The following is a 209270-nucleotide window of genomic DNA, read 5'->3' on the forward strand; positions in this document are numbered from 1 at the left end:
ACCTAGCAAAACGTTATATTTAGTTGGAAATAAGCATATTTTAATAGTTGCTAGCAAGTGACCTAGGGAAAAAAAAATAAAACCCAAACCTCAAAGCAAAAAATATTTTAAAAAAGGTTTTAAAACGTAACCACATTTGAAAACTTAGGTAATTTCATTGAAATTGTACCCTGCCCCAAAATCCCTCTTTCTTTTCAACTCAGGTGAGTTTGCTGCTCTGCTTTAGTGCCGGGGTGACTGAAGTGATGTAGTGAGCCATCAGGATGGGGAGAGCAGAGCTATTTTCTTCAGGCTGGCATTTGCCTTGGCAAATCATCCTGCCGCTGGTTCGGGGCGGCTGCTGTGCTCCTCTGTCCCTGCACCCAGCGGGTTACCTGGCTCCACCACCAAGTGAAAGTTGGAGGTGGTCTGCCCAGGGAGGAGCTCGGGGTCTCCTGTTGCTGTGAAATCAAAACAAGAGGGTTTTGCTTTCCAAGCACTTGCCTAACCCAGCAGGAATAATTTGGGAAGGAATCCTGACTATACTTGTCATTCCCTTCATTATCTTTACGATCCCGTCCCTAAAAAACACTTAATGGTTAATAAACCTTAAGGAAATACAATCTTACAGGCAAATGTTTTGGCTGAGCATCTGCTCCAGGACTGGAAAGGGCTTGTCTGTTGTCTCTTTAATTGCCTTTTTGACCTTTTCAGAATACAGACTTTTACCTTAGCCATAGGACAGCTGCACGGATTCGGTGACACTGAACCCCTGGCTACGTGTCCCCTACAGATGCTCTTGCTCCACAGCTATTTTGATGCTAACCTTTCTGCAGGTTCTGTTGCTCATCCCAGAAAGGCTCTTTAAAAACCCCAAGGAAGAGTCCTGGCATTTCCAGAATGTCCATAGGGAGGCCCAGTGGCAGTTTGGAAGAAAACCTTGTTTTGTGATGCCAGCTCTTCATCCTGTGTCAAGATGTGACTGCAGAGCCTCATTTGCATACATGTAAATGCTTTAGAAGAGAGCTCAGCATCGCTGTACCACGTTTGCAGGAGGCCCTGCATCCCAAGTGAGGTGGTCCATGAGCTGGGCTACATCAGCACTACAAGGGCAAGAGCTCCAGAGGTCAGCCCAACACCATCTTAGGCTGGTCTTGAGCATTTCCAGCAAAGACAATGCCAAACCTAATCCTGAGACCAGGTCTGGATGTGTGCTTGGCTGATCACATAGTCGTGGCCAGAGTGGCTGCTCATGTGAGTAGTCGTAGCTGGCTGGGAGGAGATGAGGCCGTGGGGATGATGAGCCCATTGGAAGCAGGTGACTAACAGTCAGCAAGGAGGTGAAGTCTTCCTCTGAGGGGTCTGGTTAATGTACAAGCTCATCCTTTTCTGCAAAACAGTGCCATGGGAAAGCTGTGCCTCTTCACCCATGGGGTAGCACATCCCCCTGGAAAGTGCTTGAGGAGACCTTGGAGACCCCTTCCCAGCTTGGAGGAGATGAGCCACCTGGCAAGTTATTCTGGAGTGGGGCTTGTTCAGCTTCTTTCTCTGTTTTGTATAAAATAATTAACTGGCAGAGAGCGAGACAGAGAGAACATGTGAGTTTACAGCTCATTGCCTAGGCATTTATCTAGGAGGGGAAGACCCAGTCCCAGCTCTTGAGACTCTTTAAGTTAATCAGAAAACTGCACATAACTCTGTGGACTGTCCAAGGGCATTCTTTGTACCCAAGGGAAACCAGAAAGTTGAACCCAGACCAACAAGGAGAGGTGAGCACAGAGTTTCCAGTGGCCTGGGTAGTGTCACCACCCAGGGATCAGCAAAGCCAGGCTCTTTGTCAGGGACCTCGGGGCCCCAAATCTTTTCATGGGTTGAACATCATCAGTGTTAGAAAAGTACCTGGTCTGGATGTGTGCTTGGCTGACACCTAAACAGAAATGGTAAAACAAACGCCTGTGGACGGCAGATCCCTTCCTTAGGAATGGAGAAATGCCCTCATTTTTGCCTGATCCTTGCATTTTTTTAGTGTGAAAGGCCCTGGAGGAAAGGTTTGCCCTTATTATAGACGTGATTTAGCCGGAGCTGCCTCCTGGCCTTCCACCAATGATATGTCATTGCAATGCTCTTAGATAGTGTGTGTTTAGAGACCCTTTGTTCTTGTGTTCAGTGAATTGATCTCCATCTGAGGAAGTATCACTCACTGTCAGAATTAAAACGCAGCCCGTGAAAAAGAAAAGGAGCAGCCTGACTTCAAAGGGCTGTGGTTCTTTTCTTGTGGCCTCTCCTAACCTGCACTGGCAGCTGAAAAACTTGTTTGACCCAATTCATGCAAGGCCTCCTTCTTCCTCTCCAACAGACAAAGACACACAAACAATGAGCGCATTCAGGTGCAGAAGAGGGAGGGAAACCCAGAGACTCAGGCGAGGCTCCCGCTGCACACACCCTGTTCCCACAGATAAGCACAAAGGCGGAGGAGTGACAGGTTATCTTGGGCAGAACCAGCTACATGCGAGGCCTCCTTGAAGTCAGCGGTGTGTGTGTGGGGAGATGCTATCTTTTATGAGGCCAACTGGTAGAGTCAGAAAAACTAGAAGAGCTCCCAGGCTCATCAAGCCCTTCTTCAGGCCAGGGAAATATCTGGGCCACCTGAAGCTAGGAGGTGCACGAGATGTGTAGGGTAGAAGGTGGCCAGAGATGTTGTGAAGTCTCCTTCTCTGGAGATACTCAAAACCAGCCTGGACACAGTCCTGTGCAACATGCTTGAGGTGATGGTGCTTTAAAGGTGGGGGTTGGGCTAGATGATCTCCAGGAGTCCCTTCCGATTCCAACTGCTCTGTGATCCTGAAATTATGTGGGCAGAGGAAAGTAATTGGCTAAGACAGCCCCGAGCTGGTGGTCTGGCTTGGCATAAAGACTCTCAGGGACACCTTATGGTGGCCTTCCAGTACCTCAGGGGGCCTACAGGAAGGAAGGGGAGAGACTCTTTATCAGGGCATGTAGTGACAGGGTGAGGGTTAACGTTTTAAAACTGAAGTAGGGTAGATTTAGATTAGACATTAGGCAGCAATTCTTCCCTGTGAGGGTGGTGAGGCCCTGGCACAGGGTGCCCAGAGAGGCTGGGGCTGCCCCTGGTTCCCTGTCAGGGCTCAAGGCCGGGTCTGATGGGGCTTTGGGTGCCCTGAGCTGATGAGGGGTGTCTCTGCCCATGGCAGAGGGTGGGACTGGCGAGGCTTTGGGGCCCCTTCCCAGCCAAACCGTTCTGTGATCTATGTGATCATAGAATCATTTAGGTTGGAAAAGACTCTTAGGATCATTCAAGTCCAGCCATCAACCCAGCATGGCCAAGCCCACCACTAAACCATGTCCCTCAGCACCACATCTAGACATCCTTTGAATCCCCCCAGGGATGGTGACCCCACCACTGCCCTGGGCAGCCTGTTCCAGCACCCGACAGCCCTTTGGCTGAAGACATTTTTCCTCATCTCCAACCTCAACCTCCCCTGGCACAACTTGAGGCCGTTTCCTCTTGTCCTGTTGCTTGGTACCTCAGAAAAGGGATGTTTAAGTGATTTTCCTTTTTTTGGACTGATTTAGTTTCTGACTTGCTACATGACATCTCAGAACCACAGCAGCACCCCCTTCCATCAGCTTAAGCGACCATGAAAAGACACTTCAAGGTCATCACTGAGCATTACCAGGGTTCCTGGGCTGGCAGCTGTCACCTGGAGGTTCCCAACACCTGATAGCCTGCTCAGGAGAGTTCTCTCTGCAGCAGAGGCACCAAACCACTCCCAAGCAGTTTCCTCAAGCAGGAGCACAACCTCATACAGAGATCTCTGGATTCATTTTTCCTATTTTTAAATATGCTCCAAGCTAAAAGCCCCACTTTGCTTCAGCACGCCTGGAGCTGATACTCATCCATTCGTTTCTCCTTTCCCTTCTCCAGGAGAAATGTCTTAACATTTGCAGAGTGGAGCTGTTGTGTTTTTTATGCACTTCAGAACTGTGAGCGTGTCACTATAGCAATTATCTCCTCAACTTAACCAAACAGGCCCTAATGCTGTTAAGCTTAATAGGAACTTTGTCACCTTCGAGCACTTTTCTCTTTATTAATGGCTCACTGTGAAGCACGTTAACACTGGTGCCACTTTCTTGGTCCTGCTTCACTGCAGGCAGGAGTTGCACTAGCTCAGTGTAAGATCCCAGCCAAGGGTCTGCACGGTGCAGGGCGAACAGCTCTGAGAGTTCTCTGTTGGATATCAGTGAGAAGGGGCAAGTAGGAGACCTGATCAACCCAACCAGAGGACAGCAGCACCCAGGTGAGCACTGGTGAGTTAATGAATGGTTGGACCCAGTGCCAGGTCCTTGAGATGGCTTGTTGGCTGGTTCAACACAGCCAGGAAAAAGAGTCAGGCTAAGTAGTTTGGTTTGGAGGTAATGCTGCTGGGAAAAAGGCCAAGGGAGAAAGCCAGTGTGGAAACTGAACACTGTGAGCCTTGAGGTGGTTCTCCAAAGGTGACTAGAAGTGTGTAGAGGTCTGCACTGCCTCTGAATGCCATCGCTTTGTGACCCGCACTGACAAGGTGCTCTGTGCTGTTACACACAGTGTGTATGGGATACAAAGGTGATTAAGGGTCTGGAGCATCTCCCCTGTGAGGAAAGGCTGAGTGAGCTGGGACTCTTCAGCCTGGAGAGAAGAAGCCTGAGAGGGGATCTGATCAATGGTGATCAATATCTGAAGGGTGGATCACAGGGGGACATGGGCAGCCTCTTCTCAGTGTCTGTGGGGACAGGACAAGGGGCAATGGCTGCAAGTTGGAGCACAGGGAGTTCCCCACCAATCTGAGGAAGAACTTCTTCCCAGTGAGGGTGAGGGAGCCCTGGGACAGGCTGCCCAGGGGGTGTGGAGTCTTCTTCTCTGGAGAGATTCCAGCCCCATCTGGACACCAACCTGTGTGACCTGTCCTAGAGACCCTGCTTTGGCAGGGGGTTGGACCTGATGATCTCTGGAGGTCCCTTCCAACCCCTATGATCTGTGATTCTGTATGGACAGAGCCAATACAAGTCCATATAGCCTGGGCCAGGCTGCCACCATGTACAAAAAGCCCTCTGCAAACCTGCTTCCTGCGGGCTCCAAATTAACCTGGGTTGGTTATCCCAGATCACCCAGCTAGACTCTATCCATGGAGGAGTCCTCCGAGCTGATCCATGAGTAATCACACCACCGTTGCCTGCAGGTAGAAGTCTCCTTGGGCATCAGAGAGGCTCTGCCAGGAGACAGCACCAGTTTAAGCTTTTATATCTTTGATAGTCAAAAGGATTAAGAAACACAAGTTACCGATGGCCAGCGGGGCTGTGGTTTCTGTGTACATGCTCTACAGCTGTTCCCCTCCAGTTAGTGACCACTAGTAAGTAGGCTGCAATACCTGGCACTTGTTTATGGGCTGAGATCATGCATGAGGGCAGCTACAGCTACTCAGCTGTAGTAGGATAACACCAAGCTTCTCTGTTTAGCTGTGCCTGAGCTCTCAGCTTCCTTATTTTTCAAGGATGGCTCCCCTGCGTGTCTCAGTGTGAATGCTGGTTGCACCAGGAAGAGCTGGAGAATTAGGTGAGACAAAACACCCTCTTTTCAAATGGTCTCTACCCTGAGCCAGGTCTAGGAAGGTGAAGCATGGATTTATCTGTCTTGGGAAGGAGGTGGTGACAGTCCTTGTGTCCGTCACCTGAAGGTTCCCCTGAGTCCTGATAATCTGAAGTGTCGTAACTCAGCTGTTATCAGACCCTTCCAGAATATCCAGGGGTAGGAGGACCTCCCCCCAGCATGCTCCTTGCTGGCTGCTCCCAGCTCTCACGCTCCTGAAGGAGGAATAACCTCCTGCCAAGATACTCCACTGTGGTGGCAGGGAGATTTGGGAAGTGCTTATGAGAGGCTAATCCTGGCAGTCACCTCAGCAAGCCTTCCAAAACCTCAGCATCAGCATGTACAGCCCAGAAAGGTGTCTGTGAGCGGTTCCCAGCTGCAGAGTGCATCAGGCTCCCCCCAAAAGCCAGCATGCACATCCCAGGCCAGCCCCTTTGTTTCTCAGTGAGCCTTTTCCCAAGGTGCAGGTGACGACTCTTCAGCTCCTCAGCCCAATTCCACGCCTGCTGCTCCACCATAGCCTCCTGATTCTCCAGCTATATATCACAGCACATTTACTCTGACACCCCGTGAGCGTGCAGGCTGGTGCTGCTCTGCCAGGCTCAGCGAAGGCTTCTAAATATATTAGTGGAGGAGAAAGAGCTGGGATGGCTTCCAATTCCAACCAAGGTCACATTGGTGAGTGTGCAGCACGGAGATCCTGCACGCAGCATCTTGCTTGAGAGCTGCACTCCAGCTGCCTACAGCAGCTTTTTCTGTAGTGAGACAGAAAGAAATGGGAAAGGATGACAGAAACGAGAGGACTGGGAGATCATCTAAAACCTTGCAATGGGTATGTTGTGTAGCTCAGGATCTTTGTAGCTCTGCTTATTTATCTACACACACACACACACACACACCAAAAATACCCACCCTAACCCAAGCCATGTTACTTACTTGCCTCAAATGATAGACTGAGGCATAATGTTTTTCAAAGAGCTCAGAGCTTTGGGCCCTTGGATTCATCCTGGCTGACAATTTTCCTCTTAGGAAGCAGCCAAATGCTCCAGGGAAATAATACACTGCTGGAAACGGCACCTGCATTCCAGATTTATCCAAGTCTCTTGATGATGCATCCTGAGAGGAGCTCTCCTCCTAGCCACAAGAAAGAGCTGGGAAAGTTTAGGCAAGGCAAAGGACTGGAGGTGAGACACATCACAGATGAGGGTTTGAAATCCCCCCTCTGGCAGGGGTGACTCTCTGCAACTCTCTCCATGGGAAAGGGAAGAGACCTGGACTTTTAATTGCAGCCCTGGACTGGAGGAGGAGACCCAGGAGGAGAAAAAAGAGAGAGCAATAAAGAAGAGATGCATAATTTGAGGCAGCAAGGAAAGTAGGAGGCTGTTGTGGCTGAGGAGAAGGCTCGGCAGAGGCCAATTTATGAGCCTGGCATGAAAGCAGAAGGAGGTTTTACTCTTCTTGGCCTTCAGAAGTGTTCAGGAGCCCCTTAAGGCTACAGCAGCTTCCCCATCTCAGCAGCCAGGCAGCAGAGAGCCCTGTTCTCCCCTGAGAGCAGGTGAAGGGCAAAGTCTGGGGAGGGAGTGGGGGGTAGAAGGAGCCAGTTGCAATAAATTACCTCTGTCTTCCCAGGCTCAGTGACCGAGAGCTGTGCTGGGGTCTGAGTTAACCCTGACAAGCGTGGTGTGGGAAAGGATGCTGGGAGTATCCTGGTGCTCTGTAGTGATGTGACTGTTCGTTTGTGGTGAGGCAGAAGGTAGTGAAGGAGTTAAACTGGCCTTCTTAAAGAAACTCCCATCTTCAACCTGTCTCCCCCTCTAAAGCTATTGGATATATTTCGGGTTAGGAGTCCCAAGGATACACTTATGTCTTAGGTGGAAGTAAGGCACTCGGTAGAAGGGAAGGACCTTTCCAGTGCCCCAGTGCCTGGAAAGCTGTCAGGGGAGGTCCCTGACACATCAGTAAGGCAGAACAGCGTCGTGGAAGCTGCTGGCCACAGGACCAGCATCGACAGGCTGCAGAGAATCCAGCTGTGCCACAGTAACCTGGCTGTCCAAGGCCACCCTTAGCTACTCATGTGCTCTGTCAGTAGAGCAGGTGATGTTTTGTCTATTTGCCATTATTTTTAGCTTCTTCTGGTCAGCAAAACAACTCAGACAGTAGCATTACAAGACCTGCATCGCCAGACTTATTTGGCTGTCTTTGAGCCACCCCCTACACAGACAGCTAACTGTTTGCTCTGTAGTTCATCCACTCTCTCCAGCTCAGCCTACTCATGTGTCCAGCTCCTCCCGATGGTCCCAGCTGGTGGGTCTGGTTGGGGCAGGAGTCTGGGGAAAAGGAGGCTGAGGGGAGAGTTCATCACTCTCTGCAGCTCCCTCAAAGGTGGCTGCAGTGAGGTGGGGTGAGTCTCTTCTCCCTGGTAGCCAGTGACAGCACAAGGGGAAATGGTCTGGAGTTGTGTCAGGGGAAGTTTAGGTTGGACATCAGGAAAAATGTCTGTACTGAAAGGGCTGTCAGGTCCTGGCACAGGCTGCCCAGGGAGGGGGTTGAGTCACCATCCCTGGAGGGGTTTAAAAGAAGAGCAGATGTTGTGCTTGGTGACATGGTCTAGTGTTGGACATAGCAGGGCTGGACAGATGGTTGGATTTGATGATCTTGAAGGTCTTTTCCAAGCAAAACCATTCTATGGTTCTGTGATTTTAACTTCACAGTGTGGAGATGTACAAGGACAGGCTGAGTGAGCTGGGGCTGTTCAGCCTGGAGAGAAGAAGCCTGAGAGGGGATCTGATCAATGGTTCTCAATAGCTGAAGGGTGGGACACAGGGGGCCATGGGCAGCCTCTTCTTAGTGTCTGTGGGGACAGGACAAGGGGCGATGGGCTCAAGTTGGAGCACAGGGAGTTCCACACCAATCTGAGGAAGAACTTCTTCCCAGTGAGGGTGAGGGAGCCCTGGGACAGGCTGCCCAGGGGGTGTGGAGTCTCCTTCTCTGGAGAGATTCCAGCCCCGTCTGGACACTGACCTGTGTGACCTGTCCTAGGGACCCTGCTTTGGCAGGGGGTTGGACCTGATGATCTCTGGAGGTCCCTTCCAACCCCTGTGATTCTGTGAGATCTCCAAACGGTGCTCAGGGTCCACTCTTGGCTTAATCTAAGTCTTGGTCCAAGGCTTTGCAAGTGAGCCTGGTGCTTGAGCATTGAGATGAAGGTGTTCATCCCACTGAGGTGTCTGCACCACCCTCCTGCCCTCCCGCATTGCCACATCTGGGCATCTCCTCTTCCTGCCCTTGTGAAACCCACAGGCTTCCCTCCATCAGGGGAAGAAGTCACTTGTTACCAATGTGGCACGAGTGCTGGGGAAGCTCAGAAACTTCCTGTGGATTTGTCCCCAAGTCAGGCTGTGCCTGAAACGACTCCATGGCATTTGGAGCAAAATTTGTGTGCTGCAAAATTGTCTGTTGGTGTTCAGTTGCCAAAGCCAAGCTCCAGCACACTGCACTGGGTCTCCAACAGAATCACAGAATCACAGGGTTGGAAAAGACCTTTAAGATCATCAAGTCCAACCGTTCCTGTCCTGTGCTGAACCAGATCCCTGAGCACCTCATCTCCCCTCTGTTAAACACACCCAGGGCTGGGGACTCAGACCCCTCCCTGGGCAGCCTGTGCCAGGCCCTGACAACTCTGCCAGGGAAGAATTTTGCCCTCCCAGCTGAGCTGACCCTGCCCTGGGGCAGCTTGAGCCCATTGCCCCTTGTCCCATCTCCTGTCCCCTGGCTGCAGAGACCATTGCCCACCTCTCTGCAACCTCCTGGCAGGGCAGTGGGGGTGGGGAGAAGGTCTCCCCTCAGCCTCCTCTTCTCCAGGCTCAACACCCCCAGCTCCCTCAGCTGCTCCTCAGAGGATTTGCCCTCCAGCCCCTTCCCCAGCCTGGTTGCCCTTCTCTGGACTCACTCCAGGACCTCAATGTCCTTCTGATGGTGAGGAGCCCAGGACTGGACCCAGCACTCGAGGTGCAGCCTCACCAGTGCCCAGTCCAGGGGCACAATCCCCTCCCCAGACCTACTGGCCACACTGTGTCTGACACAAGCCAGGATGCCATTGGCCTTCCTGGCCACCTGGGCACACTGCTGGCTCATGGTCAGCCTGCAGTCACCCAACATCCCCAGGTCCCTCTCTGCCTGACATCTCTCCAGCCAAACGCTTGCTGGAGGACACAGGTAATGTCAGGGGTGTCAGTGACCAGTTATCCTTCCACTCAGTCCCTGAACAGAGGTTGAAATACCAGTGTCACAAGCTGCAGTGGGAGCAGGGCTGGGCAGGCTCTCCGAACTGAAGCATAGTTTTGGTCTAGAAATCATTTTAACAGTGTCTTGCAAAACTTCCAGGATTTCACGGGCTGGGCTCGAGCAGAAGTGCCACAGGCAGCGCTGCCAGCCCCGAGCATTCAAATACCATGAGTCAGCCCCTTTCTGTTTGTTTTGTCTCTTTCAGCTGTGAGGTTTAACTGGGTTCCTCCACTCCCCTGCTTCCCCACCTTCCAGGGGGGCTAGAAACACAACTGGTTTTTGGGTGAGGGGGTGCTCCTAGGAGGAAGAGGCGATGCCATGCTGTAAATCCCTGCAGCAGGGCCCTGAGCAGCATCGTTGTGTGACTTGGGATGGATTTAAGGGCCGTTTGGCAGCGCTTCATGCTGGCTCCTGGCTTTAATTGCCTGCAGATCCTGCCTTGTCATCAACACAGGAGGTCAGGGCACTGGCAGGAGTCCTGTGATTTGTGGGTGTGTACCAAGCTTATCAAAACACACCCCCCTCCCCACCTCCCAGCCAGCCCTCCTTGTCCATGCAGCTGTTACAGCTGTTCTCCCCTACCCAGAGCTCCCCTGGCTGGCTCTGCTCTCCCTTGCCTGATGCAATGCCTCTGCTCAAGCAAGAGTTTGGATGGCTACAGGTCCTGTGCAGCCTCAGGTGAGCATCCTGGGATGCTCGTGAAAATTGCTGCATTTTAGGAAATGTGCCCCAGAAAACGTTTTTCTTCCTCTGGGGATTTCAGGGGGGGTGGAAGCAGAGAGGAAGACAAGAGAGAGGAGCCCAAGGAGCATCCAGTGAGTTCTTTGGGCAAAGAAAGGGGGGCTTGCTTCTGCCAGGATGCATCCAATGGCAGGTGGGAATCTGCTGAATCCAGTGGCATCTCTCAGCTGCATGGCACACACGTCACTTTTGTACTACAGGCCTTAGAAACAGTGACATCCCAGGGACAGTCAGCTCTTCTTTTAGGGAACTGGATGAGAGAGAGGTTTCTAACTCCCCAGGGAACGCTAAAAGGCATGTCCTGGTCATCCCCAGGCTCTCCTGAAGATCAGGGATTGGGGCTGAGGGTTTCTTCAAAATCACAGGTCCCTTCCTATGACTTGCTCTAAGCCTTATGTGAGTCTTTGTACCTGCACATACTACCTGCTGGCAACACAGCAGGAAATTGTTACCCCAAAGAGACCTGCAGGTTTGGCTGACGCAGCTCGCAGGATCCAGAGGGTCTGCAGAGTCCAGGATGCTGGATCCTGTTCCTGAAAGTGCAGTTTTTTGGCCTGCAGCAGTAGAAAAGTGCTGTCTGTGATGGGTTTGGTGCCTGGCAGAGGGAGGAATGGCTGCAGACAGGCAGTCTCTGGCACCCCTGTGTGGCCACTGGCACAAAATCCTTCCCGGTGAGGGTGGGGAGGTCACAGGGTGCCCAGAGAAGCTGGGGCTGCCCCTGGATCCCTGGCAGGGCTCAAGGCCAGGTTAGATAGGGCTTTGGGAACCCTGGGCTGGTGGGGGGTGTCCCTGCCCATGGCAGAGGGTAGGACAGGGTGGGATTTGAGGTCCCTTCCAACCCAAACCATTTTGTGATTCTATCATCACAGACTGGGGAAGCCAAAGTCTTCCCTGGGAAGCAGCTCCCTGGAAAGCAGGGAAGACAGGGAAGAATTTCAGAAGGGGCTAGGAGGGAGATTAAATCCTGCCTGTCAGGCCAGCAAGTCCCTGAGAAAGATGGGAAGGAACCCTCCATGCAGGACCAGGAGGAAGGATGCCCTTACAGACATGGGCAAGGCCTTTGGGTTTCAGTGCCTGGGTGCAGCCAGGGGTGGGCCCTGGGCTGCTGTGTTCTTACAGCAAGAAAATGAGCCTTTTTTTCATGCTGGTTGGCTGCCATCAGTGGGGACACAAGCTGTGTCTGCATGGGGAGCTCGTGGCAATTGCTGCAATCAGGGTTTAAGAGCAGAAAGCTGGTGGTGTGAGGCTATGGATGCTGCAGAGGCAGCAGTGCTGTTAGCTGGGCTTAACCCTCTTGTCCCATGTCCGTGTCCCCCCCCAAACTACTGACGTGGTAAGACAGCTGAGAAACCAAAAATAACCCAAAATACATCTCCAGTTGTGTGAGCTGGCTGCCCACACCCCATCCCCCACTCCACTCCAAGGTCAGGAGTCCCTGAGGCCTTCCAGTCCCTTTCCAGTTCCCCATCACTGGATCCCAGTGGGTAGTTCCCAGCACATCCCTGGTTCATCTGGTCTCCAGATCATTCTGCTGTTTGGCTCCTCTCTCCCACTGAACCCAGGGGTGGCCAAGCCCCTCCTCACCTTTGCTGCCAAAGCTACTCCTCTAGTCTGGTTTCCATTCCTAGGGATTTCAGAGTGGGTGGATTTTCCCCACCCTTGTTCCCTACCTGGTTTTGTGAGCACTCTGAGGAGTCAGACCCCCCCCGCCTTGAGAAGCTGTCTGGTTGGAAGCAGGACATGGATTTCTTGCCCCTGGATAAGTGCTGACCATGGCTGGGAGCAGGACTGGCCCTGGCCAATATCGGTGCTTCCTGGGCCACGTGCAGGGACAGGATGGGCACGTGGCACATCCGGCTGTGCTGTGTGTGGGCAGCAGGTTTCTACATGTGTGTGGGGAGACCCTGCAGCTGCTGTCCTCAGGCAGGTGGTGGGCAAGAGCAGGAAAGAAGGGCTCTTCTCTTTCTTCGTGGCCAGTAGGTCTGGGGAGGGGATTGTGCCCCTGGACTGGGCACTGGGGAGGCTGCACCTCGAGTGCAGAGAGGTGGGCAATGGTCTCTTCAGCCAGGGGACAGGAGATGGGACAAGGGGCAATGGGCTCAAGCTGCCCCAGGGCAGGGTCAGCTCAGCTGGGAGGGCAAAGTTCTTCCCTGGCAGAGTTGTGGGGCTGTGGCACAGGCTGCCCAGGGAGGGGGCTGAGTCCCCAGCCCTGGGTGTGTTTAACAGAGGGGAGATGAGGTGCTCAGGGATCTGGTTTAGCACAGGACAGGAATGGTTGGACTCAATGATCTTAAAGGTCTTTTCCAACCCTGTGATTCCGTGGTTCTTCAAATGCTGGAGAGTGTGGAAAAGAGCCCCTGGAGCCCCTGAGCTTAGAGCAGGATACAGAGAAATGGGCAATGGGCTCTTCAGTGTTACTTCACTGTCACCAAACACTACCCTCCATGGGACACCGTGGCCATTGAGAGGGCATCCTGGCCAAGAAGAGCATCCTGTGCACCACCCACACTGTCAGCACCCAGCAGACCACCAGCTGGTGCTGAGCAACCTTCACCAGAGACAGGCACAGTCCTGGTTCTAAAATCCAAGCTCCTCATGCTTTGGGGTTGCTGGTTGGATGTGGAAATCCAGGAGGGATCTCCTGGACCAGATTCTCCCCAGTGCAGAGCTGCATCACGGGGGCACAGTCAGCTGTTCAGGTGGGCAGTGTAGACACAGCCCTGGACTTTCCCCCGCGCATGGAAGAGCTTCCCAGTGGCCCACCAGACCTTCATGCCTAATTCCAGTTCTCAGCTGGCTTAGAGAGTCCTGTACATTAAACCTGTCATCCTTTCAATTAAGCTGCAGCCCAAATTGCCTTTAGTAGCACCTTCCCCAGTGCAGATGGTGTGTGGGGAAATGCAACGGGTCACAAGCTGTGCAGGTTGTAAGACCAAGAGCAGAGAAGATCCAGTCACACGTGGATGTGTTCCAGAGAACAAAACACTCATTATCCACAGGAGAACAACAAGGCACCATCCAAAGGCCAAGGAGCATGCTAAAACAAACCTTGAAGTGTCTTCTTACAGAGATGCAGCCTTGGGACTCGCTGCTGTAGGTTGTCTCTGCGTTTTCTTCTCCAGCCCTGGCTTCAGGAAGGCCCCGAGCTGTGTTCCTGCAGGAACAAGGCCAGGTTGGATGGGGCCCTGGGCAACCTTGTGTAGCTCCAGGCCTGGAGGTTGGTGGCCCTGCCTGTGGCAGGGGGGTTGGAGCTCTGTGATTCTTGGGGTCCCTTCCAACCCAAACCAGTCTGTGATTCTGTGATTCTATGATCCCTGCAGAGATGTTCACCACTGAGTTTTCAGCACCCAGGCAAGCTCCAGAGCTGATCACTCCCACCTAGGTCTTGTTTCCCCTGTCCAAAGGCATCCTGAGCTTGAAGACATCCTTATGAGATCCCTCCAAGTGTAGCTGTGGTCAGATCCACTCCTGGCATCATCCTGGTGGTGCAGAAAGCTCTGCCCCAGCCCTGGGGACATGGTCACACCATTATAGCCCATCTTTGGGGAAGGAGACTGCTTGGGGAAACACTGTCAGGAACAGCAGGGTAAGAACTGACCCAGCTTCCAGCAGACAGGAATGAAAAGTCTTAATTAGAAGTGGTGCCCAACTCAACTTCTTCTAGCCACCCCTTCATAGAATCACAGAATCCCAGACTGGGCTGGGTTGGGAGGGACCCCAAGGATCACAGAGCTCCAACCCCCTGCCACAGGCAGGGCCACCAACCTCCAGGCCTGGAGCTACACAAGGTTGCCCAGGGCCCCATCCAACCTGGCCCTGAACACCCCCAGGGATGGGGCACCCACCCCCTCTCTGGGCAGCCCCTTCCAGCCCCTCACCATTCTCTCTGCAAAGAACTTCCCCTTAAGATCTCATTTCAGTGGGAACACCATGGCCATCTTCCTCTGTGGATCCTTTCCTTCCCCAAACCTTTCCCCAAGGGAGAGCTACCTGATGAAGTTCCAAGCAAGAAAACCTTAAACCCTGGTTGTACATGAACCCTGCCAGGATGGCAAAGGGACCTGCTGGCTTGTCACAGCCACGGGTCCCTGCGCTGGGTCACTGGGGGAAGGGAACACACTGTCCCTCCTCTTTGGCCTCAAGGTGCAAGGGAATAACTTCTCCTCGTGCCAGACCATGGGCAGGGAGGGATGGGCGAGCTGAAGGAAGGGCTGCAGGAGCAGAGGGGTCTGTGCATCTGGTTTGGGAGCAGCAGAGGGGCAGAACCCAAGGGGCTGCAGGCAAGATGGTGGAGAATGAAGCACAATGGGACAGCCTGTTTGGGATGGTTCCCCCATGGCAGCTGGTGGGGCGGTCACTGGCCTTCCTGTGGGCAAGGTGGGTGGGTTTGAGTGTGCATCCCTATGTACCTCCTCCTGGCATGTGCCCCCCCCCCCCCCTCCACTTTGGCTTCCTCCATGCTCCAGGGAGGAGGAGATGTGGTGGGTGGGACCTGTGAGGTCCTTAGAACCTCGTGGAGGTGGCCCTTCCCCACAGACCCACCAGCTGACCATCCATCCCCACCACACTCAGCATCCCTTCTGCACTCACCCCTTCCCATGGGGATGCTCCCTGAGGCAGGGAGGCCCCCCGCCCCATCCCCCATTGCTCTGGAGGAGACAGTTTGGGAGATGCCTTGCGTGGGACGAGATGGGAAGGGCTTGAGCTCTGGCTGCAAGTGGGAGCCATGTGTGTGCAGGGGTGCAGGCAGGGACAGGGGGGTGCAGGCAGGGACAGGGGTGCAGGCAAGGGAAAGGAGGTGCAGGCAGGGACAGGGGTGCAGGCAGGGATGGGGGGTGCAGGCAGGGACAGGGGTGCAGGCAAGGGAAAGGAGGTGCAGGCTGGGACAGCGTGCAGGCAGGGATAGGGGGTGCAGGTAGGGACAGGGGTGGAGGCAGGGATGGGGGAGTCCAGGCAGGGCTCAGGGGGTGCAGGCAGGGACAGAGGTGCAAGCAGGGATGGGGTGCAGACAGGGACAAAGGGCTAAGACAAGGATGGGGAGTACAGGCAGGGATGGGATGCAGGCAGGGACAGGGGTGCAGGCAGGGGAAGGAAGGTACAGGGGGTGCAGGCAGGGATGGGGTGCAGGCAGGGGCAGGGGCGCAGGCAGGGACAGGGGATGCAGGCAGGGACAGGGGGTGCAGGCAGGGGGAAGCAGGCAGGGCTCGGAGGGTGCAGGCAGCTGGGGTGCAGGCAGGGGCAAGGGGTGCAGGCAGGGACAGGGAGGGGCAGGCAGGGGGAAGCAGGCGACACTCAGGGGGTGCAGGCAGGGACAGGGAGTGCAGGCAGGGACAGGGGGTGCAGACAGGGACAGGGGTGCAGGCAGGGACGGGGTGCAGGCAGCAGCAGGAGTGCAGGCAGGGGCAGGGGGTGCAGGCAGGGGCAGGGAGGTGCAAGCAGGGGCAGGGGTGCAGGCAGGGGCAGGGGGTGCAGGCAGGGGTAGCAGGGGGCTCGGAGGGTGCAGGCAGCTGGGGTGCAGGCAGGGGCAGGGAGGTGCAGGCAGGGGTAGCAGGGGGGCTCAGGGGTGCAGGCAGGGGCAGGGAGGTGCAGGCAGGGGCAGGGAGGTGCAAGCAGGGGCAGGGGTGCAGGCAGGGGCAGGGGTGCAGGCAGGGGCAGGGGGTGCAGGCAGGGGTAGCGGGGGGGCTCAGGGGTGCAGGCAGGGACAGGGAGGTGCAGGTAGGGGCAGGGAGGTGCAGGCAGGGGCAGGGGTGCAGGCAGGGGTAGCGGGGGGGCTCAGGGGTTGCAGGCAGGGGTAAGGGGTGCAGGCAGGGGCAGGGGGTGCAGACAGGGGTAGCAGGGGGCTCAGGGGGTGCAGGCAGGGGCTCAGGGGTGCAGGCAGGGGCAGGAAGGTGCAGGCAGGGGTAGCAGGGGGCTCAGGGGGTAGTGGTGGGGCTCAGGGGGTGCAGGCAGGTGGAAGCAGGGGGCTAAGGGGGTAGCAGGGGGCTCAGGGGGTAGCTGGGGGGCTCAGGCGGTGCAGGCAGGGGTAGCTGGGGACTCAGGGGGTAGCAGGGGGCTCAGGGGGTAGCTGGGGGCTCAGGGGGTAGCAGGGGGCTCAGGGGGTATCAGGGGGCTCAGGGGGTAGCAGGGGGGCTCAGGGGGTAGCAGGGGGCTCAGGGGGTAGCTGGGGGGCTCAGGGGGTAGCAGGGGGCTCAGGGGGTAGCAGAGGGCTCAGGGGGTAGCAGGGGGCTCAGGGGTATCAGGGGGCTCAGGGGGTAGCTGGGGGCTCAGGGGGTGCAGGCAGGGGTAGCAGGGGGCTCAGGGGGTATCAGGGGGCTCAGGGGTAGCAGGGGGCTCAGGGGGTAACAGGGGGCTCAGGGGTAGCAGGGGGGCTCAGGGGGTAGCAGGGGGCTCAGGGGGTAACAGGGGGCTCAGGGGTAGCAGGGGGCTCAGGGGGTAGCTGGGGGCTCAGGGGGTAGCTGGGGGCTCAGGGGTAGCAGGGGGCTCAGGGGGTAGCTGGGGGCTCAGCGGTAGCAGGGGGCTCAGGGGGTAGCTGGGGGCTCAGGGGGTAGCGGGGGGCTCAGGGGTAGCTGGGGGCTCAGGGGGTAGCTGGGGGCTCAGGGGTATCAGGGGGCTCAGGGGGTAGCTGGGGGCTCAGGGGGTAGCGGGGGGCTCAGGCGGTGCAGGCCGCGGCCTCGCCCGCAATGCGCTCTCGCCGCCGCCAGGTGGCGCCGCAGCGTCACCGCCCGCAGCTCCGCCGGGGCCGGGCCGGGCCGGGGGCGGCAGCGCCGGGACGGGACAGGACGGGGGGTGGTACCGGGTGGGCTCCGGGATGCGGCACCGCGGCGGGGACCCGGAACCGGGTACTGGGCGGGGGGGCGGGGGAGGGTGGAGGGAGGGGTGGTGGTGGTACCGAGACGGGCAGCGGAATGGGCTACAGGATATTGGGATGGGGGGTGGGGGGGTGCCCTCTCCACAGGGCAGGAGAAGGGATGGGTGAGACGCCCTGAGAGTTCTGTGCTGCAAATGAGGGGCAGATGGGTTGGAAACACTGAGCATCCCAAACTGGGATGGGATCGGGAAGGTGACTGCAGTGGGCAGTGATCCTGCTGCAACTGAGTCTCCTGAGCCCCCAGGGGCACTGGCTGCTGCAGCAGGGAGGGGGGCACTGGCCCTGGACATGGCAGAGTGGTCTGAGCTTCTCCTGTGCAGCCTGTCCTGCCAGGAGCCGTCCTGTGCGGTCATCAGCACTTGGGAAAGATGCTCTGGGAGGTTCCTGCAGCTTCACACCAAAGAAAACCCAGCAATAAGCCATGGGAGATGATGGCTCTTCCCCCCCACCAGGAACTGAAAATGTGGTGCCTCATAACAGTCTCAGCAGGTCTGCCAGGCACAGCCGCTTGCAAATCCATGGATTTAACCCTTGCATGGAGGGGAAGCAAGCAGGAGCAGCCTGCGTTTGGGATAACGTTCTAGACTGAGGTTGAAACACATCAGTTCCTAAATACAACACACAGTTTGGCTTCAGTGGGGTGCTTGGGTCGCTCCTTAACTAAGGCTGTTCCAGGTGGGAGTTAAACATTTCCCTTAGTGTCCATTTGCCCGGTTTAAATTGTAACTGTTGTGGCAGTGGAGGGTGTTTGCTGCTGGAATTGCTGCAGACCAGAGCTGGCTCAGCCCTGGGGCAGGGTCTGCCTGCAGGACCCAGGTCTGAGAGTGGTGTCTCCTTTAGCAGGCAGAGAGATCATCTTCCTGCTTCTTCAGTAACGAAGCAGTTTGGAGGCTGAAGAAGCAGGAAAGCTTGACATCGTTTCTCAATCCGAGACCTAGAGGCTTGAGCACGGGATCTGCTTGTTCTCCAGTCCTGAAGGATGTGATAATTAAGGAAGAGACCGTTCTGTTCAGGAGTAGTAGTTAATGGCAACGTCTCCTGAAGGCACTGGTTTGCTTGGCAGTCTTTTTCTCTCATATCCAGCATATGCATCAAATATATCTCACAGATACATTAATTCTACATTTAATGGCATTTTAAATCCCATCTTCTGTTCCAGGCCAGACTCATGGAGAATCCTGGACTTTTTGCTTAAAACAAACACTCTTCTAACTACTCTGCATTAGAAGCCTGAATACTGAATACTTGTTTCCTCTATTTTTCCCTTTCCTGGCTTTCTCCCCCCTAACTTGTAGGTAGGGTAAACAACAAACTTTGGGCTTGCCCTGGCTGTAAAGCATTTGGAAATGACTGGGCAACAGTGTTGTTGTTGTTAACATAGGTGGGGGGGTAGGTAGGGGGATCTGGGCATTTGGAATGTGAAAAGATTCAGCTGACCTAGTGTGTCTCAAATCCTAAAGCCTGATGGGGTCAAAGGGGCAGGGAGCTTCCCAGCAGGAAAACAACAGACCAGGTTCATAGGTGGCTCTAATCGTCTCCCCGGGTCTCACTGGGAGAGGCTGATTCCTGCTGCAGGAGGAACCTGCTTCTCTCCACCGAACCCACACGGACCCAGGATGCCTTCATGGACATCTCCTAAGGAGCATTTCTTGCCCTGCTTTCCTGAGGGTGGGATGGGGTTGGGATCTATGGCATCGAGCCCTCTTCCCTCCCTTCCTGGCTGCCTGCAGGAAGGACGAGCAGTGAAGGTGGGAGGAAACCCAGAGAGCTGCCGTGCACGAGGGTGGAGAGGGGAAGCACACCCTCAGTGTAGGCTGAGGCTAATTCTGCAATCCATCCTCCCTTCATGCTGTGCCCAGACACCAGTTTTGGGCCTGTAGTTCCATGGATCCAAGGTATTTTTAGAGCAGGCTTAGATGCAGGAACGCAGGTCTCCAGTTGGGATGCTCCAAGGTCTTCCAGCTCCCCTGCCAATGGCCTAGGAGGGTGTTGGAGGTCCTGTGTCACCCATGAGCCCATGCAGATATCTTAGGGTGTCTCAGCTGGCATAAGACACCAGTGTTGGGGTAGAGCCCTTTCTATTTGTTAAGCTGATTTGCTGGTGAAATAATACAAAACAAACCCTTTATTTTTTTTTTTTAACCCAAAATGAGATTTATCTCCCAAATCTGAAAGAAAAAAAATGTCTTGATGTCCACTTCACTGCTGCTGGTGACTTGAGCCAGACAGGGGATGGGTGTGGGAGAGATGGGAACGACATCAGTGTGAGGAAAGGGAACCAGGCAGGAGTGTGGTACTGTGCACAGCTGCACAGCTGGGGATGCTGAGACTGAGGGTCTCTGAGACCTATGGTCCGAGGGCCTAAGAGAAAAGCTCTACTGGTCTCACAGAAATGGTCTGATAAATCCTGTGCATCGATGGAGAAATGCAACTGCCAGTTACTCCTTTGCACGCTCGAGTGAATCCACCAGGAATTTCACTCCTGCTTGGGTGTCCTCAGGCCAGACAGTGAGCAGGAGTCACCCACACCAGCAAACGCCTCCATCCCATCAGCAGTTAAGTGTCCAAGGCTGGAACAAGCTGTGCACGACAGCCGCAGGGAAACAAGACCAACTCCTCCTGGTGCTTGTTCAGCGTCTGACTCAAGTCACGCTGGGGCTTGGCTGCTGCCAGCAAAGGTGTGGGAAAGGGACTGGGAAGAGGAGGCTACTGGTATTTCAGGGTCGTGGCAGCGAGAACCGGTTCCCCACCAGGGTCACGAGCGTGCCTGTGATTTGTCACCAGCGATTTGCATGACAACCTATAGAAGGCCAACAAAACATCAGCTGCTGCGGCCCACGGCTGGGAGGCAGAAACTGTTGACTCTGCTTTCTGTAAACTCCCCTGCACCTCTCACCTCCCGTGAACTGCCAGGGGAGCCCAGGGCAGCGGCTTCAATGGCTGACGCCGGCTTTTTGTCTGCGCCGGCGGCGCTGGAAGCTGGAGCTGCCGTGGGATGAGGTGCAGGAGAGGCGGGTGGTTGCCTGCTCTCCTCTCAGGTGCAGTTTGGTGCTGAGGGGGGGAGAAAGGTGGGGCTCGGCGCTGAGGGTCTGGAGGACGCACGCCTGGTGTGGGCCTAGCTGAGGAGCGCAGTGGGACTGAGGGGATGATACTGAGTCTGGCCCTTGGTGGCCTCAGAAAAGACCTTTCCTGGTTTGAGATGTCCTCCTGAAATTCTTATGTGTTACAGACAATTAGATATTCTCAATATTCTAGGGAACTATTCCCATTATTATGAGAAATAATATATTCCCTGATGTGCCCCTGGACTGGGCACTGGTGAGGCTGCACCTCGAGTGCTGGGTCCAGTTCAGGGCTCCTCACCATCAGAAGGACATTGAGGTCCTGGAGCAAGTCCAGAGAAGGGCAACCAGGCTGGGGAAGGGGCTGGAGGGCAAATCCTCTGAGGAGCAGCTGAGGGAGCTGGGGGTGTTGAGCCTGGAGAAGAGGAGGCTGAGGGGAGACCTTCTCCCCACCTCCCCTGCCCTGCCAGGAGGGTGCAGAGAGGTGGGCGATGGTCTCTTCAGCCAGGGGACAGGAGATGGGACAAGGGGCAATGGGCTCAAGCTGCCCCAGGGCAGGGTCAGCTCAGCTGGGAGGGCAAAGTTCTTCCCTGGCAGAGTTGTCAGGGCCTGGCACAGGCTGCCCAGGGAGGGGGCTGAGTCCTCACCCCTGGGTGTGTTTAACAGAGGGGAGATGAGGTGCTCAGGGATCTGGTTTAGCACAGGACAGGAACGGTTGGACTCGAAGATCTTAAAGGTCTTTTCCAACCTTGTGATCCCGTGATTCTGTGATATTATATGATTTATCAAGACCTCTGCCAAACCCTCTCATCCCACAAGAGTCAGCCAGTGGATGCCAAAGACATGCACAGACAACAATTTAATGCTGAAGGTGGAAGGTAGAAATGTCTTTATATATGTTGGATGTATTTTAGCTACTCAGGGCTGTCAGATACATTTTCTTTGAGCATTATGAGTGATTCTGGTTCTCCCAGTGCCTGAGGTCTGATTGATGGATAAATCCTTTGTGAGGGGGCTTGTGGGGAGGGAAACTTTACCCGACTGCTTTTTTGACTGATTATATGCTTCAGTGAGCTCATTTAATTAATAGAAGCCCAAATACCTTAAAAACTAAAGCACTGGTCTCCTCAGGTAGGGATATCTTCAGATTCACAGAATGAATCACAGAATAATATAGGTTGGCAGGAACCTCTGGAGATCATCTAGTTCAACCCCTGCCAGAGCAGAGTCACCTTGAGCAGGCTGCACAAGACAGCACCCAGGATCAGGGGGTTTGAATGTCTCCAGAGATGGAGACTCCACATCCTCTCTGGGCAGCCTGGCCCAGGGCTCTGGCACCCTCCCAGCAAGGAAGTTCCTCCTCAGGTTTATGTGGGACTTCCTCTGGTCCAGTTTGTGCTCATCACTCTTTGTCCTGTCCCTGGACGCCACTGAACGAAGACTGACCCATCCTCCTGACCCCACCCCTCAAGGATTTCTCAGCATTGATAAGATCCCCCCTCAGCCTTCTCTTCTCCAGGCTAAAAAGTCCCAAGCCCCTCAGCCTCTCTTCATGAGAGAGATGCTCCAGTCCCCTCAGCATCTCTGTAGCCCTTTGTTGTCCCCTCTCCAGTAGCTCCCTGCCCTTCCTGATCCTGGGAGCCCAGCACCACACACGCTATTCCAGAGGAGGCCCTCCCAGGGCAGAGCAGAGGGGCAGGGGAACCTGTTTCCCTTCCCACGTTTTCTCCCCAGTGCCTTTGGCTGACCAGTGTCCTCCCAGGGCGGCCGCAGCCGGAGATGCCACAAGGTTTCACGCTTCCCTTTTCATCCGAGCACCCACAGGTAATTTACCTGGGGTTTCTGAGGCCAGGCCTGCATGTGGATAATTCCCAAGGCAAGCAGGCACAGACTCGCTGAGCTCAGGGCCAGGAGGGACAGTCTCCTCTGATGCCCTCTCCTACCCAACCCAAGGGACCGCGCCCAGTAATCCCCGTACAATGTCCACCGCTCCCACTACAGAAGCCTCCAGAACACACACACACACACACACAAAGGCACAGCTTTGATTAAAGGCTGCAGCTGACGAGGAATCCACCGCAGCCCCAGGTCCCACACCTTTAATCACCTCCACTGGTAAACACTCGCAACCGAATTTGTCCGCCTTTGATGTCCTGCCACTCATCCCTCTGTTCCTTGATAACTCCTCATCAAATCCCTGTGCCCCCCAGACAGTGAATAGAAGGAGATTCATTCGGGGCTGGTCGTGTAGGAAAGTCCAGCCCTTCCTGAAGTCCGATCGCTCCTGGGAGGATGAGTCGCTTGGGAGAGGTAACCACACTTGTTCTTTATTTAGAGGTGGAGGAATCGATTCCCCATCGCCTCGCTCTCCTGTGACTCATCGTCTGACCCTGGCAGCTCCCAATGCCTTTTCCAACAGCTTGTGAGGATCCAGAAATGGATGGAATACACCATTAAGGAAGGATTTCAGCTGGTGGGATTGCAAAGTGCCCCCCCCCCCCCCCCCCCAATACGGGCTCAGAACTTGGGTGGGAGCAGAGCTGGACTAGGTGATGCTTGTAGGTCCCTTCCAGCTGAACTGTTCTCAGCAAGTGCCGATGATACAAAGCTGGGAGGAGTGGCTGACAGGCAGGACACTGAGCTGCCATCCAGAGAGACCTGGACAGGCTGGAGAGCTGGGCAGGGAGAAACCAGGTGAGGTTCAACAAAAGCAAGTGGAGAGTCTGGCCCCTGGGAAGGGATAACTGCTGGGATCAGGACAGGCTGGGGGTGACCTGCTGGAGAAGAGCTCTGAAGAGAAGGACCTGGGGGTGCTGGTGGGTGACAGGGTGGCCATGAGCCAGCAGTGTGCCCTGGGGGCTGAGAGAGACAATGGGATCCTGGGGGCATCCGGAGGAGTGTGGGCAGCAGGTGACAGGAGGGGATCCTCCCCCTCTGCTCTGCCCTGCTCAGGCCCCACCTGGAGTGTTGTGGCCAGTTCTGGGCTCCCTGGGATCAAACAGACAGGGATCTCCTGGAGAGAGTCCAGAGGAGGCTACAGAGATGCTGAAGGGCCTGGAGCATCTCCCCTGTGAGGAAAGGCTGAGAGACCTGGGGCTGCTCAGCCTCGAGAGAAGAAGACTAAGGGGGCACCTTATTAATGTTTATAAATATCTTAAGTATGGGATGCAGGGGGACAGGGGCAGCCCCTTGTCAGTGTCTGTGGGGACAGGACAAGGGGCGATGGCCTTAAGTTGGAGCACAGGAAGTTCCACACCAATCTGGGGAAGAACTTTTCCCCAGTGAGGGTGTGGGAGCCCTGGGACAGGCTGCCCAGGGGGTCTGGAGTCTCCTTCTCTGGAGAGATTCAAGACTCGTTTGGACGCCTCCCTGTGCAATATGAGCTGGGGAGCTGCTTTGGCAGGGGGGTTGGACCTGACGATCTCTTGAGGTCCCCTCCAGCCCCTACAATTCTGTGATTCTGTTCTAATCCAGAACCCCAAATTTCATTGTTTCTCAGGAGATGCTGAGGATTTTGAGGTGCTTCCTCAAACAGTTAGGAGTGCCTTGCAAACATCACGGGCTTCTGGTCAATAGGTGTTTTTTATTCACCTCCAGGACCTGGAAGATGCTGACCAAGGTTTGAGTCGGCTGTTGTTCTGACTGTATGCACCTCAGCCCATGTGAACGATGCCCAGCTGAGGAACATGGGTTTATTATGCAGAAATTAAACATCATCTGCTGGAAATTATATTATCTGGAGCCTAAAAGCAAGGCTTTCCTTTCGAGAAAGTAGTTTCCCCTCTGTGGAGTGCACTTAATTGTGCTGCTGTCCCTCTTTAATTAGGATAACTTAGAAATTATGTTAAATTAAGCATATTCTTCCAGCAGCAGGAGAAGAGGGGACACTGGTGTAACTGCAGAGTGAAGGCCTCTGCCTGTTCATTCCCACTCCCACTCCATAGACCTGCAAACTTTTATTCATAGGAGCAAAGCTAAAGGGAGACGAGCTCAGTGTCTTCCCAGATTTTACTGTTGCTTCCGAAGCAAAGGGAATGTCCTCACTCAGTGTAGGGAGGAACCATGGGAAAACATCTCCTTGTGTCCCATCCCTGGGGGAGAACAGTAGAGTCCTGGCACACAGGAAAGTCAGGATGCTGTTGGAGCATCCTTGCCCTCGGCTCTCCAGCTGGGTTGGAGAACCACTGTGCTATAGTGACATATTAGAAAAGCGAGTTTATTTTACAGCCAGAGCTCTAAAAACGGCTTTTTTTATTATTCCTTATAGCATTTGGGTGAGTTTTTAGGAAAAAGCATGGGCAGGTAGAGCTTGTAGCAAAATGGGGTGTGGTCTTCAGTGCTCCCACCCATGTATGCATGCCTCCCCCATCACCATGAGGGATGTACCAGAGAAACACATCCCTTCCCAGCAACCAGGAGCTGGCTTCTTGTCTAAGCTGGGAAACCAAATAGCAGCTGTGTGAGTCCAAATATTTATGGGACAGCTGTGGACATGGTTTGATTTGCAGCTCTATCACGGCAGTTCTCCTTCAGCTGCCTTTTTCTTACCAAAAACCTGGGAAATGGGTAACCCAGAGGTGCTGGTGATGAAGGGAGAGGCAGGAGAGGGGAGAAGGGATGTGAACTTCAAGTTGAGAAACCCATGGCCGTTGGTGGGTTTGCCATCAGGATTCTGGAGCTCACTCTTGCCCTTGGCTGATGAGGGTATGGAGGCTCCTGGTGATCCTCATGTTCTTGGGAAAGCCCAGCCCAGCCTCCCGAAAGCCATCCTCCAGACACAGAGCTCCTCCTGTCTCCCCCAGTCAGCACACTGGGATGGTTCAAGAGGGTTTTGGGTAAGACAACCTGATTTAGCTAAAGCCCATACTCCGTGTGCAGCACAATGAAAAGCTGCTCACCACCCTGGAGATGCAGGGAGCCCTGGATACTGCTTGTTAATGGATGTTGTAAATGCCTCAGTTTCCCTTCTAGGTGTTAGCCATGGTGTAGGGTGTCCAGTGAGACTTTTGGGGGAAGATCTAGGAAGAAAAGAGAGGTGAGAGGTGAGATACGTCTGGTGAGAGCAGCGAAGGACACTAAAGGGTGGGGGGAGGAGGCTGTTTTCTGGGCAGCAGCCTTGGGAAACCAACCAGACGGTCCTATGGCAGGGTGATGCCAAGACACCGGCTGAAGGGGTGGTGGCCAGCAGCACCTGGGGGGGATGGGGAGGCAGGAGGCTCCCCCAGACCTTCTGGTCCTTCAGGACCCAGAGCTGCAGGGACATGCCCCAGCTCACAGGGAGGGAAAACGTCAGTGAAAAGATCCCTCACCACCTCTGTTATCTCAGACTTGATGTATTTTGGGGGGCAAATTAACAGAATTCTTGCTCCTAGCCACCCAAATTTTTAAGCTGTGCCTATCCTGGAGGGGTAGAGGGCCAGTCAATACATACATGTTTCTGTCCTGGCACGGTTCATGTCACCCTGCCCTGCTCTGCTCCCCAGAGGCCACCGCGTGACGCAGTATCTGCCGTACTCCCGGCGCGCTTGTGGCTCGACACTGTTATCTCTCTCATTTTCCCCCACCAAAACCAGGAGCGTGCCAAACACATTCTCCCCAAAACCCTTCTGCACTGGGCAGGGGATGAAAATGTTCCCCTACTCCTCCCCAGTCACTTTACCAGGGAAGCAAAGGGGTCTAGGCCGGGTTGCCAGCTGGGGAAGGGAGGGGAGGACTTCAGCCAGGTTTATTTTCCACTGGAGCGATGTGATAAGGAGCAAAGCCGGCCTGAAGATAAGCTTGTTTGTTTTATTAGCGGACCAAGGCTGAATCCTGGGCTCCTGCCGTTGCTCTGCCTGACCTGACCTGCTGCAGTGTGGGAGCCACAAGCTGCCTTGCCCAGAGTAGGGTTTTATGATGTGGCCGAGGTCTGTCATTCCATCGCCTGGAGATGCCTGGTGGGGAGAAGGATGAAAGGCTCAGGTGCTCTGAAACGTCACGTCTCCTGGGTGGAGGCAGGCGAGTCCTTCCCCACAAGAGAACAGAGCCTGAGCAACCCTGATGGTTTCTCTGTTGCATGTAATACACACTCTACTTATCAGACAAAATTACCTGATTTCATCCATGCTTCATGGGTGCTGGAGTGATGTTTGCTGCCAAGCCTCCTTCCTGTTTGTGGTGGCTCCGCTGGTAGGCAGAGAGGAGGGAGGATTTGGGCGTGGGGGGTAAAGGGAGGATCTCCATACCAGCAGGTGAGTCAGGGCCAGGAAAGGCACCATTAGAAGATGCATGGGAGATAACAGAGGGTGCAGAAAGGTGACTGCAGGGGATGTGGGCTCCCAGGAGCAAGAGAAGCAAGAAGCTGGGTTGCTGGTATGTGATGAAAGGTGTGTGATGAAAGGTGTGTGATGAAAGCCTCCTTGGTGGGCTCTGTGCTCTTCTTCCCCACCAGTTATTCCTGGAGTAACACAGGATCAGGCAAGGAAGCTACCACCACTCCGAAGGAGACGAGGCACAAGACAGTAACACCCTGAGGCACTTCTCATTTTCCCAAAGAGGAAGATTTTCTCCTAAGACTTTGTCCCGAGCACCAGAGAAAGATGTTTCATGAGTCCTTGGATGTTCTGTCAGGCCTTGCTAACCCGGGGCTGTTGGCAGCTCTACAAACACGGGTGGTGGTTTACGCTTGGTGAAAGCTGCTGCACAAAGTACTCCACCCATTAGCTGTACCCATTTCAGGGGAGAAAAACTGAAGCTGGTAACTGAAGGCTTTCATTTGTTATCACCAGTGACAGAGCCAAGGTCATCCAGCCCCACTGAGACATGCTGCCTTCCACCCTTCTCCAAGGGCTGGGCTACCAATCCCACAGTGACACCTGCCCTGGCTGCAGTAGAGTCAGCTCATGTAGTGCCGCCATCACAGCTCAGAGTGGTGGCCAGACATGTCCCTTCAGCCTTTTTTCTAATTAAAAGTAATCAGAGTGCTAGATCAGCCCTGAGAAAAGAAGACTGAGAGGGGATGTTTATCAATGGTTATCAATATCTGAAGGGTGGGACACAGGGGGACATGGGCAGCCTCTTCTCAGTGTCTGTGGGGACAGGACAAGGGGCGATGGCCTCAAGTTGGAGCACAGGGAGTTCTGCAACAACATGCAGAAGAACTTCTTCCCAGTGAGGGTGAGGGAGCCCTGGGACAGGCTGCCCAGGGGGTGTGGAGTCTCCTTCTCTGGAGAAATTCCAGCCCTGTCTGGACACCGACCTGTGTGACCTGTCCTAGGGACCCTGCTTTGGCAGGGCGGTTGGACCTGATGGGCTCTGGAGGTCCCTTCCAACCCCTACGATTCTGTGATTCTGTGATTATGTGATGTCCATGTTTCCTCCAGAACCATCTCATAGTCTTCCTCTTGATACTGATTCATTCCAGGTAGCCTTTTGAGGATACAGTTTGCTTAAAAGGCAACAGTGTCAATTAAAGTGCCTGCCCAGAAAATAATGCTGAGCCAACTATGAGCCAACTCATAGAATCATAGAGTCACAGAAAGGTTTGTGCTGGACTAGAGGTCCCACCCACCCCCCACTCCCCTTCCATGGGACATCTGTAAGGAGATCAGATTTCTCAGCAGCCTGTCCAACCTGACGTTAAAAGTTTCCAGGTGTGGGGCATCTACCACCTCTCAAGGTACCCTGTGCTAGGGTTTCAGGATTCTCAGCACAAAACCCTGAATCCACCCTCTCTCAGTGTAAACCCCTCGCCCCTTGTCCCACTGCCACAGACCCTACTAAAGAGTCTGTCCCCACCTTTCTTATCAGCTCCTTTTAAATACTGAACGGCAGCTACAAGGTATCCCTGGGGAGTCAAACTGGAAGAGCACCTTGTTGCTGTCCTCCCTCCAGCACCCTGGGTTTTCCGCAGCCTTGGCCAAAGCCAATGAAATCCTCCTGCTTCCTTCTCCCACCCCACTGAGAAGTGATTCCCTTTCAGTGCACCCCTCCAAACAGCATCTAATGCTATTAATATCCACAATAAGGGATTATGAGGAAAAAAAATCCCATTTGAAGGCAGAGAAAGAGAGAGATACCTCCGGGTTGCTGGAGTATCTCCTGGCCAGCCCTGCCCCTGCAAAACACACTTGCTGACAGCTAATTTGACTCCATTTTCCAGAAAACCCTGAGTTATTGATGTCCCTCATCAATAGGGATAGAGATGCTTTCTGTCACCCAAGGAGGCATCTGACAAGGTCTGCCTTGCCTGGTGTGGAAGGACATCCTCCATCACCCACACCAAGTCCTTGCGATGGCTCTGCCAGCCCTTGGCTCGGCCTCCTCAGCAGCTGGGCCTTTGCAAAGGCCCATGGCGTTTCCTCAGGGCTAGACCAGTGTCAATCCTTTAAATCAGTGATTTGTTCTCACCCAGGTTATCGTATTTGTTTGCTTAAAGGCCTCTTTAATCCAAAGACACAGTTGTGAATTAAGTCAGGGGAGGAAAGGAGTGAATTACGTCCTGGTATCCCATTATCCAGCTGATTTCTGCGAGACGCAGGAAATCAGGGATATTATTTTATCAGAGGAGGCCAAGGAGAAAACCTGAACGTTCTGCCTTAGCTCTCCTCACCTGCCCTATGGAAAGCCACATCGGAGCTGTATTTCAAGCTGCCTGCAGCGCAGCGGCCTTCGCAAGCCCAGCTCTCCAGGACCCCAGGCCCATCCTGCTCCAGACTCGAATACCAGTGAGTTTGGCCTTGACTTGAAAACAGCCCTGGCACCGATGGATACAAATGCCCTTCTAAAAATAACCGGGAAGTGTGGGAAGGAGCCTTGTCCCCACACTCAGCATTCCAAAAACAGCTTCTCCTCTTTGCCATAGCCAAGCATTGCTGCACCTGTCAGCACCCTGCTCTCAAATCTTTATTTATTATCTATCTATCTATCTATCTATCTATCTATCTATCTATCTATCTATCTACCCATTTTATATAGATATTTCTGTATTTTTATATATACACTTTATATAGATAATTTTATATATAGATATTTTTATATATTTGTCTACATTTTTTAATATATTTTATATTGCAGCCTGGCTGCAAAGCTGGAGGGCAGCTGCAGTGATGGGGCATGAATGTGGCAAAAGAAATGGTACAAAGCTGTCAAGGCTCTCTCACATATTTTAATCTATTTTCTATATATTATATATAGAAAAAATATTTTATGTATTTTATATGTATTATACAGTATATATAGAAAATATATTTTATCTATCTTATATATTGTTATATATATTGAAAAATATATTTATCTATTTTGTATATTATATATTTTATATATTGCAAAATGTTTTTATCTGTTTTGTATATTATATATTACAAATATATTTTATCTATTTTATATTTATTGTATATTATATATATTTCAAAAAGTATATCTATATAAAATAGATAAAAATACATGAGAGAGCCTTGACAGCTTTGTACCATTTCTTTTGCCATGCTCATGCCTACCACTGCAGCTGCCCTCCAGCTTTGCAGCCAGGCTGCCTCACCCCACAAGTTTTGGGTGGAGGAAGCCCCACATCCAATGCCACTGGCTCCCCAGGCACGGACAGACGTCTCTGCGCTCAGGAAGGAGGGCAGAGCCGACGCTCACGCTCTGTGAGGAGGGGAATAAAGACCTTGCCTGTCTCCGGTCTTCTACAGTAGGTCTATTATTTGGGTTTTTAAAGGAGATCTATTTGCTTTCAGCTCAACCGCAGCCCGGTCGGAATAATGATCTCACTGACTCCGGCAGGAAGATCCTGGAGCCAACTGTTTCAAGGGTTTCTTTTCCTGCAGGAGCCTCGGACGGAGAATCATAGAATCACAGAATCACAGGCTGGTCTGGGTTGGAAGGGACCCCAAGGAGCACAGAGCTCCAACCCCCTGCCACAGGCAGGGACACCAACCTCCAGGCCTGGAGCTACACAAGGATGCCCAGGGCCCCAGCCAACCTGGCCTTGAACACCCCCAGGGATGGGGCACCCACCCCCTCTCTGGGCAGCCTGTCCCAGCCCCTCACCACTCTCTCTGGAAATAACTTCCCCCTAATATCTAATCTAAACCTTCCCTCCTTAATCCATTCCCCATTGTCCTTCTATTGTCTAAGCACTTGGTGGCCATGGAGGTGTTTTGCAGGTCGCTTCTTAGAAACCCACAGAGCTGTGCCTCTATGCTGGGAGCTATCCCCATTGTCCCACCCATTCCAGAAGAACTTGCTGAAGAAGAAAGGAATTCCCGTTTTGAGCACCTATTCCTATGTACAGCTGAGCATTCCACACAGGGGATGTGTAATTTGAGCAGAACACAGCAGGTTGAATTTTGCCTTCAGCTACACTCTGTGAAGCCCAGGTTTGCTCCAAGCTAGAGAGGGAACGCCAAGCTATCATCACACCCCAGCTACCAGCAAGGCACTTTGTAAACACTCTGTATTTCCCCTTCAAAGCTGCAGGTTCCCATCATCACTAAGCCATGTTAAAGGGTGAGGGCAGAGTTTGGCTCAGCAGCTTTTTCTTCACAGTCTGCACTCTGAAATACTCATCCCCAGATGCTCTTTCCATCTCTTACTGTTCTCTTGGGACAAAAATCACCTAATTACAGAATCGTAGGGGTTGGAAGGGAGCTCCAGAGCTCATCAGGTCCAACCCCCCTGCCAAAGCAGGGTCCCTAGGACAGGTCACACAGGGAGACATCCAGATGGGGGTGGAATCTCTCCAGAGAAGGAGACTCCACACCCCCTGGGCAGCCTGTCCCAGGGCTCCCTCACCCTCACTGGGAAGAAGTTCTTCCCCAGATTGGTGTGGAACTCCCTGTGCTCCAACTTGAGTCCATCGCCCCTTGTCCTGTCCCCACAGACACTGAGAAGAGGCTGCCCATGTCCCCCTGTGTCCCACACTTAAATCTTGAGGCTGAAGCATTTCTCACTGGTGGTGGAGACCCACCAGTTCCCGCTGAACTGGGAGAAGGCTTGGGGAAGCTCTTAGCATCTTCTTAGAGATGCCCAGCACTCTCCCAGGAGCAGCCCTGAGACCGTGACGAGGGGGCTGCTTGCCTGGTTCCCAGCATCTTGCAGACTCCATGATTGGCAGCAGCGGGAGCCAGGCAGCCTGCCTCAGTTCCCTCTGCTGAGGTGATGGGGGAATTGCCTGACACTGACTCCCTAAATACTGGCTTTTAAGAAAGAGCCCATTTAATTTCCCAAGCACCGAGTCATCTTGCCTCATTTTCTGTGGCATATGGGCACCCAGAACCACAGCCACGGCGCCTTCTCCTCGAAAGGAGGAAATTTCCATCCCCTCCTCCATCCCAGGCTTTTCACAACTCCTCTCTTTTTTTTTCTTTTTTTTTTTTCTTTTTCCCCTTTAAGCAGAAACTCTCTCCTTTCCCAATTTCCCTCATTTCTAAGCTATGATGGGGTTAGAGCCAAGAGCAAGGAGGAGAGAAGGAGACCTGAGCCGTTGAGCACACACATCGGAAGCTCTGAGGCTGGAGCGGAGTTGCACCCGGATGGGGACAGGACCGGTAATTCTGCTTTGCTCTTTGGACCTGGAGCTGTGCCAGGGCCCTGATGAAATTCCCTATCTACTGTAAAGCTTTGCTTTCTTCCTGCTGGGACAGGTTAATTATGAATGCCAGGACCCGCGTGGCTGTGGAGCTTCAAACCCACGTGAGGGTGGCAGTGCTGGGGTGAGATGGAGAGGCAGAACCTTTCCCCTGCGATGCTTCCCAGCGCCCGCCCCACGTTTCCCTTTGGTCACCCTACTGTCCAAATTCCCCTCCACTCGCTGGGGGAATGGATTGAGCTCCCTCCCAGGCTCCTCGCAAACACCACGCTCTGTGGGGTGGGTCATTTTGTCCCCCAAAAACCTTGGAGTGGGGGTTGTGTGTCCTGATCCAGCACCTACCCCAGGCACCTGAGTCCCCCCAGCTGCCCTCCTGCATCCAGCCAGGCTATGGGCGAGCACCCAGGGTGCCTTGGTGGCATTTTGCATTGTCACCAGCTCAGGGGTGCCTTGAGCAGGCTGGGGCAGGAGCGGGATGCTCGGAAAGGTCCCACCACGTGGGGCCAGGACCTGGCGTGCCCACCCAGGAGCAGAACCTCATTCATGCCAGTGTGTTCACACCATGAATACCACTCCGGAAAGGGTGATTAGCTATTAATAAGTAGCTGAGGTGAATGGTTAATCAGGTTGAGGTTGACAATCCTGATCGTACCAGCATTCCAAAAAAAAAAAGCAGCTCATTAACACAAGAGTGGATCCCACCTTTTATTTCACACACACCCCCTTCAACCTTTCTGTCCCACACCAGGAGCATCCCTGGGAAATCCTTGTCCTGGGGTCTCAGCTTAGGGCCCCAAAGGGCTGGAGGGGATGCAGGGCAGCAACAAGGCGGAGGGCTGGAGGAGGAGATGAGCTGGAGGAATGGGATGCAGGCAGAGCCATTGTCTGCCCCGGCGAGCTCTGCGCGGCGGCTCAGCCTTCGCTGGGGTGATGTGATTGGCACCCAGATTAATAATTAAACCGCGGTGCGGCCGCAGATGCAAATGAGGAAACCCGGGGCAGCTCCCCTTGCTTAAAACACGGGGGAAACAACGGCGGAGTATAACAATAATAATCCGGAGCTAAATTAACAATGCGCTCTCCCAATTACAGCCGCCCGCCGGTGAATATGCGGTTGTCATGGCAACCTGCCCAGCAAAGGATACGGCCGGCCCAAAAATAAAGCACAGCAGGGAGGGAAATCTTTTGAATCCCGCTTTGCCTGTGGAAGTAGAATTAAGGTTCCCTCGGCGGCCAGACCCTTCTGGTTAATCGGTGGCTGTGGTTCTCCCGCCGATGTTCAATTAACACCATGATCCGTTTACCCCGGGGGGGAGGGGGGGGAAATGTCACCCCGCAGAAGGAGACGGGGAGTGACAAAGAACCTGTGGCAGGGATGCGGGTGATGCTCCAAATGGAGCCCAAGGAACGAGAGGAGAGGGATGGTTAGGGGGGCTTGGTGTGTCTGAGAGACCAGCGGGGTAAGGTTAGGGGGTGGTGGTGGGGGGTCTTTTGAGGGGCTTTGGAGGGATAGCAACAAAGAATGCGTGGTGGGGAAGCGGGTGATGCCCCAAGTGCAGCCCAAGGAGCAAGAGGAGAGGGGTGGTTGGGTGGGTTGGTGTGTCTGAGGGCCTGGTGGGGTAAGGATAGGGGGTGAGGGGGGTCATTAGAGGGGCTTTGGAGGGATGTTGGCGCTACTTTGGACAGGTCTGAGGGAGCCTGCTGGACGTGGCTGGCTAGGAGGGGGTAGAAAAGGAGCGTGAATTCTGGCCTTTGACATTTTGGGGGGGCAGAGTTGGGGGACGTTTGTATGGAAAATGCTCCCCGCATCTGCCTCCCGAACACAGCCCGAGCTCCCTGCCGGCTCCGGGGTAAGGGGGGGGTCTGTGGGCTGCATCCCTGAGGGGTCCGGCCCGGTGGTGGTAAAAGGAGACCCTGAAAAGCAGCGCTCAGCCGGGGGCGGGGGGGTCGGGGATGAGGTGGGGGGCCCTCACCGGCAATAAACACCTCTGGAAACCGAGTGGGGCGCGGCAGAGCCCCTCGGGCTGCTGGCGGGGAACGGGATGCGGCCCCGGCGGGGCTGACAGGCCAGGCTGCGGGGCGCCGGACTACATCTCCCGGCAGGGCCGGCGGCGGGGGCCGGGCCGGGCCGGGCGGGGCGGGCGCGTCACTCTCCGGCCGCCCCGGCCCGTCCCTCCGCCGGAGCCGGAGCCGGAGCCGGGTTTCTCCTCCCGGGCGGGCGGCGCCCCTTGTCTGTGTGTCTCTGTGTGTCTGCGTGTCCTACCCCGGCCCCCTCACCTCGCCGCGGCGCCCATGAGCCTCCCGGCGGGGGTCTGACACCGCCCGGCACCGCAGCACGGTAAGGCCGGAGAGGGGGGGGCGATGACACAGCAGCCGGTGCGGCGGGAAGGGGGGGGGGGGAAGAGGGGGAAGGGAGGGGAGGGGGGGAGCGGGGAGGGGGGAGGGGGGGGGCGCGTCCGCCTTTTGTCTCCCTCGGAAATAATAAGAACCCCACGCGTGGGTGCGCATGGGCTGCGGGGAGCGGAGCGGGGCCGGCCGGGCCGCCCGGCGCTCAGCCCCGCACATGGAGCCGGGACGGGGATTTGGCTTGGGTGAGAGCGGGACGTGAGCGGCCTCGGCCCGTGGGGTGCCCATCCCTCGTCCTGCGTGGATTTTGAGGTGGGGGGAGGTGATTTTTCCCGCTCTGCTGCCCGCGGGAAGGGCGGTAACAGGGGGCGGCGAGGGGCCGGGGATGGGGTCGGGTGCAGGGCTCGGGGGTGGGTATGGTGTTTGGGTTTGGGTACCCGACTGGGGTTTGGGTATGGTGTTTGGGTTTGGGTACCCGACTCGGGTTTGGGTATGGTGTTTGGGTTTTAGTACCCGACTCAGATTTGGGTACAGTGCTCTGGTTTGGGTGCAGCACTTGGGTTTGGATACGGCACTCGGGTTTGCTTACGGTGCTCAGGTTCAGGGATGGCTTTTGGGTTTGGGTACCCGACTGGGGTTTGGGTATGGTGTTTGGTTTTTGGTACCCGACTCAGGTTTGGGTACAGTGCTCTGGTTTGGGTGCAGCACTCGGGTTTGGATACGGTGCTCAGGTTCAGGGATGGCTTTTGGGTTTGGGTACCCGACTCGGGTTCAGGTACAGCACTCAGGTTCGGATGCGGCACTGGGGTTTGGCTGTGGCACTTGGGTTTGGGTACAGTGCTCAGGTTCAGGGACAGCACTTGGGTTTGGGTACCCGACTGGGGTTCAGGTACAGCACTCAGGTTTGGATGCAGCACTTGGCTTTGGTTATGGCACTTAGATTTGGGTATGGTGCTCAGGTTCGGGTGCAGGGCTCGGGTTTAGGTGTGGGACTTGGATTGGGGTGTGAGACTCGAGCTCAAGTTTGGGTACAGGTCTTGGGTTCAGGTACGGCACTCAGCTTGGGGTACGGCACTCGTGTTGGGGTATGGGGCTTGGGTTTGGGTACAGCACTCAGGTTCGGGTATGGAATTCAAGTTTGGTTATGGCACTCGGGTTCGGACACGGCACTTGGTTTGGGTACAGCGCTCAGTTTGGGTCTGACTCTCGGCCTTCCCGGACCCCTTCATTAGCCAGAGCCTGATAAAGAGCAGGGCTGGGGCCCCTCTGTCTCCTCCAGCAAGCTTCCCCACAGACAAAAAGGAGAGGGAAACCTATCAGATGCAAGCACACAGACCACCCCGGTCCCAATTTGCACCGTTCATCGTTATCCCCTTTGCAGCAAAGCTGGCTGTGGGTTGTGTGCGGGGGGGGATGATGAGAGCAGTGGCAGCACCCTGTGCGGGCACAAAGGTACCACCCTGAGCATCTCTCCGGGGGGGGGGGCGGGACATGCCCAGGTGGGATGTCTGCTGCTGTGTGGTCCAGAGGTGTGCGCATCCCCTGCCTCCTGAGAGCTGCTTTCCCCATCCTTGACGCTGGGTTTGGGTGTAGCAAAGCGAAGGCTCCACGGGGACCGAATTTTGTTGTTGTTTTATGGTTACTGCTTTCCTGCAGAGTCACTCTGCCTGCACGTGGTCTCAGGGACCGCGGGTGACAGTCGGGGACAGCAGATGTTAGTGGCAGCGGAGCAGCCGGCAAACGTCGTGGGACGTTTCCTCTCCGCAGCTGTCCCCAGCAATGCCACCCGTCTGGAAGCACAGTTGCTGGATGTCCCTGGCATCCTGGTGCCTCAGAACTCCATCCTTGGAGTTGTTTTTCCATAAGAATGAGACAAAGAGTCATCTCCTGGGGCTGTTGCCTGTGTCAGGCTCCCCTGGAAGGGGGGAGACTCCTGCCAGGAAGACCCCACATCTCATCGAATTGGAAAGGGGCAGGGCTGGCGTGTCCCAGGCCTCTCTGCAGTCACCATAGCTCCTCTGAAACGTGCCACTTCCACGTGTCCATCTGTGCCACCTTCACTCTCTCTCTGGTAATCCGGGATACTCTTCCACCACCGCTCAGGGTGAAGCTTGATGTCACGTTAACAGAAACGGAAGATATGGCAGGAAGGAGAAGACACACTAAGCTTCCAGGTTGTTTCTCTCAACTAAAAGACACCAAAATAAGTCCAGGTGACTTAGTAGTCCCTCCCTCTCAAAATTTAGGGGATCAGTTTTGATGGTGGATCATCTCCTGAGCATCCCGATGCTGGCAGGAGGGTGCCGTGTGGGATGAGAAGGGAGACATCCCACCCTGCGCAGGGCTTCTGTGACCCTGACAAGCAAATACCCACACTGTGTCTCCAGAGAGTGGTAAAAAAACCCCAAACAACCCCAAAACCATCCTATTTTGTCAATCCACATTATTTTTCCCTGTAAGGACCGAAAAGGCTTTGCTGTGCCCTTGCTGATCCTGAGGTCCAGGAGCAAAACCTTGCACTGGATTTTATTCCCTCGAGCCCTGAGTAAAGTATGCAGGCTGTGGTTTCCCTGCGTTGAGTGTGTTATCTTTGGCAGGGAGGTGTGCTGTGTCTGTTCTGGGATGCTCAGGCTGTGGTTGCATTTAAAACTCTTCCCCTCTGAGCTCTGTCTGAGCCCTCCTTGCGACGTGGTCACTGCACCGGGGGCACACTCTGCAAACGTAAGGCCTGGTGGCCAGGGCTTTGTGGGACCTTCTCCAGCTTTTTGGAAGCTTTTTTTTTTTTTTTTTTTAAATCATTTGCAAGTTCTCAGGTTGCTTTGGAAGGAGCTGTGGTTGGATGGTGAGGGTTGTGTGGGGAGGTGGCTTGTCCCAGGTGAGCTGGAGGGTGGAGCGCAGCACCCGGGAACTTGCCGGTCAATGGGAGGCCAGAGAAACCATGTTTTGGAGGTGAATTGAAGGTGAGCTCTGCCTTTGCAGGGGGATTCAGGAGAGCAGTGAGGGGTCTGGCTGACTTTGGCACCTCTGTTCCCATAGCTGATGGTCAGCCTCGTGTGCAGGTGGGATGGGAATGGTCTACGGAGGGTTCCTGAGCACCCTGAAAAACAATGCACGAAGCAGGGAAACATCCTTCCTGGCTGTTAGCCCTGGATCCAGACTGTGGAAGGGAAGACGATGGGATGCCAGGCATCATCTCCAGATGTCCTTCCTTCAGCACTCGGGCTCGGGAGGGAAAAATGTCTGTGTTTTCTTCCTCCCTCTGAGCATCCTCACGTCATCATGAAGTGCTCTGTTGAGTTCACGCTGCTGTGGTCTCGTGGTGAGGGCAAATTCTGTTATGCTGACTCTCCCCTTGCTTCTCACTGTGTGTGCTTTTCTCCTCTTTCTCCTCACAACCATCCTTGCTGCTGCTTGGTCTCTTCCCAGTGTTGAACACCCTTTTTCTTTTCCCACAGGTTTCTGTGGGGTGGGGAGAAAACCCTCCAGAACCTCATTTAATTTCATGTTCTTGCTGTCCAGGGGAGTCTTTGGGGTCCTGTATATTTGGGAGGAGCTATATCTAAAAGTACAGCAAGCCTGTGTGGTTTCTATAGAAGCTGAGTGCAGCAGATGAGTGATTTTGGGAGATATTTTGGGGCCCGTTTAGCATATCACTTGACTGTTTCTGCTAAAATGTGGAGCAATTAAATATTGCTAGTGTTTGGCAATTAAATATTGCTAGTGATTGGCAATTAAATATTGCTGGTGGCTTCATTGTTCTTCAGTTTGGCAGGAATGGTAAAACATCCACATTACACATGCCATCGTTAAGTTTCAGAGTTAACAGCCTTCTGCTCTGTTTGGGGGAGCTCATGGTCTTCATCAGGCTGGGAAGAAGACAACTGTTCCAGCCTTCAAAACCTAAAGCATCAAGGCTTCTGGACAGGTAGTCTCCATAAATAAATGCTTTGTGATGCTCTTGTGAAACTCCTTGGAGAAGGTGCAGCTCTGCTACCTGAGTGTAATTAGCACATTACTGAGTCACCCGAAATAAAGGGCTTAGTGTCACTAACCAATCATTTTCTGTTTGTTTGAGAGACTGGCTGTTTTATTTTTTTGTTTCTTTATATGTAGCCATTCACCACAATGATGCCTTGCCAGTGATCCTAAGAGAAACATGTTCCCTGCTCAGGTCAGATTGAGATGGGGCTGGCACAGGGTGTTCTGAAACATTCTGCGTGTTCAACCATGAACTTTCCTGCTGGAAAAGGGAGGTTTTGGTTCTTCCACGGGCTCTGCCATGGTGGTCTTGCCTTGCTAGACTCTGCACTGTCATGGTCAGTACCCCGACAGTGGCCAGGGATGGGGTTGATGTCTCTGCAATGGCCTTGAGACCTGTTTCAGGTTAGCTTTTGGAGACTCCTTTGAGGCAGCCCATGGACCATTAGAGACCACAGGTTGACTAGGAGTAGTCTCACACTTCAGAAAAGCCTTTGCTCCTGTCTCCTCTGTTACTGAGACAACCCTTCTCAGAATCACAGCATCACCAGATTGGAAAAGACCTTTAAGCTCATCGAGTCCAAACGTTCCTGTCCTGTGCTAAACCAGATCCCTGAGCACCTCATCTACCCCTCTGTTAAACACACCCAGGGATGGAAAACCCTTGGCTCTTCCTGTCCCACAGGCACGTGGCAGTTGTGGTACAGGAGAAGGAAAACCTGGTTTCTTGGGTGGCTGGAGAAGCTGTGGTGACACAACTGAACCTCTGCCATCTCTGCAGGACCAAATCCTGCTGTGCCTGTCAGCCAGGAGTGTTTCGTAACGTGCAGCCATTTAGGCGTCTCCTTTGTGGCCACCCCTGCTAGCTCAGCTTCTCCCTTCTTCCCCAGCGTGGATGGTGCTGGAAGTCATCTGCATCCTTCAGGTGGCAGGGTGGAAGGGGTGATGGGTTGTGATGATGGGGATGCCTCTGGGATGGGGAGCGGAGGTGGGTAGCTGTGTGGTGGGCCCCATCCCTTGTTGTCATGCCATGCCTGGGTCACCTGAGGATGCACGTGGCTGCCCACAAGCTTCTCACCAGTGATTTTGATTGGCCTTCATGCCAAAAAAAAAAACCCTGACCAACCTTCCCACTCCCTCTGGAGCTGGCCTGGCTTGCTGGGACTGGTTTGTACAGCCTGCACCAGCCCAGGAAGGCTCCACTGTTGCTGGAGACTGCCCTGTGCCAGAGCAGAAGCTACAGGGAGACACACAGCTGCCACCAGCTTTCCCAGCCACCTGCGACAGGGAACCATGAACAGGGTTTGTAATTAAATCTGAAGGTTGGGTTTGAGCTCCTGAAGTGCTGGAGGAGTTGTGTGGCTGGCCTGGCTTTCGCTGGGGCCTTGGGAGAAGCCTGGGAGAAGCTGGTATTGACAGCCACGCTGTCGCTGCCCATCCATGGCTGGTTGTACTGGGTGGTACTGGCACAGGAGGCGAGTGGCTGGGTTGGCATGGGGAGGGTGGGATGGGATCTGCCACACGCTGTGGTGGTCCAGGTCGTGCTGTGCCCCGTGTCAGGAACGGCTGCCAGTCCATCCTCAATCTAGCACTGAGAAGGTCTTCTCGGTGCATGGAGGTGCCATCCTGAGGGCTTTGTGTTGCCTGGTTGGATCTCACAAGTCTGTCCAAGCTGGCATGGTGCTTCTGAGCTGGGTGAGAAGCTCATCATGGATGCTGCAGGGCTCAGACACCCCAAGCATCTCATCTGTGAAGCCTGAGCTTTGCCTTGCCCGGCGCAGGGCTGGGGCAGCTGCTCTTGCAGAGCTGGGCTGGACCGTGATCTGTGGGGACATCCTTTGATTGCCACCAGTTTCTGCGAGGGGCTTTGAAGTTTGCTAATGGGGGAGGACCTCACAGGGGGAATCGTGGGGTGAGGTTTAAAGGGTTGTTTTGTTTTTCGTGCTCCGGTCACCAGCATGGCCGTGGTGTAGCCTAGGTCCAACCAAGCCAGCCTGGAGCAGTTGTCTGCAGCTGCTGGTTTGCTTTTGGGTGCTGGCACCTCCCTGCATTGCCCAGCCAGAAGCAAATCCCCTGGGATGGAGGGTTTCTGGGTACAGTGAAGCAAGAGGGGAATTTTCCTAACGTGCCCTCAAAAATACCGTCTTGGGCAGGAGAGGAGGAGAAGGCAGGGAGAGTTGTGCTTGTGCTGTGGCCGTCAGCTGGAGTTAGGATAACAGAGAAAGGTTTTATGTTTAAGATGGTGCTTGCCTTGCATGGTGAGAAGATATAAAGGTGGATTACCTGCACCCATGGGAGCTGTATTCCCTTAAATCAGGGTGTATTGATGACCCAAGAAGTTCTTCTTCCCTCATCGGCCCTTTGACTACATTTTTATTCCAGACTGGGAAGCTGGCAACCCTAAAACTGGCAGCAGTAAACTTTGCAGCTGGAGGCTTTACAGCAGGACAGTGAGGAGGCTCGGGGTGCTTTTGGGAATTATTTCTTTGCTTTTATTGCCTTGTGCATATTTCATCATTGCGAGCTGGTAGGTGAGCAGGTGGGGCTTTCAGGGTCCACTACAGGTGCCTCTAAAAGAAGAGGAGGTCATGGATCACAGAATCCCAGCATCACCAGGTTGGAAAAGACCTTTAAGCTCATCGAGTCCCAACTGTTCCTGTCCTGTGCTGAACCAGATCCCTGAGCACCTCATCTCCCCATCTGTTAAACACACCCAGGGGTAGGGACTCAACCATTCTCCCTGGATGTGGATGTAGAGGCTGGAGTGCTGCAAGGACCACCTATGATGAGATGATGGATAGCTTTCTCCATGAGCTTCTTCCACTTTTGAGACCAGTGGTTCCTCACATCTTGGCAGCAGGTCTGCAATGAATTTCACGCTTCTGGAAAGCTCTTCTGGTGAGCAGCGAGTTTTCCATCATTCCCTGCATCCCTGCTGTGTCCCTCCCTCACACCTTTTCAGGCAAAGAAGGACCTCAGGGTTTTGGGTGGCTGCAGGCTGAACATGAGCCAGCAGTGTGCCCAGCCGGCCAGGAAGGCCAATGGCATCCTGGCTTGTGTCAGACACAGTGTGGCCAGTAGGTCTGGGGAGGGGATTGTGCCCCTGGACTGGGCATTGGTGGGGCTGCACCTCGAGTGCTGGGTCCAGTTCTGGGCTCCTCACCATCAGAAGGTCATTGAGGTCCTGGAGCGAGTGCAGAGAAGGGCAACCAGGCTGGGGAAGGGGCTGGAGGGCAAATCCTCTGAGGAGCAGCTGAGGGAGCTGGGGGTGTTGAGCCTGGAGAAGAGGAGGCTGAGGGGAGCCCTTCTCCCCACCTCCCCTGCCCTGCCAGGAGGGTGCAGAGAGGTGGGCGATGGTCTCTTCAGCCAGGGGACAGGAGATAGGACAAGGGGCAATGGGCTCAAGCTGCCCCAGGGCAGGGTCAGCTCAGCTGGGAGAGCAAAGTTCTTCCCTGGCAGAGCTGTCAGGGCCTGGCACAGGCTGCCCAGGGAGGGGGCTGAGTCCCCAGCCCTGGGTGTGTTTAACAGAGGGGAGATGAGGTGCTCAGGGATCTGGTTTAGCACAGGACAGGAACAGTTGGACTCAATGAGCTTAAAGGTCTTTTCCAACCCTGTGGTTCTGTGATTCCCTGTGCAGGCCCAGCACAGCCAGAGGAGCACGATTTCCTGCCTTTGTGGGTGCTCAGAGCCGCATCAGCGCTGGGCAGGACATTAGAGCCCTATGGAACCTTGGTTACAGCAGAGCTGCAGCATCCTGCCGTGCTTGGATGCTTTTATGTGGAGATTCACCCCAGGGTTCTGGTTCCTCTCCCTCCTTCCCAGGTTTTGGAGCGGCTGCAGAGCACACACCGTCTTGCTTGGAACTGGCTCTGAGAAAGGATCTTTGCATGTTTGTTGTGTTTTGTTTTGGTTTTTTCAACAAATTTGCATTACATGGGGTGAAAGATTTTATTTATTGGCTGCAAATCATCACTTTGAAGCATGTTCTCTATATTTCTGTGATCTTTTTTTAAAAAAAATTAACAGAAAATTAGGCTTATGTACTCACACTGGCTGTCACTCGCTGCTTCTCCAGAAGCTTTTTTAACCCAAGGGCTTATTTCAGCCAAATTTGTCAGAGGAGTGCAGCTGTCAAAAGATGAGAACTTAACAGGCTGGAAGGAGGGCGGTGGAAAAGGGGCATCCAAATTTCTTCTTGCCTACAAGGAGAGGCTGCAGTCATCATGTTACCTGGGTGCGAGCAGGCTGGTTAACTCAGAGGTGACTGTAGCAATTCCCTGGGTTTTCATTAAGGAAATAACCCAAATCACCTTGAATGTGGGGAAGGAGGAGCTGGCTGTAGGGATACTGCCTGGGGTGATGCTGGATGACCTCTAAAGCTCCCTTTCACCCCAGACTGTCCTGTTCAGTGATCATAGAATCATAGAATCATAGAATGGCATGGGTTGGAAGGAACCCCAAGGATCACAGAACCCCAACCCCCTTGCCACAGGATGCCCTGCTTTGTGCCTGTGCTTGTGCATGGCCACTGAGCTCACAGTGACTGATCCCTCTCCAGAGGCTCCTGCCTGTACCAGTATCCCATAGTAGGAAAGGGTTTTCCAGCCCTGTGCTTAGCCTTGCTGCATGCCTGCTGGGATGGGTAATCAGCTGTTACATTTTGACTGCTCCTAACAGCAGCATTTCACCCAGCAGCTCACGTAGAGCGTTGGCGCGCAGAGGAGTGGGTAAAGTCTATCCCCAAAAAGCTTGCCCAGGCTCTGCCCAGGCTCTTTGTGGTGCCCTATCCAGACTGATGTCACAGCCAGCAGGGGAGATAAAGGCAGCAGCGTTGTGGCTTTTCTCCATCATCAGTGGTTCATGAACTCGCCTCAGAGCCAGGGAGGCCATTAAAAGTGATCGGTGAACCCCCAGCTCCTGAAGGAGTGGAGATGATGCTCTGCCCCTCCTCATCTCATCACAGCCTTTCCCGTTGCAGTGGCAGCACGAGGCTGCTTTGTCTGTCCCTTCCCCTTCTGCAGTCACTCTATGCACTTTATTTATTTAATTAAAGAAAGAAAAAAAAAAAAAAACCAAACCCAACCAAAACCACGGGGGATTCTCTTCCTTTTTTGTCAGCTTGGAGAATGGTTTTCCTTACGCTCCTCTCTATTTAGGGCTCTGGGGGAGGAAGTGACTCAGCCTTTCCCCTGCTCTTGGTTTGCACAGTCATCCCTTGCAGGCTTCGCTGAGGTTTTTCCTTCAGCACCCCTGGCTACGCTCGCTTCATTCAGCGGGAGCCTGTCTGCCTCCTCACCCCGTGTTTCGGTGGGGAAGGGACAGGGTGGGGGAGGATGAGCTGTGGGCAGGAGCTTTCCCTGTGCTGGGAGGAGGGTAGGAATGCAGCGAGGAGGATGCGCTGTCAGACCTGCAGCAGCTACAGGTCTCCCCATCCGTGGCAGGGATGCACGTGAGTCCAGCCCAATGAAATTTTGGGGGATAGCCTGGTCATCCTACTAAACAAAACAAACAAACAAACAAACAAACCCCCTAATTTTGGTGGTTTGGACTCACCAGGGAAAGGAGAGCAAAAATGGCTCCGGCCATGCTACTGGCACGTCTGAAGGATGCCACGCTTGCCTGGGCACTGATGGGAGAGGTCTGCCTGGGTGATGGATGGGTGATGATGCTTGCTCTGTGCAGGACTGCTGCCAGCTTGCCTTTCTCAGCAGAGCTGAGCCGTTTGCTAAATGCCAGGGAGGGAAGTGTCACCTGCTCTCTGCAGGGCTGTCAGGCGCTGCTGCTCGCTAGGGAGTCACTCAATCGTCTGCCACTCCAATACCAGGCATTTGGCATACTATGTGCTATATTAAAAATAAGTGCATTACTCTCAGGTTAATTGTTCTCTCCTGGAAGCCAGCAGACTGCAAGCTCTGCTTCTTTCTAAAGGGAAGAGGGATAGTAAAAAGAAGAAGGAACTCTCGAGCTCCCCAGAAATGTTCCTCTCTCCCTCCAAAACCCCAGAGGCTCAAACCCTGAAAGAAATTTCAATCTGCTTGGGAAATACCAGTATGTTTCACTTATTCCTTGTTTTATGCAGGTGGGCTCCCTGGTATAAAAAAGACAGGGATCTCTTAGAGAGAGCCCAACAGAAGGACACGAAGGTGCTTAAAGGCCTGGAGCATCTCCCCTGTGAGGAAAGGCTGAGGAACCTGGGGCTGTTCAACCTGAAGGAAAGAAGCCTGAGAGGGGATCTGATCAATAGTGATCAATAGCTGAAGGGTGGGACACAGGGGGACATGGGCAGCCTCTTCTCAGTGTCTGTGGGGACAGGACAAGGGGCTGTGGGCTGAAGTTGCACCATAGGAAGTTCCCCACCAATGTGGGGAAGAACTTCTTCCCAGTGAGGGTGAAGGAGCCCTGGGGTAGGCTGCCCAGGGGGTGTGGAGTCTCCTACTCTGGAGAGATTCCAGCCCCATCTGGACACCGACCTGTGTGACCTGTCCTAGGGACCCTGCTTTGGCAGGGGGTTGGACTTGATGATCTCTGGAGGTTCCTTCCAACCCCTGTGATTCTGTGATTCTGTGAGTCTGTGATATAAGTAGGAATGAACTTTGTCCCAAATAGCTCTGAAATTACTGCTATCAGGAATAATACTTTGTATGTGATGGGTTCCTTGCTGGGGAGATCTTACCTCCATGGCAGCAGACCTGCGCCATTCCTGACAGCTGGCTCTCCTGGGTGGTCTCTCAGCTCCTGGGCTGGCTCTGGCTGGGAGCTATGTGGAAGGAGGGGAAGGTTAGGGAATGTTTCTCAGGTGGCAGTAGGGTCACCAGCGCTTCATAAAAAATCTGTTGGCCTGCATGGTGTGTACAGCGACGTTTGGTCCCACTTTAGTGTGTCAGAATTCAGTGAGTGGAGAATTTTAGGGCTTCACAGGCCTGTGTAGAACACTGATAACTCCAGACGTGGCCTTACTGGAGCTTATGTGCTGTGATCAATCATAGAATCATAGAATCACAGACTGGTCTGTGTTGGAAGGGACCCCAAGGGTCACAGAGCTCCAACCCCCTGCCACAGGCAGGGACACCAACCTCCAGGCCTGGAGCTACACAAGGTTACCCAGGGCCCCATCCAACCTGGACCTGAACACCCCCAGGGATGGGGCACCCACCCCCTCTCTGAGCAGCCTGTTCCAGCCTCTCACCACTCTCTTTGTAAAAAATCTTCCCCCTAATGTCTAATTTAAACATTCCTTCCTTTAGTTTTAATCCATTCCCCCTTGTCCTGCCATTGCCTGCAATTTTAAAAGCTGATTCCCCTCCTGTTCCTCTGCTCCCTTCAGGGACTGGAAGGCTGCAATGAGGTCCCCCCACAGCCTTCTCTTCTCCAGGCTGACCCAGCCCAGCTCCCTCAGCCTCTCTTTGTAAGGGAGCTGCTCCAGCCCTCTGAGCATCTTTGTGGCTCCTCTGAGCCCTCTCCATCAGTTCCACATCTTTTTTGTATTGAGGACTCCTGTGAAAATCCACGCTTTTTTGTGTGTATTAACACCTCATTTGGCACCGAGGGTTGTAGCCATTGACACGGGCCTTCATCATGGCCCTGTTGTGCTTGAGAGGAGCAGGAAAGCAAAGGCCTTTTGGCATGGTGGGTGGTAGTCTCATGTCAGGGGATCAGTGCCAGCAGAGCTTTTAATAGCTTGGCAATGCTGCGTTTACTCAGCAGGCCTAAGGCAAGCCTCTGCATTAGAGGCCAGAGCACCTCTGAGGTACCTCCAAGTAGTAGTAGCCTGCAAGTAGTACCTCCAGGAGCCTCAAGGAGCTACCTGAGAGTCCCCATATTGAACAGCAAATCTGGTTTGGTAGCAAAGGTATCTTGTTGAGTCCCCCAAACCAGGGCTTTGACTCATCAAAGGTCTTGGGTCATGGAGCACAGATCGCAGGATGCAGAAGTTATGTCTGATCGTTACTGGGATCTCTGTTGAATCAGACCCAGCCAGTTCAGTCAGATGTTTCTGGAGAAGGTGTGGTAACCTTGCAGGAGGCAGCTTTCACCCACCCCTCGTGTTGTTTACGTTGTTGAGGAGCTGTTTGCCATGAAAAGTGCGTGGAGGAAGTTATCTCCTGGTGGTGCCAGGCATAAATACACAGGGAAAAAAGGCTGTTTGGAAACATGGGGGAGCTTTGTGAGGAAGCCATTTCTTTGGTCTGATGGCCAACAAGTAGGGTGGTACTCTGATGTGACTGTTAGTGGTTGTCATGAGTAAGTAAATGTAAACTCTGAGAATTTCCACATATTTTTTTTTTTTAATGAGAAACTCCAGAAAATGAAGCTTGCTGCTTCTTGTAATTCCCACATAAAATCCCACCACCTCTCCTTCTGTGAGACTTTTGTCCCTTGACCTTGGCCAGCCTGTCAGAGCAGGTGGATCTTGGGTGCCTGAGGGCATCGTGCTGCCCTTTTCAGGACAGTTCTGGATGCTGTGAGACACTACAGGCACCAGCGCCAGGTTTTATGGGAAGCGCTTTAAACTTGCTTCATGGTACGGTGGTGGCTGAAGTTGTGAAGAAAACTTGCACTTTGAGCAGCTGTGAAAATCCAGCAGCTGAGACGAGTGTTTGCATGGAGGTGTGTCTGGTGTGCTGGGAAATCTGAAGTCAGTCATTGCCTGGAAATGCTTCAGGAACCCGACTTGGGGTTTGCTTGCTTCTATTCGTTGTGTTTTAAGAAATCCAAGCGAACTTTGACCCTGTGAGAAGCTGGTAGTTGACCAGCATGATGGTTGCAAAGCATCCAGTAGTGTGACTCTCAGATCCAAGTGATGCTAAGGTGTGGATCTGTTGGCAAGTCCTCTTCTCCATCCCTTAATGCTTTGACCTTTTCCACCTGTCTACAAGCGCTACACTGAGCATGACAGGCAGTGTTAACTGCTGTCAGTCCGTAGTCTTCCTCTCCTTGTTCCCACAAGTGAACAATCCTCAAACTAAAATTTTCCACTTTTCCTTTAATTCTGTCTCTTTACACACTTTATTGCAGTAGACATGTCCATCGTGTGCTTCCAGCTTCTCTCTTCCTGGGTCTCTTCCACATTATCCAGTGACACAGAATCATAGGGGTTGGAAGGGACATCCAGAGATCATCGAGTTCAATCCCCCAAATGAAGAGATGTAGCCTTGTCCTCACAGGAGTCCTCACTCAGCTCAGCCCCTACTAGCTGTCTTCTGAGCATCTCTATTGATTAAAGCATTAGGAGGGATTCAATGAAATGTAATCATGCTGAATAGATTGATGTAGGTGTAGCTTAAGAGACAATTAATATAACTTTAATACAAGAATCTTTGTGGTTTTAAGAATAGTTTTGGGTTTTAGCAGAATTTGGCTGTAATCATATGAGTTGTTTCATGAAAGCAGGTACAAAACTGAGTCAGAACAGTGCAACAGCCTTGAAACTAGAGGAAGGAATTAGGGGAGTCATAAATAATGAGACTAACGACCAATTAAGAGATAGAATATATCTTGTTTTCAGCGAAAAGGAATGTGTTTTTGAGCTCAGATGACCACGGAGAAGAAATGTAAAGAACATGTGCTGGGAGAGAGGAAGACGTTTAGCTTTCATCCCTGAAGACCACTGGAAGACCCCCTGAGTGTCACTGAGCATGCTCTGTCTAGGAGGAGTTAATATAAATGACTTCCTGGAAATAAATTGAATAACCCAGCCTTTTCTTAGGAATGATAATGAATCTGTAGAGTTAATCTGTATCAATAGGAGAAATTTGTCTTTAATGGGCGCACACATTGGGTGCCCAGCACTGCAATAAAGGATCCCTGCTTCAGAGGCACCAAGGCCAGGGAGTTTGGATTCCAGCTTTCTGAGGCATCAGGAGGAATGTCAGCTTGGAAACAATGGGTTAGATTAGCTAATTATTTTAACAAAAAGGCGGTGAACTTTGATTCATATCCCATGAGAAACCCTGGCTGCTGTTTTCTAATGTGCTGGAGGGAGGCTGGAGTACATAACCTACTGAGAGCTTTGGTTGGGAAGCTGAGGACAGGAGCTTGGTGGCTGAACATGAGGTCTTCTGCGTGACCAAGGGAATATGAAAAAATACTTGTGCACATTTAAGGCAGGATGATGGGGCTTTTTGGATAGAATCACAGACTCACAGAATCATAGGGGTTGGAAGGGAGCTCCAGAGCTCATTGGGTCCAACCCCCTGCCAAAGCAGGGTCCCTAGGACAGGTCACACAGGTCGGTGTCCAGATGGGGCTGGAATCTCCCCAGAGAAGGAGACTCCACACCCCCTGGGCAGCCTGTCCCAGGGCTCCCTCACCCTCACTGGGAAGAAGTTCTTCCCCAGATTGGTGTGGAACTCCCTGTGCTCCAACTTGAGGCCATCACCCCTTGTCCTGTCCCCACAGACACTGAGAAGAGGCCGCCCATGTCCCCCTGTGTCCCACCTTTCAGATATTGATACCCATTGATCAGATCCCCTCTCAGGCTTCTTTTCTCCAGGCTGAACAGCCCCAGTTCTTTCAGTGAGCTCTGGTGACTGTAGGACCTTCATGGTTGCATGGAGCATGTTGAATCTGTAGGATGCTCTTATTGTGTGAAGATTGGGTTTAACTGTTACAGATCCATCGATCAGTGAAGCACTCACATCCTGAAGGACTTCATGTGTCGGTGGCTGGTGGGGAAAGCTCGCTGGAATCAACACGCCTTGGTGGAGGAGCAGCTTCGTGGTCTGAAAGTGTGAGGCATCACAAGAGCATCTCATGTCCAGGGAGCTGAAAAGGGTTGTAGGGGCAGGTGGGAATACCAGCAAGGTGTTTACAAAGAAGCAGCTAGGAAAAAAATAAATCAGTGAAAGAGGTACCTGCCTCCCCTGGTGACAAAAGCAAGTGGTTTTTGGAAGGTGGGTGTTTGATTCAAGTCTGCAGGGAGACCAAGCAATTGGTGACAGGCTTCTGTCTTCTGGGTTGGAGCTTGGTCCCTGGTGCTGGATGGCCAAATTTGAGACAGACGATGGCTCTTGTGTCTTTAAGCTTCACATCAACGTCTGTTACCCCTCCTACAAGTCACCTCAGACTTCCAGACCACTTGCTGCGGGGAAGAAGTTTATTCTGGTTTTGATTGAGCTGGAGGTCAGGCCTGGTGGCTTAGTCCTGGGAGTCTGGGCTCAAGAGAAGGTCTTCCTGGAGTTATTCTGTGTTGAAATAAGCTCTGGAGATCCCCTGGCCCATCCTTCTTCTCATCACAGGGCTAGCTTTTACGTCAAACCTGCCAGCTTAGGGCATGGTCCCCGCTGAGTCTTGACATGGTTTCCAAGGACGGAACCCCACACACCCCTGGGGTCACCCTTTGCTCGCAGTGAAGCCATTTCTTCCCTCTATCCCATCAGGAGCTCCCCACCTTGTAGCCACCAAGCTTTGCACCTTGAGGGGAGCAGCTGAAGTGGTCTGCAGCTGGAGAAGGCTTCCCATCCTCTCCGTGCCCCTTGGCATGCTGCTGTGGGGTCCCTCAGCCCCGAGCACGGCCGCAGCGCCTGTGTGTGCTCCGGGGAAGGCTTATCGCCAACTGACCTAATTGCTGTAATCTCGCTCTTCCCTAGATAGCACAGGTTTCCTTGGCTCTCAGGAGGCTTCCCTGCCTTCTCCAAGCTGCTGTTTGATTTCTTGTCTGTCTCCTGGTAATACTTCTCATTTGCTCAGGCTGGGTAAGCCAGAGAATGAGGAGGGTAGCTGGCTGTAGTGCAGTACTTGTGAACTGCTTTTCCTGCTCTGATGGCCGTCCTGCTGGGCTTGTTGGCCCCAGATTTATTTATTTTCTTTCTTCTCTATCGCACCTTTTTGTTCCCTTTTTGTCTTTCCCATCCTTCTGCCAGACCTCTTTCCTGCTGTGCGTTCTCCCTTCCATAGCTATGCATTCTCCTTTCCCTACCCATTCCTAAAGTGTTTATTTGGGTACAGATATAGGCCAGTTACCTTTCAAAGGTGCCAAATTCCTTCTTTTTTTCATCAAGACAGGGATTTGCAGCATGTTGAAGGGATTTAACAGCTACTTCAGCATAAATAAAATAAAGCCAGTGAGGGGGGAGGAAAAAAAAAGGGGGAAAAAAGGAAAAAAAATAGAGTAAACCCAACCCAAAGACAAAACATTGCATCCTAGGGTGAGTTCCTTCCATTCATAAACTTCATTTCCTGCCTGAAAATTTAAGTGGGGGAATTATCCCCCTGCTATCTGACAGCCTCCACGGGAGAATAACCTGATATAACTTGGTGCCTCCTATGCAGGGACAGGGCTTACTGCTAAGCTTCCTGGTTAAACCACCTGATGGGATCAGGAGAGGTTTAGCAGCACCAGAGGGGCTTGGTGGGGAGGGTTTGAAAAACAACAAGTCAGCAGCATTATCCTGAAAACCTGTGGGGTTTTTTTTTTTTCTGTTGTTTGGGTTTTTTTTTAATCTCCTTGTACAAGGTCCAGTTAGACATGAAAGGGGACAGGAGAGGATGGAGCAAGGCATCATCCCAGCATCCACCAGGCTTTATCTGCGTCGGAGTTTCTGCAGCCCTGGGTGTTATTTTGTGCAGTGCCTAATAGTCTCCAGAGAGTAAATATTTTCTCCTGGGGCAGGGTAGCCCGTGGAGAGCCTGGGAACAAGCAAAAGAAGAGGTAATGCTGGGAGGATAAAGCCCAAAAAGGGCTGGCACCCCATGCCTGAAGAATTGGGGCTGCAGAGGTCTACCCCCCCCACCTTTGAGGGGATGTGAGTTCCTATGTTCTTTATTTCTCTTTTCTTTAAAATTAAAATATCTATGTGTATATTAAAATACATATATATATATACACTTTTCTTGTATTCCTATGTGTATGTATACAGTTTCTCATATATATGTTAATTACAGTAGCACTTTCAATTATATGCTCTGTCCTGGATGTTGTCCTGGTGGATGTCCCACATTATCCTTAGGTATTCTGAATTCTCCTAAATATCACCCTGAAGAAAAAATAGTTTGATGCTTGCTGTGGTTTTTTTTTCCACCCCAGTTAATTAGCCTGCAAGAAAAATCGTGATAGTAAGGGTAGTTGTGGGGGATAAAAGAATTTTTAGCTGGGGTCAATCAGGGTAGATATTTTTATTTCAGTAAAATGGGGACAAAACAAAATAGTATGGGGTCAGAATTGCTTTGTTCAATCCAAAATGAAATGCATTTTTAAAGCACTTTAACACCATGATGGAGAGCTGTGGAAATTTAGTGGATGTCACCCTGAAATAAAAGCAAAAATACTTTGTTTAAAAATGCCAAACCCTGGGAAAAAAAAAAAAAACAAACAACAAAAAAAACCCCAACAAAATGAACTTTTCCCAGCATTTTCTTCCCAGTGTTTTGGCTGCAGTGACTTGACCAAAGCTATTTAAAGTTCACAAAACCAAAGCTGGCCAAAAGTGGTTATTCCTCTTTTAATTATTTATTTTTTTTTTAAATAGGTTCAGCCTTTTGCCTCTGCAAAAGGGGATTAATTTCCTTGGGCAGCTGCAGGTAGGGGAGGGACGTGACCCTCGTCCCACGCCGATGGAGCGGGACACTTGGGACTTAAGTGCCAAGTGACACCTCTGGTTCCTGGTGCTGGGAAGGCGTTGGGCTTCTGGACATCACAGATGCATGGGAGCTGCCTGCCAGCAGCAAGGTATCCCCATGGATCAGGGTGTCCTCAGCAAGCACAGAGGCTTCTCAAAGTCCCTCTGGGAAGGAGAAAGCCCCAGAGAAAACTCCAGTGGGAGTAGGGAAAGCCTGCCCCAGGCCCTGGCGTTTTTGTGGTGGTGTTACCATGGGTTTCATCTCCCTCTGAAGTCTCTGGGTGCTTGCAGCAATTCAGGGCTGGGTGCAGGATTTATTTTCTTGATCGTTCCTGTTGTGTAACTCATTCCCAAAGTGCCTTTTCCAGTCCCAGGTTAAGCTCAGCTGCTTAATTGGTGGGTCTTGGAGATCCCTCCGATGCCCTCGCCTGACCTGCGCTGCACAGGCACCCCGGAGCTGGCAAGGCCGACTTCCACCTGTAAGGGCCTTTGATGTGAGATACCATCTGGGAATGTAGTCCTACACACTCTCTTGATTAAACAAATTCTCCCTTATTTTTCCTGCCCCCCCAGGAGCTAAATAGTTGGAGCTTTTTATTTGCATCGCTGAGGTCAAAGGTATGTGAACAGCAGGCATCATCCCGCGGTGTTTCTGCTGAAATGGCTGATGCTGCCCCCCCTTTGCTGCAATTAGAGAGCTCCTTCCACCTTCTTGTTATCCTTAACTACAGGACAGATGATCTCTTGGGTATAGCCAGAGGCTATCCGGCCCAGGGAGGGGCAGGAGGGGACTTTTCTCAGATGCTGCTGTGGCCTTGCATGAGCTCCTTCCATCCCTGCTGCTCTGGTCGACAGGGCTGCTGTGTGGTGGGGGTCACCATGGGAAGACCTGGATGGATATGAAGGACCCTTCAACAAAAGAACCAAAATTAGTGTAAAACTAGTTTGTGGATGTGTCTCTGCCTGCAGCCCTCCTCCCCACCCCAGCCCCAGCCACTGTGGGGATTAGTAATGGGCATGGCTGGTGTGTTTTCCACTGCAGATGGGGTCTTGGACTAAATCACGCCAGCTCATGTCCAGCCTTGGGTTCCACCAGCCCTATGTCCTAATGTGCCCTGCTGTCACTAGCATCCTTGACTTTAGTCCTTTCACACAGCTGTCCTAAAAAATGGATTCTGTTGGTCTTGGAAGCCTGTGAGTGGTCTTGGGTCTTCCAGTCCTCATGCAGCCCTGTGGGTTGGAACAGCGTTGTCTTTTGGATCAAGAGGCAGGTATTTCTAGTGCTATCCCAGGCTGTGTTTGCGGAGAAAAAGCTTTTCTCTGTGCCTTCTGGTCCTGGTTTCCTGCATTGCTGGGTGTTTACTCAGTGCAGTCACCCCAGAGGCATCCTGCAAACTAAGGCCAAACTTCTGGTGTTCATCAAGGACCCTCTAGATCTCTGATCCCTTCCCTGCAATGGGACCTTGAAGCTCCAAGACATCCTTCTTCCTCTCCAAGGTTGAAGGGAATGCTTGGTGCATTTAAGAAAACTCCTAACAAGGCTTGTTGCATTGTACAGAGGAGGGGAGTGAGGCACGGTGGAGGAGCCAGAGGTACATCCCAATCACACCTCCAGTGCATGGCAGGCTCAGGTCCATGGTGGATGGAGCACTTGGACGTAAGGAGCAGCTCAAGGACATCTTGGGGTGAAGGTGAGGTTCTTCCCCTCAGTACACTGACAGCAGTGCTGGTGCTCAACAGGGCATCCGAGGCCTGGGGTTTGCAGAAGGGACTAATGTCAAGGACACTAATGACAGGAGGGCACATTAGGACATAGGGTTGGTGGAACCCAAGGCTGAACACCAGCAGGCTTGATCTGGTCCAGTCGTCTAGACTGTCATTGCTGCTGGTGAAGGCAAACAGACACTCCCCAAGCTCGCCTGATCTCACGTTCATCTCAAAATAGGTCAGCTATTGTGTCCTGGAAGTACCTGTCTCTCCATTTGCTTTGAGTTAATGAAAACCTCCCTGTCCTCCACCATCCTGCTGGGGCTCAGCTGAGTTGAGCTGCTTCATTTACCTCTTATTAATCAAACCCAGCGGTCCCCAGGGTGTTAAATGTAGCTGCGCGGATACTTGCAGCATCTTTATCTCCAGGCGTTTGGCAAGCTGGCCTTCTTCCCATCCCTTATCAGCCATTAGGTGCTGTGATTTGGTGGGGGAATAAACAGAGGAGGGGTGGGGCCACCTGGAAGAGGCTTTTTGCCAGGGATGTGTAGCTGTGTTGCTGCTGGAGAGCATCCAGCGAGCAGAGTGGTAGTCTGGGAGCGATCGTGGAAAAATGCACTTCAAGCCTCAAAAAGCAAGCTGGTGGCTGGCCAGTAACTCCTGAAATTCCTGTCTGGGGAGGTGCTTTTCTTGGTATTTTTGGGGCTGGTTCCTTAAGGGAGGTGTTTTCCTGGTGGATTGGTTCAAGCTGTCTCATGAGCTGCTGGAAGAAGCTGAAAGCTGGGGGTGGATTCAGGAGGAGGGTTGAGCTTATGAGCTTGGTCTGTGCTGCTTAGGGAGAGTGAAGCTTGGAGAGGGTCTGTTCCCCACCTGTCCAGGGCTGAGCATCACCTGCAGCTGAGCATCACCTTTGGCATGGTGGGTCCACAGGGAGCTGGAGCCCGTTCCTGCCATGTGGCAGCATCCCTCAGCTCAAGCAGGACCCGGGGCAGGCACTGCAGAGTCTGTGCTGGGCCATGTCCCTTCCTGGGGCAGCTGTTGGGAGCCTGGTGCTGAAAAATGGGCTCAGGGTCTGCAAGGTCATCTTCCCAAGCTGTCTTCAGATGATGCCTTTTCCCTATGGCAGCTGGGTTTAATTTGGATGGTCCCTCTGGTTGGGGTTAAAATCACTTTGCCAAAATGCTGTCACTTTGCTGAAGGGAAACCCACTGCCTGGACCGTGTCTGGTCCATATGGACCAGGAGAAGGAGCTAAGAAGAAGAATGTGACTGGCCCCAGGTGAAGGGAAAGCTTTGTTAACCAGCTCAAAAATCTGTCCTTAAACATGTGAGGGTTGGATATCTTGCGGGGGTGTGTGCTGGGCTCTGTCCTTCTTTCCCAAACAGAAGGTGCAACAAGTAGTTTGGACATGGGAGATGGTACTCATGGCTTTTCCCCTTCCTTGGCAAGCAGCTGCAGCTCTTACATTGGTACATTTAAATCTGGAAGAAGCCAGAAGTGGAGACAGTGGTCTTGGAAAGCTCAGCTCTCATGACACTGATGCCCTTGGGCAGCTCTGTGCCATGTTGGACCTGCTTGCATGGTGTTGCATGCTAACTGTACAGCGTTCTTTGCCCCCTTGCCTTTCTCCCAGGGCTTTGTTTGCTTCCCTGCCCCACAATTTATTGTTCTTACTCCAAAAGTGTTATGAGGAAGAGACTTCTGTTCCTTCTGCATGAACAGAATTGCCAATTTCTCCAATTCTTTTTGTTTCCCACTGGAATATTTAGAAGATCTCACTGATGGTGGCAATGGGAACCATTCCCCTTCCCTATGTGGGAACTGATAAGGTCCACGACCAATGCTCCTGTGGTGGCCACGATGCAAAAGCCAATCTGCTGCTTATTTTATTACTTGGAACATTTGGATGTGGCGGAGGAGGGGAGGTCCGGGACCCAGAGACAGGTTTGGGAAGTTATGGTTGTTTGTGGGTGTTGTTGAGTGGGGGTTTTTAGGGGTGGTGGGGGTTTTTTTAGCACTGAAGGTAATTAGAGATTCAGAAAATCTCTGAACATACTTAACTGTGCAAAGAGTGTTTCAGATGAGCTTAACTAGCTCAGAGGGGGGCGTGGTAAATTGGGGATTTTTCCCTTTCCTCTGCAATATGGGAGAGGTTTGCTGGGTGATTTGTCTTTCCAGCGCCAGTTGAGCAGCTCATGTTGGGGAGAAGACGTGGGAGGTCCCTGTGAAACAGCCAGCCTTGGGGTTGTATGAAGTTGTCTTTCCTTGAAATCAGCTTTTTGTCTTGCTCCCGTAACTTGGGTCCAAAAGTCACCGGATCTGAGGCCAGGAAGGATTTTTCCCTGTGGCCAGAGCAGCAGGACTCCAGGGAGGATTGGCTTTTCTCCATTGCTGATAGTGCAGAAGGTGGCTGATGCTGTGAAAAGCATCTTGCTTCCTCATTCCTGTTTCTTCTTTCAAAGACCTTGAACATGAGCACCTGAGGCACAGAACTTCGTTTCCAGAAATAAAGCAGGTCAAAGGAGGGGATCCTCCCCCTCTGCTCTGCCCTGGTCAGGCTCCACCTGGAGTGTTGTGTCCAGTTCTGGGCTCCCTGGGATCAAACAGACAGGGATTTCCTGGAGAGAGTCCAGAGGAGGCTATGGAGATGCTGAAGGGCCTGGAGCATCTCCCCTGGGAGGAAAGGCTGAGGGACCTGGGGCTGTTCAGCCTGGAGAGAAGAAGCCTGAGAGGGGATCTGATCAATGGGGATCAAGAGCTGAAGGGTGGGACACAGGGGGCCATGGGCAGCCTCTTCTCAGTGTCTGTGGGGACAGGACAAGGGGCGATGGCCTCAAGTTGGAGCACAGGGAGTTCCCCACCAATCTGGGGAAGAACTTCTTCCCAGTGAGGGTGAGGGAGCCCTGGGACAGGCTGCCCAGGGGGTGTGGGGTCTCCTTCTCTGGAGAGATTCCAGCTCCGTCTGGACACCGACCTGTGTGCCCTGTCCTAGGGACCCTGCTTTGGCAGGGGGTTGGACCCCATGGGCTCTGGAGGTCCCTTCCAACCCCTGTGATTCTGTGTATAAAACTAATCTCTCCTGACCCACAGGATGGATTACTTCAGCGTGTTGATATCTCAAGCTAGAGTTGGATGTGTCTTTTAGTATTACAGGGCTTTTTACAGCCCACGTACCCATCACATTGCCTGGGTGCCTGGAAATAAAAGATTCACTCTCTGATAATGGTTTCCCTTCAGTTATTTCCCAGGGCCGGTACGTGGTGGCTGATGCCAGCACGTGAGCGGCGGTCAAAGTGCACGACTGCAAAGTGTAGGGATCAGCTGGTTATCTCAGTGCTGTTATTTATGTGGTGGGCTGGACTCTGCCTGCCCAGCACTGCTGGTGTGTGGAGCTTTGCACCTTGGCCGCAGCTTCCATGGCATCAGGGCTCATCCTCCAGGATTGTGGTAGCCTGGAGAAAAGGAGGCTGAGGAGGAGAACTTATCCCCACCTACACTGACCTGACAGGAGGGTTCAGAGAGGTGGGCGATGGTCTCTTCAGCAATGGCAGGACAAGGGGGCTGGAGTGAAGCTGGAGGAGGGAAGGGTGAGATGAGATCTTAGGGGGAAGTTTTTTACAAAGAGAGTGGTGAGGGGCTGGAACAGGCTGCCCAGAGAGGGGGTGGGTGCCCCATCTCTGGGGGTGTTCAAGGCCAGGTTGTCTGGGGCCCTGGGCAACCTTGTGTAGCTCCCGGCCTGGAGGTTGGTGTCCCTGCCTGTGGCAGGGGGTTGGAGCTCTGTGACCCTTGGGGTCCCTTCCAACCCAGACCAGTCTGGGATTCTGTGATTCTATGATTCTAGGTGACTGGAGATGGGACAAGGGGCAATGGGCTCAAGCTGCCCCAGGGCAGGGGCAGCTCAGCTGGGAGGGAAAAGTTCTTCCCTGGCAGAGTTGTCAGGGTCTGGCACAGGCTGCCCAGGGAGGGGGCTGAGTCCCCACCCCTGGGTGTGTTTAACAGAGGGGAGATGAGGTGCTCAGGGATCTGGTTTAGCACAGGACAGGGACGGTTGGACTCGATGATCTTAAAGGTCTTTTCCAACCTTGTGGCTCTGTGATTCTGAGCTGTGCAAAATACACCCCTGAGAGTGGTGTGCATCGTAGAGGGGCACGTGAGCGCGGATGTGTGCAAGCTGTTCTGGCAGGAGAACATCCTTTGTTCATGTCTCACCCAGCCTGCCAGTGCGACTCTCTGTGCTCCCAGAGAAGAAACAGTCCGGCTCCAAAGAGAAGATTGTGGAGAGTGTGTGAAATGTGCTTCTTTATTTATTTTTTTTTTTTAGCTATTTCTTCAAATATTTTTATTTGGCAATATTCCCTTTGGAAAGGTGAAAAATAACAAGGATAGGATGTAGTGTGGGCTTTTGTTCCATTAAGTTTGAGCAGAGGCAGAGGAAAGCAGAAGCAGATCACGTGTAACTTAAATCGCAGATCGTAGCATCAGTGGATGGGTAAACAGGTTCTGAACTCAGGAGGTTCTTGATTCAAAGGTTGGTGTTTGTGGGGGCGGGGGGGTTGTGACCTGTTTTGGGTTTTTCTTCTAGAAATGCTGATGTGTTTCCATGTGCTGAGTTTGTATAAAAATCAAGGGATTGGAAGCGTGCCTTGCTGTTGTGCTGCAGCCAGAGTGATGCTCCGACAGACTCCTTGCCCTGGCATCCCACATAACAGAGTATCCCACCACAGGGTGGGACTGACAGGCCATAAACCCACCTCCACTCAGCTCCTGAAGTTCAGATGGTGGTTTTATTAGCCCAGTGCTGGTTTTTCCTTTCTTTTTATTGGCACCATCTATCACAAGCCAAAGGTAACGTCTTCCCCTGGGGCAAGGATATCCATCTGCTGGGGAAACTGCTCCAACCTTGCGCATGGGTTTGACACGCTAAAAGACTTTCCCTTTCTAAAGGTGATGAGGCTTTGGATTTGCTTAAAAAGAAATAAAAATAAATAAATCCACCTTGCAACCTGGAAAAAAATTCCTTATTGCTGGGAAGCAAGCTGCTCAATAAATTATTGTCTGAGGGAGAACAAAGGATTTCTGGCTTTCTGGTTATTCCTCTCCCTGCCTCGCCGGATCCCTGTATCAAGGAGGCTGTTTTGGCTTGAATTCCGCAGCTTTTTGCACTTGCTTGTCTCCCTGCTCTCTCCTCCCCTCTCTCCCCACCCCCATGTATTTCCATGTTTATTTTAATGGCTCTGTGTTGATGTGCAGTGGCATTTGCCCGCTCCGTGGCATGCCAGGCTCGTGGACGGCGCAGCAACGCGGCAGCTGTTGGGCTCCTTGTCCTGTCACTTGGGCTTTTCTGCATCGCCAGCTGCCCAAAACCAGACCTGAGACCAGAGGGATGATGAAGTATATAAGATGCTCAGCCAGCCATGGGTGCATCCGTATCTGAGAAGCCCGAGGCCAGCGCCAGCAGCAGTCATTCAGTGAGGTTTTCAAAGGTGTTTACGTTTTAATTAGGAAAGGATCAGATCCAGGACGTCATAATTTATATTTCTCTGCTTTACGTTTCGGTGCCTGGAAAAATCCTGGCTATGGAGCAGCAAATCCAAGCCAGGCACGTGATGCTTCATCCCTGCTTGTGGAGGAAGGGTAATACCTGGATAGAGGGAGTCGTGGTTCGTCTCGATGGCTTTCGTTTTCCATAGTAACCATGTCCCTGTGGTTTGCTGGATGAGAAAGCTGGAGATAAACTTCTCCTTTCATTCAGCAGGATTTCTCAAAGGCACATCGCTGATTGCTGCTGGAATTTGGCTGGATTAGGAGAAAGAATGTGTTGCTGCTGAAGGGGCTTGTTAAAAGGAGGTGCTGGGAAGGGAGCGGGCTGCCCGCCGGCCGCAGCCGTGCTGATAGGAAGGAGTTCAACCCCCAGATGTGGGTAGTCAAAGGTCCTTCTGCCTGTACTGCAGATAGTTATTTGCAGAGTTAAAGCACACAGAGGGCTTCACCTGACCTGGAGGCGCTGATAAGAAGCGGGTGAGGAGTAGGAGGGTTGTCCTGCACCAGCTAGTCTGTGCTAGTCAAAGCATTTGTCACCTCACAGGTCTGATTCTGAAGGGATCCCCTTGCCTGAGCACGCTGGCATAGGCTTCTGAAAGCCCAGCGTGCAGAAGGCAGTGGGCAGGCAGTGTGAGGGAGGTGATGATGGAGGGTTTGGCCATGTGCTGTCCCTCTCTGCCCATCCCCAGCGAAGGCACTGAGCAGAAGAGGGTGTCCTGTCACTGAGGTGGTGGCACAGTCATGTCCAACAGGTCTTCACTGTAGGGAGCAGTGAACAACGGGGTGGGTTTTGGAGGTGGACAGGAGATGTGGAAATCGGTGTTGGGTTTCTCATGGGGCCTGGAACAGGCTGCCCAGGGAGGTGGTTGAGTCACCTTCCCTGGATGTGTTTAAAAAGGGTAGATGAGGTACTTAGGGGCATGGTTTAGCTTAGGACAGGAACTGTTGGACTCAATGATCTTAAAGGTCTTTTCCAACCTTGTGATTCTGTCATTTCTGTGACATGGTGTCTGCTGGATGGGACTGGCTTGAAGCTGGCCCTTGCTGGTGGTCTCTTCAGTTTAGTTTTACCAAGCGTAATCTGTGGGCTTCTGGGGTGCTTCATGTCCCAGGTGTCTCAGAACAGAAGGGACCCACTGGATCACAGCAATATCTAAAATTCATTTCTTATACCCACCTCCCCCCCCCAGGAGAGCAAAAGTGAGAGGGGCACTGGATGTCCTACCACAGAAGACTCTGGAAGGTGGTGGCTGCGTTGGTATGTCAAGAACCTGCAGCAGGGCTGCCTTTTATAGGAAGCATCTCTTATTCCTAGGAAATCCTGGAATGATAAATCCCACATGGCAGGAAAAAGGCTTTCAGTGATCCATCAGATTAGCTCTGGAGCCTGTCACAGCCTCTCCGGCGGCTGGCTTGCCGTGGCATTTCTGGGGAATAAATCTGCTGCTGGGAGAGGTTACTCTGTGTTCCTCCTGCCCTAAGCCAGGATCGCAGAGAAACAGAGTCACATTGGAACTTTTTCAGTGTTCAATTGGAGGGTAAGTGAAGAAGACACGTAGCTTTTCCATCTGGGTTCACAGAGCCACAAGGTTGGAAAAGACCTTTTTAAGATCATCGAGTCCAACTGTTCCTGTCCTGTGCTAAACCAGATCCCTGAGCACCTCATCTCCCCTCTGTTAAACACACCCAGGGCTGGGGACTCAGCCCCCTCCCTGGGCAGCCTGTGCCAGGCCCTGACAATTCTGCCAAGGAAGAACTTTGCCCTCCCAGCTGAGCTGACCCTACCCTGGGGCAGCTTGAGCTCATTGCCCCTTGTCCCATCTCCTGTCCCCTGGCTGAAGAGACCATCGCCCACCTCTCTGCACCCTCCTGGCAGGGCAGGAGAGGTGGGGAGAAGGTCTCCCCTCAGCCTCCTCTTCTTCAGGCTCAACACCCCCAGCTCCCTCAGCTGCTCCTCAGAGGATTTGCGCTCCAGCCCCTTCCCCAGCCTGGTTGCCCTTCTCTGGGATGCCTCAAGCGAGTCATTCCAACCCTTAACAGCTGAGAGCAGGAGGTTGGGAAGGTGGGCTGGGCACCTGCTGTTCACTGGGATTTGGTGGTGGTTGGACCTTTTGATATTGGATGTTGATACAGGTGTGTAAATCTGGGGGAGCCTAAAGCTGAGCACTGCATGAAGCAGCTCTGCCTGAACTCTGTGTTTTAGAGACCTTTTCCAATCATCTTCCCTAAGAGTTGGCACTGAGTGTTAAGTCCTAGAAGTGTGATGGCATGGTGTTCCTGGTTCACTTGTCTCTGATGGCCATAAGCTTCAGAGAAACTTGTCATGTGTGAGAAGGCATTTTAGGCTTTCAGCATCCATCCAACAGAAGCAAAAAATAAAGGCAAAAGTGACTCCTTTTTGCCAGATCAAGTTGGACCTTGGCTAGGAGCAAGAAGGTGTCTTGCTCCTTCTTGGAGCAATTCTTGGATCAAGAATTGTTTTAGGAATTTAGCTTCATGGGCAGCTGTCTTGCTGACAGGATTGCTGTGTCAGGATGTTATGGGCCAGAAGACCCCACTCCTCATTTCGGGGAATGATGTTTGTATGGAGCAGGAGTCCCTGTTCCCTAGGGGTGGCTGGCGTACAGATGGGTCCATTCCAGGAGAAGAGCTGTGTGTGGCTGCACTGAGGAGCTGCCTTGGCATGGCTAGGCTGCTGCAGTCCAGGATTTGGAGAAGCTTTGCTCTGTTGTGCTGGAGGGAGATTGACTAGAGCATCTGCCCTGAGGGAGGGCATATCTGTGAGGTCCTCTCACCCAGGACACAGTGAACTGATGCAAATGCGTTCATGTTCCTGTGTGTCTGCCTACTTTTCACCATGGGTCCGCCTTCGATGTCCTTTCTTGACACCATTTTGGCTGCAAGTTTCTCTGTGCTGTTACATCCCACCCATTGTTTTGGGTGCGCATAGCAAGGTTTTGGTAGTGAGGGGATGGGGCTGCAGGGGTGGCTTCTGCAGGAAGCTGACAGAAGCTTCCTCCAGGTCTGACAGATCCAACATCAGCCAGCTCCAAAACAGACCTACTACTGACCAGGGCCAAGCCCTTCAGTGATGCTGAACAGTGGTTCTGTTACTCCAGAGATGCTGGAGTAGTATTGAGAAGGAAAAAAAAATATACAGAGTGGCAGATTTTTGCTGCTAGAGAAAGGAGTGAGAAGATGTGAGAAACTTTGCTGACACCAAGGTCAGTGAAGAAGGAGGGGGAGGAGGTGCTGCAGGAGCTGGAGCAGAGATTCCCTGCAGCCCATGGAGAAGACCATGGTGGAGCAGGTTGTCCCCCTGCAGCCCATGGGGAGCAGAGACCCCACCTGCAGCTTGTGGAGGACCCTTCGATGGAGTGAGTGGAGACATGCAGGAGATGCTGTGACCTGTGTTGGAGCAAGCTCCTGGCAGGACCTTCAGCCTGTGGAGAGAGACAGAGGCCCCACACTGGAACAGGTTTGCTGGGGGGTCTTGTGACCCTGTGTGGGGCCAGGCTGGAGCAGTCTGGGGCTGAGGGGCTGCACCCCATGGAAGGACCCACACTGGGGCAGCTGGGGAAGAGCTGAAGCCCCGTGGGAAAGGACTCACTCTGGAGAAGTTGGTGGAGGACTGTCTGCTGTAGGTGGGACCCCACGGTGCAGCAGGGGAAGGGGGTGAGGAGTCCTCCCCTGAGGAGGAAGGAGCAGCAGAGACAGCGTGTGATGGACTGACCCCAACCCCCCTCCCCATCCCCCTGTGCCACTGGGGGGGATGGAGAGATATGGGGGTGAAGTTGAGGCTGGGAGGAAGGGAGGGGTGGGAGGAAGGGTTTAGGATTTGGTTTTATTTCTCATTATCCTACTTTCTTTTCATTGAATAATAAATGAGATTAATTTTATTCCAAGCTAAGTCAGTTCTGCCCATGACAGTCACCACTGAGTGATCTCTCCTGCCCTTATCCTGACCCAGGAGCCTTTCCTTGGATCTCCTCTCCCCTGCCCAGCTGGGGAGAGCAGTGGTCGAGCGGCTTTGGTGGGCACCTGGCCCCCAGCCTGGGTCAACTGACTACCACCATCTCATCCAAAATTATTTCCTTCTCCCCTGCTTGTCCTCAGCTATCAGACTCACTGCTTGGTTCCTTGAGTGGAACACAGGCCTAAAGCACCTGCTGGAGATGGACTTTGTGTTAGGTGTGACACCCTGAGCCATGGACAGGCCTGCAAGGTGGGGGGTCTGCTCTGTGGGTCCTGCTTCCACTCTCTGTCTACTGAATGAATGCACAGATGTCATGAAAACTCTCGTTCTTACGGAGTTTATTTGCTGGAATAGGGTAAAATCTACTAATTACCATAAACAGTGTAATCTTGCTAAAGGAAGAACCCCATTTAGATCGGTCTTTAAAATAACAGCTATTAATAATAATTATACATTACAGCCGTGCTGATAATTGCTAAGTTATAATAAGCAGTTTGCACATCTCTTAACTGCTTCTTCTGATGACTCCATGTTTTATGGTCATAGTAATGAGCATGGCTTGGGCTTTGTAGGAAAGGTTTGGAAGGTAGTTTTCAGGATCCCCCAAAACTTGCAGACTTTGTGCTTTCACCAAGGAGGGAGAGGAGGGGGAAATGGGAAAGAAAGTACTGTTTTGAGATCGATCTCTATTAGTTGTCACTTGAGAATATATCTGGGGTCTGGGAATCCTTGGCAGTAGGTTCTACACCAATGCAAATCCAAGGGATCACGACTCCCTGAAGAGGTCTCAAGAACATGTATTAACTCCGTTTGGGAAGGTGTCAGCTGCTTTGATGCTTGAATGTGGGTTTGGGGTTTTGTTTGAAAACCTCTTGTTTGTACTTGCTTTGAGGGCGAAGGTGGGGTGGGAAACCTGCTCCAGGTACAGAGGTTCCCTGACATGCAGCACCAAGAAAAGCAGGAGTCATAGAATTATAGAATCATAGAGCTGTAGGAGTTGGAAGGGACCTCGAGAGATCATCGGGTCCACCCTCCCTGCCAAAGCAGGGTCCCTGGGACATAAAAGTCCATCCAGCTTGTGCCATCTTCCTAGCAGAGAGGTTTAATTTTGGAAAGGGAGAGAGGATTTAGCATTGGTGTGGAGAGTAAAACTTTGTGGGTAGATTTGAATCATAGGATCATAGAATGGTTTGGGCTGGGAGGGACCTGCCGTGGGCAGGGACACCTCTCACCAGACCAGGCTGCTCAAGGCCCCATCCAACCCGGCCTTGAGCACCTCCAAGGAGGGGGCAGCCACCACCTCCCTGGGCACCCTGTGCCAGGGCCTCACCACCCTCAGAGGGAAGAATTTCTTCATAATATACAGTCTAAATTTCCCTGCTTCCAATTTAAAACCATTCCCCCTCATCCTATCACTCCAGGCCCTTCTAAAACGTCCCTCCCCAGCTTTCCTGTAGGCCTCTTCAGGTACTGGTAGGCCACTATAAGATCTTCCTGGAGCCTTCTCTTCTCCAGGCTGAACCACCCTAACTGTCTCGGCCTCTAAGAGTAGAATCATTGTATTTTACCCTCCTGTTTCCCTGAACTGCAACTCCATTTAATTCCATCAACCAGGAACCACGCCCAGAGGAAAGCCCAGTTTTACAGAATCCATAGAGAACCCCCACACTGCTAACAACGGCAGTGTACACAAAAAGCAAGCACTACTTCTTCACTGGTCTGGATCTAGATGGCAGCTTCCCTTCCCAAGGTGCTTCCTGACAAGGAGGGAGGGCCACCATTTTTGTGCACCCCAGTATCTGCCCCTCTTGAGGGGACGGGCTGCCTGAACTAGGACCTAGCCTGCAGGACCCAGAAAACAGTCTTCTGTGTTTCTCTTGGGTTTGTTTTGTCAAGCACGTTTTATATATGTGCACCTCATACTCACTGGGATTAGGTAGAGCCCAGAAATCAGTGGGTAACAGCTGAAAAAGCCTTGCCTTAAAAGGTCTTCTGGAGGATGGTGTCCAAAACAACCCTCAGTTGAGCACTGGGACATTTCTGGGCAGGCTGGTGGAAGTGGGGAAGGCAGGTAGCTGGGAAGTGCTAACCTAAAATAAGAGAGTCTGCTCAGAATGAAGTGTGGAAGGTAGGCTGAGAGCAGAGGAGGCTTTCTTAAAGTGATGAAGTACTTAAACATCATCTCACGGGATCAAAACATTCAGGGTGGAGAAGACTTCAGGAGGTCTGTGGTCCAACCACTTGTTGAAAGCAGGTTGAGCACTGAACTTGGGTGTTACCCCACTGCTGTAGTGATGAGACATGTGTGGTCCTGACCATGAACCCCAATATAGGAAGGGAGTGTGGTCAGAAGGGGAATTTAAAGGGCACATTCAAAAGACCCGGAGTTGGTCACTAGCAGAAAGTGCCAGGAGATGCCAAGAGGTCACGATGTTCCCCTGCTTCTTCAGCCTCCTTATTGACACCCCCATGTTGGGTGGTAGTGGCGTTATCAGCAGTGGCCCCAGCACACTGGGATGTCCGTGTCAGGCAGCCCGTCTCTGTCATTATGTGATTCACACCGGCTCCGTGCAGACTAAGCATATAAAGAAGATTACAGACCACAACTTGTTAGTCTTTTATCTTATTATGAGGGTTAGATGTCAACCAACTCCCTGTCCATGCCCAGACATCTGCTGTAGGCATCCCTGTGCGTGATGACAATCCTATCGCAAATGGATGTGGTAGCTCATCACCCTACAGCCAAGGGGAGTTTTCTTCCTGGTAAGTTCTGGTTTCCTTTGGAGACGGGTGAAGGTGGACTTGGTTGTAGAGTTTCCTGCTGGAGATTGATAAATATCTCAAATACAAGGTTTCTGTGTGGTTGCTGGACGTTGGCGACTGCTGACAAACCCATTCCCTTTCAATCCCATATCTCTCCTGCTGGTAATCAGCCAAATGCTGGTTGGACCTGGGAGGGGGGGTGAGCACCTCAAAGATGCAGTCACATGTTAGTCCTTGCTCTGCTTTGTGGTTTGTTGTGGGTATTGGAGGAGGAGCATCCCTAGGGCAGTGGCCTGGCATCCATTTCCTCCAGCGCCACCTTTAAATATACTAAAATAGGCAAAAAAACCCCCAACCACTTCAGGTTTGTGTTGTGTGCCCTCCTGGGATAGAAAATACCCTCTTGACTCTGCTTGCTTCATCCCAAGCAGTGCCACCTGCCTCAGTTGTCCTCTCCCCCAGTTGCTCATCTCCCTACACTGCTTTGATGCTGAAGGGCCTGGAACATCTCCCGTATGAAGAGAGGCTGAGTGTGCTGGGGCTGTTCAGCCTGGAGAGAAGAAGACTAAGGGGGGACCTTATTCATGTTTATAAATAGCTTAAGTATGGGATGCAGGGGGAAATGGGCAGCCCCTTGTCAGTGGTCTGTGGGGACAGGACAAGGGGCAATGGCTGCAAGTTGGAGCACAGGAAGTTTCACACTGTCCTGGTTTTGTTCAGGATGGAGTGAACTTCATCTGTAGCAGCAGCTGGAATGCTGTGTTTGGGAGTTACAAGGGGAGTAGTGCTGATAACACCCTGATGTTGTTAGTTGCTGTCAGACAGTCAAGGACTTTCTCAGCTCTTCATGAGAAAGGAGGGGCGAAGCCAGGACAGGTGCCCCAGCTGCCCAAAGAGAGGATTCCAGCCAGTTACGTCCTGTCCAGGATATCGGGGGCTGACGGGAGGAAGGCCGAGGGCGGCTCCAGGACGCGCGGTTCTAGGGGGACGGTCGGGTCCCGGGACGGCTCTGGGTGGCACGGCCTGAGCTGTGGGTTCGGTGAGAAACTGCATTGGGTATCAACAGCTTTATATATTTTTGATCTAAAGTCCTGTCAGCATTGTTATATTTTATCTTTCTGTTATCTTAGTAAACTGTCCTTATCCCACCCCACGGGCCTCTTAGTTTCTTAGTTTTGGGGTTATTTGCCCCTTCCTTTTCCCTTCCCTTACCTCTCACACCCCCCCCCCCCCCCCTTCCCTCTTCCCCTGCTCTTTTCCTTTAAGGAGCAGGCAGCTGCGTGGATCTCGGCTCTCAGGCAGGGTAAAACCACGACACACACCAGTCTGGGGAAGAACTTTTCCCCAGTGAGGGTGAGATAGCCCTGGGACAGGCTGCCCAGGGGGTGTGGAGTCTCCTTCTCTGGAGACATTCCAGCCCCGTCTGGACACCGACCTGTGTGACCTGTCCTAGGGAGCTGCTTGGGCAGGGCGTTGGACCTGATGGGCTCTGGAGGTCCCTTCCAACCTCTATGATTCTGTGATTCTGTGATTCTTTACTCCCCCCAGGACTCGTTACAGCCACCTATTCTCCTGGTCCTTTCTTCAGCACTTTTTATTTCATAATTGGTGCTCTCCATTCAGTAATTGTCACTAATTAGCTAAAAGCAGGGCAAGCAAGCTCTCTTCCAGGGCTCCATGCTTCCTGGGCCTCCTCTTTTTCTCTCTTCATGCCTGTTTTCCCCTTTCTCCTTTTTAATACGCCGCGTGATTTTTGCTCAGGAGTTAATGTGTGATATTGATCTACGTAATGAGCCTTTTTGACAGTCCAGGCACATTTGGGAATAATTCCTTGAGCAGATGAAATCCTTAGGCCAGAACTGCTCGTTCTCAGCAGCTTCCAAACGAAGCCACAATTGTTCAGAAGTGACAGATGAGAAATACTTCGGGAGCTGGAAATTACACAAGCTGGTAATGGGTATTTTTTTTTATATTTTTTCCCCTCTCTTTCCCTTCTGGATGGTGTGTGACTCACTCCAAATTTGCTTCTCGATTTTATAGTCTCAAAACGGGCTGTAAATACCGGTTTCCAGTGCAGGAGAGGCTTGAGGGATGAATGGAATCATGGAATCACTAAGGGTGGAAAAGACCTCCGAGGTCATCTAGTCCAGCCATCCCCCTGCCACCTCTGTTACTAATCCATGTCCCGAAGTACCTCATCCAAAGCCTTGGTAGCCTTGGTGCCCTGCAGTGTGGTGGGAGCTCCTGTGTCTTCTACCTCCCAACTGCAGGGAAGGAACATGAGCCTGGTTTGGGTTTGTGTGGTGAGGGGTGGGAGGGTGGGGGTTGCAGGGGTGACTTGTGCAGGAAGCTGAAGACATGGAAAATGCTGTAACCTGTGTTGGAACAAGCCCCTGGCAGGACCTGCAGCCCGTGGGGAGAGCGAGAGGCCCACGCCGGAGCAGGATTGCTGAGGGGGCTTGTGAAGAAGCCCCCTCAAGAAATGAAATAGCTGAGTGTAATGCAGCAAAGTGTGTATATCCTATGGAACCTGCTTTGGCGGGGGGGGTTGGACCTGATGATCTCAGACAGAGATTTCAGAGCTGCAGGGGTGGGAAGGGACCTCCAGAGATCAGCAGGTCCAACCCCCTGCCAAAGCAGGGTCCCTAGGACAGGTCACACAGGTCAGTGTCCAGAGGGGGCTGGAATCTCTCCAGAGAAGGAGACTCCACACCCCCTGGGCAGCCTGTCCCAGGGCTCCCTCACCCTCACTGAGAAGAAGTTCTTACCCAGATTGGTGTGGAACTCCCTGTGCTCCAACTTGAGGCCATCACCCCTTGTCCTGTCCCCACAGACACTGAGAAGAGGCTGCCCATGGCCCCCTGTGTCCCACCCTTCAGCTCTTGATCCCCATTGATCAGATCCCCTCTCAGGCTTCTTCTCTCCAGGCTGAATAGGCCCAACTCACTCAGCCTTTCCTCACAGGGGAGATGCTCCAGGCCCTTCAGCACCTCTGTCCCTCCTCTGGACTCTCTCCAGGAGATCCCTGTCTGTTTGATCCCAGGGAGCCCAGAACTGGACACAACACTCCAGGTGGCCCTGACCAGGGCAGAGCAGAGGGGGACGATCCCCTCCTGTGACCTGCTGGCCACACTCCTCCTGATGCCCCCCAGAAGCCCGTGGGCTCTCTTCAGATGTACATCTTCAGACGATCAGGATGTCACCTGTTGATGTTCCAAGTTCATTTCCTGCTTAAGGGACTACTCTGGGATTTGCTGAGTTTTTTCATTCACTGTACAGATCAGAGGAGACAGAAGTGGTTTGAGTTCAGTCTCTTGCACTGGTTGAAGAGGTGTATGTGGGGTGGTGTATCGGTTGCTGTGTCTTGGCTTTGGAAGGGGGCTGGGGATATAGAGGGATCTAGCTTTGGTTTGCAGCAGAACACCTAATTCCTTGATGATCTGCATCCTAAACAGGACTGTCCTCATGGAGTTTGCAATGTAAGCCCCTGGATAATGGCATGTTATTGTGCTAACCATGATATACACGTACATATTTAGGAAATGGCTGTTCTCCTGGAGCAGAAGCTGGAGGGAGGAATAAGCTGAGCTGTTGGGGCATGTGGGTAGCTGAATCAAGCCTTAAAGCCACTAGCTTAATTTGTATATACACCTGCTTGCATGTGCAAGGCCTTCTCTTTCTCCTCTGCTCTGTATCTTGACTTTAACCAGGAGGAAGATGTTAAAAACCTACACACAGAATATTTAGTGACTCGGATTCCTGTCTCTGAAGGTTTATGTCTTGGCTGGGCTATCTGCTGGTTTCCCAGAGCCAGTTTGCATCCTTGAGGATGTTTCATCTTAAAAGCATCCTAAAGCTCCTATGTCTGCTGTAAGGGCATTTTCCTGCAGAGTTCACATTAGCTAGCTGGTGAGATGGGCAGGAGTTTTATCTCCCTGGAAGCACTGGTCCCTTGGAACTGGGAAAGGACCTCTTCATGTAGCTCCAGCCAGGAAAACCTCAGATCCATGACACTTGGTGGTCTGACAGAGCAGGACTTGGTTTGGGAGAAGACAACCCATGAATGGTCAAGGGGAACATGGGCTTGTGCCTCCCTGGAGGTAACATCTTCCCTGTGGTTGGGGCTTGTTGGCTGCGCTGGTTCAGAGCTCAGCTGGAGGGATCACATCGTTTCTTCTGGGGTTGCCAGTCATCTGGTTGATGCAGAAGATTCTTTGTTGTATTGCAGGGTTTGTTTTTTTTTTCCCTTTTGTAAAACTCTTTTTAATCTATTTTTAACCAGAACAGGTTTTAAAAATAGGTTTTGGTCTGATCTCCTGTTTCACCTCCACATGAAAACCTCCTCACTGGACCGCTTGCAGCCACACTGTTTAGTTCCTGCTGCCCTGGAGAATCTTCTCAAGTATCCTTCTCTTCCTCACACCCCTGCCCATCATCCCCAGCTTCTTACCCTCACCTGGCACCGCTAGCACCATCAGCTTTTTAAATTAAGCTTTATTAATTTTGTTCTTCCTCCTGTGCCCATGTCTGGAGATTTTCAGTGCTTTGGATTTTAAGAAGGAGGATAAGCAGAGTGTCTGTTGCTGTCCTTAGGTGTAGGAATATTACAGAAATTGGACTTTTTTTTGTGTGGAAACTCTAAACATGACCACCTAGGATTGTTATAAATGATACTGGATGCACAGCAAAGGTATCCTGCCTGTGAAAACTCAGGGGCTTGGACTACTGGGGTTTATTTTAACCTATTTATAATTACTGGAAGTAATTCCTTGCTTTTTAATTTTTTTCTTTTGTTTTTGTTTGTTTTTTTTTTAACTTTCTCAGGCTCCCTCTGTTCTTGGCATCTCTCCTGAAGGGATGGAGAACTCATCGGTGGCATCAGCTTCCTCAGAGGCGGGGAGCAGCCGTTCTCAGGAGATAGAGGAGCTGGAGCGTTTCATCGACAGCTACGTCCTGGAGTACCAGGTCCAGGGGCTGCTGACAGATAAAACAGAAGGGGATGGGGAAAGCGAGAAGACGCAGTCCCACATCTCACAGGTGGGTGAAAGGCACGGTGGGGGAGAGGGGCTGATGGAGAGGGTCTGGTGGACACATGGGACTTGTTACCTGGGTTGGGGATACCTCCCCAACTGAAGCATTTTGGTAGCACAGGGGTGAAAAGCAGGACATGATAGAAGGCTGGATGTGGGGCAGCTTGCTTGTTCCACCAGATAGGAGGTTTCCAAACAGTTGGTAGTGGTCTTCTGCCAATGGGGTTTTGGTTTTCCATGGTCTCCAGGTGTGTGCCCCGAAGCTCTTTGACTTCTCCAGGGTTCCCATTTATGAATGAAGGGCATTTCATATGTAAGTCACAGATTCACAGAAGCGTAGGGGTTGGAAGGGACCAATTCCATATGTAGATGGGAGGCACCTCTCTCAATCCTGAACAGCAGGCTGCTTCACCAGGGTAGGAAGATCCTGGAGGGACTGGAAGAACTGCTGCAGTGGGGCGATACTCAGCAGTGAGATGTGCACAGGGGTGTCTGTGAAACAGCCAAGTCTGAAGGTCAATTAAAAGCCCCAAATGCCCCCATAAAGTGTCGGGTCCTGATGGCATTTTAATAAGTGTAATAAGCTGTTTGCTTGCCTTGTGGCTGTCTTGTTGATGAAGGAAGATCTGTATTTCAAAGTATGGGAGTAAACAGCAAACAGAAGGGTGGTTTTAGTGGGGATGTGGTTTGGTGTAGTCATTAGGAATGGCATGTTCCAGGGTAGTTTTGTTCCTAAAATGGATATTTTAGGTCCAACACAATCATAGAACCATAGAATCATAGAAAATCCGCAGTTGGAAGGGACCCATAGGGATCAAGTCCATCTCCTGAAAAAAACACAAGGAGAACTTAGACCTCCTGAACTACTGTTGTTGCTCAGAGGGAGATTGTTTGTAGACTGGTGCCACAGTGAAACAACCAGGCGTGTGCTGAAGATGTGAACTGTTGGGTGAGGACCCTGTGGTGCAAGGAGCAGTGAGCTCCAGTCCGTGCCCTTGGGCTTGTGAGGCTGTTGTGATCCTCTATTTGTGACAGAAGTGCTTTGCAGGACTTGCAGGACTGCTGGTAGGATAAAATGTTTAGCTTAGCAATCACTTACCTACTGGTTATGAGGACAAAACAAGAACAGTAAGACTGAAGGGTTGTACGGGTAAGGATATGGCAATCATGGGATACCTGCTGGAAGAGTCTGCTGCTCTGATTGGGCCTTTGTCTCTTTATTTGGGGTGCAAGGGAGACTGATCCCAAGCACAGATCCCTGGACCACTTCATGTTAAGCCTTAATGTTAGTTTCACAGAATCACAGAACTGTAGGGGTGGGAAGGGAGCTCCAGAGATCATCGGATCCAACCCCCTGCCAAAGCAGGGTCCCTAGGACAGGTCACACAGGTCAGTGTCCAGAGATGGGGCTGGAATCTCTCCAGAGAAGGAGACTCATGTAGGGCATGTGGTGGCAAGACAAGGGTCAGTGGTTTTAAATTGAAGGAGGTTAGGTTTACATTGGATGTAAGGAAGAAATCCTTCCCTGGGAAGGGGGAGGCCCTGGCATAGGGTACCCAGAGAAGCTGGGGCTGCCCCTGTATCCTTGGCAGTGTTCAAGGCCAGGCTGGATGGGGCTTGGGGCACCCTGGGCTGGTGGGGAGTGTCCCTGCCCGTGGCACGAGGATTAGTCTAGTTGATCTTTGAAAGTCCCATCCAACCCAAACCATTTGTGATTCAATATCTGAATGATCCCAGCAGTGTTTTTATGATTTATCTGAGCTGTGCAGGTTTGCTGGAGCTGGGGATCTGCTCCAGAGCTTTGGACCCTTTATATTTTAGCTTGGTGGGAGTAAGCAACCAATCAAAGGAACCTTTTTAAGAACAGATTTTGCTGAAGAGCTCTTTCACAGTTTGGGGGCCAAAGCAGTTAGAAGAGGGAGAAAATAAATTTAAAAAATTAAGTGATCCAAAGTACTTTACAGTGCATTTTTTTTTGACCCAAGGCTGGAAAATTAACTGTGTTGGAAGTGTCACTTTGGAGGGGCTTCAGGCCAAACAGGCAAGAGCTGCTTTAATTAACGTGCCGAGTTTAGGAATACTGTTCAATTAGAAATAAACTAATAGCCAAAGGTTTACAACCACTTGCAGCCTGTCTGCACCTCTGCCCAGGCTCCCCCTGAAACTTAAGGACAGAGCCTGCTAATTCTGGTGGCAGCCCAACCAAATCCATCTCCCAGGATTTTAGATTTCCCCCTCACCTACCCTGAAACCCAGCATTTAATACCAGTTTTAATTAATCCTTGCCTGGTTTTTTTTAATAGCAGTTCTGGGAATGCTGAAAGATGGTCAGGTTTTATTTTAAAAGAAAGAAAAATTAATAATAATGAAAGATCTGAACATTGAACCTTTTAATTAAATCACCTTTAGAGGCACCCCAAGTAAGGCAGCTAAAGGTGGTTGTACCCCACACCGTTGATGTGTAAGTTTAACTAGGATTTCCATGGGGAACTCCAGGAAAATGCAGTGTTCCATGTTTTTAGGGCTTGTGTATGGGACAAGAAGTGAGGACAGGCTCTTCATATGTCACCTGGTTTTATTGGGCCATGTCTTAAGGCCTATATTAATAAGAAGAAATTACCTGTTGCCTCCCAAAGATTTTCCTGCCCACCTCAAACCCTGGATTTGGGTAACAAATAATGAGGGTTTTCTGGTTTTTATTTTCTCTTCCTGATCACTTCTTATCACAGCAAGTAATAAACAGGCACATACTCTGCAGCTTGGTGGAAGCCAGACTGATGGGAGGCAGCTTGTTCCCTCTTAATGAGAGCCGGAGGAAAAAGGATGGGTTTAGGGGGAAGGCACTGGACTGAGACCAAGAAAATTGTTTGTAACTTCAAGGTTCTGCTGGCAAGCTAATCTTTAATGCTGGGCAAGTTACTTAATCTCCTTTTGGTTCGTTTTCTTGTGACTGTAATAATGTTTTCCCTGCCTGAGAGAGGATAAATCCACTCACCCACACATCTGAGATGCTCAAACTGTACCACTTTCCCAGATAACTTCTCTCCATGCTTGAGGAAGGAAGGAAAGGCACAATGTATGTTCCCTCATCCTCCTGGCCACTCACAGGGGAGCTGAATCCATCACCAGGCTAGAGAATCCCAAGTGCAGGTGTTTCCATGGTGGGGATGTCTCCAACCTTGCTCCCACCAGGAAAAAGAGGGAAGACAGAGAGGAAAAGGCAATTTTCTTTACGCTTTGGACATAATAATATGTGAGATGGAGCTTGGGAGACCTTTCCAGGCAGATGGTTGCACTTCAAATTATTAAAGGAGGTAGGCAGTAGCCCTGGTAGGAGACTCTCAAGCATGATGGCATCATTAGCTTCTCCAGGTAGGTCTGCAGAGATGGCAGGAGCTCATTACAGGCAAGGCTGAGGTGCCTACTTCTGGTGAGCTAGAACAGGCTCTCTGATGAAGGCAGAGCTCTGGAGGGATCATGGGCAGTTTGAGTGGTGGCTCTTCCTCTTATTTTGTGGCCTTACCCATACTGCTCAAGGTCTCCAGTAGGTGCTGTTGGTGTGGAGCTGAGTCTCTGTTTTCTTGGCACACCAGCTTTGGTGATGGCATTCAAGCAGTGGGTGTCTCTGGGGAAGCTGAGCACTTCCAGGGTGAAAGACCTCAGCAATAGGGCTGGCCACCAAGTTTCAGTCTCAACTCTGCTGGGTGGGGGGCACTGACAAAATGAGTTTAGGATTAAGCAGCATCTTCCATGTTTGTCTAGTGAATTAGTGAATACTTCTCTTTTTTAATTGCTCCCCCCACCAGTGTTATGTAAGCCCTTCTTTTATTTGAGGGGGGGGAAAAAACCCCAAATGACCCCGAATGGAAATAAGTTGGTGGAGGCATCTCTCTGCCAAACCTTGAGGGAAGCTGGCTGAAGCAGCTCAGCGTTCCTTGTAGCCAGGAAGTCCACTGATGCCCCTGTCCTTCACCGTGGGGTGAAGGTGGTGTGACAGCAGGGCTGCCACCCAGGCTGCATGTCACAGCTGCAGTGTAGGGCAGTGGTCAAACCTGAAGCTTTGAGGTCTGTTTCCTGTGTTGTTTAAAATAAGAACACTGGGGTTTGTCACCTTGGGATTCATACCTGTCCCCAAAGACAACACAGCTGGGAAAAACAGAAATGTCCCAACTTCCCAAGGAAGTCTCCAGGGAACAGACCTGAACAGGCTGGACCGATGGGCTGAGCCCAACAGGATGAGGTTTAACAAGGCCAAGGGCAGAGTGCTGCACATGGGACACAACAACCCCCTGCAGCTACAGGCTGGGGGAGACTGGCTGGAGAGCTGTCAGGCAGAGAAGGACCTGGGGGTGTTGGGTGACTCCAGACTGACCATGAGCCAGCAGCGTGCCCAGGTGGCCATGAAGGCCAAAGGCATCCTGGCTTGTGTCAGACACAGTGTGGCCAGTAGGGCTGGGGAGGGGATTGTGCCCCTGGACTGGGCACTGGTGAGGCTGCACGTTGAATGCTGGGTCCAGTTCTGGGCTTCTCACCATCAGAAGGACATTGAGGTCCTGGAGTGAGTCCAGAGAAGGGCAGCCAGGCTGGGGAAGGGGCTGGAGGGCAAATCCTCTGAGGAGCAGCTGAGGGAGCTGGGGGTGTTGAGCCTGGAGAAGAGGAGGCTGAGGGGAGCCCTTCTCCCCACCTGCCCTGCCCTGCCAGGAGGGTGCAGAGAGGTGGGCGATGGTCTCTTCAGCCAGGGGCCAGGAGATGGGACAAGGGGCAATGGGCTCAAGCTGCCCCAGGCAGGGTCAGCTCAGCTGGGAGGGGAAAGTTCTTCCCTGGCAGAGTTGTCAGGGCCTGGCACAGGCTGCCCAGGGAGGGGGCTGAGTCCCAGCCCTGGGTGTGTTTAACAGAGGGGAGATGAGGTGCTCAGGGATCTGGTTTAGCACAGGACTTGATGATCTTAAAGGTCTTTTCCAACCTTGTGATTCTGTGATTCTGTGACAAGAGAAAAGTCCAGTCCAGCTGCCCTGGTGTGTATTGTATGCCTGAGATACCAAACACTCTTGGAGTGTGCAAGTTGCTGGGGATGTATTTCCTTGCACAGCATCATTTCAGGTGCCTTCCTGCAACCGTGCCTGTACCCTCTCCTTGCTCACTGTCAGCAGGTGGAACATTTCCAAGCTGAAGCCTTTGGGATCATCCTGAAAAGGACAGGGAGTGGGGAGGGTGGGGGAAGCCCTCACACATACAAGTGATGCTACAGCATGCTGCAGACTGACACAGCAGTATTTCCCAGCCTGGCTATTATTTTACACAATCCCTTTTTTATCCCTTTCACAGTGGACAGCAGATTGTAGCGAGCAGCTTGATGGCAGTTGTTCCCCATCCCGAGGGAAGGGCTCGTCGTCTCACGAACAGAATCAGGTAGGGGCTGTGTTTAGCTCTTCCTCACCAAACCTTTGCTTTTCTTCCTGTGCTGCCTCATACCTAACAGCTTCCCTTCTCCCTTGGAAGGGGAGAGAGCTCTGCTTGGCTGCTGGCAGCTCACTTCCACCAAAGCCACAGGAGATGAGCAGCATTCCCGGCATGCAGATGGATGTTTTGACCAGCAGCTTATTGCTCTGCCATGAAGGGGATAAAAATACAGAGTGTTGCATTTATTCCTGAAGAGCTTCTTATTGCCACCTCCTCGTTTGAGGGACCTATTCAGAGCTTCAGAGCTGACTTGGAAGCATGAGATGTAGGTGAGAGGAGGGAGCTTTGTGTAGCTGCGCTTCTTGGTTATGTGCTGCAGCACAAGGAAGGTGGTGCAGGGAAGAAGATTAAATAGCCAAGGGGCTGAACTGGGAGAAGACCTGAAATTGCACGTGTGTTGGGTTTACAGTGAGAGAAGCCACGTGTGAGTTGGTTCTGGTGGTTGTCTGTGGTGTGAGCATCAGTGAAGAGAACCTACCAACTGCTGCTGGTATCACTGGAGGTAGCTGTCCCTCCTCTGTGCAGGCAGCAGTGTGGGAGAGGGTTGGCTGGTGTGGAGGCATGGGTTTGGCCATTGTCATCATGTTGAGTGCTGTGCCATGGTGTGACCACCAACCCTGTTTGAGCAGCTTTCACCCAAGGAGAGGAGAGACTGGGCCAGCTGCAGAAAAGGGTGAAGTGGCTTTTGTAGTTGCTGTGGCAGGTGGATGCCCCACCTGGAGAACGGGCTTCAGGCTGGTGGTTTCAGTGCTCTTTGCCCTACTTGATGTCCACCAGGCTTCAGACACGTGTGTGAGATGAAGCCTGGGACCCTCCTTGCAGGGTGGCACAAGAGGCTGTGCCAGTCTGAGCAGTGAGTATTGCAGCTCCTGCACCCCACTTTGGAGTAGTTCCTTTCCACGTGGAGCCATGCTGGAAGCTGCTTGGCTGCAGGGTGGGGGCTCACACGTCTCCTTCCTGCTGTATGCTTGGATGGAAGGATTCTGGGAGCATCTATACAAACACCCTGCACACAAGAAGCACAAGAACTTGCTGTGAGGCTGCGTGCTGTAAGGAGACGTTGCTGTGGGTGAGCCTCTGAAGGTGCCAGGTGGAACTGGGGGTTTTAATTCATTATAGCTTGGGCCTGCTCTGAAATACTCTACAGCAAAACCCCAGCTGGGCTCCCTCCCACCTTTGCAGCCATCTCCTTGAAATTCCACAGGGAGGCCTGGCTGTTTCCATCAAGCCTCCTTGGGTGTTATCAGGACCCAGTGTTATCCCAGGGGAAGAAGGTCCCTCCCTCTGGTGGGTACCACGGGAGGATGCAGGAGTCACGTGAAGCGATGCTTTCCTGACTCCAATCAACACATCCCTTTCATCTTCCACCTACCTCATGCTGTGCTCTCTTCTGTGTCAGCTTGTGGGTTTTTTTTAATTTATATATTTCTTTTTCTTATCCTGGGCATGAAACCTATTTGATCTCCTCCAGCACAGAGCTTGTTTTGTACACATAAATAATACTCACTGATGCCTGCATTGTCTTCCCTGCATTTGGGCTCTCTCCCAGCCTGCAGTGGAGTTAATTATCTGTCTCCTTTAACAGGGAGTAACAAGTTTTCCTCAGCACCAAAATGGCACTGCAAGCTATTGTCCTTCTGTCCAGGCAGTGGGTTTACATGATTAAAACACTGCCGGTGAGGACCAAGTTCAGCTCATTAGGCTTTCTAGCTCTTTATTTTTCACTGGTAGTTTTAAATGCTTTAAAGTAAAAAAGGAAAAATCATCAATAAGGTGTTTGTCTGGATTGTAAATCATCAGTCACTCTTCAAACCTGCTAAGGAAAAAGCTGGCTAATTGTTTCCCAAGGAATGCTCAGGGGCTTTTGTTGCAATTCATTACGTGTTTTGAAGGGTTTGGTTGGACAATCAAATTCCTGGATTTTCCTATCTTGTATCCATCCAGCTGAGGTTGCAGCATCGCTGGTTGTGCAGCGCACGGCAGCCAGAGCTCAGAAATATTTGGGTGTGAGATTTCTGCTGGCTTCAGCTACTGTGAAAATACAGGTTATGTATCAGCGACCGCGATACGACTCACGGGGTTCTAACCTGGTGACCAGAAAGGGCATTTATATGGAAATCCAGGTGTGGTGGTTTTACCCCGGCTGAGAGCCCAGATCCACGCAGCTGCCTGCTCCTTAAAGGAAAAGAGCAGGGAAAAGGGAGGGGGGTGGGGAGAGGCAAGGGAAGGGAAAAGGCAGGGGCAAATAAGAACCCCAAAACCAAGAAACCAAAAGCCCCTGGGTTGGGATAAGGACAGTTTACTAGAACAGCAGAGAGATCCAATATAACAATGCTGACAGGACTCTAGAGCAGAACATCTCTGCAGCTGCTGATACCCAATGAGTGTCTGACCCAACCCACAGCTCAGGCCCTGCCACCCAGAGCCGTCCCGGGACCGACCGTCCTGGAGCCGCCCCCTCCTCCCACCAGCCCCCTTTACACTGAGCAGGGTGCCACTGGCATGGAACACCCACCCCCTTTGGGCACTTTGGGTCACCTGTCCTGGCTTCCTCCCCTCCTTTCTCATTAATAGAGAAATACAAAGAGCTGAGAATGTCCTTGACTGCTTGACACGACTGAAAACATCAGGGTGTTATCAGCACTGCTCCCATCCTAACACCCAAACACAGCATTCCAGCCCCTGCTACAAATGAAGTTAACTCCATCCTGACCAAAACCAGGACACCAGGAGAGCCCTGGAAATGTATTCAGCATCTGGTTCCCTTTCTGCAAAGGCAGAGCAGTCCAGGGCCACCTTCTCAAAACTAATTGGCTTCCTGAAGATTATCAGGGAGCCTCAAGTGAAGCTGACTTTCCCATGCCTGAAAATCCCCCTCTCTGTCCCTAAGCACCTGATTGATGCCTTTGAAATTCTTGTCCCTTATGATCCAGCGAGGTTAAGGCAAATGAAAGAAATGCTTTGAGTGTGTGTACGTGTATCATCCCTTCATATAGACATTTATATATAGTATGTGTGTATGGAAGCATCTGCAGGATGTTGTGGAATCATTGGGCTGAGGAGCGATTCATGGCTAATATGCAATATAGGGATAAAAATCAGGTGGTGTGATGCACCCTGCAGTCCAGCATATTCCTAAATTGCTGTTTCTCTGATCATGTCATGTATCTCTGATAAAGACCATCCCATACTTATCTTGCTCTTACTTACAGTCCTTGGTGAGACATATGCTATTAGTAGCTATGGGAGGTGCTTAAAAACAGGGGAAGTTTCCCCTTGGAAACCTTTTACTCTGGTCTTTCCAGTTCTCTGGGCAGGTGGGTGCAAGGAGATGGTCTGCTCGTTTGGCCAGGAAGGCCAATGGCATCCTGGCTTGTGTCAGACACAGTGTGGCCAGTAGGTCTGGGGAGGGGATTGTGCCCCTGGACTGGGCACTGGTGAGGCTGCACCTCGAGTGCTGGGTCCAGTTCTGGGCTCCTCAGCATCAGAAGGACATTGAGGTCCTGGAGTGAGTCCAGAGAAGGGCAGCCAGGCTGGGGAAGGGGCTGGAGGGCAAATCCTCTGAGGAGCAGCTGAGGGAGCTGGGGGTGTTGAGCCTGGAGAAGAGGAGGCTGAGGGGAGCCCTTCTCCCCACCTCCCCTGCCCTGCCAGGAGGGTGCAGAGAGGTGGGCGATGGTCTCTTCAGCCAGGGGACAGGAGCTGGGACAAGGGGCAATGGGCTCAAGCTGCCCCAGGGCAGGGTCAGCTCAGCTGGGAGGGCAAAGTTCTTCCCTGGCAGAGTTGTCAGGGCCTGGCACAGGCTGCCCAGGGAGGGGGCTGAGTCCCCAGCCCTGGGTGTGTTTAACAGAGGGGAGATGAGGTGCTCAGGGATCTGGTTTAGCACAGGACAGGAATGGTTGGACTTGATGATCTTAAAGGTCTTTTCCAACCTACTGATGCTGTGATTCTGTGACAAGAGAAAAGTCCAGTCCAGCTGCCCTGGTGTGTACTGTATGCCTGAGATACCAAACACTCTTGGAGCTGAATCCTGCTGCATTTGAGTGATACCCCCCTCCCCCCAGAAGGTCTGTTAGCACCCTGTGAGCCCCCTGGGGTGAAGACCACTCCATCGACGTACACAAGATACTACCTGAGCGCCGTGTTGCCTCAGTGAATGAGGAGGGTTTAGATAATGGAACCGTTTCAAATCTTCTGTGTTTGGTTTTTATTTTATTCTGTTTTTTCCTAAGAAAAGATCCAGTGGGAAGGGTTTATGTAATGCTTTATTTGCATACCCCTTGTGAGACCGTTGCGAGTAGGAAGCGCTGTGGTATATCTCTGAGAGCGACCCATTAAGCAAAAGGCTTCCGGTATGGTATGTGTTTAGAGAGCCAGCAGAGCTCTTGGTACATGAAAGACCTGGCAGCAGCTCCATCCCAGGCTCCCCTTTTGCAAAGGGGATTTAGGAAAACCAAAGTTTGTCCCATTTCTCCTGGCAGTGGGAGACAGAGAGGTGGAAATCCTCCTTCCTGGCCAAGTCCATCTCTGCCCTCGTGGTGCCTGGCTGTGCCATCCTCGCTGAGGAAGAAGACTCTGTTATTTGCAGTCTGCATGTGTGTCCGTGTCCCAGCAGGTGTGGCAGAGACTTGTAGCATGGTTGGGGACCTCAGAGTCTTCTCCACTTAATGGACATGTTGCCTTCATGCCAAGAATGGAAGGAGCAGGCAGAATGTGTGGGTCACACCTGGATTATCCTACACCCTGCCATGAGCACCCTTCTGCTGTCCTGGTGGAGGGGGAGATGCCTTGGTCTGCCTTCCCATTGAGCCAGTGGAAACAGCAAGTTGGAGGAGGTGGGTTTCCTCTCTTGAGCTTTGGTTGGAGAGGGATAGCTAGGGCTGTTCTGACAGGTTAACAGTGCAAGATGCTGAGTGTCCTGCCTGGCATCAAGGAGGTTTTACAGGGACTGTGTGCCATTGTCACCAAGCCTGGCGTGTCCTGCAGAAGGATATCTGAACCCCAAGCACGAGTCTGAACCTTTGTTCACAAGGAAAGCATGAGAACTTCCCACAAAATCAAAGCTAATATCACATGAAACTTTATCTTCCGTGTCTCCATGACTCAAAGGAGCATTGTCCTAGTGCCAGAATGTTCCCAGGCCAGAGATGCTTCATGTCATGTGAGCTCAGACTGGGAGCAGAGGATGCCTGACCTGCCTGCATCTGGGAAGGTGCAGCTGGGGACAAATGCCTTTGACTGCTGAGGGGCGTGTGGGAGCAGAGCAGATCCACTCAGACCTTTCAGGTCCCACTTTCAAATGTCTAAAGCCCTCTCTGATGGTGAACACTTGGCTTCCAACCATACAAAGTCAAGGCTGGAAAAGCTGCTACGTTGCCAAAGCCAAAAGCAGCAGTAGGGATGGGGTGATGTGTGAAGATTGTCTCTTGGGAAACAGCAGATTTGAATGCACCATGAAACTTGGTTTCATAGAAAGTGTGAAAAACAAAGTATCAGCAACAATTTATTTTGCCATGCCAGAGATTTATTTTTTTCCAGGCATCTGGAAAAATGAACTCCTGGGGTCAAACACCAGAAAATCCTCCACGATGGGTGCTGCTGGAGCAGCAGGGGATCACGGTCTCAGGCAGTGGCTGTGTCACTGGGTGTGGAGTTGGGCTGAGGCTCCTGCGACCAGCACCACTGTCACATAAACTTCCCAAGTTGGCAGTGAAGCTGGTTGCTTGCCAGCTTAAATCCCCTGACATCAGTAGGCAGCCTGTAATCACCAAATCCTTGGCTAACCAGATCAGCCCTGCAGGGTGGGTGGGTGCTGCTTGTGAAGAGGCTGGCAGGATCTCCCAGCTGAAGATGTAATTCCTTTCCCCATGCTGGTTTGGCAGCCAGTGCCTGGCTTTTATTGCCCATCCTTGGTACTGGATCTGAAGCACAGTGATTTTCTTGCTCAGCAAAATGCAAGGGAGCAGTTTGAGGCTTCACATCCCACTGACTCCCCTGCGTTGTAGCCCAGGGCCAGTTTATACACAGACTTTGGTGAGGGTGGCCGGTGGCCACCACGCTGAAGACCTGTTGGGACAGACAGGTGTTGGTATGGGCTGCAGTCACCTTTGTCTCATTTCCAAAAGAAGAAAGAGAAAGTGAAAGGCAGGGAGTGACTTTGAGGCTTTGCCAGTGGTTTTTTGCCAGGTTGGCGTAGCCCTGCTTGACGGAGGAAGGAATTACATCTTTTAAGTGGGGTGGCCTGCCCATGATCAAAGAGCAGCTTTGAGGAAGCTGTTTGCTCAGTAGTTTTCTGCCTGTAATTGCTGTGTGATGCTGCTTCTGTGTAGTGATCACAGCCCACAGTCAGAGAGGACTGCTGAGAAAGGCAGCGAGTCCTCTAGCTAACAGGTAGGTTTAACTTTCTCTGGGACTGCTGCTGGAGAGGCACCTGGTGAAGCAGCACCACTGCTTGTGATGTAGGCACCTGCTTGGGTGTCTGGGAGTGAAATGATTCACTGCTTTGCTGCCTGATTGAGAAGAGCTGTTGTAGCTTACAGAGGATGGTGAGAGGGGTCTTCCAATCCTGGTGTCACTGGTGATTTATGTGGGAGCGTGTCTCACCACCCTCAGTGTCTGTCTGTGCAGAGTGGATGGGGTGATGCCCACCTGTCTACTGAGAGTTTCTCACACTGCAGTGTCAGGAAACTGGCAGTACCTCTGAGGTCTCCATTCTTCTTCCAGATTTGGCTGAACAGGTCAACAGATGTGGAAACTCTTGGCAGGAAAGGAATGACGTGAGCTGTTTCCTCCAAGGTTTGGGCAAAGCCTTGCTGCTGGGTTTCCATGGCACACCTGAAGTCCTCCATGCCATTCTGAGTGCCCTCACTACTCTTCATCTTCATCCTTGTGCATAAATGAGCTAGCTAGCACATCCTCAGCCAACACAACTCTTTCAGTGCCTGGAAGGAAGATAGCCACACACCCATGGCTCTTTCCTGGGGGGGGGTTCAAGCTCCCTTTCCAAGCTCCATGTGATGCTTGGTGTTCTTCCTGCTGTGCCTTTACCAAAGCAGTGCCATCAGGTACTGTACCAAGTTGGAGAACACTGGGGAAGGTGAACCTGAACCTGGGAAGGAAAGGGACAGACACAAAGGGATTGCTTTTCCAGTGTATTTTTAAAAGGACAAGTTTTCTGTTTTTCTTATAGCTTTGTACAATACATTGAGAAGAAAATAGCTGGAAAATTGTCCCTCCTAAAATGTTTATAGTAATCTTAAGGGTTTTTTTTTCCTTAAACAATGTGTTTTCAGTTACTTAAATGATTAAATTGTTGTTTTTCCCTAGAAAAAAAGATGGTTGTTCTTGAATAGGTCTAGAACAGAGAGCCCAGTGTCAAAATTCTGCTAAACTTGAAGATATAGCTGTAGTGTGAAAACCTCTGCTACAAGGAAGCATCACAAAGGACCTTTTACATGATACCTTCTTCCATTGGGGCCAGGATTAAAACTCAACACTGGGGAGTCATTTGAACGGCACCCCACAACTTGATTTAGGGAGCTCCTTGTGGGTGAGACCATTGTTGATGCTGGGGGACACCTCAGAGGACTTTTTTTTGTCCTGATGAGTCTTCTAGCTTTCTGTTGCTTTTCTTCTGTGCCTGGCCCACCTTGGGCTATAAATGCTATACATTGAATATAGGTATTCATACATACAGTTCAAAATGAACCCCATCAAGATTCCACTGATGTCTTCAGGCCACTTAAAGCTTACAGTATCACAGTGATTGATCTACACCTCTATCAACACAGCCGACTTCGCCCATACTTGCTATCATAGAATCACAGAATCACAGGGGTTGGAAGGGACCTCCAGAGATCAAGTCCAACCCCCCAGCAAAGCAGGGTCCCTAGGACAGGTCACACAGGTCGGTGTCCAGATGGGGCTGGAATCTCTCCAGAGAAGGAGACTCCACACCCCCTGGGCAGCCTGTCCCCACAGACACTGAAAAGGGGCTGCCCATGTCCCCTTGTGTCCCACCCTTCAGCTATTGATCCCCATTGATCAGATCCCCTCTCAGGCTTCTTCTCTCCAGGCTGAACAGGCCCAGCTCACTCAGCCTTTCCTCCCAGGGGAGATGCTCCAGGCCCTTCAGCATCTCTGTCCCTCCTCTGGACTCTCTCCAGGAGATCCCTGTCTTTTTTATCCCAGGGAGCCCAGAACTGGCCACAGCACTCCATGTGGGGCCTGACCAGGCCAGAGTAGAGGGGGAGGATCCCCGCCTTTGACCTGCTGTCTTCAGGCCTTCTTTGCCCCCAGGGCACACTGCTGGCTCATGGCCACAGAGCTCCTCTCCAGCAGGTCACCCCCAGCCTGTCCTGATCCCAGCAGTTATTCCTTCCCAGATGCCAGACTCTCCACTTGCTTTTGTTGACCCTCACCTGGTTTCTCCCTGCCCAGCTCTCCAGCCTGTCCAGGTCTCTCTGGATGGCAGCGCAGTGTCCTGTGTGTCACCCACTCCTCCCAGCTTTGTATCATCAGCACTTGCTGAGAGTGGGCACCATTCCCTCATAAAGGTTGTCGATGATGATATTAAACAGGCCTGGACCCAACACCGAGCCCTGGGATACACCTCTAGTCACAGGCCTCCAGCCAGACCTTTCTCCACTGATCCCCACCCTCTGGGCTCCACCCGACACTGAAGGCAGCTACGCAGGTGGTCACCATGTTCCTCTTCATTGCCCATGCCCCAAAGACAGTCAGCTCCTTTTCCCACTGGTGGGATTTTGGGACCTGTGCTGAAGCTGTGGGGAGGATTAACTCTTGCGCTGGCAAAGGGAGTGGGGTTAATTAGCTCGTGCCTGAGCGAGCTGGCTGCCAAGGTGAAAATGGCGGCGTCAGTGAAACATGTGATTATTGCTAATTAGAATGCAGATGTTAGATGTGACAGCTAGTCTGCAAACGAGGGTGTCTGGCCGTGTCGATGTGCACAAGCCTCGCTGTTCCAAGAGGGTGTGGAGCTTGGCCAGGAGGATTGGCATGGATGAGAGCAGCTGCTGGGAATCAGTCTCTGGAGAGGGTGGTGTCTGTCTCCTTCTGAGGCCCAAAGTGTGGCTTAGGGGTCTCATTTCCTGCTGGTGAATGTAGACCATAAATGAAAGAGCCCAAACAAGATCTGGGAACAAGAGTTTGAGGTTTCTTTGGGGGGTGTTGGGAGAGATTAGGATGGTCTTGGTCTCTTGAGGACACCCCAGAGAGTATTGGGGCCTGATGATTGGGGGCTGGGTTGGCAGGAGATGGGAACTTCATTCCATTAGAACCGTCTCCTCAGCCTTCATCAGAGCTGCAGACAAATCTGTTCCCTCAACATGCTGAATTAAATTAGCGAGTAGCACCGTGTGGGAGGCGTGTAGGTGGCCGTGCTGTGGGATGGAGGGTGAGCAGTGCTGCATCTCCCTGCTGCAGAGCCTGGGCTTTCTGCTGAAGTCCAGCTGCCTACATGGGTTTGGGATGGGGTTTTTATGGGTTTTTTGGCGATGATGCTACAGGAGGGCAGTTGTTTTTTAAGAAGTTATCGTTACCTGCATGCTCTAGCCCGCTTCTCCAGCATCACCCATGAGGTTCGTACAAGGTTCCCAGCTCCTGCAGAAAGCATTTCTGCAGAGAGAGTCTATTTTTGCACTAAAGGGCTTTGTTAGAGGACACAAAGCCACCAGAAATGTCTGGGAGAATTTCATAGAAGCAAAGAATGGTTTGGGTGGGAAGGAACCTCAAAACCCACCCTTTCCCACCCCCTGCCATGCGCAGGGACACCCCCTACCAGCCCAGGGTGCACAAAGCCCCATCCAGCCCGGCCTTGAGCCCTGCCAGGGATCCTTGGGCAGCCCCAGTTTCTCTGGGCACCCTGTGCCAGGGCCTCCCCGGTTCCCTGGGAAGATTTTCTTGCTTACATCCAATGTAACCTGCCCTCCTTCAGTTTAATGCCATTACTCCTCATCCCGTCACTACATCCTCTACTAAACTGTCCCTCTCCAGCTTTCTGGTGGATGTATTTGTTCATCTCTGGCAAAGATGCAGAAAAGTAGGTAAAATACGGAGCTTGGCTGTGCTGGTGGGCTTGAACATGGGTGTATTCAGGCCGGCCTTGGTTGGATGGTTTCAGAAGTTTCCACAATTCCTAGTTCAATTTATTTTTAAAAACAATTTGGTTTAGAATATAAACATGAATAAGTCAAGACAAATAAGATAAGGGACATGAACAGCGAAGAGACCCCAGGCCATGAGTTGGAGTCGGGAGGCAAGTTGGTTTAGCAAAAGGGTACCTGAGATTTTTATCTTGACTGCCTTGTGCTGTATCCATTGGCTTCACAGAATCACAGAATCACGGAGTTATAGGGGTTGGAAGGGACCTCCAGAGATCAAGTCCAACCCCCCTGCCAAAGCAGGGTCCCTAGGACAGGTCACACAGGTCGGTGTCCAGATGGGGTGGAATCTCTCCAGAGGAGGAGACTCCACACCCCCTGGGCAGCCTGTCCCAGGGCTCCCTCACCCTCACTGGGAAGAAGTTCTTCCCATATTGGTGTGGAACTCCCTGTGCTTGTCTTGGTGAGTCTGGGCATTGATGTACAGTGGTACCAATCCCCCTATTTCTCACAAATGTTTTACTGTGGATACTGCGGTTTGTAAAGCCTCAGGTTTTCTGCAGGCAACTGCAGCCAAATGCTCCTAGTTTTTAGATTTATTTATTTGTTTGTTTATTTATATATATATGTAAGATATAAATTATATATTATATATGGAGTAATATATTTTTATATTTTTTCATTTATTATATATTAATTATATATATTGATGATATATATATGTGTATATATATATAAAAAAACAATGGTGATGCTGATTGTAAATGTCTCTGTTAAAGTGTAGGGTGCCTCTGCTGACTTGGTGGCACTGTAAAGTTTGGCATGGGGTTTTTTTCGTGCGTGGATGCACAGGGTGCTCAGTGTGGCAGGATACAGCAGATTGGTAATTAATCCTTTCTAACAGCTAGGTGGTGGAGGTCCATGTCTCCCAGCCACCTCTTCAGCTGGAGCACATCTCTCCCATGTCAAAAGAGGATTGTTTTACACTTCTCAGGACTCCTGCAAGGCTTGATCTTCCCCAAAGCTTCCTGAGGCCACCACCTTCCTGTGTCTCAGAGGTGGCATCGATCAAGGGCTTGTTCCTTCCATGGCAGCTTAACAACTCCCTGAACTTTGTGCCTCTCAGTACTCCTCAACCATTGGGAGATTCAGGTCGCAGCACAATGAAGAGGGAAGAAGCTGCTTTCTGTTGGTGTAACATCTCATTGGAATAACCACAGCCCTCTCAAACTTCATCTATATACAACTTAAAACCATTTGACCTCCTCTTTTGAAGTCAGTACTGATTTTAGGCTGCAGCAGCCACAGTATGTTTGAGTTTGCTTGAGACTTGCTGGGTTAGAGGGTGGGGAACATGGAGCTGGATCAATGAAGAAAGCAGTTCCAATGCGTTTTGCTTCCAGTCCTTCGTGTTTGGTAAATACTTAGATGTTTACTGTGCACTAAGGTCTTTGTTGGATCACTGGGTTTGCATCAGCTTAGATAGCATAGGGTCTTCTGTGTACCTGTCTCCCCTGCCCCATCCAACCTAGGTGGCAGTGATGCATCTGGGACCTGTTCTGTGCCCCCAAATTAGTGACCTGGACTTGACTGTTGTGTGCAAAGAGGAGTTCACACCTTGCTTTGCTGGTGAGTCGTAGAATCCTAGAATCTCCCGAGTTGTGAGTGACCCATCATGACCATTGAGTCCAGTTTCTGGCTCCACACAGCCCAGCCCAGTCAGAGCTGGCACTGAGGGCATCATCCAGACACTTCTTGCCCTCAGCCCAGCTGGGGGCTGTGACCCCTTCTCTGGGAAGCCTGTGCCAGCGCCCGACCCCCCTCTCAGCACAGAACCTCTTCCTGACACCCACCCTAAACCTCCCTTGGCCCAGCTTCACGCTGTTCCCTTAGGTTCTATCCCTGGTCTCCAAGTCCTTTTGGCTCTTGAAGTCCAAGGTGGTTCTGCTCTTGTTGTAGCCCACGAAGTGTCTGCAGGGACTCACGTAGCTTGCCAGGATGTCAGAGACATGAGAAGCCCTCTTTAAGCATCAGCTCTCACTGCAGCCCTGAAACACATCCTCCCCTTTGTATTGCCCAGATTTTTCAGAGCACTTGGAAGAGTTGAGTATTCTGCACTCTGTGGTTTCATGGTTTTTTTAATCATTTTAGGTCACTTCAAAGGTCTTTCCCAAGCCTCTGAGCAAAGCTTTTGGAGCAATTATCCTGACAATATCCCCCTTTCTCTCCAAGCACCTTGTGGGATGTTTGGATAGGTAGGGCTGGTCCGGTGAGTTATTCTGGTTTTCTCATGACTCATCTTGCCCCGGAGGGCTGCTGGCTGAAGGAGAAACCAGCAGGTTGCTTGATGGCAGAGCAAGTGTTAGGAGAATAAAGGACAACACTGGGGCCAGCTCCTTGATATTCAAAACCAGTTGTCTGTGTAACATGTCCTCTGGTGAGCTCCTGAGTGCTTTCAGCTATGCAAGTAGCTGGACTCCAGTGGTGAACTGAGCATAGGGGGAAAGTGGCTGGGAAGTTTATTTGGGCTTGGGAGGGGAATTAAGGGTATATGAAGAGTTTTGAAAGATGTGGCGTTGCTGAACTTGCATAATTGATGCTAGTGGAGATAGAGGAGGTAAGTATTTTTTTCTCATGCATCGGCTAGAGCACTAGAACCAAATCTTACCTTCACTAGAAGCAAATCTTGCCTTCACTAGAAGGAAATCTTACCTTCACTAGAAGCAAATCTTGCCTTCAATAGAAGGAAATCTTACCTTCACCAGAATCAAATCTTACCTTCACTAGAACCAAATCTTACCTTCACTAGAAGCAAATCTTGCCTTCACTAGAAGCAAGTCTTACCTTCACTAAACCAAATCTTGCCTCCAACAATGACAGCTTGTTGGAGGACCCCAAGGAAGCCCCGTGCATGGGCATGGCTTGGCAGGTTCTTGCACATGTGGTCTGGGAGCTGGAGCTCTCCTGGCTCACCAGGTCGGTGGATTTTGTGGGTGTGGGGCAGCGTTACCCTTACTAAAGCAAGCTGTTTGTGTGTTTCCAGGAAGAGTGGGATCACAGCAGCAGTGGGAGCGCAGGATCCCGGCCGGGGTCGGGCTCCAGGCGTGGATCTGGATCCAGGTCTGGCAGCCGTGGGAGAAGCAGCCAGTTCAGGCAATCGACCAAGGTATACCTGGCAGCAGCTGTGCTGAAGTCGTGTCCCTTGCTTGCTGTTTATCAGAGGCGTCCTCCTAACAACACGGCTTGTGTGTGTGTGTCTACACATGGGCTGTTGAGTGTGTGACAATTAGGAAGGACACCTCAGAGACCTGCCTAATTAACACATAATGTGTGGCCTGGCTGCTGAGGGCTTTGAGGTGTGCTGAGTGCCTTAATATTGGGAGAGAAGTGCCTCGTCAGCTGGTTCGGTGACAAGGATTTTTATTTATTTATTTATTTGAAGTCTTGGAGCATTTTAATTTTGGGATTATTAAGAGAAGTCTGTAATTATTTTTTAGCAGGTCTTCATTAGAAGGTCACACATGACTGGGCACTACATAGGCACTGTGAGACGGTGACCTTGAGTCCAGCTGCTCTCCGTGGGACCTGTCAGCATGGCTAGATGGGGAGATACATTCCTGCCCTCAAAACATGTTGAGATTTTGCTTTTAATTTAGTTTTAGGTCATTCCTTGCTTGAGCTTAGCCCAGGGACCTCTTCCATGTGCTTTAGTCAGTCTCTGTTCTCCTCTCTCCTCTTGGAAGTTGCTTTTCTTCTCCACTTGTGAGCGCTGGTTGTTCCAGAGGTGGAGGGCAGAGTCTGTGGGATTTGGGGCCAGTGGTCCAAGTCCTGGTCCATTCATCCATCTCATTCATTCTGGAGAGTCTGAGGAAATAGTCTGTCCTCTGGACACGTGCTGTGGTGGCAGAGGAGCTGCAGAACTGTTACTGGAAAGTCTTTCTGAGAAGAGAAAGACTCAATGTATCCCTTTTTCCTTGAGCATGTAATTTCTTCCTCAAAATACCTATATGTTTCCTACGAAAACTTGGAGTTTTCAGTAATATCAGCCTTTTCAGACAGTTCAGTTGCCTTTATTATGCAGCCAGGGGTTGTAGGCAGCTGAGAAGGGGGGAAAGGTGGGGGAATCTTCTCAAAGGCAGAACTGGAAAATAAACTGCTTAAGAAGTAACACATGACACGGGATAATCCCTGAATTCATTCCCCAGGCTCAGCCATCCACTCGGCCTTGTTCTACGTGGATGCTAATCACAGCAGTGAGACAATTAATGCTGCTGGGATCCAGTGAGGAAGAGTGTGGCTTTGTGTCTGTGGTGGAATGTAACGAGGAGTGGCGAGAGGGACGGGCAGTGGGGTGCTGAGCTGGGCTTTGCAAAGCCCCTGTGTGCAGGCAAACGCTGGCTTTGTGGGGAATTTGCTGAAGCCGCATGGGTGGGTAAACAACCAGAGACCACGTGGCTAGTGTCGTGGTCCATCTGCCTGGCCAGTGTTGTGGTCTGTCCCTCTGCTTGTGAGGACAAGAAGCCACAGATGGGCAGCAGTGGATGGGGAGGATGATGTGTGTTCACCGAGGCTGGAGGACAGAGGTTATGGACTTGAGTTGAAACCATACTGCATGTAGGATCTGCTGAGCTCCCCAAATATTGACAGCACTCTTGTCAGAGTCGCTCTCAATCATCATTCCTGGTGGCTTAATTAATTTTTAGCACCACTAACCTCTTTGCAGTGAAAGTTGCTACCTAGAGCTGAGAGCTGGGTGACTGGGAGCTTCCTGTTAAAACTGCCTGTGGTTATACTTGCAGTCCTGGAGGGGTGGCAGATCACTTCTTGTCTTAAATACACACAGCTTTATACTTTTTGTCCCCAGACCTAAGAGCTGGCTCTTTAAAAGCCTTATTATTCAACCTTGGTACTGTGCTGTGAGCATTTCAGTAAGCACCCTGCAGCGCAGGTTCACTTGGGTGGCAAGCATGCTCCCTGCTTTGATAGTCAAGACAGGAACCAGTTATAAAGTCAGGTCACTGAAGACCAGAAGGACATCTTGAAGTGACTGTAGTGACTCATGAGTTGATGACAAGGTGTGTTATCGTTTGGTCCCAGCACTGTCTTTATGGAGACTGACTAAGGCTTGGAACATCTCCATTGTCAAGGAGAACCAAGACTTGAAGCCAAGTTTGGGTGGGAGCATCCACCCATTGCCTAGAAGCTTGCACCCCTCTGACCTCCTGCACCACCTGATCCATCGCTGCAGTTTAATTGCACCCTAAATTGCTGGGATCAGGGCTAGGGCTGACCCGCCGGTGCTCAGTGGTGGAGGATGGATGAGCTGATGTGCTGAGGAGATGCAGGGAAGCTGGGTGGGACAGCTTGTGCTGCCTCTGCTCACACCATAGATTAGGAGGTGTTGGTGCCAAGGCTTTCCTTCCACATCCAAACAGATTTTGAGCCAGGCTTTGGAATGTAAATGCTGGGTGCTTAATCTCAGGGACCGTGATGGGGCTCTTCAGAGGCACTGCAACAGCTGAATTTGGGTAGCACCTTCAGGACATGACCCATCACAGCAGGAACCTGTGTTACCTTAAAGCTTTGCTATTTAGTGTCTTTACTGCTGATTTGTTTCAGCCTCATTGCAACTGGTTACATGTTCCCAGCCTTTCTCCTTGAACACGAGTGCTTTACTTTTAGGCAATCCTATGGTAGCTTGTTCATTGACAGGTTCTTAAAATACCCCATTTCCACAAGAAATTCAGGTTCAGCTCAGCTGTGAGGGCAAAGTTCTTCCCTGGCAGAGTTGTCAGGGCCTGGCACAGGCTGCCCAGGGAGGGGGCTGAGTCCCCAGCCCTGTGTGTGTTTAACAGAGGGGAGATGAGGTGCTCAGGGATCTGGTTTAGCACAGGACAGGAGCGGTCTTTTCCAACCTTGTGATCCTGTGATTCTGTGAAATGGAAAGAGAAATGGATCTGTCTGCAAGAACAGGTATCTCTCCTTTGGGTGACAGCTATAAAGATCTGCACATGTGTATTTTCATTACCCTGCACAAAGATGCTTCTAAGGAGTCAGAAAACTAACTTCTTCTTGGCGGGAGAAAATTTCATTTCTATTTGCCTAAAATAAAAAGCTCACCCCCCACAATTGATAAGGAGAATGTTGTGTATTTCTGGTAGTTTGTTGTTTCTGTGCAGAGACATGTTGACCTGCAGATGTGGAGACAGGAGAAGGGGCGATGGCCTCAAGTTGGAGCACAGGGAGTTCCACACCAATCTGGGGAAGAACTTCCTAGTGAGGGTGAGGGAGCCCTGGGACAGGCTGCCCAGGAGGTGTGGAGTCTTCTTCTCTGGAGAGATTCCAGCCCCATCTGGACACTGACCTGTGTGACCTGTCCTAGGGACCCTGCTTTGGCAGGGGATTGGACCCCATGATCTCTGGAGGTCCCTTCCCACCCCTACAAAAAAAAAGAAAAAGAAATAAAAAAAAAGATCCTTGGAAGTTAAAATTATAATCCACAGACCCCTTGGAGGAGATTAAAAAGGGAGTGGTGTGTCTCTGGAGTATCATCCACAGTGTGCATGGAGGACACATGCCCTGCTCATTGGGAAAAGGCTGCACACAGCACGTGCACATTGAGGTCTGGGACTTCATTAAGAAATGGTCACATTTTTAATGAGCTTTTGGTGCCTGGGTTATTATTATTATTATTATTATTATTATTATTATTATTAATATTTGAAAATGGCAGAAGTTATAGGATTGGGAATGTCTGAAAGCGCCTTTTCCCATCCCTTGCCTCACCACAGTGGGACAATTTAGGTGGAAAGACTTCAATAATCTGAGTGTGTGAATGACCTGGGTTTGTGTGAGAGATGTCAAGGAGGGGATCAGTAGTATGGGATTCCCTGCTTGTGATGCATTTACCTGTCCATCCCATACTGGTGTGAGTTAAGGTTGACTTCCTGAATGGTCCCAGCAAAATCCAACGTGCTTCAGTTCTTCACTTGGTAACGGGTGAAGAGGGCACACCTCTCTTTCTGTACACCTGCTGGTGGTTGTAAAGGAGCCATGGAAGGTTGATGTGAGGTCTAGCTTTAGCCAAAAAGCAGCTGCATGGGAAAAAAATGAGGTGCTTTGCTGCTTGGTGGAGGTTTCTCTTAATTCTCACTTGATTATACTGCTGAGCTTTTACTTCTCAAGGGAAGGACCTGTCACCTTGGTGTGGGTGGGATGTGTACCCAAATCACCATGTGAACTCATTTTCTGGTGTGCATCGCAGAGGAGGCACGGGGCAGGGTTCTGACATGCCCTGCCTGTTGTTAGAGCCAGAGGTCATGCCTCTGTGAGTCACTGGAGGAGCTACAGGTTGCCCAGAGAGGTTGTAGAGTCTCCCCCTTGGAAGTGGTCAAGGCCAGGTTGGATGGGACTTTGGGCAGCGTGGGCTAGTGGAGAGTGGGACCGTGTGGGCTTTGAGGTCCCTTCCAACCCAAACTGTTCCATCAATAATTTCTGAGGAGCAGGGTGACTTTTCCCATCCTTACTGGTGACAGCAGGGTCTCGTAGCTGCTGGTGAAGGGTATCTCCATCTTTGGGGATATTCAAAAAGCTATCTGGATGTGGCCCTGGACATCTGGCTGTAGGAGGCCCTGCTTGAGCAGGAGGGTTGCACCAGATGAGCTCTAGATGTCACTTCCCACCTCAGCTGTTCTGTGACTCTGGGGCTGGGTGTCTTCATGGCCAGTATGTCAACCTGCCCACTGGACTCTGGAGGGTCCTGGAGGTTGTGGGCTGTGGGGTACACGGCCGGAGTCAGAGCTGAACCTACGTGTTGTCTGCTCCATGGTCTGCACTGCTTTGTGACCCTGAGGCTGAGACCCTGTCACTTCTTGCCTCCACGGCTTTTGCAGCAGGTGAGGGGACTGTGTGTGTGTGTGTGTGTGTGGATCCACCCAGGAGCAGAGAAGCCCACGGGCAGAGCTGGGACACCTCTGTGGCTGGCAGCAGGAGGGGCTGTGCCAGGCTGTGCCCTGGTCTGGATAGCGCCCTGTCCCTTCCAGACAGTAACCACCTTTCCCTCCCTCCTAGAATGGCAACAAGGAGAGCTCGCTTGACATGCTGGGCACGGACATCTGGGCTGCCAACACGTTTGACTCCTTCAGGTAAGCTGCTCCTGAAACACTTTAAGAGAGAGATGGACTGTGACCCCCTCCCCTGCTCTTTGCCCGTTTATCCATCCTGCCAGTACCCAGCACCAGTAAGTACCATCGCTGCTCCCCATTTAGCCTGAGGCACTGAGCACAATCAGCCTCTGTCAAGCGTCCTACATGCTTAGGAGAGGCTGCTGGGTAGGTGTGCAGCCCAGACACCTGAAACCTGTACTGATACGGTGACTTGTAATCACCTGGGAGCTGCACAGGCAAGACCTGAGGCAGCTCTAAGCTACTGCTCCAGGACTTTTCTTCCTTTAATTGGTGGTGTGATCATGCATTGGCTTCACAGTTGCTGCACAGAGCTTTTCAGCTGCTGCTTCAGCATAGGGAAAGTGGTGAAATAGGCTCTCTGTCCAGTTTTATACATCTCTCTCTCTGCAGGGGCTGAGTTCCCATGTAGAACTTGCTCCAGGCCATTGGATTGAGCATGTTGTGCAGGGCCAGAGAGAACATCTCCATTGTATGGATCAGAACACCACCTGTTGTGATATCCCCTTGATACAGAGAGCAAGCAGAGTTAGCAAGGTGTGTGCTCCATCACTAGAGAGTTAGTGCAAGCAATAGGAGCTTATCACCTCCAAAAATAGAGAAACTAAAAGAAATGTGGTAAAGCAATACAAAAAAGATGTAGAACTGTTGGAGAGGGTTCAGAGGAGCCACGAAGATGATCAGAGGGCTGGAGCAGTTCCCCTACAAAGAGAGGCTGAGGGAGCTGGGCTGGGTCAGCCTGGAGAAGAGAAGGCTGTGGGGGGACCTCACTGCAGCCTCCCAGTCCCTGAAGGGAGCAGAGGAACAGGAGGGGAATGGGCTTGTTCAAAGGGCAGACACTGGCAGGACAAGGGGGCTGGAGTGAAGCTGGAGGAGGGAAGGGGGAGATGAGATCTTAGGGGGAAGTTCTTTGCAGAGAGAGTGGTGAGGGGCTGGAAGGGGCTGCCCAGAGAGGGGGTGGGTGCCCCATCCCTGGGGGTGTTCAAGGCCAGGTTGGATGGGGCCCTGGGCAACCTTGTGTAGCTCCAGGCCTGGAGGTTGGTGTCCCTGCCTGTGGCAGGGGGGTTGGAGCTCTGTGATCCTTGGGGTCCCTTCCAACCCAGACCAGTCTGGGATTCTATGATTCTATGAAAGCAGCATGGAGGTGGGAGGCCAACATCCGTGTGCTCTGTGGCAGGGAGTGGTGCCTCCAGAGGTACCATCTTCCCTCATCTTCAGTCCCTGATGTGCCCTCTGCCATTCAGCTCAGTGGAGTTTAATCAGTGGTGGACTTCCTTTCTTTGTCTTTCCCTGCTTCTCTCTTCTAGTGGTGCGACGTGGGACTTGCAGCCGGAGAAACTAGATTTCACCCAGTTTCACAGGAAGCTGCGAAACACCTCCAAACACCCGCTGCCTCACATAGACAGAGAAGGGTGAGTGCGATGCCAGGACACCCAGCAAGGTGTCTGGCTTCTCCCTTGCAGACAGAAAGCTGATGGCATGGCTTGTGTGGAGAACAGGAGGGAAAAGGTGCTGGACCACGCCTGGGTTTTGAGGATGTCATGATTGGTCTGTCTGGGTCCTTTATCGTGCAGTTCTGAGCTGGAGCAGAGATGCTCACACTACAGGCCAAAGGAGGGGATCCTCCCCCTCTGCTCTGCCCTGGTCAGGCCCCACCTGGAGTGTTGTGGCCAGTTCTGGGCTCCCTGGGATAAAAAAGACAGGGATCTCCTGGAGAGAGTCCAGAGGAGGCTATAGAGATGATTAAAGGCCTGGAACATCTCCCCTGTGAGGAAAGGCTGAGTGAGCTGGGGCTGTTCAGCCTGGAGAGAAGAAGAGTAAGGGGGGACCTTATTCATGTTTATAAATATCTTAATGTTTATAAATATCTTAAGCAGGGGGAAATGGGCAGCCCCTTTTCAGTGTCTGTGGGGACAGGACAGGATGGGCTCAAGTTGGAGCACAGGGAGTTCCACACCAATGTGGGGAAGAACTTTTCCCCCGTGAGGGTGAGGGAGCCCTGGGACAGGCTGCCCAGGGGGTGTGGAGTCTCCTTCTCTGGAGAGATTCCAGCCCCATCTGGACCTGTGTGACCTGTCCTAGGGACCCTGCTTTGGCAGGGGGGTTGGACCTGATGATCTCTGGAGGTCCCTTCCCACCCCTTTCTGTGTATCTCATTTAGAAGCACCAGGCTAGCAATCCAATCCCACCCCAGCCCAGGTTCAGCATCTGCAGGAGGCTCATGCACCATGTAGCAACAGGCAGGACCAGACAACGGTGTGAGGCTTTTTTGTTTTATTGCCTTTGAGCTGTGAGTGTTTACTGCAGGTATATAAACAGCAATTTTCAGAATTTTTGGAACAACGTAACGCTCAGTTTCTGAGTCACTAAGTGCTTTAGTCATGTTTACTCCCATTTCTACAGATGGTTCTGAAAAGGGAGATGAAGGGGCCTCTGTAAAATAACTTAGGCTGTGCTCCGTGATAGATGGCACTTGCCAGATGATCCCACCAGCCACGTAATAAGGAGGATGCAGGAGGGCCTGATTTATGGTTCTGCCTCCAGTTCTTCCTGTACCCTGCCCAGGGTGTAGACAGGTAGAGGAGGCAGTATGGAGAGGAGATACTTAATCCCTCCTAAATACTGCACCAGTAAAAAGGACAATAAAAACCAGTGTGTGCATGGAAAAATTAAACAGATGCCATGAGCACAAGCAGTGCATCTCCCAAAATGCAGGACATAAAAGGAATCTGCATGAGAATAGAGAGAGCACAGACAAAGCTGGTTTTATTTTGTAATTAGATTTAATTTCTGAGGCGGTCTCTGCTGTGCATCCGTCAGTTCTCCGTGCGGAATCTGTGCTGAGTGTGGTTGCTGAACCTTCAGGCATCTCCACCTACTTCCTGGGCATCTTCCCTCTTGCTTGACTCAGGGTTTTAACATGCTAGCTGCACAATGAGAAATCTGATATTTAAATTAAATAAGAAACAAAACCAGGAAGCCAAAAGTGACTGTTTGGTGTGTGATTTCTGCACATTAAATATCAAAGGGACCGTTTCATTCCGTAGTCCAGTCGCTTGCCCGAGGTTGGCTGTGTCATTCAGTCCCATCCAGTTCACTGACCTCAAGTGTCTTTTGCTGGGCTGGTGCCTTTCACTCCAGGAAGGCATCTGATCTTATTTACAGATCCTGAGTTTGGTGGTGGAGTGGTTAAGGAAGACTGGGGAGCTGTACCTCATCTCTGACCTGAATTTACCTGGCTTTAATTTCCAGTGTTGGGCTCTTGCTGTGCTTTTTTTCCACTCTTCCAGTTCAAACAACCGTCTGTAGCTCTATTTTCTATTAATTCCAGGTATCTTCCCAAGCCCACGTATCACTTTAGGTTTCCCCATCATACTCTTAAGGAAGTTTCTGGACCCTCTCTCCGAAACGTGACTGCCAGAGCTACCTGTGGTCCTGTACTTCAGGCTGAGCTCTGCTGCCTGTAGGGAAAAGCTGCCTTCGTCCCCTTATTCCATGCCTCCTCATCCCCTGCTGCAGTCCAGCCTCAGACATTCACCCTGGAACACTTCCCACCCCCAGCAGAGTACCTTCTTCCTACCATACACTTGCCTGTTTGTACCTGAAACTGGTATTATTTGTCCCTGGGTGTTTGACCTTATTTTTCTCACTTTTTTCCACATATTTTTTCATATATGTATGGGTTTTATATATACATATGTACTATATATACACATATATACTATATATAAAATACTATATATAAAAATAAAGACTATATTATATTAATATAGTCTTTATATAATATATTATATATATTTATATAATATAAGAAATGTATATAAATATTATAAATAGCATATAAATATTATAAATAGCATATAAATATTCTATATAAAATAGAATATTATCTAAAATAAGTATATTTTACATACAAATACAGTATATGTGTATATATAAAAACATACATATATGAAAAATATGTTAGAAAAGTGAGAAAAATAAGGTCAAACCTATATTTCTGTATATGATATTATATATTACATAGTGTATGTAATATATAAAATTTTATACATTATGTATACATATATACTGTAGACATATGCTATATATGCATATTATACATATATGCATATATACATATACTGTATAATATGTACACATATATATACACATTATATACACATACATACACATACACACATATGCTATATTTTTGCAGTTGCAAATCAAAGCCACTGCTTCCTCTGTGAGGGAAAGTCGTCCGTTGAACACCACTGATTAACACCATAAATCAATTAGGGTGTTAATAAATTGTTTCTGTTCAACTGGCTGGTTTTCAAGCCTGGTGCTTCAGCACATGCTGCTTTTCTGCAGTTTTATTTTTACCCCATTTGCTGTCTTTTCATCAAGATTTGCTGTTCTCTGACTTACGAGGGCTGATTACCTGGACCTGCTGCTACCAAAGTTTATGTCTAATTCATGTTATTGAGCAATACCTTGTCACTAATCAACAAAAAAAGTACATTATCATCAAATCATAGAATGGCATGGGTTGGAAGGGACCCCAAGGATCACAGAGCTCCAACCGCCCCTGCCACATATATAAGTGAATATAAATATATATGTTTTCATATATATTTATTATAAATAATATATTATAAATAATATATATATATTATTTGCATGATGGAAACAGATGACCTCAGTTGTTTATATACGTAGAAGGATGATATTTATTGACCATTTTTTCTTCTTCTGCATCTCTCCTGCTCTCTGCATCCAGTTACTAATTATCTTTGGATCTATTTATATTTTTCCCCCTCTTTCTTGATCAAAGAAAGTCTCTCAGCTGCCAGCTCTGGGTCTGGTCTGTCAGAGTGTGGCTTCTCACCCCGTTTTATTTCTGCTTCACGTTTCAAACCGTGTGTCTGTGTTCCTGCCCATCGCCGTTCGCTGTCTGAGATGGGTGTTTGTGCTTGTTCGCTGACACGTTTCTCAGCAGGGGAACAGGAGCTCCCGTGGAGACCAACAGATGAGAAGTGCTTCAAAGGAAAAATCTTTTATTATGTTGCATTATTTTTTTTCTCCTTGTATTATTATGATTATGTCTTTTAACAAATGGGCTGTACTTGGGGTTTCGTTTGGTCTGGGAATTGAATCACCCGGCGCTACGGCTCAGGACTGCCCCTGGTTTTCTCACTGCTGCTGCTGCCAAAAGCATCTGGAGGCCGTGATGGGTGGTGCAGGTGGAGAGAACTGGGGGGGAAAGCATTTCATTTTGTATTAACACCTTTACACCTCTGTGGGAGTGTTTTGGAGAGGCGGCTTAGTCGCTTCGCAGAGACTTTTTGTTTCCACCAGGGTCCTTTGCAAACAAGAATTAATCTTCCCCGTGTGCTGCAATAGAAAATTAACTTAGTTCCAGCCAGGTTTCACTAGGTTTTCATAGAATCATAGGGGTTGGAAGGGACCTCAAGAGATCATCAGGTCCAACCCCCCTGCCAAAGCATCTCCCCAGCTCATATTGCACAGGGAGGCATCCAGATGGGGCTGGAATCTCTCCAGAGAAGGAGACTCCACACCCCCTGGGCAGCCTGTCCCAGGGCTCCCTCACCTTCAGTGAGAAGAATTTCTTCCCCAGATTGGTGTGGAATTCCCTGTGCTCCAACTTGAGGTCATCGCCCCTTGTCCTGTCCCCACAGACACTGAGAAGAGGCTGCCCATGTCCCCCTGTGTCCCACCCTTCAGATATTGATAAACACTGATCAGATCCCCTCTCAGGCTTCTTTTTCAAGGCTGAACAGCCCCAGCTCACTCAGCCTTTTCTCACAGGGGAGATGCTCCAGGCCCTTCAGCATCTCCGTAGCCCTTCTTTGGACTCTCTCCAGGAGATCCCTGTCCTTTTTATACCAGGGAGCCCAGAACTGGCCACAACACTCCAGATGGGGCCTGACCAGGGCAGAGCAGAGGGGGAGGATCCCCTCCTGTCACCTGCTGCCCACACTCCTCCTGATGCCCCCAGGATCCCATTGTCTCTCTCAGCCCCCAGGGCACACTGCTGGCTCATGGCCACCCTGTCACCCACCAGCACCCCCAGGTTCTTCTCCTCAGAGCTCCTCTCCAGCAGGTCATGCCCCAGCCTGTACTGATCCCAGCAGTTATCCCTTCCCAGGTGAAAGACTCTACACCTGCTTTTGTTGAATCTCATCTGGTTTTGGTTTTGTTTTCTTCTTGCCACAGGCTTGGAAAAGGGAAATACGAGGATGGCGACAGCATCAACCTGAACGACATAGAGAAAGTCCTCCCAGTCTGGCAGGTAAGGTGATGAGGACATCTCTTGCCTGTGGTATGGTGGAGACTGGCAGCTCCTTGCTTTACCTTTCCTTAGGAAACCCTCCTCAGAAATGGGAAAGCCTGGGCTGGATGAGCTGCTGGAACCTCTGTGGTTTGTAGTGGAGGTTTATCTCGGTGGTTTCAGGAGGCTTTGCAGTCAGCCTCAGTGCTGGGCAGGAGTAGTTACCATGGGGGCTCTGTTGGGAGGACAGTATAGGCTACATGCATATACACACACATGTGGGTGTGTGTGCAGGGCTCATATATTTTAGTGTAGGAGGTTCAGGAGGGCATGGAGCCTCCTGACAGCTGCAAAATCACTTGCTGCCAGGAAGCCAGCAGTGGTGGTGTGCTGACTCAGGTGTTTCCTCTGTGGGGTGTGCCTGTGTTTGCGTTCAGTGGTCCTCCATGTCTACCTTTTCTCCAGGCTTTTCTTCTCCAGACCTACCCCTCTCTCCCAGTTTTGGTAGTCGCAGTTAAATGGCTTTTGATGCTCAGATGTTGGGGAACAGCCCTCAGTTTAAAAACAACCCCAACAATGAATAGGTTAACTTGTCAGCATGGTGTAATTATTTCACTTTCCATAGCCCTGGTCCTCAGAGGAGCTCAGTGTCAGGGAAGGACAGAGACATCTCGTGTGCCTTGGTAGCATTACCCTTTTTGGTGCTGAGAGAAGAGCTTGCCAGGCTTCTTGCTCATGTGTCATGTGAGGGGAAAGGCCTTGCTCGCCCTGCAAGCCACGTAAGGACCTGACTGCTTCATCTGGGGGGGCTAACTGGCACTAAATGCACGAACCAGTGGAAAGAGTGGAGGAGAGCTGCTGACTTTGGCAGGGAGGAGCTGCTGCCTGCAGCTGTGTTCTGCTCAGTCTCTTCCATGCTTGGTATGTCTGGACTTTAGGTCACAGGGAGAAAACATTAGGTTCAGCTGAAACAGACCCCAGTAATTCTGCAAAACAAGGTTGTTGGGTTGGTTTTTTTTTTCTTCCCTGGGGAATAATTGGAAATGAGGAATCAAACCATCCTCAGTGAGAGGAGCTGACGTTCTTCCCTAGGCTTTAATTTCTTTTGTAATTGACAGTTGTTAAATAAGCCAGGTCCTCCTGGTCTGGTTATCATCTCATCCTATCCTCACACCAGGTTGTGCCCATTGACTCTGGTGAATTAATACCAATACCTGCCTTCATGTCTAGCTTAGTTCTTAGTGTGGGAGCTCTAAGCTGGAAGGGCTAGTGGGAATTCTGGATTGTGTCTTTTGTTTGTGCCTCTGGGCAGACTCATGCAACGCTGTGTTCTTCAGGAGACTCATTTACCTAGGCATGTAGAGTCACATGTGCCTGTGGGAATGAGGAGCTGGGTAGCTCTGAGTGAGGATTTATCTTGCTCGGTGTTGACAAGTGAAATACTTGCAGACAGCTGGTGTAAGCCTGACATATCATTGTTATCTGGGCTTGAATGTGGTCGTGCAGTGCTGACAATGATTTTTGCTGGTCTTTATCCTTTGTTTTCAAGGGCTCTGTGGAGCACAGAACCTGGGGGCAGAAGGGAAAATACCCGTGTGAGCATAGGGAAGAAAAGCCTTTCTCCTTCCACGGGGCTTGCTCAAACTGTGGTTATGTTTGTATCCTTCCCTGGAGAAGAGGTTTTTCATGTTGGAGAAGTATAAACTCTTATTCTGACTGTGTTTAAGATCTGATGGGCTGCCTACAGCAGCCGTGCATGGACAGAGGGGGGCGATCATCCGAGCATCCTCCAGTGCAACTGGGCTGGTCATCCGATCATCCTCCAGTGCAACGTGGCTGCAGATGTTCTGCTGCTGAATGTGCTTCAGCAGTTACAGCAGGGATAAGAGCACCGAGTTTGAGAGAGGCAGTGAGTCTTATTTGCAGGCTGTCTTGGAAATTTGGGTCCCTTGGATGGTAAGGTATGACAGACATAGGACATGAATCTGGAACTAGTTTCCAGTGTACATCCAGGTCGGTGTGTGTGTCTCTAGAGAGAAATACAGTGACTCCTCGATGGGCTTAGCAGGATATTCTGGATATCTGGGCATTAATATATTCACAGACGAGTTTTGCTGCTGGAATCTCTCAATAGTGTTTTAACAAAAAGTTCCAAGGAAAGGCTGGGACTATTTGTCGATTAAAAGATGAAAAGATAAACAAAACCCAAAGCAACCTCCTCCCCAAACCCTCTTTCTTCATAGCTGTCTGAGGGAAAAATGCCCGTTGCCAGCTTTCTGTTTTGAAACTGGAGAATGTGTCCATCCTGCTCCTTGGAGATGCTCTTGGCTTCACAGCAGGGCGTGCTCTGCCACCTCGTGGACACAGGCAGGAGGATCCAGCCCCGCAATTCCTTCGTGACAGCGTCGTTTTGGAGCTTCCTCCTGCCCCATCCTTTCAAGGCTCATCTGGTGTGGGTTTTTTAGGTTTTTTTTTTAAATGTCTTTATTTATTAACCGGTAAAACAGGCTTTGTTTTGAAGGCTTCGTGGCTAGGAGCACATGAGGTCATCGCTTTGACTCGGCCTCGTGAGCCGTAAGCCTCTTCATCTGGCCTTACTCACAGGAGTCTGTGGTTGGACTTGGGCACCGATTCACCTCAGTGCTGCCAAAAAAGTGACTTTGGGAGAAAATAATCATTTGGAGATAAGTGTTCCCCATTCATAAGGTCTGCTTTTTACTGCACGCTGGGGAGGATTGGTTGTCTGCTGTGTCAGAGGGGTGTCAGCTCAGCTGTGGAGCCAGTCTTCATCACCCTCTCCGTTCTCACCTCAGCTGGTGTGTTGGAGGCGACCATATAACCATCTTGGCATCACAAAGACGTCACGGAGAGGGCTTGGCCAGTGTGTTTTGCTTTTGCTCCCTTTGGCAAACTTCTGGAAAGGCTGTCAGGCTTGGATGTGTCACAGTGAATGCCCCAGTCCTAGGTGTGGTCTTCAGACTGCGAGCCCTTGGCAAACTCTACACCTACCAGAGAAGAGAACCCAAGAGGTCACGTCCTCCAGCATATTCTCCAATCCTCCCTGTGAAGCTGCTGTAGCTCACAAAGGATCTGGGAGGCTGCATGCCACAGGGACATGCTCTGAATGCTGCTAGAAATGAGCAGAGAGTTTTGGGACATGTCCCAAGTGGTTTCTGGACGGGCATCTTGCAGTCTTTGGCTTTCAGTTTGCTGGACTCATGCCTTTGGGATGGGCCTGCCCTCCTCTGAACAGTGTGGCTGTGCCTTCTCTGGCCAGCTGCTCCTTGTCTTGTGTTCTAGGAGGTAGAAATTATGTGGCACTTTTGAAAGGCCTGCTGGGCTTTACTGGTGCCACGGGGTAAACTTGGAAGACAGCATTGATATTGTTTGGTTTCATGTCCTAATTGCCTCACAGCTCATCTCCTTCCATTTCCTTATTGATTTTTGACCTTTTTTTGTCATATGCTCAGTGGTTACAATAAACTGCTTTTTCTCTCCTGGCTACGGTTGTCATCCAGCTTCCTTGTCAGATGAGAAACAAGGGAGCAGTTTCTTAGAAGAAATTCAGGCTCTGTAAGTTGTTCCTGTTCCTCTTAGCACCATTGTATTCCTGGCTTTGTCCAAGCAGGTTTAGAAGCCCCAGGATTCCTGACCATGCTGAGATCCCAGCTTAATTTCAGCACCTAACAGGTATTCCTGACCACTCTCATTAACTCCTCCTCACTGACAAGTGTCTTCAAAACAGACTTTACAATTTAAGTGCAGAGATGTTGTGGGTGAAGGTGGGACCTGTGCATAGGCTTGTCACTTGGGGTTCTTGACGTAGAATAAGGATGGGCTTGTCAGGTCATGATGTGTTGCATCTCAGCAGGGAGGTCTAGAGAAGGTTGGGTGATTCCCATCTGAGGATACCCGTGTCCTGTCCCTGTCAGCTCTGCAAGGAACACAGAGATACATACTCTGGATGTATCTCATCATGGCTCAAACATGGATGTGTTCTGATATGGCAGGTTCCTTAAGAGAGATGAAGCCAAACCAGGTGTCCAGTGGTAGAAGGGTGGATTCTGGTCAAGCATCCCCTCTGCTGTCACTCTGCATACAAAGAGAGAAGGCTGATGCCTAGCCCTGGTGTGAGGGCTTGCCCCTGGACTCTACAGACCACTGACCCTTTGAGGCTGGTGGTGGCAGGGGGATAGGTGTCTTTGGATCTCAGGGATGGCCCTTTGGTGGGGTGGTGTTATTTACTATCACCACAGAGTCCTCATCTTCTCCACATCCTCTCTTGCCTGCTCTTCCTGCACTGCAAAGTTGGGCAGTTCTCATTTTAGCCAGCTTGTAAGCCAGCCCAGACCCCTTCTCTTGCAGAGCCTTGGCCACAACAGTGTGGTCCTCTTTCAGTAGGCTGTTCTGCACCAGTGGAGCTGGGTGGGCTCATGTCTTTGGCATTCCCCTGCACTGGGAGTGACCTGGTCTGTGTGGTGTGCCCTGTGTGCTCTGTGTCCCTCCTGCCACAGGGTCTAACCCTGACATGATTTATGTGTCCAACACTTCTATGAACAAGTTGGAGTGGCTCCCTAGGAGCCAGAGTCTAGGGGATTTTTTTTTCCCCACCCCTAGATCCTTCTGGACTCCATCCAGAGCGTGTAGGCATGGCATTGCCTTCAGAGAAGGTTTCTAGTCTAACAAGACAGCCTCCCATATCCCAAGGGTCTTTCCAATACTGTAACTGCTAAAACCACTGTGGAAAGTCCCTGACAAAGAGCCAAGGTTTACTTGAGTATAGGTCACAACATATTGGGAGTCAGATCTGCCCTGCTGAGCTAAAAACTGTTGGTTTTGCCGTGACTTCCAGTAGGATATGGGCTTTCTGTGGCCTGGTTTTTTGGTTGCATTTAACTGATCTGACAATGACCATCTCCTTGGGCTGAGAGGGCAAATTACCATGGTCACCTGTAACCCCTTCAGCATCCCTTCCATGTTAATGGGACCATTAATGCCACCCATGTTAATGCCACCGTTGACCGAGGAAGGCAGATGAGATAATGCTGTCTCCAGAGAACCAGAGAGGAGAAGCCTGGATCAAGGCTGGCTTGTCTGCCAAGCAGGCTCTCACAAGGACCAAGCCTGGGCTCTGGGAATAGAGCACAGTAGCTGTAACCAGGTATAAATACCAGAAATTTTATCATCTCTGCAGAAGAGGGTGTCTCTTCCAGGGTTGTTTTTTTTTCTTCAGATTGTGGTGGTCTTTCATACCACATAGCAGACTTATTTGCTGCACAAAGGAAATGGCCACCAGCTCTGGCATTTCTGCTCCTAATAGTAGCAGTAGTAGTAGTAGCAGCACTGGTGGTGGTGTTAGTATTATTATTGTTAGGGTTCAGAGCTGGTTTCTGGTTTCTCAGGGAGGGTTTTATTTTCTGGCTGCCACCCAGTTGAAGCAGAAGACTGAGTGATTTTGTCTCATGGTTCACAGGGGGGTGGCTTCCCAATCTGGTGGGCACAGAAGTGCCTTTTTTTGTTGTCATTCCTGGTACTGGTCAGTTGTGCAGGTCTAGGGCCAGGCTGCCCTGTTGCTTGGAGAATGGTGAGCCTGTTAATTAGCTCCTGCCAGGATGGGAAGCGCTGAGGTCCTCTCCCCCCTTCAGTTGGGTCAGCTGGGTTCGGGTTTGGGATGAGCAAGGAGGAAGGTGAAGGGTGCCTGGCATGGCTCTGAAGGTTGAATTTGGAGGCCGAGGGGACAGGGCTGGTGGCCAAGGGGAGCCCAGCAGCACTAGAGGGCACTGCGGCCACGCAGAAGAAGAAACAAGGCTTTTTTCCCAAGCAGAGACCTCGCTCTGCTGCGGCTGCGCCGGGTCGTGCTGCTCTCCATCCCGCTGTGCCCACCCCAGGCTCAGGGTGCACGCTCAGAGTAGGGGTCCCCGGGTGCGTGGAGGGGGAAGGTGTTTCTCTCACCGGTGGCTGAGTTTGGTGCCCCTTCTGTCACAGTGAGCCTTCTAGCAGAGATCATAGAATCACAGAATCACAGGCTGGTCTGGGTTGGGAGGGACCCCAAGGGTCACAGAGCTCCAACCCCCTGCCACAGGCAGGGACACCAACCTCCAGGCCTGGAGCTACACAAGGTTGCCCAGGGCCCCAGCCAACCTGGACCTGAACACCCCCAGGGACGGGGCACCCACCCCCTCTCTGGGCAGCCCCTTCCAGCCCCTCACCACTCTCTCTGTAAAATACTTCCCCCTAATATCCAATTTAAACCTTCCTTCCTTTAGCTTCAATCTCAGATGGAGGGCCTGAGTAGAGGAGGGTTAAAACCAGGTGTGTCTGTGAACCCCCTGCCCTTGACCAAGCATCACAGACAGCTTTCACCAAGGGGAGTAGGTGCCCAAGGATTACACATGCCCCACAGGCTGAGTCTCCCTCACTTGCATCACAACACCTCTCTGACTCCTCTTGGAAATCCCCCTTTTACAAATGTAATCCTCATCTCTGCTCCCATGGGATGCTCTGGCAGGGCTTGGTCCGGAGCAATGCTCCACCCACCAAGGAGCAGTGTCAGCTGTATGGAGGGGTCTTCCCTTTCTCTGGAAGTTGCTCTTGCCCCATCAAATACATCACTGAACACCCACATTCCCATTTGTCCATCTGTCTCTGCCCTCCATCTACCATCTTGTCCCTAGCCCACTTTGAATCACAGAATCACAGAGTCACAAGGTTGGAAAAGACCTCTAAGCTCATCAAATCCAACTGTTCCTGTCCTGTGCTAAACCAGATCCCTGAGCACCTCATCTCCCCTCTGTTAAACACACCCAGGGCTGGGGACTCAGCCCCCTCACTGGGCAGCCTGTGCCAGGCCCTGACGACTCTGCCAGGGAAGAACTTTTCCCTCCCAGCTGAGCTGCCCCTGCCCTGGGGCAGCTTGAGCCCATTGCCCCTTGTCCCATCTCCTGTCCCCTGGCTGAAGAGACCATCACCCACTTCTCTGCACCCTCCTGGCAGGGCAGGGGAGGTGGGGAGAACGATCTGGGGAGGAAAGAGAACATGAAGGACATGCCAACCTTAGCAGTAGGGATATGAAGACCGTGTGGTGATGTCCACTGCTGGACCATCTCTGTTCCTGAGATCCCAGTTTGGCACTGGTTTGTGCTCCAGAAAAATACAATTAGAGGGATTCTGGCTGCTTTGCAGCTTTTGCTTGGGCCAGGTTGATGAAGGAGTAGACACGAAGTGGATGAGGGGCAGGCCTGAGCTAAGCTTGCCAATAGGAGATGGTGGGTTTTCGGTTTGTGGCCAAGAACAACAAGGATATGAGAGAAGAGAGTGAGAGGGCTGAATGGGTAAGTCTGACCCTGGGAGGATGATGCAGAAACATCTTCTGTTTTGCTTTTAACAAATTCATAAGTAGTTTTAGACCTGAGTACTGTGGTTTCCTGGGGAATTAACTGATTGGGGTATGGGGACTTGTACTGGGGTACAAATATCAACTTGGTAGGCACCTGAGGCTCAAAAAATGTCAACCTCATTGAGCTCTGGCTTAAACACGCAGGGGAACAGGAAGGACTTTTCCCAACATCATAGCTGACTTCCCTTTCAAAAAGGTTTGCTTTGGTGCAGCAAACCTGAAAGGTTTTGGGTTTTTCCAGTCCTTTCAATAAACTTTCCTCCCCCCACCAACCCCCCAAATCCTGCCTGAATTTTAGCTTCTGGATGGTGTTACATCTTAGTCTGCTTTATTTTCCCAGAGGATTCATTAGAAATCTGAGAGAGCTTTTGCTGCACTCCCTTGAATTTGCTGAATATTTTCCTGAAGCCATTTGTAGTGTAATGATTAAGTTAACAATAAAAAAGTTATTACAAGTAGTAAAAAAAAAAAAAAGGAGTTTTAAAGATCCTAAAGGAAAACTCAATGTCTCTTTGGTCAACTATTTCTGCTGGCTTGGCTATTTCCACTTCCTAATCCTCTTCCCTGCTCTCCATGGAAGACATGAATGTTTAATAAAATAAAATAAAGGGAAGGAAGGAATTTTTCTTTCAAAAAAAAAAAAGAGAGTAGAAATACTGCAGGACCAGAGAAGAGAGACGTGCCTAAGTCCCCATTGGCAGAGGGACTGGCAGAGCCTAGAAACACATCGGTCTCTAAAAATCCTGCTAATGGGGGATGTCCTTGTCCCTTGTCAGACAAAATACGAGGTTAATGTTTCCTGTGGCATTTTAAAGTTTCTTCTGGACCAGAAGATGCTCGCCCCTCCCCTTCTTTCTGCTGCCTTTCCTCTGATCTTATAGAAATAGAAACCGATACAATAAACAAGACCAGAAGTTCTTAAAATGCGAATTTCCTGCCTGGAGGCAAGTGAATCCCGTCCAGCTTGAGGAGATGTATATATAGCTATGGGTGTAAATATAGGTATTTAGTGGCAGGATAAGTGTTTATTGCAATCCAAGGTGGTTTGGTCAAAGATTGTCCCTTAAGTGGGAAATTTATTGCTTCACACGACGCCTGGATGTCTCTTCCGCGGGGAGAATAAAGGCTGTTTATGAAGGGAATTAAACGCCGTCCTCGCCTGCGGGAGCACACCGAGCCCTGAAACCCAGAGCTCCTTGCTAGTCCCACGTTTGGGTTGTCCCTCGCTTGAGGATTTTAAAAATACCTTCAAGGTTTGTTTGGATTTTTCAAGGTACTCCACAAGACTTCTGCTGGCTCTAAAAGTGACAGGCACTCCTCGGCTGTCACGCGTGCTGGCGTGGTCAGTGATGGAAAACTCTTGTGCCATCCCCAAATCCCTTTGCTGGGTGGTGGGGCTGAAGGATTTCCGTGGGGATAAGAGAAGTAGCAAGAGGAAAGTGGTCTCTGCACCTTTGGGAGCACGATGCTGCCCTGGTGTCCATGTTTCCCATGGTTATTCTGATCTGCATCCTCACCTGCTGGTACCACTGTGGAGAAACTCCTCATTGTTGGCTTGCTTTCTTTTCAATTCTTTTCTTTTTTCTTTTTTTTTTTTCACCCAAATTCCTGTAATGTATGAGCAGAGAAACCACTGGAGAATGATAAAACTTCATTTCTTCCTGCTTTTGTGACCCACTTGATTATTTCGCTTCTCATTGTATATTCTTTTGAGGTGCCTTGTCCGAACGGAAAGAAAATATGTATGCTTATAGGAACTGTTTGTTTCCCCTTGGCTGGGCAAAGTAAGCAGGTATCACATAAGATATGGATTGCTTCTGCTTGCTGGTCCTGGGGAGGGAGCTGGTGACACTCATTACACCACACGCTTTATTCCTTAAAGCTGGTGGGCTGCGTATGTCTTCGTCTGGCCAGCTTTCCTCTTGTGGCTGTGGAGAAACACAACATAAAAACATGTGTTCCTCAAGTCTGGGTCACAGAATCAGCAGGTTAGAAAAGACCTTTAAGATCATCAAGTCCAACCGTTCCTGTCCTGTGCTAAAACAGATCCCTGAGCACCTCATCTCCCCTCTGTTAAACACACCCAGGGCTGGGGACTCAGCCCCCTCCCTGGGCAGCCTGTGCCAGGCCCTGACAACTCTGCCAGAAAGAACTTTGCCCTCCCAGCTGAGCTGCCCCTGCCCTGGGGCAGCTTGAGCCCATTGCCCCTTGTCCCATCTCCTGTCCCCTGGCTGAAGAGACCATCGCCCACCTCTCTGCACCCTCCTGGCAGGGCAGGGGAGGTGGGGAGAAGGTCTCCCCTCAGCCTCCTCTTCTCCAGGCTCAACACCCCCAGCTCTCTCAGCTGCTCCTCAGAGGATTTGCCCTCCAGCCCCTTCCCCAGCCTGGTTGCCCTTCTCTGGACTCGCTCCAGGACCTCAATGTCCTTCTGATGGTGAGGAGCCCAGAACTGGACCCAGCACTCCAGGTGCAGCCTCACCAGTGCCCAGTCCAGGGGCACAATCCCCTCCCCAGACCTACTGGCCACACTGTGTCTGACACAAGCCAGGATGCCATTGGCCTTCCTGGCCACCCGGTCACACTGCTGGCTCATGTTCAGCCTGCAGCCACCCAACACCCCCAGGTCCTCCTCTGCCTGACAGCTCTCCAGCCAGTGTCCCCCAAGCCTGTAGCGCTGCTGGGGGTTGTTGTGTCCCCTGTGCAGGACTTGGCCTTGTTGGAGTCCTGCACGTGGGACTTAACAAGTTGGGCCGCTGCATGTTTGCTGGGTAAGAACAGGAAGGTTTGGGGTTGGTAGTTGCATGGGGTATGGTTTGAAGAGCAGTGGGAGAAGAAAGACACCCTTTTCTCACCATGATTTCATGGAGGGAAGCCAGCATTCAAGATTCAGGTGTGAAGCACAAATTTGCATGTGTTGCCATGTGAAAGAAAACATGAGTCCAGGATGATCTTCAGGTTTCCAGCCTGATGGTACCAGGAGCTCCCTCTGCTGCTGCTGGACCTCCTGAACGTGCTATGGCATGACAGTTGTGGCCAGTCTGTTCCTGCCACTAAGATTTTTTGGAAAATCTTGGTTTTCCAAAAGGAGGGGGTTAGGGTGTGTCTTTCTAAAGGTTTCCCTGCATTTTGGGGGGGTCGGTCCATGTCAGTGCATCCATGGAGCTTGTTCAGCCCAACAGCAAGGATCTCTTGTGTAGACAGCACTGGGAGATGTAAAGCATGGAGGAGCCTCAGGGTTTCCTGTGTTTATACAACCAGAGTAATCTAAAGGCTGTGGAGAACCTGGGATCTAGGCAGGGCCCCATGGGTCGTGTTGGATTTGTAGGGACAACCTGCGTGCTTAAAAAAATCATCTTCTTGCACACAAATCTTAACCTGGAGCCCCAGCGATGGGTTTTGGTGCCTGGCTTGTTGGGGTAACGTTTTCACTTGTGCTTTGTTTTTTTGCTTTTGGTGCAAATCAGCCCCTCCCTGTGTGCCTCCAGGCTTCAGGAGCCCGTACAGTCCCCCCATGCCTCTCAGAGCATCGCTTCCCAGCACCGAAAACAGGTCACCACCTCGATGAACAGAAAGTCAAGGAGTCAACTCACCAAAAACGGGGGAAGAGTGGGGCGGGGTGGTGGGGAAGAAAAATGCCCTGGCCACGATGAGTGAGATGTGAGCAGCCACCTTGCCATGCAATCACAATATCAGTTTGGGGTTGGGTTTGTGGGGTTTGGGGTTTTTTTTTTCTGTTTTATATTTTTTATGGTTGGCTTAACGATTAAAAGGCTACACTGCGCTTTGGTTTTTCCAGTCTGCTGCGCCGTGTGTGACCCTGGTGACTCCCGAGTTAAGCCTCATTATATAATGGCGGGGTGTTTTTTTGGAAAACCTCCATTTAATCCTTTTTTTGGAGCAGAATTCGCTGGTTTTGTTTTCTTTCATATCGTCGTCTCGTTTCCCCCCCACCCCACCTCCCCACTCCCCCCACCCCCACCCCCTACCCCCGCCTACCCCTTCCCCGGCGGGCGCACACTGGAGGCGTCAGTCTGGGAGCAGGGTCCTTTCTTCCTTTTCTTTTTCTTTTTTTTTTTTTTTTTTCCAAATCTGAGGAGAAAGGAAAGAAAAAAAATGGTTTATTTTCGTTTGCTTGGGTTACAGCGCCTTTCCCCGCCGTCCAGGGGAAGGACTACGTGATGTGCAGCAGGTATTTTGTGAATGGAGCGCAACCCTGTGACTCCCCGTCGCTCTACCAAAGGGGGAGGCAGGGGAAGGAGAAAGGAAAAAAAAATAATAATTAAATAATTAAAAAAAAAAAAAAATCACCACCCAGTGACTCCATCTGACTCGTTTTGGCTGGAAAACATTTTCAGCGCTGTGGTTCTTAAGCCAGGAGGAAGCTTTCTTCTGGCCCAAGAACAATAAAGGGGTCAGCAGCCTGATCCTCCCTCCTACACCCTCTTCCTTCCATTGTGAGGGGTCTGTGCAAATATCCCAGGCTGCTGCTGCTGGGGCCTGAGGGACCTGAGCTACACATGTGACATTAAAGAGAGACGCTGTGAACTCAGTAAACCTGAGCTGGAGGGAAAAAAAAGGGGGAAAAAAATAAAAGAAAGAGAAAAAACCCCAAAATCGAGTCTCTGGGGTGCTCTATTTGTAGTGTAGAGCTGTGCTTGGAGAAGGTACTGATAGGTCTTTCTCATGGTGGGTTAGATCTGTCCCCTTACCATGTATAGCTGCTCCTCCACGATGCTATGGCAATGTCATCCCTAGCATCTGCTCAACAAGTGTCCAAATCCCCACAGAGGGTGGGTGAGCACTCGTGTCTCACCAACCCTTGAGTGTTGTCCAAGCTGGAGAATTTCTGCTGCTCTTGTAGTTCATGTGCAAAGACTGAGTACTGGTGGCATGTGGTCTCCTGCCTCCCTTGTTGTCCTTGCTCTGGGTGTTGACCAGTTTTTGGCAGCACCCAGGTATTCAAACATGACATGCAATTCTACTCCTGGGATGTACATCACAATACAAGTAGGTCTGAGCCAGGAAAATGTCTTGGGAGAAGTTCTGTGGTGCCTGACCTATGGTGTCTTGTCCACCAGTCCCGTCCATCATCCAAACAGCTTTCATCTCTCTGTTTGGGGAGGTTGTACATGAATCAGAGTGCTGCTGTGGTTTCTGTGATACTTCTTGTGAACCCAGGCAGTCATGAATCACAGAATCACCGAGTTGTAGGGGTTGGAACAAACCTCCAGAGATCAAATCCAATCCCCCGGCCAAAGCAGGGTCTCTAGGACAGGTCACGCAGGGAGACATCCAGATGGGGCTGGAATCTCTCCAGAGAAGGAGACTCCACACCCCCTGGGCAGCCTGTCCCAGGGCTCCCTCACCCTCACTGGGAAGAAGTTCTTCCCCAGATTGTTGCGGAACTCCCTGTGCTCCGACTTGAAGCCATTAATGAAACCTGCAGACCACGCTGGGTTCTGTCACCATGAACGATGAAAATTTTTCCAGCTGTCACCTTGCCAGCCTCAACATTGGTACCTGCCAGGCTAGAGACCACCTACCTTCTTCCCAAAGGAGAAGGTGGCACCCTTCAACGAGACGGCGAGTTCACTACAGTAAGCTGCACCACGCACTCAAGACCTGATTCATTTGCCAGATGGAGAGTGGACGATGCTCATCAAAATTATAGGAACCCACCTCTACTTTCCCCCTCCCTCTCCCCCCACCCCCTTTTCCCACCCCCACTTTTTTGATTCTCCGCAATAACCAGATAATAGCAACGTGTGACCTCCTCTGGTGGCGTTGCGGCCCGGCGGGCCTTGGCACCCGGCAGTCGGATGAATCATGGTGGTGATTTCTGCCGTTAAGGCAGTTCCGGCCGTTATTATCTCCTCGCCGTGTCGATAAGGCCTTCGGTGGCGATGGCCAGGATTTCCTCGCACTACAGAGCCTTCCTGAAGATCAGCCCCGCCAGCGCTGGAGGAAGTGAGCCCGTTACAGGGTCGCTCCTGGCTGCTGAGAACTGGGTGGCCAACTTCAAACGTACGTGCGGCCCGACATGATCCGAACGGCGCGGCAGCGGCGGCAGCAGCGGCGGCTCCCCTTTCCCCTCGCCGCTCTCGTGGGTGCAGGCGGGCGTCTACGTGGGGTGTTTGCTTACACACGCACACACACGTGTGTGTGGGAGCTCCTTCTGACAGTGCTCCAGGGGATGAAGCAAGACCAAGCCTGGCTCTGGAGAAACATGGGGAGGCCAGGACCCTGGCAATGGAGATGGAGGAGGATGGTCTCACGTCTCGCCTGAAATCCCAAGGGCATGGTGGGAACGTTGCGTGGCTGGGGAGAAATTCAGGGTCTCGCACCCACCCCTCTTACCCTGGGGTCCTTTAGTGGAAAGGAAAACTAATTTTAGTGCCATTTATACATGCTTAGGCAAACAGATTTGTTATTTAAACTTTTTTTCAATGTTTTTTTGTTTATTTTGTTGTTTTGTTTTTTTTTAAATGACCTTGTTTGAAGGTAACAGCAAACAACCCGCGAGTTCTTCTTCCAGCCTTGGATTTAAGTTGCTTTTCTCCTGGTGCCAGAGCAGCTTTCTGACCTCTGCGTACAGGGTCTAACTCCAGGGGTTCGGTGCTGTTCCCAAGCACCGAAATTGTTTATTGTGCAGGTTAGTAAACAATCATTTGGGCTGTGTTGGCCTTGGTGGAGGGCAGGTGAAGCCTGGCAAGCTCCCAAGGACACAGGTTCTTTGCTGCTTTGCCTTCTCTAGAAGAAGAAACAGTGCCCAGCTGCCTGTGGCCTGTGAGGTCACGAAATTATATCACAAGTAGCTCCAAGGGCTGCGTGTGTACAGGGGGCTGGGAACCTGCCACGTCAGAGGTGGAGCTCCCTGACTACTTGGCCATCCTGCTATTCCTGTCTTGAAGTGGAAGCAAATCGCCTCCTTTGGCTCCAGACTTGCCAGGTCCTTTTTTCGTGGTACGATTTGCATACAAGACGGGGCTTGAAACTGTTTTGACAGTCCTCAGCATTCCTGAAAGTCGCTGGCTCAGGAAGGGCAAGGCTGCTGATGGCTCCTGCCCTTCTTCTGGCATGGGGTTGTGTAAAAAGATAAGGAGTTTTGGCAACGTGGAAGTCTTTTCTGTACGCGCTGCAGTGAGAATGGACAGTCGAGCGTTCGCCTAGGGTGGTTTGCAGTTGGGATGGAGTAATCTAGACGTAGCACAGGCAACTCGGGTGCTCCTGCCCAGGTGGGGAAGGACTGACTGTTCAGGAGCATGGAGTAATGCAGCCGAGGATGGGTAGGAGGTGGGGACGGAGAAGGGGTGGGAGTGGGATTTGGCGACGTCCTGTAAGTCCACTGTCAAGTCTGGGCAAGTTCTTCTCCGGGATGAGAGCAACCGTGTTTCTGGAGGTGCCCACAGCAAGTCTTCACCTTCTGTTTCCTAATTTCCAGTCTGCTCATCTGTTTTGTCCATACCTTCTGAGGGTGGCCTGCGTGGCCTGTTTGGAGTGGAGGCCTCTCTGTGCCTGCGGGCTTTCGCTCCTCCAGACCCGCATACATGCCCGCAGCCACCCAGGTCCTACCATGGGTAGATGCAACCAAAATGAAGTGAAAAGGCTTGAATGAAAGGGCACAGCAGACAGAGAAGTCGTGCAGGTGTTTGGAGGAGACTTCCAGCCCTCTAGAAGCTGTCTGGCCCCTCGGAAGGTTCCCTGTTGGGTGCTGTGCTTTCCTGCAGGTGAAAGCCTGTTGGTCTCACGGATTCCATGTTTCCACATGTCTCTTCTTCTCCTCTGTGTCCATCCCTTGTCAGACCTCAACATGCACGCAAGTCACATCCAGAGGATGGGTTGGAGGAGGTTCCTGCCCTGGGAGATGAGGACTGTGGTAACTGGGGGTTTCTGCTGGAGATTTTACGGAGTCTTTCTGGGTTGGGAGCTGTGTGCAGTAGGAACAGTCATCAGCCTCATCTTACATGCACCTTGTCTCACTGGTTAGGACCGTTTCCACACCCCCCACCACCACCATCAAGAATTTCCGTTATTCCCTTTCCTGAGGCTTTGTTTGGGTGGGGATTTCTGGAAGGTATTTCACAGGCAGGTGTAATTAAAGAAAGACGTGCTTTGCCTGGAGGCTAGGCAAGGTTTCTTGAAAGAAAGAAAGAAAAAAAAAGAAAGAAAGAAGCCTTTGGCTCGGTGGCAAAACAGAAATCGTTTGCTGCCTGGTCAGATGGAGGGGAGGTCAGGGAAAGGGGGGAGCTAATCAGCTGGGAAGCATCCCGGTTGAACGCCGCACACCGGGGTTAAGGCCCTTATCCAGCAAATCCTTGAAATATGTGCTTAATTTTAAGTCCCCCTGACTTCAATCTGTTTATTCTTGTGCTTAAGTTTAAGCATGTGCCTAAGTGCTCGGCTGGCCGAGGGCCAAGGCAAATAGTAGACTTAGAGGCAGATTCACATACAGTGAACGCTGGGCCGGACTGAAGCCCCGTGGGATGGCGGATGCTCGGGCAGGTCTGGGGTGACAGAAGGGGACAGGGCTGCAAACCTCTAGCCTGTCTCAGCTCTGTCAGGTTATTTGGTGCTGGGTACCACGGACCTCACAGAGAGCATCCTAATGGCATCATCTCTACATGGGTACTTTAATTTCAGTGTCCAGAGGCAGTGGCCTCACAGGTAACCTTGTGCCTATCGCAAACACAGCCTTGGGGGGGGAAAAAAAAGTATTTATTTTAATTTTTATTTATTAATTGAGAGAGAGGAATGTTTTAGGGGAGGAAAATAACCTTGATTTTATCATCAGAAGAGGAAGGGGTGCAGATTATGTGACCTGGCCAATAAATCTTCGTAGGAATTTGCGTGGCTGCAGTAACGATGACAACAAAAAGGACTCCTCTATTAGCACAAGCTTTTATAATGGCTTTATCTTCTTCTTTCCTGCTCCAAGCTAATTCCTGAGAGCCTTCTTTTAATCCCCCCCCCCCCCCCCTCCTTTTGCTCATCCAGCCTGGACTTCTTAGAATGGCAAAAACCAAATGGTCTGGGTTTTTTTCCTTTCTTTTTAACCTACAAACAACAGTGTTAAAAGCAGGTAGCGGCCGCGGTGGGCACACACCAAGGTGAAAAGCCACCATCAGAAAACAAAGGTCTGTGTTTTTTCCCAAAACGCCACTACCAGGGGTTAAGGGAAATCTGCAGCTGGAACAAATACAGCGCTCGTCTGACTTCCTCAATAGCTCTGCTGGGGGAGCGGGCAGTCGCCAGACGAAGGAAGCGCGGTTAGCCATCGAGTCTTTGAATGCAGCTCCGTTTCCCCCTTCAAACCCGTGGAATTTATATTAACCTCCAGCTTTTCTTAGCTGGTGGGAATTTTTTGTGTTGGGTTTGGGTTTGTTTTCTTTCTTTTTTTTTTCTTTTTACTTTTTTTTTTTGCCATGAGGAAGAGCCTCCCTTCTGTTGCTTCAGTTTGGAGGAGGAGGAGATGGTTCTGCTCCTCACCACAGTGTTCTTTCTGGCAAAAGCCCATGGATCTTAAGTGAATGATTTGCTATTGGTAAGGAGAGAGGTAGAGGCTGAGGCTGCCACGCACGGAGATGCAGGCATCTGATGACTTGGTTTCAGGAAAGGCAGGCTTGAGCCATCCCAGCTCTCCAGGTTGTCTCTGATCCCAGCAGGGATGTAGGCAGGAAGAAGGACCCCCCGTGTGCCCTTAGCATCTTGTACATGGGTGTAACTCTATACAGCGGGCAAAGAGCAACATGCAAGCAAGGATGTATAAACTGCTTTTGGAAAGGTGTTTGGTACCTAATTTAAGGCTGTGGGTAGACCCATGGGAGAGCTACCCAGGTGAGCAGTGTGGAGCAGAGTGTGGGAAGACCTTGTTTTGCATCCCAGAGCTGCTGTAGGGATGATTTCAGTGAAGGCATAACAATTAGTATCTGTACACTGTTTATGGCTGCAGTGCTGATGGTGGTGAGAAAGGATCCTGGGCAGCAGAGGGAGAGAGCTGAAAAGGAGCAGGGGAAGTACTGGTTGCCAAAATTCCCACCTCTTTGGTAGCAAGCAGTTTGATGGCTTCTGAGTTGCTCTTAATGCAGCGCATCTGTGGCTTTCCAGTCATGCCCCTTTCTGCTCATCAGTCATGCTGCTCTTAGTGATCACTGTCTCATACCCATCTGAGCTTCTGAGCCTGTCTCACCACAGTCTTACCAGCAAGAAGGGCAGCAAGGAAAGGAAAAAGGATCTAAAAAAGCTCTAGGGAGGAGGGGCAATGTGACACAGGACATCCCAGTAAGCAAGGTCTTTGGTGCTGGTCAGTTGGCAAATGAAAATATCCAACAGCTGGGCTGGTTTGTTGAGTTTTGTTGCTGGTTCTTCTTTGTCCCTGCTTGGTTCTGATGACAGAATCACAGAACCACAAGGTTGGAAAAGACCTTTAAGGTCATCAAGTCCAACCGTTCTTGTCCTGTGCTAACCCAGACCCCTGAGCACCTCATCTCCCCTCTGTTAAACACACCCAGGGCTGGGACTCAGCCCCCTCCCTGGGCAGCCTGTTCCAGCCCTGACAACTCTGCCAGGGAAGGACTTTTCCCTCCCAGCTGAGCTGCCCCTGCCCTGGGGCAGCTTGAGCCCATTGCCCCTTGTCCCAGCTCCTGTCCCCTGGCTGAAGAGACCATCGCCCACCTCTCTGCACCCTCCTGGCAGGGCAGGGGAGGTGGGGAGAAGGGCTCCCCTCAGCCTCCTCTTCTCCAGGCTCAACACCCCCAGCTCCCTCAGCTGCTTCTCACAGGATTTGCCCTCCAGCCCCTTCCCCAGCCTGGTTGCCCTTCTCTGGACTCACTCCAGGACCTCAATGTCCTTCTGATGGTGAGAAGCCCAGAACTGGACCCAGCACTCGAGGTGCAGCCTCCCCAGTGCCCAGTCCAGGGGCACAATCCCCTCCCCAGACCTACTGGCCACACTGTGTCTGACACAAGCCAGGATGCCTTTGGCCTTCCTGGTCACCTGGGCACACTGCTGGCTCATGTTCAGCCTGCAGCCACCCAACACCCCCAGGTCCTTCTCCTCCTGGCAGCTCTCCAGCCAGTTCAGGTGATCCAGCACCTGAAAGTACATCCTCTTTGCTGATGTAAAATGAGTTGAAGGTGCTTCACCCAGCTCCTCACAAAGGCATCAGTAACTGCTGCTTTCACTGGCAGAGAAGCCGATGTCTGAAGGATGCCTGTGTTATTTGGAGCTGTTGTGATGGAGGTTCAGCCTTTGCAAGGTGCAGGAGAGCAGATACGTCTGTCTTACTGCCTATCCTGTGGCAGATTTTGGATAAAAACCAGCTTTTCAGGGTCTTTTTTTCTTTTTTTGTGAAAATGCCAGACCTGTTTCCAAGTGTCACATTTAGAGACACCTGTAAAGGAGTGACAAACTTGCTTTTCTTACTCATCCTCCTTTTACTATTCAAAGTAGTCCCCGGCTCCCAGAGGTCTGCAGAGCACCAGTGAAGAACCAGCACCCTAATTAATATGTGGTGTGATAAGATTGATCCTCTGTTTTCTGTGCTTGTCCCTGCATTAACACCCATTACAGCAGGAGAAATCTTAGTCCTCAGTGCACAGAAGGAAGATCCTGGGAGGGAGCATATGGACACAGTTTCTTCCACCCAGGTACCAACAACCTATCGAGGAGAAAGTCAAGCCCTGGTGTTGTACAGCCCACACTCCTGCGAAGAAATGAGACTTTTTCAAAGGGAAGAACAAGGCTTTTATAGGATTAAATTGGGATTTGCACACTGGGGTATTTTCCAGGCTGGGGTGGCTGTGACATGGGAAGCTCATTGTCTCTCTGGGCTGAGCTAAGACTAAGCAGAGGCATCAGAGAGGAGAAAACACACTTCTTTGTGGTATGGTCCCAGGGAAATTGCACGGGCTGTGTCTTCAGCCAACTACAAGCAGGAATATCTGTTGTGTGAAGTTGTTTCTAGCACAACATGAGGGGATTGGAGAAGGAAAGGACTGTGATTTCCTGCACAACTCGCTTCAGCCACGAAGGTCTAAGAGAAAGGTACGCTGGTGGACCAAGGTGGGGGGCTGCTGTCAGCATGACCCTGTTAAAATTGACAGCAAAGTTCCCTTTTGCTTCAGTGGCACGTTGTATGGATCAAAGAGACGGGGATGGTGGCAAAAGATGCTCATTGGTTTACTGACTATTGCCTGCAATCTTAAGGTCTTGCAAAACTTCATGCCATTGGAAGGCCTCCAACGGGAAGTGGCAAGGGCTGAGCGGTGAAAAAGTTCTCCTGGAGCCTCTGGATCTACCCACACTGAAAGAAAGGAGAAGCCACGTCGTGTTTGTATGGCTGTCCCTCTGCAAGTAAGAGGTTTCATCGCTGTTGGACTGTTCCAACTCCTGGGAGCTCCCTTGAGCTGGACTTTCTGCAGGATGAAACCCTGGTTCAGACAAGAGGAGGTTCATGTGGACCTGGTTCTGGGAGTTTGCACAAATGCACATGGAAGACACTCAATCTTTTCTTAGTAATAAGAATGAAATTGAAATATGCTTGGATACAGCCCTTACTTCCTGATGAGAGTGGTGCTGAGGTTTGAGGTGAGCCCACCTGGCCAGAGGAGCACCAACAACAGGGAATGCAACAAGAAACCCTTCAGCTTAGAGGGTAATCTGGGCTCTGGTCCCAAACTCCCTGATGTCCTATGGGGTCTGCTTGTAAGTCACCTTAAAACCTCATCAGAGAGGTCCCTCTTCTGCCTGCAAGTCTCTTCTTCATGACACCATCCACCACAGATGGCTGGAAGGAGGACAGCCAGTGCAGGGTGCTCCTGCCATCTCACCTCCTGCCACTTCATCTCAGCAGAGGGGCACAATTAGGTGGCACACTGAAGAGTACAAACAGGGGGTGGTAGGCTTTGAAGGGGACAAGAAATGGGGGGGGGAGGAAACCAGACCATGGAACATGGAAAAAATATAGAGGAAAAGTACACTTGAAAGAAATGTGGGGTCTCAGAGGGACTGAAATATCTCGAGTTACAAATATTCCCATAGCAACCTCAAAACACTGTAAGTCCCAGATAAAGCAATTCCTCCCTCACCCCCAAACTCACAGAAGCCAAGGAAAAATGTGCCACAAGCTTTCCAGAGCAGCACAGCCCTTGCTGGGGGTAAGCTTGGGCTACCTGGGCCGACCCAAACCCAAAAGGAACGACCAGGTATGGTGCCTCCTGGTCACAACTGGTGTTAAGCAGGACTTATTCCCTGTAATAGCTGAAAAAAGGTTCCCTTTCTCTTTTTTTTTTTTCAGGGAAAAGCAAACCCAGGCCACCAACACTGTTTATTTTAACGATTCCTTAAATAATCTGCATTTAAGGTCTCCGAGCGATGGTGTGGTTATATCTATATTTACTGGATAAATGTACTTATTTATGGATGGGATCCTTTACTGCTGACAGTAAGGTTTGTTTTTAAGCCTGACCGGGGTAGAGGAAATACATACAAATAAACAATAAACCTAAACAACACTAAAATAACATCAGTTAAAACAATTAAGAGTTACTTCCACTCGTGAAGTATTGTTCCCATTTTGCTATAACATGGGAAAAAAGCTCCGTTTCCTAAGTCAGCCTGTAACTGATTTGGGGTTTCTTGTAACAAAAGGGGATTTCTTTTGTCTGTTATTTATACTCTTCCTATGGCACCGTGTGTCCCTGTCGGAGTGTGTCTGGATCTCCCTCTTTCAATACAACAGTCAGAGGAGCCCAGGGCAGCATTTCAACCTCGTCCCCGTCTTGGTGGCTCGGTGGCACTGGTTGGGGTTCTTCCTCCTGCCCAGTGGGTACTGGTGGCGTATTGGTGTTGAACTGGTGCAGGCAGATGCGTTTGCAGAGGCAGTTCCTCCTGGGTCGCTTTGCCCTGGATTTTAAAGTTTTATTATCTCTGAATTGTCTATAATTCAGGAGCCATGGGGCCAGGGGTTTAAAAATAGACCCTGGAAAACAAAAAAAACCCACCTCGCTGTCGGTAATCAGCAGGAGGCGTTGAGGAAGATTCAGGGTAGGGTTTGGCTTGGGATGCTTCGCCTAATTATTCTGATGCTTTAATTGCATTTGCATCCTTCATCCCCCGTGGGGAGTTTCACGCTGGGTTGTTCTGTCGTTCTCTGTGTCTTTTGTCTCACCCTGGAGCTGGCTGCAGAGGGATGAGGTAGGACAGCGTAGCTGCCACCCAGTATTATTTAACACTCTTTTAGATGTTGTCATCCCTCTGTCTGGGTGTCTGCTCTCTGCCAGGAGCTGAGAGCAAGCTGAGGAAAGGTGTGAGGAAGGTGGTCTAGAACTAGCATGAGTAGAGGCTCGTTCAGTAAAACACACAGCGTTGGGAGAGGTGTAAACCATCATGAATGGTGGGAATCCAGGAGGTTGTGTCCCAGGAAGGCAGGGTCCTATAGGGAATAGTGCTGGTGCTTGCTGTGGCAGCCCTGACTCCTGTCACAGCCATCATCTGCCCTGTCTTGGGGGGAAAAGAGTATTCCCTGAGGGATGTGTTCTGCAGGACATTAAATGCATTGCCTTTGATGGCAGAGTAGGGTTTACAGTGCACCTCACCCCCTGCAAGATGTGATTAATTAGGAAATCCTCCAAACCAGGGCATCTCCTAAGAAATGGCTTCTCATGCCTCCTCTCCCCGTTCCTCCTCTCCCCATGCCTCCTCTCCCCATGCCTCCTCTCCCCATGCCTCCTCTCTCAGAGACAGGTTGCGCCATGCTGTGATTCACCAGGCAAGCAGGTCCTACTGTCACCGTCCCAGGGAGCATTCCTCCTCCACTCCAGGCTTTGCCAGACCAGCAGTGGCAAAGCCAGGGTTTTGCTCCTTTTCCCAGCTCTGCAGTGGCTGGAGTCTTAAAGTTCTCTTCACCAACCCAGTAGCTGAATTTCACCCTGTCTCTAAGGACTGAGGCTGAAGAGAGCATCCCTGGAGATGGCCAGGGCCGTGTGTGCCATGGTGTGGGTGAGGAGCCATGGGAGGGCCATAGCTGTGATGTGCTGTAAGGATTTAACTGCTTTTTTATCTTGGGTGAAGAGCAGGTTGTAAAAAATGTTGCACTCTCTATTCCATCGATGCCGAGCACGGATTTATTCCTTGTGCAGAAGCAACTGTTATTGTACACACCTTCCAGGAAAAATGAATAGCTTGCAGTTTGAAGGAACAGATTTATCACTTAAATTTTAATGGAGAGGAAATCATTTCCAGGCAGCTTCCTGACATTGTCTAGTATTCTTCCATGGCTTCCAGAGCAGGTCAAGGCTTTGATTTCTGCCCCAGCCCTCTCCTCCTTTCAAGAGGTAAAAAATTCCCCTTGTGTAAGGGAGGAGAGTAGGTGGCAGGCCAGTGCCGTGGGAGTTCCTGGAAGAGGAAGAGGCAATGGCAAGTGGCCCCCAAGGAGATGGCTCTACTGGAAGTGCTCACAGGACTTATGTAGGTTGATAAAGGCTGGTCTTGGTGGGGGATGGGGTAGGGCATGGGGATGGTGACGGCGGGGAGGTAGCGGTGCCCTCACCTCGTCCTGGGTGAACCTAATGAGGTTCAACGCTGCAAAGTGTCAGGTGTTGCACTTGGGCCAGAAGAATCCCAGCCACAGATACAGGCTGGGAAAAGAGCTCCTGGAGAGCAGCCCTGCTGAGAAGGACCTGGGGGTCATGGGGGAGGAGGAAATTCCCCTGAGCCAGCAGTGGCTCTTGCAGCTCAGAAGAGGGGTGGCAGCAGGGACAAGGAGGGAATTGTCCCTCTCTGCTCTGCCCTGGGGAGGCCCCAGCTGGAGTCCTGTGGCCAGAGAAAGAATACAAGAAAGAAGTGGGACTGTTGGAGAGGGGTCAGAGGAGGCCACAAAGATGCTCAGAGGGCTGGAGCAGCTCCCCTATGGAGAGAGGCTGAGGGAGCTGGGCTGGGTCAGCCTGGAGAAGAGAAGGCTGTGGGGGGACCTCACTGCAGCCTCCCAGTCCCTGAAGGGAGCAGAGGAACAGGAGGAGAATCAGCTTGTTCCAAGGGCAGAGACTGGCAGGACAAGGGGGATGGAGGAGGGGAGGTTTAAATTAGATATTAAGGGGAAGTTCTTTGCAGAGAGAGTGGTGAGGGGCTGGAACAGGCTGCCCAGAGAGGGGGTGGATGCCCCATCCCTGGGGGTGTTCAAGGCCAGGCTGGATGGGGCCCTGGGCATCCTTGTGTAGCTCCAGGCCTGGAGGTTGGTGTCCCTGCCTGTGGCAGGGGGTTGGAGCTCTGTGACCCTTGGGGTCCCTTCCAGCCCAGACCAGTCTGGGATTCTGTGAGTCTATGATTCGTGTGCGGTTGGGTGGCTGGGATGATGAACACTGGCACGCTCAACCCCACAGGCACCATGAGTGTGGGATCAGAACGTTAAATCCTGAATATATCTGGGGCTCTGTGCTGTCCCAGGCTTTCCCTCCATGGATAAAGCCACCCTACATGGAGACAAGAGCCTTATCACGGGGTGTCGCAAGCCCCTTTGGGCTGGTTTCAGCGGATCCTTGCTGGAACGGGCCATGTATTTATTTTTTTAAGCCAGCTCCTTGGTGTTTCCCTGGCTGCCTCTGCGCAGATGGGGCGTCTTTGGGGCTGCAAACCCAGCCCCACCTCTCCCTTCCCACCCCACCTCCTCCCCCCTCCACCCCACCCCCCCCCCCCAAAAATAAATCCCACCCTGAACTTTGTGTGCAATAAAGCTGAGCAAAACTCCCAGCAGCGGGCCTACCACAGGCCTAATAACCTGTTTGTTCAGTTCAGGCCTTCTGCAACCATTTGTTTAAGATAAGCGAGGGCGGAGATGTTTCTTGAGGGCACAAAAGGCTCCTGAGATAAAGCTTGTGTGGACTGATCCTGTGAGATAGGCCCCAGTCATTTCTTTCCCTTCCCTCATCACCGCCGCAGCATTTGGGTTTTTCCATTAGTCCGGTCGCTTCTCTCAGCCCCGTGTTTCCTCCTGGGGTTTTGGTTGGGCGGTTCAGGTGTCTTCACCTGCTCCACCATCATGGGCTGAAAGTGCCTCCTGCTGCACAGGGAACACCGATGGAAGAGGCTGAGTGGAGACAGACCCTTTGTGGAGTGAGGTTTCACAGCTCAAAGTCAGGCTCTATTGGACGTGAAGACCATGGGGACAAAGCAATGGACCCCAACCTCACACAGCCCCAAATCCCAAATAAGACCGTCCCTTTTGTAAGTTAAATGTTGCCAGATTCTGAAGGCATCCCCGGGATTTGCTGCCAAAGAAGGACCAGCAGCAGCAGAAAATCCCTGCCCCGTTCCCACTTATTTTCTTGTGATTTGCCCTGTGTTTTACCATTGCCACAGAAAGCAGCCAAGATGGTGCCATCCCCTGTCTTCTTCAGCTGCTGCTGCAGAGGAGACAGAGAAGAACAGTAGAGCTGTAGCAAGGTGGCTCCAAAACCAACCATTTCCCTTCTCTGGACTTAGCCCTTTTCCTTGTGTCCCTCCCAGGCCAGTACCCCCCAGGTTGCTGGGCTGAGATGCGGAGTGGGGTGGCTCAGGAGAAGGATGTTGCTGGGCAGGTATCAGCAGGGGGAGAGAGAGGTGGAGGCTCTTGGGTTGCTGCAGATTGCCAACAGGATCTTGAAAGCTTTTTTTTTTACTTGTTCTTTCATTAAACTTTGATGTAAATGGGTCTGGGGCGGTGGGAAGCCAGCTGCTGGCTTTCTGCATTCCCATGGGCAGGTGGATGTGGTTGAGGGTCGGGCAGGCACCTTTGTTAGGGAGGTGAAGCACAAAGAGAGTGCACCCAGGCATCAAACCTATTCCCCTTCCATCTGTTTGCAGCAGTTTTGGTAGATGACAGATCTCCCTTGGCTTATGCTAGGTGGCCAAACAACAGTCCCCAAGCTTGCCAGACACCACCTTTCCTTCTCCAGGGGCTGCTTTGCCCAAAGCATCTAAAAAGGAATGTGTGTGTCACAACATCGCTGATCTCCAGGGGACTGTCCCAGGGAGCAGATTGGTTCTGAACACCCCTTCTTTCCCAGAGCTGTTGGCCTTTCTTGTTAAATCTTGTATGATTTAAACCTGACCTAAGCATACACACATTAGGAGTCCCATGGGCTTCTCATTTTCTGCTCCAAGCTTGCCACCATGCAAACCACAGAGCACCTAGCTCCCAGGTTGAAAGTGACCCCTCTCAGCAACCCTTCCTGAGACCACAAGCTCCTTGTTCTCTGCTTTTCCCAAACCCCTTTGATTCCAGGGCCAGCAGCACTGACACGTCAGTTTGTAGAGTTCTCCTCCAGCCACCTATGAAACAAAAACATCCAAATGAAATGAATAAACATCCAAACAAAGCTGATGTGGGAGAGAAATCAAACTCACTTTGGCTGCCCACTGAGAAGCTGCAAACCTGCCTGTGAAAACCACAAGTACCAGGGGTTGGGGGTGTCTCCTGGCCCAAGGAGGAGGAAAAAAAAGCACCATAGAATCACAGACTGGTCTGGGTTGGAAGGGACCCCAAGGATCAGAGAGCTCCAACCCCCCCTGCCACAGGCAGGGACACCAGGCCTCTTGTGTAGGTCTTGTAGACCCATTCCAGAGTGTGGTCCTATACCTTGCAGCCTCCCCTGGGCGCTCTGCAGGGATTTCAGCCTGATAAAGAGCGTGTCCACAAAGGAAAGCTCTGCACTTCAGATCCACGCTGTCCTCAGTGAGCCGGATCTGCTGAAGTCACTCTTGTTCCTGCCCGGCGTGACCCGTGGTAGGGAGCAGCCTCCAGACAAGCCCAAGAGCTCTGTCATCAAGGTGCTCACCGTGCCCTTGGGACTCTGCTCTGTCCCCACCCACCCAGCACCCTTCACGTCTTCCCCAGCCGCTCCGCCCTTCTTGCAGGCTGCTGATAGTTCCTTTTACATCAGCTTGCTGCTCACAAAAAAAAAAAAAAAGGAGAAAAAAAAAAAGAAAGTCGACTTCACCTTCCAAATTTAGCACAGTTTAGTCACCAAAATAGACCAGAGGAGGGACCAGTTGACTGTTCTTTTCCAAAACACTGTCCCACGAGTAGGACTAAGGAAGGGAAATGCTCAGCTGGAGAGGGGAGATGCTGGGTTTTCCTGATGGGGACACGAAGTTGTCCCCTGTTCAAACACAGGCAGCGCTCAGAGCTGCTCCCTGGGTGAGGAGCCTTATTCCTGTGTCGTGAGCCCAGCCTCTCCTGCTGCTGGTGGGCAGAGGTCTGAGGAAGCCCAGGCGTGGTCTGCAAGGAGGAGATGCAGCGGCACACCGCCATTCCTGTGGTTTCTGGAGCAGCAAGGCAGATCCCGGGGCTGCGTGCTGAGGCCATCAGTGCTTTAGGTCCTTGCCTTCTGCAGAGATGGTTTCATTCTGGGGAGTGATTGTATTTGCACATGTGCCTGCAACGCCACTTTAACCCTTAAAAATACCCCCTGCTTCAGCCTGCTGTGGTAGCACAACACTGGGAGCGGTCTCACTGAGTATTGTACTATTTTTAGCCTAATTTCCTAAACTAGCATGGCTGGGGTGATTGGGCTCTGTGTGTGTGTCTGCTCCCTCCCTTCCTTTTCGCATTGGCTTTGGCACCTCTTGGCCAATTCCAAGTAAATTTTCAGAGGAACAGGTTTCTTGGAGATACTACATCTTTTTTCATCAAAAAAAAAAAAAAAAGTGATTGAGGAAATAAGTGGTGAGGAAGATTCAAACCACAGCCCTCAGGAATGAAGAAGGTTCAGAGTGTTTGTGAGCTATTAGACATCAGAGATGCCACGCAGAATTAACCATGGGTGCCTGGCTGTAAGAGAAGCCCAGGTCAAACCTGGTTAGCTAGGTGATGCTGATAAATTCTTGTTGGGGTCAGAAGGATGGGAACAGTCTTTTCTCAGTGGTGCCCAGAGACAGGACAAGAGGAGATGGGCACAAACTGGACTGGAGGAAGTCCCACCTAACCCTGAGGAGGAGCTTCTGTGGTGGGAGGGTGGCAGAGCCCTGGGCCAGGCTGCCCAGAGAGGTTGGGGAGTCTCCATCTCTGGAGCCATTCAAACCCTGTGATCCTGGGTCCTGCCCTGTGCAGCCTGATTGAGGGGACCCTGCTCTGGCAGGGGGTTGGACTGGATGGTCTCCAGAGGTCCCTGCCAACCTCGACCATTCTGTGATTCTGTGATAGCCCAACCACAGCTCTAGGAGAGGAGGCTGCCAGCTTTCCCTTTGGTCAAAGATGGGCTGTATTTGAGTGGTGAGATAAGATCCAGGGAGCATGAGGAGAGCTCTTTCTGGTGCTGGGTGCAGGGACATGAGCAGAGACCACAGAGCAACGTGTGCCACTGGATGAGCACTTCTGCAAGAGGACTAGGGCAGCTTGATGTAACAATGACCTCTGTACCGTTGGTGTGAGGGATCACATAGGATGCTGCAGCTGGTGGGGCACCTCTGGGTGTTAATGATGTTTTAATTGGAGAGAAGGGCAATCTTGGTCACCAGGAGTGGGTGCTACTCTTGAATACACTTTCTAATGCCTGTGCTAAACCCTGTGAGCGTGGCACATCCCATTTTTCTCTGGAAGAGGTAACAGTGAGGAAGAGAGTTAAAAGGGGAACTACCTTCTCAGGAAACACACTTGAAGGCTGCAGCCAAAGCCAGATTCAGATGAGGACACGTTAACCATCAGCAGGATTTACCTGGGGGCTGGGAGAGCTCTGCAGTGCTCAAAGTCTCGAAGAGTGGAGGTCTCCAAAGTGGAAGGCTCCAGCTGCCACAGGAGCTGTGGGGCTGCTGCAGTCGGTCAAGCTGAAAGGTTAGAATAAACCCTGCTGGACTCAGACTCTGGTCTGCAAGCCTACATTCATTACCATCCCCAGCAGCTTGTCTCCTCTGCTGCATCTTCCACCAGAGGAACTCAAAACACCGTTATCTCAGTAACGGCTACTGAAGTTATCTGTAAATTTTTCAGGCTTTTCACACAAGGAAGGACTTTTTTTTTTTCTTGAAGTCAGTGTGTTTCGTTGCCATGCCAATGTGACAAAGCCACTGTTTGATGAGAGAGAGTTCACCTCCCAGCCCTTGCCCTTGCCCAGGCTGCTCCCCAATGTCCCCTCGTGCCCGGTGATTCACCAACAGCGGCAGGACTGCAGAGGCCAAGACAGGCTGCAGTGGAAATAAAAGGAGTGACTTTTACAGGGCTTTTTATTGCCAGCTTGGGAAGTATGATACTGCATAAATAAAAACCATTATGTTTATGACAGCTCCCTAGTCCCTGGAAAATAAATAACACTTTGCACTTACGCAGTGCCTTTTGTCCAGGAACATCAGAGCTCTTTGCTCATATTAAGGAAGCCTCATAATGCCCGTAGAGGGTGGCAAATTCAGCATCCCCCTCATCAGATGAACGTGCCAAGTCAGTGGAGAGAGGACAGGGCAGCAGCTTGAGTTACATGCAGCTCTTCCACGGCATGACTGATGCATATCATTTAATGCCCTGGTCACCTGGGTTGATGATTGCAGTAGGCAGGTGCCACTGGTCCCTACACCGGGGGGGGGGGGTGGCATGGGTTGACTGGCTCACAGAGGGCAGGCACAGCAAGATGCTTACAGCAAAAGTCATCGACTTGCTAAGGCACAGAGGCGCAGCCCCAAGGTTTTCTTCACTTGCTCCAGAACCCTCAAAATGCTGCTGAGCGTTGTCCCCAAGCAGACAGTCTGACAGCCAAATTTTAGGTAAATCCATAAGGAAACAACTCAGTGAGAACGGGTGGTTTATGTGCAGTGGGATGGTGGAGGTGGGTGAATTCCCTGCACAGGGTGTATACTGGGATTCGTCTGTGCGTCCTCCAGTTGTTTGCCCCATGGGGTTTCTCTACTACAGAAATGGAAGCTAACTTCATTCCCTGCTCACTGCCACGGCCCTGAGAGGGTACAGTGAGCCTGCACGTTCCCAGACCTGCTTCAATGGGGCCCGAGGTGTTGTTGGGATGTTTGGATGGGAACTCTCTTTATTTGTCATGCTGACCTGTTGAGTGTGTGCCTCTCCCTCGCTCTGGCCCCCTTCCATACCCCTGCCTCCTGTACCTTGGAGCTGACCTCTGCTTTCCCCTCTGGTTCACAGGGTTACCACCCGCTGCCTCATGAAGCTGAAATCGCACACACCAAAAAACTGTTCAGAAGGAGGAGAAACGACCGGAGGTAGGTGCAACCACCTCAGTGGTTGGGGGTTGTGTTTGGATCTTCTTTATCACACATCTTCCCCCGCTGTCTCATGAAGTATCTTTGGGTAATACTGTTGTTCAGCGATTGCCAGCGTTGGGTTAATGCATCAACCCTTGTTTGAGCACTTATGTCCCAAAATGCAGACTCTGTCCATGACCATATCAGTGATTTAAATCTGGGATACTTCCCATATTGCTCTAGGAGCACCTTAAGGACCTCCTCTTCCCCTTACACTTGTTCCAGCATAGCGAGATCCTACCCTCTTGTGTTAAAAGAGGCAGCTAACAAGGTATAATCTGCAAAAGTTTTGAGTCCTTGCGACTTTCCTCCTCTCTTTTCCACTGAAGAAAGTGGATGTGGATGAGAGGGGTTTGCAGCCAGCACCCCACACTCATCTGCATGTGCTAAATAGGCAGCCGGGTTCCTGTGGCATTGGTGATTTCAATCTATTGAGTTAATTTAATTGGGTGGATTGGATATTTAATTGTGTAAATTGCATATTTAATTACACGAGGGCATCTAGAGTGCTTGGTGGGAATCGTGACTGTGGTTGAACGTGAAATTAAGCAGGGAGTGAGGGAGTTGGTTGTACATACAGCTTTATTTCTTGCCAGCAGGTTCTGCCATGGCTGAGACAACACAGCCAGGGCAATAAAATGTTCCTAAAACAAGGGGTCTGTAAGGTTAATGTTATTTAGTGGGGGTGGGGGGGAAAAAGTGACCAGTATTTTCTCCTAAGGTGATCTGAAATCTGTCTTTGAGCTGTGATGCCTCGCAGGGGCATTTCTGGGGAAGCCCCACAGGCACCTGTAATAATTGTTGGGGCGTGTCCTCAGGTGCCCCCATCACTTCTCAACTTGTGAACAGCCATGATTTAGTTAATTCTGTGCTTGGTTTGGGTTTTCCCAACTTCACTGAGTGACCAAGAAACAGCTGTAAAGAGTTTGCTCAGGCATCCAAGAAACATTCTTCTGTGGGCAGGGCGGTTCATCAGCAGCAAGCTCTGTTTTCTCTCCTCTTTGGGGCTCGCTCTTTTCCTCTATACAATTTAAAAGACAATTTTGCCTTGTGATTGGGGGGTGGGGATGATTTAAAAAAGGCTTCTTCTTTCGGCTGGGTTACAGCCCTGTGACCACCGAACTGTGGTTAAACTGAAAAGCTTTGTGTACCCAAAGACACCTGGGTGGGCTTCCTCGCAGCGCTGGGATGTCCTCCCTGAGAAACCTCAGAGAAGGTTGGAGCATCCTGCTTCCATCCCCACTCACCTAGAGGGTCTTCCTCCACCATCCACAGGGTGTGTGATGCTGAAGGGGAGAAGATCTGCGGAGCTAAGGGATCATGCCTGAGGCTGTCATGTCCCAGATCCACAGAGCTACGTGTTTTGTTGGCTCTTTCCTTCCCATCTGAAAAAAACCAGCCAGTCCCAGGGATCATGCCAGAAGTGCATTTATATTTCTCTCTCTTTCTGTTCCTGTCAGATAAACCATCAGCAGACAGAAGCATCCAGCCCCCCTGGGGCATCCTTGCCTCCCGTGCAGATGGCAAAGAGAGATAGCAAAAAAAACCCTGCCTTGGGCTGGGGCTGGGTGAGATACAGCCCTGACCAAGTATCAGTGGGATAATACCCCAGGGGAGGAGAGACAGAAGCCTTAAAACCCAGTTGATATTGCATCACGGGGTGGGGGAGGAGGTACGGGACCATTTCAGCCCTGAGCAGTGGCAAATGAAATAAAATGTAAAGAGCAGAGGGTGTACAGTCCTGCCCAGGCATCCGTGGTGGTGGCAAAGCTTAGGCAGAAAAACATGCTCATTTTAATTGCAAAAAGCTAGGAAGCCCAAATGGAGGGAGCTGTAGTGAAACAATAATACCTTAAATAACAATTTAAGTGGAAAAGGCTTGGTTCTATTCCCTAGACTTCGTCTGGGGACCTCAGCATCCCCCTCCCTCTCCCCATGCCACATGGTTTGATTCCAGGGGTTTTCAAGGTCCCCTTGCCTTTGGGGTCTGTCTAGGACTAGGAGGGGAGTTTTAGTTCTTTTAGTGCCACTGGAGATGCCCACAGAGAGCACTTGATCCTTAAATTGGATTTCTAGCAGTAATTGAGGTCTCAGGATGATTATGAGAAAACCAGGATAGAAATAGGAGGGGAAAAGGGGGGAAAAAGATAGAAATAGGGGGAAAAAGGGAATAAGGGAAAAAAAGCACAAACAGGTTACAAAACTTTCATGCTTAATTGCAGCACTATTATCTTAATGTCCCGTTCTGTCACTAAGTCATCATTCTGGAGGAGAAAAGCTTGATTTCGGAGCTGCGTGGAGCCAGACAGGGGTATTGGCATCCCTCAGGATGAGATTCCATGGCCAGCAGAACAGCTGGGAGTGACGGGTTTTCTGTTTTAAATCTCACCTGGATACCGAGCGACTCGAAACTGCAAGACTGGGGGTGGGACATGGGAGGCAGGGAGGCTTGGGAGAGGCTGAGGGGGGCCATTTGGTGGTGCGTGTGTTGGGAACGGGGTTAGGAAGTAGCTTTGGAGCCCAGGGAAGAAGAGCTGGTTTCTTAGAGAGGATTTCAGCAGCCAAGGATGGGAGCAGGGTTGACATGCAGTGGATTTGCAAGAAGAAAAGGGGTTGGTCCTGCTCCTGGTTAGAAGCAGGGGTGTCCCCAAAGCCCTGCCGCCGATGGGTCTGGTTTTCACGGAGCAGCTTTTCCCCTTCTCCTGAAGGCCAGTGAGCACTTGGCACCAAGCAGCACGCCCAGACCCCACGAGCAACGCCTGCCCTTGGTGCACTGCCTCTGCCTGCCTCAGCTGAGGCGGGTGACATGTCCCAGGTCACCATGGTGGGCACCATCTTGGGTCGGGGAATCAGCCACCGGGCCCAGCTCTGCACCACGCGCAGCTTCAGGGCCTCAGCTGCAGGTGACCTTCAGTTTGGCAGCTACTTGAAGCAGCACAGCTTTATAGGAGAGCTGATGAAGTACCCAGAAACCTGCCTGGATTTTTTTTTTCCAGCTGGTCTTATAAATGATACCGGTTCCCTCCCTGAGTGTGTGCTGGCTCCTCTCCCCTCCCTGACGGCGACATTCAGCAGGAGCCACGTCTTGGCCTAGCGAGGCACCTTTTGTTTCTGGTGCGCAGTGACGCCCGCCGTCCGGCTGTGCTATAAATAGCACCCGTCCCAGCTTCCTTCCCGTCACCTTTCCTCGGGAAATGCTGTCACCGCGCTGCGGAGGAGCACGGCTCACCTACCCCGAGGTCTCTGCTGTGCACCTTTCACTCCCCTGGGGAGAAGCAGCTGTGCGACCACAGCTCTCTCTCCTTGCATGTACCCTGCGTAGTTACATACTGCGAGTAGTTTCCCCACGGGGTGTGGGCTTCATTCGATGTGTAACTCAGGTATGAAGGGCTAATTAGAGGTGTCATTAAATGGGCTTCAAGTTTCCTGGTTAAGGACCACTGTGGGTCTGCTGGACACGTTTTCAGTAACAACAATCAACATCTGCCGGGGGGGTTTGGCTGCACAAGGTGTTGTAAAAGCCGGTAGGAGGTGGTGAGGTCCTCGATGCAAAGAGTTTACAAATAAGAGCAGGAGACCAGGGAGAGGTATCACCCTCCCTACCTCGCCCAGAAGAAATCCCACACCTGGTGTTTCCTCTGTTGGTTTGGACACAGGAGGTGTAAGGCCTTCTGAGGAGGGTGAGGGAGGGCATCGCAGCTTGATGGGATCGCTGCAGGGGAGCAGCGGAGACAAGTTTTTTCACAGATGTCTTTGTGAGCAACCCACAAGCACTAATTGTCCCAAGCACTAATCCACAGAAGACCCACCCTGCCTAGATATCACCAACCAACTTGCTTTGACCCCCCCTTCCCCCCAATAGGTAACTAAATCTAATGAAGGAGGGGTTTTCCCTAGGTAGTGGGAGGACCTCTCCTGCCTGTATCTCATGCAAGTAGTCAAAAGAAAATAAATACTCTGGGACCTGTTTATCAAGTCCTCTCCTTCTGCTCTTCCCAACCCACTGCCTCACACAAGCTGTGCTGGGATGTGTGCTGGGATGTGGTCTCCTTCAGCAGGTGGGCTCTGAGTTTGGTTAACCTGTTGTTTTTCGAAAAGCTCCCCAAAAACGCCTTTTCTTAAGCATCTGTCAAAGCATCCCAAGTCAGCTGGGTGCTGCACAGGGCAGCAGTTCCCATGGCATCCTGGGATGATGCGTTTTGGGCTGGAGGGTCTTAACTGGCCAAAACCCATGGCCTGGAGATGCATGCAGAGAGGCTTGTGCCAACCTTGTAGTACTGGTAAGAAAAGTTACCCTGCTTAGATAGGATTTGCAAGGAATATATGGAGTTGATACGGGTTGGGACAGGTGGATTTGTACCTACCTTGTGGTCTTCTGGTTAGCAGAGTACAGAAATTGCTCTGCATTGGCTAAGGAAGGGGACAGTTTTGGTGAGGGGCAGGAAAAGGCTGCTGGGGAAGTCTTTTCAAAGTTTTTGCTGCTGTAATCACATTGGCTCAGTTACATCTGTTCAGATTCAAAGGTCAGATCAGGCTGAATTCCTTATCAAAAGGAAATCCTCGTGTGTGCAGACACTGCCTGGTATCTCCTGGGGTTCTCATGGTCAGTCCATGGGACAGGAGAGGGTTATGGAGGGAAGTGTGGTGCCATGGCTTGGAGAGGATGGAGCAAAGGCCTTAGAGTTAATCCTCTCTTTCCAAAATGTGTCTGAGATCCTCTTTTCCATAGAAAATGTGTGGATCCCTTGTGCTTCCTCCACATGCAGCTGGTGAGTCTCCAGGCTTTGGGATGACCAGAGCCACAAGGTACTGCGCTGCTTGTCCCAACCAGGGCTCTTGGGGACCAGGGCTGGCCTGAGGTGAAGAACTGTCACCTGGAGCTGTGGCTGAGTTTCCTGTCACCTCCCCCTCCTCCTGTTGGGAGGAGGTTTAAGGGGGGGCATTTCTGCATGTGGGATATCTGTCCTTTGTAAAGCCCTTGCGTGGAGGTAAGGAGATGGAGCAGAAGGTGGTGTAGGTCCTCCTGGCTCATACAGAGAGAGCAGGAGTGGGAGCTTTCCCATCTCCCCTTCAGCATGACCCAAATACCTGCAGCTTTTGACAACAGGATTACAGAAATGTCCCCAAGTTTTCCTTTGCGTTGTCCTAATTCGCTTCCTACTGTTAACTTGGCTTTACACTTAAATGATCAGGAAAAAACAGTCTGGATTTTGTGTGTGTGTGTGTGTGTTGTTTTCTGTTTTTAATTAGATTCAGAGCTGGGGGAGGCAGAAATATCCTCCTTCCCTGGAGAGCCCCGGGTGGCTGTCAGGGACAGTTTCCTCTTCCTGAAGGAGGAGGGTTGTGTAAGTGCCACTGACCCCTCCTGCTCACACCCACGCCGAATACCCGGTTAGCTGGTGTGAGAGCACAGGGGCAGGCACCCCACACTCCCCCCGTCCTGCCTCCTTGCTCAGATCCCATCTCATCCCAGTGGGCCACCGTGTTTCTGGGGGACATCCCGGGGCTCATCCCAGCTGGTCCATGGTGGCCCCAGCCAGGGTCCTGCACGGAGGCGAGCGCTGTCCTCCGTAGGCATGGCCCAGAGGACAGTCACAGCGGGCTGGGGGCCAAGCAGGGAACGTCCCAGATCCGCCGGCGGCTCCGCAGAGAAGCATAGGCAAGCTGTGATATATTTCTTTTCCCATTATATTTGATTTTACAGACCCTCGGGGACACTCAACCACCTACAGTGATTAGTTCAACTGATTAAGCTGCTTTTCCTCTTGTGGCAAGCTCCTTTTGTGAAGGGTTTTCAATAGCCACGCTGCTCGGGACATTGTTCCTGTACAATTTCCTTTCAAAACACCATTAAAGGGCACTCTACCACTTTACCCCTGTCATAAAACATCACAGGGATCGGCTTTTGCCCGGCTTGCTCCTCTGAGGGCACCGTCTCCTCGTTCAGGGAGGAGGTGACAGGGTTGGGTGGGAGTTGCAGGTCCACATGATGCTGGAGTGAGGTGGAGCCATCAGGTGAGGGGGGATTTGAGATGAGATGAGAGGTAAAGCAAAAGTTTTCTGCTTTCTTTTTTTTTTTCTTTTCTTTTCCTTTTCTTTTTTTTTCCTTTTTTTTCTTTTTTTTTCTTTCTTTTTTTTTTTTTTTTGCTGTTTGTTAATATGAGGATCCAGGGTCACCCAGGGAAGTGAAGAGATAAAATAAACTGGAAAGCCCAGAGAAGGAAATGCTGCTTCGCACATGTCGGCTGGTTCAGCCTTGCCCGGCAGAGGCTGGGAGCGGATGCGGATGCTCTGGAGGTACCCAGGGGGGGTAAACGACGACTCAGAGGGAGAAGGGCTGTTTCAGCTGGAGAAACATGGCAAGCAGATAAAACCTGGACATTTAATACTGAGAATCAGAGGAAGGTCTGCCTTGATTGCCACTGAGGGAGTAACAGGCGCAGGGAACTGGAGGGGGTTGCAGCAGCACACCATCCTCCCTCCCTGTGTTTGTAGTTGCTCCCATACCCTCTAGCAAGGCTATTGGGTAAGTCCATAGGAAGACCTGGTGTCGTGGGGACCTGGTCTGCCCATCAGCTGCTCTTTGGGCAAGGCAGTGATGGAGTAGGGCAGTGATGATGTCAGGAGGGGTGAAGTGAGAGCCTGCCTGGCCAGACGTGCTGGCATCGCCCAACCCTGCTTGCCCTTCCTTCCAGGCGTCGAGAAGAAGGCTCTGCCAGGGGTCACGGTGCTGGGACCCTGCTCCCAGGAGGAGGTTGTTGAGAACAAAGCCTGCATCAGGCTCCCCACTGAAGGAGCGGCCCTGAGTGATCAAAAAGCCATCTCCTGTGGACTTGTGGGCATCTGGCTGCGGGTGACTCAGCCGCGGGTGGAGCGGCTGGGCAGCACTCCAGCTTCTCATCAAGAGGGACCTCCTAGAGCTCAGGCATGGGGGTGATTTGGTTCCATCAAGACCCCTCACTGCCTTTGAACCGCGCTCTGGGCCCAGGGAACAGGACACAGCAAGGCATGGGGCTGTAATGGTCCACCACCATTGCTGTGCAGTCATCCCAAACCCATTTCCTACGGGGATCAGATAGATCTGCAGAAGCCACGTGAAGTTCAACCAAGTTCATATCTAGCATCATTCCTGGAATGGTTCATCTAAGGGCCTGCCCCAGCACCATCCCCAGGGCTGCAGGCAGAGGGACTTCCCATTAGTCCAGCGGCCCATGCGAGGCACGGGTAGCAGTAAGGTGGAGGGGTTGGTATTTAGCATCCATCGGGGAGTTTGTTTTGCCTGTCACCCGTATCTCAGTCTGTGGCGGGGTGAGTAGGGGTTTCCCATCCAGCTGCTCTTGTTTCTGCCGTTGTGATGGGCACTAAGCCCTAGTGCAGGGAGGCTGGTGGTGAAAATATGCCCAGCCGTGAGTCAGCCCTGAAGGCAGATGGTGTGGCTGTGATCCTGCCGGCAGAGCACACCACTGGACCTAACAGCTCCCTTCCCGACACTGGCAACGGCTGAAAGGATTTCTGCATTTCATGTAAGGCAGGTAGAGCATACTTCAGTCAGTGTTGGGACACTCTGTGGGCTCAAGGATAGTGCAGAGACAAAAATAAAAACTTTGGGAGTTGAACAGGGCACTGGTATGTGTGAGTGGGACTTCAGGACTTCAGAATCACAGCATCACAGAATTGTAGGGGTGGGAAGGGACCTCCAGAGATCATCGGGTCCAACCCCCTGCCAAAGCAGGGTCCCTAGGACAGGGCACACAGGTCAGTGTCCAGATGGGGCTGGAATATCTCCAGAGAAGGAGACTCCACACCCCCTGGGCAGCCTGTCCCAGGGCTCCCTCACCCTCACTGAGAAGAAGTTCTTCCCCGGATTGGTGTGGAACTCCCTGTGCACCAACTTAAGCCCATCGCCCGCCCCTTGCCCTGTCCCCACAGCCACTGAGAAGAGGCTGCCCATGTCCCTCTGTGTCCCACCCTTCAGCTATTGATACCCATTGATCAGAGATCCCCTCTCAGGCTTTTTTTCTACAGGCTGAACAGCCCCAGCTCACTCAGCCTTTCCTCATAGGGGAGATGCTCCAGGCCTTTAAGTACCTTTGTGTCCCCCCTCTGGACTCTCTCCAGGAGATCCCTGTCTGTTTGATCCCAGGGAGCCCAGAACTGGCCACAACACTCCAGGTGGGGCCTGAGCAGGGCAGAGCAGAGGGGGAGGATCCCCTCCTGTGACCTGCTGGCCACATTGCTTTTGATGCATCCATTACTGTTATCCCTATCTGCTCCATCGTCCTTGTGTGCCTAGCTGAAGGCATGTTGCAGAAGGGTTAAAAGATACTCATCTAAGCAAATTTAATCCTTTCCTCTCATTGTTCCTTTATTTTAATGCCAGGAGGCAGTGGCAGGAGAGAGCCGGCTGCATTTCCCAGCTGCAGGGTTGCCACCTCTCTATTGAGAGCAGCTTTGTCATTACATAAAAACTCTACAACACAAGACTTTTTATTCCTTTTTTTTTTTTTTTTATGATCTTGGCAACCAAAGTGACCCCTGTCCTGCAGACTAAATTTAACCTGAACTGCCAAGCTGCCAGTAGACTTTATGGCATCGGGACGCTTTTGCAGGTTGTTTTTCTCCATCCCTGCAGCTGATTGAGAGACTTTGTGTACCACTAGCAAAACACTCCATGGTTATGAAGTCTCAATAGAGATGTAATGGCCTGCTGGATAAGCTCAGGGTTTTATGATGTGGCTTCACAGAAAGCAAAATAATTGCTCCAGCAAAAGAATCCAGGAGGACTCCAGCATATGCCTGTGGTGGAGGGACGCTTGATCCCATCAAAATTGGGTGTTTTATTAAGTATCTTTCTCCTGTGTGACATCAGGGGCTGGGCTGGAGGACAGTCAGTTGTTGACACTGACAACTCTCCACTCCTTTTCTACTACTCTCTGTCCTTGTGAACGTTAGGGAGTGCAGAGCAGGGTCTTATGGTGGCTGTACAACAAGGGAGGAGGTTAGGAAAGCTCTTGTGTCCAAGGCCCTGGAAGGACATGGGAGACCTTGCTTAAGCTAGTAAAGACTGGTGGGATTCACCTCCATGATCACAGGTGCTATTTCAGGTGCCCCAGCATGTTGTCAGCTCCACACAAGGAGCTTAGCAGAGGCTGGATGTTGTGAAACCTGCACCAGAATGAGGTGGGAGCCAGACAAGATGCTGTGAAGCATCTCCAGTGACACCACCATCTAACTACCACTGCATGTGTCTGTGCTGACCAGCTGGGTGCCAAGGTTCCCACCATGCCCAGAGGGGTTGCAGTCAGGCAAGTTTGGAGGATTGGTCCCCTCAGCACAAAGCTGGTGTTTGGCCAAGTGACTCCCACCCCCACCTCCATCACCTGTGACTGGTTGGGCTGCCATGGGGTTTAGATCCTTAACCTCCCATTTGGCCTCTGGCATCGCAGACACCTAAAATTAGGGGATTTGAACCCACCCTCTGCATAACGTTGTGTAACCCCTTCCCTGGGCCTATGTTGTCCATGCATTACAGTATCCATCATGCTGCTGGAAGCTGTTTAGGGAGGAGTTGTGCTGTACACTAAGCTGGGGTCTGAGGGTCTCCACCATGGCACTCCATTAAAAGTCCTGCCACAAGAGTGAATTTTGTTACCAACCCTACCAAAATCTGGTGCTGCATGATGAGGAGGAAGGATTCCTCTTCTGCCTGGATAAAAAGATTGGGGGATTCCCAAAGCTGGCAATCACAGGTACTTGGAGAGCCCTAAAGAACTTCTCACTGAGATCTTCTGGCCCCCACATAAGAAAAACTAGTCTGGCCATCTTATGAGAACAGGTTTCCTTGCTTTATTTTGCCTTCCCATGTTGACCAGAACCAAGGAAGTCTGAAAAACAAAGAGCTGTGGGAGGAGTTGAGCCAAAACACCTCATGCTGGAGGAAGCACTGGGACAGGGATTTGTTTCTGGGCTCTCTTCAGCAAGAACAAAGACTTGAGACGGGGCATCCCGTTCTCTCCCATCTCTTGGAGGGGAAAATCAAGACTTCACAGCCAAGGAAAGGAAGGGTTTCCAGCAAGGTATTTCCACACTTGCAGAGAATGCCACCTTGGCGCTTCTTCTTGATAAATTTTGGGGGCAGCAGGCTGCACTTCAGGCCATGCTTGCCATATTTCTGGTGTCTGAAGAAAACGGGCTTCTATCTGTGCCTAGAAGGTGCCCATGTCACATGAGATCCCTCACCCACGTTTAGCTCAACCTCTTCTTGAGGCTGCCTGGCTTCCCTGGCCAGAGCAAGCCCTTTACCCATCAGCTGGGTAGGTAGAACCTATCCAGGTCTACCAGCCAAGCTGGCTTGACACTCTTAACGATCAGGAGTTGACACCCAGTCACGGGTGCTTCAGCAGCCTGGGTACAGTGTGTAGCTGGTGTTCTTGCCCTTAGTTTTCAATAGCAGGTGTTGATAGAGCAAACTGTTGTCATCAAGGGCGGAAGGGTTCAGCTGAGCCCCTTCAGGGTACTGCCAACTCCTACAACTGCTAATTCATTTTCAGTTTAATCTGCATCTCCTTCTAGAAGGGTGGGTGGATGTTCAGTTTATGGACTTGGTATGGCCAAAGGCAGGAGCTGGTTGAACTATGGGATCTGAGGAGATGGTGGCATCTCAGGATGTGAATGGCAGTGATGCTTTTGGCACTTGGATTTCAAACAAAGCATGAGCTGACCCAAATATTCAAGGCCTGGTGGGATTTTGGAAGTTGGTGGACAAGAGCTGTAGGGTCTTCAGCTCTGCCTAAGCTATGTTGTGAATGTGTATGTGCCCACTTCAGTTTGGTCCTAAGTATTGAGAGAAAAGAAATACATATGCCTAGGTGTGTCATGGGCACATGAAATCATGAAAGGGTCAGGAGTGGTCCCCAAAGCAGTGTGGTTTGTGGTCCTGTGTGTGAACATTAAAGCTGTTGTCCAGTTCGTGTTTAAAGAACGATAGTTTTCATTTTACATGAAAATCGGCTGTTCTGCATTCTTTGTTATCTGATTGTGAGTTCTCAGGCATCACCTTCTCCTCTGGTGTGTCTCTTACTCTCCTTATCTTCTGCTCTCTGTGAAGCAGGATGGTTTCCCTGTGTGCAGTACAATGCACACAGTGCAGGGGGTGTTTGGTTCACTCCAGCTCTGTGCAGGGTGCTCGGTGGCCACCCCGCAGAGCCAGCCCACCACACACAGCACCCACAACACCTTCACCTCCCTGCAGGGTTAGAAAGACCCACCTCAGCCAGCACTGATTGATTAGTAATCACTAATTGCATTGGCTGCTGTGGGTCGAGCACCTTTAAATCAGCACTTAAAGGTGGGTGGGTCATTTGCACAGCCCTTTAATTGGGTGGGTGGTCGGTCATGAGCTCCCCCTGACACCTTTCCTTTCCTCAGCTCCTGACCGGTTTTGTTGCCTTCAGGCCCCTCTGGCCATCCCCTAGCTCTTGCACCACCTGGGTTTCTTCTTTATGAGTCTCCCAGCTCTTCTCCAAGGATACCCTCTACCAAAGCAGGCTCTTTATCAGTCCTTCTGCTCTTCCTCAAAGGTGTAGTCCTTTAGCAAAGCCAGGTAGTACGTTTAATCCCAAACTAAACAGCATCTGAGCTCCAACCCAAACACGTCACTGTCCCTGGCAAGCACAGAACTCTGCTTTGTGGATATCATTTCCCCCACTTCAAGACTGTGAGATCTCTTCTCATGGGTCTCATATGTCTCCCTCTTTCTTTTCATTCTGACTGCAGCTGTCCTTCACAGGCAGCCAATATTGGACATACTGTTGCAATACTTACAGTTTTAGCAGAGTTAAATTAATTATGCTTTCTGAGGAGGAGGAAGAGTTTCGTTGTGGAGGAAAGGTTTCCTTCTACACATGAACAGCAAACCAATAGCTAACTGAATTATTAATCCTAAATATAAAAACAATTGGCTTTGTGGGCACTTAATCTCTACTTAGGCAAGTCCTCTGTCTCAGTACAGTTCATGGAGGTTTAACCTCTCCAGTGGGTGCAGAGGTCCATTCATCCCTACCAGGCCTCAATGCCCTTTTTACCCATCTCTAAGGAGCCCAGGAATTAATTCCCTCTACTTTGACCACAGTGTAAGTCTCCAGTAGCACAGGACAGGGTCCTTTACACTTCTCTTTCAGTGGTTCATCCTTCCAGGTCCATATGTAAACAGTGTCACCTGGTTGGAACAGGTGAGCTGGTGAGTCCAAGGGAAGAGAAAACTTTAGATTTGGGTACCTGTGTCACAAAGGTAATGCCTGTGAAAGAGACATCAAATATTCTTCAATTGCAGCCTGATCACTTGTAGGCATTTGGTCTCCCTTGATGTTTAGAAGGTTTGTAGGTTGTTGCAGTGTTTCGGCCCTGGCTGGAGGCCAGACGCCCACCAGAGCTGCTCTGTCACTGCCCTTCTCAGCTGGACAGGGGAGAACATAGGTATTGAGAGGCTCAGGAGTGAAGATAAGGCCAGGGAGAGATCATTCCACAGTCAGTGTCACAGGCACAACAGGCTCAGCATGGAATAAAGGACAGAAAACTCTCTGATGGCCCTGCCCTGCACCCCCAGTGACACCAGAGTCAGGTGATGAGAAATGGGACCAGATCTTAAAGCACCTTCCCCCACCCCTCCCTTCTTCCCAGGCATCACTTCAGTCAGGATTTTGCTCCCTTCTTCCCCCCACTGTGGCACAGGGAGGGGCAGGGACTGGGGCAATGGGGTGAGGTCAGTTCTTCACGAGCTTTTTTCCTTCTTACCTGGGATGGGGGGGTCATTCCTCCCCCTTCCCCTGCTGCACTGTGGGGTCCCACCCACAGCAGACAGTCCTCCACCAACTTCTCCAACATGAATCCTTTCCCACAGGGCTCCAGTTCTACCCCAGCTGCCCCAGTGTGGGTCCTTCCATGGGGTGCAGCCCCTCAGGCCCAGACTGCTCCAGCCTGGCCCCACACAGGGTCACAAGCCCCCCCCAGCAAAACCACTTTCTTGGTACATAAATTCAAAGAGCCTTTCTCCTTCCTTCATTCTAGGGGTTATTTGAATTCACATGGCTTCTGTTCACCTAAGCTGTGCTTCCTGACAGAGTTTAGAAACTTGTCTTTTGAGAGCTGGGTTCACTCTTCCTACTTCCCCGCGAGACTGAGGCCTCCAGAGGGGTGCAGTTCCCACTTCATCTGCAAGAACTTGGAATTCTTGTGCTACATCTGCAGTAAAATGAGGTCCATGATCAGAGAAGATTCCCCCTGGAACACCAAATCTAGGCATAATTTCTTCTAACAAGATTTTAATTACTTCCCTAGCTTTGTTGGTGTGAGAAGGGAAAACTTCTGGCCAAGCAGAGAAGGTGTCTGCTAACACCAATAAATATTTATGCTGGTTGCATTTAGGTGATTCTCAGAAGTCTGGATTCCCCAGGACTTACCTCTTGTTTCACAAGTCCTCCCACAACCTTCCTGCCCATTTTTGGGTTATTGGCACAACAGATGGTACATCTCTTCTACAGCACCCGCTGTAAGGCCGGATTTCGCTCCCAAAAGCATTTCTCTAAAATCCCTTCTAAAATCCCTTCTCTAGCAGCATGCAGTGGCAATTAGCCTGAAAATAGGAATCCATAGCCAACATGTTCCTAAGAACCCCCTTAATAGTTTCTCTGAAGTAGGTACAGCTGAAAGAAAGGCCTCCTAGCACTAGTAGCACCTAGCGTTCTTTCTCCTGAAAGAAAGGCCTCCTTTCTTTCAGCACTTAATTATCTTTGTCCTTTCATAGCTTCAAACCCCATCTATTTATATTTAAAGATACCACACATACACACAACCAACTTGTCACAGTGGGACCCCACACTCGCTCCCCCGAGCATCACATGGGCAAGTGAAGAGGTTGTGATGGGGCTGGTGCACATCCTTTTTTGGACCAGGTAGTTCTTAGGCTGGAGGGATTGATAAGGAGCATATTAACAGGAGGGGATTCAACTTTTTGAAAGGGTAGACAATGGCAGGACAAGGGGAAATGGATTAAAGCTAAAGGAAGGAAGGTTTACATTAGATATTAGGGGGAAGTTTTTTACAGAGAGAGTGGTGAGGGGCTGGAAGGGGCTGCCCAGAGAGGGGGTGGATGCCCCATCCCTGGGGGTGTCCAAGGCCAGGTTGGCTGGGTCCCTGGGCAACCTTGTGTAGCTCCAGGCCTGGAGGTTGGTGTCCCTGCCTGTGGCAGGGGGGTTGGAGCTCTGTGACCCTTGGGGTCCCTTCCAACCCAGACCAGTCTCTGATTCTGTGTTTCTGTGATCAGGTGAGCCTGATCATCGCTCAGGAGCGTGGCGTGCACGAGGATTCATTTGAAAGGGCCTCACCATGAGCTGACAGCCCATATTCATTCAGTTTTCACGCTGTCTTGAAGGGCTGCACTATTTCCAGAGCCTCTCCCATGCCGATCTATTCATGGGCAGCGCTAGCTCTCCTTTCACAAATAGAAATAGTCGCAGGAGTGGCCCTCACCCTGGGTTTTAGGGTGGCCAGTTATTTTGGGTGAAGGCGAAGGTGAACGTGTTTTACGGCTGACATGAACGCGTCGCTTTTAATGCTGTGAAATTTTGGAGAGGCCTTAGAAACCCATTCTCAGGGGTCACCGGGACAAGCCTCCCCCGCTGGGCGAGTGAATAGAAATGAGTTCATAATTACAGAGTATAGTAGCGACACGTTTGCTTTTTCACTGTTTTAATTGAGGTTTTTCGGAGAGGAAGAGGACTTAAAACAATACAGAAATGTCTTTTGTTCTTGCAGGGTCATTTACTGCGAGCTTTGCAGTGAGAGGAGAGGATGTTTATTAAAGAAAGCAACAATATTGAGACATTATTTCGGTGCCAAAGCGCTGTTCCTCGCTGGAACAAAACTGAGATGTTTTGGATGGACCGGGTACTTGCTGAAAACCAGCACTGAGCTAAGTGATTTGCAGTGCTTTCAGTGAACTGGGCAAATGGCGTTGAAGCAGCAGAAAAGAGAGAGGAAGGGAAGGAGCTGAGAAGGTTGAAAACACCCTTTTCCCTTCTCAGTAGGATTTCCAAGTCAAATTAATTAGGTTTAGTGGCGCGGGGGGCTGAATCCCTGAAGCGGCCTCTGGAAGTCAGGTTTTCATCCTCCTCCTTGTGCTCCTGTGTCCTCCGTGCCCTCCCAGGAGCTGATGGGGTTTACCGGATCCGCTGTGGAGATTCTCTGTGGGGACAGAGCCCAAATCCACTCGCGTGCCACAGCTCTCCACACTGAGCAGGGTGCTGGGGAGTTGAGGCAGCACAAGGGTGGCTGTGAGGAGCTGACACTCCTGGGGAGCTATTCTCCTAAGCAAACTCAGCACCTCCCATTTGGGTTTTTTTTTTCCTTTTTAAGGGCAAAAGTAAGTCTCTGGCAGTGTACTCACCTGCAGTGGTGAGTAGCACCTAGCTAAATCGTGGTGTTTAGGGCAGAACAATTTGAAAAATGCTTCTAGGCAGCTGAAGGCACCCAAGCAGAGATGCTGTTAAAGTGACAGCTGCTGTCCTGCTTGGAGCTTTAGAAGCTTTGAAGGTGAAAGACAGGCCGTGTTTCCAGGAGCAACCAGGCTAAAGTGCGTCTCAGAAAGGAATCATGGAGTATCTTCAGTTGGAAGGATCCCATAAGGATCATCAAGCCCAACTCCCTGCTCCTCCCAGCAGGGCTGCCTGAAACTAATCTGCATGACTAAGAAAGCTGTGCTGGCTGAAGCTGAGCATCCCAGAGAGGAAGGCAAAGACCTCCTTGTTGGAGTGGCGATCCTTGGTGGTGAGGTTCCTCAAGGATTGAGTGTTCATACGTGGGAAAGTCCGAGGCCAGCGTTTGCCCCTCCTGCTTGAGCAGGGCCGGTGCTTGCTGACGGGCAGGTCATCAGCCGAAGGGTTGGTTACAGGCAATTTAGAGACAGATCATCGTTTCTTTCAGTTTGATTGTCCAGGATTTATTACACTAAATTAATTCTCCAAACTGCAGGTCCCCAGAGGACAATATTGTCTCGGCAGCTTGTTCCTAAAAGGGCTCAGCTGGGTGATTGTGTTACTGCAGCTTAATGAATTACGGCACGTGAGCTGGGCGGCGGTAATTGCCGGCGCGAGCCGCTGGCTGTGAGCGCTGAGTGCCTTACACCGCATCCCCTCCACCCAGCTGGGAGATAATTTGCCTTACCCCCCCATTGCCCTTACCCCCCCTGTAGCCCTTACTCCCCTATTGCCCCACCGCCCAGCACCAGCGGGGTTTCATTGCGATCCGATGAGCTAGTGGTGCGCTGGAGCTGGGCGTGGGGTCAGTAAGAGAAGATGTGATGGGTCTGGCCAGACCTCCTGGCTTGGTGACTGGAGTGGACGCCAGGAGGAGGGTGAGCACAGCAGGTAGGCATGTAATGCTGCTTCCCAGCCACGCTCTCCTCTTCGTAACGGTTGGGCTCAGTAACTTTAAGGCTCTTCTGCCAGCTAAATGATTCTGAGATTCTCCAGGAATTCACCCTTTGAGGATCTGCAGGGCCATGTTTGCCCACATTTGCGTCCAGGAGCTCCTGGCGGGTTTTCCTGTTGTGACTTTGGGGATGTGCCTTTTGAACCCGTGTAATCTCACAGTCCTCACATCTCCTATAGCATACCTGCGCGGTTTAACTGCATGTATCATGTGAAGAAACACCTCCTCAGCATTTAAAATGGGGTCTGGACCATCAACAAAACAGTCTGGCATTCCCTGCACTGAGGTCACCTGTCACTCCGATCATCTGGCCATTATTAGTGTTGTTTTGGTAGCTAATGATGTAGTTTATTTATTTTTAACCTACCTGGCAGGAAGGCCCTCATCGTGTGGGCAAGCATAGGGTGCTCCTGGGTCAGTCAGCTGTAGGAACAGTCATCAGGGAGCAGTGCAAGAGCTGTCCCCAGGGAATACAGGTAGAGATGAAACTTCACTGTGGTGTTTTGAGGGTCCATCAACCTCAAAGTACGTTTTGGCAGAGGACTGCTCTCAGCATTCCACCTTTCCCTGCTGGGAAACCGAGGCAGAGAGGAGGGAAGGGCCTGTGTTTGTACCTCTCCCTAACGCAGACCTTGCGGTGAACCTGCCCCTGACAGGTTCTCGTGTATGTGAACCCCAAATACCCATGAGAGTGTCCTTCAAGGCTACTCTTTCAGTGTCATGGAGTGCAAAACACAGCAGTCTACGTGATGCTATTTCAGCCAAGCCAGAATTGAGGGAAGGAAATATAGCGACAAGTTCCTCTGCACTAGGAAACCGATCTGTTGTTGAAATGGCTTTCTTTCTTGGCGGAGTGTTTCCGGCGTGGCTCCTCGACACTGAAAATGGGTTTATCCATCTACACAGTGTTTTCCAGCATGAGTTCATGGAAGTGTGGTCAGCAGCCACTCACTGGAGTGAACATAAAGTGAAACAGCTCGTTCCTTTCTCTTGTTTTCGGCCCTTGAATGTAAATGCGCACTGCTGGCCGTGGCTTGGAATGAGCACCGAGGGCTCCCCGCTGCCCGGTTGCTCTCCCAAGTTATCTGAACTGAGAGGGAGGGGTGAGCAGAAGCTGATTCTTTTGATGGGTCAATAAAAAAACAATTAAAAAAAAAGGCTTTATGGCATCCCCTGCGTCACACAAGGTCTTCCCACGAGACCCAGCCTATTTGAAGCAGCCCAGCAGTGCTTCAGCGGTGTGGCTGCCTGGTTTGGGTGGTGACTTGGGTTTCTGGCCCCGGCAAGCAGCCAGCCTTCTCTGCAGGAGAGACATTTACTACCCGCTCCTTCTTCCCTGCGAGCCCAAGCTGGGGACGTTGGCCACGGAGATCTGGGAGGGAGCGATGTGCTGAGGCTCTGCAGGGCCTCCTGGCATGGTTAGTGCGTGAAGGAGTTGCCAGCTCGAGTTGTTTGGGCTCTTGTTGCAGAAACAATATTTCTGTCTGACCCCAGTTAGCAACTGATGTTTGCAAAATAAAGAAGTCAAGGCACTGGAAATACTTTCCATTCCCACTCTTGTCTCAGCCCAAAATATTAGTATTAAAAATATTGCATCTATTATATGCAGCTAATATCTCTGCTGGCACGTAAATCACCCAGGGATTTTTCATCTCCATTTAAAATTAAAAAAAAGAAAGTTAACTGTGCTCTATTTTTGGGTATTTGTTAACTGTTTTGTTTCCATTTATTCCTGTTGAAGACACAGCAGTCTGTCTCCAAGGGACCATCTGTGGGAAAGAGAGTCCCTAGATTGATTTGGAAGGTGCCGGGGTCATTAACAGGCATGAAGGCGCTGAGTATCTGCTCTTTCCCTGATAATGTCTTTATTTAGCGTGACAGTCCCCAGGGCATGAGTGGACAACAGGCTGCTTTGTTTTATTTAAACTAACCTTGCTCCATCCATTCCCAGCATTGTGCAGATGCTATGGATCATCCTGATTTCCCGATTAAAGCCAGGGGGTGTGTGTGTCCTGGTCCCTAAGCGGCAGCTAAGTGGAGCTGCAGAAGGTGACCCAGCTCTGTGCCTCTCCCCTGTGCATCTTCTCGTCTGAACATGATGAGTGGAGACTCATCCAAGAGAGAAAGAGAATTTTTGGAGGGGCTCAGTCCCTGGCAGAGCTCAGCACATCCCTGTGAGCACTGGGAGGGGGGGTCTCCTGAGAGGGGAAGCGGGAATGGGGTCAGGAGTTGGACAAACTTAGGTAAACACTTCAGGAGCCGTTAAGCCAACGTGCAGGTTGGTCTTAGCTCCCAAACCTCTGTGCTGGGTCATTTTTAAAGAGGTTTATTTCATCTGCTTGGTAAAAGGCTCCTGGCATGCAGAAGTCCAAAGCATCTCTGCTCTCAGGGCTGGTGTTGTACCAGAGCCTGGTGTCGGAAGTGATCGCTTTGGGTCAGCTCATGTGTCCGTGCAGCTGTTAGGAGTTCCTGTCAAATCTTGCCTTAGCTTCTATATGAAAGACATTTATTTCTTCACTAGAAAGCACTGGTATAAATAGGATATGGAAAAAAAAAGCCCACCCAAAACCCTGAGGATGTCTCCTTGCGTGCAGGTCAAAGAGTCGCAGAGGTCTTAAAGGAAGACAGCTGAATAAAAAGGCAGCAGGTGGGGGGGCTCCTATGTACTATTTAGGATGTGTCTTGAGGGACAGGACCTCGGAGGGGTGGTGGTGGGCTGTGTCTGTGCATCTTGGCACGGGTTTGAAGTGTATATCTCCTGGGGGATTACCAGGTCTCGGGGTAACCGATCGGCTTCGGTGTATTTTTAAAGGAGGCAGCCTGGAGTCTGCGATCCGAGCTCTTTTGTTGCAGAGCAGTGAAAGATGAATCTATACTCACTCAACTCACATTCTTACCAGCAGTCCAGGATCTCGGTGTCTTTGTGCTCAGCGGATGTTTGGGATACATCGTGTCCTGTGGCTGTGTCTTTCAGGTTCAGGCTCTCTCCGCTCAACTGGACTCGGTTCCTTATGACTGTATTTTCCTATGGTCTTCATGCTTTTTTTTTTTTTATTGATTTTTTTTTTGCAATCGTGTTTACAGTATGCTAAGAATCCAAAAAAAACACAATTCCAAGCAATGCAGTTTGTGAGGAGAACCGTTTCCAAGCAATTTCAACACGAAGTCGCTGCAGCGATTTCTACACCAGTCTGGGCAGTCAGCCTTGATGTCCGGGGGGGGTGTCTTCCTAGCTGGTTGCCCTGTCTGTGCAGCAAGGGCCTCCATCTGGACATCCCTGATGATTTGTGGGAGATACAGCAAAGCATTTAAAGATCTGTTTTGGAGCTATCTCACATGCCATCTGTATTTGGGATGTCTTTCCCAAGCTGGTGTTGCAAAACAGCTACTTAAATTCCTTCTGAAGCTTCATTTCCATGAAGCTTAGAAGGAAATAGCTGACTCAGGCAGCCTGTGAGGCCAAGCATTGCAGCATGTGAGGACTTTCGTTGGACTTCAGCAGTAGAGAAGTTTGTTCTTCGGTGCTTTGCTGTGTCTACTCTGATGGACTTGGTGTTGTGTCCTTCCAGCCCAACAGTGCTGTCTCTGCTTCTGTGGCACAGCCTGCAGACTGGGCAATCATCTATCTGGTGGTCGTGTGAGTAGCGTATCCATTACTGTGATGTGAGAAATTGTGGACACTGATGGTGTGAAGTTGTCCTGCAGGAAAATGCAGGGAGACATGTGGTCTGTTTCTGTGTTTGGAAAGGCCAAATCAGTCAGCATGCTATTGCAGAAGATACGTTCTTCCCATGAAGACCGGGGCATCCTGTCAATCCTACACCCATTTTTTGGATGCCTTACTGCCCAGAACCTTGATTGTCTCTGTGTGAGGCCTCTCAGTCATAGAATCACGTAGGGGTTTGGCTGGAAGGGAACTTCAAAGCCCATCTAGTCCAACCCATCAGCCACGAGCATCAACCAGATCAGGTCGCTCAGAGCCCCGTTCAACCTGACCTGAAATGTTTCCAGGGATGGGGCATCTTCCACCTCTCTGGGCAGCCTGTGCCAGTGCTTCACCTCCCTCAGTGAGTCTAGTTATGTTGCAAAGACCAAACAAAATCATCTCTATCAAAGACAGACACGATATCCAGGCCCAAGGGAGGGTTGTCTGCAGCAGCTGCACCCCAAGACCAAGGCGATGCTGAGACGAGTTGTTCCCAGGTAGGCGGCTCATCTGAATGTTTCATAATGCTTTTCCCAGCAGCCAGATGCTGCGAGCCTCATCAAAAACATCTCATGGTGTTGTTTTTGTTGGCTGTTCCTTTTCTTCTGGAGCTCATTTTATGTTTTCAGGGATGCGTACGTGTAAGACCAAAAGCACGCATTTTATCTCAGCTATTCAGAGGTGGTTTCAGAACCTGGACCACCACCGTTTTGACAGGTGGATTTGCTGTGCTTCAGAAGTACCACGTCCATCCAGGCACCTGGGACGGGCCTAGGGATCAGGATAGACTTTAATCCTGGTGACAGAAAGGCATAAAAGTGGTGTGAATAATTTCATTTTTTGTTTTCAGGAGTGAACATGACATCTTGTTCCCTTCTCATCTGAGAAAAATGCAAACAAAAATTAAACTGGAGCCAAGCGAAACCAGTTTGGGAGAGAAAGCCAAAGGGAAAACACACAGAAGTCCTGTGTTCTTCATCCTTGGAGCCTGTGGTTATTGCTTTCCGTGGGGTTTTGAGGTTTTTGATTAAATTGTGTGGAACTGACAGGCTTATTTGAGTGTTTCCCACCCTAAATCACAGTGAGGAGAGAAAATGGCCGTGGCGGGGCTGCGGTGCCCTCTGCACTGAGGCAACACTGAGCGGTCATTCTACATCAGAGGGCCTTTGACAGAAGTGTGCTGAGTGAAGAATGCTTCTGAGGGACATCTAGAATAGAGGCCTTCAGACCTTCCTCATCATTATATTAATAACAGCTCTTCCACTGACCTCCCAGGGCAGAATTGGACCTCTGGGACCAGTTGCAGATGCTGTAAAATTCCACCAGTTCCTAACTGGGATCCTTCAGGCCCTCCAGTTTGGACCATAGTGTCCCTTAGGTGCCCAAAGCTAGTGATGATGGGTGGTTTTGACCACAGCAGTGCTGCAGTGCCCAAACCCTTCCAGCAGGGCCAGCTCAGGGGTGCCAGTCCAGTTATTTTTGGAGCTGCATCGCACAAGGTGACGCAGCTGGTCTGGCTCAATTATGCTTAGTTCAGAAAGGCTGGGCCTTGAGAAGTCATTTTGTCCAGGGGAAATGATTGGTGATTGTCCCTCTCTGCTCTGCCCTCCTGAGGCCCCAGCTAGAGTCCTGTGTCCAGAGCTGGAGCCCCAACACAAGGAAGATGTGGGGCTGGTGGAGAGGGGTCAGAGGAGCCACGGAGATGCTCAGAGGGCTGGAGCAGCTCCCCTACGGAGAGAGGCTGAGGGAGCTGGGCTGGGTCAGCCTGGAGAAGAGAAGGCTGTGGGAGGACCTCATTGCAGCCTTCCAGTCCCTGAAGGGAGCAGAGAAACAGAAGGAGAATCAGCTTGTTCAAAGGGCAGAGACTGGCAGGACAAGGGGGATGGAGTGCAGCTGGAGGAGGGAAGGTTTAAATTAGATATTAAGGGGAAGTTCTTTGCAGAGAGAGTGGTGAGGGGCTGGAACAGGCTGCCCAGAGAGGGGGTGGATGCCCCATCCCTGGGGGTGTTCAAGGCCAGGTTGGCTGGGGCCCTGGGCAACCTTGTGTAGCTCCAGGCCTGGAGGTTGGTGTCCCTGCCTGTGGCAGTGGGGTTGGAGCTCTGTGACCCTTGGGGTCCCTTCCAACCCAGACTAGCCTGTGATTCTGTGATTCTATGAAGTTTCAGAGGACTTTGCTTCTTTCAGTCCATTCCCTTTTCAGTATCCTGGGCAGCTAGCTAGTGCGGCGGGGAAGAACCCAGTTGCTGTGTATCCCTGTGAATTTAACTCTTTCAGTGGTGAGTCTAAGATTAATTTCCTTCCCTCAAATTTTCAAGAAGAAGGTGTGAGAGAGGTGGCTCCCATGGAGCCAGCCCCATCAGTCCTCTGTTTGCAGGTGCAGTTGCTGGGTGCCTTGGGGTCGCTCCTCTCTTCCAGCATTGCAGGGTGCCATGGATAAGTGGGATTTGGGATCCTCATAGGAGCAAAAGGTCCCACAGAGCCCATTTCTGCAGCAGTTCTTAATCCATCCTTTATAATGGCATCTGGACACCACTCCTTGTTCTCAACTTCTTGCCCAGGTGCCTGCAAGTCCATCAGGGTTGCTGGTTGCTGGGTGGCCCTGGCCATGCCCAGCAAGTATCAGGCCCTGCATGAAAGTGGTACAAAACCCAGCATCCTTCCACTGCAAGGGGCTTCCCATGTCCCAGAGGGTTTGTCCCATGGGAAAGTTGCCTGGGATTGAGGGCAAATGTGGTGTCCAGGCAAGTTCTTCAGAGGCAAGAGCCAGGATGTCCACAGCCCATGGATGGGACCTTGCTCTGTTTGGTCATACAGGGTGCTCTGCACCACAGGGTAGATGTCGTGAGTGCCACTGGAGATGTAGTTCCTTACCTCTTGGTATTCGTAGGAATCCCCACACAGCCACCAGCAGATGTAACCCTGTGCTGTCCTCCAGCTCCCCACATGCCAGACAAATGGGGGGGGGGGGGCTCTCAGAGGATGTGTCTCACTCATGGGAGGGAGTTTATGAGCAGGGTTGAGAGGACAGAGCAACTGTGTCTTAGACCACAGCTGTCCACGTGTCTGGAGATATTTTCCCCAGCCCTGTGCCTTCCAGCCCCTTTCCTTGGGAGTAAAATGATGTAGTAAAAACTTGCAGGAACCACCTATTTCTGAGCACATAGGCTGGTAATCACCCAGACAGCTGAAGCCTTAGATGTGTTTGCATAGGCTCCTCCAAGGGAGCAGACATTTGCCAGATCTGAATTCTGTTGAAAGGTGTCTCGTTTTGTTAATTAAATATATGAATAAAGAAAAAAAAAAGAAAGGTGGAGAAACGATAGTGTAAGTGATGCTATCCTGTTTCCAGCTTGGCAGCCCTCACTGTCTCCCCTTGGGTTTTAGTCCTTCTGCAGTTTCCTTGTGACTCTGAATGTCTCTCTGGTTTCCACGTTGACCGATGGCCAAATCCCCCATCCCACTGAAGTCAAGGAGAGTTTTGAGCTGAATCAGAATTTGGCCTTTGAAGTGAAAATAGCTATTTAAAGTTAAGTGGAGATGAGAGGTGAGAGACTGTTGTCTGTTCTACTTTTCTTTGTGGCTGCAGTAGGGTGCCCCGCAAGGCACCGCGTCCGAACAGCAAAGGATGAGCTGAGAGGGACAGAAGGATTTCCCAGTAACTGAGACATTTTTCTGGGGTGAATTCTTGCTTTTCTTGGAGAAGTTGCTCTGTGATTCAAGCTTCAGTCATTCCTCCCTTCAGCACTGCAAACCTAAAAGCCTGGGTTGGGAAGTACCTTTGGGTTCGTGGATGGTCTGGTTGCCTCAGCTCGTCAGGTCACCACAAGACATCACTTTGGCACCTACATTCCTGCCCTTTGAGCAACCACAAGGTTATTTCCAACACCTCAGTCCACAATGGGTGTGTATGGTGGGGTACTGGTGTCCCCATCATGCCCCTTCCTGGGGCTCACTATGTCCCCAGCACCTTGGTCACACCTGAAAGGGAGGATGGCGGGGGGAGAGGGGGGTGGTGACTTCAAACTCCCAGGCCTTTGTGATTCTCTGCAGTCAAAAAAGTTTTAAGATCTGTGCCTCGTTCTCCCTCTCTTTGGCTCTTCCTCACTGCAGAGTCCTATTTCTTCTTGGCTTTTCTTCTTTGGTGGGGTGTTGGGCAGATAAAAGCACACAGTGAGTCTTTGCCTGAATGCTGGATGATCATCTAGACCCCTGCCTGCTGCCAAGTCACGGATGTTGCTTCTTGTTTGCCATTCTCCTTCCTTCTCCTTTTATTTCTTGCATTTATTTTAATTTATTTATTTCTTTTCCCCCTCCCCTAACTAACTTGTTTAACTCTGGTGTTTTCCGTCCTGCGGTCAGGGACTGCAGAGCTCCGGTTTGTGTTTGCTCTTCCCCATGCCACGGGGATATTGCCTTTTAGCTGCCCTGTAACAGGCACAGAGCTGCCTGTCCTCTCCCTGTCCTATTGCAAAAATCCCAAACACAGCACCCTCACGCATTCCAAGTTGGCTTAAATGGCTCTTTGTAACCTTAAACCATTTTATTTTATTTTATTTTATTTTATTTTATTTTATTTTATTTTATTTTATTTTATTTTATATTTTATTTTATTTTATTTTATTTTATTTTATTTTATTTTATTTTAATATTTTACTTTATTTTTAATTTCATTTGATTTTCTTGTTTTACTTTATTTTTATTTTTTATTATTTTACTTTATTTTTATATTAATTTTATTTTATTTTATTTTATTTTATTTTATTTTATTTTATTTTATTTTATTTTATTTTATTTTATTTTATTTTATTATTTTGCAGCCCTTAAACAGAAATGGTTTGTTTAATAATATCATTATGTCTTTAGGGGAAAAAGAAAAAACCCAACCCACCACCCCTGCATGCATTTCTTGCAGGAATTTATGGCAGAAGTTGGTTCCCAGCTTGTTCCCGGGCCTTTTGGCTCATCTCTGCTTAAACTCAAGCTGGTTTTGTGTGCAGCTCTTATACTTTCTGTGCAGCATGTGCAGTTTAAACACAGGGGCAGCCCGCCTGCCTTATACATAACCCGAGGCTGAAAGGGCACCCAAACAGTTAAACCCAGATGTTTGAGGGGAGAAAAGAGCAAAACCACAGGCGGCAAAACACTGAGTGATTATCAGCAAAACTGTTGCTCCCTTCAGCATGTGAGGGCTCAGCACTAGATAAGGGCTTTAACTAACTTTTATTTTGACATTCCCCTTTTAATAAGCCTTGCTTTTTTATTTTTTACAAAGCGGTTTATGTGATTGCGTTACTGAGAGGAAACAAAGAAATGCCAGGAAAACTTGATGTGGAGAATCTGTGCTCATAAAACTCTTGTAAGCTCCAGCAAACAGGAAAGCTTCCCCCATCTCCTTCTTTTTTTTCTTTCTTTTTTTTTTTTTTTTTTGTTTGTTTTTTTTTTAATTCCCTGCCATTCAGTTTGTGGAAAATAAATTTAAAAAAAAAAAATAGAATGAAAAGAAAAAAAAAAAACACAACAAAAATCCCAACCCAAAACAAAAACAACCCACATTGAATATCCCAGGAAAAAAAAAAAGAGAAAAAAAAAGGGATCTGGTGGTCTGAGGCTAAACACAGATTCACAGAATCACAGAATTCCTTCCCCTGCCACCACCACCACCAACAAGACTCCTCGCCATGCGTTTGCCAAACACGAGCCCTTGCACTTCATGGTGAAGAGCCAGTTGGCCTTGGAAAATAGGTTTTAACTCCTGGGGATGCCAAGGAATACGGGTTTGATGGGCAGATGGCTCTGGCAGGCGGGGTGGGAGGCTGTGTAGCTGCTGGCCATTGAAATGAATGGCCCCTTCCTCCTCAGCGGTGCAGGGGATGGAAGTAAACATGGCTGTTTACCCAAACAGCGGCGAGGGGTTGGGGTGAGGGGTGAGGCAGAGCGAGGGCACTCAGGACCCACAGTTGTTTCCCTTGTTTTGGGTGGAACGATGCTGTGGAGATGTCCCTTGAGAGCCTCCAGCACTGCATCCAGCAGCCTCACAAGGAGGCAGGAGTGGAAGCATCCCGTGTGCTCCCTGAGCCAATACTGAGGGCTGAACGTTCAAAGGGCAGGCAGGGAGCTGCTGCCATGCTTGGAATCATAGAATCATAGACTAGTCTGGGTTGGAAGGGACTCCAACGGTCATAGAGTTCCAATCCCCCTGCCACAGGCAGGGCCACCAAACCTGAACCATCCTGGGCAAGGGCAGACAATGCTGGGGATTGTCTGAGTCTGAACTGCATCCTTGGTGGTGGCATGCCAGCTCTGCCTTCTCCACTGAGGAGAGCCACGCTGCAGCCCCTGTGGGAATCTGAAAGCTCCAGGACTGACAAAGCATTTCTTCCATTCAACCATTGGGTATTCTTTGGGGGGGGACCAGCTATCTCAGGTACAGCCAGCAGTGGGGGCTTGCTCATCCCTTCTGGTTGGCTGTAATCCCTTGAGTAAACCATTTGTGGGCAATTCCTCCTCTTCCTAGCTGTTGAATTTCCATTTCATCTGCTGGAAGCTGTATTCACTCAGTCTCCTCCAGAACCAGTGGTACCGGTCCCAGCTTCCCGGGTTGCCTGAGCCAAGCCTGGTCCTCATCTTCTCCATACATGTGTGCATCCTGTGTAGCAGTGATGGAGGACAGGTGTAAAAGACCACACAAAATGATTTTGTGTGGTGACTTCTTTTACTCAGTAATTACCTTTTTAGCTTTTTCTTTACTTTTCCCTGCTTTTGATTTCTGATACACTTGAACTGGTGCACTGCAAACCACATTAGTGTGCTGTGTTGGTACAGCTGAGGTGGCAGGCAAAAGAGGAGCAGGTGATGCTGTCAGGAGCTCTTTAGGTCTTCAGGGGAAAAAAAAAATCTCCTGATACTTCTTACCTGCCTGATGTGTCACTGCTGAGCTGGGACTAACCAAGCCTTCCCTGGCTTAGTGTGAAAGAAGGAAAAACCTAGGAGAGATTTTCATGGGAACCAAAGACATGTTATCTAACTGCTCATGAAACCTTTCAGCTGAAATAGGCCTGCTATTGAAAGAGATTTAGAGGCACAAGTTGGTAGTAGGTTGTGTTAGATGCCCAGAAGTTGTCTCCCCTTTGTGGCAGGGCGTCCCACAGAACCCACCCACCAAGGGGCCCGGCTGTTTGGTGGGACAGGAGATGTGTTGACCTAACAGGACCACGGAGAAAAGGTTGTACTAACAACTTCCTTTCACTTTCCAGGAGGCAGCAGAGACTTCCTGGTGGAAACAAGCCTCAGCAGCACACAGATCATCAGCAAGGTGGCACCAAACACAACAGGGACAACCAGAAACTCTTTCAAGGAGGCCAGGCCCCTCACTCCTCAGGCAGGACAGGCCACCACGGCTACAGCCAGAACCGGAGATGGCACCACAACCAGAAGCACTCGCCCAATGACAAAGAAACGCACAGAAACGCCAAAGAGACTGAGAATTTGAAAATTGAGGACACCTCTGTCTGCACAGTGCATGTTCCCGGGGAGACGAACCGAGGCCCGGAGGCTGTGGAGAAGCAGCCTCAGCAGTTCACCCAGGAGTCAGAGACCAAGCGGAAAGACAGTATTCATGAGCGCGTTGGGGAAAGGCCCAAGATCAATTTGCTTCAGTCTTCCAAAGACAGACTGAGGAGGAGACTAAAAGAAAAGGTATTATTTCCCTTTTTCCAAGATTCTATCTGTCAGCCATTCTCCATACAAAGGGTGGGTTGGGCCTCAGGGAACCTTTCCGTGAGGACACCCAACTTATCTTCATCTCCTAGTACCAGCAGTTCTCTTGAAGGGTCTTTGTGCTTCTTCAGGAGACCTTTTATTGACACAATGCTCTTAGCTTGCCTCCTTGTTTGAGGTTGCTACCAGCTTGTGTTCTCCAGGAAGGCCTGGGAGCTCGTCTTCTACCCACACAAAGACCCTCTGGAAGGCTGCTGCATGCATCAGATCCTTCTCCAGCAGCAAAACCTAACTGACTGCCTCTCAGGCTACAGAGCTCATCTGCTGTGGGAGGGGGTTGTCTGAAAAACCACAGTTTGTCTCCACAATTACAGAGCTTTGACTTTTGGGTGCTGTATAGTTGAGTCAGCTGCTCAAAAGCTGATACCCATTTATGTCAGTGATGAAGTGAAACACCCTTATCTTTCCCCCTTCCTCCCAACAACCCAACAATAACAAAACTATTCCATACAAGTGACGGAGGAGAAATCCTTTTTGAAACAATATCCAGGCTCAGATTTCTGAGGAATTTGGAGTTAATATCTCCATTCACACTCTGTGAGACTCAGATTCTTTTGTCAGGCTGGAAAATGCACCCATGGGGGTATCTCCAATGAGATTTCCAAAATACATTCAAAATAACCTGAACACACAGTTCAGTGGGAATGCATGTTGGAAGTGTACACCTTTGAATGTATGGGGCATTTACTCTTTATGTGTGGGGCAGGAGGGGGAGGAATAGATTCCTGTTAGTAATTTTTATGTTCTTTAAAGCAAATGGCCACTTTAATGCCCACCCTGTCAATAGTCTTATAAGGAAGACATCACATAAGCACCCAGTCTTGGTGGATGTACTCAACACAACTGGCTCCCAGAGCGGAGTTTTGGACAACTCCAGCTGCCAGTTGGTGTTGGGAGTTGTTTGAAAACTTGCTTCAGGCTTGTATTGTGTAGAGCATGCTTTAAGACTGAACTAGAGGAGTAGAAAGGAGCAGATCAGAGCAAGCAAGATAGGCAACTCACACAGAAGGAAAGGGGGAAATGCATAATTAAATGTTAAGAAGAATGTGAAGTGAGAAGTCTAACAGTCAAGTGATGGAAACGTTAAGAGTTTTTCTAATGCTCTCAACTTAGATCATTAAATATCTATTTTAAAATACATATTATTGTAGAATTGTTACGTCAGCAGAACCATGCACTGTGACATAGAGGCAAAAACATACCTGTTACCACCAGAAAATGCAGACACCTCCAGAAACCTGTCCAAGATGCTGAAGGCAGTAAATGGGTGGTCAGACTTTGGTGTCCTGGCTCAGGGCCCTCCAGCACAAATTCTCCATGAGCCAAGGGGGAGAATTCTGGGGTCGAATGCTGTGGGAAATGGGGAAGGAGAACATTTCTGGGGCAGGACTCATTTACTTGTGGTTTTCAGTCGTGAGATGAGACTGTTGTGCCTCTAAAAGATGCTTTGCTTTTTCTATGCCTGTTTGTATGTCTCCCCATCCCCCTTCCCCCTACACTCTGTGGAAGGACAAGGGCTGATAACGTCTGTTTTCTCCTTGTGTAACAGACGCCTTGTCTTTCCCTTTTCACGGACCAGGACGAAGTCACGGTGGAAACCACCAACCCTGAGAAAAACAAAATGGACAAACTAATCGAAATCCTCAACAGCATGAGGAACAACAGCAGTGACGTTGATGCCAAGCTCACCACCTTCATGGAGGAAGCCCAGAACTCTACCAACTCGGAGGAGATGCTGGGGGAGATAGTCAAGACCATCTACCAGAAGGCGGTGACGGACCGCAGCTTCGCCTCCACGGCCGCGAAGCTGTGTGACAAAATGGCTCTCTTCATGGTGGAAGGAACCAAGTTCCGGAGTCTGCTCCTCAACATGCTGCAGGTAATGAGGGAAAATTAATTAGCTAGGTGCCTGCAGCGCCACCCTACCTGGTCATTGCGGTGCTTTTGGGCAGGAGCTGGGCTGTTACCGAGTTCCTTTCAAACCCGGTTAATGAGAGCAGAAGTCTACCTGCAGTTTTGCCCGTGCACATCTTTAATGGTTGCCATAGATAACGAGTAGCTGAAAGCATTCCCAGGTTGTTCTTCATTCCCTTCTCATGAACTGTACGTGGAATTACGGTGTCTCACACCAGGACCCACCTGTGAAGCGAGTGGGTTGCTTGTGGCAGCATCACTGTGGCATGAAGAGAAGTTGTGGAGGGTCTTACAATGAGGGTCTTTGCCCCTCTTTTGGGCTAAAGTCCATCTCAGCATCAGAGATGCAAAGTTAAGTCATGGTCCCTGAGTAGTCTGCTGGTTGCATCTCCTGGCTAAAGGGCTCACTCCTCTGCACTTCTCATTGCAACCCAGAGAGAAATAATCTGTGTATTTGCTAATTTTTCTAAATGACTTGTTTACTGCTGTACACAGCACTGGTTGATTGTTTTACTCCAAAGCCATCAGCAACAGTAAAGTTAGGGGGGTGTAAAAAGACCAATGCCTATGAGAACTGGCCCACAATAATGCTGGATGATGGGGAAACAAGGCTGTCGTCAGCTGTCTGTGGTCTGCTGTGAGGGGCGTGATTTACTGTAGTGCCACCATCGAAGTGAGGTGTTGCTGTCTGGGAAGGGTGTCACATGGACCTCTGTCTTTCAGCCTCTCTCTAGAGACAGGACACATGGAGCTGAAATGGTGAATTTCCATCCTTAATTTGATATGTTTCCGTTTGGCGGTTCCCTCACACTCATGTCATCTGCAGCACCTACAGAACTCTCGTTTCATTTCTCTGGTCTCCATACACAGCATCCCTCCAGTTTCTGACACATCTTCTTGCCCTTCTTGCTCTTGTTGGAGATAGTCCTTTGGATGTCGTGCCTGGCTGCCTGTACCTTGTGCAGGGAAATAAGGAGCAAAACAATAAAATAAAATAAAATGGTATAAAATAAAATAATTAAAACCAACACTAAATGCTACTTAGGATAACCCATATGAGCATCCCACTTCTCCCATGCCAGGTCACCCTTGTGTTGTCTCCCATTTGGCTGAGTGATGCTAAGAAATCCAGAGTAAAGTCCAGGAGTGATGGCCAGGGAGCATCAGGGTGTAACCCAAAGATTGAGGATGATGGCAGTCTTGGGTTAGGGATGACTCTTCCAAATTGCTTTCTTCTCTTGCTGCAGCAATTCCACCCCTACCAACAGACCCAGTAAACTGGTTTATACTGCAGTGCCATCTGCTATAACAACTGGCTTCATATTCAGCTCTTCGTGGTGTGAATGTAGGATACTGAGAGTGATAGGGAGCAGCCCCACAGAGAAGGACTTGGGGGTGATGGTGGGTGGGAAGCTCGACATGAGCCGACAATGTGTGCTCGCAGCCAACTGTGTCCTGGGCTGCATCAAAGGGAGCGTGGCAGCAGGTTGAGGGGGTGATTCTGCCCCTCTGCTCCACTCTCATGGGAACCCCCCCAAGCAGTGTTGCGTCCAGTTCTGGAGTCCCCAACATAAGGAGGACATGGAACTGTTGAACGGGTCCAGAGGAGGCCACAAAGATGACTGAGGGACTGGAGCACCTCTCCTGTGAAGACAGGCTGAGAGAGTTGGGCTTGTTCAGCCTGGAGAAGAGAAGGCTCTGGGGAGATCTTATAGCAGCTTCCAGTCCCTGAAGGGACCTGCAAGAAAGCTGGGGAGGGAGTTTTTAGAAGGGCCTGGAGTGATAGGATGAAGGGGAAGGGTTTTAAATTGGAAGGGGGGAGAGTTAGATTGGACATTAGGAAGAAATTCTTCCCTCTGAGGGTGGTGAGGCCCTGGCACAGGGTGCCCAGGGAGGTGGTGGCTGCCCCCTCCCTGGAGGTGCTCAAGGCCGGGTTGGATGAGGCCTTGAGCAGCCTGGTCTGGTGAGAGGTGTCCCTGCCCATGGCAGGGGGTTGGAGCTTGATGATCTTTAAGGTTCCTTCCATCCCAAACTACTCTGTGATTCTGTGATGTCTTATCTCTAGAGAGTCCCAAAGTGCTCCCCAGGAGCACGTAGCCAGTCATAGTGTGATGGAAGGAAGATGTCCATTGTGGAAAGCTGGGAAGAAATAAAATGTGAGAGGTGTGCAGGGTGTGTGGGTGACAGAGGTCTTGTGCCAGAGCAGAGAAAAAGACACTAAAGGGATTTGCTCGGCCCCAAGCTGCACATTCCTTAAAATTGTCTTGGTAGGGCAAAAGGTGACAGGTGACTGCAGATCAGATGCAAAGTGATATGTGAAATTAAATAATCTAACATTTCCTTTCTGATAGTGGAGGATTTTGACTTTCTCCAAGCACAGTTTCTTCTTCCAGCCAAAATAATGGGATGCATTCACACAGATTCGTGACATAGTCTGGTTGCTAAACCATGACTTTTTGTGATGCTTTCAAGGCTTGAATAGCCCTGGCTGGAGGCAGACCCAGATATGGAGCACAGAAGACTCGTTGGTAGCTACCCTGATGTGAAATAAAGGGGTCAATTGTATTAATATCTAATATATTATCAAGATATATCACAGAATCATAGAATATAATACATAGCAATGATACATTGGATAATACTTGGGTATTGTTGAATAATATGGATATAATATGGATATTTTATTGATCGTTTTAGCATATCAATATGATACATGGTTGATGAAACAACTTTGCCCAGCACTGGTCCTGTCCCCTCCACAATCAGATGTTTTCCACCGGTTATTTCTAAGTAATTTACCATTCATTTAAAATTTAAACTTTTTAAAAAAAAAAACAAAAACAAAAACAAAAAAACCAAAACCCCAACACCCACTTTAATAAAGCACTTGCTCCAGAGCTGGATTTGTGTCTCTCTAGCACCTTTCAGACTAATCTGATCCCCGGACGTAAGGAGCTCGTCTCGCTGGGCACTGGCGAGCTGGGGAATTATTGTGCCGGGGTGTGATAAATCAGGATCAACGTGATCCCCCCGCAGCGCTGCTGGCGCCTGGGGCCGGATCGCTCGTCCCCCCCCCTCCCTCTCCCCCCCCACCTCCCCCCCCCCCCATCTGCTCCCAGCAGATGCTCCTGTTTTGTAGGGACTTGTTTGTCCCTTTCTCTCGGGACTGCGGTGGCAGCGGCTCAGCCCCACCGGAGGATCTCATAAATTGATGCATTAACCCACTGAGCCACCCAAACTGCATCCTATAGACAGCATCCCTATATTCTGCTGGACCTTAAAGTGAGCAGCAAAGGTTTTCCCTTGGAACAGGCAACAAACTGAGCAAACTGCCTTTTTAACCTGGCTCCTCCTATATTTTCAGCTGTTGACAAGGTGCTCGTGCTCAGGGGTTGCACATGTTCACAGTTTGTCTCAGGGGGCTTGTTTTGGTCCCAAAACAGATGCCAGTGCCACAGCACAGGAATGTTGTCACGTCAACCCCCTCTCTGCTCCTTTGCAGAGCATCCCCCGGCTGGCCTTGCACCATTTTGGGCTCTGAAGGGGTCTTGTCAGGAAGACACTGGTTTGAATTTATCCCTCACTCCTTGTTTTGAGCCCAAATCTTGGCTGACTCTTGAGTTTGGGTGCTGCAAACCTTTCAGGATGCTGAAGGGACATGTGTAAAGGGTGAGAGGCATGGGGTAGGCAGCTGGTCAACCTTGGGGAGATGCTGCCATGTAGAGGCTCAGCGCTGGGGCAGGGGTGTCATTTGGGTTAAATCTTCTTCTTACAGAGTTTTGTTTGGTGCTTGGAACAATTTTGGGGCTGTGCAAGCCCTTGAGATCGACCTGGCTTAATCGTTCCCGGAGGGGCTTGGGTGGATACAGGAACATCTTGGTTGGACACACACAGGGTTTCTTCCCCCCCTCTAGAAACACCATCTTCATTAATAAATCGAAAGCCATAGCTTCAAAGCCACATTTTTGCTCCCATAGCTTCACTCACTGGCATGTCCAGGCTGTGGTGCTGCTTCTTTTCTTTCTCTTCTTTTTTTTTTTTTCTTCTTTGGTGTTAAGCAAACCCTTGGCATGTAACATAAGTTGGAGTATTCCTCCCTCGAAGCGGCCGTGCTCTTTATAGCAGAGCGGTGTCTGCATCTGAGCTATGCAGCGCCAAGGGTATTATTAGAGTGGGCATCACTGGGGCTGTAACCGTACACTGCTCCCCTTAGCAACCGCGGCCAACAGCACATCAAACAGAAGGCTGATACCTTCTTTTAATATAAAAAAATAACCCACCCACTCCCCCCCACCCCCCCACCCCCTGAACCCCACCAGCCCACCGCATCCTGACGCAGAGCAGCAGAGCCCGCCGCTGAGCGCGCCCCGGCCGGCAGCCAGGCTCATCCCTGTGCTGATGGGAGAGGGGCCATTTCTGTGGCATACCCCTTTGAATCACAGAATCACAAGGTTGGGGAAAGACCTTTGAAGATCATCAAGTCCCACCATTCCCATCCTAAGCTAAACCATGTCCCTAAGTACCTCATCTACCCATTTTTTGAACACACCCAGGGCTGGGGACTCAGCCCCCTCCCTGGGCAGCCTGTGCCACAGCCCCACAACTCTGCCAGGGAAGAACTTTGCCCTCCCAGCTGAGCTGACCCTGCCCTGGGGCAGCTTGAGCCCATTGCCCCTTGTCCCATCTCCAGTCCCCTGGCTGAAGAGACCATCACCCACCTCTCTTCACCCTCCTGGCAGGTCAGTGTAGGCAGTGATAAGGTCTCCCCTCAGCGTCCTCTTCTCCAGGCTCAACACCCCCAGCTCCCTCAGCTGCTCCTCAGAGGATTTGCCCTCCAGCCCCTTCCCCAGCCTGGTTGCCCTTCTCTAGACTCGCTCCAGGACCTCAATGTCCTTCTGATGGTGAGGAGCCCAGAACTGGACCCAGCACTCCAGGTGCGGCCTCACCAATACCCTGGGATGTACCCCATAGCATAATCTGTGGCATACCCTATAGCATACCCTCTGGCATACCCTACAGCACACCCTGCTTGTATCCTGTTGCGTGCCCTGATGGGTACCCTGTTGCACAACCTGATGCACACCCCATGGCTTATCCTATGGCCACTCAGCGTTTCTCCATGGTCTTAGTTTAGCCTCTTTGTGGCCCTGAAATGTCCCCTTCTTGGTTCAGGGCTCTGCCTTGCTCTGTTTGTAGAGACTTGAGTCTAATCCTGTGGTTTTTGGCAGAGGGTTTTGGTAGACTTGGCTGGGTTTGGTAGAATTGGCTGGGTTTTGCTAGACTTGGCTGGGTTTGAGATGGTCGGGGTGGCCACTTCTGGAGGGGGCTCAACAAGGACGCTGACCACAAATGCATTGTTGGTCAGCCCAGGCAGAGAATGGATGAGGAAAATTGAGGTTGAATGGAAGAATTTAGGTTGAATCCCTTCTTGGGATGTAGATGTTGTGGCATTACTGGAGAATTGATTGACTCCCTTTGGTGAATTAGGGTGCAAAGGGAAGGGTTTACCATGCCGATCATGATAATTTGGGAGGAATGAGGTGAAATCCCTCCTCTCCCATCAGCTTCCTCTTTATTTGAGCAAACAGCCACCCAGTGAGAACGACCCTTTCTGCAGCGTAGAGGTTGTGAGGATAAAGACACTGAGGAGATGCCACAGCAATCATGATGTGGAAGTAATACACACAGTTAATGTTGAAAGGCAGAATTTTTTCCCCTTTAACATGCTTAAGGTCTGGGTCTTTGGTAAAGAGCAGTTTGGGGGGTTGACATAGGTGGAGGCAGGAGGACCTCAGCATGGCTGGAAAGCATCTGACCTGTATGCTGTGTCCAGCATCGACTGCAAAACCCCTCAGCCTTCTTTTTGTGGCTGTTTTTAATATAGTTTAATTACAGATGGTCCAGTTCATGCACAGAAAACACTGTGGTACCGCATGTCTCGGAAAATAAATTGCCCAGGAGACATCAGGGAAGCTGCTTCTCTGAAAGCTGGAGTAGGGGTTGTGGGGAAAGGTCCCAAGGTCTGTGGAACAAACCCTAAAGCCATAAAGTCTGTGTCCCACGTGCTTTGGTGGTGAAGGTCTGCATGCTCAGCTCCACGGAGCAGCACCACATCCACCTCTGGTCTGTGCAGAGCCCAGCGCCGCTGCCTTCAGTTTCTCTTCAGAAACATCTGATAAACTCTTCCCAAGGTGAGGTGATGATTCAGTGGGGAAAAACCTTCCCCATGCCTTCCTAGCTGCTCCCCACTGCTCTTCTGGGAGGATGTAGGACATCCCTGTGTTGGTGTGTCTGTGGGCTCTGCTGACCCTGCAAGAGCCCAGCCCAGGCAGAGAAATAACCAGTTAACCCTGCCTTTGAACCAGCAGCCTGGCTTGGGGGTTTGCAGCAACTTGCAGGGCTGAGAAACCTTTTTCCTTACATTTCTGTGCTGATGTTGACAGCGCTGCCCTGGTTTTGTAAACCGCTGTGGGACTTGCCAGCGAGGGCTGCCTGCTAAATGCAGCCTGGCAGAGGGGATTTATCTTCTCTACACCCTGGGAATTCAAAGGCAATTCTGAGTTCAGGCACATGCTTGTGTGCGTAGTGTGTGTAACAGGCTCGGAGTTGGACAGGGAGCGCAGCCCCATGGGTGCTGCAAGGAGCATCCCCAGCTGCCTGCATCCTCCCCTTCTCAAGCATGGATAAAAGGAGGAAAGGGGAGGAGATGGGTTCCCTCTCGCTCGTCCCCTGGTTGTGTCTCTGAATCATAGAATCATAGAATTGTAGGGGTTGGAAGGGACCTCCAGAGATCATCAGGTCCAACCCCCCTGCCAAAGCAGCTCCCTAGGACATGTCACTCAGATAGGCGTCCAGATGGGGCTGGAATCTCTCCAGAGAAGGAGACTCCACACCCCCTGGGCAGCCTGTCCCAGGGCTCCCTCACCCTCACTGGGAAAAGTTTTTCCACATGTTGGTGTGGAACTTCCTATGCTCCAACTTGCAGCCATTGCCCCTTGTCCTATCCCCACAGACCACTGAAAAGGGGCTGGCTGATTCCCCCTGCATCCCCTGCTTCAGATAATTATAAACTTTAATTAGGTCCCCCCTTAGTCTTCTCTTCTCAAGGCTGAACAGTCCCAACTTACTCAGCCTTTCCTCATCGAGGAGATGCTCCAGGCCCTTAATCATCTTCGTAGCCCTTCTCTGGACTCTCTCCAGGAGATCCCTGTCCTTTTTATACCAAGGAGCCCAGAACTGGCCACAACACTCCAGGTGGGGCCTGACCAGGGCAGAGCAGAGGGGGAGGATCCCCTCCTGTGACCTGTTGCCCACACTCCTCCTGATGCCCCCAGGATCCCATTGTCTCTCTCAGCCCCCAGGGCACGCTGCTGGCTCATGGCCACCCTGTCACCCACCAGGACCCCCAGGTCCTTCTCCACTGAGCTCTTCTCCAGCAGGTCATCCCCAGCCTGTACTGATACAAATGGTTGTTCCTCCCCAGGTGCAAGACTCTCCACTTGCTTTTGTTGACCCTCATCTGGTTTCTCACTGCCCAGCTCTCCAGCCTGTCCAGGTCTCACTGGATGGCAGCGCAGTGAAGATGCTCCTTAATTCTTAACAGCATGTGGCGGGGCGGGGGGGGGGGGGTGGGGAAGGGGTATTATTATTGTTTTGTTTTTAATAACTCTACTTTTTTACTATTATACTATTAATATTTTTTTTTTTTGGTCTTACTTTACGTAGCCAAACATAACCCCTGCAAGCACCAGCAGCAGGCAGGAGAGGGAGCCAGGGGAGCGGGCTGGCGCCCTGCCTGCCCGGGCAGGTGAAGGGCAGAGCCGGGCATCAACGAGAAGCTGGCCCCGAGTCCGGCCAGGCCCTCGCCGCCCGCCTGTAGTAATAACGCTCTCGGGAGCCGCTGGCAGACAGGCCCCGCGCGGGCCCGCCGGTTATTGGAGAGCCCCGGATTGAATGTCGAGCTGCGTGCTTTAAACTTGCCGCTTTTCCCAAGCAGAGAGAGAGAGAGAGAGAGAGCCCTGAGAGCCTCCCAGCTCCGTCACAGCTTTTCCATGACACAGGGAACGTGGCGGGGGCAAGGGAGCGCTGGGCATGGCCTCCGTGGAGGCTGGTGGTGAGAAGGGCCTTCCAGTCCCTGGAGGGGCCTACAAGGAAGCCGGGGAGGGGCTTTTTAGAAGGGCCTGGAGTGATAGGATGAGGGGAGATGGTTTTAAATTGGAAGCAGGGAAATTCAGGCTGGATATTATGAAGAAATGCTTCCCTGTGGGAGTGGTGAGGCCCTGGCACAGGGTGCCCAGGGAGGTGGTGGCTGCCCCCTCCCTGGAGGTGCTCAAGGCCGGGTTGGATGGGGCCTTGAGCAGCCTGGTCTGGTGAGAGGTGTCCCTGCCCACGGCAGGGGGTTGGAGCTTGATGATCTTTAAGGTCCCTCCCAACCCCAACTATTCTATGGTTCTATGTTTTTTAAGCCAAGATCCGGGGTTTTAATGGAGTGCAAAGTAAAAAATAAAGGTGCTGATGGGAAGGAAGGGGTGGGCACAGGACCTGTGCCCCACAAGCACTGGGAGCCCTCTGAGCTGGGAACACTTGAGGAGGACCCCGAATTAAATCAGGGTTGCACTGTGCATCAGTCCTCACTCAGCCCACGCCCAGGGTTTGATTTTGGGGCTCGCAGCACCTTGAGGAGTTGCCTTGCAGCTGGATGTGGCCATAAGGCCACCACCATAGCAGTAGGCATCACGGGGGGCACTAGGGGGTCATCCGCGCTGCCCTGCCTCCAATGCAGCCACACTTACAGTTCTGTGCAGAGAAGGTGTTGCAGGGCATTGGACAGTTGAGAGGTTGATGAGAAGCAGGACTAAGTTTAAAAAAAACCCAAGCCCAACCACCAAACCTTAGGTGTATTTGGCGTATTTGACTGGAACTCGGTGTGCTGGTAAGATTTTTATATTGCAGTGCTCAGGTGTGTTGTGAAAAAGAAATAGCCATTATCTTTACTTTGTAAACAAGCTGTGTGTGGTTTCTCCTGGCTCCTTTTCACCCTAGAGAAGCCAAGCTAGCAAGGCTGGGATCAGCCCCTGCTCTGGCGTGCAGTGCAGCCTCAGAGGTGGTACTTGTTCTCCTGTCGTCTCCACTGACCGGTGATGCCAGAGCTCGTCCATCTGGAGCGATGTCAGGAGCATCCATGGCAGAGCTGCTGGCTAACAGTACGGCCAAGTTCAGAGCAGGGGGGCTTTGGGTGGTGGGACCAGCCGTACAGCCCGTGTGAGGGCTGGGCTGCGGAGCCAACGCGAAGCAGAGGCTCTGCCGGGCTCTAGGTGGAGACTGCAGACTGTGCATCCTGCCTGCATCCTGCCCGCATCCTGCCTGCAGCCCGTCCTGGAGCTCTGGGTTGGATCCAGGCAGCAGGTTACCGGTGTGGTGAGCTCCCAGCTGATCCCATTGCTGGTGGGTGAGAGTCCGGGAGGGAGCATGCGGGGACCCCCAGGGGCTTTGATGGGCTTTGATAGGCAGGAAAAAAAGGGAAAAAAAAGAAAAAGTGCCTCAAAATCCCTTGACAGAGAGGTGAAGAGATGCCTAAGGACCCCCACCTGCCCTCCACACTGAAGCCAGGGCTGGGGGGGGGGAACCACTTTAGCGTTGAGAGTCCCACAGACCGGGCTGGACCGGCATCAGCTCCGTCTCTCTGTTTTCACCTGACGGGCTGGAACCCAACCCCAGGATGCAGGAGCGTGTTCCTGCCAGCCCAGCGACTCAGCCGGCCTAAGGCACCCTCCTGCCACACCATCTGCTCCTGCACAAAGCCAGCTCAGGCGGCCGCAGCCGCCCCGAGGTGGGGATTTCAGGATGCTGCAGGGTTGGAAGATACCTGCTGCCGGTACCCACAGCCGCCCTGCCAATCCCAGCCCTGCTCTTAGCTAGTTCCCTTCACCTCAGGGGACAGGGTTTTCAGGGGATCGTTGGGCCACTCCTGTGATGAGTGACCCTGCCCAAGACCCATCCAGCAAACCCCCCATGTCCCCCAGTGACTTTGCTAGGGAATGAATCATCTTTCTGACAGAGAAGCACGCTGGAGAACCAGGTGCCAAGGACGTCACCTCCTGAGCCAAGGCCAGAGCAGACGCAGGCGCCTGCGTCAGCCCAGACCTGGGGTTTGGGTAGAAGGACATTGGAGAGGGCAGCACATCTTTTTCTTTCATGGGAAGGGGCGAGGGGGAGCAGGGGGGAACGGGATGGACTGTGCTTTGCCCATCCTTGGCATCACTTGGCCACATGTGCACAGGATACAGGGATTGCTCTTGCTCTCTCCAGCAGCAAGTCTCTTCTGTTTCGAGGATTTCTAGCTGAGCTGCAAGGATTTTCCCCAAATTCTGTTTCTAACCAAGTGGGCTCATTTGATGTGCTCCAGCAGATTTTGGTCACAGCCATCCCACTGCAGTGTCACCCCAGAGGGATTGGTCCCATGGGACCAACAGCATGGGTGTGACAGTGTGGACACCCACAGCATCCCCTAGGCCAGACTTAGGCTCGGGTTTTTTCACTGCTGAATCTTTTTGTGTGTACCTACCTGTCAAGACACGGATTCGGAGGATCAGTGCTGCCAGGGAGTCCACATCCCCTTCACCTCCCCCATGACAGTTCTGCACAGCCTCATCCTTCCCTGCTGCTGGCATCTGGGCAAGCAAAACGGTGGTGGGAAGTGGCTTTGGTGGGACAGGTCCTGGGGAGCGGAGGCACCCAGGGATGTGCAGCAGTTGAGGAATCCAGATGCATGAGAAATTACATCAGGTCCCTGTCCCGTGCTGGGACAGGCTGATGCCTGTCTGAAACATGGCATTGGAGTCCTGGGCACAGGAGTGAGTGGTGCATGGCAGGGTGATGCCACCCCATCACAGCATGTCCTCTGGCCTCACCAGCAACGCTGCCACCCATGGGTTTTGCACCATGGTGGTTCCGCTCCCTCACTGAGCATCCAAACCCAATGCTTCCTTTGACGTCCCCACTGATAAATCCCTCCACTTTTCTTTATTTTTCTTCTTTGTTTGGGTTTTTTTTTCTAATTATTATTGTTCTACGTACTACTTTTTTTAATAAAGAGGGGCCAGAAGGAGCATCTCTAAGCAGCGCTGGGAACCCAAACCCAGCGATACCACCTCCAGCCCAGGAGTAACAGAAACGGGAAGCAAAGCCAAGAGAAAAGCATGCACCAGCTAAGGAAACTGTGTGATGCTGGAAAACCAAACTCTTTCAATTTCTGCTTTACTAATAAGGTGTGCTTCCTTAAGCCTCTTTAATATTCCAGCACCTGGTGCCCAGTGGTCCCACAGGTGATGGTCATGGATAGCTGTTCTTCCAGTAAGCTGCAGAAAATAGCCAATGGCATCCTGGCTTGTGTAAGAAATAGTGTGGCCAGTAGGTCTGGGAGGGGATTGTGCCCCTGGACTGGGCACTGGGGAGGCTGCACCTCAAATGCTGGGTCCAGTTCTGGGCTCCTCACCATCAGAAGGACATTGAGGTCCTGGAGCGAGTCCAGAGAAGGGCAACCAGGCTGGGGAAGGGGCTGGAGGGCAAATCCTCTGAGGAGCAGCTGAGGGAGCTGGGGGTGTTGAGCCTGGAGAAGAGGAGGCTGAGGGGAGACCTTCTCCCCACCTCCCCTGCCCTGCCAGGAGGGTGCAGAGAGGTGGGCGATGGTCTCTCCAGCCAGGGGAGATGGGACAAGGGGCAATGGGCTCAAGCTGCCCCAGGGCAGGGTCAGTTCAGCTGGGAGGGAAATGTTCTTCCCTGGCAGAGTTGTCAGGGCCTGGCACAGGCTGCCCAGGGAGGGGGCTGAGTCCCCACCCCTGGGTGTGTTTAACAGAGGGGAGATGAGGTGCTCAGGGATCTGGTTTAGCACAGGACAGGAACGGTTGGACTTGGTGATCTTAAAGGTCTTTTCCAACCCTGTGATTCTGTGAAAACGCCATGGCAACAATAAACATCCCATTAGAGAAAGTTTGGAGGGATTGAGGGGGTTTTACAGTTTTCTGCCTGCTTTCTGACGCTCTTTTCTGTAATCTCAGCTTTTCTGGCATGGATGAGCAGCTCTGGAGGCATTGTAGGGTGCTCCGTACATGCATGCTTCAGGGGATGAGCAGAGAAGATTAATGCATCTTTTATATTAATTTTTTAAAAAAAAAATAGCCAAATACAACATTTGCTAGAGCAGAAGGTCCCTGGCTTCGTAGGATTTGTAAATATTAGCCTCTGAGAAAGATTTTTCCTGAGGTCTTTTGCGTAAATAAACTGCTTTTTCTAGCAGACTGGTACTTCACCTCCAAGACCCAACTTTGGTGGTCACTTGTCCCCCTCCATCACAGGGGGCCTAGAGCTGCCTTTCCAGTAAGGAGCTCTGGCACCAGTACCAGACACCCATCGGATGCTTGGCCACGGCGATGGGAGGGACGGGGTGAAAAGCAGTCGGAGGAGATAAGAGGGTTGTCAGCGCCCCTGCTTTCCAGCATGTTTGCTCAGCAACGTTGAGTGCTGGGCCAGAGCCACCACCTCCCTGCAGACTAAACAGTTGCAATGTTTTCTCCCATGACCAAAAGAATTTAGAAAAGGGTCCCGGTATGAAACTTTACACGAACTCTGGGTGCCACGAATATCTCTGGCTGGGAGTCTGTTAACTCCTCCAGTTCCCTTCTCACCCCTGCAGTTCAATCTCTGGGCAGATGAAGGGAGAAGCCATCCCATGATGAATCTGGCTGGCTGCCTGCAGGACCCCCCTGTGCTCTCCCAGCCAGAGCATTTCCACGCATCCATCTTTCTTCTTTTTCTTGTGTGTGTGTGTGTGCTTTCTTTTAAAGGAGAAATCCAAGATCTCTTGTCCATAATGGAGCTCTGGAGTACTTTAGTTCAGGAAAGACGTGGTGCTGTTGGTCAAGTTCAGGAGCCACGAAGATGCTCAGAGGGCTGGAGGATTTCTCCTGTGACAACAGCCTGAGAGAGCTGGGTTTGTTCAGGCTGGAGAAGAGAAGGCTCTGGGGAGACGTTATTGAGGCCTTTTGATATTTAAAAAGGGATTATAAGAAAGATGAGACAAGACTTCATTAGCAGGGCCTGTAGTGATGGGACACTTGTGTCAGTAATAGTGTGGCCAGTAGGTCTGGGGAGGGGATTGTGCCCCTGGACTGGGCACTGGTGAGGCTGCACCTCGAGTGCTGGGTCCAGTTCTGGGCTCCTCACCATCAGAAGGACATTGAGGTCCTGGAGCGAGTGCAGAGAAGGGCAACCAGGCTGGGGAAGGGGCTGGAGGGCAAATCCTCTGAGGAGCAGCTGAGGGAGCTGGGGGTGTTGAGCCTGGAGAAGAGGAGGCTGAGGGGAGACCTTCTCCCCACCTCCCCTGCCCTGCCAGGAGGGTGCAGAGAGGTGGGCAATGGTCTCTTCAGCCAGGGGACAGGAGATGGGACAAGGGGCAATGGGCTCAAGCTGCCCCAGGGCAGGGTCAGCTCAGCTGGGAGGGAAAAGTTCTTCTCTGAAAGAGTTGTCAGGGCCTGGCACAGGCTGCCCAGGGAGGGGGCTGAGTCCCCAGCCCTGGGTGTGTTTAACAGAGGGGAGATGAGGTGCTCAGGGATCTGGTTTAGCACAGGACAGGAATGGTTGGAGTTGAGGATCTTAAAGGTTTTTTCCAACCTACTGATGCTGTGATTCTGTGACAAGAGCTCAAGGTTTTAAGCTAAAAGAGAAGATTCTGGCTAGATATTTTTTATAATGGAAGTAGTCAGACACTGGCATAGGTTGTCCAGGGAGGTGGTGGAGGCCCCATCCCTGGAGACATTCAAGGTCAGGCTTGATGAAGCTCTGAGCAACCTGCTGTAGTTAAAGGTGTCCCTGCTCACTGCAGGGGGGATGAGACTAGATGACCTTTACAGGTCCCTTCCAGCCCAAACCCTTCCATGATTCTATAATGCCCCATGCCTCTTGGACCTCTTTGTAGCCATTTGTGTGCCATGAGGTCCAGCCAAGGGTTGTCCTCTTCCCTGCATTACCCAGCTCAGGAAATTCCACTTCAGAAGCCGGTTTTGGGACTGGGGGGAAGCCTCTGGGGTTTCATTCATCCATTGGCCCTGCACTGCAGAGAAGCAGAGGCTGAGCATGGGCATCTTGCACTCCACAGCCAGCTCAGTGGATTGGTGGTCCCACCCCATGGTGAAGCACCACCAAGAGTGTCCTTGCTAGAAAGGTCTTAGCATCCCTCAGGAATGCATCCAGCAGCCGGCTCCAGGGCACCCAGGGAAACCCCTCCTAGGATAGAGCCGATGCAAACCAGGAGTGCCCATGCAGGAAAGCTCCCAGGTGGGATTAGCTGCCTGGTTTTCTTCCCTGCCTGGTTTCCTTCATCCACGGGCTGGCTGGTGTTTCAGTGGGGCCAGCTTCATTTCTCATGCAAGCAGAATTCCTCCAGCCATGGCACCTGGACAGCGCAGAACCTGACTCCATGGCTACTTTTCCTCTCTTTATATCCCTCTTTGCAAACCTGCCCCATGGCCACAGACCCCCCTGGCACATCTGCCTTACAAAGGGGACATAGTGAATGTGTAGAGCTTAAAAATAACAGTGCAGCCTGCTGAAAAAAAATCCAGCTGGTCCCTGATGCATTCCCCGCCCCCCCAGACTCCAATGGTGGGCTTCCCCAGCTGTGGCATTTGCAAGCAGGATCCATCCATCAGCCTCTGTTGGCATCCTGGTCAGTCATGGCCCGGAGTTCGTATTGCACTTGGGGTGGACATGCTTTCAGGCACAGAAGTGACCTCTGAGCAGGTGTCAGGCATGGTGACAGGGCTCTGACCTTGTCCTGATGCAGGGAAAGGCTTGAAAACTGCCCATTGAGCCATCCCCACCCATATCAAACAGATCCTCTGCGCTTGCTTGGGGGAATCTCTTCAAACCAGTTCCTGAGCTGATGCTTTGGGGAACATGGCACATGGACTGGGAGGTTTATATTACTACTTTTCTCCATGCTGCAGATGCTGGGATGAGCAGGGATGATCCATCTCTGTGTCGCAATGACGGGATTGCTGGCTCAGGGACAGGATGCTCTTAAAGGATGTGGATGCTTTTCCCTTGTCCCAGAGAATGGGTGACCAGGAGAGGAATCAAGGTGTCTCCAAAAGTAAGCTGAGGTTTCCCCACACACGTTTGCAAGGGCGGAGGGAACATCACTGCCTCCAGGTTGTCTCGCAGTGCTGGGACTTCAGTGAATATCATAGAATCACAGAATCCCAGGCTGGTCTGTGTTGGAAGGGACCCCAAGGATCACAGAGCTCCAACTCCCCTGCCACAGGCAGGGACACCAACCTCCAGGCCTGGAGCTACACAAGGTTGCCCAGGGCCCCAGCCAACCTGGCCTTGAACACCCCCAGGGACTGGAAAGCGTTGGAAATATCACGAGGAACTTCTGCAGAGCTCCAGAGCACCACACTTGCCAAGCAGGAGCTGCCTCCTGCACACCCTGCAGCCAAGGGGCGTCTGGAAAAAGTGGTCCCAGTAAGGAAATGAATCTGTATTTTTACATGGTCCATGTCTCCCTTCCAGTTCCTCTCCACGGGACTGAGCAGTCGGCTGTAAGTCCCCTGGGTGTGTGTCCCTCTGCTCGCTGTAAGCTGGGGCAGATGGTGACATTTTTGGCTGTGTGATTGTGTCTGGGTAAGTGGGATAACGGGGCTTTGAAGCAGTGACAGACTGCTGTTACCCAGCTGAGCTGACACCCCGGCACGTGTCTGGGAAGCCAGAAAGGTGCTAGGTAGGAAGGGTGGCAATAAAAATTAAGCAACAAGGAAGACAACTCTGTCACCTGGGCACTGCTGGAGGACGTACTGGCAGACATCCTCTGGTGAAGCAACCGGAGCTCCCAGAACATCCCACTCTCTTTTCCAGGATGATTCAGCTCCGTGCATTTCCCCACTTGAAAATTACTTGGAGAAACAGTTCTGCCAAGACATGGTACAAGCCTCAGTAGTTCAGTGGGGATGTGAATGTGTTCTGGGGAAGATGAGGTTTGGTCCAATTCAGCGGTAAGCTCTGCTGACCTGAGGGACACGGTGTCTTCCCAGGATGTGGCCACATCTCATTCTCATGTTTTCCCCTCCAGGAGAGGAAAGGAGGAGATAACAGGAGACCGGGAAGGGGGGATGGGGGTGGGGATTTCCTTCAGGCTGCCTCTTTTCCTCACTCTGCTTTCTTTGCACTCAGAGAGGTCAATAAAGAAGACTTTTTTTACACCAGGACAGAAGGCTGTTTGCTGTCTGTGGTGTGCAGACCATGCTACTTCACACCCCTGGTCATCTCAGAGCTTCCACTGAGGCAGTGCTTCAACACCTCTAGCAGCTACTGGGTTAATGGCAACACTCTTCTGTTTACCCATCCATCACTGTGTTCCCACATGGGTGCTTTAAACCTCAGTGACATCCCTAATTAACTCCTCGCACCTCTGCAGCCCCCGAGGACCTCAGGAGTTAGCGCTGGCTCAAGCCATGAGACACCCACGCTGGGTGGGTAATTGCTATTGATCCCAGATTTGGAGCCAGGTGGAGAGGTCATAGTGAGACATGGGGGGGGCAGGAGGTTCAAGTGACCGCCCACTTGGTCACCTCAGGGTGTTTGGAGACAGGGGAAGTACCCACAGCTCTTCTTGGCTCTTGATTATCATGTCCCCCAGCTACCCAAACCTGCAGAATTTAAAATCCACGAATGCTCCTAATCCCAGGAGTCTGCTCAGCATCTCTTTTATAAGAACCAGGTGGTTTATGACCTTACTTTCCCCTTCCTGCCCAAATCCTTTCAAGATAAATCAGCATTATTTGTGTCTGGCCACAGGACCATCTTGAGTTGTTCTTGAGGAATCGGTCAGCTGGCGTTTAACGCAGGTTACACATCATCACCTGGTGGTTGGCTGATGGGAGATAGGTGCCATAGGTGACCACAGCCCTGCCTAACCTGGACCTTCACCATGCAATGCCTTTTGGAGACTGCTGTGATTAGAAGCCGTGCTCAAAGAGCAGGGGCCATCATGAAACCAAGGCCCACCCTGACGGCCACTGGTGGGATTTGCTGCTCTTCCCAGAGTGGCCAAAACACCTGGAGAAGAAGCTGGTGCCGGTCCAGGTCCAGCTTGGTGGAAAGGATGTGCTAAAAGCCCGTGGGAGTGAAGTGTCTCATGGCTGGGTGAAGCGGGGACTTTGCAAGGCTGGGCACAGGGTGTCATCTGTAATTTAAAGGCTTTATCTCCTTTAAATGTCAATGGCTCCTTTGTTGGAGTAATAATAATTGCCGTGATTTGCATGTCTCCATCACATGCCCCAAAGCACTTTGCAGAGGAAGATGAGTAAATTGTTCCCGTTTGCCTGCTGGAAAGTCAGGGTACGGAGGTGGTGGGAGCCCACAGGACTGGAAATAAATCTCTTGTCTCCTGTGCTGCAGTTGCCAGCTCCTGCGTGGAAGCTGTTGGCTCAGAGCAAGTTTTCTACCGTTGCCCTATTGTACTTTGTCTTGTTGTCCCTGGGCTGGCTGTAGCGTGGGCAGGGAGGGTGTGTAGTGGGGTCTCATTATGGTTTGGTTTTCAGGGAACATCACCAGGGTGCAGGTTGGAGGAAGAGCAGAGCCCATGGAAGAGCCAGTGGTCCCATCTTGTGTCCCACCAACTCCAGTGGTCTGGTACAGCACACCACCTTGTCTAGTGGTGTCCATGTGGAGCCAGACATCCCTGATTTCTCCAGAGGAGCTCGGTGAGACCCTGAGCATACACAGGAAGAGGTGTTTGATCCATCTCTGGTGTTGCCTCAGGTTTCTCCAGCACCTCCTGAGCTGCTTCTGCACGTCAGTGCCGTAAGCTACTCATCTCACTGAGCCAAACCCTGCAGAAAGCAAAGCTATACTCCAGAGCCTCCTCCAAGCCTGGACCCCAAATACAAGCATTATTTAAACTGCAGACAGGGAACGATGCAGCAAAGCCAAGTGTGCCAAATGTCATTCATTGGAGCCCTTTCTAGGAGGGTTTGGGGCTGGTGGAGGGCGTCCTCCTCCAGGAGAGCGGCAAGGGACAGATGCTGTCCCAGCCTCTACCCAGCAACTCCCTCCCCCGGTGATTTCATTTGTCTCAGGGCTTTCCCAAAGAGCCATTTAAGGCGCCAACTCTTCATGGCACACTGTCAGTACGACCAAGTATTTCCCACCACCACTCTCTGCTTTTTATATAGCGCCTTGTGCTAATACCTAAGTGTTATATATTTCTTCTTGTGCAGCATTTCTGACTCAGTGTTTCCTGCCTCCTTGACCATGACTGACTAAACAGCAGCGCTGCCAGAGGAAGAGCCCCGTGTTTACTGAGCAGCAAGCCCAAATATGTCTCCTTTTTTTCCCTTCAGAAGGTGGCAATGCCTAGACTAACCCTCATTTTTATCCCAGGCTAAATGTTTGCCATCTAACATCCTGATAGCAGAGTCAGCCATGAGTTGGTGAGCCCAGATCTGGGGCAGAGTTATTTGGAACTCATCTTAAAAAAAAGCAGTGTGGTGAATTCCCAAGGGATGAGTTTTCAGCTGCAGGTGTCTGGGCCAGGGTCGGGGCTTACATCCGATGGCAGAATGCTGCCTCTCATCCCACTTCACTCTGCTGCCCACTAAAAAAGGGTAGAAGAGGAATTTTCTTCCTCTCCTATGGAGGGGCCAGTTCTCTTGGCTCTTCTAGCCTAGGCCTTGGAGGGGTGTCATGTCTGGCCCAAGAAGGGATAGTGTTGCATAAGTTGCATCCACACTGAGTTGAAGAGTGGGCCTTGACTTGGGTGCAGGAGTAGAGAGCCCCAAGACAATGGCATTTTCTGTTTCCATTGCTGGCAGAAGTTCAGCAGGAGCTTCAGCTCAAGGCTTCCTTGCCAAGCTTAGAAGGAGTCCAGCAGGGGATGTTGGAGGGTGGGATGAGTCATGGCACATCCATATCACGTGTGATCACAAGCCAGGCCTGAACAACCCAACACATCTTGTGAGGCCCCTCGCGATGAACCTCTTAGCCCCAAACTTCTCCTGTATGAGACCTCTTTACAGGTCCCCTTGGCACCCCCCTACTCGCCACATGGCTTCCCAATGAACTCTTCTCCAAAACCAGGCACAGAAGGGAGGTCAACCCCATTGCCTAGTATAAATACATGTTATTTTAAACTTGAGGCGCTGGAGGAAGGTCATCCAGCAAATGCACCCAGATTATCTACAGGCCAGGGCACCCCCAAATTAGTAATACAATTCACGTTTAAAAATACAGTCAAACTGATGAAAGATAATTTGCTTACTGCCCTTACATCACCACCTAAGCATGGGGCAAGCCAATCCACAGGTTATTTTTGTATAACTCCGTGAGGCATTTCCAGAGCAAATAAAGTTCACTGGGCCGGGCAGCGACCCAGCCATCTGGTTTCAGCACTCCTCAGCCTCCTCAAGGCTTCTCATCCATGTGGTGGAGGGCTGTGGGTCAGGGCATGGCTCCATCGGATGTGCTCCAGGCACAAGGGACCTGGGGTTTGTTCTCTGCTGAGCCTCTCTGTGCTGCTGGGCAGCTCTTCACCTCTCTCACACTCTTGGTCTGCCTCATCCGTTTTGGGTTGCAAACCCTTTGTAGAAGTAATTGGGTTGCTCTTTCCATGCTCTGGGCCCGGCTTGATGGGTCACCAGTGCTGCTGGGAGCTCAGCTGACCTGCAGGCAGGTGAATTTCACCCGTAAATCCTCTGACAGAATTACCTAGATGATGGCAGTGGACTCCTCAAAGATGGGAACCCCAAGGAAGGTGGGACATGGAACACGTTCGTGTTGGCTTGCCCATCTGTGCATGCTGTGGTCCCGGTCAAACTTTTTGTCTGAAGGGCAGATTTAAGGACAAAGCTCCCTTTGCCACCTTCCATGGCACTGATGTAGCACCACCCGGCAGGGCCAAAGCAGATGAGTACCTCAGAGCACTTGGTGCTGCAAGTCCAAAAACTGTGGAAGTTCAGATCATGGAAAGCCCAACCCTGTAGGCAGGCATGGTCCAGAAAAGTCTAATTCCAACATCTGGCAAGTTGCTTTTCCGACTTTCTTGAAGGAATTGTTGTGACTCCCTCTCTTGTAGGGTACACGCAGACCATCTCTTTTGCTCCAGGGAGTTGCTCTGCAGGTACTGGTGGAATTTGGCCCACACTGAAGCTGCAAACAGAGTAAAATTATTCCTGCAGTGATACCACATTCTGGGTCAAAATGTTCACGGTGACCTCTGCATCCATCCCATGTTCCATACCCCACTCCTGTCCTTCACAGGTGTCCATCAAAATCTCCCCAAGTTTTTTTGGTGACGTGGTGGGAGGGGGCAGGAGGACTCCAGTCCCTTTTCTTTTTCAAGGGTCTTCTTCACCTGCAGATTTGGGGTCTGGAATATGCATTGGTGTCTCTGTTGGGTGGCATCACCCACTGGGTGCCATAGGGTGAAGAAAAAAGAGGGTGCTAGGTGGTGGCACCCCTTTTTGCCCAGCTCTCATACTAGGCTTGGTGAATTTTGCTTGGTGGTTGTTTTAGGGAAACTTTTTTTGGTTGGCTGGTGGAATTTTTTAGAGAAAACATTTTCAACAGAAAATATTGAAGTTTCATGGTTGGTTTGGTGGATTTTTTTTTTTTCCAACAGAAAATACTGAAGTTTCAGTTTTCTCCCTGGCAAGGCTGTGGAGTGGGGCAACATGTTTGAGGCAGGGACGGGAAGAAGGAAAGTTCCCTGCAGTGGCTTTTATTCTTTCCCTATGATCTAGAACCACAGAGCCCGTGCAGTTATGCCAAGCTCCTAAGAATTCCCCATTGTGCCCCAGGGATCCCAAAACACAGCTCAGCTCCCCAGTCATGTCAGCATGGACCTTCCCAGGCAGGACAGGGGGAATGTCCAGGGACATCCAGCCTGGGAGGAGCACGATGACTTGGGTGCTGGAGCCAAGTGGGATGCTGGAGGAGGTGGAAGGGACAACTCAGTGGCCAATGCCAGGGGATGGAGAGGTTTTAGAGCATCAAGGAAGAGCTCCAGGTTCTGCTCTTATCCCAGGGTGGAGGTGGCTGGTGGGCGGCCCTATGGGTCAGTGAGGCTGAAGGCCCCAGTTGGTGCAGATGAGGGGTGTGAGATACTCTCGTAGGATGTTTCTAATTGCTAAATAGTCAGGAAGACATTTCAACTTCTTCCTTTTTTTTTTTTTTTTAAACTAAAATTCAAGTGAAAACTCCAGAATGAGTAATTCAGTAACCCCGGGGTGATAACCTGAGCTGGCAAATAACTCTCTCCTCCATCACCGCCCTGGGACTGGCTGGATAATGAAAGGACAAACACCACCAACTCCCCCAGAGAGGCTGAAAGGACCCAACAGGATTTGGCTGCAGGTTGACTTCAGAGTCGCAGACACCGTTGGGCAACTGCCTTATAGAAATGGGTGTAGAGAGGAGTTAGTCATCGCTGTTTGGCTAATAAGTGCACTGGTGGTTTTACAAGACCTTTTCCTGCATATGCAAATCTATTTCATCTATTTATTTATTTATTTATTCTTTTCCCCTTTCGTAATGAAACATATAAATAGCTCCTGTCTTGGATCTCCCCTGCTCATGGTTGTGTCACGAAAATGCTTGCCACCTTTTCTGCCTGGCTTTCTGCAGCGGCTGCTTCGCTTACCCACCCTCCCCCCTTTCAAAACAGATCTCCGGCGTGTTGTGCAGGGCATGGGACCCTCCTTGGTGTGGTGGGTTTTGTATCCCCCTGGGCTTTGCAGGGTGCAGATGGCAGGTCAGAGCCCCTTTTTGTCTCGGGCAGTGGGAATAAACTATAAAATGAAAAGACAGGAGGTTAACTTCTTCGGTGCGCGCTGGGTGCCCGACGCGCGCTCGGGGAACACACGGCCTTGGGAACGAACCCGTCCCCGTTCTTTAATTTTCCCTGACTTAGTGCCTACTGATTTTTAATACCAAGGAAAGGTCACTATGGAGACAGACAAGCAAAGTCGCGTGGGGCTCCTTGTAAGAAGCTCTGCAGCGTTGCTGAGAGCCCAGGGAAACCCTCTTGGCTCCGAGCGCGGGGCGCGCTCTCGTGCCATTCTTTAGAAGGGCTTTTATTTGCTTTTCTGCCTTGCCCCTTGCTCTTTGCCACACAGTCCTCACACACACACATGCACACATGTCCCCTCTCATACCCTGCTGTCAGACAAACCTCCTTTATTTTCCCTCTCCCCAGTGCTGATGGCGAGGCAGCTCCCTCCCCTGCACGCTCCCTCCTGATGTTGCTCCATAAATCGCGTCATTCGGATAATCCTTGGTCATGGCAACCATCAGCTCAGGAGCAGGGTGACCTTTTAATGCCAAGCGCCCGGGCTGCCCTGATCAGGCTGCCCTGATCTTCTCCTGGGCCAGGCAGGGTGCCAGACTCTGCCATAATTTCGTGAGATCCCTCCACCCCAAAAAGGGAGCAGCCAGGCCATTAGGATGCCCCTGACATGGCACGGGGTCTACTGGAGATACCAGAACGAATGGGCTGGGCAGATCCACCTGGAACGCCGAGCCTTGGCGTGGCCACCAGCAGCATGTTGTTGTTTAAACCTGTTTGTTGTTTGCTTTCGTTCGATCCCGGCTTGTGCGTATGGAAAAGAGTCCCCATGTCTGTCTGTCTGTCTGTCTGTCTGTCTGTGTGTCTGAGGGGGAGGGCAGGGCACGGGGGACGCTGCCTCTCGCGCAAGCGGTGACAGTTATTGCAGGGGCTGGTGATATTTCTACAGTACCTGCTTTCTGGTGGCTTCGCTGTGTCGAAATTCCAGCCGCTCCGCACGCGTTGAGTAATCTCCTCGCTGTTACTAAAGAGTCAGTCTGTCTGTCTTCCTCCCTCCCCCCACCCCCCCACCCCTGAGTTTCAGTTTCCTCCTAATTCTCTCTCTCTCTCTCTAGACAGCCGTTGCCTCTCCCCATGGTGATGCGGTTTTGCTGATGCAGCCTGTTGTCTCCCTGTCCCTCTTGCAGAAGGATTTCACCATGCGGGAGGAGTTGCAGCAGCGGGACGTGGAGCGCTGGCTGGGGTTCATCACCTTTCTCTGCGAGGTCTTCGGCACCATGAGGAGCAGCACCGGGGAGCCCTTTCGAGTCCTCGTCTGCCCCATCTACACCTGCCTCAGGGAGGTAAATGCCTGGGGAGTTTCTCCTCCTCCACCAGCAGGCCAAGCTCCTTGCACTGCCGTGGCCTGCGATCCGTAGATGCTTGCCTTATGGCTCCTAGAGGTTTGCTTTGCCAGCGCCAACACTTCTCACCCCAAGAAGTGCCTGTGTCTGCAGGGATGCTTGGCTCTTCCTGCAGGTTGTGTTTCCCCTGACAAAAAAAGGGACGTGCTCCAAGCAAGGCCTCTTTGTCCAAGGGCTTGCAAAGCCCAGCAGCAGGGATGTGCAAACACGAGGGTCAAGTTTGTGGATCCCCATGTTGTAAAAATCCCCACTGAAGGGGCTTAAAAAGCTTCTTGAAGACACTCGAGTAGGTGAGACAGACTGAGGGGTGGAAAGAAAGAGAGAGAGATGAGATCCCCTATGTCCTTACTCCACACCTAGTGCAGCAGAAGCGCATCCATGCCACTGGGGTTGCAAACATTTCAGTGCCTCAGAACTCCCCATGGTTCAGGGTGGTGGCAGAAACCTTGGTGAGGACAAGGAGAAAAGGCAACCCCAGTGTTAATGTTCGGCAGGACAGGAGAGGGCTTTCCCCCATCCTGTTTTAAAGATGCTTTTCCCTCCTGTTGCTGCCTGCAGAAGACGTTCTCAGAGAAAGCTGCCTGGTTGCTCACAGGGTTGGAGCTGCGAATCTCCAGTTGCCAGTGGTGCTTCTGTTGGACCATAAATAACTCGTGGTAAAATAAGTTCTCTGCTAGAGCTTGGGCAAGGGGAGGATAAAGAAACTGCCAGCCGCAACTTTTTTACACGCATGGGAAGTCTTCCCTGGATGCAAACACACCATAAACATCTTGTCTTTGCGGAAATGTGGTGGGTAGGGTTCACAGACAGTGACTGTACCAGTGAGAAAGAGCCCAGGCACAGATAGCCAAAGGAGGAGGTGGGAGATGGGTGCTAAGAATAGCCTAACTTCCCCAAAAATCTCTGCCCACAGCAGTGTGTGTCACCTCACGGGGATGATCTTGGCGTCTGGCAAAGTCCCCGTTCTCCTCCGCTTCCCATCGCAGTCATGACACAGCCCTGTCCTGATTCTGCCAGGATTTGTCCCTGCCCACTCCTGCCTGCCCTCCCTGTGCCATCACCGTCCCTTCCTGGCGCCTTCTTGGTGTGTGGGGACACACTGGCAACCCAGAGGTGTGCTGAAGGACACGGATTTCACGTATCAGGGATATTTTCTGCTGCAGGACAGCTCCACAAAAAGCCTTTACTAATTATATCAAGACATCATGCATACATTTGCTTCTTAAAAATGTTCCTTAGCAGGACAGAGCTCTGTCTCCATGGTGTCATTTGTCAGAGAAGAAGGCTCTTAGCTTAGCTGACACTGGTGAGCCTGAGTCCTCCAGCTCTCCTGCCCCAAAACGGCTGGACTGTGGCTGCTTGCTCTGCAGGGCTGTGACCTTGACTCATGCCATTCCTCTTCAATGGCTCTGGGTTGGGTTTTTTGTCTTGCTCCTGTCAGATAATCCTGATGCCCAGGGCCAACCCACAAGAACAGGAACACCTGCTTATCCACAGATAGATGGCAGGCTCTGAGACAGTTGCCAAAGCTGGACGGGGCTGGGGGTGTTGGTGGTAAGCTCTTCCAGTCACCTAGGAGAGGACAGGGACATCTGCACAGCTCCACAAGAAGGTGGAAACATCCTAGTAATAGAGGGTGCTTGTCCCTTGGTGAGCTTCATGAAGCACGAGCAGTGGGCAGGAGGGGGCATTCCCGTGGCCAAGACAGTTTGGGACCTGCTGGCAGCCATGGGAATTTCTTCATTTGCCTGGGAAGGGGTTTGCAAGGAGTAGTAGCACTCACCAAGGTTTATTCTCCTCCAGCTCATCAGCATCTCATCCCCATGAGGACTCTTAGTGCCCCACTCATTGCTCCTTCCTCCTTGAGCATCCCCAGCAGAGCCCCTCGGTGCAGCCCCCAGTTGTGCTTAGCTCCCTCTGCCCCATCTACCCAGCCTTTGATGATAAATCATTACCAGCAGCAAGATAACATCTCTCTGCCTCTGCCTGTCCTTTTAGCTCCTCTTTTTAGTTTCTGCCTCTTCTTTTTTTTTTCTTTTCTTTTTTTTTTTTCCTTATCCCTTTTCCTTTATAGCTTGGCAGACTCAGCCAAAGGTCAGCGAGGGAGTGAGCAAGAGGAAGGGGAAAGTTGCCTGATGACTGAGGCAGGAATGTGTCTTCCCTTCCCCCTGCAATGCTTCCTCTCTCCAGCTCCTTTCCTTCCCCCCACCAAAAAATAAAAGCTTATTAACATCATCATGAGCTGTGGAGCTGGAGCAGGCAGGAGGAAGGAAGGATGACAGCCAGGGAGAGCAGCGCTGAGGTAGAATCCTGAGGAGGATCTGGGGATAGGGCTGGGGGCATCGAGTGGCAGTGCCAGGGTTGGTTGTTGAGCGGTGTGTATGGGTTGGTTTTGTGGGCTGGGGGAAAAAAACTAAAATAGATAATAATAATCAAAAGAGAAGTTCATGTCAGGCAAGGCTGGAGTGGTAGGTGCTGGGGTTTGCTGGTTAATCGAACCAGCCTTCATCACCATCCTCAGGAGAGCACGGAGACTGCTGTGGGGTGTGTAATTTGGGTCAGAGCTGCCGCCTTGCCCAGGCAGCGTTTTGGAAGGCATGAGTGTGGTCCACAGTGAGCCCCTCTCCTGGGGAGTCTCTGCCACACGTGTCCTCCTCTGTGCCCATCACCTGAGCTGGTTGCTGGTGAACAGGGTGGGAGGAGGAGGAAGGCTCTGCCATGTCTGGCCTGGCGATTGCCCCTCCCAGGAGCTGGGTCCCCAGGGAATCGAAGAGTTTTAATCTCCAGAGGCGTTCCGAGGGTTTGAGGTGAGATTTGTGCAAGTGTGTCTTCCTGACAATGTTTGGTGGGGTCAACCTTGGGATTTTAGTAGCAGACCATGAGCCCAGCTCCTGTTGGAAGGGTTTGACCGGGGACAGTTATTCTGGGTGGGGTTTTGGATCAAAGCACATAATTTCTGCTTGCAGTAGTGCACAGTTTAAGTCAAAGAAGGGACATGGGATACCCAAGCCCTGCCCACAGACCAGCACTGAAGATGTTTGGGGGTAAGGAGGGGTGTGGAGAAGACCCCCTTTGCAGATGAGGACCAGAGGACTGTCATAGCCATAGGATCTGGGGAGCTTGGGAAAAGATAACAAAGCTAAGTTACCTAGAAATCAAAGAGCTTTCTTCCCCTTGGAGCTCTAAGGGGTCGAGGGCAAGCTGGAAGAGGACACCACTCCCTAGGAAAGACTTTCCCCAGGGGTGGTGGTGCTGCAGCCAGGGCATGACAAGCTTGGCCCTTGCCTGCTTCCAGCCCTGGCTGTCCTCACGTGAGACCAGTGATGGCATCTTCCACAAGAAGGCTGTCAGATGGTTCAATGAAAACACTTCCAGCAGTGTCAGGAAGCTGCCTTGGCTCCCATTCTTCATGATCTAGGCAGGAGAGATGTCCCACTGACTCCTCCCAGCCCTGCAGCCCGTGGGGTCTCAGCTCTGGCCTCACTTTATTTTGCAAAGCCATGCTAAATTTGTCCCTGTCCATCTTCTGCCCCTCCAGGATGGTGGGGAGTGAACATGCTGGCATCCTCACTGCCTCAAAATCTCTGCCTTGTGACCAAATGCCAAGGACTGCGTTCAGCCCCAGACCAAGAATACTTCTTCATGCCCCCAAAACCAACTAAAACCAGGAGAGCAGCCTAGGGAGTTTGGTTCTTGCAGCCTGGCCATATTCCTGCCCATATTCCTGGCCATATTCTGACCTTCATCGGAGCCCACAAAATGTAGAAAATGGGTTAAGTCCAGGGATCAAAACAGGAGGTGCCCCTGGGCATGGGAGCTGCCACCTTGCTGACATCCCTGGGCCAGGAGGAGCCACTTCCAGCCAAGGTTGTGGGTATCAAGTGCTGCTCTGGATGAATTTGTTTCCTTCTGTGACGCCGTTCAGCAGTCAGACCTGGCTGTGCAGCCAGGTAACCTGAGCAGTTGCCTACGGCAGCAGAGCAAAGAGGTGGAAAAACTGACTTGCAGGACACAAGGCTCCAGAAGATGCCAGGTGGCAATGTCACTGTGGTCCTCTCAAGGCACCTTGCTAATTGGGGTAGCACAAGGGCAAGCAACACAGGGCCCTGCCCTCTCTCCACCCCCCATAACAACACTGTCCCACCCCTTACCCATCCTTCTGTGCTCTTTTCCTGTGCAGGGCTTGCTTCTTGTTGAATGTTTAAGGAGGTTCTTCTTGACTTCTTCCTCCAGCCCTCTGAGGTCCCTCTGGACAGCACGTGGAGTGGCCTCCCCACCTCAGTTTCATCCACAAACTTCACAAAAGTGTGCTGCTCACCTCTTAGAGACCACGGATAAGGATGCTAAACAGGGCAAATCCCAGGGCAGACTCCTCAGTGTTCATCCTCCAGGCATAGTTGGGTTGTAACCCAATAGCTAGAGCCCCCCAGAGCCCATCCAGCCAACCTTTTTTTGTTTGTTTTTTTACCATCTGGTGGTCCCCACATGATGCCCTAGCTCAGAGACAAGGGGACTGGGTTCCAGGGGTGATGGGGAGGAGCGCTGCCACAGCACCGTCCCGCGCACAGCACCCACCTGTGCATCAGATGAGGCTGTTGTGGGAGGTTCAGAGCCAACCACGGGAAGCAGCTTGTCACAGGGAGACTAATTAAACCACAAAAAGCTCCTGCTCTGGTTGCAGGACCCATTCACAGCATGAAGGGGTTACTGCTGCTGGGGCTCTGCTCGGGTACCTTGGGGGTCAGCACCCATAAAGGACAGGCAGGCACTGTCCTGACCCAAGAGAGATGCTTTTACGGTGCTGTTACCAACCCTGAGGACCGAGGGCAGCACCCAGAGTGGCAGCCCAGCCCCAGAGGAGCATCAGGGAGCAGCCCCAGCAGGCTGTCAGCAGGCAGGACAGCTGCTCCTCTGCGGGAGTCGTCTCCTACCTCCCGTCTGGGTTGGCAGAGACGGTCCCGTTTCAGCATCATTTAAAATACTGGCACGCTCCCATCGCTTCCCTGCCTTGGTACACGCTGCTAACTGAAAGCCTTCGGGGTGGTGGTGCAGGGAGGATAAATACTCCCTGTCTAATTGCCTTTCCCCCACGTCTGAGTCTGCGGTGCAGCAGCGTGTAGACGGGCATCCACACCCCCCCCCCCCCTTCCCTCCTCCCCCTCCCTTCTCGTAGTGCCTGTTATCTCCTGGGGCCATGCTGTGTAATTTAGCAAAATATTCTAACACGGTAATTAACGTCTGAACTTCAAGAGGGCACTGCCTTTTCACTGTCTCCTTCAGAGGAAGAGAGAGGAAAGCCTTCCTGGCTGCAGTCAGGCGAGCGAGGAGGGTGGTGCTGTTTGGAAAAGAAAATTGTATCTTTTAACACGTTTGTGTTTTTTTGGGGGGGGGTGTTGTTTTTTTTTCCTTAAATCACTCTCACTTTGTCAAAAGCATTGACCTTTGGAGCCTAAAAAAAAAGGGGGGGGAGGGGGGGGCTTTGGCAGGGTAATGAGATGCTAGGATTTTTAAGATTATGCTCCTAGCCAGAGAAAGGACATGGAATTTCTCCATTATCAAATGAGCACAGGCTCAAAGGGGAGCAGATGCCGACCTCCGTGCCACCCTCCCACCCAGGTGGGTCCATGAGGCCAGATCTGACCAGGGAAAATAAGTCCTCTATGAAGAGGACTTACTTCCTCCTGAAAGTCCCCTTCTGGTCCTCTGCAAAAATCAGCAGTATGGTGGAAGTGGGATAAACTGGGAGGCGGTTTGTAGAGGTAAAAGGATGGAGGAGGGATGCGGGGTGCGGGCATGGGAGGGAAGGGGAAGGGGAAGGAGGGAGAAGGGTGACACTGGGCATCAGGGACAATGGAGGAAAGGAGAAATACAGGGAATGTAAGCAGGTGGGGAAATGTCATGGGAGCCCAGAGGAGCAGGACTGGGAGAAAAGTCTGGGATTTGGAACAGGTGGAGCACATCTATGGGGTGATGTGGTCCTTCAGAGCCATGGCAGGAGGTAGCATGCATGAGCAGGGCTCTGTGAAGAGGAGGGAAGGGTGTGTGTCTATAAGGCCAGGCTCCTGGCAGGGATGGATGTCCCCATGCCGTGCAATAAAGGAACAGCCATGCAGAAACCCCCTGCGCCTGCAGGTCCCCTGTAGCTGTGATGCCACACACCCCCCCATGCACCCCCTCCCCCAGTGAATGCAGCTTTCATAGGGGGGGGAAATTCCCATTAATTGACATAATTTTGGTCAAAGGGCAGCACTAAAGTGAAGGAGGATCGGGCGATGGGGAGCAGAGGAGGACAGAGCAGAGGAGGACAGCCCCAAGGTGCCTGGGAGCCCAGCTGCTCTGAGGAATACTTTTATGCACAGGGACATTCTTGGAAAGCGATGGGACATGCTTCATCCTCCCAGCACCAGAACCCCGGTGGCATATTTCAAACGGGGGGGTGGGGGGAGGGGAAATGCCACCCTTGTTTCCCTGGGACCAATGGAGAAGGCGGAGGAAGCAATTAGGGCAGATAAAGAAACGAAAACCAGATACCATCTCACAGGATGGTCCCTCCTGCTCGCGCGTGGCTTTGTTTTCCTCCTGCTGCCCCGCCAGGACCAGGCATTGTTAGTTCCCAAAAGCCCTTTGAATGGGATGTAAACACAACTATTTGCGTCTGCCGCCATGCGCTCCCCCCCTCGGCAGAGCCAGGAAAGCCGAGCGCGTCCGGCGAGCCAGGGTGGAGCCCGTCGCAATCAGGCGCGATGGTCTCGCCACTGTTTCTTTCCATGCTTTTGTGTTTCCCTGGGACCCTTGGGATGAGATCACATCCTCCTCTCCCAGGGTTATTATGTCTTTGGCCAGGCAGGATGAAGCCGGCCGCCTGGGTGGCTGGGTCTCCCCGTGCGCGCAGACTGGGTGGCTCTCTGCATCTCTCCCAGCCACCTCCAGGTCCTGAAGGTCCTCCACCTCCAGCCAGGGGATGCGTAACCGCCAGGCTACTGTTGGATTGCAGTTTCTGGGTTGATGAGTGACCAGATTTTCTTCACCATTGTCTCCAGTAATTGCCCCTTAATGGTTTCCATCCTCCCAGGAATCCCTTCTGCCTGCTCCAGATCCGGGCAGAGAGAGTCATGTTTCATGGTTTCCCTTGTCTACAGTGGAAAGGAGTAGGAGGAGTTTCCCACGACTGGGTACAGGGTTTTGTTCCTCTGGCCTTAATTCAATTTGCTGTTAAGTATCTCCCGAGTTCCTCAGGAGCCTGACAAGGAGGATAACCAACATTTTGGTTTACTGGATGCAATAAACAAACTAATCTCTCCTTACCATCCTCCCAGGGAGTCCTGGTTGGGCAATAAGACAGCAGAAGTCTCCTCCTCAACTCAGAGCAGCTCACCACTGTAAAAGGAGTAGGTGCCACAAAACAAATTCCTTCAAGTTGCCCAGCTTGAAAGGGGAAAGTGCTTCCTATGGACAGAGCTCTCGACTCAGCTGTGCTTGTGCAAGCAGCTCCACCCCAGAACTCCATTCCCCCCTGTGCCACCTACCCTGAGCAGCTGCTTGTGGGACCAAAAGTGACCTGTGTTGGTGGCTGCTTCCTAATGGAACAGCGTAGAGTTGCTGTCAGTGAGACCAGGCCACCCAGGTCAGGGAACATGGAAAAGGAACCCCTCCATGTGATGTGTGGGCTGGTGGCACCTTGTGCATCCTCTTCACCATATCCCCAGAGAGGTCTGAGCAGAAGGCTGTGCAGAGGGAAGCACTGTTGCTAGTGGTCTGCCTCTCACAGCTCAGCTGGGTTCTTAGAGCCCCACAGGTAACATTTTGGAGGATCCCCAGAGCTTGTGCCTCATGCAGAGATCAGGAAAGGGAAGGGATTTCCCCAAAACTTTGTGTTTGGGCAGCTTCAGCATCAAATGGGTGATAAGAGAAGATGCTACTTACGTCTGTGGACTTCTAAAGGGCTTCTGTTTGCTCACTTATTTCTCCTCCAGAAGTTCTCATCTGATATCCTGATGTTCCAGTGTATGCCCAAAGAGGGACTTGGAAACCCTTTAGGGAGGGTGGCACTGGCACAGCCCCTCGGTCTCTGCAGGATCATCCCATCTGACCTTCTGATGTCCTGGGTCGAGGAGCTGATAGTTCTAACAGGAGCCTGAAACTGGCCTTACTGGTAGAGTGTTTGGTAATTACTCATCCCCCACACCCTGGTTTGTACTTTGCATTTTCCCCAGTCCAGGCTGTTTTCACCACCCCGCAGTGCCTTGTGACAATAGGAAAAGTGGAGCTGTAGTAACTTCTTTGTAGCGCAGAGAAGCGCAGAGCAGCTGAGCAGTCCCATGGATCTTATCTCAGCCATCTTCCTCAAAGACTTGCGACAGTGGGTCGATAAGGAGAGGCTGGAAAAGCCTAAAATTGCTACTGGTGTCTTTCTGCAGAGAGCTTGTGCAGCACAAGCAGCAGAACTGGCTTGTGCTCCCAGGAGGGCCCATGCAGCAGACCACAAGGCTTCCAGGAGGTTTCTGGGGCAGGAGTTCCCTCACTGTGGTCCATGAGACCACCAAGAGCGCCTGCAGAGCCGTGTCAGCAGGACAGCACAGCCTCTGCCTTAACAGGGGAGGGTTGTCGGGGGTGATCACAGAACCATAGAATGATGGTTTGGGTTGGAAGGGACTTTCAAGGGTCACCTAGTCCAGCCCCCTGCCACGGGCAGGGACATCTGCAACCAGATCAGGTCGCTCAGAGCCCTGTTCATCCTGACCTGGAATGTTTTCAGGGATGGGGCTTCTGCCACCTCTCTGGGCACCCTGTGCCAGTGTCTCGCCACCCTCAGTGTAAAAAATTCTCTTCCTTATATCTAGTCTGACTCTACGCTCTGGTTTAAACCCATTGCCCCTCGTCCTGTCACTGCAGACCCTGTCAAAAAGCCTGTCCGTCTTTCTTTGAAGCCCCCTCACAAAGGGGTCTCTGTGTCAATCTCTACTGCAGAACTGCAACAGACCCATCTTGCTGGGGACAGAGACCACCATGGCACTTCCAAAGTGCTCCTCTGGTTAAAAACCAGACAGTGAAGCACCACCATCTCCTGCACCCTTTGTAGTGTGTTCATTCTGCTCCAGATAGCACAAGTACCTGGGGTTTTTTTCCCTTCTTCCTCACCAAAAAGTGGGAGTTTTCACCCAGTTCCTCCATTTACACCACGGATGTGTAAGGGATTCCTCCTTTTACACCTGGATGATGAGTTTGCAACGTGCTGGTTCCTCTGCGGTCATGGTCCACATTCCCCAGGGGTGGGGGAATACCAGCAGGCACCTCCTCGTGACCCAGGCGTTAGATGAAAAGCATACCTGTGGGCAGGGACCTCAGAGCGGTTGGGAGGCTGGAGCTTCACACCTGAGGCTGTCGGGGTGTCCATGCATGTTGCCACCTGGACGGGTGAACCCAAGGTGCCCGTCGGGGGAGCCGGCGTGCGAGCGGCACGTGGGCCTGCGGTCAGCCCGGCTTTCGTTGGGTCTCCCAAGACATCCCGACCTCTCCACGGCTCCGGGTGGATATTTCCCAGCTTCCCAAGCTTTTAACGTTGGAGTCGTCGCTGGAGCATCAGAAAAACGCTGCACTCTTGAGACATGGTTTGTGGCCAGCGTGTCGTCCTGCCAGCGGTATCGTAGGCAGTAATTAGTACCCTGCCTTGCAGGAGGAGCGCCGCGGCAGCTGGTGAGGGTAATGTATGCACTGGGCTGCTCCCACTCCGTCTCCCCAGGAGAACTGCAGGAGAACACAATTAAACCCCGTGTGGTTTGGTGATAAGGGATGGTGGGGCAGGTTCTCTGGTCCTTGCTCATGGCGTGGGCACCCCTGAGAATACACATTAGCACTTCAGCTTCTCGGGGGCCCCGGCAAGCTCAGAAAGCAGGTAACAAACCTGAGTGTTTGTGGGTGTGTGAATCCCTTCAGCTCAGCTCTCTGGTTTGCTCTCAGTGGTCTGCATGCGCGTCCATTGCCGTCTGGGATGACCAAGGTGTTTCTCCCCATGGAGAAGCACAGCCATGCTTTTCACAGAGTCGTGGAATTGTTGGGGTTGGAAGGGACCTCCAGAGCCCATGGGGTTCAACCCCCTGCTAACGCACGGTCCCTAGGACAGGTCAGTGTCCAGATGGGTCTGGAATATCTCCAGAGAAGAAGACTCCACACACCCTGGGCAGCCTGTCCCAGGGCTCTTTTGGGGGGCTTCTTCCCCCACCTCAACTGCTGTTGCATGCCCACCCCATGTGGCTTACAGTGCTTGCCTCTGCAGAGATTTAAAGAGCAGGTTTTGGGGCCACAGAGGCCTGGGGAGACTGGTCCCAGTAGCCTGCCAGACAAACCAGTTGCTCTCTCCAGAGCCACCCTACAAGGCACTGCAGCTCCCCTGCCACACCCAGCGCTTCCAGGGGCAGACCCCACAATTTATTTTGGGCTGCTAGGAAAATATTTCACACCCGGAGCCCACCCAGGCACGCTGGCCCCGCGGACTGGACTTTGCCCAGTGCTTCACCTCTCAGCAGGACGCACAAGTTCGGAAGAGGAGCCAGATATCTTCCTCTCTCCCCCCCCACCCCCCCCCCGCCTCCACTCCCCCCCCCCTTCACCCCCCAGCCTGCAAAGCTGCTAGTCCAGCACTAGAAACAAAAGCGAGAAGCCTTTCGCAACCGAGGTTGGGTATTATATGACTGTCCGGGCAGATTCTGGCATGCAGCCTCCTCTCTTAGGAAATCAAGCAGACTCTTTGTCTGCTTTCCAGCAGGAACTGCTGCTTTCATTGCCCGGCTTCGCCCCGGTACACGGAGGGGGAAACCGGCTGGAGAGCAAAGGGAGGCTTTTCTCACAGCGGCCCCAGCCCCTCCTAGGCGGGGAGATGATTTACAGGTTAAACCAAGGAGCGTGTGAGTCTCAGCTCACCTGCCCCATCCTCACAGCACCCCCCCACCCCCACCCCCCATCACACCCCCTCACAGGAACCTGGCAGGGAGGGGAGGGGATGGTGGCAGGGGTGGGATTCGGGCGGATGCTGGGAGGAAGCAGTTGTAAGTGGTTAAATAAACAGTAACTCCAGTGCAGGGGTGCTGAAGTTAATGGGTACGGACTGTGGACATTGAGGTATTTCGGAGCGAGTGCGGGTTGGGTTGAGGATGGTGAAGGCGGTTGGTTGGGCTGGGGGTGCGTGGTCACGCCCGTGGAGGTACTTCAGGGCCATGATTCCCCCCTGGAGGTCTCAAAGGTTCTTGGGATGACATCAGGGCTGACACAGGGGTCAGAGAGCTTTTGGAACTTCTGCACGGGTGCTGAAGAAGCCACCCCGCTGCTTTGGGGTGCCTGATGCTGAAGGAACCACCCCCCTGCTTTAGGGTGCCTGATACTGAGGGAACCACCCCGCTGCTTTGGGGTGCCTGATGCTGAAGGAACCACCCCACTGCTTTGGGGTGCCTGATGCTGAAGGAACCACCCCGCTACTTTGGGATGCCTGATGCTAAAGGGAACCACCCCACTGCTTTGGGGTTCCTGATGCTGAAGGGAACCACACTACTGCTTTGGGGTGCCTGATCCTAAAGGAACCACCCCACTGCTTTGGGGTGCCTGATGCTGAAGGAACCACCCCGCTGCTTTGGGGTGCCTGATGCCGAGGGAACCACCCTGGTGCTTTGGGGTGCCTGATGCTGAAGGAAACCACCCCGCTGCTTTGGGGTGCCTGATGCTGAAGGGAACCACACTACTGCTTTGGGGTGCCTGATGCTGAAGGAAACCACCCCACTGCTTTGGGGTGCCTGATACTGAAGGAACCACCCTGCTGCTTTGGGGTGCCTGATGCTGAAGGAACCACCCCACTGCTTTGGGGTGCCTGATGCCGAGGGAACCACCCCGCTGCTTTGGGGTGCCTGATGCTGAAGGAACCACCCCGCTGCTTTGGGGTGCCTGGTGCTTGCAGAGGGGGAGCAGCCATAGGTGGGTGGGTGCACATGAAGCACCCTTTGAGAAATGCAGGCAAGATGTCATCCATCCAGGAGGATGGTCAGGAGGACTCTGATGGCAGAACCACAGGCAGCACAGTCCTTGCAGCTCAGCTCTTGCTGTCTACCTTCAGCAGCAGCTTCTCATGTGTCTGTGCCATGCTAGGGAGAGACTACTGGCCTTCATATTCTCCTCCTGTCCCAGCATGCAGGGGTCAGCAGCTGACTGCTAGTGCCTACAGCTTAGGGAAGCCCCAGAGGTCCCCTCCAGTGTTCAAAAAGCATAGTTATGACCAGGAACAGGCAGAGAAACAGTGACAGCTTTCTGATTCTCCTGGATTCAGACTATTGCACTGATGCAGCTGGCTCTCAAACATGTCAGTACTTACTTGGTCTCTAGCTCCTGTATACCAGCAGCTATGCCTGCTGGGCCCTACTCCATTGGGTTTGGTGGGTAGGATGTGGGCTTCCCTGACCCATCACAGGCAGAGGTTGAACTGTGGTCCTTGGTGCCTTGGTGGAGCAGTGGAGCACTTGGTCCCTGGGTGGATGAGGCCTGGGGCACATGGTGCCTCCTGAAGCAGTGGAGCAGGTAATGGATAAGGTGGAACATAGGGTATCTCACTGGGTGAGGTGTAACACATGGTGCCTGGATGGACAGGGTGGAGCATGATGTTCTGAACTGGACTAGGTGATCTACAGATGTGTCTTCCAACCCCTGCTCCTCTGTGGCTCTGTGCCCTGATGCACAAGGTGGAGCACATGCATCTCCTTGTTCAGCCAAGTCACATCAGATGAGCTCCAGGAGGGCAGCGTGAAGGTAGAGGGTGCCTGCCCAAGTCTGTGGGTAGGATGTTGTGGTGGTTTCACCCCGGCTGAGAGCTGAGATCCACTCAGCTGCCTGCTCCTTAAAGGAAAAGAGCAGGGGGGCGGGGGGGAGAGAGGCAAGGGGAGGGAAAAGGAAGGGGCAAATAACAACCCACAAACCAAGAAACCAAAAGCCCCTGGGTTGGGATAAGGACAGTTTACTAAGATCACAGAAAGATCCAATATAACAAAGCTGACAGGACTCTAGAGCAGAACATCTCTGCAGCTGCTGATACCCACTGAGTGTCTGACCCAACCCACAGCTCAGGCCCTGCCACCCAGAGCCATCCCGGGACCCGACCGTCCTGGAGCCGCCCCCTCCTCCCACCAGCCCCCTTTACACTGAGCAGGGTGCCACTGGCATGGAACACCCACCCCCTTTGGGCACTTTGGGTCACCTGTCCTGGCTTCCTCCCCTCCTTTCTCATGAACAGAGAAATAGGAAGAGCTGAGAAAGTCCTGGAGTGCTTGAGCACAACTGAAACCACCAGGGTGTTACCAGCACTGCTCCCATCCTAACACCCAAACACAGCATTCCAGCCCCTGCTACAAAAGGAGTTAACCCCATCCTGGCCAAAACCAGGACAGATGTAGTCTCTGCTTTATCATAGGTAGATAGGACTATTCCTCATTAGCCAAATCTGATCTGTCTTTGACAGTCTGTGACATATTCATCCTCACAACCACCTTTTGGGGTAGTGTCCCAACTCTGCAGGTGGGAGGCTGGGGCAAGGAAGGCCCAAGTGAAGCTGCAGCCCTTCACTGACCACATATCCCTTGCAGAGAGCAGGATCATCAAGGAGACCATGGCAGAGGAAGGGCTGGAATCAGGCCACCATAAGTCCTTCCTAACCCATCCCAACTCTACTTCTCTTGCTTTAATTTTCCCATCAAGTTGTTTACTAAGGCATACCAAAAGCAGGGAAGCTGGATACAGGTTTAATTTACAGCACTCATTTCAGGCCATGCTGACAGGCTAAATGCCCCAGGAGTGAATTTCAGAACTACTGCCTGTTTATATTTTTGCCCACTTGATTATTATGGGTTGTTTTTTTTTCCCCCTTCCTTCTTCTTGTTGGGTTTGAGATGATCTCCTGTCTCTTTGTGAAAGTAAAATCTGTGAGCTGTCTGTGAGGGCACATCTGGCAGCACGTGGCTGGGGGCTGAACTAACATTTTTCCAGCAGAGCAGATAAACTTGGGGGGAGAATGGTTGTGTGTCTCCAAGCTGGCTGATGCCAGATGAAAGAGGGTGGACCGCATGGTTACCGAGATGCTGTAAACGTCACCTTCAGAGCCAACGCACCGCTGTCTGCTGAGAGGAGAAAGGGCTGAGGACAAAACTTGGAGATCAGTGTGAATTGTAGTGTGGGACTAAAGGCCCTTCAGTTACATGGAACAATTTTTGTCTGGGCAGTATTAATTCGTCTAATCACTTCTCCAAAGTCTGCCTTTCCCTGAGTGGATTTCTGATACTAATAAACCTGGTTTCCCAATTTTTTTCCCCCAATTTATTTTTTTCTCTGTGCTTAGTTCATGCACTCAGGGACTAGCTCAGTGCCAGCAAGGCTTAGTCCAGCCCAAGGTGATGGAGTAGAAGCACCTTCAAGTACTTTGAGCACATGTGTTTTTTCCAGCCACCTCATGGTACAGTGCTTTTCACAACACTCCAGCTCACGTTTTTGATTGAGAATCTCAGCACTTCTTACCAGCTTGAAAAACAACCAGAAAACTCTTGTTTTCTCTTGTGGTTTTAGACAAAACCCTGAATCATAGAATCACAGAATGACAGACTGGTCTGGGTTGGAAGGGACCCCAGGCAGGGCCACCAACCTCCAGGCCTGGAGCTACACAAGGTTGCCCAGGGCCCCATCCAACCTGGACCTGAACACCCCCAGGGATGGGGCACCCACCCCCTCTCTGGGCAGCCTGTTCCAGCCCCTCACCACTCTCTCTGAAACGGCATCTTTGTGTGTGTGACAAAGTCATGAAGGTGGAAATGAAGAAAAACATGTGTCTTTGATTTGATTTCAAGGGTCCTTGTTCTTATGGTTTCAAAGCTGGTGGGGTGAGACATGCTGAGCCCCAACGCTTTGCCATTGCCAGCTTGAGCTGTTGACCCTCACTGCTCATCCTGAGTCTGAACTGAGGAGGGGGAGCATCGTCCTTCACCATACCATGCCACGCACAGCCACATTTTGGGGGGGGGTCTCTCTTGAAAGTCGCTCATCCCTACAAGCTCCTGTCTTGCACTGCAGACACACATACAGCACCACAGCTTTGCTGCAACCCACTGCCCTTGCACCACTGTATAACCAGTCTAGAAGGAGCCATATTAATTACAGTCTATTGGATGTAATGCTTTCCCATCAGGTAATTTTGTGGGTGTTAGAAGTGTCCCCACGGGGACTGAGAGGTTTGGTGGTGGGTGGCAGAGCCCTTCCCTTTCCAAACAGCTGCTCCCAGGGCCGTGCTGCTCAGATGTTGTCGCCTGATCGTTGTATCCAGTCGCTGTGTACGTGAAACGAGTGCATTTTCTCACTGCCTGCTGTGGGGTAGGGAAAAAATAAAGGCAATTTAAGCTAAATAAAGTTTATTCTGCAAGTTGTTAAGCTGAATTACCTATATTCTGCCCCAGTTGCTGGCTCCCAGCAGTGGACAGGCTCATGATACCCTGTGCACCATGTGTTTTTTGCTGTTTATCCAGTTTTTTGTTTCAATCATCCCTTCCCTCCCCTCTTCCTAATTTCCTGTCCTTCCCTCCTGGAAAGTGGCAAAAGCCAAGCCCAACAGAGCGATGGAAGGTGGGTCATAAGAGAGGAGGAGGTCGTGCATTTCTCACCACCCCTCTCTTCTCTCTTTTGCAGTTGTTGCAATCTCAGGACGTGAAGGAAGACGCTGTGCTCTGCTGCTCCATGGAGGTAGGGAAGCACCTGCACCACCTGCCCCAGTCCTCATTGCTGTGTCCTTGGCTGCACACGTGTCAAGCAGCTGTTGGAGAGTACCAACCCCAAATGGTCATGTCAGCTCTTTGTATTATAGAACCATGGAAGGATTTGGGTTGGAAGGGACCTTCCAGTTCTAGGTTTGGCTAGTTCATCCCCCTCTGTAACCAGATCAGGTTGCTCAGAGGCCTGTCCAGACTGCCCTGGAATGTTCCCAGGGATGGGGCATCTACCACCCCTTTGGGCACCCTGTGCTTCACCTCTCAAAGTGTAAAAACATGTCTTGTTCACATCCAGTCTGAATCTACCCTCTTCTTAGTGTAAACCCATTACTTCTTGTCCTACTGCTGCAGGCCCCACTACAAAGTCTGTCCCCATCTTTCTTTTAAGCCCTCTTTATGTATTGGAAGGCTGCAATAAGGTCTCCCCAGAGCCTTCTCTTCTCCAGGCTGAGAACTCCAACTCCAACCCTAACTTTCTCAGCCTGTCTCTAGCTCTCTGATCGTCTCTGTGGCCTCCTCTGGACTAGGCCCCAACAGCCCCATGTCTTTCCTGTGGTGAGGACTCCAGACCTGGATGCAGAACTCTAAGTGGGGTTTCACCAGAGCGTAGTAGATAAAAAGACATCACCATGAGATGAGAGATGGCCCTTGAGACTCTCTCACTGGACTTTTGATGCATGTAAATGGATGCAAAAACGTTTGGTAGTGGGGCTTCCATCACCAGTTATGTTACACCACTTACTTCAAACCTCACCCAACGTTACTTCTTAAACACAAACCCACCTGTGCTGGAGCAGAAACTGCCTCGTGACCCACACAGAGGGGTCAGTTGTGCTCAGCAGCAGCAGCTTTGCAGAGAAACACTGGTACAAATACAGCAGAGTTTCCTCAGTTTTTCCTTTTGGGAAGTGGTTCACCCACGGGGATGGATGCTTTCCTTGCAGAGGTCAGTTGAAATCGAGGCCTGAACAGCTGAAATTCAGGAAAGTCTCAGGCAGATGAGGAGGAGAGTTGGAACTTTTAAGGTTAGGATGAAATTCACCAAAGTCTCAGGCAGATGAGGAGGAGAGTTGGACCCTGGGGAGTGCTGTGTTCAGCGGACTCACTGCTGACCACTTCCACCCATGCACCACCTTCTCTGTGGGACCACCTCCGGCTTAAGCTGCTCCATGGAGGCTCTCCAAGGAGTAATTATTTTTAAAACACAAAAACCCTTTCCCTGTCCTCAGAGAAGTGGCAGGACGGGTGTAAATGCAGAGGCAGGATTTGTTATGCATGCAGGAGGACTCTGCTCATTCCAATTAATGACTGGGAGTCGCTGACAACTGTGAATCAGCAAGTAAATGATGGGCCAGGTAGAAGGCAGGGATACCACATCACAGCCTGCACTTTGTTTTGACAATAGCATGAGTTTTTAGGTGGGATTTTTTTTTTCTTCTTGTTTTTTTTTTTTCCTTTGGCAAAAGCAAAGCAGCCTTGCTGCCTTTGAAGTTGGTAGGAGCTGAACCGTCCGCTCCTGCAGCAGCCCCGGCACAGATGCTTTTGAAAACCTCACCCTTCTTCACATTCAGCTCCTGGAGCCTGCTGCTGGGTGGTTTTGGTTTCCAAAAGCCATGATGCCTTTAACCTTCCTTACCAGCCCCACAGCATCGAGCAGGGGAGGGCTGGAGAGGGGTGGAGGGTGCCTGCGAAAGCCAGCGCTGAGTGTTTTAGTATCGTAGAATCATCATCTCAAGGAGATCATCATCTCAGGGAGACGACTGTGCCCCTGTACTGGGCACTGGTGAGGCTGCACCTCGAGTGCTGGGTCCAGTTCTGGGCTCCTCACCATCAGAAGGACACTGAGGTCCTGGAGCGAGTCCAGAGAAGGGCAACCAGGCTGGGGAAGGGGCTGGAGGGCAAATCCTCTGAGGAGCAGCTGAGGGAGCTGGGGGTGTTGAGCCTGAAGAAGAGGAGGCTGAGGGGAGACCTTCTCCCCACCTCCCCTGCCCTGCCAGGAGGGTGCAGAGAGGTGGGCGATGGTCTCTTCAGCCAGGGGACAGGAGCTGGGACAAGGGGCAATGGGCTCAAGCTGCCCCAGGGCAGGGTCAGCTCAGCTGGGAGGGAAAAAGTTCTTCCCTGGCAGAGTTGTCAGGGCCTGGCACAGGCTGCCCAGGGAGGGGTCTGAGTCCCCAGCCCTGGGTGTGTTTAACAGAGGGGAGATGAGGTGCTCAGGGATCTGGTTCAGCACAGGACAGGGACGGTTGGACTCGATGAGCTTAAAGACCTTTTCCAACCTGCTGGTTCTGTGATTCAAGTTGGAAGGCACCCCTCAGGTTCTCTGTGCCATGGCTGACCTCCTCTTCTCCTGACAGCTGCAGAGCACCGGCCGGCTGCTGGAGGAGCAGCTGCCCGAGATGATGACGGAGCTGCTGGCGATCGCGCGCGACAAGATGCTGTGTCCCTCCGAGTCCATGCTGACGCGGTCCCTGCTGCTGGAGGTCATCGAGCTGCACGCCAACAACTGGAACCCGCTGACGCCCACCATCACCCAGTACTACAACAAGACCATCCAGAAACTGACAGCTTGAGGGGCACGGCAAGGTGGGGTGGGAAGGGACGAGGAGAAGAAGACATGCGCCTTGGGGATTCAGCTTTTCCAATTTAACTCACCACACACCCCCACACACAACCCCCCCCCCCCCCTCCAGCCCCAGCAGACCAAACCCCAGCATGCTTGAGAACACGTTTGTGGGGTGGTGGGTGGGTGGTGGGGGGGAGAAAGCATGTTTCTTTTTCAGCTGCGTCGCCAAGTGCCACCCCTCTTCCCCGCTGCGGTTTTGGTTTTTTTTTGGGGGGGGGTTTCTTTTTTCTGAACTCATTGCTCAAGCAGCAGCAGCAGCAGCAGCGCATCCCGCCGGGTTATTGTTTGGCTTTGGAAAGAAGAGAGAGAATTTGGGAGGGGGGCGGGGGGGGGGGGGCGGGATTGGGAGGGCGGGGAAAGGGGGGAAGAAGGGCGGGGGGGGGGGGGTAAACCAACAAAAAAACACAACAAAAACACAACAAAACGAGTCCAAGTGGGGGCTAGTATTGTTTCCATACCGTCCTCCTGCCTTGCCCCAGCCAACTGGCAGGAGACAGCAGGCAGCAGATGTCTCGGGAGGACAAAGCCAGGCGCACACCACACCAGACGCTGGTAATTGATGGCTTTTGTCAAGCGGGGGCTTGCGTTAGGGGTTGGTTCCCCCCCCACCCCACTCCTTTGTCTTCGACTGTGCGTGTCCCCCAACCCGCCACCCCTTGGAAAGCCGGTCGGAGAGCGGGGATGACTTTCTATTTGCACTGGGTTTTCCTGGGATTTTTTCTATTTTCCTTCTCATTTTTACTGTACTGTTGGGACAGACAGTTGTGAGCAAGCTGGGAGAGGGGGGAAGCAGACCCCTCCCCAAGAGCTGTCTGACGGTTTACGTGAGGATGCTGAAGCAGAAGGGAGCGTTTTAACAGAGTGCAAAAGCCACTGCAGAAGTAACGTAGCCACTGTTGTCTTGCCAGTAACCTCCTTGATGGATCTGAGAACACGTCTTCTGAGGTGGGACCTCTAAGAAACAGGGGATTCTACAGCTCTTGCTGTTAAAGTTGACACTATTCCTTAGCCACTATACCCCCACACACACCCCTTTTTCTTTCTTTCTTTTTTTTTTAATAATTCTTTTTATTTTGTTTGTTTCCATTGAAGGAGTGCTTTATTGTAATTACTGTCACGGTTGTAATTATTAAACCCAGGCCTGTTACAGTTGGGTCAGATAATGTACAGGGCAAGGGAGAAATGAAGGCTCGATGTTCTTCTTCTGAGACTGGCAAGGAGAAGACAAGCAATGTATGGTGAAAAGGAGGAAAAAGAGAAAAAGAGAGGAGGTGGAAATAGGAAAAGCTGAAAAACAGAGGTTTTTGAGCCTGGCTTCTAACTAGCTGGATTTGCTCTCCAGTGCTTCTGGGTGTGTGATGCACAGGAGCAGCTCTGCACTGTGGTCGGTCTAAGTGGCACCGTGTTCTCGAGGGACAGGCGATGTGTTCAGAAGGGAAGAGTTTGCTCGGGGATCCCTGGGTTGCTCCGTGCTAGAGCATCCTGGGGGAGAGGGCAACTGTTGGAGGGCGATGGGGAGATGCCTCCTGGGTGAGGAAATGCCTGGGAGACAAGGGGGGCTGGTACGGAGGGACTCGCGACGCCGTGACATCGCTCCCCAGTTCTCGGAATCACAGAACTGTAGAGGTTGGAAGGGACTTCAAGGGATCACCAGGTCCCAAATCACAAAGAAGACTTGGTAGTCTCCTTATTTGCTTGTCTAGTGACACTTTCACCTACTAAATAATGCCCAGCGGTTGTTTCGGTGAAGACTCATGGGGGTGCAAGCTGCCCTGTCCCGTCTGCACGGTGGAAGAGGAGCCAAGGAAGGCACGATGCCAGCAGCCCGTCCTGTTTTCTTCCCATTATTCAATGTATGTTCCTTTCCCTGTGTGATAAGAGGAGAATTTATGCTGCAGCACCGGCACACGCAGACCCTGGACCAGGCAGGCTGAGTCTGAACTCCGCAGCTCAAACCCTTTTTTGTTAAGATGTTGAATTCCTGGTGACTTGCAGAGAAGAAAGATTTCACCCCAACCTCTTTGGATGTGCAGTACGTTCTCGGGTGCCTTATGAATGTGTTGGTCTGTCCGTGATGGGGAGGAAGCTTTGGCTGCAGAATTTGAAGGTCAGAGGTTACTGGTAGAAAACGCATCGCAGGAGGTGAGAGTCCTGTTGCCACAGTTTCCAGGTTACTGGAATTTTCATCTGCTGATGCTCCTGGAGCACGAGGAGCCAGCTGGGAACAAGAGTTTCAGTTTTCCTGCCCGCCCAGAAGGCTGGAAAATGGTTGCTGGATGTGCTGGACTGGTCTAGAAAAGAGATGAATTTCTGCATTGTGGATTCGGGCCCGGGGGCTTCACGCGGCGACGGTGCCTTGCGTCGGGTCAACTTCGTTAGTGGCGATGGGGGTTTGATAGTATTAATGAGCAGCTGAACTCGATTAGGGCGACAAAGCCCGTCAGTATTACAAGGCTCAGGGTTGCACCCGTTGCTCTTGGATTTGCCTGCTCCCTAATTTCTCGGGGACTGGAGGAGAAGGGGATTTAACACCCATCGCAGCATTCCCAGACACGGCATCGGTGTTCTGGGACAAGACCTGAAAATCAATTATGTCTTGATTTCCTTTTTTTTTAATTTTTTTTTTATTTAAAGAACAGAAAAGTCTTGTTACAGGGGCACAGCCTGATGGGTTGGAGTGCGAGGGATCCGGCTCTGACCCCAGCAGCTTCTCCTGTCCCTTACAATTTGCTACTGGGAAAGAAGAAGAGGGGGAAACCAACCCAAACCTCAGAGAATTGGATATTTTGCTTATAAACGTATGAATTTTCACCCATCAGTGTGGCAGGAGACATTCAGAGGTGAAGTGTAAGCCACATGGAAGGATTTCTGCTTAAGCATTTCCCTGTCAGCCGTTGAGGGTCTACTCAATTTCCCCCTTGGGATGCAATCCTACAACCCCCCCCACACTGGCTGGGCTTGGCCCATGACTTTCCCTTCCAATTCCAGGAGTTCTCCAGATCAAATCCACTATTTTTTAATCCCCTGCCATTTATCTTCCCTGTTAAAATAGCTTCATCCACTCTTAACTGCTTCGGTACATCAATTGCCCCGTTGATATGCAAGAACAATGATGTTGACCAAAAATGGCATGTTGGGGGGGGTGTCCCCCAAAGTTACACGCTGCCAGTGATATCTTTCTGGAGTCCATCCATAGGAAGCTGGTGGACACGTGGCATCATTAACCACGGTACCATGTTGGGAAAAGAGGTACCACAAGGTCATTTGATGTGGTAGGACGGGGACCAGCGCTGGGAAGGTTTTGGGGATTCCTGGTGGGAGCACCAAGGGATGTCGTCGAGTATTTTCTTCTCCTTTTTCTTTTGGCTTGTTTCAGAGATGGTCTCCAGAGACTGTTGTTCTACAGGCTGTGGGTTTGTAGGTGTGAAGCCACCGGCTACGTCTCCGCGAATTAGCCGTGTTGGATCTTGGCTGCTGGGTGAAAGCATCCACTGCAGAGGGTTTAATATGGTTTCTCCCCCCGTATGGCTACATCAGCAAAGGGGAAAAACAACTTTTTTGGGCCAAATACATGTGGGGCCAAACCTTGGGCTGGTCTGAATGCTCTACACCACTGTGCCATGCCGGTTCCCCCCTCAGACGCAGGGCAGGTTCAGTGGCTCCCTGCCAGACTCCACAGCATCTCACTCGATTCCCGGTGGAATTACTTCCGAACTGAAGGCTCTTGTGATCCCACAAAGTGACTTGGTCAGTTTCCCCCTGAGGGTTTTCACTCCTGTTTGGGGATATCTCATTTAGACAGAGGTGAAACAAAAATGGGGGAAAAGAAAGGAAAAGTAAGCAAATTTGCTAGGTTCCCCTCTTCCCCCAAAGGACATTCATTATTATCTATTCTTTGCATGATTGATGGCTTTGAAGGAAAACTTGTCAGAATAACTTATGATTTATTTTCATGCTTATTTTTATAACATCCCTCACTTGGAAGTCTCTCCAAAAAATCTTAAATACAATTATTTTTATTTCCCCGCTGGTTATTTCATGGCTTTACACTAATTTTGCTCTTCTTGGTGTTAGCTATTAGACAGTCCCAGTGATACCTGCAGTATTTTTTTTTTTTCATATGAGAAATGACACTAAGGGTTGTGAAGTCCACTGTCGATAGCCAAGGAAGCTGCAGCGCCCTGCAGAACACAGAGTTAACACTAGCAATTCATTTTATTATTATTTTTTTTAAATGTATTTATTTGCATTTGGAAAAGTGACATTTTTAATTTAATCATATTTGTTAAACTAAGCGCTTTAAAAAAAATAAAAATTTAAAAAAAAAAGAAGGAAAAAAATGTTTTGGGGAGAGTAAAGATTAGATATTCATACTTAGAGGAAACACAAACTCATCACTTTCAGCATTTCAGAGACTGTTAAAACAAGGGAGCTAATAACTCTTTGTGGCAATTCAGTCTTTGTTTATAGAACATCCAGACCCACTGTATGCTATAAAACGCATCATCTGAGTAATAAATGTTTAAAGCTTGACATTTCCCTATCTCTTTGTGGGTACACGCTATCTCTTGTGCTGGTCTGGGCGAGATCTTTTTGATTAGGGTGGAAGTAAAGAAAGATGCGGGGGGTGGTTGCAGCGGGGGGAGGGCTGGGGGGGAGAAGTATCCCTCATGGCATCTGCTGGGAGTTGTAGCAGATGGATGGATCCTTCCCTCTGTGGGGATGGCTTGGCCCACGTTCCTGGCTCCAGGTCGGATCCTGCACAGTGTTGAGCCTCCTGTTGGGGTCGGTCCCTGTCCCCATGGCTTCTTCTCACAAGGGTGAGGATGAAGCCCCATGGGAGCGGTGCGAAGGGCTCGGGGGTCCGTGGGGGATGGATTGAGCCTCTTGCCCAGCTCGGCTGCCGCGGCCATCCCACCCCCTGGCCTCTGTCCCAAGGGAGTTTCCCATCCGTTTGTGGCCTACCTGGGGATGTCCGTACCCCCTGTTGATCACAGCCATTTCACCCGACTCTGCAGCATGCAGCAGTGCCAAATCCCAGCAAACCACTTCTGCCTTTTACTCTGTTCAACCTGCTTAAAAAAAAAAACCCAAAACCTTTAAAAAAAAAACCCCCATGTTTCCTAAGAAGTCTCCTCATGAAAACACATCTCTACCTCAAGCCACTTAACTTTTGGCTGAGGCACAGGCGTGGGCCCTGGAAGCCACGCGGGTCACTGGAGGTGGGTGGCGTGTGTCCCCACGTGTCACCAGGCCCCGGCCAGAAAATCCGGAGGTGGAACAGCTCCCAGTTAAAAGTATTCCTGTGGCATGCCATACGTGACTGCCTGCCGGCGCCCCGAGCTCGCTGCAGCCCAGCCGAGCTGCAAAACGCGTGTAAAAAAAAGATGTGGAAGCAGGCAGGGCTGTGGCAGGGGGATCCCTGCTGCTGGCTGGGGGCTCGGCCTGTTCCTCTAAGGCCACGATTAAACAGGCAAGGCGTTAAAACGAGGTGCAAGCCGCTTGCAAGCAGGGAGAGCACCCCGGAATGCCTTGGAAAAGAGCCTTGGGTTTGTTAAATGCTTCAAGGCCTGTGCCGTTGGCTTTCGGGATCATGGCTCCTTACAAGTCCCAGAGGCCAGCTGGGATCTTTTTAACTTAAAACCCACATGAATTTCCCCTTGGCACCAGTGTTGGGACCTGTGTGGGACACACTCCCCCACACTACAGGCCATCTGCAGATCTGCGGCCTGGGTGGACGGCACACAGGAAGGAGGTTCCAAGGTTCCCTGGAAAACAAAAGCCCTCAGAGCCACAATGCTAGGGGCTGCTTGTGGGCCCCCTGGGGGGCTTTCAGGCCAGCTATGTCTTTCGGTCCTGGCTCCTTTGGTTTGGGAGCTATTGCTGGACATTCGGCATGTTGGCCGGGGAGCGCTTCTCGGGCCATGAACTGCAACTATGGAGATAGCTCCAAGGTTCCCTGGCAAACGAAAGCCCTCAGAGCCACAATGCTAGGGGCTGCTTGTGAGCCGCCTGGGAGCCTTCCTCACCTATACAGATCCAAACTACAGGAGAACCGCAAAGATTCAGGGGATCAAGGCAGGAGTTTCAGTGCCGACCAGGAATTCTGCTGGGTTTCATCCACAGACTGAGTGGCAATGACCGATAGTTTGGCTGTGGTTGATGCATGGGACCTGGAAGAAGCCCCAGCTCAGCCGATGCCCACCCAAGACACAATAGGGCTTGTGCCACTCATGACCCACCCACCTGGTTCCAGCTCCTTCCCCGGGGAGTTGAACATCCTTTGATGTCAGAGCACGGGGCTGCGTGCAAGAAAGCCCAGGCTCCCGCAGAGCTCGCTATTGTTTCTCAAAGGTTAAGAGTGAGGTGCTCGTTCCTCACTGCCATGCTTGGGGACAACAGCCAGAAGGAGCTCCTCTTTGGTGCATGCATGAAGCCAAAGCTGATGTGATCTCTCTCATTGGACTGGGAAGCTTGAGGACACCATCCGAGAATCCCCAGGTAAAAAACCCAGGAGCAAGACACAGGGCGTGCACCTGGTTCTCCCTGTGGAAGTGTGGAAATAGTCTTCATAACCACCTGTTTGGACTTTTCATAGGTCCTAGATGCCAAGGAATCTCATGGACCTCTCTCCCCACCTCTCATGAACGCATGCAGACACTCACTGCAGCCCAGGCACACTCACCACATCTCTAACGTGTTGCAAAGGCACTGACCCACCTTCAGGACCCGGGTTCATCTCTCAGCTGCACCATCAGTGGCCTGCATGGGGTCACCAGCAGCACCGTCTGGGGCTGTGCAGCTCCCTCTCCCTGCCTGGGCTGCGAGGCAACGTGCTCATGCCATGTATTTGGATGTACAAAGAGGACACGTGTGGGTACAGGAAACGCCAACGTGTTTCCCTGTCGCGGGCTGGGACAAGAAGCAGAGGGCTGAAGTGGCACCACACAACACGTGGTGGAGGTGGCTGCTCACATCAGGCCTTCACTGCTCCCTGGCACCACCGTCCCAAGGTGGAAACTTCTGGCAGGGGAGTTTGAT

At 51.5% G+C, this 209270-nt stretch overlaps 1 protein-coding gene across 2 annotated transcripts; it reads left to right on the forward strand.

Annotated features, from left to right (window-relative positions):
* Window positions 1-70871: 70871 nt before the first annotated feature.
* CTIF (cap binding complex dependent translation initiation factor) lies at window positions 70872-202176 on the forward strand (the record flags this gene model as incomplete). Of its 2 annotated transcripts, none has more annotated exons than XM_084278201.1 (11): window positions 70872-71051; window positions 76370-76453; window positions 94693-94766; window positions 96113-96217; window positions 101028-101103; window positions 130590-130666; window positions 158153-158594; window positions 160225-160554; window positions 183615-183770; window positions 199527-199580; window positions 201961-202176. In XM_084278201.1, the coding sequence occupies 11 exons, from the start codon at window positions 70872-70874 to the stop codon at window positions 202174-202176; spliced, it is 1794 nt and encodes a 597-aa protein (XP_084134327.1). The 2 variants fall into 2 exon arrangements, with proteins under 2 accessions (XP_084134327.1, XP_084134328.1); XM_084278202.1 differs by having other exon boundaries at window positions 160255-160554.
* Window positions 202177-209270: the final 7094 nt, after the last annotated feature.

This window comes from Gallinula chloropus, assembly GCF_964237585.1.
Source record: "Gallinula chloropus genome assembly, chromosome: Z".
Lineage (NCBI taxonomy): Eukaryota > Metazoa > Chordata > Aves > Gruiformes > Rallidae > Gallinula > Gallinula chloropus.